General features: G+C 40.0%; 6 protein-coding genes across 8 annotated transcripts; 1 reads left to right on the top strand and 5 right to left on the bottom strand.

The window, feature by feature from the left end:
• Positions 1–4889: 4889 nt before the first annotated feature.
• Positions 4890–15402, bottom strand: drd4b (dopamine receptor D4b). Of its 2 annotated transcripts, none has more exons than XM_079866678.1 (4): positions 14908–15402; positions 13849–13961; positions 10668–11263; positions 4890–5453 (listed from the first exon to the last, which is right to left on the bottom strand). In XM_079866678.1, the coding sequence occupies exons 1-4, from the start codon at positions 15154–15156 to the stop codon at positions 5251–5253; spliced, it is 1161 nt and encodes a 386-aa protein (XP_079722804.1). In that variant the 5' UTR covers positions 15157–15402; the 3' UTR covers positions 4890–5250. The 2 variants fall into 2 exon arrangements, with proteins under 2 accessions (XP_079722804.1, XP_079722805.1); XM_079866679.1 differs by lacking the exon at positions 14908–15402 and adding an exon at positions 14039–14112 and having other exon boundaries at positions 4939–5453.
• A 40293-nt stretch (positions 15403–55695) lies between these two features.
• On the top strand, positions 55696–60439 carry LOC307155878 (uncharacterized protein). Of its 2 annotated transcripts, none has more exons than XM_079866870.1 (4): positions 55696–55986; positions 57155–57390; positions 57471–57655; positions 59562–60439. In XM_079866870.1, exons 1-4 carry the CDS (start codon positions 55734–55736, stop codon positions 60337–60339), a joined length of 1452 nt encoding a protein of 483 aa, XP_079722996.1. In that variant the 5' UTR covers positions 55696–55733; the 3' UTR covers positions 60340–60439. The 2 variants fall into 2 exon arrangements, with proteins under 2 accessions (XP_079722996.1, XP_079722997.1); XM_079866871.1 differs by having other exon boundaries at positions 57471–57568; positions 59562–60372.
• A 324-nt stretch (positions 60440–60763) lies between these two features.
• On the bottom strand, positions 60764–62021 carry LOC307155508 (G2/M phase-specific E3 ubiquitin-protein ligase-like). The gene is made up of 4 exons (XM_079866195.1): positions 61919–62021; positions 61624–61796; positions 61286–61500; positions 60764–61067 (listed from the first exon to the last, which is right to left on the bottom strand). Exons 1-4 carry the CDS (start codon positions 61997–61999, stop codon positions 60814–60816), a joined length of 723 nt encoding a protein of 240 aa, XP_079722321.1. The 5' UTR covers positions 62000–62021; the 3' UTR covers positions 60764–60813.
• A 52-nt stretch (positions 62022–62073) lies between these two features.
• LOC307156281 (uncharacterized protein) lies at positions 62074–69103 on the bottom strand (the record flags this gene model as incomplete). Its single annotated transcript, XM_079867575.1, has 12 exons — positions 68933–69103; positions 64950–65069; positions 64834–64854; positions 64607–64668; positions 64375–64530; positions 64189–64266; positions 63662–63709; positions 63444–63569; positions 63101–63271; positions 62614–62906; positions 62230–62524; positions 62074–62097 (listed from the first exon to the last, which is right to left on the bottom strand). Exons 1-12 carry the CDS (start codon positions 69015–69017, stop codon positions 62074–62076), a joined length of 1479 nt encoding a protein of 492 aa, XP_079723701.1. The 5' UTR covers positions 69018–69103.
• An 8242-nt stretch (positions 69104–77345) lies between these two features.
• LOC307156279 (globoside alpha-1,3-N-acetylgalactosaminyltransferase 1-like) lies at positions 77346–270611 on the bottom strand (the record flags this gene model as incomplete). The annotated part of the gene is made up of 7 exons (XM_079867573.1): positions 77346–78146; positions 92694–92831; positions 92945–92974; positions 116688–116735; positions 263754–263801; positions 269562–269841; positions 270509–270611. 7 exons carry the CDS (start codon positions 270609–270611, stop codon positions 77456–77458), a joined length of 1338 nt encoding a protein of 445 aa, XP_079723699.1. The 3' UTR covers positions 77346–77455.
• Positions 231070–234884, bottom strand: LOC307156280 (globoside alpha-1,3-N-acetylgalactosaminyltransferase 1-like; the record flags this gene model as incomplete). The annotated part of the gene is made up of 2 exons (XM_079867574.1): positions 231070–233051; positions 234865–234884. The coding sequence occupies 2 exons, from the start codon at positions 234882–234884 to the stop codon at positions 232361–232363; spliced, it is 711 nt and encodes a 236-aa protein (XP_079723700.1). The 3' UTR covers positions 231070–232360.
• Positions 270612–288358: the final 17747 nt, after the last annotated feature.

The following is a 288358-nucleotide window of genomic DNA, read 5'->3' as shown; positions in this document are numbered from 1 at the left end:
CTTTGGAACAGTCTTCCTATCATTATCCGGGAAGCAGACACACTCTGTCAGTTCAAAGCTAGACCAAAAACACATCTCTTTGACCTAGCATACACATAACACATTATAGACTTTTATAATTCAATGTTAGGCTGCATAGATTAGGTCAGCTGGAATTGGGAACACTTCCCATAAATCCTGATGTACTCGTTACATCATAAGAAGAATGGCGTCTATGCTAATATTAGGCTGCGTTCACACTGCAGGGCTTAATGCTCAATTCCGATTTTTTGAAAAAATTCGATTTTTTTGCAAGGCCGTTCACATTTCCAATTAAATGCGACCTTTTGTGATCTCCTGTGTGAACGTGAAATGACCCAGAAGTGACCCGCATGCGCAGAAGAGTACTCAACGGTCAACGACGTCACTTGTTGTTTGCGGAAGTAGCTAAACTTCAACTAACTGTGATTCACTCACACACACACACACACACAACACACGAGCGCGCGCAGCGACCGTTACACAAGAGCCAGACAGCAGCCGCTGACCTATCTAATATCAGCACAAATAAGTTAACATAACGTTAGTCTACTCTTATTCACATTGGATATATCATAATGGTGGCCGTGGGCTTTTATTTCTTTTTTTAATTAACGGGCTCGTCAAGGTCGACCCGTTCGGCAGATTTACCTCAGCTCGACGAATATGCAGTCCGTTTTCAAACCGACGACTACTTCAACGCAGAATTATGACGTTTGTCGTGTATCAATGACGTGCAGGTCGGATACATGCGACCTGGCCGTTCAGACTGAAGTCGCATTTCAAAAGATCGGATATGTATCGGATTTGGGACCACATACCCAAGTGGCCTGGGTCGCATTTGAAAAGATCGGATCTGTGTCGTTCAGACTGTCATGAAAAGATCAGATACAGGTCGCATAGGGGCAAAAAAATCGGAATTGGGTCGTTTCAGCCTGCAGTGTGAACGTAGCCTTAGTCTCTCTGTTTATCCCGAGGTTTACCGCAGTACGCCGGATTCAGGCCGTATCCAGATCTGATGAAGGACCTGCGCCTGAACATGACGACAACGCAGTCCTGAAGTGTCAACTAGTATCTCCCCTGTGAAGGCCTCCTTCCCTCCCTTTACCTCTCTACAGATCAAGCGTTGTCAGGATAATTCCGGTTTGCGTGGCTACGTGGAAGCGATAAAAATTCTGTATTATAAATTTTAAGGCCAGACAAGTAGTTTGTTGAGGGTTGGTTTGTAGGGAAGGACTACACGCCTGCGCACATATATTCAAACGCGCATACCTATAAACCCCTTTTGCGCCGACGTCACAGTTACGTCACGGCACTAGCTGGAGGCAAAACAAAGGGAAAACTGGAGGTGGCCAATACAAACCAGCACAGATTCGGCTACATAATAAGGAGCTTAACTTATTATTTTTATTATTAAATGTCATCTTGTTGTGTTGTTGGGTTCAAGAATCGATGAAAAATGAGTATGCTGTATCTGGAATTTTTATTTCTAGAAAATATTAATATCATTAAAATTGCACCGTAATGTCACTCTTTACATTGTCGTCTTCTTGGTGCTGGCTAGGCAGAACTGCGGATCGTACCACACAAGTCTTTACATGACCATTCAGCACATAGTTATAGGCATCTAAAGATTGACATGCCCTCAGTTTCTCTTTACCCTCGGTTTCTCTATCGGGTAGGTGTAGAAGTCAGACCACTCAACCGGAGATAGCGTTAACGTTAATCCTGTCAGATCGTCCATCCATTGAATGAGCGTGTACGGTTCAGACAATCTGGTTCCGTCCGTTAAAATTAACTTTTGCAAATAACAATCGCGGTCCTGGACCTTGCACATTAAGACAAAATCGGATTTTCTCCAGTCACTGTTAAAAAACAAGCAAACAAAACGTGCACACTAACATTAGTGAAGTGGCCAGAGGGATCGTTCTGCCTCCACCTAAGCTCCGCCCACAAAAAAACGTCACCATGTTTACCAACTGAAAAGGGGTCTATAGACTGAACTCGTAATGTGCATGTGCACGCCATCGGCGTTCTTACGGGTTCACATTTTTAAAGTTTGCGTAGAGAGAACTTAAGGGTTTTCTGTTAGAGCGCTGTCGTTTTAGCGGCCCCTAAGTTAATAACTAATGATCGTTGTGACGGAAGTGAATCAATCAAAAGTAACTTTAGCTGGACAGTAACTTTATTCTAGAGCTGCTGTACAGCCAAAACAATCTGTTACTTTAATTTCCTATTATCAATGTAAAGCTGCTTTGGAACAATCTACATTGTTAAAAGCGCTGTATAGATGAAGATGACTTGACTTGACTGGAGAGCTGAATCGCAGAGCTCGTGCAAACGTATCCACATCAGATGCTTTCTTAACTGCTGTTTTCTCATCACTGTCATTTTAGTTGTGTGTGTATTTTTGTTGTGGAAAGGAAAACGCGTGGCACATGTTTACATACGTATCTAAATGGCGCTCTCTGCGGAGTAGGTGCTGTTGGGATGTTTGCTAACAGTAAACCGCTGGTTACATATTTCAAATCTTTCCCCATTCATTTTAGTTAAGTGAAGAATGAAACTGAACTTCACAGTGAGTATATCGGGGCCGTAAGGGCCGACACACCAAGCTGACGGTCGTCTATTTAAGCAGATATATTTATCTGTACTCGTCATTCAAAAAGGGAGGACGATACTTAGATTTCCCGTTTTGAATATCATTCATGCTGATCACGTTTTTAATTCCACTCTGCTCATGTTATGAAAATATTTGCGCATTGGAATGCTTAGGTAAGTTCATGTAAAATTATAACAGCCTTCTGTCTGTGCCATCTTGACTTCTTTGCTCGCTTTCATCACTAGCCGCGTTTCCATTACCCTTCAAATTGCGCATTGAAAATACGTCCAATGGAAATGCGTCAATTTCGCAAAAACTCCCATATAGCGCAAAAATGTTTTTACGCTCGTATGTGGCGGTTTTTCAGGCAATTTGAAAAATTAATATTTCGCAAAACTGCAATGGAGACAGTTTTTCCGCATTCACAGGTCACCTGACGTACGTAACAGTCGATCATTCTTTAAAGAAGGCGCGTTGTGTTTGGACAGAAGACGAGACAGAGTTCTTTATTAAACTCATAAAAGACAAAGGAATTACAGGAATAATGGATTCTAAACAATAAATAAATGCCACAATCAAGATCTTGAAGCAGAAATGAGGGAGAAACTCCCAGAAACACCTCATATGTGCCACTTGCCATTAATGCTTGAATAACACGCCTACGGCTCCTTCCATTAATAATAATAGCTAGTGCGGTGGCTGCGATATACGTAAACCTACTAACATCTGTTGCCATGATATTTTTAATGACTTGTCGTGAGAAAAATGATGTTTTAGTCACATAACATAGGTTAATGGAAACGCCGTCATTTCGCAATAGTTTTTTATCGACAAAAATATCGCAAAAGTTTTGCGCAAATCTGTAATGGAAATGCAGCTACTTTTGCACATATTCCCGTGCACTGACTCGTTCGCTAAACTGAACAGCCAATCAGAGTTATCTCTCGCACCGACGACGATTCTACATGTTGAATCGGCCCAAAAAAATAAAATAAACCCCAACAGTCCGACTAGACTCGAGCCAACAGAGCGGAACACACCGAAAAAACTAGATCTGCCGACGCTCAAAAAACGTCAACAAAAAATGTTGAATCAGCATCGGGGTGTCAGTGAGAGAGAGAACTCTGATTGGCTGTTCAGTTTAGCGAACAGTGCATGAGGAAAAAATAGCGAAAGTGATGAAAGCGAGCAAAGAAGTCAAGACGACATAGACAGAAGGCTGTTCTAATTTCAAGTAATCTTAGCTGAGCTTTCAAATTTTCAAATGCATGAATATTTTCATTACATGAGTTATTGATATTCATAATGGTAAGCAAGAGCTGCTTTGTATATCTGCAGCCCTAGTATCGGTGTTCCTTTTTGAATAACAAATATAGACTATTGACACCTGCTGATATAGACAGTTATTTCCTTACATCAGGCGCCGAACGCATGTGCTAGTTGGCAGTCGGGCTATAGTCTTTGCGATGTGTTCAAAAGACAACACACTCAGCTTTCGTCGCCACTAGTTCTTCGACGTCGGATGGTGTGTCACGGCCTTAAAGAACCCTAGAACTTAGAAAGGTTTTACAATGGCATCACAGCAAATTAAATGAACGTTCTCATTTGGCATCATGCTTTCAGACCCTTGCTTTTTGGAAGCTTTTTGGAAGCTTTATTTTAAAAGTAAAGACCATAGACTGGTTTTGGTTAGGAAGGAGAGCTCCATGATGGATAGACACTCAGCTAATCTCAAGTTTTCTGTTTAATCTATACATGTACATTTTACTCAATAAAAGTAACATTTTTTTGGAAGATACAGGTCAACAGGGCTGGATAGTTGGAAAGGACAAGATCTTGGTGATTCTTAATTCTCTAAGAAATGCCAGCGTCAGGCATACTGGAGAAGCTGCACTTGATCATGCAGACATTCTATTTATAATTCAATAAGAGAGGGAAAAAAAGAGAGACACGTGAGAATTCTGCCTAGGTGTCTGATCCTTCTTTCACTGCGCACAGATGATGAGCTCGAAGATTACAAGGTTAGAAACCAATGGTCAAATCCTTAGGGCTTTTCTGGAACTTCATTAGACACTTTCTAATGATGTTTTTGAACCTTCACAGAGAAGCTTTAACCCGTTTCAAACCTCCGTCTAGTGGTTTTATCACACATTTCTGTTTATAGTAATTTTCAGCTCCAAGTTCAAATGAATGAAATCCAAACTCAAAGCTCTAAGGTATCTACAGAATATTTGAAAGGCTTTACCAAAAATCAAATGTACCAAAATATGCAGTGCCGAATGAGGGCTTGTATATTGTGGGTGTTTTTTTATTTATTTAAAATCCTTCTTATGGGCAAAAACACGTCACAGATCTAAAATATGCAATGCGTTATATATTTTATATCATTAATCTTAGCTTAATTCGGAATGAGGCATAATTTAACAGAGCATGGCACATTATAAAATGATGCACAAATGTTCCAGGCACTACTGAAAATAAGTCCACTATGTATAAAATATGGATGTGGTACATGGTAGGCACAAAGAAAGTACTGGCAGGATTAACACAAAACAACAAAATAAAACAGTTCCACTCAAGAACAAATGTCTTTAGCATAAATGATGGGGTTATGAAGCGCTTGGTGGATGTCAGCAGCAGCGGGGGAGAAATCCTCGGAAGAACTTCCTGAATTCGGTGTTGAAGACCGTGTAGATGATTGGGTTGAGAGCACTGTTGACGTAACCCAGCCACGTCACGGTGCTCATCAGCTCTGGAGAGATGTGGCAGGACTCACACCGGGCTCGAGTCGTGTGAACGACGAAGAACGGTGTCCAGCAGAAGAGGAAGACACCTGCAGGTGGAGATCACACATCACATTAGGGTTATTATCTTTAACTAAAGACTAAAACTACTAGAAACATTTCTGGTATTTGAAATAAAGCTGAAATAAAATGAAATATAAACCTGTTAACTGTCAGGTCGCTTTTTGAGCACTGATGTGAAAATGCACTACCCAAAGGTTGGTCTCTTTTGACAGAAAACACTCAGCAGATTATTGCTGAAGTGAAAAGAAGTTGAAATTTACTGTAAAGCAAATGCACTGTACTAAACATTTTTTTTTTTAAATACAATATATATTTTATAAAATAGTGAAGACTCTAATATTGCTATAGAATTAAAGCCACATGTCTAACCAAATTGTGTCCCCAATTTGAAGTTGATATCACAAAAACTGAAGTAAAATAGCCACTAGGTGACGCACACATTCTTTTGATGCATTGTCCTGTCACAAATGAATCAATTTCTGTCACATCCTCACTTCTATGACAAAACAGTCACCAAATATGGAACCTTGAGTATCTAAAGAAATTTCAGGATGTTTCCTATTATTTTTAAATGATCAGAGTACATCTATATTTTCCTATAAAAAAAAGTGTTTATGTGGCTCAATTTACCCCAGGTTAGAGGTAAGTTGATCCAAGTCAATGGGTAAGTTGCACCGTCTGGGTGTAAACTGACCATCTGACTGAATCTGAATCAAACACGTGAAATTGAAATAAAAAGAAATTAAACCTGAAAAAATGTATAAAATGAAAAAAGCACATCACGAAATTACAAAAAATTCAACTATAATTAACATGACAACAAAAAATACAAAGATAAAAGCTAATTCATAGTAATAAAACTAAAATAAAACTGCATCACATATTTATCATCAGTCGAATTAAGAAACAAGACATTTGGTGCATTTCTTAGCATTACATAAAGTGTATACAAATATATTTTACGTATATTGTAAAATGTTACTTGTAGTTACTATACACTAAAAAAAAAGTTAAATCCTAGACCATTTTTTCCTCAGTGTAGCAATAACTATAAATTGTGCATAATTACATGCAAATAACCCTAAACCACAGCCCATAACCCTATAGTAAGTACTTGTAGTTCATTATTCACTACTCATTATATACTCAGTTCATTATTCATTATATACTCAGTACTCAAATGTATAATTAATTACACTGTAATACAGACACCTTAAAATAAAGTGTTGCACAGTTTTGCTTTTAAACCCACTGGAATGCCTTTTGTCCATTACTGTAAATGGGTTGTTTGTTTGTTTTTACAAGCTTGAAGGAATTGAAAATAATTTTCTGTGTTAGACGACAACATGAACGTTGTGGTCAGAGTCCTGCTTCTTTTCTGATAAAGCAAGAAAAATGAGCAGCCAGGGCTCAAAATATTCAAGAATGACTTTAAGAGCTCTGGAAAGCTTAGGATAACCCAGAAACCTGCAAAATCACGCTCATTCATTCTGCATTATGCAATAAGAATCTCTTGCGAAAGCGACCAAACTAAGTAAAATGTTATGAAGAACGCGGGACAAACGCTGCACATATAAATCAACCTATGTATGTTATGGATATTAATGTGCTCCTCCAGTGGCCTCTGCTCTGCTGAATTATTCAAGTATATTAATGGTATTTCTATAAATACCCAGTAATGGAGTTAAAATAAGTTTCAGATCATCAGCATAACTGCATGTTTCTGTGATGCAAGAAATGTTTACATCTTTGGAAAAGTTATCACTTCCCCCCAACCTTTAAATCCTCATGAGGAGGTGAAAACGTACACATTCCTCTACTGTACACGGAAAATATGGAAAATGTCTTGTTACTTAAAGGAGTAATTTCTGACATGTTTATGTAACCAGTAACCGGGTCATATTCAGACATATTAACTCTTTCCCTGAATTTTTTTTTTTTTTTTTTTTTTTTGAAAAGTTGAGAAAATTGTGTTTTTTAATAAGATTACAGCATGTATTAGCAATGCTTTTATCGCTTGTTTCTCCATGTTTTTTGTACCGTGTACATTCCAACATTCCATAATATTCCAAATTCGACTTGGAACTGTTCATTAGGATTTGACCACATAAAGCACTTTTTTTTTTTACATTGTCTGAATATGATATATATTGTCTGATGACTAACAGAACACAACAAACATTTCAGGATGTCCTAGAAATATAGCGGGGTAAGCTGTGCCACTTTTTATTTAAACAGATAGTTCCCCCACAATTGAAAACTCCATCATTATGTACTCACGTTTATGTCATTCCAAACTTGTTTGACTTTCTTTCTTCTGTGGAACACAAAAGAAGAATATCTGTTTTTTTTTTTAAGTAAATAGGGTCCAATGTTGGCTAACATTCATCAAAATATGTTCTGCAGAATAGAAAAAGAAAGTCATGTGGGTTTGGAGTAAATCATGACAGAATTTTCATTTTTGAGTAAAGTATCAATTTAGGTTTTCTTCTAATCAAGTAAAAATGAGGTCAACTAAGTAAAACTAAGTAAAATTATATTTCAAGGATGTCTGCTATGAACAAAGAAAGCCTATGTAATATAATATAGGCCTAATAAAATAATATATAATAATATTTGGGATTATAGAAATATACTTATCCCTTGATAGGAATCAGAGTAGAGTGCAACAGTTCCAGAAGTAAAAACTCAATTTATTTTCTCCATTGGGAAATTGATTTTTAAAGTTAACTCATGAACCTTTAAAGACAGCCCTAAGTTGTTAATCAATGGTATTTTCTTCTGTTTATGCCGTCAGCCCGCATTATTTCAACTTATTCTTAAAATAATTGTGTTTGATAGTGGAATTTGTGGTGAAAAACAACATTAGCCAAGATGCTGTACAGAAAATTCCACCAATCAGAGAGTCGAAACAGGCAAAACACACCAAAAGAGCTGTTTAGCTCCGCCCACTCCCATGAAGCACTGCGAATGATGATCTTTTTGCGCTCTTAAAATACGTAAATATTTGTATACGAGTCAAAATCTGCTAAGGGGTAATAATGGAACAGCAGTTTTATTTTTTTACTATTATTTACAATAGGATGTGCATTTTTATGGGTTTCAAAATGAACGCATTTTTATGGGTTTTTCAAAAAAAAATTGCGACAGCTGAATGTAACATTTTTGACAAGCAAAACATGTCAGTCTCTGAATCTTCCAGAATCAACGGCACTAATGCGCTCTATATTCAGAATACGTGATATAGTGAACCAATTTTCAACAACAACAACAACAATAGATTTGTAAAATGCAACTCTAGTCTTTGCTGAATGTCTCTATGTTAACAAATGGTGTCCCAGAAATGAGGTCAAGGCACCAGGTGAACCATGACATCATAATTGGATAGAGGGATTTGCCTGGTTTTATCTGTGCGCCAGTCCAGGGAAATTCAAATTCTGTGGCAATTTCATGCAAAGCTTAGACATTTATAATTACATCCACAAACTAATTAGACTGCTTTAGTGATAAAAGCTCAAAAGTTGTATTTTAAAGTCTTCCGCAAACTTCCGGTGTCTCTCTTGAATCCAACATGGAAATGACTTAAACTGCAATTCATCGACTGGCCACTAGAGACCGGCTCCAGAAGAGAGTCAATCCCATAGACCCCCATGTTAATTTGCCCAACTTTAGGGCAGAAAAAAATAAAAAATATGTTTACAGCCTGGTGCAAAAAGTGGTTGTGGTCTATATAGGTAATTTTGCCCTTCATGACAACTGTGAGGGGGGTGGATTTTTGTTATAACTCATCCGTTTAAATCATATTAAGCTTTAAAATTCTGCATAATTAGGGACGGGGCCATTTGTGTGACGGGTGGATTGCCGCTGCTGTCACTATTAGCCGTTTGTCTGCTGCATAGACTGTAAAGAAATATGGACGTAGTGTCCGTGACGTCACCCGTAGTGTTTCTGAAGAGCATTTTTGAAGCCCAAAGTGGGCCGGCCGTCGCCATCTTGGCAGCGCGTCACTCCCGGATAACCGGAAATGGGCAAAGAGGCGGGATTAGCTGAGGTGACGTGATGCTAACAGACAGCAGACAAACGTCTAGTAGTGACATCAGCTGCAATCCACCTGTCACTCAATTGACCCTTCACAGGGAGCTTGATTGACAGGTGATCTGACCAATCATACTTCGCCATCCGCCATTTTGTCCGACAAAGCAGTTAGGATAGTTAGTAGATTAACATAGGAGGATTTGAACTTGAAAAACGGAGTGTACTGACGCCTTTCCGTGGTTAAAACAACATTCCTATTATTGTAAACAACAATAAATACCGTTTTGTTGCTCTTTAATGTGCCGTGACAGATCGCTGTAGAGTCTCAGTTAAAGCTGCTCGTGAACTGAGACTCTACAGCGATCTGTCACGGCACATTAAAGAGCAACAAAACGGTATTTAATGTTTAAATTTCTTTTAAAAAATGACCAAATTTGAAAGGTGAGACTTTGTTTAATATGTTTAATATCAAACGTAACCAAAAAGTAACCTGCTCTGTCCTGTCTGTCAGCATGTTGTCAGTCTCCTCTCTGCTCCGCGATGTATTTTTCACTGCGTGAGAACATGGTGTGGCGTGAGAACGGCGTAGCTTGTCGGACATAGCGACAGTAACTAAGGAGGGCGGGTCTTTGCGAACGGTCAATTGGCCACACCCTTAATTATGCAGAACTTTAAGACTTAATATAATTTAAATGGATGAGTTATAAAAAATTCACCCCCCTCACAGTTGTCATGAAGGGCAAAATTAGCTATATAGACAAAACCACTTTTTGTACCAGGCTGTAAACATGTTTATTTCTGCAGTAAAGTTGGGCATTTTAACATGGGGGTCTATGGAATTGACTCTCTTTTGGAGCCTGTGTGGCCAGTCAATGAATTGCAGTTTAAGTCACTTCCATGTTGGATTCAAGAGAGAGATAGGAAGGTTGCCGTTTGTCTGCTGTCTGTTAGCATCACGTCACCTCAGCTAATCTTTGCCCATTTTCGTTTATCCGGGAATGACGCGCTGCCAAGATGGCGACAACTGGCTCCGCCCACTTTGGGCTTCAATAACGCTCTTCAGAAACCTATGGGTGACGTCATTGTCGTCACATCCATATTTTTTTGCAGTCTATGCTCACATCCCATTAATTATACAGTAAGTACTTTCAACTTCAACAGGACAGACAAACAAACACTCACAGAAGTATTATTTCAACACTTACCCACAACAACAGGTAAAACCCTCATGGCTTTTCTCTCCCTTCCATTGATCTTAGCCCTTTTCTTTCGCTGAGTTGGCTGGCCGTGTTTAATGGCAGTGTAGGCCACGGTTTGAATGGGGCTGTTTTTATACTCCGGAGGGAAAGGGCAAACGGGCGGTTTGAAGTCATCAAGTTCCTCAAGACTGGACTGGGCCAGATCTCTCTCAATGACCCGGGGCAGAGACATTGTTAGAGATCCCAATTGTGGGAGAGCGGCAGCAACCGCTGCATGCTGTAAACTACGGCAAGCATGAATACTGTTCCTCAGTTTGGCTTTACGTGCTTCTTCCCACTTGCGCAAACCATGGAAGATCCCAAAATACAGAAGGAGCATGATGGGGCACGGGATGAAAAAGGAGCAGACGGACGAATATACCACGTAATTGTCGTCTTCCAGTTTGCATTCTCTGGGATCTCTTTGAGGAACATTGTTTATCCCGAAGATGACGGGAGAAGCCACAGCCAGCGCCAAGAGCCACGTCGCAGAGAGCAAGACCATTTGCCGATAGTCGACGTGCTTTCTGTTGTAGTTAAGCGGTATGGACACGGCTATAAACCTGTTAAAATGATGCATATTCAACTTTACCATCTGGACGTAAAGATATTTTTAAAGATGTAAAATAAATAAAGACTTCTAGGGGGCTGTTTACACGACACCGTTTTCAACTCAAATCGTAAAAGTTTTTATGCGTTTTGGCCGTTCGTTTACACGACAACGGCGTTTTGGGTTTTGAAAATGGGTTCAGTGGGGATTGTTTTGACAATGTACGTAGAAAACTGAAAGGAAAAACTTCTCCGTTTTAAGCATATCGTTATCGTGTAAACGTACCCGAAGAGCCATAATCACAGCAAAGCCAAACGCTGTAGTCAGTGGTTCTCAACTGGTTTTGCTTTAAGACCCACACTCTAAAAATAACGTGTTGGCTCAACAAAAATAACAATGCAACCGTTCGTTTGCATCAATCTTTTTGAGTCATGACAGCTTCGAATGAAATTATGTACTTCAAACAACAAACTACATTGAGCTAGAGGAACTTAATCAATTGTGACATAAACACAAATTTTTAAGTTGATTACTCAAAAAAATAAGTCACACTAACTACTTGAGTTGTAGCACTGGAGCCAATTTTATGTATTTCAGTTCAAATCCACAGCTATCATAGTAAAAATTTAAGATATTACTTGTCGACTGGCATTAGCTCAGTCATTGCTTATAGAGTCAATGTAGGTTTTAACTTCATGAAGTCACACTATTAAGGGTGTGTTCACACTTGCATGTTTGGTTGGATTAAAACAAACTCTAAACTTCTAAACAAACTCTGGTGTGGTTTGACTGAAATATGAATGCAACAGGGACCAAAGACATCTAAACGAACCAAAAACAGGATGTGATGTCACAAGATGCCACCCTAAAAAGGATGGAAGGATTCTTGCTGCTGTTTTGACTCTGTTACACATTTCATAAGCTCTTCACGAGTTCTCATCTAGTCAAAATACCATCATATGTACACACATACGCTTTTGGTCCAGCACACAGCATTGGTTTGAATGTTTGTTTTTGCAAAATATGTGCCATAAAAGCCATTTAGTTTTTTTTTTTCTTTTTTTTTTCTTTAGGTTCGGTGTTAAAAATGACAGTGTGAATGCTAAGCAAACCAGGACTAAATGTATCATTTTCTTTTTTAGGTTCGGACCAAAAGAACCAAAAAAAACGAACTATACCTATAACTATATGAACACACCCTTAATGTCAAACATAACAGCATTAAACACTAGCAGGTCTTTCCCTTCACTAAAAACTAATAAAATGACACTTAATTTCAACATTTATTCTCACTACCCAGTTCAGATCCCAGTCCTTTCCAAAGTTATCAAGACAATTTTATCAAGTTACTGCAACTTTAAACCGATTTACATACATTTCTGTTTAAATTGCACACAAAATTAAGTTAATGTTATGATCAACTTTATTATGTAAACCTAACAACACCAAACAATGTTTGCAACTTAAAAGGTTTAAAGGGTTAGTTCACCCAAAAATGAAAGTTCTGTCAGTAATTACTCTCCCTCATGTTGTTCCAACCCTGTAAGACTTTCGTTCATCTTCAGAACACAAATTAAGATATTTTTGATTAAATCTGAGAGCTGTCTCACTCCTTCATAGGTTTCTATGTTATTGAAACTTGCCGGCCCAGAAAGAAAGAAAATGTTTAAAATAGTCTAAGTGACTACAGTGGCTCAACCTTAAGTTTATCAAGCGACGAGAATACTTTTTGTGCGCAAAAAAACAACAACAAAAAAACCCACTTAATTCAACTATTGATTTTCTTCTGTGTTTCTCAGAGTGAGTTCACGTAGTGTAACAGCGCAGCGCTTCTGTGTCGTACGTCAGAACGGAGGCTCACTATTGGCCAACATCACACGCATCACACACATGACCAGTGTCGGCCAATAGTGAGCCTACGTTCTGACGTTGCGCTGCGCATAAACTACGTGAACAGCGCAGATTTAAATACCTCAGATTCAATAAAAAATATCTTAATTTGTGTTCCGAAGATGAACGAAAGTCTTACGGGGTTGGAACAACATGAAGGAGAGAAATTACTGACAGAATTTACATTTTTGGGTGAACTAGCCCTTTAATTACATAAATAAATTAGAATTTTTAACTTGCAACCATGGTTTAGCATCTGCCTAATTTGGCTAGCTTCTACTAAGTAGCCAATGAATTTGTGTTTGACATCAACAAGATGTTAAGCTTATTTGTTCTGTTATCCTATGTTAGATGCATTTTATTATTTAAATTTAGAATTGTTATATTTCTGCTATCAGATCAGACCTGTGGTCCGGTTTTGGGTCACGACTCACCAGTTGACAACCACTGGTTTAGAGAATAATGCTAATCTCAACTTTCTTTAATAAAGTCACTCACTGATTTGCTGAAACATGGTCTTACGCACTATAAGAATGAACCAGCATGACCTGCGTCAGCAACCCTGATTAGGTCAAAATAATATGCTAAAAACTGATTATGCAATTCACATTCTTTCTTGAGAAAATGCCTCAAGGCTCCCAAAGCAACTTTTCTCTTTCCTCTGGAAAAGCAATGCTATGCAATATCAATATGATGGGAAATTCAAACCTGTCAACACTGATCGCACAGAGGTTAAATATAGACGCTGTACAGAGCATTACATCCATGGTCATTAGTCCATCGCAAAGAGCCATATCCAATGACCAGACACCACCTTGAAACTGGAAAGACAGATGCCAAAAAGAGTATTAATGAGCATTTAGCATAAATTAAGGAAAACAACTGCAAACTTCCTTACATCTTCATTCCTGCAATTCATTTCAAACAGGAAAGCAATTGTATTGAGACAGATGACATTCGGACTGCCCTTGATTCTCTAAACGAGTCAAACTAATCTAATGAGCCTAACAACTAGACTGATTTAACGTGGGGGCAACTTGAGGATAACAAGATAAGTGGACTAAAAGAGAAAGAGAATCAAAGAGGAAGTTACCTAGAACCCTATGTAGTAACACTTTTCAAATATATGTATGTATATACTGTATGTGTGTGTGTGTGTGTAAATATATTTGGGTGTAATGCATTACTCAGTAATTACAGTAATTTAATTTATTTTCCATTAAAAAAGTAAGGGATTACTATTAATTTTTCTTTAATTTAATTAGAGTTACTTATTATGTAATTGCATTAAATCCTGCATAGACATAATGCATAAAATGTAAAGTCTAATATTAAAATGTATGTTTTTAATGTAACCCTCTCCTTTGTATATATAGGCTATATATTATATAAACACAGACTTTTATGTTAGATGTGATTATTCACGATTAATCGTTTTAACACTACACACAGTGTTGGGTAAGTTACTCAAAAAAGTAATAAGTTATTTAATAAATAATTAATATAATGAATTATAATACAATCACATCTTCAATTATTAGTCTTTCACACTGCACAATTTAAAACTGATAATCTATATTTCAGTGATCATACTGATACATCAACCTAATACAACAGACCTTACAAATATGGTGATAAATGGTTGTACTAAAATTGTAGACTAAAATAGTAGCCTATACCTAAGAAAACAGTTTTACCGCGGAACCATGTTTGGATCATGCTGACTTCAACAAAATGAACTTCTATAAACGCAAACGCATGACTTACCTCTGCATAGACAAACAGGGGTAAAACCAAAACTGCCAGCAGCAGATCTGCCACAGCCAAACTCACAATGAAATAGTTAGTCGTTGTCTTCAGGGCTTTTTCCTTGTAAACACTAAGGCAGACGAGCACATTTCCACAAATGATCACAATAATGAGCGAAACCCCGAACACGAGAGCCGGAACATTGTGCGTAAAGACCTCGGGTTGAAGAGAGCTGATGTTCGAGCTCGAGGTGTTGTTCACAGACATCGTTCCTGATCCGAGCGAGAACGGCTTCTTCTTCTGGGGAACTTTTCATAAATGTCTCATGTTGTCCTGTCCGCTTTGGTCCATCTCTGTTCATCTTGTGTTAGTCAGTAGACGAGCCATCTACTGTATATCAGCAGCTCTGAGTCTGAGTTTGTCGCTCAATCTGCTGTCTCTCCTTAAATAACACAGTCGGATAATCTGGGAAAGTCGCGCGCTGCTCTTCATGTGATGTAAACTGCTGTCAATGAAAGTTTTCGAGGTTGAAAAAAGACCAATAATACACGCAACCAATAGAGACTCCGTTGCAGGCGATCAGTCAGTGGCGCTGCTTACAGTGGGAAATATCTCTAAACAACACCCACTTTATTTGTAGGCATGTTGGCTTTGGCTATAGAGGTATGGAAGCTATTTCCTCCGCAGAATAAAACATTTTAAAAGATAATTGCGACTTTTTATCTCACAATTGCGAGTTTATACATTGCAATTCTGACATATTTTCTCAGAATTGTGAGATATAGCCTAAACTTAAAAAGTCCAATTCTAAGGAACAAAAAGACTGACTTTATAACACGCAATTCACTTTATAGGCCTAACTCACAATTACGATTTTATATCAGGAAATTCCGAGATAAAAAGTCAGAATTGTGAGATAAAAAGTCGTAAATAAAAATATAAGTCGTTATATAAAAATATAAAAGAAAGTGTAGGGAAAAGTTACTTTTGTGTTATATAATATTGTGTTACTCCCTAATATGAGACACTGGCAGTTAAGGGGTTTTAATGTCCCCCTGTGGTGAAAATCCAGCTTTTAATGTTGTTTATATGTCTATGTGGTGTTTTTAATATGCTTTAAGACAAACCATGTAGCCTACGTAAATTCATAAGTCGACACCATTGCTGAGTATTTTCTGCTTAAAACTGCAGAGAACCAAAGACAGTCTCACAAACACGCTTTGAAATCGCTGGTATATTGTAAATTGAAAATAAAGCTTTTTTGAAAAAAAAAAAAAAGAAAAAAAAAGTGAGTGAGTGAGTGAGTGGAGGCGGGGCTCATTTGCATATTCATAGAACCGCCTAAATGAGGCAAGGGTGTCGAGTTACATTCAAGCTATTTTTAAGGCATAAATCATTTTTTTCAAGGAAAAAAAAAAAAATGTGATTTTGGTGATCAGAGACGAGTTTTAAGGGATACAATTATTGACTACAGGGAGACTGATTACATTTAATATAAATTTAAACTATAATCCTTTTTTATTGAATTGCAAATAACATGCAATTAACACTACATTCATTTTGTACTCTTTTTAAAAGTAAAAAGTCTACTTCTTTTTCAGAAGGGTTGAATGGCATGAGGATGAGTTAATGATAACAACATCAATTGAACTTTGTGAAGTATTCCTTGATCTCTAGTTTAATAATTTCTCAATTCTGGTGCCCAAAGTAAGGTAAAGTATGAACAGATGGATTAGGAACTCTATTCAAGTGTGCATTTGCAAACCTATGGCTTGAAAAACATGTTAAAAACATGTTAATCCACAGTAATGCAAAAGGGTTTTAGGTTCATTATTCGCTGTTGTTCATTAACATTTAAGGTTCTCCTGAAGTTACTTATGCAGCATATGTTTCATCTGATCATATGCATTGCCTGCGGGAGAACATACAAGATATTAATTGGAGTTGACATCACTGTAATCACGTGAAAGATGAAGGTCTACAAGCAGGACGGTTTTAGCTGAAAATATAAGTCAGAAGCTTTTTCCCCCATCAGGGAAAGCATATCCTCCACTCTTCGTCTGAATACTGGGACTGTAAAGAATAAATCTTGTTCTTATATTTTCACCTCCATGCGCTCGACAGAGGGTGAAAGTGTAAAGTGAGAATAGCAATCTGACAGATTGTGGGGGAAGATAAAGAAAAGGACAATTATAGCACATAGTTCATTCAGAAGGGAAATAAAGTATCGTATAACTCGTGGATAATGAAGATGAAACTTTGTCTTCCTCGAGGTTCTAATAAAAGCAATTTCCACTTTGTAATATGTAGAAAGTTCAACAGATGATGAGATTGATCAGATGATCAGGTTTTCATTAACAGTTTTAATATATACATATATAAAACTGTTTCTATAAACTGAGTGTTCATAACTTTTGACTTTTGAGTCTCTGAAACAGCAAGTTATTATGTTCTTAAATTTATAATAACCTGTTATTGTTTTCTGTCCCTCTCATGATATTACTGGCTTAGAATTTATTAAATTATTGTTGTGTTAATTTTTCCAGTCTCAAGGACACACCTGGTTTCTCAAGATGGCAAACAAATACAAGGTCAAACAAATGTTACACTTGGATTTGATCCCAATAAGGGCTTAAAGATAATTATGTGCCTTTTGAGAATATCATAGTCAAAAACATGCTTGAACCCTGTAATTTGCTTTTAATTTTTTGATTTCTTAAAAATTACAGTTAAAAAGTGAATTGCACATATCAACATTTTTTTAGAGCTTATTTTCTATTTTAAGGCCCATTTAATTGTACACAGTACTGGATATATATATATATATAGATCGTATTATAGATGGATGCAGTGTAAGCATCTTCAAAATAGGTTAGTTATATACAGCCACGTCTGCTGACTCTAGAGATTTCTTTTTCTGGGTTTTACAACAGGACAGATTTTATTAATCTGGCCATACAGACTGGATCAGACAACCTATAGAGATATACAATACAATAGAAATAAGACAGAAATTGAGAAATAAAATATGAATACACAGTGTTACAGTATGTACACTTAAGTATAAGTAATGTAAAGTTGAATTAATAATTGAGTCATGCGTTTCATGTCATGTGATCTCTGCTTCCCCTTTTCATTGTTTGCATTGGTTCCCTTGCTTCATGTGTCATTTTCTAATTGGTTCTGATATTTTGTTTGCAGTCTTGTCGTTTCATTGGTCCATGTTCACCCTAATATTCAAAATAATTAATTGGTTTGAGTAGGACAAACTTAAATTAAAGAAATTAGTTCAAACTAATTACCTTTCATGAGTATTTAGAACTAGCGCTGGGAAAAACAAAGTTTTTTATATCACTGCGTCCGAAATCACACACTGTCTGGGTAGGTATACTTTTGAATTTGAATTTATTTTGCGACCGTTAAAAAAGTACGCTCTATAAAATGAAATTTTGAATATGAAATTTGAATGTACTACATCTGCCATGTTGTTACTATCATGTGACCAACCAGAGTCAGTTGCTTCGCTTCTTCAGAATCTCGCTGGAAGTAGTAGATCATCAAGGGACTTTTGTCTACTGTTTTTCAAATACGATAAATTCGGACAAACTATTATTCAAATACTATATAGTAGGGATATATTTGATTTTGGGCACAGCATTTGAATCAGTTTAAGTCCCCGTGTGGTGAAAATCCAGCTTTTAATGTAGTTTATATGTCTATGTGGTGTTTTTAATATGCTTTAAGACAAACCATATGCAAATTTGTGTGATCGTCAATGAGTGGATCTCTGAGCTGCTGTGAGTGAGTGGAGGCGGGGCTCATTTGCATATTCATAGAACTATGTATACTAAATGAGGCAAGGATGAAGAGTTACATTCAAGCTATTTTAAGGCATGACGATTTTTTTTTTTTTTTTTTTTTTTTTTACAGAATAAAAACGTTAAAATAATATTTTTGGTGATCAAAGGTGAGTTTTAAGGGATAAAATGATTGACTACAGGGGGACTTGCTTGATTCACTGTTTAAAAGCGCTGGAAACGTCACTCTGGTTTAGGGCTTGTTTTGTTTGTTTTATGGAGAGCTTGGTTAATCAGACCAATAAGAGACTTTTAGATGCAACTTTTTGTATTATACAAATGTGTCAATAAATGTCTACAGATTTATAAAACTAATCTGAGAGCAGGCAAAAAAAACATAGACACTGGTTCAAGGATTCACAGATCGCCCCCTAGTGGCGAACCATTAAAATTTGGAAACATTTCGAAACAGTTAAGACATAATGCTTCATTTACTGAAATCACGTGAGTTTGCACAGGCTATTTAAGACAGTACTGGCTACTTGACAAGAAATGCTAGACTAAGACACTCTTCTCTGCTTCTCAATACATAAACTATCAGCCTTTATATTGCCAATATAGAGTTTTTTTGAGCGATGAAAACGCTGTACTTATTCAAAGAAGCTCTTTATGCCAAACTGGAGCTTATCTTCATTCACCTTAGAGGTGGGCGGAGTTATGAGGTTTGACTAACAGTTTGAGGATCCAACTGAGTTATTAGGTTTAATCACAAGCTCTTTTTTATACTTTTAATGGATTAATTATTTGTAAAACTATCACAGACATATAGGGTGTCTACCACTAGTAAGGATTTATGGGGGGGGGGGGAAAGACGAAATATGGAGATACGACAGTGACGATATATACTTTCCCATAGTGTTGGTCGGCCCAGATTCGGCCCACATCTGGTACACATTCCACACGTACCAGATGTGGGCCGGATCTGGGCCGACACTATGTTGCTGTCTGGGTTATCGTGCTTTAAACGTCCTCATAGCAACTTGGTTTGGTTGCATGGATGGTTTTTATTTAGGTGTCTTTAGACTCCTTGAAGTATAGTCTTTGTCTTTGCCACATAAAGCCATGCTCACTTTGTATCCTTCCCTTTCATTTGAAATGAGGAAAGACGAAAAAGTATGCCAGCAGTTCAGCGAGGCAAGACATTCTCATAACGTGAATTTAAGGTCAAAACTGTGTTCTAAAAATGGCGGGTGACCTAAAACAAGACATGTCTCCTGACATACTTCATAAACAGCCTCTGAGGAACACCACTACAAACCCATAAACCACAACGTCTCCGTGTCGTTGCAGAACATCAGTGAAAGTTTAGCGTGCATACCTGTCAAACATGTCTGAAATATCTCAAACCCTTTCTGACCTCTCTCCTGTTTTGCAGGGTGACTTGTGGGTCAAACCCAAGGGAACATTAAGCAGGTTTAAGTAAGGCTTAGTTGGGAGTATTGCACTAATGTGGAGCTCACTGTCTAAACAGTGCATGACTATATTGATGTCATGTGAGTTGCTTTTACCTCCCTGCAGTTCTCCAAAGCTCTTTTTCAAGACAATCCTTAGAGCTTGTGATAAAGACTTGTATCTGTACAGGATCTGTATTTCGTATTGGGTAAATGACAACAAATTTGGGGGACCCCAGTCATCTCAATGGCAAAAAGAGTCCCAATTAACCTGAATTCACCCTATTATATGTTGTTGTGACATGGGGGAGATTTATGTCGTTAATCTCCTACTTCCTGAAATGTATATGTAAGATGGGTTTGGAGGTTGGACTTTCATTGCACAGAAAACTTCATTCTTACTTACGATCTCTTATGAAACTCTAGACTAGAAGCGGGAAACTTAAGCTAAGCTCTTTGTTTGCTCTCCATTTAATCTCGTTGCAGTTTACGAGGATACACTGACATATTAAAGAAATGCTTCAACCAAAAATTATTTTTGGATCTTTTGTTTTGTTTAAGGCAAGACACCCCAGGTGAGCAGGGTAAAAAGATTAACTATAGATATCACCGTACTTCCCCAGTTGATTGATTACATTAAGAATTGCAAAAAAATTTAAAAATAAATAAATAATCATTACAAGTTTTCTGAAAAGTTATGTTTAAATAAGCAAATGAGGCATTATCTAATTAAATATGCACTAATTTGCAAACATTTCTAGAACAACAATCTAAACATATCAGATTCAAAGGATTTTACAGAGGGGATTTCGGATCTCTTTTTTCAGCAGCCAGAAAAAAAAATTAATTCACCATTTTTATTTAGGAATAAAATGTTTTATTCTTGAATATAAATCAGGAAAATTACATATGACCAAACCCCTCTGTAAAAACCTTCAGAATATAGATAAGAATAAAAGTTTAGTGTATGTAAGTGTAGTACTCCCTTTATTAATAAATGAGAGTGAGAGAGACGAAAACTGTGTTACTTCAGTGGTCCTCTCTGTGTTGTTTTTTTATTTAATCATAGTTTTCCATGTCATGAAACAAATGTAATTCTCAATAAATAAGTAAACAAATATACACACAAAGAAAACAACAAATATAATAATAATAATAAATACAATATTCCAGACTCTCTTACAGTTGTTTCACACAGTAGATGGTTGATACACTAACAGATTTTCTATAATAGAACTAAACCAAACTCAGTAATAAAACAAACATCCAATTGAACTCAAATAGTAGACGCCAAAACATCTTAATAACAGTTCTTTTTCTGAAATCTTATCATTTTTACTAACCTTTATTAATAAATGAGAGTGAGAGAGACGAAAACTGTGTTACTTCAGTGGTCCTCTCTGTGTTGTTTGAGGATGCCACAGTCGTCATGGTGACTCTCAACTCCCAACTGCCACTCCGAATTCAGAAAATGCAGTGTCCAGTGCAAACTCATTATGATTAAAGTAGATTAAATAAACCATACATAAAGTGTACATAAATTGAAATAGATATAAATACAAAATAATATATATATAAACACTTAAACACTTTTGTGACCCAAATAAACAGGGTGGTCACACTCTCCCCAACAAACTAAGATGTCGTCCCGACATCAATACACACAAAGTCATAAACCAATCCACCAATTTAGTTTCACTTAACTCTCAAATAAAAGTAACAGGTCACATATATAGTTTTGCAATGCATATTTTCTCTAAGAAATGTATATACAATATTCCATAAACACATGACATATTCCTGTTTTACAGACAGTCCTTGTTGGCTGATTAACAGCTTCTCTGAGTTAAAAGTCCGATGAGCTAATGCCTCAGACTACAGTCCCAGAATCAAGGCACTAAAGAATGTTCATTGAGAATGAAAAAGTCCATACAGGAAACAGTCAAGTTCAAGTGCAAGAAGTACTTCTATCCAGGCCGATGCCTCAAAAAAAAATGCTCCAAAGTGTTCATTTCATTAATTTGTTAGGCCGTTAAACAGTTCATGTTCTCTTGACTTTAAACAGTCCATGTTCTCTTGGCTTTAAACAGTCCATGTTCTCTTGGCTTTTAACAGTCCATGTTCTCTCAGCGTAACAACAGTTTATCCTGTGTGAGTGCAACAGTCCCTTGTTTGGCAATTTAATTGCAATTAATCAAGGCAGTCAGTGAATTGTATGATGGCAATTTGTGTCATTCCAGTCCTGCAATGTCATCTGAGGCCTGTTTAAGTGAAAGTTCATTCAGTTTCTTTCTTTGACTGGATAACAAATAATTGGGGGCTGAGAGTAGTAAGTTGACATTAGTACCCAAGAATTCATATTTGGTGTCCATGTGTGCATGAGGTGTGAGTTAAAGTTCAAAGGTTTTGGGTTAAAGTTATTTCTTGCATTTTGCACACTGTAGCAGGTAGGAGTTCCAAAGTTTTCATATCTGAATCTCTCTGGTGGTCGTCGTTGTCGAGCTCCAGATGGTTCCTCTACAGGATTCATTTGCACAGTTAAGTGTTGATCAGGTAAATGTTGCTCTTCAGCGGGTACTTTTTGTTGAGGTAAGTATCGTTCAGTTAACTGTAGTTCTTCAGCAGGTGTTTTTTGTTCTTTAATGGGTGACTGTTGTTCAGATAAGTATTGTTCAGGTGACTGTTGTTGTTCAGTAGGTGTTTTTTGTTCTTTAGTAGGTGACTCGACATTTGCTAGTTCATCTTGTTCCGATTCAGCTTGATGTGGCAACACATTCGAGTTAAGCATTTTCTCTGACTGTTCTGATGAGTTTTCACATGTAGGTAACAGTTGTGGTGTGGTTTCCACTTCTATCTGGTTATGACTATTTTGTTGGGCCCTAAACTGGTAAGGCTTTACTTGGACATAGTACTCATCATCACTTTCACTGTCGTTCTCTAGCTCATGTTCCTCCCTTCTCTTGGAAGGTGAAGCTGCTTGTTTTTGTTGGTGTTTTTGCTTTGGTGTAGTGTTTTGAGTCTGTGTAGTAACCAGAGGTAAGTGATCACAGGGGAGAAGATGATTTCGATGCAACACTCTTGCTCTGCCTTTGCCCTGTTCTGGTTTCACTTCATAGATTGGAGTATCCTCAGCAGCCTGGCGGATAACAATATGGACTTCATCCTCCCAATAATTTCGAATTTTTCCTGGACCCCCCCTTGGAGTCATGTTTTTCACGAGAACTCTACTGCCAGGATATAAATTTGTACACCTTACTTTTTGGTCATAATGTCTTTTGTTTCTCTCAGTATTCTTTTTCACATGTTCTCTGGCAATCTCATAGGCCTCTTGCATGCCCTTTGTCCACCTCTCCACATATTCACCTTGACTTATGGAACTGTTATCTGGATTGAGGCCAAACAATGCGTCAACTGGAAGTCTTGGAGAGCGACCAAACAGGAGGTAGAAAGGTGAGAATCCAGTCACTTCGCTTTTAGTACAATTGTAGGCAAATACTAGCTTATTCAATGTCTCTTTCCAATTCAATTTCTGTTTCTCGGTGAGAGTTTTGAGCATTTGCAGGATAGTCCGGTTGAATCTTTCTACTTGTCCATTTCCCTGCGGATGATACGGGGTCGTCCTGGAGGCAGTGATGTCGCTGTATTTTTGGAGTTGGTCAAAGAGCTGATTTTCGAATTCCCTGCCTTGGTCATGGTGAATTCGTGAGGGAAACCCAAATCTCAGGGCAAAATCATTGAACAAACGGTCTGCTACAGTTTTTCCTGATTTTGAAGTTGTAGCATACACCTGCACGAATCGAGTGAAATGGTCGATAATAACAAGGATATACTCATAACCCCCTTTGCACTTATCCAAGTGAAGGAAGTCGATGGATACTAACTCAAATGGATGGGTTGTCTTAATGCTTTTGAGGGGTGCCCTTGTCTCTCTGCATGGTTTTTTTTGTTTTATGCATGAACAGGTTCTCAGCACATAGTGTTCAATATCCTTTTGCATATAGGGCCAGAAGAAACGATCTCTAATGAGGCTGGTTGTGCGGTCAAGGCCTTGGTGGCCCATCTCGTCATGCAGTTCTCTCAAGACAGTTCTTTTAAACTGGGCAGGTAACACTAGCTGCATTCGTTGTGCTGTTTTGCGGTACATTATGCCATGCTCGTCCAACACCAGCTTGTCCCACTCACGTATTAGACCTCTTACTGTAGGATTAGCTGACCGGCACTGTGTGGAAGAAGGTCTACTTTCTAACTGTAAGTAGTCTATAATTTCTTTGACGTTCTTGTCGTCCCTCTGTGCTTGTCGTATCTCATTTTTTGATAATGACTTGTAGGGCTCATCACCCATCTCCAGTGATGCTGGTGTACACTGACAGACTAGTGTCAGGGGTGGATCTGGGTCATTCTGGACCTCCACAGCTTGAATTGTGGCTCCCACACACTCTGACGAGAGTTCCTCCGGACATTCTCTCATTACTGTCTCTACATCTGTTGGCATTCTGGATAGTGAATCAGCATCCACATTCTCTTTACCTGGGCGATAGCGAATGGTGAAATGGAAGTCTGCAAGTTCAGCAACCCATCTGCATCCGGTGGCATTTAACTTTGCAGAGGACAGTACATACGTGAGGGGATTGTTATCACTGAACACAGTAAAGGTAGGTGCATAATAGAGGTAGTCTCGAAACTTTTCTGTGATAGCCCATTTGAGGGCTAGAAACTCCAACTTTCCGCTGTGCAGGTGGTAATTTCTCTCTGCAGTTGTCAAGGTCCTTGAACCATAAGCTATCACTCTTAGCTTGCCATTCTGATTCTGATATAAGACAGCACCAAGGCCTTGGTTGGACGCATCTGTGTGAAGCACAAATGGTTGTGAAAAGTCTGGGAACCCCAGCACTGGAGGCTGTACCAAGCAATCAATCAATTTTGACAATGTTTCTTGGTGATACTCCATCCACACAATTTGCTTACTAGATGGCACCACATGACTTTTTCGGCCTGTTCCTGTTCTGCCTTTACTCTTCTTTGGAACCTCTTCTCCTTCAGTAGTGACTTTTAAAAGGTCGTAAAGGGGTTTGGCAATCCTTGAAAAGTCCTTGATATACTGGCGATAATAGCTCAGTAGGCCTAAGATCTTCCGTAACTCTCCCACAGTGCTTGGCCTCTTATCCTTAAGTGCTGTAATGGCAACAGTGTCAGCAGGGTCCATTCGACTGCCTTCTGCAGAAACAATTCGACCTAGGTAACGCACCTCATTCTTGAACAGCTCACATTTCCGTGGTTTCAACTTTACCCCATGAACTTTTAACCGTTGTAACACCTTTCTTGTCGCTTCAAGATGTCTGTCAAAATTCTTTGTAAAAACCAGGATGTCATCCAGGTAAGGCACACAAATTTCATCCCTTAGTCCTTCCAAGCACTCCTCCATAAAATGCTGAAATGCCGCAGGTGCATTCATAAGGCCGAAGGGGATACGAACCCACTCATATAAACCCCAAGGTGTACTGAATGCTGTCAAATGTCTGCTCTCTGGGGACATAAAGCCTTGGTGGTAAGCTTTGCCCTGATCTAATACAGAAAACCATGCGTTACCTCCTAAACTGTCCATAATGTCCTGTACTCTAGGGATAGGCTGGCAATCAGGCAGTGTCTTTCTATTGAGATCTCTATAGTCGATACATAACCTAAGGCTGCCATCCTTCTTACGAACACATACGATTGGCGAAGAGTAGGGAGAATGGGTTTTCTCAATCCAGCCCTGGGCAATCAAGTCATGCAGGTAGTCCTTCATTTCCTGATACAGTGGCTTAGGAACTGAAGTGTACATGCGGACAACAGGCGTATTGTCAGTCAAAGAGATATCTAGTTGAAGACCCTTGATGCATCCAATGTCGTCATCTGACTTTGAAAACGAATGACACTCTTCTCGCAGCAACTGTTTAACTTTGTTTTGCTGGTGCGTAGGTAAGTGACTTACATCAACAGGTGGGTCCCACAATTCTTCACTGTTACTTATGTCCGCGCTGTTAGCTTTTCCACCATCACTGATAATTGCAGTTGTTGCACAATGTGATGCTGCAGCTGGTAGTACAGACTTTATTGACTGCATTGTCCCAAGCTCAGTTTTCCCTGCAAGCCTGATATCATGGTCTGTGATGTTCTGCACACTGATCTTAACCACTGGGTGACTTCCTTTTTCCAGAGTTAGTAGAGTTTCCATGGGTTCAAGACCTTCTGGACACTGTGGATTTACATGTGGTTCGAACAGGAGAACACTGTCTTGCTTCACATATGACACTTTAACTTGACACTGTATCTGCATAATTGTGTGTTTTGGTATATTTACAGAGTTTTTTGTCGTTTTCACCAAGTATTCACTCGGATTCTCAGCAGTTACAAGATTAATGAAGCTCTGTATTTTATTTTTCTTCATGCCAGGGAAGGCATACTTAACAATCTTCTGCAAATGTCCTTTACTCTGTTCACTGTTTTCATTAATTTCACTCTGCCTCATCACTTGTTCAATCACGTTGTAGCCAATGATTGGTTTGGATAACCTTTGATCTTTTAAAACAAGAACAGGAATGACTATCTCTTTTACACTGTCAACAGGAGAAGCCAATTTGAAGGTTATCTCTACCCATCCAACATAAGGCATATTGGTCCCGTTGGCTGCCACAAGCTGCAGGCTATCAGGGGCATCTGTTGCCTCAGAAATGTCTTTCAGTTTCACCTCAGGTATGTAATTGTTCCTCCATTGTTCGTCTACAATACATACTTGGGAACCTGTGTCCCATAAAGCCTCAGTTTTGTGCCCTTGTAAGTAGCAGGTTACCAGACATTGTTTGCCGACAAGAGAAGTTACAGGTGAGTATTTGTTTACTTGACATGAAGCTGTTAAGATGTTATCAAGTGGAGGAAACTGCTGTGAATTTTCCAAGTGTTGCCTTGAACGTTGGTGGGACATTTTGGCTGTCTGGGTCACTCCCTGTCCCTTGGAGGCAACCCGTTCCCGTTTAAAGGAGTTCTATTTTGGAATCTTGCACCTCTGGTTCTGCAGCCTGCTGAAAAGTGCTCACTGCTACCACAACAATAACAATGACTACATAGTTCCTCTGGTCCCCTTTGCTGGCAATGGAAGCACTGTCTTGTCCGTAGAGGACGTGACTGTCGAAACTGCTGAGAGTACTGTGGTGTCGGTATTGTTGATGTAAATTGCTGGGGCGCTGTGTTCAGCTGTGGGGGGTAAAACTGTGGTGGGGCATATAGTGATGGTTGAGCCGTATACTGTGTTGAGACTGGATGTTGCAAGGGCTGTTTTAATGATGTAGAACATGGTTGCAGACTGCGAAACTGTGTTATATGTTGTTGCTGCGGAACAGCATTCTGTTGGGGTTTAGGGTGACGGGGCTGCAATGGATACTGACGCTGTTCATGTGTGGTGTGACTTGTTTCCCATGTTTGATTTGGCAGCTCTTTTCTCCACTCTGCTACTGGCTGGTAATTTTGTGAGAGATCCTGAAACGGCTGGTGAATCGTCGTCATCGTCACTGGAGTCTCATTACTGACTGCAAAACACTGAGGGACAGGTGATGGCTGTTGAATTGTTTCTTTAATTTGCATTATTTCCTCGCTTAAGCTTTTCAATTGTGACATCAGGTCAAACTTTGTCTGTTTCGTTTGGTGTTTTGATTCATGAACAGGTTCATTTAACTGTGTGACATGAACAGCAGCACTACGTTCGGATTTCCTTTTGCTTTGTCTTTCAGACTCATGGGAACAAGCAACGTTTAATCTCTCCAACAACACTTCATCTGAAATTGTGGGGTCAGACAGAAATGGCTGGAGGTCACTCTGAATACGGTCATTTTGTAAGCCAGTCAGAACAGTATGAAGGAACATGTTTTGGACTAGAGCTGGGTCATATTTTAAGCCGGACTCATCTTCTTGTGAAGCGAACAGGATCTTCTGTCTTAGATCAAGAACACGAATGAGAAAGCTTTGTGGTGATTCTTTAGCACGCTGAGCCTCTGAAGTAAGCTGTTTGTATAGTTCTGTGGCATTTTTCTCTTGATAGTGAGAGCGGAGAATTCTTCTTAATGTTGGAAGCGTGAGGTCTGCTTTGCCCTCAAGATAACTACGCAACTGAAGCCCAGGTGTGATCGCTCGAATGACCGAATCCATAATATCTTGCTCGAGGTAGCCCTTATTCAACCCACTCTCTATTTGACGTGCAAGACTAGAGAATGATAATCTATCCTTCTGACCTGGCTCACCAATGAGACCTGAAATTTTTAAGTCTTTGTGCCATATGGCTGGTGCGATTTGTCTCTGTGATGCGTGTGGAGCATCCACCAGTGTATGATCAGTTGCTTCTTGTCGTGTTGCTGTACTCTGTGAAACAGCAGGGCTTAAGTATACGGCAGACTCAGTCATACTTTCAAGTTGTCGAAATTGTCTTTGAGCTACCTTTATCTCTTTTTCAGGTGGTCTTAACTCTGTCCTCTGCTCAGTCCCATTTACATTAGTCATCATCATATCACTTAATTGCTCATTGATGCTGAGAAGCTCAGCCATGCCTCCATCCTCCAGTTCTTCTAATTCTCTTCTTAATAGATGATTACTGAGGATATTTACTAAAGACAGGCGTGTTGAATTTCCAATGTCCCCCGAGGAAATTTTTAAGAATTGACAGAGTTCTATGAGCTTTCCTCGTGTTAGTGTGCATAGTCGTTCACCTATTTCTTCTTGAAGGCTCTGAAGTGTATCCATCTCTATCTGCAGTGTCTGACAGTATGTGGAAAGTGGATGTTTACCTCACTGACTTGACTTAGGCTGCCTTTGGTAATCACTGTACTCCAAGCACATGCGCTGCTCAATCAGTTTTGTAGTAACTATGACCACTTCACTCAGCTGCTTCACACTGCTGCTTTTCCAGTAGGTAAGTATGAATGTTACAGGATGGGGCTCTGCTGGTCAAGAAGATGAACCACCCTATAAACATCCCAGCGGTGCCTCCAAAATTGTAGTACTCCCTTTATTAATAAATGAGAGTGAGAGAGACGAAAACTGTGTTACTTCAGTGGTCCTCTCTGTGTTGTTTTTTTATTTAATCATAGTTTTCCATGTCATGAAACAAATGTAATTCTCAATAAATAAGTAAACAAATATACACACAAAGAAAACAACAAATATAATAATAATAATAAATACAATATTCCAGACTCTCTTACAGTTGTTTCACACAGTAGATGGTTGATACACTAACAGATTTTCTATAATAGAACTAAACCAAACTCAGTAATAAAACAAACATCCAATTGAACTCAAATAGTAGACGCCAAAACATCTTAATAACAGTTCTTTTTCTGAAATCTTATCATTTTTACTAACCTTTATTAATAAATGAGAGTGAGAGAGACGAAAACTGTGTTACTTCAGTGGTCCTCTCTGTGTTGTTTGAGGATGCCACAGTCGTCATGGTGACTCTCAACTCCCAACTGCCACTCCGAATTCAGAAAATGCAGTGTCCAGTGCAAACTCATTATGATTAAAGTAGATTAAATAAACCATACATAAAGTGTACATAAATTGAAATAGATATAAATACAAAATAATATATATATAAACACTTAAACACTTTTGTGACCCAAATAAACAGGGTGGTCACATAAGTGCTACTGAAGTGGAGATTTCTGACTCAGAGGAGGAAAAAAAAACTCATTTTGAGAAAAAACAGCTTTTAAAGATATACTGTAATTAAAATCTACATAAAAATAGACAGTATAAGGGGTCCCCGCCCCACATTTTTCAATTTTTATGATCCGTTACACTCGGATGTACGACATACCACAGAAGAAAAGACCTGCCGCTACTTCCATTTCAATGAAACTTAGCCATGTAGAAGATTATGAGACATTAATTAACTGGTGCTCTTCGCATGTCGGTCAAAATTTTTTTTTTTTTTTTCAATGAAATGAATGTACTAGATTTTAGTTTGATAATGTTTTTTATTTAATATTTTGTATTTTTAGGGGGATTTTATGGTACTAAATTATATTTACTTTTCGAGCATAGACCTGTAACTTAAACTGTCGTAAATCAGACTTTTTTTTTAGAGCACAGACTGAAGTTTGATCTCTTTTCAAAGACAACTCTTAGCAGATTATTGCTGAAGTGAAAAAAGTGAACAAAAAAAGTTACTGAATTTTTATTGTTATGAAAAATGCACAAAAAAATACAAATTTCAATTTTTTTAAATGAAATATATATTTTCAAAAACAAAAATAAAAAAGCCATTTTTGTGTTCCAAATTTGAGGCTGATATCTCAAAAAATGTGTTTTCAGTAAAATTTTGTTTGGCCGCAGTACCAAAAGTTTTCACTAGATGAAATTCGTCTTCAATTAATTTCCAATGTGCTCATTTTTGACGTGAGGAGCAAAACGGTGAATATGTTTTTTCAGGACCATTTTCTGTGAACATTAGGATGTACGTCACAACACAGAAGAAAAGACCTGCTGCTACTTCTGTTTCATTGCAACGTTAGTCATTCAGAAGATTATGTGACATTAGTTACAGTGAAAATCCTCTTGAGGCCGAAGGGTGTTAAGTTCACCTTATCTTGCCAGATCATGAGTCCCTCCTTCCAGGGAGTGAACCTGCAAGGTTTATGTTACCATCCCTGAGCTACAGTACAATTTTCTGCGTTATATATCTGTTATTGATTGTGTACTGAACTATTTCAGTCGCTGAAATGCTCGTAAACTCCTTTAAAGGTTTGCTTGCTTGTTTTTAAAGGTTGATGTTGCCAACCAATATTTTTTACAGCTTATCTTGACAGCACATTCCATGCACCAAATTGCTTTAAAATGGCAAGAATTTGTGACATCAATGCTAAAAAACCCTGTTCGGTCAAACTGTTCCCTAGTTGTCAAGCCAAGTTGGCATGGTTTGAGGGGAAAATAGGATTTACCTTATCCTTTTACAGAAGGACTTGCGAAATGGAGCAAGCTGTTTTTAGAAGATTAACACATTGTTGGTATTTGTATTTAAACACTTTGCATTCCCCTGGATCTCAACTGAACACTGTATTGGCAGATTCCTAAAAGTTCATAAATCTTGCAGATTTGCTGGTGGTGATTGGTTTATGCATGATTATGTTGGCGTATTGGAGTATGATCATAAAGATGCTCTCAGCTGCCAACCGACAATGTTGCATGTCCAAATGCTTTCATTGAGAAAGATTTGCCATCGGTATAATGATGTGAGGTAATTTCATTGTCTTAAAAAGATATTCTGCAGTATAATTTTGTAATCGTGACATGATTTTCATTATTATCATACGCAGGTTGGCAGGAAACAGCTGATCACTTTATGAGTTCATGTTTACGAAGTCTTATGTTGTCTTCATGTTTATGAAGTCTGTCTACAGTCTAATCTTCAATGTATTTACCATAAAACATTCATCTTGGATTGATCTATATTAGGTATAGATCAATCCAATCGTATCAAACTGCTAAAGTCATGTAATCTGAGTAAACAAGGCTTCATTATGTCACTTGTTTCGAAATGTTTGACATTTCAGTGGTTGGCCTCTAGGGGGCGATGATCTCTACTATTTTTGACTGTCAAAATGCCAGTGGACACAGCTACAGTGAGTTGTTCAAAATCTTTCTTTTTAGTAAACTCTGTGTACACAAACAATGTTCTCAATGCTCGAGTTCATGTGTAGAGCCCCTGGTGATACTTCCAGCAAAATTTCATGTTGTGTCGAGCCTTCTAAGTGTTTTTAAAATAGCGATTTTGATGCTATCATAGAAGTGCCCCATGCACTCCCATTCAAAAGGCAATTTGACCGAAAACGAAAATATGGTCAAACTTAAAAGTAGCGTTTCCATTCTAATTGTGCTTTTAAACGAAAGTTTGCCTTGGGTAGATTAACAAAAAGACCATAGGTTGCGTTTTGGCGACAGTTATCCTTTAATGCAAATATTTCTGCATTCTCATATCAATAAACATATAACAACAGATTAGAAACTCTTAACTCTTTAGAAAAATTCACAATACACAAAAAAATACAGAATTACTCACATACAGCTTCTCATCAGGTACTGTTTCCACAAATTAAACAATTAATTTCAATAGACACTTGGATTACAATGCACATTAATAATACTATGTACTGTATATTGCATACAATATTCACATATGTTACTCTGCCTAACAATTTAAACATATGTACCGTTTCCTATGTCTTCAACTCTCTTAAACTTCTTAAATTAGCACTGAAATTATAGCATGTGTCAGCAAAAATAATTATCTCTCTTTACACACCATTAGCATGAACAAATAAATAAAATCAGATTTGCAAATAAATAAAAAAAAATGAACAAATGTGTTTTATGTCACAAACACAACTCTGGCTGGCATTTATTTGTGAACCACTTTCTGTGCATTTGTAAATCGCTGCACGCATTTGTGAATTTCTTCTTGTGCATTTGTATATCCCCTCATGCATCTGTGGATTTTGAAACAGTGTTGCCAGATAGAGCTGACAGCTGTCCATGGACAGGGGGCGTGTCCGGGATCGATCCCCGCCCCCCTGGCTTAATTTAGGCTGGAAGGGGACAAATAGGCTCTCCGTGGATGGCCCCGCCCACTCCCCGACGCCGGCCAATGGGGCGCCGGGGGGCGGGCGGCCCGTCCGCGGGCGTAAGCGGTCAAGGGACGTTTAGGCCCTCCGTGGACGCCCAACCCCAACCTATTCGACACCCGTCGAATAGGTTGCGGGTGGGACGTGGGTGAGCCCCCTTGTGGCCGAGGCCCGAACTGCGATTTTGGGGAGGGAACTTCGGGGCCCGTAGTCGTAGCCCACCGGATTTCTTGGGTACAATGAATTAGGGGCTGTAGAAGACGGACTTCATTTCGGCTGGAGGGACAGTCTCGATCGCACCCTTCGCCAGTAGGGTGGCGACCTCCGCTCTCATGACAGGAGCATTGCCACCGACCAAAGTGAAGCGGACTCCTCTGAAGTGGGGAGGAGACCGCGCAAACTGAATCGTGTAGCCGAGCCTGATGGTTCTAGCGACCCAGCGGGACAGTCTGGGAAGCTTTAGCCAGGCTCCCAAGGTCATTAGCCGCGTCCTGCCAGAGGAGGCCAGGGAAGGACTAGCGTTCCACAGGGGCATGCTCTGGCAGGGGTCTGGCGACAAAGGGGGACGAGAGGGGCGTGGCTCGTGAGTGGCGCGCACTGTCATCCGAGAACTCTGTGTGCTCAGAGATGGGTGTGTCAGTTCTTTCTTTGACCATATTAGGGTGCTGCTCGTTGTGGGACGAGCAGCGGGGTCGGGATAACCAAGGATTCTCCCTCGGCCCTCCACCGGGGGAAGGAGTGGCCCTGCTACCATCTCCTGGAAAGAACTGATCGCCATCTCTGAGCAGCCCGTCTCAGGAGCGCCGCTTAGCCTGGCGTTTAGCGGGCTAAAGCGGGGCAGGAGAGGGCTGTGGCGCCTTCCTGCGGCTTCCTCCACAACACGGCCCGGGTGAAGGCTGCTGCTGAGGCCGTGCGGAAGGGGCGGGAGCCGCAGGAGGGCGCCCTCGGCAGCGAGCAGACTGAGGATTCTGTGCCGACGGCTGGGTAGAGGCAGCAGTGGGCCGTCGGGGCAGAATATGCTTGATAGCCTCAGTCGGCTTCTGGGCAGTCGAGAACTGCTGGGCAAAGTCCTCGACTGCTCCGCGAAGAGGCCAGCCTGGGATATGGGGGTGTCGAGAAAACGGGTTCGCTCGGTCTCCCGCATATCAGCCAGGTTAAGCCACAGGTATCTCTCCTGGACAACACATGTGGACATCACCTGACCCAGGGAGCGTGCGGTCACTTTCGTCGCTCGGAGAGCAAGGTCAGTGGCAGCTCATTGAAGAGCCCTGGGTCAGTCCTCCCCTTGTGCATGTCCTTGAGCATCTGGGCCTGGTAGACCTGTAGAGTGGCCTTGGCATGGAATGAGGTGGCTGCCTGCCCCGCGGCTCTATAGGTCTTCGCCACGAGAGTGGAGGAGAACCTACAGGCTTTGGTGGGGTGCTTTGGGTCGCCACGGGAAGAAGCACTCTGTGGACACAGTTGCATCGCAACAGAGCATTCAACCTGGGGAACCCCAGTGTACCCTTTAGCAGCGGCCTGATCGAGAAGAGGAAAGGCGGAGGAGGTCGCCGAGAGATCACGGGAAGACAGGGGAGTCTTCCAGGACCTTGTGACCTCCTCATGCGGGGCGCGGGACCTTGTGACCTCCTCGTTTAGCGGGGCGCGGGGCAGGAGAGGGCTGTGGCGCCTTCCTGCGGCTTCCTCCATGACGCGGCCCGGGTGAAGGCTGCTGCTGGGGCCGTGCGGGAGGGGCGGGAGCCGCAGGAGGGCACCCTCGGCGGCGAGCAGACTGAGGATTCTGTGCTGACGGCTGGCTTCCAGGACCTTGTGACCTCCTCATGCACATCCGGGAAGAAAAGTATTGGGGTTGGATGCTGAAGGGGGTCAGCGGCCGCAACCAAAAACCAATTGTCCAGCCGCGAGTGCACAGGGCCGGGTGGCGGGGACCACTCGAGCCCAATGGCTGCGGCTGCCCGGGAAAGCATGGCCGTCAGCTCGGGATCAGACTCGGGCAATGCTGGCACGCCCAAAGGCGGCAGCACAGTCGAATCGTCATCTCCCGAGGACTCCTGCCCACCTTGTGATGCAGCAATCGACTTTGTGTCGTCCTCTGGAGCTCCGAAAGAGATATGCGGCACGCCGAAAGACGATGCCGCGGGCGAGCTCTTTTGTGAGAGGAAAAAGTCTCCGCAGAGTGTTGAAGCGACCAGGGAGATGAACACACAAACACTGGCAGATCACTGCACAGATCAGCAGGGAATATGCACTCGCTGGAACTCGCTGTCACACAACACCTGGAGAGAAGCTCGTCTCGAAGTGTGAAGAGAAGATCTCAGATTTGTGGAGTGAAGTGAATACTTGGCTCCGAAGCGAAAACATATCTGCATGTTGCCGGCGTACTTCCTTATATACTCATGAGGTGGGGCGGAGTTACGCTATGCAAATTCCGCAGACCCATGGCATTTCTTTGCCATTGGCTCGTTTTATATACTCGAAGGTGATAAGCTTTCTAAGCGAAACCCCATTCGTCGTCACTGACGTAACTCGTAGTGACCACGAAAGGGAACACGTGATCTTCCTTGACCATGTTCTGGTTTCACTTAAAAAAACTGAGCCTTTTCCTCCTACTTGATGGACTACTGTGTGTACAACATCTTCCCAATGGTTTTGAAGCTTCCCAGTTCCACCTCTAGGAGTCAAGCTCCTCACTAAGACGCGATCTCCAGGACATAACATAGAACCCCTCACTTTTCCATCATAGTTTCTCTTGTTTCTTTCTGCCACCTTCTTTGCAGTCTGTCTGGTGATTTCCAATGCTTCCTGCATTTCTTGTCTCCATCTCTTCACATACTCATAATCAGTAGTTCCGGATTCAGGTATCAAACTGAACAATAGATCAATGGGTAATCTCAGGGACCTTCCGAACAGTAAGTAGAATGGTGAAAATCATGTAACTTCACATTGTGTGCTGTTGTATGCAAATTTGAGTTTGTTTAGTGACTCTTTCCAATTGTTTTTCTGCTGTTCAGTCAACGTCTTCAACATCTGAAGTAACGTTCGGTTGAAACGTTCAACCTGCCCATTTCCCTGGGGGTGATAGGGCGTGGTCCTTGATCCAGCAACTCCACAACTCTTCTTCAACTGAGCAACCAGCTGGTTTTCAAACTCCCCTCCTTGGTCATGATGAATTCTTTGCGGGAACCCAAACTTCAGAGCATAGTCATTAAACAACTTGTTAACAACAGTTTTAGCCGATTTTGAGGTAGCTGCATAGGCTTGTGCAAATCGTGTAAAGTGGTCAACTATGATTAGTGTAACTGTCAAAGGACATGTTTTTTGTTGATATGTGTATTTATGTTTTTGTTATAAATTAATGTCAATTTGAGTTCATTCAATTTGAAACAATTGCGTTATTCAGAACCCATATTTATAATGTATGCCCTTTGAGGTTTTTAAAGTTAGAGGTTCTTTAAGATTTACGTAGAAAACGTGATGTCACATGACCCAGTTTAGTTTGGAACGGGTCTGAGTGAATATGGATGCAGAGAAGCGATGTAATCTGAGAAGGAATTGCCTGATCTGCATGGTTTGAGAGGCGCACACGGTAATTTGCATTTATATTTCATATTTATAGTGTTGTTTAATGTGATATGCTATTCGTGATGTTCATTGTACTTGTTATATTTCTGTTGCAACATTCACGTGTATTTCAACGGACATTGGCTCGAGAGACTTGTTAAGGACTAAGAAATGCATATTTTGATTATATGTTTTTTATTTCTTGTAGTTTTCACGGTGTCTACGGTGTTTACTGAAGAGAGAGATACAAAATAAACTACAAAGACATCTGTATGAAGCGTGGCCTTTATTTCATCAGACCAATGCAGCTATAGTGAAAACGTGTCGCCATTACAGTCGACAGCTTAAAGAGTGGAACGGCATCGGCTGGATGAGAAGAGGAAATGAGATCGCGGGCGCATCGCGTATAGAAGAGACGTCGAATACGAAGAGAAAGCACGATCGTGGGACTATCGCGTGGAGAGAGAAGGCGTCAGAGACGAGGCTTGCCGCTATGCGCGCAGTTATCACCGTCAGGGAAGTACCGCGACCCGACCAGTAGAGGGCGACATTTAATCGCGTAGACTACAGCTTCGCGAGTATCCTTTCTGCAGGCTTCAGAGAACAGTGTTTTGTTTAATTCATCACTGTTACAAGCAGAAGAGTGCTGCTCTGCAATTAACTGCAGGTTAGACTGTGCTGTTTTTACATCTTTATGGACATCAAGAGAAGAAGATAAAAGTAAAGGAAAATTATTTGTATATATTGTTTGATTTTACAGCCTAATTGGTGTATGCCTTATAATTGATGTAGTGGTGAATAGTTACAAGGTTTTTGATCTGAGAGTAGTAGTTAAGTAACACTAAAGTACTTTGCTAAAAACCTTTGCAATGTCGGTTCGTGGAGAAAAATCACAATATGATGAATCAAGTGAACAAACTGAGTCCCTTCAGGCAGAGTTGACTAGCTTAACTGAACAGTTAAAATTTCAAACTGATGATGCTGAAAGGGAAAGATTAGAGTCACTCATAGCTGATATTCATGCTAAAATACTTCAAATAGCAAAACCTACTGCTTCCACTTCAAGAAGAGATGAACCCAGGAAATCTTCACGAGAGAGAAAATTAACTCCAAAAATGCAAGAGCTTAAGCAGCAAGAAGTTTCTCAGAAGGAGAGTAAATTCATCAAGTTGTATGAAAGCTGGAAAGAACAAGTAAGAACTACCCGTACTAAACTTAAGGATGAGTGCTCTGACCAAGACTTGGGTGACATGATGGACAGTGTTGAAGGGCTGGAAACTCAAGTGAAAAATGTATATGAACTTATACGATCTCAATCAGTACCTTCAACTGAGATTAGAAGAAAAATTGATTCCTGTACAGCAGTAACAACAGATTTGATGGGGCTGATGAAAGTACGCATGAGTGAAGTGGGGCAGGAGGAATTTGATGCTAGTGCAGAAGATGCAAGAATTCGTATGGTGCTTGACAAAGAGTATGCTAAGTCAATATTTTCAGCTACAAGCTCCAAGTCTACAATTCATAGTCACCGTTCAAGCTGCTCATCAGAACAGCAAAGCATCTCCGCAAAAAGAGCAGAGTTTGCCGCACAGTTGGCTGCAAAGCAGGCAGAGATAAAGATGGAGGAGGCTATTGCTGCTCAAAGACAAGAACTTAAAAGATTGGAAAATGAGCGTGATCTTCAAGTAATAGCTGCAAAGCTCAAAGCATACTCTGAAGCTGACTCCGGTGAATCTAATAACAAAAGTAGAATAGCACGCAGTGAGGTAGCTAATTGTCCTCCAGTATCTTTTAAGGAAATTAAAGAGGAACAAATAACCCATTCTGATAGGGAAGCCTCAGTAGTACAAGCCATACATGACACAATGGTTCTCAGCAGACTTCCAGCACCTGAGCCCTCAGTTTTCTCAGGGGACCCACTTAAGTTCTTAGAGTGGAGAACAAGTTTCAAGGCATTGATAGAACAGCGATGCACAAATTCAGCTGATAAGTTGTTCTATCTACAAAAATATGTCAGTGGTGAGGCACGATCTGTATTGGAAGGAAGCTTCTATAGAAAGGACGATAAAGCCTATGATCAAGCATGGGAAGCTTTGAATTCTCGGTACGGCCATTCATTTGTAATTCAGCGAGCTTTTAGAGAAAAACTGAATAACTGGCCAAAGATTGGTTCAAGAGAATCAGTTAAACTGAGAGAGTTAAGTGACTTTCTGACTGCCTGCAGCAGTGCCATGCCACATATCAAAGGGCTTCAGGTGTTAAATGACTGTGAAGAGAACCGAAAAATGCTACAAAAACTCCCTGATTGGGTGACGTCTCGTTGGAATCGCCATGTTACAATGCAGTTGAGACAAACAGAGGAATACCCTAATTTCAAGGAGTTTGCTGAATTTCTGGCACAAGAAGCAGAAATAGCCTGCAACCCTGTAACATCCTTTCACGCCTTGAAGCTTTCTGAAGAACGTCCATCTAGAGAAGTTAAGCGCTCAAAGGCTAATGCATTCATCACAAATGTGAAAGCATCAGACAAACCAAGTACAGTGCCGAAAACATACAGTGTTGAGAGAAGCAACTCAGTGGTTCCAAACAGACCCAATAAAGTAAGCGCAGCACCTTTATGTTCATACCTAGTCACATGCAGGTGTTGTGGGGAAAGTCACTCCATACACAAATGTCAAACGTTTGCCAGTAAGTCTGTGGAGGACAAGAGAAAGTTCATATTTGACAATAACCTGTGCTTTGGCTGTCTTAAGAAAGGGCACAATTCAAAGGATTGCAAGAGTAAAGCTACTTGTAGTATATGCAAGAAACATCATCCAACACCACTTCATGAAGACCGTCCGTCTTCTGCAGCACTTCCTCATGTTATGCAAACAGAAGAAAACACATCTTCCCTTTCCTGTTGTGTAGACAGTAGTAACGGTGGGAGCACATCAATGATAGTGCCTGTATGGATTTCTTCAATTGACAATCCTGAAAGAGAGACCTTAGTTTATGCCCTACAAGATACCCAGAGTAGCAACACCTTTGTAGACCAAGAAGTGTGTGAGAGGATGGGGGTAGTTTCAGAGCCTGTCAAGTTAAAGCTTACTACAATGATGGGAAAGGATTCTGTCATTCAAAGTGAAAGAGTTAGTGGACTCAGAGTTAGAGGGTTTTCCTCTCATGGCTTAATTAATTTGCCACCGTCCTATACCAGAGATTTTATCCCACTTGAATGTTCCCACATTCCTACCTCTGAAACCGCAAGAAGGTGGATACATCTGAATAAAATAGCACAGGAAATACCAGAGCTGTTGGATTGTAAGGTTGGACTTCTGATTGGTTACGACTGCTCAAGAGCTTTAGCACCTCGACAAGTCATCACAGGTGGTGATAATGAGCCGTATGCTATCAGGACTGACCTGGGTTGGAGTATTGTTGGTAGTTCACCACAGGTTGTAAAATCGAGAGAAGTCACTGGTCTGTGTCATCGTGTATCTGTTAAGGAACTTCCAATACTGACTCCTGTTGCTGTCATCAGAGCCCTTGAATCAGACTTTAAAGATACAAACCCAAAGGAAAAGAGTATATCGCAAGACGATATACAGTTCATGCAATTACTGAACGAAAAAATTCATCAGAATACAGAGGGACACCTGGAGATGCCACTTCCCTTCAAGACACGCCCACAATTACCAGAAAATAAGCGGCTGGCTCTTGTGCGGCTGAAACGTTTGAAAGGAAAATTTGAGAAAAAACCCAAATTCAAGAGTGATTATGTTAAGTTTATGGAAAGTGTCTTCAATGATGGTGATGCGGAGAGAGCTGAACATCAACCCAAGGCAGGAAACGTCTGGTATATTCCTCACCAAGGGGTGTACCACCCTAGAAAGCCAGAGAAAATTAGAGTTGTGTTCGACTGCTCTGCCAAGTATGATGGCACCGCTTTAAATGATCACTTGCTAACTGGACCTGATCTCACTAATGGGCTTACAGGGGTACTCTGCAGGTTTCGCAAACATCCAGTCACAGTTATTTGTGATGTAGAAAGGATGTTTCACAGATTCCATGTGAGCCAGGAAGACAGAGATTACTTGCGGTTCCTGTGGTGGGAAAATAGCGATACAAATTTAGAGCCAAAGGAGTATCGCATGAAAGTCCATCTTTTCGGGGCAGCATCCTCACCTGGCTGCGCAAATTATGGAATGAAGTACCTTGCATGTCAAAATGAAAGAGAGTATCCTGCAGCAGCCAGTTTCATCAAAAAGAATTTCTATGTTGATGATGGGCTCATTAGTGTAGAAAATGTGGACGCAGCTATCAAACTAATCCAGGAAGCTCGAAATGTGTGTGCAAAAGGGAAATTGCGTTTACACAAGTTCATGTCCAACAACAGAACAGTTTTGGAGTCAATTCCTGTCAGCGAAAGAGCCAGCGAAGTTCAGGATGTCGACCTTGGTTCTGGTGAACTCCCAGTTCAGACTGTGCTAGGAGTAAAGTGGAGAGTAAATAGTGATACCTTTTCCTTTAAAGTTGCCCTGGATGAAAAACCAGCAACACGGCGAGGAATCCTCTCCACTGTGGCTTCTGTGTTTGATCCACTAGGCTTCCTGGCTCCCTTCCTCCTATTAGGTAAAAAGGTACTGCAGGAGATGTGCCAAAAGGGCATTGGATGGGATGAACCTCTGCCTGAAGAGTTAATGCCACAATGGACAAGCTGGCTGAACGAGCTGAAGAACCTGCAAAATCTCCAGATTATGAGATGTTTTGCTCCTGAACATCTAGGGACTGTTCAGAGGATCGAACTCCATCACTTTTCAGATGCGAGTAGTCATGGCTATGGTCAGTGCTCATATATCCGAGTGTTGAGTGAAGACAAAGTGCACTGCTCCTTTGTTATTGGCAAGGCAAGGGTTGCACCCACAAAAGTCGTGACCATACCAAGGCTTGAGTTGACAGCTGCGGTGATCTCTTCAGCGGTCAGTAGCATGTTGAAGGAGGAGCTGGAGCTCAAAATTGATGAAGAATATTTCTGGACAGACTCAAATGTAGTCTTAGGCTACATTAACAATGAAGCACGTAGGTTTCACGTGTTTGTGGCGAATCGAGTTCAAAGAATTCGTGAAACAACTGACCCTGCAAAGTGGCATTATATAAACTCTGATCAAAATCCAGCGGATCATGCCTCCAGGGGCCTCAAGGTGTCAGATCTGATTCACTCAAATTGGCTAACGGGACCCAAGTTTCTTTGGGAAAAGGATATTATCACACCTAAGACAACTCCAGAGCTGCTTGTTGGTGATCCTGAAATCAGAACGACACAAGTACTACAAACAAAGATAGTAGAAGATGAGAATTTTTTGGAGAGGTTTAAGCGGTTTTCAAAATGGCACACAGCATTGAAAGTTGTTGCTCGTATCCAGCAATTGGCAAGATACAAAACCGTTCAACCCATAAATGTTGAAGACATGAGAAAGGCCAGTATCGTGCTTGTAAGATTGGCACAAAAGGATGCCTTTAAAGATGAGATGCAAAAACTGAGTCATGGCAAATTGCCACATTGTCATCCATTGTTCCAACTTGACCCAGTACTGCATGATGGTGTTCTGAGGGTGGGAGGGCGATTGATGAAAGCTTCCTTACCTCTTGACTCGAAACACCCAGCAATCCTCCCGAGAGATAGTGTAGTCACACATCTTATCTTGGATTACTGCCATGAAAAAACTCAGCACCAAGGCAGAGGACAGACCCTCAATGAATTGAGAGCGAACGGTTACTGGGTTGTTGGTGGCAGCAAAGTTGTGGCAAATCACATTAAGCAATGTGTTACGTGTAGGCGAAATCGCAGGCCAACAGAGATGCAAAAGATGGCGGATCTACCAGCTAGCCGTGTTGATCCCTCTCCACCATTTTCTTATTGTGGGATGGATTGTTTCGGACCATTTCTCATCAAGCAAGGTCGTAAAGAGCATAAGAGATATGGTCTCATAATCACCTGTTTCTCCTCAAGAGCAGTCCACATAGAGATGCTGGAAGATCTCACAACTGATGCTTTCATAAATGCCTTGCGATGTTTTATAGCTATCCGTGGAGCTGTAAGAGAGATCAGATCGGATCAAGGGACAAATTTTGTTGGGGCGAAAAATGAGCTGACAAAAGCTTTGAAAGAATTGGACAAGGACAGATTGACTGCTTACCTATCCCAGAAGCAATGTGACTTCATAATGAACGTACCTGATGCCAGTCACATGGGAGGGGTTTGGGAAAGGCAGATCAGAACAGTTAGGAGTGTTCTAAGCTGGGTTCTTTCGCAGAGCTCGGGAAGATTGGATGATGCTTCCTTGAGAACTTTCTTCTATGAAGCCATGTCGATCATTAATAGCCGCCCACTCACCACAGATACAATCAATGATCCCTAGGGGCTAGAGCCACTTACCCCAAACCATTTACTCACCATGAAAACCTCTGTTCCTCTGCCTCCACCAGGGAAATTTGTGCAAGAAGACCTGTACGGAAGAAAAAGGTGGCGCAGAGTACAATATCTGACAGAGCAATTTTGGAGTAGATGGAGGAAGGAATTTCTGACAAACATCACACTCAGACAATGGTGGCATACTCCAAGACGCAATGTGAAGATTGGGGATATCGTCATCGTCAAGGAGGAAGGGGTTCCGCGCAATGAATGGAAACTTGGAAGAGTGCTTGATGTTTGTGAAGATGAAGATGGCCTGGTACGAAAAACCACAATACAAATAGGAAATAGAAAGTTAGGGAAAGAGGGTCAGCGACTTACTAATCCATCCATTCTTGAACGTCCTATTCACAAATTAGTGGTACTTGTAGAAAACAATTAAATCTTATGCAATGGAACTAATCTCTTTACTCCTACACAAGTTGAGAGTTTGAAGTATTAAGAGTTTAAATATTAGACTTGATGCCAAGAGTCAGAGAACATTCTATTTGGTTCTGAAATTTGGTTTGTGAAATTACTAAATTTATTCAAACTTTTGCAAGTTTACAAGTTCATCATAAATGATAGTAATTTGGTGGGAGTGTAACTGTCAAAGGACATGTTTTTTGTTGATATGTGTATTTATGTTTTTGTTATAAATTAATGTCAATTTGAGTTCATTCAATTTGAAACAATTGCGTTATTCAGAACCCATATTTATAATGTATGCCCTTTGAGGTCTTTAAAGTTAGGGGTTCTTTAAGATTTACGTAGAAAACGTGATGTCACATGACCCAGTTTAGTTTGGAACGGGTCTGAGTGAATATGGATGCAGAGAAGCGATGTAATCTGAGAAGGAATTGCCTGATCTGCATGGTTTGAGAGGCGCACACGGTAATTTGCATTTATATTTCATATTTATAGTGTTGTTTAATGTGATATGCTATTCGTGATGTTCATTGTACTTGTTATATTTCTGTTGCAACATTCACGTGTATTTCAACGGACATTGGCTCGAGAGACTTGTTAAGGACTAAGAAATGCATATTTTGATTATATGTTTTTTATTTCTTGTAGTTTTCACGGTGTCTACGGTGTTTACTGAAGAGAGAGATACAAAATAAACTACAAAGACATCTGTATGAAGCGTGGCCTTTATTTCATCAGACCAATGCAGCTATAATTAGGATATACTCATACCCTCCTTTACATTTATCCAGGAGTAAGAAGTCAATGGAAACAAGCTCGAACGGGTGAGTAGTGACAATATTCTGGAGCGTGGTGTTCTGGCCTCCCTACATGGTTTCTGCTGTTTCAGGCAAACACAACTCTTGGTGACATAGTGATCAACATCATTGTGCATTTGTGGCCAATAGAACCTTTCTCTATCTAAAGATATTGTTCTATCAAGACCTTGATGACCCATGTTATCATGTAATTCTCTCAAAACACGCTGCTTATACCTTGCAGGTAAGACTAGCTGTGTCTGCGTGTTCGTCTTTCTACGGAGGATGCCATTGTCTCCCAGGAGAAGTTAATAATAATAATAATACATTTTATTTGTTGGTGCCTTTCAAGACACCCAAGGACAGCTTACAGAAAAAAAAGACATTAATACAAGCCCAACAATAATATCAATAGTAAAATCAAAATAATAAGTACAATCTTGACGCTAAAAACCATAAAGTCCAGGAAATTAAATTGGAATGATAAAATGTATGTAGGATAAGCTAATCTTAACAAGACGTGTTTTAAGTTGTGATTGTTTTAAGAGTCCAGTTGGCGAATGTGAAGTGGGAGAGAATTCCAGAGATGTGGGGCAGAGCAGCTGTAGGCTCTAGCCCCCATGGTGCTCAGTCTGAATGTTGGTACAGTTAAAATTTCAGCCGTGGAGGAACGAAGTGTTCGAGGAGGATTATAGGGAAGAAGCAGGTCTGAGAGGTATGAGGGGGCAAGGTCTTGGAGGGCTTTGAAGGTAAGCAGAAGAATTTTGTAGTTCATTCGGTAAGGAACAGGAAGTCAGTGGAGCTGAGTAAGAAGCGGTGTGATGTGGTCAGTTGATCTGGTGATAATCCGAGCTGACGAGTTCTGAATGGATTGGAGGCGATGGAGAAGTTTATTTGTGGAGCCAATGAGGAGGGCGTTGCAATAGTCAATGCGGAATGTGATCAAGGCATGAACAAGGACCTGTGTATTGTGTTGGGAGAGGGAGTGGCGGAGTCTAGAGATGTTGCGGAGGTGAAAGTAAGAAGTCCAAGTAATATTGCTGATGTGAGGGCCAAAGGAAAGTGTACTATCTAGAATGACACCGAGACTTTTGACTTGGGAGGAGGTGGAAATCGGAGAGCCATCAACTGACATGGTAAACGGGTGACTTTTGGAGAGTGTGGCCTTATTTCCATTGAGTTTGAGAAGATTGATTGACATCCATTTGTTGATAGCTTGCAGACAGGAGGTGAGAGCGGAGGGGGGAATAGAGGTATTAGGTTTTGTGGAGAGATAAAGTTGTGTATCGTTGGCGTAACAATGAAAATTGATTCCAAAGGAACGGAGAATGTTGCAGAGAGGTAGTATATAGATGATAAAAAGCAGTGGTCCCAGCACTGAGCCCTGAGGAACACCATGGGTGACTGTTGTAGATTTTGATGTGACATTTTTTCCCTAAATGAACTGTTTTCTATTATGTAGATATGACCTGAACCAGACTAGTGCATTGTTAGCGATCCCGATGGCGTTCCAAAAGGATTGTATGAGAGATGGTGTCAAAGGCTGCAGTGAGGTCGAGAAGAATTAGGATGGATAAAATTGTCAGCTGCAAGTAGGAGATAATTTGTGATTCTTACCAGGGCTGTTTCAGTGCTGTGATTGTGGCGAAAACCAGACTGAAAAAGTTTGTAGAGGCTATTGTTGTGCAGGTGGGCTTGAAGTTGAGTCACTATAGTCTGTTCCAAAAGTTTGGTGATGAATGGGAGGTTGGAGATGGGGCGATAGTTATTTGGGTCACTAGGATCCAAACCAGGTTTCTTTAGAATCGGGGTGACAGAAGCAGTTTTGAGAGATGGTAGGAACAGTGGAAGTAAGTAGAGAGGAGTTGATTATAGATGTTATGATCGATACGATAGAGGGCAGACTGATGGAGGCTGGAAAGTTGATAGAATGGAGAATGGTGGAACCAGTGTGGTAGTCCAGGGTGAGCAGCTGTATGCAGAGGCAGATGATTTCAACTGGTGGTGAATATTGGTAATTTCTGAACTAAACAAATCCCAAAATGTGTTACACTGAGCTGTGGAGGTGAGGTGATTTGCAGTGTCTACAGGTTTAAGTAGATTGTTGATAGTGGAAAATAAAGTCCTGGTGTTATTTTCATTGGTACTGATAATGTCAGAATAACAAGAGGATTTAGCAGCAGTCAGGGCACTTTTATATGAAAGAAGATAATCAGTATACATTTGTTGATGAATGGTTAGACCAGTTTTCTTTGATAGTCTCTCAAGTCGTCGACCCATCATTTTCATATGTCGGAGTTCAGAGGTGTACCATGGAGAAGACCTAGTAAATGAGTCTGTATGAGTTTTCAAGGGAGCTAAGGAATTTAGTGAATGGGATAAACAGTAATTTTAATGATCCACCAGGTTAACAGTACAAAGTGAAGAGGGTGTAAGACAAACAGAGGTATTAACTAATCTATTAAGATCATCTGGGTTAATGTTTTTAATATTGCGGAATGATATTGAGTGCTTCAAGTTTAAAATTGGGAGTGGCAGAATAATATTAAAGAAAACCATTTTATGGTCTGAGATGGGAAGCTCTGTGAAATTAAAATTGCATGGTGTCACTCTTAGGCAACAGACTAAATCTAAAACATGGCCTTTATTATGAGTTGGGAAATTAATGTACTGAGTGAGGCCAAAACTACCTAAAATGGAAATAAAATCTTTAGTTCAAGTGTCAGTTTGTTTATCACAATGGATATTAAAGTCGCGCATTAAAATGACATTGGGACACAAAGCACATAAATCATTTAAAATGGCAGTAAGTTCACTAATAAAAACTGCAGAGGGTCTTGGGAGACGGTAAGTAGACACAATAAGGGTTGGAGTATGACCGTTAAGTTGAACAGTTTAAGTTTAAGTTTCTCACGATAGATTAGAGCGAGACCCCCACCTCTTCCGGAGAGGCATGGTTTGCAGGTGTAAACAAACCCCAGAGGCGATTAAAAGGGCTTTATTGGAGAGAGATTGGATATTAAAGAGTGAAAATTTGAATCCTTTAGATGGAACAGCGGGGTCAGCTAGGAGAGGAGCTAGAACATTATGGTCAATCTCTCTCTAAGCTGTGGGGTTTGTGGGGACCAGTAGACCAAAAGGAGCTGATGGAATTAGAGTTATTGTATGAGAAGTTACTGCGGGATCCACGGTGGATGTATTTTGGTCGGCGAAGAATGTCATGATGGCTGATGAGGCAGGAAGAGGCCACGGAACGTAATCGAAGCCGGTGAAGTTCCGCTGCCGAGTAAGACAGCCGTGGAATGGCTGTTACGATGGTGACAAGCAGGATAATCCAGAGTAGCATTTTAAATGTCCACATATTGTTGCCTGTGGTGATGCTGCAGGATCTTCAAAAGCTCTGACAGCAGGCAGTAGACCGGTGGCGTTTACAGTTGACGTGGAAGCAGTCAGCAGCAGGGTAAGCCGAGAATATTCCCAAACATAGACAGCAAATACCACAGCGGTAGAGGTATAACAAGTTTAAGAATTAACTTAGCATATAGTCTAGCAATAATTCAAACAAACGTCTGGTGAGCAGCGGCAGCAAGACACGCTAGCGTTCACTCCCAGAAGAGTCCTACCCAGAAGAGTCCCGGAAGAGTCCCTGTAAGTTTGTCCCAACGGCGCAGTAAGCATTTACTTTGTGCACTCAAGGTCTTAAACAGATGTCCTGTTGGCTTTTTATTGGACAGCTTAAACTGTAGAACAGGTCCAACAATCTCCTCCACAGGTAATGGCTCGCATGCATGCTCAGATGCCATGGTGTCATCAAGAGAAATCATTGCAGTCCAGGAGATGCAGAAATGAAAGCTTTAGCATAAAGTTCTGCCGGGAAGACTTAATTGTTACGTCACTTTACCTTTCATCTATCCAATCACATTATCACACTCGTGGTATAAAAGATCGGTACTTACTCATGTTTGAGTTCGCAGATGCTGACGCTCCAATTCACCACCATCCTCCCCACCACCTCCAAGTCTAATTCTTCCCTCCATCCTCCCCATCACCACCACCAGGATGGTCCCTTCCATACTTCACGGGGGTCGGCTGCGCCTCTGCCTTCATCTTCAGGCAGGATATGCAGAGTCCGGACCCTCAGATTGCGAGCTACGGACGGGGCCTATGCCAAAGTACTTTATTGCTTGCTGGGTTGTTAATAAATGGATAATTGTCACAGTATTTATTCTCCCGAGTCTTTCTGGTAGAAGTGTGGTGCCTCAACAGATTGGATGGTTGCTTTGACACAGTCAGATGGCAATTCCTCTGTGCATTCCTTCATTACTGTCTCAATGTTCAATGGCATCCTGGATAGGGTGTCTGCATCCACATTTTCTTTGCCAGGCCGGTACATGATGTTAAAATGGAAATCTGCAAGTTCTGCCACCCATCTACATCTTGTCGCATTCAGCTTTGCACTGGTTAAAACATAAGTAAGTGGATTATTATCACTATACACAGTGAATGTGGGGGCATAGTACAGATAATCCTTGAATTTTTCGTTGGAGGTGATACTTCTTTTCCGCGACTGTCAGGGTTCGGGACCTGTAAGCGATTACTCTAAGCTTTCCCGCTTGCTTTTGGCATAGAACTGCCCCAAGACCCTGATTCGATGCATCAGTATGAAGTATGAACGGCTGTGAGAAGTCCGGGAACGCAAGTACTGGTGGCTCAACTAGACAATCAATCAGTCCCTCCACTATCTCTTTGTGCTTGTCCGTTCATACAATCGGCCTGTGAGAAGGCACTCCCCTTTTCTTTCCTTTAGCCTGTCGGTTACGTGTCTCCTTGCATTCTTCCTTCTCTGTCTCATTTTCTTTCAGCAGGTCGTACAGCGGATTCGCAATTCTGGAGAAATCTTTTATATACTGTCAATAGTAGCTCAATAGACCCATGACTGCTCTCAACTGTCCAATTGTGCTTGGTCTTTTATATTTCAGACTTCTCACGGAAGCTGTATCAGCCGGGTACATCTTACTCCCTTCCGCCGAGACAATCCTTCCAAGGTATCGCACCTCACGTTTGAACAGTTCACATTTGCCAGGTTTTAGTTTTATTCCATACTGTCTCAATCTTCGCAGGACTTTCCTTACATCATTCACGTGGTCTTCAAAGGTTTTACTGAAAACTAACGTGTCATCCAGATAAGGAATGCAGATGTTGTCTCTTAGTTCACCCAGACACTCCTCCATGCAGCGTTGATAATCTGAAAGAGCATTCATCAAGCCGAAAGGTATCCTAATCCACTCATATAAGCCCCACGGTGTCACAAAGGCTGTTAAAGGTCTGCTTTCCTTGGCCATGAAGCCCTGATGATATGCTTTCCCTTGATCAAGAAGCGAAAACCAGGAGTTCCCTCCCAAACTGTCCATTATGTCTTGTACACGGGGGATGCGCTGTCTATCAGGATGCGTTTTCCGGTTCAGTTCTCTGAAATCGATACACATGCGTAAGCTGCCATCTTTTTTTTTTGTATGCATACGACAGGTGAGGCATATGGTGAGTTTGATTTCTGCACCCATCCTTGCACAATGAGATCATGCAGGTAGTTTTTCATCTCTTGGTAGAGGGGTTTAGGCACTGACCGGTAAGTGCGTGCAACAGGATTAGTGTCTTTCAGTGAAATTGCAAGTTGTAGTTTCTCAATGCAACCTATGTCATTAGGAAAATGAAGCTGCTTTTTCTTTTAACATTTGCTTAACTATTTGTTTTTCAGACTCACTGAGATGGCTCAAGTTGACTGGCGGAATCCATGCGATGTCGGAGGTATGGCTGGTTTTATTTTTGATTTGATTGACTGTCACAGAATTTAAACCAAGTTCCTCAAAAGCTGCAGTTGGATACACGGCCTGCACAGGTTACCATCTTGACTGCTCATGTAGGTCATGATCAATAGGGTTCTGAGCACTGACAACTATGTGTGGAGATGTATGTCATCGCAAGGTTACAATCGTTTCACAGAACTCCAACCCCTCTGCCCACTGTGGGTTAACATCAGGCTCAAAAATGAGCAAAGTCTCTTGCTTTTGTCTGTATGTCTGCACTCTTCATTCCACTTGTACCGATGTATGTTTGGGCAAATGAACACTTTCCTTTGTTGTTTTTACTGTATATTCACATGGTCTTTCAGCATGGATTTGTTTTATGAAAGATTGAACTGTTCCTGTTGCTGCGCTAGGACAGGCTATTTTCTGGGATTCACTTGTGATTGGCTGCGTTATTCTCTTGGTGTTCACCATTTGCTCGATCACATTATATCCGACGATAGGATGACGAAGCTGACTACCCCTCATCACCAACACAGGTATGACAAGTTCATCTGTTTCCACATTCTTTTGATGCTAAACTAAAACTCACTTCCATCCACCCAATATAAGGTATTTCCTGTCCGTTTGCCGCCACTAGACGGAGTCCCTCAGGTGCGTCAATTACCCCGGCCACATTTCTCAAGCTGATGTTTGGTAAGTGCTCACTTTTCCACAGTTCTTCCACTATACAAACTTGAGATCCTGTATCCCACAATGCATCAACAAGGAGCTCTTTAAGGTAACATGGCACTAGACACTGTTTTCCTACAAAGGCGGCACGTGTAGACTTGTCAGCTTCACATTTCTTTCTGTGCACTGCAGAATTTGTGTGTACTCTTGCTGTCTGTTTACATTGTTTCATATGGACTTTCCAGTGATTAGCATGACATGCTTTAGAACAATACAATGTTTGTGTACAGGCAGCGCATTGTCGCAGTCTAAAGTCCGAACCTGTGATACCACACTGTACGCAGCTTTGTGGGGACATCGTTGAATATCTGGTCACTCCTCGTCCCGCAGTCGTGACCCTGTCCCGTTTAACGACTGCTCTCTGTACATCGTTGGGCCTCGTTCTCTACAACCAGGCACAAAATGATCGCTACTGCCACACCTATAGCAGTGAGTACAGTATTAGGGCTAGGGGAATTAACGCGTTAATCTTTGCGATTAATTTGAAATGTTTAACGCGTTAAAAAATAATAACGCAATTAACGCAGCACTTTTTTTGCCTCGTTTTAATGATTTCCTGTTGCGGCTGCTATTGAGAAGGCTGAAAATATGCCGTCCCGCCTCTGGCGATCAGGTTTCATTCTCGCGCAGCTTTCATGAGCGGGTCTTTTCCGCTCCGTGCGTGCGGCGCACTCTCCGTTCCGTGTGTGTGTCGGCGCGCTCTGTCGTTAACGGCCCAGCGGCGCGCTCTCCGTTCCGTGTGTGCGTATGTGTATGTGTGTGTGTGTGTGTGTGTGTGTGTGTCGGCGGCTCTGTCGTTAACGGCCCAAACGCTCCAATCATGTACAGAGTACTGGAAAAGTAAAGTCCACTCAAATAACGTGAAATTTCTCTGTAGACTTCTGTTTGCTGAGCTGGTATAGTCATGCTGGGCAGTGGGCAACAATGGTAAAAGCTCTGATCACATGCTCTGGTAGTGATTGCTTTGTAGGACTATATTTTATTTTTGATAATTAGTAGAAAAAATAAATAATAATAGGCCTTATTGTGGTGTAGGCCTATTGGGTGGTGTAATCTGTTAAATTGATTGTTGATTGATCACTGAAAAAGAATAATATATTGATATATTGATGTTTAATATTATTTTAATATAGGTCTATTTTCTGTTCCTTTTTTTTTTTCCTGTGTTGTTTAATTTAATTAGGTGATTGTAAGTTTAAATATTGATGATTACAAGCTTGGTGGAAATGCAATTAATTGCAATTAATTACAGCAAATTGTGCAATTAATTAGTTAATTTTTTTTAATCGATTCCCAGCCCTATACAGTATACATCCAATTAGGGCTGGGCAATATGGGCTAAAAAAAATCCGATTTACGATTTAAATCGATTTTTCCCCCCCCTACATAAAATAAATCTGCAGATGACAAAGAAATTGTTGAAAACAAGTTTTAACTTTATTTTGTTTTGCTTTTCCCTTCTGGGATTTTATTTGGATTTCCCCCTTGGAGTTAAAGTGCAATCAGAAACAACAAGCTAAAAAGACAACATGGCAGGCCCTGCCTTTGTAAACAGTGAAAATGTAACATAACATAACATAACGTAACATAACATTAAATGGGTGGATTGGGATTGTGGGGATGTAAACAAAAAATAATAAAAAAAAATAAGTGGATTGTGATTGTCAAAACATTTCATAACTAAACAGAAGTTTAGTGACAACACAATGTTTACATGGTACAATGACTGACTTGTATGCTACTGTTTTTATTATTGCTTGACACAAATTTCACAATTTCAATTCAATTCAATTCTTGTGATTTGACTCTGATCTTGATTCAATATCGATTCCTTTGGATAAATATTAGGTACAGTAGATACGTTAATGTGTTATGTTCATTGTTCTCCAAAAAAAAAAAGATATCTCACCTAATGCTGTAAACATACAGAGCTGGTATTATTAAAGGTTAAAAATAACAAAGATAAAAACTAACAGAAATTAACATTTTCACTAGTGAAAATGGAATTATTGATATCAAAAATAAAGGTTTTTACTAGTAATAATTGTATTTCTGATATGTGAAATTGGAATTTCAACTAGTAAGAAATCAATTATTGATATCAACAATTGATTTTGAATGGCAGCCTATGGTGACATTTCACTAATGAAAATACAATTACAGATATCAAGAATTATAGTTTTTACTAGCTGAAATTCAATTCATTTTAACTAGTGAAAATGTAATTGTGGATATCAAGAATTAGCATTGTTACAAGTGGAAATGTAATTTCTGATATCAATAACTATCATTTTAACTAGTGAAAATTTAATTGTTGATATCAAGGATTCATATCCCGGAAATTAATAAAAGTTAAAACGACTTGCCATAATCAATGGCAATATTCGATATAATTTCCACTAGTAGAAATTTTAATTCTTGATATCAACAATGACATCATCACTCACAGAAATACAAAATTCCTGATATCAAGAATTGAATTTCAGCTAGTAAAAACTATAATTCTTGATATCTGTATAATTGTATTTTTATGGCAAGCCGTTTTAACTTTTATTCATTTCCAGGATATGAATCCTTGATATCAACAATTCAGTTTTCACTAGTTAAAATTATAATTCTTGATATCAGGAATAATGTTTCTACTAGTAACAATGGCAATTTTTGATATCAGGAATTACATTTCCACTAGTAAAAATGTTCATTCTTGATATCAACAATTGAATTTTAACTAGTAAAAACTATAATTCTTGATATTAACAACAGAATTTTAACTAGTAAAAACTATAATTCTTGATATTAACAATTTATATCCTGGGAATGGCAATAGGCAAGCCGTTTTGACTTTTAATCATTCGCAGGATATGAATTCTTTATATCAACAACTACATTTTCACTAGTTAAAATGATAGTTATTGATATCAGGAATTAGATTTCTACTAGTAACAATGGTAAATTTTGATATCAGGAATTACATTTCCACTAGTAACAATGCTAATTCTTGATATCAACATTTACATTTTCACTAGTTAAAATGATAATTCTTGATATCAACAATTGAATTTCAACTAGTAAAAACTATAATTCTTGATATCTGTAATTGTATTTTCACTAGTGAAATGTCACCATAGGCTGCCATTCAAAATCAATTGTTGATATCAAGAATTGATTTCTTACTAGTTAAAATTCCAGTTTCACATATCAGAAATACAATTCTTACTAGTAAAAACCTTTATTTTTGATATCAAGAATTCAATTGTCACTAGTTGAAATGTCTATTCTTGATATCAACAATTGAATTGCTACTAGTAACAATGTTCATTTTTGATATCAATAATTCATTTTCACTAGTGACAATGTTAATTTCTGATATCATGAATGTGATTGTTACTAGTAAAGAAAGCCATTTTAGATATCTGAAATTATATTGATATCAGAAATACATTTTCAGATATCACAAATGAAAAATGTTACTAGTAGCAATTCAATTGTTGATATCAAGAATAGACATTTCAACTAGTGACAATTGAATTATTGATATCAGTAATTGCCATTTTTACTAGTAACAATGTAATTATTGATATCAAGAATTGATTTCTTACTAGTAGAAATATAATTTTTGATATCAACAATTGATTTTGAATGGCAGCCTATGGTGACATTTCACTAGTGAAAATATAATTACAGATATCAAGAATTAAATTGTTGATATCAAGAATTACATTTTTGATATCAAGAATTAAATTGTTGATATCAACAATTTAATTGTTGATATCAAGAATTAAATTGTTGATATCAACAATTGAATTGTTGATATCAACAATTTTGATATCAACAATTTAATTCTTGATATCAACAATTCATATCCTACATGTTTTAAATGTTAAAAGGGCGACAAAACTATTACAGATATCAAAAATTAATTTCTTACTAGTTGAAATTCCAGTTTCACATATCAGAAATACAATTCTTTATGGCAAGCCGTTTTAACTTTTATTCATTTCCGGGATATGAATTGTTGATATCAAGAATTACATTTTTGATATCAACAATTACATTTTTTGATATCAAAAATGTAATTCTTGATATCAACAATTTAATTTTTGATATCAACAATTGAATTCTTGATATCAACAATTTAATTCTTGATATCAAAAATGTAATTCTTGATATCAACAATTGAATTCTTGATATCTGTAATTATATTTTTACTAGTGAAATCTCACCATAGGCTGCCATTCAAAATCAATTGTTGATATCAAGAATTGATTTCTTACTAGTAGAAATATAATTTTTGATATCAATAATTACATTGTTACTAGTAAAAATGTGAATTACTGATATCAATAATTCAATTGTCACTAGTTGAAATATATATTATTGATATCAACAATTGAATTGCTACTAGTAAAAAATTTCATTTTTGATATCTGAAAATGTATTTCTGATATCAATATTATTTCAGATATCTAAAATGTCTTTCTTACTAGTAACAATCACATTCATGATATCAGAAATTAACATTGTCACTAGTGAAAATGGAATTATTGATATCAAAAATGAACATTGTTACTAGTAGCAATTCAGTTGTTGATATCAAGAATAGACATTTCAACTAGTGACAATTGAATTCTTGATATCAAAAATAAAGGTTTTTACTCGTAAGAATTGTATTTCTGATATGTGAAACTGGAATTTCAACTAGTAAGAAGTACATTTTTGATATCTGTAATAGTATTGTCGCCCTTTTAACATTTAAAACACATGTAGGATATGAATTGTTGATATCAACAATTGAATTCTTGATATCAACAATTGAATTCTTGATATCAGAAATTCTGATTGTTGATATCAAGAATTCAATTGTTGATATCAAAAATGACGTCATCACTCGCAGAAATACATTTTTTATATCACAAATTAAATTACAACTAGTAAGAAACATACTTCTTGATATGTGAAATTTAATTATTGATATCTGTAATTTAATTGTTACATGTTAAAATTAAAATTTCACTAGTAAAAATTGTTATTGCAGATATCAAGAATTCGTTTTTGGATATGTGCATAGTAATGAATTCCTTTTTGGATATGTGCATAGTAATGACGACTGCTTATAAATATTCAAAGAGCGTGACGTTTTTGCGTGATGTTTTACGTGCTCAAGAACTGCGATGAACTGTGAACAACCTGGCAATGGCAGAGGAGGTTTTGAGGCAAATTGGAAGGCAATGTTATGCCATTGAAAGGACGTACCACTATGGCTTTTGTGGTCAACGACATCTACGTGCCATAGAGGCATGTCTCAGAAATTTATCAAGAGTTGCCGGTCTGTTAAGAACAGAGACAGCGGACGAACTTAAAGACTCGCTCATCGACTTAAGAAGGATTTTGCTGGTGCAAAATGTAGAGCAAGACCGGTCCTACTCTGCCGGACGTGTACATTTAGGTGAGTAAAATTGTTGTTCTCTCTAAGTTATTAAAATGTTAGACCTGTTAATTTAAACTAGGCTATATTTGGGTCGCTACGGCGTCTTTCTTGAACACGTGGCAACTCTCCGTCTCTGGTTCTGAATTAGCTATTTACTGCAAAAATACCCCCGACTGGCCTCTTTGATGCAATTAAACCCACCGGCAACAATCGCAAATTTTCAAATTGATTTTAACTATGTCATAACTTTGGGGAATTTCAATGGTTCGTCGGCTTGGGCGACCTTTGTTAACTCATTAATGTGTTTTTCAGTTTTTTTTATTTATTTTTTTAACCTGACCTCAGAGCAATTTCACATAGTAGACAGGTTTTTTTTTTTTTACTAGGGTTGTAAAAGGGCAGAACATTTCTAGAAACTTTTCATGGACTGTGGAGTTCTGGGAAATATTCCTTGTTAGAAACTAAATGGGAATCAATTGGAAATTTGGGGTAATTTATACAAATGGTATCATACTCAAACATTTATATAAACATTTTGTTTGGTCATAAGCAGACATGCATGCAAAGTAACAGTTTACAATTAAAAAAATAAAATAAATAAGACATTTTTGACTGATTTATTTGTGAGTAGAACTTTGATTTATTTCTTACAGAAATAAAACAACAGAAAAGCATGAATGAAAAAAAAAAAAGAGTCCCATTTAAAATGTAAAATGAAACAGAAATAGCCCTGAAGTGAGTGAGGAATGTGCAGGGTAAAATTTTTGCTGAATTGGCATTAAATCTGGTTGTTTTAAACAAGATCATTTTCAACTGCATTCCCTGTAAGGCTTACATGCAATTTTGTAAATTAATGCGTTAATTGATTCCCATGCCCAACTTTGAAAATTCCTAGAATTTTGCAAACAAATTATTAAAGGAACACAGACACTTCATATTTAATTGTATTTAATAGTTAAAATTGTGCTTTTTACATTTAATAGATTACACTTAGATAGATAAGACTACTTAATAGATTGAAAACCTACTAGATTAATTAAAATGCACACGGCCGCACGGGCATTCATAACGGTGCGGAGCAGAGCAACCAGTGGAGAGACACTGTTAAGAATGCTTGTGTGTCCTCAGCAGTGTCTGTTAATTGTTGTTCAATTGTTCAATTGTTCTTTGTTTCTTTTTGTCTTAGGTGTACGTGGAAGACCTTCCATTAATGTTTCAAAGCAGCAAATTGAGTTTCTAATGAAACAGGGACACACCATTAAGCAGATGGCCAATATTCTGGGCTGCTCATCTTCATTTCTTTATAGGAAAACTAAACAGCTCGGAATTCCTATACGAAAACTGCAAAGACAAGTGACTGAGGAAGAGCTCATTCAGCATGTCAGAAGACTTCACAGTCTCTATCCCAACACAGGAAGTGAGGTGTGTTAGGAAAGTCAAATTCATTATTCTGCATCCATACTGTCAAATTAAATAAATGTGCTTTTATTATTACTTCTTAGATCATGAGGGGGCTGCTACGTGGAGAAGGGCTGTTTGTCCAGCGGTGCAGGGTCCGAGAAGCCCTTACCCTAATCGATCCCACCGCGACTGCACGCAGGTGGAGTAATGCCATTGCCAGAAGAGTCTACCATGTTCCTCATCCAAACAGCTTATGGCACATAGATGGAAATATGCGGTTGATTAGGTAATACACTATTCATCCCTCCCCACAATACAAAGACACGAGTTCAGTGGACTGGAAACACTAAATTGCCAATAGGAGTGAGTGCATGTGAGAGTGTCCTTGGCCCTGTTTACACCTGGTATTAAGATGTGTTTTCGTCGATCGGATCACAAGTGGACGATGCTAAATACAGGCTTAAACATGGTCTAAAACTTTCTGAGCTTTTGAAAACTTCCAGAGGTAGTTGAAAAAGCATTTGACCAGATGCTTTCATAGTGTAAACGCAAAAAATGTGGTAGAATGTGTTCGAACAACCACAAATCATTGTCTACTCTCCTCTTACTGACCTAATGCGTAACCTTAATGAGAAGAGCTCTAGCCAGATGGGATTTAAACTTTGTCGGCTGAAGACCCAAGTTTGGTTTTGAAGACGAAAAACATAGCAAATACAATGTTCTCTCACCATTCCTGATTTCTAATACACACTCCCTGTGTTCGGCTGGTCTTGTCATTCATATGTACATTGCATGAGCTTATTTCGTCCATTAGACTGAAAGATCTGAAAAAGCCCATACATTTATCCGACCCTCCTCTCAAAGAAATCAGGACAAAAGAGACGGATTTAAACACCAGGTGTAAATGGGAATTTGTCTCCCTAATCCACTTGTGATCCGATCGACCAAAACACATCCTAATACCAGGTGTAAACAGGGCCCTAGTAGTACTGGGGTTGCACAAGTTAGTGCACTTCCAGTGTTGGGTTACATCAGGAAGGGCTTCTGGGCATAAATCCTGTGTCGAAAAAGCCTTATTCAGACTGTCAGGCCAAACCCAATTTTTGTGCATATCTAATTGGAATCATATTTAGCAAGTGTGAACAGCAGGAAAAAAAATCACTTGTAATTAATTTTTTTTTTTTACAAATTCATTTTGAGGGAAAAACCTTGCATCACAATATTGTGGTTGTCAAAACAATTGGTAACTAAATAGAACTTCATTAAGTTTAGTGACAACATGTTATGTTTACATGACGGATAGACAACTGTTATTTTAAGTGCTTGACACAAATTTCATGATTTTCATGATAAACTTGTGATTTGATTCCGATCTTAAAGGGATACTTCACTTTAAAATGAAAATTCTGTCATCATATACTCACCCTCAAGTTGTTTCAAACCTGTATGAATTTCTTTCTTCTGCTGAACAGAAAGGAAGATATTTTGAAGAATGTCAGTAACACAGTCAACTGGTCCCATTGACTTCCATAGTAGGAAAAAAAATACTATGTAAGTCAATGGTTCCAGTTAACTGTTTGGTTACTGACATTCTTCAAAATATCTTCCTTTCTGTTCAGCAGAAGAAAGAAATTCATACAGGTTTGAAACAACTTGAGGGTGAGTATATGATGACAGAATTTTCATTTTAAAGTGAAGTATTCCTTAAAGATTGGAATCAAATTGCAAGTTTATCATGAAAATCATGAAATTTTGTTCAATATCGATTAATTTAGATAAATATCAGGTACAGTAGCTACATGCTAATTTTTCTCAAGGAAAAATAAATCTCTTAACTAATGCTGTATCAGCTGGTATCATTACTAAAGGTTAAAATGAACAACACAAATTAATATAATGCAGTTTTTATAAGTTATTTTTCATGATAAGAGTACAAATATACTACAAATATTGTGTTATCATTATTTACAAAATCCACAAAAATATCAAGAAATAATTTGTCAATATCGCACTCCGCTAATCTATAACACAAGCACTTAATCATCTATTGCTACGATCCAGGATCAGATCTGCCCCATCTTATTTTATGGTTTGGAGCTCTACTAGTGACATTTAAGATACTATGAATGCACTTATTTTTTTATTGCTTAATTAACCTTGTGTTGTTTCTATGCCTTTTTTTTTTATAAAAGGTGGGGTTTTGTTGTACATGGAGCCATTGATGGGAAATCTCGCCTTATAACCTACCTGAGCTGCAACACAAATAACCGTGCCTCCACTGTGCTGACCGAGTTTGTGAAGGCCACATGTCTTTATGGCCTTCCTTCGCGAGTGCGATCTGACCATGGAGGGGAAAATTCACAAATCGCCCTCTTCATGAATCTTGTTCAAGGGGTGGAACGGAGGAGTCACATAACAGGAGAATCTGTTCATAATCAACGCATAGAGCGACTTTGGAGAGATGTTTTCCTGCATGTGCTCCAGTACTTTTACAACTTGTTCTACACTCTTGAGGATTCTGAGATCCTTGATCCAGATGATGATGTCCAAAAGATGTCCCTGCAAATTGTCTTCCTGCCAGAGATACAAAAGAGACTGGGTCTATTTAGGGAAGGATGGAATCACCACAAAATCAGAACTGAGAACAATAAAACACCTGTCCAAATATGGACTGCAGGAATGCTTGCCAACATGGAGACAAACTGCAGAGCCATCAGCAATGTTTTTGGTGAAGATCCTTGCAGCACACAAACTCTACAAGAGCTTTTGGCGCAACATGGCGTAGAAAACTTCCCTGTGACTGATGATGGCGAAGATCATTTTCCTGCTGTAGTTGTGGAGCAACCCAGAATCAATCTGAGCCATCAGCAGCAGCAAAACATTATGCAGGCAATTGAGACCATCTCAGATACTACTGCTAAGTATCAGACATGCTGCAGAGAAATTGCAAACACATTACAAGATGGCTGAGATACAATTTATGATACTCTGTTTTTTCTTGAAACGCACCATCAGAATGATAATGTTTATGTATTCTTATGTATTAAAAAACTATTAAATGCCTTCAGGTAAATACCACACTGTCTGTTTCATGTTCTGACAAAATGTTTTTAGCAGGATTACTAGACTCCAATGTGAAAAAAGGATTCAGACAAATGCAATCAAAATTGATTCAGGTTTTATTGTTCCATTTATGCGAAAGTGAAACATGAATTAGCACATTTTGCTTCATTTACTCGATTTATCATCATCAGTTTTAATTCCACTGAATTGAAAAAGTACATTTCAAGTTGTACATCAGCAAGTTGTGCTAATTATATATCAAACATTAAAGGTAAGAACAGTACAACAATAACAGTAAATGCAATAACAGTAAAATGCATGTTTGAGTGTTAAGAGAATTATTTCAAGTATTTTTTTTATCACCCTTACATGAACAAGGTACTACATGGTGCCAAAGGTTGGCGACTGCAGAATACCTTCGGTCATGTAGGTTCTAAAAGATTCGTAGGTACTGTGAATTGGAAGTCTGAGAACAATAAGGCATGTGTTGGCCTCTGGAAATATTCTGGTGTTTTGACCAAATGCAAGTAAAAATTCAATTTTTGGCTGATGGGGGAATCCAAGAGGAGGCACAGATGAGGCTCCAGAAGCAAACTGCAGCACCATTTCTAGTGTCAACGGATTGCAGTCACCTTCTGTAACCACACAGATTCAGACAGACACACAAAGCAGAATAAGGTTTAAATTGAATATCATATTCAGTATGTTGGCTTTCTCAAGCCAACTAATTTTTTTTATTGGAAAGAAATTTAACTTCACAAAAATGTGTCACTCAAAATCACATTAAATGCAAATACATTTTTTACAACAAAGTGGTTGTAATGTTTAAATGATAAAGCACTAAAACCCCTACCTTCTACATCTATTAACCAGTCTCTCCAGAAACAGATGGTCTTATTTTCCAGTTGCCTTTTGTTGCTGCCAAGGGGTGAGAAGTCCACTTCGAAAAGAGTTGCCAGATCTTTTGCCTCCAGTGGTCTGATCGCATTGACAAACAGGTCCTCAAAGATTTCAGCATGATTTTTTAGCTCGTCCATCAGACCAAAAGTTTTGAAACCCTCTTCAAATCTGTCACAGGACATTTAGAGATTTTAATCAAGTCATAATGAGATTTTGGCCACAACCAAACTTTCCATTTACTACATTTTTCCTTTGTACAGCATTTATATGGTTCTCATGATGGATACTTACTGTCTGAGAGCCAAATTTATCCGCCCATTCACAAAGTATTCTGCTGCAGATTGGATCAGGGAATCTCTCTCTTCAAGTGATGAGATGTACCTAAGTGCTCCCATCATGTTCAGACTGTCCCCAGCATCTGATATAGCAGAATTTGCTTTTAGAACAGAGTCTGCTTCTTTAATCTGCAAGTAAATCATTAGAAAGTTATGCCATGAAATCACAAAGCATCCATTGCAAATGACAAAATAAAAAACCCCTGCATAGATGAGACTGTTTAATGTACAAGTCTAAAGTTTATAATCACCTTTGTGAGTTTTTCTCTGAAGCAGCTGTCTGCTATTTCCTCAAGGGAGACCGGAAGTGTACATGTACCACAGAGTTGCATAAAGAGACGATCAGAAAAAAAACGAGGGCCCACTCCACCATGAACTATGCACACAGCAATCATTTTTGCAATGGTCATGTACAAGCCATTCTCAAGTGCTGAAAAACATATATATATATATATATATATATACATATATTTAGTGATATATTTAGTATATACATATATTTCAATTTCATATGAAAAAAAGAAAAGCAAATTAGATAATCCTCACCATGGGTATAAAGAGCCAGTAGTCTGTTGTCTTCCGGCCCTTCAAATATTTTTGATATCTGGATTTCCCTCATCAACAAGCGTAGGTATTCCCTGGTTGGTCCACCATCATCTATAGCTCCTTCTCCAACCCCATCAGAGTCCACAAAAATCACATCCAGTCTTGCTTCTGGATTGAAGCGCCTTCGTTTGAAAGCGTGCAGGCTACCTTGTAATATGTTGTCTCGACTTACATTGATTTGATTGCTTGTGGGACAACATGAGAGATCAACTCTGCTATGAAGCTTCTTCAAAATTATCTGTAGATCAACTCTAAAACACAAAGGGGTAAAATAAGTTTGCTTTCATGTGTCTGAAAAAGTTTAGTTCTTTAAATTCCTTTAAAGTATAACATAACATACTGATCTGAAATAATTTCACAGTTGTCATTTGTTACAGAGGATGGTTGAGTGGGAAGAGAGCGTTCAGGTGACCACTGATGATATGTGTGTGAAGGTGAAGGAGCAGATGACCAGTGTGCAGGTGAAGGAGCAGGTGACCAGTGTGCAGGTGAAGGAGCAGGTGAAGGAGCAGGTGACCAGTGTGCAGGTGAAGGAGCAGGTGAAGGAGCAGGTGACCAGTTTGGGGGTGTTGGGGAATGACAATCATTCAGTGGCAAAGAAGTAATTGGTTCATGTGATGATGATGCAAGCGACTGGTTGGAAAAGGACGAGGTAAAATGAACTTCACCAGAATTCACTTGAATGCTTGCTTCGTTCTGTTTATCTTGACTTTCCTGTACATACAGACCAATATTTTAAATAAAAAATATATTTAAAAAAAAAGAAGAAAAAAAAACTATATACACCTAAAATAGTTTTAGAGACTATAAATAGAAGGGTTACTCACGTGTGCATCCATTGGTGAACCCCAAACAACATAAAGAGTTGAATGACCCTGGATGTTGTAATCATTAAGTGTTCCTGAAAGGTTATTTTCAAGAGGTGTAGATGAGATCGCATCTTGAACATAGAACACTTCACTGGACAGGTCATCCTGACCAACAAAGTCAAATAAGATCTGAAAAGAAGTACATGAAACATAGGTAGATTACACTATTAGATTACATTATTATACAATTATCCTTCTTCATCAAGGCTAATTACTATATTATTTCCCAAACACATTTTAAATCATGACTGTTTTCTATGCTTATTGTTTATCCTTTTATTAAAAATCAGCAGTCATTTACTTGAATTGTGTCTGACAAGATGAATTTTCGAATTTTTTCCACTCCATTAGGAAACTTGAATTTGATGGGCACAGCATCAATGGGTTCCTCGTAATTCGCAATCCTCTTCCGTCTGTCTTCAATTGCCTATTATGCAACCAAGGTTACATGAATGCAGTACTTTTTTTTTTACTTCAAACAAACAAATCATGAGTTATATTTTTTTAAATAACATTTACCTGTAGTCGACTCTTCTCCTGTGCCTCTAAACATTGGCGTCTCATTTCCTATTTATAATATAAAGAATTTGTGGATTCTATTTAAATAGAAATGTATATTACACCTATTACACCTATTACCATCTTATACCATCCAGACCTTAATGTCAATTCAGAAAATGTACTAAAGGTTAAATGGGTTCATGTAACAATACATCAAAATTTCCTTAATAAAAATGTCTTTCAAACCGGACTCAACTGGTCAAAAACACGATTTTCCCAAGATTAGTAAAGAGGACCTCAACATTCAAAAGTTTATATATATATATATATATATATATATATATATATATATACATACAGGTAATGCAGTTTATATATAGCTGATTAATGTTCTTAATCAAAGACATTTATTCATATTAGCTGAAGTATTACAAGACTAACAGTATGCTACTATCATGTTTTTTTTTATGTAAACTTGCAAATTTAGAAGGTAAAATGTTAGGTGGTTGCTGGGTTGCAGTGAAAAAAATAATACAGTTACTTACTTTTTCTCTATCTGCCATTAAAGATTGTTCAAATTCTTTGTCTTGTTCTTGCCGCAAAAATCGCCACTGCTGCAAGACCTATAAACACATCAAAAAATATCTGACTTAAATATTATGAGAAACAAATGATCAACACAGACTCTGGTACATATTGGTTTAAAACGTTATAGGTCTATTCTTAGTTACCACTGTGCTGTCTGCAGTGTCATCTGTGTTGCCACTAAAGTCAGTAAGGTCAATCACCACAGATGGAGTTGGCTCCTCAGAGTCAATCACCACACTTTCAGAGTTGGCTCCTGCTTCAGGTGCACTTTGTGACTGGCACAAAGGAGGTGGTGATTCCTGTGTGGGTAACTGTTGTCATTTACACCACAACACACTTTTACATAAAGCATTATCAAAGAAAATTATTACAAACCTGGTATAATTCTGCTAATGGCAGAATGTACAGCCTACTCCGGCCAAGAGCTTGCTTTAATTCTTTGACAGAAGTAACCAGAAGCTTCTGTAATTTCTTTCCTCTGTCAGCCTTGGCTAATTCATATCCAATCAAATTCAGGCTGACATCTGGGAAACTTTGACAGATACATTGTTTGAAATCTGCCAAACTCCAATTCATTTGGATTTGGGAGACTTTTTCTTTACCTGTGTCATCCACAGGGCTACCTAAAGATGTTTTGAAAGAAAAAGATATAAAATTACTGAATTGTTATAAATAATAATAATAATTAAAAAAATCTCATAATTCACTGTGCCATTACCAAATCCAGTTTGTGTAATTTTTCTTCGTTCTGTCACTGTAGGTAGCTTTGTAAAGGTTGGGCCAGGAAGCAAAAACAGGCAAACATTCCAACAAAGGTTTTCTCGTCTTCCGGCTGTACCTTTAAAACAGAACATTAAAGACTGAATAAATTAAATAAGAGAACCCTCTGATCAATGTGTACATTTTACCAGTTTGATATCTTATTCGAAAAGGAATAACGAGAAATTGAAAGACAGTTCATTTTTTTAATTATTATTATTTCTTTAGTTTAACACTGGTCAATGAGATTTCGTCTTGACTTCGAATGTCTACACATTTATAATCCGAGATCAGGTATAAAAAAAATCATATAGAATAGACACTGGCTCATGGTTTCAGAGATCGTTTATACTTAAAGGTTGTATCAGCGATTTCAGGCCCAAACATAAATGATCACATTCATCTAATCTTTCCAAACGATCCGCTAGCTGCCCGCCCCATAAGCAAGCCGTCAAAAAAACGTGTCTCTGTAGGCAGCCTAGGCTCTGAGATCTGCACACAAAAACAGTTGGTTTCACCAACCACTCAAAACCAAAATAAATAGTGTTCCAACCAATCACCGACAGGGGGAGGGTGTTGTGAGGTTTTCGTGTGCACGAGCACAAAACCTCACAACACCCACCCCCTGTCGGTGATTGGTTGGAACACTATTTATGTTTGGGCCTGAAATCACTGATACAACCTTTAAATCACGTGACTTTGGTAGTTTGATACAGGCTCTGAATCACTTGTTCGAAAAAAAATCTTCATAAAGGTATTAAAGCTTCACGAAGTGTGTTCGAAGCTTCGAAAGCCCTAATCATCTCCAATGAAGACTCATCAGGGCACTTGTACTTTTACTGTAGCCTGTAGAGGCTGCGTCCTACGTAGCAACAGCTTTCGAAATGAGACATGTGTTCCCGTACAACTTTGCAATTTTTATTTATTTTTTTATTTATTTATTTATTTAGAAAAGGGACAATGTACATTAATTAACATTCATAAATGTAAATGTACCCAAATTAGCCCGAAGGCTAGTTTTCATTGGTAGTCCCTTTGCCAGATGTTATTAGGCTCTAAACAAGAAAAAAGTAAAAAGGTTAAACATTACAACAATACACTACAACAATCATAAATCTAGAACTTGTAAACACCTCTATAAAATACAATTAAGAACATTATACAAAAAGACAATATACACACAATAGAAAAAATAGTTATGAGTTAATATGACTAATCAGGTTTATAATAAAATTAATAATAAGTTTAATAATAATAATAGAGCAGCATTAATGTTCACATTGTTGGTTATGAAGAAGCCATTTCTTAAGATTAAACTTAAAAGAGTTAAATGTTGAGCACTCTCTAATTGAGTGAGGTACAGTATTCCACTGATGTGAAGCTCTGTATGAGAAAACAGCTTGGCCAAACGATGTTTTCCTACGTGGAATTATACAATCCGCTCTAATTGCTCCTCTTGTAATTCTGTTTTCAATAGATTTAAATTTAATAAAATCAGCCAAAGGAGGAGGAGCCAAACCATGCATGATCTTATAAACTAAACAAACATTTTTAAAGTTGATTAGAATTTCCCAGTTAAACAAGTTATACTTATTTAAAATGTGATAATGATGAAAGCTGAATTGTTTTTTATCTAAAATTTTAAGTGCTTGTTTGTATATTGATTCTAATGGTTTTAGGACTGTAGAATGTGTATTTGACCAACTTGTCAAACAATATGTGACATGAGAAAGAATCATAGAGTGGAAATATATCTTTGCTGCCTCATTTGATAAACAATTTCTAATAAACCTAAAGTTAACCAAGTTAAATTTAATCTTTTTGCAAACTTTTTTTATGTGAGTTTTAAAACCAAGACAGGAGTCCAGATGTACCCCTAGATATTTACATTCTGAAACGACCTGTAATCTTTCTCCTGAAATAAAAATGCCCTGCTTTGTATCAGGCCTATGTCCTTTAGAAAAGAACATACAGACTGTTTTTGACACATTTAACCTAAAAAAACTCTGATTTAGCCAGGATGTAACTTTTACCATAACGTCTGTCAACTTTTTTGCAACCTCTTCTGCATTTTTACCATGTGTAAAAATGACTGTATCGTCAGCATACATTAGAATATTACATTGTCCACACTCCTAAGGTAAATCATTAATATACAAGCTAAAAAGAATTGGGCCCAGTATGGACCCTTGTGGAACACCAGTTGATAGGTCTATTAAATTCGATTTAAAATTATCAATTTTTACTAATTGAGAACGGGAAGAAAGGTAAGATTTGATTAAATTTACAAAATGTATAGAAAAATTAAAATCATACAGTTTATGCAAAAGGTTATTATGGTTTAGAGTATCAAATGCTTTCTGTAAATCAAGAAATACAGCCCCTACCACTCCACCTTTATCCATTAATGCTTTTACCTTTTCTGTAAAGTAACATATTGCAGTTTCTGTTGAGTGATTTGCCCTAAAACCAAATTGCATCGGATGCAATGCTTTGGAAACGCACCCCTGGTCAAGCCTATCACTGGGAATTCACAACTTGCCGATTTTTTTAAATCATTTTCAAACAATTGTGGGACTATTTTTTATTTGCACATCAATTACCAAATTCTTGACATAATAGGCTACATTTAATATTATAGTATTTAGGTCTATTTCAAGTGTCTCCAGCAACAACAAAAAAACAACAACATCAAATTGTAATGAGATTGAAAGGAAAAAAACCCTAGGCTATGCATCAAAATGAGTATGAATGGTAAAGGGATGCAAACATGTATGGTCAAAAAAGAGAGGTTATCGAAGCCCTCGCCCCGCGGCAAATATCCAGATACTTACATAATTGTGATGAATTTAATCCTTTGTAAGTTATCATTTTGCAGTGTAAGATTACAGTTAACACCTTTAAATATTACATAATTGTATTATGTATTTTTATTAAACTTGTGCGTATGAGTGAGTGTATGCAGCAGCAAAAAGTAATTCTTGAAAAAATCTGCACAGTAATTTTATAAAATCTAAATAAATATGTTAATAAAAACAAATTACTATTAGTACTCTTATAAAATTCAATCAGGCAATCATACATTTCACAATTTTATATTTATATGTTAAGAATTCAGAAGTGTATATATTAATATAGCCTACACTACACTACACAGAAATAATATACAATTAAATTATGCTTATTTTAAACGTATTGTGCTGGCAAGGTATAAAAAAATATAGGCTTTAAATAATCTTTCAGTGCGCAAAACAATGATAATATGAAACGCTTCAAAACAGAGCGCACAAAGCGCGTATGCACGTGCGCATCGCGGGTGCAGAATGATGTGCTCAAAGCAACATGGAGTCACGTGTGCAGCGCTGCGCTGCAAGTGCGCATTTAAAAGTTCACGGCACAAAGCGAAGACATGTCGAGCGCACAAATCCCTATGACAAATCCTAGAGTATATCTGTCCAACAGTTTATTGATAATTTGTTTCTTCACAGTTTTAAATTCCAGTTATTGTGCGTTTGATGCCGATTCATAGCCCTTGTGATGTGTGTGATCTAACGTTAACAGGCACACGGTAGCGAGTCGTTTAAAAACAGCAACAAACTACAACAAAATAAAGTCATTTTATGCAAATCCACAGTCTTTTATCTACAGATCAAGTATTATAATGTGAATATATCATATTGTAGAGAGTTTTACCGTGCATGTATGCTGCTGTAACACCTGACGAGGCGCGCGCGCTGTCTGAATAACGTTACTGAATGGAGAATGACAGACACAGAGGAGGGAAAACTAGTTTCCATAAACTTAAATTTAATGATGTAAATAGACTTCTCTTATGTCCCTCACTTCTGTTTGCATCCCTGATGGTAGTAACTGAAAAAAGAAAGCATTTCGAAACTCAGAAACATATGTTTCGCAAAAGATATAACGTAGGCCTAGACTTACCTGAATGTCGATTTCGAGACCGTCGAAAAAGCCTCCTTGTAGCAGCAAGCAAATTCTCGTTCGATGAACTCTGCATAAGTTCCATTCTTGCTCTATTTGCGACATTAAAAATTCTATCAAAGGCAGAAACTGCCGCATCTAGCGTTACCTGCTCCGATGAAGCAGCTTCTTCCTCCATCTTACAATGACTGCTTTGCAGGCGTGAAAACGTGGGAGCAAGGGGAAACCGCTGACGGTTATTGTTGATATCAAGAATTACATTTTTGATATCAAGAATTGAATTGTTGATATCAAGAATTACATTTTTGATATCAAGAATTACATTCTTGATATCAACAATTTAATTCTTGATATCAACAATTCAATTCTTGATATCAAAAATGTAATTCTTGATATCAACAATTCAATTCTTGATATCAACAATTCAATTCTTGATATCAACAATTCAATTCTGATATCAAAAATGTAATTCTTGATATCAACAATTCAATTCTTGATATCAACAATTGATTTTGAATGGCAGCCTATGGTGACATTTCACTAGTGAAAATACAATTACAGATATCAACAATTGAATTGTTGATATCAAGAATTCATATCCTGGAAATGAATAAAAGTTAAAACGGCTTGCCTTGTGGCATGACATCTCGTCACACCCCTACTCATTAATATTCATAAATTCATTACCATAGCTATTCTTACCTGTAAAAATGACATTTCTAGATATCTGTAATACTATTTTTACTAGTTAAAATAGTATTTAAGATATCTGTAATTCTATTTTTACTAGTTGCAAGGGCAATTTCAGATATCAACTTGTTTTTTTGATATCAATAATTACATTGTTACTAGTAAAAATGCAAATTCCTGATATCAAGAATTACTTGGTTACTAGTAAAAATGTCTAATCTTGATATCAACAATTAAATTGCTACTAGTAAAAATGTTAATTTTTGATATCTGAAAATGTATTTCTGATATCAATATAATTTCAGATATCTAGAATGGCTTTCTTACTAGTAACAATCACATTCATGATATCAGAAATTAATATTGTCACTAGTGAAAATGGAATTCTTGATATCAAAAATGAACATTGTTACTAGTAGCAATTCAATTGTTGATATCAAGAATAGACATTTCAACTAGTGACAATTGAATTCTTGATATCAAAAATAAATGTTTTTACTAGTAAGAATTGTATTTCTGATATGTGAAACTGGAATTTTAACTAGTAAGAAATCAATTCTTGATATCAACAATTGATTTTGAATGGCAGCCTATGGTGACATTTCACTAGTGAAAATACAATTACAGATATCAAGAATTATAGTTTTTACTAGTTGAAATTCAATTGTTGATATCAAGAATTATCATTTTAACTAGTGAAAATGTAAATGCTGATATCAAGAATTAGCATTGTTACTAGTGGAAATGTAATTCCTGATATCAAAAATTGCCATTGTTACTAGTAGAAATCTAATTCCTGATATCAATAACTATCATTTTAACTAGTGATAATGTAGTTGTTGATATCAAAAATTCGTATCCTGCGAAAGATTAAAAGTCAAAACGGCTTGCCTATTGCCATTCCCAGGATATAAATTGTTAATATCAAGAATTATAGTTTTTACTAGTTGAAATTCAATTGTTAATATCAAGAATTATAGTTTTTACTAGTTAAAATTCAATTGTTGATATCAAGAATGAACATTTTTACTAGTGGAAATGTAATTCCTGATATCAAAAATTGCCATTGTTACTAGTAGAAACATTATTCCTGATATCAAGAATTATAATTTTAACTAGTGAAAATTGAATTGTTGATATCAAGGATTCATATCCTGGAAATGAATAAAAGTTAAAACGGCTTGCCATAATTCTTACTAGTAAAAACCTTTATTTTTGATATCAAGAATTCAATTGTCACTAGTTAAAATGTCTATTCTTGATATCAACAATTGAATTGCTACTAGTGACAATGTTCATTTTTGATATCAATAATTCCATTTTCACTAGTGACAATGTTAATTTCTGATATCATGAATGTGATCGTTACTAGTAAAGAAAGCCATTTTAGATATCTGAAATAATATTGATATCAGAAATACATTTTCAGATATCAAAAATGAAAATTTTTACTAGTAGCAATTCAATTGTTGATATCAAGAATAGACATTTCAACTAGTGACAACTGAATTATTGATATCAGTAATTCACATTTTTACTAGTAACAATGTAATTATTGATATCAAAAATTATATTTCTACTAGTAAGAAATCAATTCTTGATATCAACAATTGATTTTGAATGGCAGCCTATGGTGACATTTCACTAGTGAAAATGTGAAAGTGAGTGAAAGTGAAGTGAAAGTGAAAGTGAAAGTGACGGCCAAGTATGGTAACCCATACTTGGAATTTGACCTCTGCATTTAACCCATCCAAGTTAATGCACACACATTAGGAGCAGAGTAGTGAGTAGTTAACACACACACACACACTGCAAACGTGGATACACACCCAGAGCAGCGGGCAGCCTTTGTGTGGCGCCCGGGGAGCGATTAGGAGTTAGGTGCCTTGCTCAAGGGCACCTCAGTCATTTCCCACCAGTTCTGGAATCGAACCAGCAACCTTTGGGTTACCAGTCCAACTCCCTAACCACTAGGCCATGACTGCCGGCCATGAAAATGTAATTGTTGATATCAAAAATGTAATTGTTGATATCATAAATGTAATTGTTGATATCAACAATTTAATTCTTGATATCAACAATTCATATCCTGGAAATGAATAAAAGTTAAAACGGCTTGCCATAGTATTTTTACTAGTTAAATGTCACCATAGGCTACCATTCTAATTCAGTTGTTGATATCAATAATTGATTTCTTACTAGTTGAAATTCCAATTTCACATATCAGAAATACAATTCTCACTAGTAAAAACCTTTATTTTTGATATCAATAATAACATGGTTACTAGTAAAAATGTGAATTCCTGATATCAATAATTAAATTGTCACTAATTGAAATGTCTATTCTTGATATCAACAATTGAATTGCTACTAGTAAAAATGTTCATTTTTGATATCTGAAAATGTATTTCTGATATCAATATAATTTCAGATATCTAAAATGGCTTTCTTACTATTAACAATCACATTCATGATATCAAAAATTAATATTTTCACTAGTGAAAAAATTTTCACTAAAAAAATTAGCAGCAATTTAATTGCTGATATCAAGAATAGACATTTGCACTAGTAACTATGTAATTATTCATATAAAAAAAAAAAAAAGTAAGAATTGTATTTATGATATGTGAAATTGGAATTTCAATGAGTAAGAAATCAGCTCTTGATATCAACAACTGAATTTGAATGGCAGCCTATGGTGACATTTCACTAGTGACAATACAATTGACAATACATTGCCATTGTTACTAGTGGAAATGTAATTCCCGATATCAAGAAATATCATTTCAACTAGTGAAAATTTAATTGTTGATATCAAGAATTCATATCCTGGAAATTAATAAAAGTCAAAACGGCTTGCCATACCTGCTGCTGCTGCAACTAGGCTCACATTTGTGATGTCTAAAACAGGACTAAAACAATATTACATGCAATATCCAACTTTGAACAGAAGGGGTCACTTTACTACAACTTGTATATAGAAGGAATGCAGATTGTTCATAGAACAGCACAAAGACAATTTCCAAAACAGTAAATGAAACCAAGTATATATAAACTATTTAACAAGACATGATGAAAATAAATTCAGCTTTTTGAGCTTAATTTATTTGGACATTCAATAACTTGACATAGATATGCAAAAGGTTATAACATATGCACACACACAAGTGTTTGTACTGAAAAATACAAAGTTGCTTATAAAAAATACAAACTCACAAAGAGAGATCATGCTTTATATGAAAATTAAGATCTGTCACCTGTTCTTCAGTAGGCCTATATTCTTCAGTATGACTGAAAGGAATAGTTCACCCTAAAGTCATTGTCATTATTCTGTCACCTATGTAGTTTCAAACCCGCCTTCACACACACCATTCCACACACACTGTAAAAAGTGAACATGTGCAGTTGTTGCTTTAAGGAGGTATTTCTACCTGATTTATAAATTCAGAATTTTGTTGTTGTAACCTAATTAAATCAGGTTTATGAAACATAACAACAAGGTAATGCTGTTTTAACATAATTGATGACCCAATATAAAATTTCCAATAAAGTTCAGGAAAGACACACTCTGAAGGACAAAGAAGAAGAGAAGGTTTATTTCAGTCAGGACCACTATCGTCAAATACGATTGACAGTTAGCATATAGTTAGGATTGGCAGTATGGTTCTGTTCTGGGCAAGAACTCCCTGCGCATCCATGAGGCCTCGCATGGATATGATCAGGGAGAGCAGCAATAACCCCCCTTAGGGTAAACAGAAGAGAACCAACATGAATGTATTGCAGATATCATTAATTCATTTTAATGTACAACATAAATCGAGAATTTAGTCTGATTCAGGGGGGAATCAGAATGCCAAATCCTGACTGACGAGAGGAGGAGCTGGGGAGGGAGGAGGGTAATGAGCTCCTGAGAAACGCGATAGCTGCTGATAATACTGAAGGAGCTTATAATACAGTGATAGGCGTCGTATTCCTATAGGTAGACGTGGATCAGCTGAGAGTCACTGATATGAACTTGACTAGACTAGAACTTGCCAAAACTGACGTTACGCTTGATATTTGGCAGCTCCTTGATGATTGGCGAATTTTGCTTCAATGAGAAATTGTGATTTGGGGTTATTAGCTATACACGTGTTTGTTTGTTTAGTTTGCCTCTTGTTCAGTTTAATTAAATAAAATTAACTAAAGTAAATTTGTGTTTGGAACCATGAGTGACAAAATAATATAATTCTTTTATATAAAACTATAAAACTATGGGTAACAAAACAATATAATTCCTTTCAGTCATATACTGTGCAACATTTTCACTTTCAGAATCATCAAATCAGAGGGCTACATAATATATATGTGTGTGTACTGTGTATAATTATTTTGTATATATAAATACACACAAATGCATGTATTTAATAAACATTTGCATGTATATATTGTATATATATATTTATACATCATTTATATTATATTTAAAGATAAGTATTTTATATATAAATAACAACATTTTCTTAAATATATACATGCATGCGTGTGTATTTATATATATATATATATATATATATATATATATATATATAAATAATTATACACAGTACACACACATATATTATGCAAACACAAACTTATTTATTTATTTATATTTATTATATTATTTATTTTGGATGCGATTAATCGCTATTAATCATTGCACAGCCCTTGCACAGGAATCACTGCAAGTGATCAAGGCCGATTGTATAAAGTTTTAAAAGTATTTTTATTTTCTTTAAAAAAGGTCATAACTTTAAAAGTCAGTTACATAAAAATGTAGATTAGTCTTTTATTTGAATCTAAAAAGTAAGACATTACCCATTGGCTAACTGCTAGTTGGTCAGATTATAAAGTCGGCATGAAATAAATATTCACCCTATCTATTTTCTAAATGCACGTCATAGATCTTATTGTGAACAATTCATCTGTTTAATTTTTCAAAAAAAAATCGTAATAATAATAATAAAAACTTCTCTCATGGTGACTTATGCAGGACTTCTCCAATCAGCCATTCATCTTAAACCATCCCCTGCAAGCTAGCATTCATCTGCCTCCACTTTTGGAAGTAGTGTGATAGCTCAAAATCAATCAACAACTGATGCATAAAACCAAGTCCCTGTTTCTTTTTTGATAATCCATTACGCTTGCATGTAAGTCACAATATAGAGAAAAAATAGAGAAAAAGAAATACAAATACATTTAATGTACAGATAAAGATATGTGGCTACTTCCATTTCATCACGACTTTAAGACACAGTCTTAACATAGTGGCTGTGTTTGCAACTTGCCCTCAGATGGAACCCCTTTTCATTCTGTCAACTACAGAAAAGGATATGGAAAAAGTGTGGAAATGCTGTCCGAAAGATAGTCTGTCAGTATTACATCTAGTGTCATTAATTGCAGTATCTACTAAAGTCTGTTGTCAAACAAAATATCACTTTGAGATTACTTAGCTACACATTAGAGGTGCTTGTTGAGCAACACATTAAGTTGTTTCTTTTAGATCAATATAGCCTATATTTACATGTTCATGATGATTTATTGAAGACATTTGTCTGGTGAGATTTGTACTCAGAGGATTTGAGTTATGGTTAAAGGGATGGTTCATCCAAAAAAAAAAAAAAAAAAAAAAAAAAAAAAAATTTAAAACAAGTTTTATAACAAATAGGCTATCCTCTTTTGTGTTCCACAGATGGAAGTTATACAGGTTTGAAATGACATGACTGAATGATACAGTATAATATTATTTAGATATTTTTTGTTTATTTCACCATTAAAAGTGGGGTCAGATTTCATTTTTCTTTTTTAGTTGTTGTTACAGTTCTTATAGTCAGTATGTTCTTGTTTTGGCGAGTGCTCGAAGTGGGCCAGAACGCACCGGTACGCAGCACCGGCACATTTTAAGCTGTAAAAATACGATAAAATATAATAAATAATAAATATACTAAATATAAATATAGTCCTATGTAAAAATGTAGGGTTTATTTTAATTAGCAAAAATTACTATAGATTTCTTTTGTTTTTATTGGTAAAGTAAGTGTTAAACTTTTTTCTCTTGCATCCTATTCTTTCGTTATCCAGAATGGCATCAGCTGAAAGGTTTGCTTGAGCGGCGCTCACTACTTTACACGCGTGACTTTGCATTTCCTTCAGACCGAGGCTTATTATTTGCATTCGTTTTCCATCCACTGTAAAGTTTTTGCTGCGTTCACCCCTCATCACACTATAGTTTTCCTCAGCAAAACAGAACGTGAAGACACTTTCCTCTGACGGTCACTGCTTCACGGGGACTTTGGTTTGGAACAACATAAGACGTGAACTTTATACTCTTTAATGGATCACACTGACATTCTTTCCACATACATCAGAGACAGAACACATATAACCAAACTGACGTATGATGAAACCCAAACCCATAGGGATAAAAAAGAAAATAAGTGTGAAAAAATCTCTTGCATAGTACAAATATTTGTAATTTGGGAATAAGAATTACATCACTCCCAATGTTAGATAAGGTTTTAACTTTTTTTTTTTTTCATATACCATACAAATCTTTTACCAGTTTTTTTTTTTTTTTTTTTTAGATGCAAAGTGCCTTTCTTTGCCTTCCCCTTCACCTATGCAAATGCTGATTGTGTTTTAACCAGAATTTGAGATTAGTAACCCAGGAAACAGCGAATCACTAATGTTATGTAAAAGTTATGTAAATGTTAGTAAAAAACGTTCCTAAAATAATGGTTTTGAAAAGTCTTATAATGTTTTCATACTTAAAATACACTCTCGTAATATTGAGAGAAAACGTTCTTAGTACAACATCACCAGATAACAAAAATATGTTCTTAGAATGTTTTTCTAACATTCCCATTTTAAAAAAAAAATTATAAAAAAAATTAAACGTTGAAAACGTTTTGAACGTATTAAGAACATTTTGTTCTTGGTTTATGTGAATGTTAAAGGGACATTCCATTCTATCACTTTGAAAATTGTTATGAAAACATTATTTCTGAATATTTTTTAAACATTCAAAACATCCACGTTCTGGAAAGTAGAGGTCTGTGTTTATGGATAGACTGTCATGATATCAGCATCTGCACTTGTCATAAATTCCGTTTACATAATGTGATGCAGGAGCGATATTTAATGCACTTAGAAACTTCAAATATGTATTTATTCAAATATTTTATGCACTTAGAAACTGTAAACCCTCTGGACAAATGTGTCAACACAGTTTTTTGGTACTTAAAAATACTGTTACTTTGAAATCCAGACCTGTGGCTGTAAGAAATTAATTGCTTACATTTTATCATTTTAACATTTTTATCACTTGAATTCATATAAACATAAGTAGAAACAGGGCAGCCCAGTGACTCAGTGAGTAGCACTCCAGGTACTCCAAAAACGTTCTTAATACGTAAAAAAAAAAAAAAAAAAAAAACACGTTCAGAAAACAGTTTGCACGTTCAGAAAACTTACAGAAATAACGATTTCATTACATTTTCAAAATGACTGAATTGAATGTTCTTTTAACGTTCACATTAACCAAGAAAAAACGTTCTTAATACATAAAAAAACTGGACGTTTTCAACGTTTAAAAAACATTCAGAAATAACATTTTCATAACCTAATTGGAATGTTAGCAAAATATTCTAAGAACATATTTTTGTTAGCTGGGAAGCTGCTCTTTGCACTTTAGTGAAGCAAAAAAATAAGTCAGATAATATATATTTCATCCATCAGGCAGCATACATGTTGTGCAGCTGATGGAAACATATTTGGCAGGTTTTGTTTTTTGCACGTTTCAGTTAACAGCTGCTAAGGGTTTGGACGAATTTCATTATAGTTTTTGATAACTTGGGAGAAGCGAATGACTTTGATCTCCTCTGGTTTAGATTTTCTGTCATCCCACAGATACTCGGGTGAAAGCAATTTACTGGGTTTGTTATAAAGGAAGTACTTGTTCAAATGAGACTCCTCCTGCCATGCTGCCTCAATGGATTTAGATGCATCAATGTCCAGCTGCTCCCGGCAGGTTTTAACAAGCTGATATACGTCTTTCACCGAGCCACCAATCACAGCCCCGCCATAATAATAATCACCCTCACCAGAAGGAATGAAAGCTTGAGACTCTGGTCGGCGTTCATATGTGAATTGTTCACGAGCTGCAACATAAAACCAAGGATGTATGACACCTACCAGACGACTCAAAGTCTCCACCCCCCAGCGACCATAAAACTTTGAATCCATATCAAGGCTGAAAATATAGTCGGCGTCATTGAAAAGTCGACTCTCAATCAGTTTCTCCAGTCTTGCCATCCTGCTCAAACTGATATCCTGCCATCTGTTAGAACTAGGGACTGTCAACACCGTCAAAGTATGTTCTTCACCCAGTTTCACTGCAGGAACCTGTTCTGGTTGATCAGTGAACACATAATAATGCACACGAAATCCAACAAAGTAATACTGCTCTGCAGACTCCAGGAAATCTTTAAGAAACTGTGTATACCTGAAAAACAGAGGGAGAGTGACAAAATTGTAAAGTAATAAATTGACAAAATATTAGAATATCTTATCCCCTTTTGGCAGTTTATTAAGAAAGACCATACAATGAACTCATATACTGTACATTCACCCTGAGTTACCTCAGCTTTTAGATCTGAAAGTTAAGGTTATCCATCTATTTTTTATCCATAAACTTAACCGGAAATGCTGCATAAACTGCTTTCTGGAATACCCCACAACATGGTTCAATTAAAGCTAAACGTTTATTTAATAACAATAATAACAAAAGAATACAGACATAAGACAAAACATCCATGCAAGAAAAAGACCTGAAACTGAACACTGGAAACAAGAGGGCTAAATACACAAGGAATAATCAGGTTAACAAAACAGCTGATAACAATCAAGGAACAATGGGTGAAGAATAGGTAACAGAACATATGCAAACTAAACTTATAACTAACAAAACAAAAACAAGAAACAGGATCCATCAGTTTATTTTTTTAAAGCCCTTCCCTCGCTAACTTCCCTCCATTTTGTAGACTCGGATGTACATCATTGCCAATGTTGCACAAGTGATGACGGCAATGAATTCAATTGTGCTGATTTTTTTTATTTTTATGAATTGTTTTATGCACAGGTTTTATATTATATTGTTTTATATTTTTTGTTTTAAATGTCTAGGTATGCTTAGGCTGCTGAGGTAAAATAAATTACACAAATGAAAATTATAATTGAATTAATTATGACTGGTGTGAGGATGGGCTGTTGCTTGGATCGATTGCTCATGTCTGCCTCGTTGCTGTTGCTGCCATAGACAGTAAAAAAAAAATGGACACAGCGACCCCATTGGATTCAACGGAGAAAAGTGAAGTCAATTAGAAGCATTCACTTCCTGATGGCTGAGCGTACCGCACAGACTCAAACTGAGCTTGACAACGTAGATGTGACGTGAGCAACCCGTCTGTCTTCTAGTAGCTGTGCCAAGAGAAATCTGAATCATTCCCTTCCGAAACTTGCAGAGACGGAGAGTGTGAGTAGGAGCTGTCCATGAGCTTGGAGCAGGAGCAACTTTTGCTAAGTATTCTGATTAATTATTTTGTCATTTTGCCTCCACGTCCCCCCGATTGCCCATGAGCTTCTCTTCCTGTCCATACGGTAACCTTTCTACTGTGCGACAGAGAGTCGCATGGTTATAACGCAATCGTTAGCCTATTTTTACAAAAAATGCTTCTACGGGGCCATAGGGTCTAAAATGCTGGAAAAGAGAGAGTTAAAAGTTTCTGTCGCAATATCGAGTTCTTCTAAGCTATCTGGGGCGCTGAGATGATGAAACTGATCAGGAAGTTTATTAATAAAGCAATCTTTAGTGGCAGAAGTGATAGGTCTAACATATTTGTAACACAGAGTCGGCTTTGCAGCTTTGGCTAAATGAAGTTTACACGAGACTAGATAATGATCTGAGATGTCATCGTTCTGCTACAGAATTTCAACGGCATTAACATTGATTCCGTGAGATAACATTAGATCTAAAGTATGATTATGACAATGAGTAGGTCCTGACACATGTTGTCTAACTCCAATAGAGTTAAGAATGTCTTTAAATGCCAATCCCAATGCATCTTTTTCGTTATCTACATGTATATTAAAATCACCAACAATTAGGACTTTATCTGTAACCAGTACTAACTCTGATAGAAAGTCAGCACATTCTTTGATAAGGTCTGTATGGTGCCCAGGATATAGTAGCCAGCACAAATCTGATTTATCATTTACACTATATATTGCTATATTAACCCTCTGGGGTCTGGGGTGTTTTTGGGGTCCTTGAGATGTTCTGACATGCCCTGACATTTGTGCTTTTTCAGTTGCTTATAAACATATTAATGGCAAAGGTGTAAATTCACTCTATATAGCACAAACAGGGCTACCATAATATGTGAGCCACATGTATGTACATGTTTTCATTTTTGAGAGAATAATGTTTATGCATGGTTATCGAAAAAACTAAAAATGAAAGTTTCTGAAATAAGGCCACAAAACACATACTAAATATGTGGCAATAAGACTTTTGACTAATGTCGTCGCCTAGAGTTTTTTCTTCAAAATGATGTGAACATCTTCCTGCCTAATCATTCACATAAAACGATACATTGATTTAAGTTTTGTGAAACACTTTTAGTTTGGAAAGCCAATATGCGGATGGGGCGTAAACGCTCCAACAGCATCATGCATATTTAGTAGTTCACACCTGATAAAACAATGTCCCTGCATACTTAATGAGCCATTCATTCAGGTGTGTCACCTATAGCTAACTTAAATATACAAGCTTCATAAAAATCATTCTAGAAGAAAATTTCAGATGGCATTTAGAGGCTTTTGCATCTGAACTCTTCATATATACACACACACACACACACACACATATATATATATATATTAGAGGTGGGCATAGATTCATTTTTTTAATCTAGATTAATCTAGATTAATTTTGAAATTAATCTAGATTAATCTAGATTAAAATGGCTCATTTGAATTCTGCCGAAGACATTCAGAATATGTGTGCTACCCAAATAATGACTATAAAAGTAAGTCTTTGAGAACGGGTTTCTCAAGCCAGATGGCGCATTAGACCAGGGGCTCATCTCCTGTTTCCACAATGCATCACAAACTGCTTGAGAAAGCTGTTCCACTCATAGACTTTAAAAGGTTACTACTGTACTGTTACCGTCCGTAGGCAACATTAGGTAGGCCCATGTTATTATCAACTACTATAGGCTATCAATTAGGGATGGGCGATATGGCCTAAAATCCATATTGTGATATACATTGCAGCCTCTTGCGATAACGATATATATTATAATAAAACCATTTCAGAACAGGTTACACAGACCCTGCTAAACAACTGCTAAATGTTTTTTTTTTTTTTTTGAAAGGGTGTATGTAGTTTTGAGAACATATATTGTGCAAAACTGTAAGTATACAACATAATTTTGCAGATAAATAAAATTTAAGTACACTATAGCTGCAGAGACTTAAGTAGGTCTAATGTTTAATATGGCTTGGAGCTTATGAAACCCCACATTTAAAATTAGAATATTGTCTAACTGATGTCTTTTCAGTTAAAAAGAAACACAACAACGATTCTTAAAATCGGGCGCTTTTAATAAAAAGAGATTATGTGCTACACCACTCACTAAGCTATATTGGGAATAATACGCGCGCGCTGGTATTCAGTGATATGTTTCGTTTTGAATTTGAGGTGGTAGAACGGATTAGTCGTGTGTTAACTTACCGAACTGTTACCCCACACAGTCTACGTCGGACGGCTTAAATCCGAACCAAGTCCAAATAATGGATATTGCATGGATCTTTTACACCAGCTTTCACTTTCAGCCGTGTTTACTTAAGATGACGACGAATATGATGCGTTGCAGCCGGGTGTTCCACGCGGCCGCGGGTAGATTGCGTCATCATAGCTTGTGTAGCTTGAGCCAGCTCCCAACCCAACTTGGAGAATAGATTAACGGCGATATTTTTTTTATCGCGCGATAAGAGTCTCGCGTTAACGCAGCGCGTTAATGCCGATAACGGCCCACCACTAATATATATATATATATATATATATATATATATATATATATATATATATATATATATATACACACACACACATATATATATATGCATACACATACATACTTTATAATCTATTCAAAACTAGTCAACGTCTCTCAAAACTAAAGTATACATTTTATCATACGTATTTTCAAAGTAATTTCAAAGTAAAGGATTCATTAGTTAGTTGATGACTTTATTTTTGACAAAACACATACAGTATATATTCCTCATCTCAGTATAGCAATGCTAAAAGCTGTTCATTCAATACAGCAGTATTTGAAAATCGATAATATTTTGTAAAATTACATTTATATTTGCATTTGTCAAAACCTAGACACTAGACGCGCGTCTCACACAGGCAGTGTGCAAACTCTAAACTGTTAACATGGGAGCCGAAATAAAAACGGACACGCCACGCAGCTGAGACGCTTACGCCACGCATCCAGTGTGTCACCGGCCTTATCCAGCGGATGTGGCCGTTTAACAGGTTTATATGGATCGCCTCACATTTGCGTTTGTATAGCGCGGTCTCCGTAGGCGGAGTCACATTAAAACTTAATTAGCTGAGATGAGAACGACTGACATCTCTCTCTTTACATACATATTATATAAACTGTGAATATTTGTTTTTTATAAAAATTACTTCATTTAAAAGAAGAGAATTCAAGCTTCATGCCTGTGTGTCTGTATGCCTGTTTGACTGAGTATTCGCTGAGTTACTTTTCATTTTCGGAAGCGTTTCAGAATTGACTTCACTGACGGAGAGTAGGCAGAACTCGCATCATGTTTATTTTTCTTTATTTGGCGAAAAGCACAACACTTTGTTTTTATTATGAGCATACACAAAAAAAATACACACTAAACAGGATCGATTGATGTATAACACAAGCATATAAGATAAAAATTATTATTTTTTTTATTATTTTTTTTTGCACTCATAAGGAAAAAAACGAGCCTATCGCGCCGGCGCGATAGCCGACCCCAGGAGGTTAAGTGGGAAAGTCTATGCCAGGGTACTGGAGAGGAGAATACGGCCGATAGTAGAACCTTGGATTCAGGAGGAACAGTGCGGTTTTCGTCCAGGCCGTGGAACACTGGACCAGCTCTATACCCTCTACAGGGTGCTGGAGGGTTCATGGGAGTTTGCCCAACCAGTCCACATGTGCTTTGTGGATTTGGAGAAGGCATTCGACTGTGTCCCTTGCGGTGGCCTGTGGAGGGTGCTCCGGGAGTATGGGGTCCGGGGTCCTTTACTAAGGGCTGTCCGGTTCCTGTACGACCGAAGCAGGAGCTTGGTTCGCATTGCCGGCAGTAAGTCAGACTTGTTCCCGGTGCATGTTGGACTCCAACAGGGCTGCCCTTTGTCGCCGGTTCTGTTCATAATTTTTATGGACAGAATTTCTAGGCGCAGCCAGGGGCCGGAGGGTGTCAGGTTTGGTGACAGCACGATTTCGTCTCTGCTCTTTGCAGATGATGTTGTCGAGTTGGCCTCATCAAACCAGGACCTTCAGCATGCACTGGGACGGTTTGCAGCCGAGTGTGAAGCGGCTGGGATGAGAATCAGCACCTCCAAATCCGAGGCCATGGTCCTCAGTCGGAAAAGGGTGGCTTGCCCACTTCAGGTTGGTGGAGAGTTCCTGCCTCAAGTGGAGGAGTTTAAGTATCTTGGAGTTTTGTTCACGAGTGAGGGAAGGATGGAACGGGAGATTGACAGACGGATCGGTGCAGCTTCTTCAGTAATGCTGTCGATGTACCGGTCTGTCGTGGTGAAGAAAGAGCTGAGCCGCAAGGCGAAGCTCTCGATTTACCGGTCAATCTACGTTCCTACTCTCACCTATGGTCATGAGCTTTGGGTCATGACCGAAAGGACAAGATCCTGGATACAGGCGGCCGAAATGAGCTTTCTCCGCAGGGTGGCTGGGCGATCCCTTAGAGATAGGGTGAGAAGCTCGGTCACTCGGGAGGAGCTCAGAGTAGAGCCGCTGCTCCTCCACATCGAGAGGGGTCAGCTGAGGTAGCTCGGGCATCTGTTCCGGATGCCTCCTGGACGCCTTCCCGGGAAGGTGTTCCGGGCACATCCCACTGGGAGGAGACCCCGGGGAAGACCTAGGACACGCTGGAGAGACTATGTCTCCCGGCTGGCCTGGGAACGCCTCGGTGTCCCCCCGGAAGAGCTGGAGAAAGTGTCTAGGGAGAGGGAAGTCTGGGCATCTCTGCTTAGACTGCTGCCCCCGCGACCCGGCCCCGGATTAGCGGAAGAAGATGGTATGGTATGGTATGGTATTGCTATATTAAGCACCAACACTTCAAAAGAATTATATTTGAAACTAGACTTCTTGGTAATTCTAAAAATATTACTATAAATTACAGCATCACCTCCCCCTTTGCCTTTCAGACGAGGTTTGTGTTTATAACAGTAATCTTGTGGGGTGGACTCATTTAAAGTAATGTAACTGTTTGGTTTTAGCCACGTTTCTGTCAAACACATCACATCTAGATTATAGTCTGTAATCATATCATTAACAATAAGTGCTTTTTAAGTAAGGTATCTAATATTCAGCAACCCAAGCTTTATCATTTGCTCATTTGTATTATATCTGTTTTTTATTTGTTGAACATCAATTACATTTTTACCCTTAGATGGGTTTGGAAGTTTTTTGTATGTCCTAATTCGGGGAACAGACACAGTCTCTATATGATGATATCTAGGTGAAAAAAGCTCTATGTGATGGGATTTATCTGACCTTGGTGACGTGAAACAGCTAGCAGACGGTCGGTTTAGCCAGTCTGTCTGCTTCCTGACCTGAGCCCCAATTCATGCTTGAGCTCTAAGACAATGTGCCATATTACTAGAGAGAAGAGCAGCACCATCCCAGGAGGGATGAATACCATCTCTTTTCAACAGGTCAGGTCTGCCCCAAAAACTTTTCCAATTGTCTATGAATTCTATATTATTTTGTGGACACCACTTAGACAACCAACCATTGAAGGGGGCCAGAGCAAATTACAGTGCATGACATCGTACTAGCAAGTTCACACACCTCTTTAACATTAATTTTAGTGATCTCTGACTGGCGGAGTCAAACATCATTAGTGCTGACATAAATAATAATCTTAGAGAATTTACGATTAGCATTAGCCAGCACTTTTAAATTTGTTTTGATGTCAGGCGCTCTGGCTCCCGGCAAACATGTGACTATGGTGGCTGGTGTCTCTACTTTCACGTTCCGTGTAATAGTACCCCCAATAACTAGGGCACATTCAACAGGATTGTCAGTGGGTGTTTCACTGAGTGGGGAGAATCTGTTTGAAGTTGTAATCAGAACGGAAGAGCGGTGTTTTGTCCCGCGACTACAGCGCCTCACCGTCACCCAATTGCCCTGCTGCACGGGCTCTAAAGCGCTTGCACTCTTACAATTAACCTCGATTAAAGCTTGGATGCGTGTCTCTAGTTCTGAAATCTTCCCCGTCAGCTTGACTATCTCCCTGCATTTATCACATGTAAATCCTATGCTGACAGAGAAGGATATGCTAAACATGTTGCATGAGGTGCAAGTAACAATAAGAGGAGAAGATGACATGACTTACCATGTTTGTTGACTGATCCTACTCACCTAAGTTGTTTGATGGACTCGTAAAAGGCGCGAGCAAGAAAAATAAATAAATAAATAAATAAAGAGCGCACAGATGGCACGCTAACAGGTTAGTGAATTACTAGTGTGTTGTGCTAGAAATAACAATTTAGATTGAAGCTAGCAATGTCAGGTTAATGTGTGATGTTGAGTAAGTTATATTTAGCAGTATAAACAACAAGGAATGATAGTAAATAATGATTCACATACGAAGCTTACAGATGCAAACACACGCAACAGCAGCAGAAGCAACGAGGCAGACAGGAGCAATCGATCAGGGAGCACCCAAAGCAAAATGTGAACTTTGATACCCAACTTCGATAAAAAGTGAACCGTTGTCGGGATAATTCCGGTTCACGTGGCTACGCGGAAGCGATAAAAATTCTGTATTATACATTTTAAGGCCAGACAAGTAGTTTGTTGTGGGTTGGCTTGTAGGGAAGGACCACATGCCTGCACACATATATTCAAATGCGCATACCTATAGACTGAACTCGTAATACACATGTGCACGCCATCAGCGTTCTCACAGGATCTCGTTTTTAAAGTTTGCGTAGAGAGAACTTAAGAGTTTTCTATTAAAACGGTGTCGTGTTAGCGGTCCCTAAGTTAATAACTAAATGATCGTTGCGACTGAAGTGAATCAATCAAAACTAAATTTAGCTGGACAATAACTTTATTTTAGAGCTGCTATAAAGCCAAAACAATCTCTGTTGCTTTAATTTCCTATTATCACTGTAAAGCTGCTTTGGAACAATCTACATTGTTAAAAGCGCTATATAAATGAAGATGACTTGACTTGACGGTGTAAAAAAAAGAGTCCTCTTAAGGTAGGTACAAGTATGCGGTTAAATCTCAAAATAATTTTTATATCATATACTAGAATTGTTTGGGGTGTGGGTAACTTAAATGGGATGTCTTATGCTATTTCATGCATTCTGACTTATTTACACTGTTGAAGATTTGGATTGTCATGCAACATGGCCAAAGTTTATGAGTTGAATGTATGACGGAGTATTTCTGTGCCAGTTTTTTTTTCGAGTATGGCCCTGTATGATGTCATAAAGGGCTTGTATAGGCACTTCTCCCAGAAGAGCAAGCGCACACATACATCAACCAGAGCGAGAGCAAGAGCAATGCCCATCAACGTGCGAGTTCAGTTGAATTTGAGGAGCTAGGAAGAGCATCATAGTCTAGTATTTGTCATTGAATCATAGCCATTACTGTCTTAATTAGCCCCTTTGTTGCACTTTTCCACATTTGAAAAAATGGGATTTCGGCCTAATAATAGAAAAAAATTAGGGCTGTCAATCGATTAAAAAATTTAATCATGATTAATCGCATGATTGTCATGGGTTAACTCGCGATTAAATCGCATTTAATCGCACATTTTTTATTTGTTCTAAATGTACCTTAAATTAATACTTTTCAAGTTTGTAATACTCTAATCAACATGGGCATGGATATTTATTATTGTTTATTATTGAAACCATAGTCAACATAGAGCATGAAGACGAGACATGTTTCAAAGGTCATAGATGTTTTTCAAAGAACTTGTTCATGTCTATTAGACACATGTAGAAAGAACAAAGAAATACCAGGTTCCCATTACTTCTCTTTCTTTGCACTGAGCAATTTACTAACACAAACATGTTTAGATTTTAGGGCAGCTCTTCTGCTAAATGTACATTTATTATTTATTATTACATTAGTTTGTCTCTCTCTGTGCCCATTTTGATGAAGCTAAATTCTCAATAAAACTGTTTTCATTGGTATATTTTACTGTTTCTGTTGTCAAACAACGGAATGAATATGAAATAGTGACTGAAACGCGACCCATTAAGACATAAGCTCTCCCTTCCAAGATGTTAATCTGCACAAAAATCCTGATAATCGAGCCTTCGTCTGATGTCAAATCAAATACACATAAGATAAAGACAATATCTGTGCTGTGATTTCGGCTATACTTGCATGTAAAATTAGAGAAGCAACATGATATCTGTGTTTAACTGAATTAAAGCGCTGCTCCTCGCTGCAGCGCGAGACGCAGAGAGAGAGAGAGAGAGAGAGAGAGAGAGAGAGAGAGAGGTGCGCGAGAGGTGCGCGCGCGTGCTGGGAGAGCAGTACCGGCGGTACCGGTATAAGGTTTGGGCGATTTTTTGAAGGGAAAAAAACGCTAAAGGGGTCTGCAATGTCGCTAAGTTGGCAACACTGTGTATCTCCATTTCTCCAACTAGGGGTTGGGCCACGGGTCAAACAGAAAATACGCGCAGCGTTAATCGCGCGTTAAAAAAATTAGTGCCGTTAATATGATTTTGCATTAACGCGTTATTAACGCGCTAACTTTGACAGCACTATGACGACAAGACGACCATCCGCATCGTGCAGGTATATGCGCCGACCACAGCAGCCGAGGACGAGGAGATGTCGAAGCAGCCATCGTACCCCTAGCAACATACCACATCCTGATGGGCGACTTCAACGCCAAGGTGGGGCGGGGGCTCGACAAAGAAGTTTGCCGGCCCCTTCAGCAGCAGCGACTGCTACAACCGGGGCGAGCGGCTGGCAGCCATGGTCGAGTCCAGTCGCCTCTACATCGGCAACAGCTTCTTCCAGAAGCGCCTCGGCCTTTGCTGGACGTGGCTGTCGCCAAACGGCACTACGAAAAACGAACTCGAGGGCCCTCTGTGGCCACCTCCGCCTCCTCCAAGACGTCTCTGTCATCGGCAAAGCGTTCTGCACAGGTAGCAACCACCGACTGCAGCGTGCCAAACTGACCATCGACAGCTCGACTGGGACAACAAGGGTATCAGCGTTAATGGCCAGTGGCTCAGCCATCTGCACTTCACAGACGACATCGTCCTAATCGGCGAGTCAGTGCAGCTGCGTCTCAACCAGCTCAACCAGACCGGCGCAGCAGTCGGCCTGAAGATGAACCAAGACAAAGTGGATGCACAACCCCCAGGCCGCCAACAACAACATCCTTATCGGCCAGAAGGAGATCGAGCAGGTCGACAGCTATGTCTACCATGGCCAGGAGCTGACTGCTGGGCACAAGAACAACCCCGAGCTGGCATGAAGGGCCGACAAAGGGCCGCCTGGGCCAGCTATGCGTCCATAGCAGAAGTGGTCACCAACACGGACAGGCAGAAGCTGGAAGTGACTGAACGCGCCTTTGAGCGTCAGATGGTCGGCGTCAAGAGGATGGACCACATCAGCAACAAGCTATTGAGGAAGACGAGCAAGGTCAAGGACGGCGTCAACCAGGCCGGACAGGCCAAGAAGCGCTGGGCCGGACATGTGGCCAGGAGTTCGGACGGGTGATGGACGCGGCCGTGACTGAATGGCTGCCACTCGACATCAAAAGACAGCTCGGCCGCCCCGCAACCCGATGGCGAGACTCGCACAGACAAAACATCGGCAGAGACTGGATAGCTCTGGCCAGGGACCGAAAAGCCTGGTGAAGTTGTTGTGGTCAGCGTCGAAAGACCGAAATACAGGCCGATTGAAGATTGAATTGAGAAAATGTGGTACTTAACATAAGCATCAGCATTGCTGAAGGGGCATTCTGGTTCAGTGGCGTGCACAGGGGGGGGGGGGCGGGGGGGCTCAAGCCCCTGCCCCTTTTGTCTCAAAATGTATTGTGCCCCTCTCTGATAAATGTAAATAATAATTATTATTAAAATAAATATTATAATAAATAACAATACACTTATACACCATTGCCACGAACAATAATAATACAAACAAATATTAAATATTATTTTTTTGGCGGAAGCATTTGGCGGAGGTGAAGTGGCAGTAGGCGGAGTTCTTTTTTTCAGCGCTATGTACGCAGCAGTTCGCCGCGAGTCTTCAAACTGCACGGGCAGCAGGTAATATTAAGCTAATACGGAAAAGTTACATTTATCCTACCATGCTACTGTAAAAGTTGCGGCAGCATGTGAGTTACTTATGCTTAACAATCATAAAAGTATAACTCAATTTCAGCCGCATTCTGAGTCTGACAATGTCATTCGTTTTTGTCCAGGCCATAGCAAGTGTAATTAGCTTGGGGAAATGCATCTAGTGAAAGGAAATTTCATGTCCAAGGAAAAGTCCATGTCCAGCTCTAAATTGTAAGGAATTTATATCTTTGATTTCATAGTACACTTTACAATAAGGTTCATTTGTTTATTATTCATATTAACTAACATTAACTAATCATGCAAAACAACTAAAAACATTACAGATCATGTACAAAGTAAAAAATCATCAATTGCCAGAAAGTATCCAAGGGTTGTTCACAGAAAGACAATGCCAACATGACTTAAGGGGAACTTGTACAGTTCAAAAAGAACATAGGACCAATGCAAAATACCATTGCATTTCAGTTAACCCCCTGAGGTCGGCTATCGCGCCGGCGCGATAGGCTCGTTTTTTTCCGTATGAGTGCAAAAAAATAATAAAAAAAAAATATTAATTTTTATCTTATATGCTTGTGTTATACATCAATCGATCCTGTTTAGTGTGTATTTTTTTGTGTATGCTCATAATAGAAACAAAGTGTTGTGCTTTTCGCCAAATAAAGAAAAATAAACATGATGCGAGTTCTGCCTACTCTCCGTCAGTGAAGTCAATTCTGAAACGCGTCCGAAAATGAACTGTAACTCAGCGAATACTCAGTCAAACAGGCATACAGTCACACAGGTATGAAGCTTGAATTCTCTACTTTTAAATGAAGTATTTTTTATAAAAAACAAATATCACAGTTTATGTAATATGTATGCAAAGAGAGAGATGTCAGTCGTTCTCATCTCAGCTAATTAAGTTTTAATGTGCTCCGCCCACGGAGACAGCGCTATTCAAACGCAAATGTGAGGCGATCCAAACAAACCTGTGAAACGTCCACATCAGCTGGATAACACACACCGCGAGTTCACTTTCAGACTTATGTACTTTACGATGCTGTGAGGAATAATACTATCTTGATAATAATCCTGCAAAAATTTACCTCAGAAGTTCTGGAAGTATCATTTCGAGGAGCAAACGGATCCCGCTGAGGAATTAGGTTAGTTCTGTTTGCTTTGTTCTAATCGGAATGAATGAACGCACAGATGCGTGCTGTTGTGGAGCTACTACAGCTGGCAAAAATACTGTTTAAATATTGATCGCGTTTCTGTGTATGAATGAACGCACAGATGCGCGCTGTTGTGGAGCTACTACAGCTGGCAAAAATACTGTTTAAATATGAATCGCGTTTCTATGAATGAATGAACGCACAGATGCGCGCTGTTGTGGAGCTACTACAGCTGGCAAAAATACTGTTTAAATATGAATCGCGTTTCTATGAATGAATGAACGCACAGATGCGTGCTGTTGTGGAGCTACTACAGCTGGCAAAAATACTGTTTTAATATGAATCGCGAATACAAAGAAAGATTACACTGGAAATATTGTTACAATTTTAAATGTTGTCGTAATTGTATAACCTTAATATATATATATATATATATATATATATATATATATATATATATATATAAAGGATAGATGTAAACAAAATCTTAAAAGGTCATTATAAGCCTTCTCTTTAAATAATTTTATTATGCTTTATTAGTGACACATTTGGGAAGAGAATATATTCCAAATCTGAAAATACAGTATGAGAACAATTAACTGCACAATTACTAGAAATGTTTACCTTGGATATTGTACAATTTGCAAGCAAAATTTGTGGAAAAAAACAACAAACCAGTTATATATTGTCCTTGCATTCTTGTGGCTCAGTCACACACCTGAATGAAAGGCTCATTACGTATGCAGCCTCATTATGCGGGCCCCATTGACTCCGCAGGTGTGAATCACGCCCACCCGCATATGGCCTTTCCAAACAAAAAGTGTTTTACAAGATTTAAATCAATGTATTGTGTTATGTGAATGATTAGGCAGGATGATTTTCACATAATTTTGAAGAAAAAATTCTAGGCAACGTCATCCATTAGTCAAAAGTCTTATTTACATATATTTAGAATGTGTTTTATGGCCTTATTTCAGAAACTTTAGTTTTTTGTTTTTGAAAAAAACATGCATAAACATTATTCTATCAAAAATACATCATGTACATGCAAGTTGTTCACATATTATGGTAGCCCTGTTTGTGCTAAATAGAGTGAATTTACACCTTTGCCATTAATATGTTTATAAGCAACTGAAAAAAGCACAAATGTCAGGGCATGTCAGAACATCTCAAGGACCCCAAAAACCCCTCAGACCCCAGAGGGTTAAAGGTGTAAATCTATGGAATAGCTGTCATGAGGAATTAAAAATATGTGGGGCACTTAATAAGTTAAAGAAACTATTTAAAAAATAATGCACTGAAACTATATGAAACCATTTAAAGAATGATAAATGAACAAGCTGCTTTTGTTGTATTTGGATTGTGCAATGGTATTGCATAGGAAATACTAATGTTTTTGTATTCTGTTTATATTTGTTTGTCAACATAATGATGTAAGACAATAATTATTTTTAGTTTTAAAAAGGTAGGCATTATAAGCAAGAGCTTCAGCCTACACCTGTTTCAGACTGTGCTGTTGTTTGTTAGCTCAACTGTGTCTGAAACTAAACTAAACTAAACATTTGTTAGGCTACTGTAGGCCTATTTGTTAATCTTAGTTATTAATAATACAACTTTTAATTGTTTGTTCATGTTATGTCACAGTCAGTGCATTAACTAATGTTAACAAATACAACTTTTGATTTTAATAATGTTTTAGTAAATGCTGAAATTAATATTAACTAAGATTAATAAATTGTGTAGAAGTGTAGTTCATTATTAGTTCATGTTAATAAATGCAACTAATGAAACCTTATTGTAAAGTGTTACTGATTTCATGATAGCTAACACTTTATTGAATACATAGACCTACAATTTATAACATCAACATAACTAAACATGAATTCCTCATAATTACCGACTTGATTCTCTGTTTTGTTTGGTAAAGTAAATAATAATTAGTTATATTATCATCATTTCCGAGAGAGGCTCTCTGACCTACTGCTGCTCTCCATCGAGTGAGATATTCCAAATAATTGTGAGGAAGTCATTAAAATAGATAAAACACAACAGACAGACGGATACTGCTTTAAATACAGGTGATTTATTTTAAAAATAATTTTTTTTTTTTTTTAAATGCCCTTTTTGGTCCTTCCGCCCCTGCCCCGGAGGAGGTCTGTGCACGCCACTGTTCTGGTTTATTTAATATTGTTTAAATTTAAGTCAATGAAGATCAGAGATAGGAGAGATATATACTTACTTTCCAAGAGCGAAGACTGTAGTTGTTACGGTTATGTTTTGTTGTTTGTAGATTGAATCAATCAATGTTGGATCAAAAGTTCCTTCCCGTACAACTGGGGCCAACCATGGTGTCACGGGAAAAATTTGCCCATCTGGACTGTTTTTTAAATGAGGAAATTCACATTTATGTGATATTCATATATGCATCAAATCCAAATCCAAATACATAGTAGTATAAAAGAAAAAATATATGTATAAAAATGTTCTTACCCCAGTACACTGGGCTGTTTGTAAGAAAGCCTGTAAAAAAAATAAAAAAATAACAAATTCAGTTGGGAACAGTTGTGATGTATTGTAATTATCTACAAACAAAACTTGTCATTCAACATTTTGTAACGTCTGTTGTAGATGATGTGTCTTACAGTGGGCTGAACTTGGATCTTAACATCGTAAATCTTAGTTGACTTTATTATTGTTACAACTCTGCAGGGCATTACACCAAAACCAGTTACCTATCAAATAAAATATCTAACAATAACTTTAAATGCTCTTTACAGTCTTGCCCTTTAATACCTCAGCACCTTCCCACACACTTTAGTCTTTTGTAGCCACTCTTTCTGAATAGAATACTATACAATACCATTACATTTATAACATTAGCACAAAATTAAAATAAAAGTCAATTGCAAACCAGAATTTTGGTAAAGTATAAACAGAATTTAGGAAAAATTAAAAGAGATTCCCTTTCTTTTCCTTTGTCAATTTACAAAGTGTTAAGACAATCTAGATCAATGACTTCCTCAAATCATAACAGTTTGTTGCAGTTTGAAAACGTTTTTTAGCGGAAGCCGCCATATAAACATAACTTCTGCAAAACAAAAGCTCAGTTACTGCCATTACATAAAATACAGAAATGTGTGATTTGAGTGGATTGCTTTCCCTGGGCTCTGAATAAAATCCTGTTTCCAACACACAAGTGTAACCCACCAGCTTATATGAATACATATAATATAAACTCTGAAATTCATAATATTGCAACAAAAAAAAACAGAGATAATAAATATGATGTTTCATAATGCATGTATGAATAAGTTCAAATGTATTACATTTAAGCAAGAGTTCATAGAAACACAAACATCTAAATGCCGTTGTCATGACGCTTCCCCTTTAAGAAATCCGTATGTGATCTCATGAGAATACGTGTATAAGTAGAAAGTGTAGTTCCATGAATCTATCCTCCTCTCCCACGTACAATCTTTCTACATTCTATGTTTGTATTTGATTGTTATTTTATTGAAGTCTACAAGGGGTGGGATGGGGTGGGTTCTAGATTTGTATAGTTGCTTTTTGCTTTGTTTTTCTGTTTTTCTTGACTTTAAAAAAGAAAACTCAATAAACAGTTGTTAACAAAAAAAAAAAGAAAGTGTAGTTCTCTTTCGAGAACGGTTCACTAGTATTGCGTAGCTATCAGTGTTGGGAAAGTTCACTTTCTACATGAACTAGTTCAAAGTTCAGTTCACAAATTTTAAAATGAACTAGTTCAGTTCATAGTTCATACTTCAAAATTTTGAACTAAGTTCACAGTTCCAAAAATGAACTAGTTCATAGTTCTTTTTTTCCATGTGGCTGCGAGATATTATTTTTCAAAATGATTGCCACAGCCCATATAGAACCACAGACAATTATTTTATCAGTTTTAACACTGAAGCTATGCGTCAGATTTTTCCCATCCTCACCGATCTTGCCATAAAACTAGTTTAAATGATCATACGACGCCTCCTTGCTGCTTTTTGTTTTGATTTGTAACGTAAGTGATGAGTCGTTCATGAACGATCCATTCATTGCGTCTGTCACGTGACAAATGAACGAAAGACTCGGAAGGTAAAGTAATTATTTATGTTCCCTGTAAACGATTTTTGACGGCATTATAAGGATTTATTAATTCAGAATATGATCAAGATTGCGTAGGTGGATGTGTTCTGGGAATTTGCCAGTTAATAGTATAACATTTAAAGCCCCTTAAATGAACGAAATGACTCGAAAAAAGATTTGTTCATTTTAATGAACGAGATCGAACAAGAGAGTCAGTAGACACTGGTGGCTGGTGTTGCCAGATTGGGTGTTTTTTCCGCTACATATTAAGGCCGGTTTACGGTGTGTTTTAGCCGGGTTTTCGACTGGAAGGCTCTATAGAAATCTGGCACTCTATTGAACAAAGTTAAACTGAGAGAGCGTGCCGTTCACAGACACCAGAATGAACGAGTTCACAGTAACGTTCATCAGGCAGTAATACAGTACGTTCAGTTCACGTTCACCCAAAATATGAACGCGTTCAGGCACAACACTGGTAGCTATACGCTATAGGAAAACGTCTCGGGTTACGTATGTAACCCTCGTTCCCTGAGTAGGGAACGAGACGCTGCATCGATACTCGATACTTTGGGGAATGCCTTCGGCATGAAGCGTCTGAAGTCAACTATGCAACTATTCCAATCTTGATTGGTGCAACGTCACCCGTGACGTCACATGTGACGGTGATCCGGAAGCTACAAAAGGGTCACAGGAACCAGAAAATGTTAGCTTCTAATTGGTCAAAGCAAGTTGTTCTCAGGGGCGCGAAAAGTGTGGCCGAGGGATGCAGCGTCTCGTTCCCTACTCAGGGAACGAGGGTTACATACGTAACCCGAGACGTTCCCTTTCGTAAAGGGAACTCCCGCTGCATCGATACTCGATACTTTGGAGAACGAATACCCACGCCGCCACACTGAGAGAAAAAACGCCCTGGTATAAAGCATCTGGTACACTCACGGACGATAGAATGAGTAGAGGGCAGATCCAAACTAGCTTGTCATAAGATTTGGTGCAAGAAGGGGAGGTCTGGAGCCGGAGGCTCAACTGACCTCATGGATGGGAGCCCCAGACAGTAGAAAATATTAGATGAGAGGTGAAAGCAAAAGCGCACCTTGTACTTCAGATATGAGTGGTTTTAGATAACCAACTGTACTCTTAATAAAGGGAATAGCTCCTAACCCTTGATGCATAACTAGATGGACTGACTTCTCTCAGCCTGAGGCCTAATGTAGGAACCTCAAAGGCTACGACCTTGACCATCCGACACATGCGATGGAGGATGGAATACCCGAAGAATCTTACCATTGCCTACAGGTACCTCAGTACCGGGCAAAAATAACGTTGAGTGGCTCCCACGCTAGCAAGTAAGAGGGGGCAGCACCACCACTCTTCCAGTGAGTAAGACGAGCAGGAAGCAGACTCAATAGATTCTCCTATATATACTTATATATCTCAAATATATATTCGTATACCTCACCCACAGGACATGATGGGTGCCAGGGATAACCCATCAGCCTGATGCCAATAGGCTGGATGAAAAGGATTCATCCTCCAATCTACAGGAACATGGAGTTTCAGTGGGAACGTCCTTTCGAGCACACCCTTAGAGGCTTGCGGAGGGCACTGAGGCCGCCACAGAGGCCCTAAGCATGAACAGGAGATCCCGTTAGAGAGCGGGATGGAACACCAGTACTGAAGCCAGTGGGCAGTAATAAACTGGGTTCAATGCCCTCCCTAACTTAATTGTTTAGTTCCTAGTAGAGTGGGGTTCTAGTATGGATGTCCTGACCACCTCGGTGGAAAGGGCAACCTAATTATGGGTGGGACCCCCTCAGGGGCCAGACCCATAGTCTCCATAACTCTGGTCGGGGATGAAATAATGTACCATCAGCCTGAGACAGAAGACCTCTCCTAATAGGAATTTTCCATGGAGGACTCTCCAAGAGACTAATAAGGTCCGAAAACCAAATTCGGGCAGGCCAGTACGGAGCTACAAGGAGTAGTCTCACTCAGTACCTCCTGACCCTTTCTAGAACCCCAGGGAGCAGAGCGATCGGGGGAGAAGCGTACAGATGTGACCTCAGCCACATCTGTACCATGACATCCAAGCCCAAAGGAGCTGGATGTGAGAGAGAGTACCAGAGCGGGCAATGAGAGTTCTCATGAGAAGCGAACAGGTCAACCTCCGCCTGGCCAAACTCTCTCCATATAAGCTCAACCACTTCAGGGTGGAGCCGCCATTCCCCGGGCCTCAGCCCCTGCCTCGACAGGATGTCTGCTCCCATATTTTCAACCCCAGGAATATAAATAGATCTGACAGAGAGAAATTTGTCCTGGGACCAAAGAAGAATTTGATGCGCCAGTCTACAAAGAGGGCGAGATCTCAAACCTCCTTGGCGGTTGATATAAGAGACCACCGACATATTGTCTGTCCTAACAAGAACATGATGGCCTCTGAGGTCTACAAGGAAGTGCCTCAGGGCAAAAAATACGGCCAACATCTCCAAGCGATAAATATGCAATGTGAGATGATGGTCTTTCCAAGTACCTCGGGTGTAACGGCCCTCCATAACCGCACCCCAGCCCGTGAGGGACACATCCGTGGTCAGAGTCTTCCTCTCACATGGTGCTCCCAAAACCGGGCACTGAGACAGGAACCATGGTTTCTTCCATACGACAAGAGAACGAAGGCAACTGCGCGTAACTCTGATCGTACGAAAAGGGTTTTCCTAGAGGAGAAAATCCCTTGTTCCTGAGCCACCACTACAAGGCCCTCATATGGAGCAGACCAAAGGGTACTACCGTGGAAGCTGCAGCCATAAGACCCAAAGCTCTTTGAAAGTGTTTGACAGTGATAGCCTGGCCTAACCTAATACTTTTCATTGTGTTTAAGATAGTATTTATACGAGCAGGAGACAATTGTGCCCGCATCGTGACTGAGTCCCACTCTACTCCCAGGAACGTAATCCACTGAAGAGGAGTTAAGGAACTTTTCTTCACATTGAATCTCAACCCCACGCACCTCAATGACGCAAAACAACATCTCGATGTTGAATTGCTAGTTCTTTTTGACTGAGCCAAAATGAGCCAGTCATCTATAAGATACGGACCCCCTGAAGTCTCAATGGAGCAAGGGCCGTGTCCATACATTTAGTGAAGGTGCGAGGGGAAAAGGCTAGGCCGACTGGAAGAGTCCAGAACTGATGCGCTTTTCCCCCCAAAAGCGGATCTCGGAAACTTCCTGTGATGGGGTTAGAAGGGAAAGAGGAGTTAAGGAGCTTGTGGATCTATCAAGACAGACCAGTCCTCGGAGCTGGTCTGACTGACAGTCGGTAACTTGAATCTGAACCCCCTCGGAGGTTGATCCAGTACCCTGAGATCCAAAATAAGGCCTAACCCCCCCCCCCCCCCCCTCATAGGAACTATGAAGTGCCAGCTGTAGAACCCGGGCTCCCGTAACCAAGGAAGAGCCCACTTTGAGGTTTCCTGTGTTAAGAGGGACTAGACTTCCTGTTCCAAAAACCGACCCTGCTCGGGACTGGCCGACATGTGAACCACCCTTAGTAGATAATATTTGTATATTAGCTCCACTGTAAGCAGGACCCCCTAAGCTATATTTTGAAGACCCCTCGGGATGTCTAAATATGCCATTATGGGGACCAGTCCCTCGAGACTGGCCTCGGCTATAAATTTCCAAATGGCTTCGGTGACCTGAAGCAGCTGACTGGCAGGAACTAACCGAAATATGCTCTCTACAGACCTCCTGAGAGGCGGCGAACTCGACAGTGCCGCAACGTCTTCGGGCAGATACTGCGATTTGTGTTCGCTGGAAGCTGATGTGTCCCGAAGCGCCATCGGCGGCGGGAAGCGAACATCAATTTCCTAAGGGCTGCATAAGGGGGCGAGACTCCTGTACTCGCTCTCCTGGGGGAACGCCCATAAGGGTCTGCGTGTTACGACAAGACGTCTTAGTTGAAGCCGTCTTAGCCCGGGAGACAGTCCTCAGACCTGTCTTCGGTATGGAGAGCTTCGTGCGAGAATGTTTCTTCTGGCCCCAAGCCTTATACGGGGGGGCACGAGAGGAAACCTTCTCAAAAAATGAGGAGCTGGCGGCTGTCCCATGAGGCTGCCCCCTGGCAGCAACCCCATGAGACATGGACTGACAACTGGGGATAGCTGATTGTCGCTCTGCCTCCTGAAGCCTCTCGACAACGGTTCTTGCCGCGTCGTCAAAGAGGCCAGAAGGTGAAAGGGGAGCATCGAGAAGGAAAGCCCTGTCTTTCTCCCCGATCCACAAGCGATTAAGCCATAAATGTCTCTCTGAGACGACTAGTGCTGCCATAGAACGGCCAATAGCACGGGCCGTCTCTTTAATAATACGGAGAGATAAGTCAGCTACTCTACGAAATTCAGTAATATCCATTGAGTGAGACCTCCCAGTTATCATCCACCTGCTTGAGGAGGTCAGCCAGGTATGCCTGTAATAACCCCATCATGTGTGGGCATGCACCGGCTCGACCCACCGCCATATATGCTTTCCCTAACAAATTCGATGTACGAGATTTGGAGGGAAGTGTCTGAGCTATCAGGGGTGATGCAATGTCGGGGAGAAAATATTTCGCAAAATATTCCTCAACCCGAGCCATCACCTCATAACCATTTTCATTAGATTCCCTAATGGATGAGTAAATATATACATGCGGGGAAAATAATGGATTTTTCCACGATCTCGATACCTCAGTATGGAGATCAGTGAAAAAGATTGTGACTGGGTCTGCAGGAAGCGCTCATTCATTTTATTTTTCTTAGTCGCTTCCTGCTTATTATATGGCCATTTAACATTTAATTTAACCACTGCCCTGATTACAACCTCCAGCAACTCCTCACTAACGGGAATATGGGGTGGCGAATCCCCATATCCACGTGATTCAGTGTTAATAGATAATATCTAACTCCTCGGAGCCAGATAAATCAAACGCTGTGTCTTTAACACGGTCGGAAGAAGCCGCAGCGCGGGCTTCCGAACCGTGCGCGAGACCAGTGGAGCTGGTTAATAAACACTGAGAAAGGGTCGCAACCGTCTCAGTATCATATGCCAGCCCCACGTGCGAATCCCATGCATACAAGCGGCGCGCTGCCTCAACAGACGCGGGACCTGATGCACTGGAAACGCGAGCCTGATCTAATTGATCGAACAAGCTCTAACGGGAGCGGAGCTTTTTCATTGAAAACAGTTTGCACAGACAGCGCCCTCGAGCACCGCCTGTGCATGCTCCACTCCCAGACAAACTACACAAAGCGAGTGTGTGTCACCCTCGCTTAAATAACGTGGGCAAGGGGACGCACACTGCCTGAATAGCTTCTCTTTATTCGCCATAAATAATACTCTTTTAACGGGACAAACAACACCAAATAGAACAGACAAGATGACATAGAGCGCTTGCTGAAGACCAGAAGCTAACATTTTCTGGTTCCTGTGACCCTTTTGTAGCTTCCGGATCACCGTCACATGTGACGTCACGGGTGACGTTGCACCAATCAAGATTGGAATAGTTGCATAGTTGACTTCAGACGCTTCATGCCGAAGGCATTCCCCAAAGTATCGAGTATCGATGCAGCGGGAGTTCCCTTTACGAAAGGGAACTTATTTTCCCGAGAATATTGAAGCCTTTATTTTAAAACGCAATGCAGCTGCACAGCAAGCACAGTGCAAGCTGTCTAAGCACGCTGATTGGCTGGGCTGCGGCAACTGCACGAACCTATGGCGAAGCAGCGAGGACGAGCAAACCTATCAGGACGCTTCCCGCCTCGCGCATGCGTGGCACCTGATAAGCAGCCCATTTCGCCATTGGAATCAGATTTAATTTCCTTCAGCGAACGACGCATCTCTTCGCTGACTTATCTGGACAAGAAGCCTCTCTCGCCGTTGAACAGCCCGGCAGCGGAACGCAGCGACCTGCAGCAGCAGCTCAGCGACCGGCGGCCTCCTGCTCAGCTTCCTGAAGCTTCTCCGTGTCCTCACCCGGCTGTCGAAGAGCTGGGTCTCGACTGGTCTACACCGGAAGAGTCTGCTAGAAGCCGCCTCAAAGAGTGGTTCCTGTTGGGGCGCCAACAGGCCCCTTGCCAATGGGCAGCTCCATTTTTCCCCTCGGTCCACCAGGAGCTCACAAAATTTTGCGGCGTGCCCTACTCGGTCCGCCTGCGTACTTCAACCTCAGCGACGCTCTCAACAATTGACAGCGCAGAGGAAAGGGGGTATGAGAAACTGCCCCCCCTGGAGGAAGCGGTGGCTGCACATCTTTGCCCTCCCACCGCCGTTGGATGGAGGTCTAATGTGGCACATCCTTCTAAGGCGTGCATAACGACTTCAGCTCTCGCTGGCCGAGCCTACGCTTCCACTGGTCAAGCTGCTTCAGCCCTGCACACTATGTCGGTCCTTCAAGTTTTCCAGGCTAAACTCCTCCGCTCCTTGGACGAGTCTGCACTGGAAAACTAGATCCTCAAGGATCTGTGCAGCGCCACCGACCTGACATTGGATGGAGCATGGCCAGCCTGGTGGCGTTAGAGTGCCACCTGTGGCTTAACCTCACAGAGATTAAGGACGCAGACAGAACTGCTTTCCTGGACTCCCCGGTTTCCACCTCTGGTCTCTTCGGCCCATTGGTAAAGGGTTTTGCTGAGCGCTTCACTGAAGCACAGAAGTCTTCGTAGGCCATGCGACACTTCCTTCCCAAGCGCTCCAGCTCGGCTTCAGGTCTCTCAGCCCCGCCCAGCAACTGAAACCAGCCAGCACTTTAAACCAGCCAACCACTTCCCCTTTCCAAAGCACAAAGGTCCCCGGCCTAAACTTATGCGGGACCCGGAGCCTCGGAAGCCATCTTAATCCAGCAGAAAGAAAGAGAAGGGGGCCCGGACCACCCCTGAAAATAGCTTGCATGCTTCTTCAGTTCAGGCGGATGGAGATGTTCTGATTGCAAACAACGGGCCAGTTTCAATTTACGCACCCGCCTCTTTACGCATTCCCTCCGGTCTCGATGCTCCCTCAGGTCATCGAACGGATCAGGGAGAACAAGTGTGCAGTCCTCTTAATAGCCCCTCTCTGGCGGACCCAGACATGGTTCCCCGAGTTGATGCAGCTGCTAGAGACAGCTCCCTGGCCTATTCGGCTGAGGAAGGACCTCCTCACGCAGGCGAACAGGACAGTCTGGCACCCCCGTCCCGACTTGTGTGCCCTCCATGTATGGCCCCTCAACGGGTATCCAGGGACTTCCCGGAGAGAGTCTTTAACACTATTGCTGAGGCTAGAGCTCCATTCACAAGATGTCTCTACGCCCTTAAGTGGTCAGTGTTCACCGGCTGGTGCTCAGCTCGGAACCTTGACCCATATTCATGTGAAGTACCACTGGTACTTTCTTTTCTCCAAGAGCTGCTGGATGCGGACGGACCCCCTCCACACTCAAAGTGTATACATTCGCCAAAGCAGCCTTCCATGCTCCTGTGGCCGGCCAATCTTTAGGGAAAAGCGACCTGATTGTACCCTGCGTTGCCTGTATCAGTGACGCTTGGTCTTGCACTTGCCACTTGGTTTAGCAGGGCGCAGTTCTCCACCGCGTCGTCGAACAGCCCAACCTGGAAAATTGGGGAGTCCAGGAAACGAACCTTGTCCGCATCTGCCATATCAACCAGCCAACGATGGTGCTCCTTGACCACCAGGGTGGACATCGCTAGGCCGATCATGCAAGCCGCAACGCTCATGCTCCGGAGAGCCAAGTCGGTTGCAGTGCGGAGCTCACTCATGAGCGCATGGTCTAGGCCATCGGTTCCCAACAGGGGGGTCGCGGCCCACAAGGGGGCCTCAGCGAGCTCCGTGGGGGGTCGCGTCATATTATGAATAGTTTTGAGCAATGAGCATTAAATAAAAGTCCTTAACTTTTTTCTGTTCAAAATTTACAAAATTTATATAATGAGCGAGTTCATCATGAATCCATTTTCCAATTCGTGTTTTTGTCTTATCCTGAACCACTATTGTACACCTATAATAAGTGTTTACATTGGGACTATTTCACACTGGTTCGGATCCCTGCCGCTGCGGAGTAGCCCAGTAGCCCAGTACTAGAGAAGTAGTTCCGGCTACAATGTTCTTCCGAAAGACGCATTATTTTGTTAATAAACGCAAGTATATTATCGCTCGCTATAGCGCCAAAAGCGTAAAAAAATAAAGCCTCACATTGATAAAGCCTCACAAATAACATGCAAGTAGCCTATTGAGGTCCCAGACAGCAGTCATTTAGTAATAGCCTATATATAGGCCTTTTTTTTTTTTTTTTTACCTACACACCAGTGTGAATATTTTTGTTATTGCATTTCAAATAGGGCCACTTTATAGGCTACTCCTAGTTTTTAAATTACAAAGGGCCTACTGATGTTTTTGTTATTGTATTTTCAATATTATAGGCTATTATTTGTGCATAAACATATCAAACATACCGTTTGCTTGAAAACAACATATGTCTATTCTGTCATATTCTATTCAAGAGCGATAATATCATTAAATGTGAAGGGGGGCCCTAAAATTTTTTCTTGGGAAAAAGGGGGTCTCAGACAAAAAAAGGTTGGGAACCACTGGTCTAGGCTACCCTTGTGCATGTCCATGAGTGCCTTGGCCTGATAGACCTGTAGTAACGCCATGCCATGCAAAGAGGAAGCGGCTTGCCCACAGGCTTTGTAAGCAGAGAAAGGTGCCGTCCACGACCTGGCAAGCTCTCCATGCACTTCGGGAAGAAAAGGCACTTGGGCGGTGGGCTGAGAACCAGCGCGGCCCGCCCCGAGAAACCCTCTCCAGAGCTCAGCTCACCCTCCGATGCTGCAATCGGCTTTCTGTCTTCTGGAGGGGAACCGAATGAAACGGCTGGTGCGGAGCTCCACTGGCTGCGGTGTGATAGAGGGGTAAGGGGCCCACAGGGATTGGTTACTGGGTGGGGAAGCCATCACTATGATCCTCTGATCACCCATCCCTTATGGCACCCAAGGGTGGGGCGTGGTAATGGGGAATCCACCTTCGCGGACGAAGGCGAGTCTCGATCTCAATACCACGATAGTCATGTTCCCGTAATGAGAAATATCCACAAAAGCTGCTTCAGCATGCTGTAATCCCAAACACGTGATGCAACTAATGTGACCGTCAGAGGGGGACAGGGAACAATCGCATCCAGAAATGCACGGGTAGAATGATATCTTGAAAAAGACACAAACGCACCCATGTTGCTCTTTCAGGAAATGGAAAACTCACCAGTGCCGGAGCACACAGGGGAATGATCGCGGCAACACTGACAGCCTGTAACAGTGAAGCACTCACTCTCTTCGCCCTCAACCGGCCATCAGACAAACACAAACACAGAAATGTGATGCTGTTAAAACAGCAGTTGAGAGCACAGAAAGTTTGTGACCACCGCTGCGCTCTTGCTGTAGAACCACCAGCACCGGTAGAGACTTCCTGAAGAAGCACCGACACACTCGCTCGTTGTAATATAACAACACTCTTCAGAGACATCGACATGAAGACCGATTGGCTCCAAAGCGAAAGACAACTGGTGCGTGCATCCACTTCCGTATTTATACCCGCGAATCCCAAACGCCAATGTGCACTGGCTCGTTTTAACAGTACTCGAAGATGACAGGCTCCCTAAGCGTGATACCAATCAGTCGACTACGTCGAACATGAGTGACTAAAAGGGAACAGAGAAAATCATTCACTGCTCTTAACTAAATAACTTTTGTAGCTTTAATAAGGATTAATTTATATTTACTTTATAAATTATGCTGTGCAGAGTGTTTGATCGCTTTATTCAATTTCTGTATATTCCCTACCTGTTGGTGGTACGGGGGGTCATATTTAAGACATCAGTAGCTGTATTAGTATCAGTGATACTGGCTTTCATTCATAAAAAGATGTCATTAAACAAGTATTTAAAATATACTGTCTTTATTTAGTCATTTTATGTTGTTTCTACATTAATCTGGAGATTAAATGTGAAATTATTAAATTATGAAATATAAGTCCAAACAAACGCTGACACGTGACAATAATACTATAAGACAATTATAGTTTTCGAGATGCTAGGCCACACTTGAAGATTTCGAGACACTGTGTCCACAGAGGAAAAGTTTCCCATGGCTGAATGACTACGTTAGAATTTCAATTTGATCCAATTTTTGTAGTGAAGACATATTTGTAATATCTCTAGTTAGTCCCGGTTTCCAGAAAACGTTCAAACAATAAGCTGCAATTGGACACAATCCTACCTGCAATCTATTGAATGTGGCTTTAGACAGTTTGTTTGGTAGACATTTTATTTAAAGTTCCTGTCATGATAAAAACTATTTTAGTCTAAAAAAGTATTTGAGTCTGTAGCACCAAGTTTCATCCCAAAATTCCACTGTCCGCGAAGCCACTATTTTGTTCAATGTAATAAATGCTACGTGGGATCTTCATTTCTCAGCTCTGGAAGGCTCTAGAGACATGAGTGCAAGATTGGAGGCTCTAGAGCAGGGCTATTCAATTGGCGGTCCGCCAATCATCTCCATCCGCCCGACGGCACCAACCTCCCTCCTCCTCTTTTCCTGGCGGTGTGGCTAATTTAGTTTGATCCTCGCTCCGATTGACCTGAGAAACTTTTTACGTGCGAATATTTTAGCAGTTATTTATGTCGAATGAACCAGCGATACCAATCATTCGTGAATGAATCATTCTTTTGGTTCGATTCTTTCTAAACGCACTCGGATTCATTCGGACCGCTCCGTCACTGAATCATCTGAAGCGGTTTCTCGGTCAGTAGGCTACAGTAACAACAAATAGGGCCGTTTTCATTTGTTTCACTAGTTGTTTCAACACAGCCCAGCATGGAGTTGGGTTTACTCCCGGTCACTATTATTAAACAGCGTTGCGACAACCAGTGGGAAGCGTTTCAGTTCGACAGAAACCTATCTGTTACAAACCACAAATCACTCGTTGATTTAACTAGTATTAAATCGGATGAAACAGCCTCAACATTCCCAACAAGACTGATGAGGAAAGCAGGAGAAACATTGTGGCATGAACGAAATGAGAAGACTTTAAATCCCGTAACCACCTTTACAAACATTTACCATGAATGTACTGTAGTAATTTACCATGGGTTGGCCAGAAATGTGCAATATTTATATTGAATACTATGTAGTAATAAATAAATATAGTATATATATATAAAAATAAATATAGTGTAAGAAATTGTTGTCTGCCTCGACCCAGATTCCACTCCTAAATATATTTTAGAATGAGCTCATCCCCAAAATGGCTTAATTATCATAGAGATTAAGGCAGTCAAGTTATATTGTTTCTTGACCATTTGGGTTGATCACATCCTGAGCAAATGGTAGTCAATTGTAGAATGGGACTGGGCGTGGGACACAGAGAACCTTCTCAGACAATGGGGTGTCACAACTTCATTAACATACAGATCACAGCTCTTGAACAAGAGCAACTTCATTTACATTAAGAGTGGTAAAACTGTAACAGGATAAAAGGTTTGAGATTTGGATGTTCGGGGTTCATTCTGACGCCGGTGAACCCAAGGTGCTTTGTGTACCTTGCCACTGCTATACTGTAATAAACTTCATTTTTGAGATCTTCGACGTCCACATCATTTTTTCTTACAATAGTATGTATATATATATATATATATATATATATATATATATATATATATATATATATATTAGTATAATAGTAGATATAGTAGTTTATATTGCATTAGATTTATTAGGTGGGTAGAGGAATATATAATTAATGTTTGTTATGAAATTATGTCAGTTTCTTTGTAAAGGTGCATATAGTTTTTAACTTGTGTTTAGGCATTTTTATGCACTGGGAGTGAGTAGCCTGTGTTTATCAAGTCTCACTGTCAGAATATTTTCATTTAAGCATATCAATTATAAATAAAATAATTATTATTTAATTAGGGGCTGTTATTGTTTGTATAATTAATTTGTTCCAAGGAAAATAGTTGTACACAGCTGTAAATTATCAAGTTTTTATTAATTATGGATTTATATATCTGCATACTGTTGGGTACCACATTTCCAAGTAAATACCACACTTTTTTAGGGTTACTTTAACTTATTTATTGAAACTGTTATGTTTCAATAAATAAGCTAAACCCCCAAACCAACCCACCGGCCCATCTAAACTTTTCGATTTGATAATCCGGTCCTCGAATGAAGCTAATTGAATAGCCCTGCTCTAGAGCATTCCAGAGCTGAGATATGGAAAACCCATGTAGCATTTATTCCATTGTACAAAATAGTGGCTTCGTGGACAGTGGAATTTTGGGATGAAACTGCGAGGGTGATCGCAAAAGGCCCGAATGACCATTAAATAAGAGGCATCAGTCTGTCATCCCAATTCACTCTACGATCCCTCCGAGTCATTATGCGTCCAGTGGCAGCTTATTTGTATGGTCGTTTGTCCACGAACCTCCTATATGTACTTCTTATATTATTTAACAACATTTTATTGTAATCTACTATTTCTTTTAGATTCTTGACACAAGGATTGCACAGCTCTGGTGGAACTGCTTTACAGGTGCACACATTCTCTGGTGGCGATCCTTCACTAACAAGAAACATGTGGATGACAGTCACATTTCTTGTCTGAAGGTAAATGAAAATCTATAAAATAAATCTCAGGGGCAGGGGACACATTTGCAGCACCAATTATTTACTTAAAAATATTTTAAAGGACCTTGATGAGAATGACATGGTCCTTATTCCAAGAATTGTTGGTGGACAGAGCCCTGGAAAGGGAAACCATTTAATTTTGTGGGTATGTGTGAAAAAAAAAAAAAGAATACATTTTTGCTCAACAGTGGTTAAAGCGGTATCTGTTTGTTTTGTAAAGGTCTTGGATGGTTTGATGAATCATATTCGAGTGTACTGGCAACTACAAGTCAATTTCTGAGATGGACCTGGCTATACTATAATATTTTGTGCATTGTAAATGACAAAATTGTTATCTTTATTTACTAATGTACATTTTTTAATTTCTTTTTTCTTTTGTACAAAAGCAATGCATTCTGAAATACTTGGGACTTGGGAAAAAGGACTGTTGAGTACCCAGAACAGTGGAAGCTGGCTGACTCTAACAACTGTGGGGTTTTGGTTTGTAGCTACAGTAAGTTAAAATAATGCTTTTTATTTTTATATGTTTTAATATTTACATAATTTAAGCAAAAAGAAGGACAAAAAGCTTTAACATATCAAACTTTTAATGTGTGAAATGATTCCTGAGGTACGCATTTTACAAACATTTATTTTACAATTTTTTGTATTTTACAAATACAAATATTTTAACAAGATCCCAAAGGTTGATTACATTAAAGATCCCAACAATCTCAACAGAGCTGGGTAGGTCTGCATTTAGTTATTTTGCCCCCTATATATGGAACAAATTGCAGATCAAACTTAAGATTGTTTGTGATTGTTTTTGTTGATTTGGATGTCTTCATTTTGTATGTATTTTTCATTGTGTGACATTGTATATGTTTATATGTTTCACAGGGCTCAGCTGAAAAAGAGATCTCGGTCTCAGTCTGGTTCCCTGTTAAAATAAAGTAAAAACTACATATAAAGATTTTATACAGTAAGACAATTGTGATTGTGATTTTTTTATTCATTGTCACCAAAATGGGGCAATTTAAAGCCTTTATAAAGTCTCCTAATGGCTGACACAACACATGCAGCTAAGGGTCCAATACTAGCTTTGCTATTGCCTGATCCGTTTCGAGGGAACTCGCGATGCGTCAACGACGCTTTGGGAACGCCTCCGCGTGATTACGTCTGAAGCACGTATGTCTACTAGTTTAATAGGAAGAATGAGCGTCACGGGCGGGTGACTTCATGACCAGGAAAGGATAAAAGCACATCAGGTGCAACCGGCGCTAGCTTTTGTGCCTCAGCAAAGCGCTCTATGTCAAAACTGTCTGTATATTTATTGTTTGTCTGCCACGTATCTAAAAGTCATGGCAAAACAACTGAAGAGTTCAGATGCAAAAGCCTCTAAGTGCCATCTGAAATTTTCTTCTTGAATGATCATTTTTATCAAGCTCGTATATTTAAGTTCAGTAGTTTCACTTAAATGACAATTAATAGGTAATTTTCATTGCTATTTAAGTGACATTACTGAACTTAAATATACAAGCTTGATAAAACTTATCATTCAAGAAGAAAATTTCAGATGGCACTTAGAGGGTTTTGCATCTGAACTCTTCAACTATTCAAGGCGATCTTTGTGTAGTTTGTTTGGGAGTGGAGCATGCTATGTCAGCCTTCGAGGGGGCTGACTGTCAGCATTGTGAGCTTCTCCCGCTCCGCATCCTCCACTCCCGCCTGTCCTTGTTTGATGAAAGTGGTCAGGCTCGCGAACCTCGGGGTGCAGGACCCGCTGCTCCTGAGGCAGCACGGAGAATGCAGACCTGGGGTTCGCAAATGGATCTCTCGGCGGGGTTGGAGACGGGCTCTGCCTTATCTCCTCCCTTACCCGGGGGATCCAGTGCTCTCTTGCTGGTGTCGGAAGCCCGCCCTGCGGCTTCTTCCGCCCTGGAAGAGAGCCTCATGCTTCAGTGCTCTAGCTCTGAGGAGGTAGATGTACTGAGCGTGGCTGGTAGTGACACAAACATAAGGGAAGAAGATTCGCCATCTTCTTCTCCTGCATATGATGAGCTAGTGGAGGTGATAACTCGTGCTGTTGACAAATTAAAGATTGACTGGCCAGCAGAGAGAAAAGGCGCTCATCCTAAAAGCAAGCTTGACGAGCGCTTTTTACAGTCTAATTACAGTCTGCATAGTGAGCTATGTAGATTGTGGAATAAGCCATATTCTTCACGTCTCTTCAGTCCCCAAGTGCACACATATTCTGATATAAGGGGACTGAAGGAATATGGTTATGGGTCGATGCCCCCGGCGGAACAGATGCTCGCGAGCTATCTGTCTCCCGGGTCAGCATCGTCCTTGAAAGCGCCAGTGTTGCCCACTAAACCGCTAAAAACTACATCTAGTTTGGTGGGCAAAGCTTATACAGCAGCGGGTCAAGCTGGAGCCTGCCTGCACACCATGGCAGTGCTCCAAGCCTATCAGGCAGACCTGTTGGGGGATATTGACAAGAGTGAGGGAGTCAGTCCCGATGATATTCGAGAGCTTCGTCGGACTACAGATCTTTCTCTCAGAGCTACAAAGGAGATGGCAGCCCTTGTAGCTACTGAGAGGCATTTATGGCTAAATCTAGCAGAAATAAAGGAAAAAGATCTAGCTTTTTTGTTAGATGCCCCTATTTCACCATCTGGTCTTTTTGGCGACTCAGTGAATACGGTCGTTGAACGTTTTCAAGAAACTAAGTCAGAGGCATTTAAAAAGTTTCTCCCTCGATGAGTCAAAGCCCCTGATGATGCTGGGCGTGAGCATCCTCAACAGAGCACTTCATATCATGCACAGCAAAAAGAGAGTGTCGCATCTCGGGCTCCCCCTAATAAACCATGGGGAACGAGCCGTCACTCTCAGCCGAAGTCTTCTAAGCCAAAGCCGGATCTGAGGACCGTTCTTATGGCGAAGAAGGCTTCGGCTCAAAAGAGGTCCTGATGTCACCATCGTCAGACCATTGAGGACAGCCCCAGCCGGGGTGGAGCGGTGTTCACCTCTTTTCACGGTGCCCGTTCCATTTCGGGGTCCTCAGGGGACCGTTCTGCCAACCCCGCCACCCTTGGTGCCTCAGAGCGCAGCGGTCTTCAGCGAGCTCTTGGCTCAACGTCAACTCGACGTTGCGTCAGACTCGCACCCTCTGAGGGGGGTTCAAAAACAGTCAATTCGGTTGTTTCCTGCCAGGATGTTTCAGGACACAGAAGGGGCTGTTACATTAACACCAGAGGCCAGTCTCGAGAGACTGGTACCCTTAGTAGATTTTCTAACAGAGTGGAAGAATCTGATTAATATATGAAGAGTTCAGATGCAAAAGCCTCTAAGTGCCATCTGAAATTTTCTTCTAGAATGATCATTTTTATCAAGCTCGTATATTTAAGTTCAGTAATTTCATTTAAATAGCAATGAAAATAACCTATTAATAGTCATTTAAGTGAAATTACTGAACTTAAATATACAAGCTTGATAAAAATGATCATTCTAGAAGAAAATTTCAGATGGCACTTAGAGGCATTTGCATCTGAACTCTTCATATCTCCTTGGGTCCTGCAGATAATAGAGAAAGGTTACCTCACAAAGGTTTGGTTCTCCTCCACCTCGTTACAACGGGGTGCTACCCACGTTAGTTCATCCCGAGCAGGCTCTGGTAATGGAGCAAGAAGTAGAGTCTCTATTAGCGAAGGGAGCTATAGAGCAGGTGTACTTGCCTGACAGAGAATCAGGGTTTTACAGCCGTTACTTTATTTTTCCAAAAAAGGATGGGGGGTTGCGTCCCATTTTAGATCTTCGTGTGTTGAATCATGCAGTCATGAAACTCAAGTTCAAGATGCTTACACTCAAACAGATCATGACTCAAATCAGATCCGAGGACTGGTTTGTCATGATAGATTTAAAAGACGCTTACTTCCATATCTCCATCCTCCCTCAACACAGGAAGTTCCTGAGGTTTTCTTTTGGGGGCAAAGAATACCAATATCGGGTGCTTCCATTCGGTCTAGCTCTATCATCCCGCACGTTCACGAAGTGCGTAGATGCAGCTCTGGCCCCGCTCAGGCTGCAGGGCATACGCATTCTGAACTACATCGATGACTGGCTGATTCTAGCGGAATCAGAGCAGTTAGCGGTTCAGCATCGAGATGTCGTCCTCGCTCACATGAAGAATTTGGGGTTGAGACTCAATGCCAATAAGAGTGTGCTTTCTCCACTACAGAGAACCACTTTCCTTGGTGTGGTATGGGATTCAGTCACGATGCAAGCCAATCTATTGCCCGTTCGTGTAGCTGCTATCCTCACAGCCATGAAAGAGTTGAAGCTAGGCCAGTCACGCACTGTGAAACAGTTTGAGAAACTGTTGAGCCTCATGGCAGCAGCGTCCAATGTGATACCCTTTGGGCTACTGTACATGAGACCCTTGCAGTGGTGGCTCAGAACCAGAGGGTTCTCTTCGAGGGGAAACCCACTTCGTACGATCAAGATCACATGGCACTGTCTCCGCGCCTTGGTTATATGGAAGAAACACTGGTTCCTATCCCAAGGTTCGGTGTTGGGAGCTCTTTGCCATCGAGTTGCTATCTCGATAGACGCTTCCCTCACCGGCTGGGGAGCGATAATGGAAGGCCGCACAGCTCAGGGTCTGTGGAGGAGTCATCATCTTTCTTGGCACATTAACTTCCTGGAGATGATGGCAGTCTTCAATGCGTTGAAGCATTTCCTCCCAGATCTGAGGGGCCATCATGTGCTTGTCCGTACAGACAACACATCGGTGGTCTCTTACATAAATCGTCAAGGGGGTCTGTGTTCGTGTCCACTCTGCAAACTGGCGCATCAGATCCTCCTGTGGTCCCTAGGGAAGATACTCTCCCTGAGGGCAGTGTATATCCCAGGGTGCCAAAATATAGGAGCAGACACCCTGTCGAGGCAGGGGCTGAGACCAGGGCATTGGAGACTTCACCCCGAGGTGGTGGAGCAGATATGGGAATTTTACGGTCAAGCGGAAGTGGATCTGTTCGCGTCTCAGTATACGATGCACTGTCCACTTTGGTTCTCCCTCACGATGGTACAGAAGTGGCTGAGGCTACGTCTGTTCGCTTTTCCCCCGTTGCTCTGCTCCCAGGAGTTCTGGAGAGAGTCCGCCGGGATGGAGTAAGTCTACTGCTAGTAGCACCATGTTGGCCGAGTCGAATTTGGTTTGCGGACCTAATTTTTCTCCTCGACGGCCGTCCTTTGGTGATCCCGATCAAGAGAGACCTTCTGTCTCAGGCAGGGGGCACAATATTTCACCCCCGACCAGAGATTTGGAAACTATGGGTTTGGCCTCTGAGGGGGCCCAACTTATAGAGAGTGGTCTCTCAACTGAGGTTGTTGAGACCATTCTTAACTCCAGAGCTCCAGCTACGAGGAAATGATATGCACTAAAGTGGAAAGTGTTCACTTCTTGGTGTCACCAGCGTCAGTGGGATCCAGTTAACTGCTCAGTTAGTAAAGTACTTGAGTTTCTCCAAGATCACTTTGCATCAGGTTTATGTCCTTCTACCTTAAAGGTTTACGTGGCGGCCATTGCAGCCTTCCACGCCCCGGTCGTTGGTATATCATTCGTGGCACCTTGAGGCTGAGGCCTGCGACTCGCCTGCAACTAGGGTACCGGCTTGGGACCTGGAAATAGTTCTGGAAGGCCATTCAGGGGCTCCCTTCGAGCCCCTAGAGTCAGTTTCAGAAAAATTTCTGACATTCAACACTATATTTCTTCAAGCGATTTCATCCCTCAAAAGAGTCGGAGACCTTCAGGCCCTTTCGGTTTCTCCCACCTGCCTTGAATTTGCACCCGGGATGGTCAAGGCATTCTTATACCCTAAACAGGGATACGTCCCTAAGGTGCCAACCAATATTCCAAAGCCTATTGTGCTGCAGGCTTTCTGTCCTCCTCCTTTTACATCTTCGGACCAGGAAAAACTGAATCTCTTGTGTCCAGTGCGAGCATTGGACACTTATGTCCAGAGGGCTGCCCCGTGGAGAAAATCTGATCAGTTATTTGTCTGCTTTGGATCACCTAAGAAAGGTCTTCCAGCCTCTAAGCAAACAATCAGTAAGTGGATAGTTGAGGCTATCTCTCTTGCCTATGAGTCCTCTGGCCAGCCGTGCCCTTTGGTGGTCAGAGCTCATTCTACTAGGGGTATGGCGGCCTCTAAAGCCTTATTATCTGGGGTTTCCCTTCAGGAGGTTTGTGAAGCGGCGGGTTGGTCCTCGCTCACATTCATGAGGTTTTATAGCCTGGACCTGGTTGCTGCCCCAGGTTCTCAGGTGCTTAATACTTAGGTTGCCGACAGTTTTAATTACAGGCAATTGTAAGTCTGGCGTGTTGGGTATTCTCGTTCCCAAAGCGTTGTTGATGCATTGCGAGTTCCCTTGAAAGGGAATGTCTCAGGTTACAACTGTAACCCTAGTTCCCTGAGAAGGGAAGGAGACGATGCGTCACCCTGCCATAATTCCTGCATCCCTGTGATTGATTTTGCTTCGGCTCTAGAAGCTAGCGCCAGTTGCACCGGATGTGCTTTTATCCTTTCCTGGTCATGACGTCACCCGCCCGTGACACTCATTCTTCCTATTGGACTTGTTGACATACGTGCTTCAGACGTAATCACACGGAGGCGTTCCCAAAGCGTCGTTGGCGAATTGTCTCGTTCCCTTCTCAAGGAACTAGGGTTACAGTCGTAACCTGAGACGTTTCTCACCAAGACACCTGCCCGGTTCTCTTCATACCACAACTCAATTAGTCTCCTGTGACCGTTGTTCTGTCTAATCCTGGCCTGTCCCTGCTCTCTGGGTTGTATAGCAGGCTCATAATTATATGGCTGAGGTCCGTCATACGAGTAAACATTTGCAATTTCCTCAGCGTCCGAACTGTCATTGAGATCCATTGCTTTCATTGTTTAAATTGGCCGCACTCCCTCCTGTTACGTCACTTCTGATTTTGCCGATTTTCAGATTTTTAGAATCTAGTTCCTACATTATTTTTCTATACATTGAGTCACTGGGTACTCTAACCTGCAAAATGCCCTTTCATATTATTTTTAATATGGCAATATAAATACTGCCGCTTTCTTAAGGTCTTATTATCACTTTATTAAAATTAAGAAAAAGAGACGGACAAATGTTTACTTTCACGAGCCGTCACATATTTTGAATTTGCAGCAGGAATCCCTTAAGTGAGAACGAGAAGTTTAAAGCTTACAGGCTTCCGTACGTCCACTGCCCACAGTGTCTTCTGGTATTTTTAATGGTTCGATTCTCTCAAGTCTGCGGCTGCATCCGAAAACTGATAAATGCTAAGGTCGGAAGTCATCAAGGCACGTCCGAATGCAATGCTAGTTTCACTTCCTGTCCTATATTCTTCTAGAAGCACATTTGTGAGGTTGGGCACTGATGTTAGACGAGAAAGCCTGGCTCGCAGTCTCCGCTCTAATTCATCCCAATTGTGTTCTATCGGATTGAGGTCAGGCCAGTCAAGTTCCTTCACACCAAACTCACTCATCCATGTCTTTATGGACCTTGCTTTGTGCACTGGTGCGTAGTCATGTTGGATCAGGAACATCCCCAAACTGTTCCCACTACGTTGAGAGCATGACATTTTCCAAAATGTCTTGGTATGCTGAAGCATTAAGAGTTCCTTTCACTGGAACTAAAGGGCCAAGCCCAACCCCTGAAAAACAACCCCACACCATAATCACTAACCACCAAACTTTACACTTGGCACAATGCAGTCAGGCAAGTACCGTTCTCCTGGCAACCACCAAACCTAGACTCGTCCATCGGATTGCCAGACAGAGAAGCGTGATTCATCACTCCAGAGAACACGTCTCCAATGCTCTAGAGTCCAGTGGTGGCGTGCTTTACACCACTGCATCCGACGCTTTGCATTGCACTTGGTGATGCAGCTGCTCTGCCATGGAAACCCATTCCGTGAAGCTCTCTACGCACTGTTCTTGAGCTAATCTGAAGGCCACATGAAGTTTGGAGGTCTGTACCTATTGACTCTGCAGAAAGTTGGTGACTTCTGTGTGCCTCGGCATGCACTGACCACGCTCTGTGATTCTACTTGGCCTACCACTTCATGGCTTAGTTGCTGTTGTTCCCAATTGCTTCCACTTTGTCATAATACCACTAACAGTTGAACGTGGAATATTTAGTAGTGAGGAAATTTCACGAATGGACTTATTGCAAAGGTGGCAATCTATCACGGTACCACGCTTGAATTCACTGACTGCATGCCTAGGTGCTTGATTTTATACACCTGAGGCCATAGAAGTGATTGGAACACCTGAATTCAATGATTTGGAGGGGTGTCCCAATACTTTTGGCAATATAGTATATCTTTATGCTATGAAAGATTCGTAAATAGTTAACGTTTTGTAGCTGTAAAAACGTAATAATGCTACGTATGTTGCAGATACGTCCATATTATAAATTTCAGCATCTATCCAAACATACAAAAAAGTAAGTTTTATGTCTTTGAAAATTTCGTATTATTACCTACGTTTTAACAATGAAACCAGGCTGGAAGTGCATTTCCATAACGCGCATCATTTGTAAAGTAACTGTCAAAGAGGAGAAGAGGCAGACAGATTGAGTGTAACTTGTAAAAGTGTATTTAATATCTTTAAAGAGGAAGAAATAATACTTATCTGGTCTCTGCATCCTAAACTGAACAATTTTGGGTCAATGGCATTTGTTTGGTCAGGTTTTATGTTAGAGTTAAAACTGTATGACCTTGGACAAAGATTCTTCCATGCTGTGTGTGTGTGTGTGTGTGTGTGTGTGTGTGTGTGTGTGTGTGTGTGGAGAAGACGTGCATGACAAGAGAACTAAGATAAACTTAGACTTAAGACTTTTTTGGATCTTTTTTAAGAACTAGATTGGATCTGACATTTTTTTCTCTTTTTTTACATTACTCACAATCAAAACTATATTACAAAGGAACTTAGCTTTACAACAAAGGAACAGAACTTTACTACAAAGGAATTGAACATTAATACACACAAACTGAACTTTATTGCACACCAACTGAACTTTATTACATGAACTGAAAAGTATTATACACCTTGAAGTGAATTCAAACTGAGTTGCGGTATCAAATTCTTCATATTGATTAATGTTTTATTGGTCTTTGTTTTGATGTGATTGTGTTTGCTTTGCCTTTTTTTCTTTTCTTTTTTTTTTTCTTTTTTTTCTTTTTTTCAGTGGTCTAACTACTATTTTTATGTTTGGTGTGTTACACTAAAGTGTTTCTTTATTCAACATCTGGTCTGCTGCGTAAGTTTTATATCTTTCTACCCCACTTCAGCTAGAACTGGTCCAGTAGCGTAAGTGTTGTGTTGGAGGATGCTGGTGCTACACAAGTCACAATAAATTAGAGCAAAACTGTTGAAGGAAGTTTTGTACTTACCCATGTGGTGATTGCAACTGATAATTTTCCTGGTGCTCTTTTTCTTGCCTAAGAAATAGGAGATACAGCAGTGAATGTTTGTGTTCTGTAATATAACTTTTGTTGTGTTTTTATTAGCATGTGGATGCATGTGCAGGCTTACTGCACAGTATACATCATTAGCAATAGCAATAATGCATACATTTGCCAGGTAGAAGAACATGTGTGATGGAGCTACTAACACATTACAACTAACATGTAACCTACCTTAATAACTGTGGGGAGTGGTAAACCTCTAATGGTCCAAATAATCAGTGTTGGGCAGTAGCGTCTCTACAAGTGACGCTACTAGTTTAACTACATTTCTCAGTGAGGCACGCATATATATATATATATATATATATATATATATATATATATATATATATATATATATATATATATATATATACACACACATACATATACACACACATACATATACACACATATATATGCTCGCGATGTTTTCAGCCTATATGGACATGAATGCATGAACTTCATCTACACAGCCGCTTTGAGAGTCACTTCAGGAGCATTTTAGCTGGATTTGAGAAAAACTATTGTCATATCATAAAAACACAGAGAGACTCAAAGGTCTACACGGCAACCTGTAAAAATAAAAGTTTGGTTTAACCTTTGAAGAAAGCTTTGCTTAAATCATTACATTTTAAATCATTGGTTTTTACAATTAAATTAAGCCATTTCATGAAAGGCTGGTTTAAAGTACTTCTTCCTGCCTCTATGTATTAATGCTCATGGGTAGCCTAAATGGGTTCATTCAGACCTTAATATTAAGTATTTTACTGTTATATGTCAACAAGATTCAACAAGGCATTTTCACATTTCACCCAATGTTTAGATCTGTTGTGGTATTTATGCAAATTAGATATGCATACATACATCACATACATAATTAGATTATGCACCATTTGTACATGTTAAAAAACAATTTAAAAAAACTTGTAATACATTTTTTGTTTGTCTTGATGTAAGTAATCAACTCAGTAATTTTCATGGTGATATCTAAAGGTTAAAAATGTTACCCTATTCACGTAAGAAAAAGAATGAATAGGCGTATGAATAGGCTATATTTGGGTCTTTTAAATATAAAAGACCCCCCCCCCCCCCTTATTTATTTATTTATTTTCTTCTCACTGTTAATGTCTGTAACCTTTCATTTGCAATAATAAAAAGACCTGAGCAGACATTTGTCCATTGCCTGGGTATAATATAAAATTTGTATCTTTCTCTGTTTGAATTTACTTGTGTAGAGACAACTGTCACACACAGTTAATTAATTATTCATAAATTGTTTGGATAGTGACAGTATGAACAACAAAAGCGACACTGTGTTGAGTGCAGTGCTTATGGTGGAGTGTAATAAAGTAAACTGCAACAGAATAGTCTGGGGTGGTAAAAAATAGTTTCTGGGGGTTATTGTGCAGTGAACTGTTACTAGTTTTAGTGCAGTGTTGTGCTTATGGGACTGGAGATATAGAGGAGCAACCTGCAACACTGCAGGCTGGGGTGGGTGAAGGAAGGATTACAATAGATTTTTATTGAGAAACAGAATTATTTCAAGTGTGTTGGGGTTTAGATGATTCCTCTTCTCTGACAAAATATCTCCCCAGCAAACACATTTACGTTGTGGCAACGTCTGTAGCACATTGCATTTCTTCTATGGCAACGTCGCTGTCTATGTGCTCACAACATTGTAACAACATAGAATAGACGCAACAGGACTGTAGCAACGTTATTGCGCGACATTCAGCAACTGAGAGATGACGTTCTGACAATTTTTTGTTTTTATGCTAGATAGGCCTATAGATATCCCCCACATAAACATTTTATGTTTAGAGGTTAATTTTTAATTAGTCAGATGTTAGATAATTATATAGTTTTATTAAATATTGTTTATCCTTATTATTATTTAATGGGGCTATCAGTAAATTAGCCTAATTATAATCAACACCTGCAAATGTACACTTTGAAGAGTAAAAGTTACAGAAGGTTACGTTAATTCAACTTTATTAAAACTAACTGCATATATGGTAATCAAATTGCACTTCCAAAAGTCATACATTTGTGAAAAAAGAAAAAAACTAAATAAATGAATATACACATTTCTTTTAAGTATAATAAATAAAACATAAAAAGCAAAGATCAGAACATTTAATGAACAAAACCGGTTCTGTACATGGCAGACAGTAGTCGAAAGCCGGACGATAAAATTCGGTAACGTAGCGTTAAACGGAATCAGTCCAGGAAACATCCACAAATCAAAAGGGGGAAAAAAAAATAATGATACTAAATAGCAGACAAATTAAATGAAAAACTAAACAGTGCAAGCGAGGCTACATTAGTCACATTAGAAAATAAAGTTGTAGATTGTGTTTGAATAATTACGTATCTTATTTAGCTGAGGTAAATAAAACGCAATACTCACGTATCCTTGCTCGATGAAGAGCGAGACAACACAATGAGCCCAACGGGCGGTTGAAATTTAAAAGTCTGATTTTCGCGCTTCAGGGCAGTGACGAGGGCTGAGTCCCAATTCGCCTACTTATACTACGCCCTAAAAGTATGTACTTTTTTTGTGAGGAAAAAGTACATACTTTTGAGTGTGTAGCAAAAGAGTTTTTTTTTTTTTTTTTCTGTTTTGGCCTTATTTTTCAATTTTTGAATTGAATTTTTTTTTTTTTTTTATCAACAAAAAGTCTTTTACAAACATTTGTATATACAATGAAATACAATATAGATACACTCTAGGGGGCTATTGCTAATTTACATGAAGATATTAAAGCATTTACAAATTTTCAATGTTTTAATTGCTTTTTGCTTCATAGAAAATCGGAGTGAATCAATATAAAGCTCAATTTCTTTCCTGAATGAAATAAAACAAGGTTTTTTTACAGGAGAATTTACATTTGTGAACATAAAATTTTTCCATTAAAAGAATAAAATTAATTATATAAACCTGACTATGCTTGATTCTACTGTTCTCCCAAAGACCAAATAAAATATGTTTCCAAAACAACATAAATTGGTCATCAATGTTTCTTGTGATAAAATCACAGACATTTTGCCAAAATGGTCTTACAAATGGGCAGTGCCAAAATAAATGAACCACAGTTTCAGGGCAACTGTCACAAAAGGTGCAATTAACATCAATATCACTTTTAAATTTTATAAAGTAATGTTTTACAGGGTATATTCTATGTATCAATTTGAATGATACCTCCTTAACTTTGTTTGTAATTAAATATTGATTAGGTATAAGCCAAACCTTTTTCCACACAATATCTTCTGTAAAACGATTCCAATATGAGTAAATATAAGGCAAAGACACAGAATTTCTTTGAAATAACTCTTATAGATCTGTTCTTTGCGTTAAGGGAAAAACATATATTACCTACATAAGTACTTACTATAGTAGGTGGGGACAATTGTTGAGTATTAATTCTTTTTTGATGTCTAAACAGCATACAGATTTCAGGAGAAATTGCACCAAAAACTTTTGCATATTCCCCTGGTGTTACAGGAATCTTATAATGCGCCAAAAACTCATTGTAAGTGAAAAGAAAACCCTTTGAATTAAATAACTGATCCACCAATATGATTCCATTATCAAACCAATGTTTCAAAAACAATGATTTGCGCTTATATAATATATCCCTATTGTTCCATATATAATACTTATGTGGTGAAAAATTATGCTTGAAAATCAGTGACCATGATAAAAAGGCCTGGCGATGAAATTCCGAAAGTTTCACTGGTACTTTATCAATATTATAATTACAACTAAGAAGAAAATGTATATTACCAAGGTTAGAAAGAATATGGGAGGGTATAAAGTTCCAGATCGAGTAAGGATTTCTGACAATCTGACGAAGCCAATTAACTTTAAATGTATTATTTAACATTTCAAAATCCAAAACATTTAGGCCACCATTTTCATATGAATTAATTATAATTGTTTTCTTTATGTAATGTATTTTGTTTTTCCATATAAAGTCAAACAGTATTTTATCTATTTCTTTGCATTTTTTTATTAAGATGCAAAGCCATTGCTGCATACGTCAGTCTAGAAATTCCCTCTGCCTTTGTAAGTAAAATTCTGCCCCTTAAAGAAAGGTCTCTCATAAGCCAGTGATTTAATTTCCTTTTAGTTTTTTCAACAATAGGATTAAAATTTAACAAACACCTTCTGTGCTGATCTTTAGTAATGCTTATTCCCAAATACTGAACCTCAGTTTTTAAGGGAATACCATTATAAGATGCTTCAGAACATTCCTTGATGGCCATAAGCTCACATTTAGCCAAATTTAAGTATACACCAGATGCCCTTGAAAATTCGCAGATTAATTCAGTAGCCACTGAGATCTGGTCTTCGTTTTGAATGAAGAGCGTAGTGTCATCTGCTAATTGGGTTATTTTGATCTCTCTATCAAAGATAGTGATGCCTTTCATTGGACTTGATTTAATATGAGAAGAGAGAAGCTGACTCACTAATAGAAAGAGGTATGGAGAGACAGGGCACCGTTGCCTAATTCCTCTAGTAATATCGAATCTAGGGGAAGTACCATTTAATAATTTAATAGAACAGTTGCCTTTTTTATAAAGGGTTTTAATTGTTGCAGAAAAAAAAATACCAAAATCAAATTTCTTAAGCGTGTCAAAGATGAACTGATGCTCAACCGAGTCGAATGCTTTATAAAAATCTAAAAATAATATAAACCCATTATCATTAATCAATTCTGAATAGTCCAGGACATCCAACACTAATCTTATATTATTCGTTATATGTCGATTTTTCATGAATCCTGATTGTGATTCATCAATTACGGAATCCAAAACTTTTTTCAATCTTCTAGCTAAAATTAGGGCCAGCAATTTATAATCATTGTTTAATAAACAGATAGGGCGCCAATTATCAATATATAGCTTGTCTTTTTTTGGTTTGGGGAGCAATGTAATTAAACCTTGTGTTAGAGTTGGTGGAAGATACTGTCTCTCAATGCTTTCAGCAAATACTTCTACAAGAAAAGGAGCCAATTCTTTGGAAAATAATTTATATAATTCAGATGTCAAACCATCAGTACCTGGTGATTTGGAATTTTTCAGATGACTAATTGCTTCAGACAATTCAGATATTGTAATCGTTTTATCACAAGAGTCCTTTTCAGGTTTACCAATGGGTTTAATTTGCAACGAATTCAAGAAGGCATCAGCAGTCACCTGAGAGTAACTAGAGGTATACAAATTCTTATAGAATTCACTACAGTACTGAGAAATTACTGTATGATCATCCGTTGTAACCCCATTAATGTTTAACTTATTAATGGTGTTATTAACAAAATTCTGCCTTTCTAAATTGAAAAAATAATGTGAGTTTTGTTCCCCTTCCTCAAGCCACTTTCTTTTAGAACGAATAAAGGCACCCTCTACTTTTTTCTTATACATGTCATCTAATTTACTTGTTAAGTCGACCAATTCTAATTTTTCGCCCTCTAGAAGAGAATCTGGATGTTTCTGAGACAAATTTGTCATTCTTGTTATTATTTTAGCTTCTTCAGATCTTTTACTTTTGGCCATCAATGAACCATATTTTCTCATATATTTGCCAATTTCAAATTTTAGAAGTTCCCAATTTGTACTGAAGGCATTTTCCATTTTGGCTTTAGACCAATGACTAGAAATCAAATCTTTAACTTTCTTTTGGACCTCCTTATGCAGCAGAAGGGAATTATTGAGTTTCCAATATGAAGAATTTACATTATGTGTTTTATGAAACAGCTTCACATTTATATAAATAGCTCTGTGATCTGTTAAGGGAGTAGGTAAAATATCTACATCGATCCCATCTTTGTCAAGACTTTCAGAAACTAACCAATAGTCTATTCTGGACTGATTTGAACCTGATTTGTTACTCCATGTAAATACTATATTATTAGGGCATTTAGATCTCCAAACATCTATTAGATTAAATGTATCCATAAAGTTTTTGAGATTAGTATTTGTAGATTTTGGACGTCCTGATGGCCATTTATCAACAGTATAATCCTGCACAATATTAAAATCCCCTCCCATTATAATATAAGCATTTGGATATTTGTCTAACCAGCTTTTAAATGTATTCTCTATGATCCCTAAAAGATTGTCATTTTCTGACTTCCTATTGTACCCATAGATATTAGCTGTAATAATACACACATCATTACAATTAAGTAGCAAACAAACAAAGTGACCTTCGGAATCACATAATGATTGCACAACTTCACCATTAAATCTATTCTTAAGTGTTATTACCCCTGCTGAATGTTCAGAACCATGGGAAAACCATATTGAAGACCCCCATTGACCATTCCAAAATTTAACATCATCATTTACCGAATGAGCTTCTTGTATATAACAGAAATCAGCTCTGTATTGTCTAGCAAATAGAAATAATGCTTTTCTTTTAATATTATTACGCAACCCCCCCTAGCGTTAAAAGATATAAGAGATAAATCCAACAGGTTTAACAGAACAAGTTGAACATACAAAATATAATAAAGGAAATCTTTAGAAGAATATAAAGAAATGAAAATCAAGATCAGCACCCATTAAAACAATTAAACTAGGATACTTGACCCTTAGCCTTCCATTAGGAAATTTCTTCACTTTCGAATTGAAAGCATAACAGATCTAATCAATAACACAGCAGGAATGTATTTTTGCTTGCCACTTTTCCTGAAACTCAGAACAACAAACCTTGCGTCTCAGATGGATTGTAGGCTAATATAACGTTTGTCTATTGCTTATGTTATTTCCACGCCATCAACAAAACCTCGACCTCCAACGAAGTATGCCGATTTGCCCTCCTCTCTTGCCTTTTTAATCATTGGCCACAGTTTATGCCTTGATTCCCTATCCTCCTTCGTTAAGTCTTCAGTGAAGTGCAAACCATGATTCCGAAGGAATGGGTTGTTTTTTGCAGCTTTCCACACTGCTTCCCTGTATCTCCTCACAATGAAGCGAATGATGACGGCTCGTGGCCTCGGCTCATTCGGACGCTTGGAACCCACGCGGTGGGCGATATCTATCGCCGCTGGCAGCTGATCTCTATCTTGTGGTAACACTTCTTGACAGATGCGAATCACTTCCTCGCGAATATTTTCCTTCGCTGCTTCTGGGATGCCGTGTAATTTTATGTTCCATCTTCTGCCGTAACGCTCCAGATCGGTCACACGATTCATGCAGGTCAGTGTAGATTGTTCACTCTTCTCCACACGTCTTTCAATACAACACATCTTTTCTTTTAAATCCTTGATTTCTGTGTGTGTAGCTTTGACCATCTCTTCTAGAGCATCGCTTCTGGTGTTAATGAGATTAGCCAGTTTAGCAACGATCTCGTCAGACTTCAAGTTGTCCGTAAAGGTTTGGGAGAACGTAGGTTTTTTGGCTAATGGACGTTTACTGGGTGTTATGGGAAGTGGAGGAAATTCTTCTTTGTTGTTCAGATTGTGAATTATTCCATCTTCGTAAACGTGATCGGTGATAACCTCCATGCCATCAGTGTTTGCTGCATTGCTAACAGCATTTGGACGTTTCTGTGCAGATTTGGGCATTTTACATTAACGATATAAAGCAAAAAAGAAAGAAAAAAACTGTCAAAACCATGTACGCTTTGTTCAACTTGAAAGATCTTTTCAAATTCGAGTCTATCTAAAGTTGGTGCTGAGAGCTCGAAAATTCAGTCCGTTCACACCGCCATCTTGGTCGGCCTCCGTGTAGCAAAAGAGTATGCACGTTCTGGGACATACTTCGATGACGTCATGCAACGTGAACGAGAACGTGGTTGCCTAGTTATGCACACCGCGACTGTTAACAAAACATTTTACATTTCATTCATTCTTATATGTCCAATATAATTTTATTTACTATTCCCATCTTTTTTTTCCACAATACATTTACAATGTGTTTTACCAAATTGAGGAGTGAAGCAGGGATTCGTCGTATATCAACCAAACGCAGGTCGTTTGTGAGGCGGCTGGTTCTGACGTTCATGTGCAATGTGTGTAACGAAAGCTACTTATTTTCTGAGTTAAAATATTTATTGTATAACTATTGTTTAACGTATTTTATACTTATGTATAATACTCAAAAATACCCCGATGAAAATGAATCATGCTTTTACTATAGTAAAAGTGTAGTAACCATGTTTCTTTGGTTGGACTGATAAAGTTAACATTTGTACAGCCACAGTATTACTACAAATAAGTCAGTGTGGTTAAACTATGGTTAGTGTAGTAAAAGGTGTTTATTTTCATAAGGGTTTATAGTAAGGTATAAATCTAAGACAGAAACATCAAAAGAAATACATAAAAAAAGACACTTGCAAGACACTGTACTAGAGCCTTTTTATTTACCCTACAAGATAAACATGGTACTTTTTTGGCACAACATAAACCCATTAATATTACGAGACAATAAAATATAACTTTAATTAGGGTTAAACATTTGAATTCTTACACTTAAAAACTGAGGGCGCATCTCCGCTGCTGCATCCGGTGTGTAAAAAATACAGTCGTATTTTTAAATTTCGCGGTCTTTCTCCTCACGCAGCTCGGACTCATCTCTTCAGTCGGACTCGATTGTTCACCACACCGGCTGCCATGTTTACATCACCACCATCACCACAAAGCTCCTCCCTCCCGCACGCAATGGGTTGTGGGCAATATTAGCCGTTAGAGTGTGCATTGATCTGCAAATCGAATTCTAACCGGAAATAGTAGACCATCCGGGTATCTTTGGAATACTCATTTCAACATACTGTTAATGACTTTGTTATATTGTCTGTTTTGAAAATATGTAAATAATATAGTCCTTAAATGATTTATTTTTTTGTTTATTTTTGTATGGTATTTGATTTTCTGAGATTGGGTTTTGTTTGTGTTATGGTAACAGAGGTCTTTTATTTTGACGTTCACTCGCGTGAGCGGATATAATGCGCATATGGTCCAAACATTTCAGTATGGAACGAGACCCAGACGTACATGTTTGTGGTATCAAAGGTTTACGGTTTGCAAGGAGTTTAAAAGGATTTAGCTTCTGGTTTAAATGGAGAACAAGGTACGGTTGTAGACTTCCTGTTATCTTTATCTTTATGTTTTGTTTTGATTTATTTTCTTTGTATCAAGATTAATTGTTGGTTGTTGCTTTGTATAATGTTTATGTATATTTAAGTCTTTAATCTTTACTTATTTGGTTTTGATGTATGTTTATTTCAAGGTTTATTCATTTTGGTATTTTGTTTTCTTTTTTACAAGCTTTTACGTTGATTCTCAACGAGTCATGGTGTCCAACGGTGATTGAATCTGTGATGACGGACATTCAAATAAAGTGTGTGGGAATCATCAGTAAACGAGTTCAACCTTTCTTAAACCAGGCAGCTACAGTAAAAGCTTGCCATCACCAAACCGCTGTATTGCTTCAAGGAACGCCATGGTTGATGGAGGAACTTTAATGTCGGCGCGCTCGTCGTGGACTAGGTGATTGACTGTTCTCTATATGGATCAAGTTTCAAGTGAAGTTCCAGCGGACGGCTCTACAAATCTACGGGCAGCAGTTGGAGCGATTTAATGAACTGATTAAGGGAAGTGAGCTGTTCCAAATTGTTTGGTGGATCGCAGTGAGTACCAAAGACAAAGATGTGAAATGAACTCTGAAGAGAAATCTTTTCTCATTTATCGTGTCTGATTTAAAGGTTGAATGGACATTGCCGCGTGTAGATTGTCTATTAATGGACTAAAGGACTAATTGTGTATCAAACGAGTTTCATTTTTAAGGGTTATGTTTCAGCCCATGTGGTTAAAGTGAATTTGCTGAACATATTTTAACAAATTAATTTGAATGTTAAATGTGAATAATGTTATGTAATTTGGTGAGCTGAAAATGTCAAAATCAGATGCAGGTGCAAAGGAGGCAGATAGGCAAACTGATAGCCATCATGTAGAAACTCAAAGTGAGAATACACGCCATTCAAAGCGCACGCATGTGCCTACTGAAAAAATGTTAGTGTATCAGCAAGAAGAGCTATCAAAGAAGGAGAAAAAGATTGTATCTTTATATAATCAATGGAAAATAGAAGCTCGTAGCGCACGTGAGCATCTTAAATCAGACGCACTAGGGAATCAATTAGCTATTTTGATTGATACTTTGGAGGCGGCCAAAAACAAAGTTCTGAGTGCTTATGAAGACTTTAGAGAGCGTGTATCACCTGCTATTGAAATGAGGAGAAAAATGGATGCTTGTGAAGCAGTTACAGCTGACATCATTAAAATCATTTATGAAAGAATAACAGGTTTAGATGGAGATTTTGATGGTGAAAGGGAGAGAAATATTAGACCATCAATATGCCCATTCAATCTTTGGTTCAACGGTTTCACGAGTTAGTCAGAAAACTAGTAATTACTCTAGTCATCGCTCTGTTGTATCAAGCTTAGAAGCCAAACTTGTAGACGCTGCAGCAGAAGTGGCAGCTAAGCAAGCTGCATATAATGTTTTGCTAGAAGAATCAAAGCAAAAAGAAAAGATAAAGCAGTTAGAAGAACAACATAAAAGGGCTCTTGACATCGAGTTGAAGGAACTAGAGCATATTCAAGCGCAAAGGGATCTGAAAGCAGCTCAAGCTAAACTAGAAGTCTATAATCAAGAGGTTGAGAAAGAGAAGACTAACTTGTCCAAAGATTGTAGCAGTATAAACGGATCCGAATCAGATTTCTCTCAAACAAATGTGAAAAAGCAAGAAACGTTTCAAAGGGTGTGTCATGAAACTAAAAGGGAGAGAGTCAAAGCATCAACAACTGATATACCTCTTCTTGTTCAAGCATTTCAAGATGGCCTGACCATGAGTAAGTTGCCGGTGCCAGAGCCTCCTGTTTTTGTTGGTGACCCCATTCATTTCATTGAGTTTAAGCAATCCTTTACTGCACTTATTGACAAGAAAACTGTCTCTCCTGCTGATAAGATGTTTTACCTCAAGAAATATGTGAGTGGTCCTGCTAGGAAAGCTTTGGAAGGAACATTCTTCAGAACAGATGATGAAGCCTATAAAGATGCGTGGAGCAGACTGAACGATCGTTATGGCCAACCATTTGTGATACAAAAAGCGTTCAGGGAAAAGCTGGCAAGCTGGCCTAAAATTCATCAAAAGGATGCCATTGGTCTTCAAACCTTCTCTGACTTTTTAAATGCATGCCAAGATGTCATGCCACATGTCAAAGGCCTTCAAATTTTAAATGACTACCAAGAAAATCAGAAACTTGTACTGAAATGACCAGATTGGGCAATTGGCAGATGGAATCGTCAAGTCACACAATCTCTTTCTGAAAATCACGAGTATCCCACTTTTAAAGAATTTGTTGCTTTTGTGTCTACTGAAGCAGAGATTGCTTGCAACCCAGTTACCTCATTTCATGCTCTTCACGTTGCAGAACCTGTCACTGAAAAGGCAAATCTGAAAACAACAAGAAACAGAGTTAGAGTTTTCACTACTCACGCAAACATCGAGAGTCAAAAAGCTGTCAAACCAGTGAATAAAATGTTGTGTATGCTTTGCCAGAAAGATAACCATCAACTTGACAATTGTTTCAGCTTTCTCAGTAAACCATTGGAGGAGCGACTTAAATTTATCCAAGAGAAGAGGCTTTGCTATGGATGCTTGAAGTCTGGTCACAGTGCAAAGGAGTGTCGTTATCATTTCACTTGTAATACCTGTAAAAGGAAGCATCCAACTAGTTTACACAATGACAACTTTGTGAAAGTGGCAAAGACTTTATCTTCTGCAGTTCAGACTCAAAGTGACCCTGATGGTACAATGAATGCAGTGACTTTGAGTGTAAATGTGGAAGAGCGAAATACTTATACTTCAATGATTGTACCTGTCAGGGTATCTGTAAAACAAAATCCAAGTTGTGAGAAACTGATATAGGCACTTCTGGATTCTCAGAGTGATACTACGTTTATTGACAGAGAAGTGAGCGATAATCTACAGGCAACAACGTTTCCAGTAAAATTGAAGCTTACCACCATGCTTGGAAAAGATGCCATCCTGCAGAGTGAGAGAGTATCAGGACTCCAAGTGAGAGCATACAAATCTGGTAATTATATTGATTTACCACCTGCTTACACCAAAGACTGCATACCAGTTAATCGTGGCCACATTCCAACTTGTGAAGTCTCTAAAAATTGGAATCATCTTACAGTCATTGCAGACAGGATACCTCCATTGCAGAACTGTGATGTTGCTCTCTTAATAGGTTACAATTGTTCAAGGTCAATGATCCCCAGAGAAGTAATAGTGGGAGGTGATGATGAACCCTACGCCATTCAGACAGACTTAGGATGGAGTATAGTAGGTTGTTCTTCACCACACCTTGATCTACCTGAAATCAGTAGATTGTGTCACCGCATTGCGGTTAAGGAGCTCCCTTCTATCACGCCAGGTGATGTCATTTGTGTCCTTGAGAGTGATTTTAAAGACACTGAAGAAGAGAGTGCAAAGGTTTCCCAGGATGACGTCCTTTTTCTTGAGAAATTAAAGGAAGGTATACAGATGAATGTTCATGGCCATTATCAAATGCCACTTCCTTTTAAAGTGAGGCCTAACTTACCAAACAATAAACAAGGTGTCATTATCAGACTCAACCATCTCAAAAGAAAGATGACTAAAGATGAGATGTATAAAAAACGTTATAATGAATTCATGAATGAAATCTTGCAGAGAGGAGATGCGGAGGAAGTACGTGACAGCGGCAAGGAGGGAGAAACCTGGTACATACCGCACCATGGTGTCTTCCATCCAAAAAAGGCAGATAAATTGCTGGTAGTGTTTGATTGCTCTGCCAGGTATAGGGGGTATTCTTTAAATGATTTCCTGCTTCAAGGTCCCGACCTGATAAACGGTCTAAATGGCATCTTGATTCGATTTCGTCAACATCCCGTTGCACTTATGTGTGATGTAGAGAAAATGTACGACCAGTTTCATGTCGATGAATCTGATAGAGACTTCCTGCGCTTCCTATGGTGGAAAGATGGCGATCTCAACCAGCCCGCAAGTGAGTTTCACATGAAGGTTCATCTCTTTGGTGCCACCTCATCCTCAGGGTGTACGAATTATGGCTTGAAACATCTTGCAACTGAAAACAGCGAGTTGTATCCACTAGGTTCACAGTTTGTGAGGAGAAATTTCTATGTGGATGATGGAGTGATCAGTGTGGAGAATGCTGAAGAAGCTGTTAAAGTTGCAGATGAGGCACGGCAGCTTTGTGCTATAGGTGGCCTACGGCTCCACAAATTTGTGTCAAACAGTAAAGTAGTGCTGGATAGCATTCCCATCTCAGAAAGAATCTCTGATGTGAAGAATGTTGATCTTTCATTTGACGAGTTACCCCTGGAAAGAACTCTTGGCATACAATGGGAAAGAGAATCGGACTGTTTCAAGTTTAAAGTTCAGTTAAAAGATCAACCTGTTACTCGACGTGGCATCTTGTCTACTGTTGCTTCCGTTTATGATCCTCTGGGACTTATTGCACCCGTGCTGTTGAGTGGAAAAGGAATACTGCAGGATGTATGCAAGCGTGGCAGTGGATGGGATGACCCTTTATCAAATGAACTGAATCTAAGGTGGGAGCGATGGAGACAAGATTTAAACCATCTGCAGGAAATAGATGTACCACGAACATATGCACCCTCTAGTTTCGGAAGAGCTATTCAAATTGAATTGCACCACTTTTCTGATGCTTGTGTCCATGGATATGGTCAATGTTCATATTTGAGACTTAAAAATGAGGATGGAGATATTCACTGTGCACTGGTTGTTGGGAAATCAAGAGTTGCACCTCTTAAAGTTACAACAATCCCCAGATTAGAGTTAACAGCTGCCGTCGTTTCTGTTAAAGTGAGCAGTATGCTTAAGAGAGAACTGGACTATGCTGTTGTCAAGGAGACATTTTGGACAGACTCCAAAGTAGTGTTGGGATATACAGTATAAGTAATGAGGCACGCAGATTTCACACTTTTGTTGCCAATCGAGTGCAAAGAATACATCTCAGTACGACTCCCCAGCAGTGGAAATATGTTCCAACAGAGGAAAACCCTGCTGATCATGCATCCAGAGGTTTAACAGCGAAGGAGTTACTCACCTCAAACTGGTTCACTGGTCCTAAGTTCTTGTGGGATGAACAAATGTCTATACCAGAAGAACATGTTCCTGAACTTCTGCTTGGAGATCCAGAGGTAAAAATGTGTTGTACTTTGAATACTGATTGCACAAGGAATCTGAGCTTGATAGACCTTCTTTCAAAGTTTTCTTCTTGGTCAAAAGCAATCGGAGCTATAGCTCATCTTCTAAGGAGAGCCAACAAAGAGAAATCTAATCATCTCAGTACTATGCTTGAGCGTCAAAAGGCAGAACTTCACATAATCAAATGTCTGCAAGATACTTCCTACAAGGATGATCTGAAAGTGATTAAGAGTGGAAGAAATATCTCATCTCAGAGTGCATTGTACTCTCTTGACCCTTTCATGGATAAAGACGGTTTACTCAGGGTGGGAGGTAGACTTTGCCGCTCAACCTTTCCAGATTCTGTGAAACATCCTATAATAATTCCAAGAAATCATCAGATCACAGAAATGATTGTTGCTCACTTTCACAACAAAGTTGCGCACCAAGGCAAAGGATTTACTGTAAATGAGATAAGATCTAATGGCTTTTGGATACCGGGAATCAACAAGATTGTGACATCCTGTATTAGGAGTTGTATAATTTGCAGAAAGCACAGGCGACCTGTTGAAGAGCAGAGAATGGCTGATTTCCCCATGGAGAGAGTGGTTCCATCGCCTCCGTTTACATATACTGGCATGGATTGCTTTGGCCCATTACTTATCAAGCAGGGCAGAAGTGTTCATAAACGGTATGGTCTTCTCTTTACTTGTTTCAGTTCCCGTGCTGTACACATTGAGATGCTTACTGATATGACCAGATTCTTTCATCAATGCTCTGCGTTGTTTTATTGCCATGAGAGGCACTGTGCAACAGATAAGGTCCAATCAAGGAAGCAACTTTGTGGGAGCATAAAATGAGTTGAAGGATGCACTTAAGGAAATGGATGTGGAAAGAGTGAAAATCTTCCTATCAGAGAAGCAGTGCGACTTCATCATGAATGCACCACATGCAAGTCACGCTGGCGGCGTGTGGGAACGTCAAATTAGAACAGTCAGATCTGTGCTAAATGCTAATCTTGCACTTCATCCGGGAAGGTTAAATGACTCCTCCTTACGAGCCTTTTTGTATGAAGCAGTGGCTATTGTGAATAATAGGCCGCTTACTGTTGATTGCCTGACTGATCCTCAAAGTCTAGCACCAATCACTCCAAATCATCTGCTTACGTTAAAATCGACTACTGCTTTGCCTCCACCAGGAAATTTCGTCAGGGAGGATGTATTTGCACGTAAGAGATGGAGACATGTGCGGTATTTAGCGGAACAATTTTGGAGTCGCTGGCGCAAAGAGTATCTTGCGAATATAGATGCCCGACAAAAGTGGAACGTGTCTAAGAGAAATCTTCAAGTTGATGATCTTGTTATCGTCAAAGAAGAGGAAATGCCTAGAAACGAGTGGAGGCTTGGCAGAATAAAGGAAACTATTTCTAGCGATGATGGACTTGTAAGAAGAGCCAAGATATTTCTAGGCGACCCGAAGCTTAATGCAAAGGGCAAGCGTGTTAGCAAACCGTCCGTAATTGAAAGACCAGTGCAAAAACTAATTTTATTAATGGAGGGACATTAGTGTTTTTCATTCGAAATTTTCTCATTGAGAGATTGAGAGGTCAATGGGTATCATTTTAATGTCTTAACTCATGGTTTAGAATTTTTAATGTTGGTTTGAGGTTAAATTGTAAAAAAGAAAGGAAAAAAAGGATAAGAACAAAAAATGTAAAAAAAAAAAAAAAAAAGGATAAAGGGAAATTACTCATGCTTGTACATTTTGGTGTGAGATTTGCACTCATAATTTGGTGGGAGTGTTAATGACTTTGTTATATTGTCTGTTTTGAAAATATGTAAATAATATAGTCCTTAAATGATTTATTTTTTGTTTATTTTTGTATGGTATTTGATTTTCTGAGATTGGGTTTTGTTTGTGTTATGGTAACAGAGGTCTTTTATTTTGACGTTCACACGCATGAGCGGATATAATGCGCATATGGTCCAAACATTTCAGTATGGAACGAGACCCAGACGTACATGTTTGTGGTATCAAAGGTTTACGGTTTGCAATTAGTTTAAAAGGATTTAGCTTCTGGTTTAAATGGAGAACAAGGTACGGTTGTAGACTTCCTGTTATCTTTATGTTTTGTTTTGATTTATTTTCTTTGTATCAAGATTAATTGTTGGTTGTTGCTTTGTATAATGTTTATGAATATTTAAGTCTTTAATCTTTACTTATTTGGTTTTCATGTATGTTTATTTCAAGGTTTATTCATTTTGGTATTTTGTTTTCTTTTGTACAAGCTTTTACGTTGATTCTCAACGAGTCATGGTGTCCAACGGTGATCGAATCTGTGATGACGGACATTCAAATAAAGTGTGTGGGAATCATCAGTAAACGAGTTCAACCTTTCTTAAACCAGGCAGCTACACATACTACGATTTGGGACGTACTAATTCTAGTTTCGCATACTATTTAGGACGGATAGTATGCGAATTGGGACTCAGCCGAGTACATATGTAGTCCAGTAGTTGTCAAGACACCGTTGGCACAATGGCCCTGAACGGTGGTTTAATGTAAACGTGACAACGATGTAACAACCTTCACCACACAACGTATTTATAGCAACCTTTTGGCCATGTTGATAAAACGTTGTTAGAAGGTTGGGTACGTTGTGCCAACGTTCTGTGTTTGCTGGGTCCAGCCTTGGAAAATATCCTTTCACAAGGAACAGAGGATGCAGGGGAACATAAAAATGCCAGTGCCAGCTGGTATAAATGAGGATACTGATGCTTCTGTTGAGCCCAGACAGAGGAGGATTTCCTCTTTCTTGCTGGTCTATTACCAGGAAAAAGGAAGAGGTCACAAAAAGCAAACAAATCCAAAAGGACAATCCAAATAAAAAAGCAGTCCAGTCCAGATCCAAAAATCCAAAGCAATTCAAATAATCTTATCTAATTAATATAACAAGACTATAATATAGCTACTGTAATTAATAATAACAATATACTATAACTATTCTAACCTGATAATGTAATAATTTACAGCCCTAAAACATATATGACGCAATAACAACAATGATAGTTATCTAACTCTCTGACTCTACTACTTCTACTACTCCTGACAACACCCACAAGGTGGCGCGAGTTTCGAACCCCTTTTATCCGGAAGTGACACTCAGACCGAACCGATGACATATCCACACAAACCGAGGCCTCGTTTGTCATTAGTCACGTGATTTTCACGTTAACAACACAAGCCTCGAATCGCGGCTTCATCTGGCACGCCCATTTTTTCTCGACACAAGCTTCAACGCCTCGGTTCAAATGTCACATCACTAATCTTAAACTTGAACACGAGATTTGCCGCATTGATCATAAGTTGCCTGATTTGGAAGTGACCTCAGTTTGCATTGCTGCTCACATCGCAGCATTATTGACACAGGACTCGACGTGATTAATTCTCCATTCATCTCTGAAAGTCTTCACAAAGCTAAGCTAAGTCCTTTTTAATACTCATTGCTAAAAGCTAGCAGGGTATTGGCAACATGCTTGTTGCTAATGCTATACGTGTGGCTTGGGCTTATTTAACTAGTCGTTTTCATTAAAATGATCTTGCTAGGCTCATGCGATCATATTGGCTATGCGTATTACTATGTGTTGTCATTGGCAACTGATCGCGTTGCACACGCTGTGCTTTTAGTACGATGCAGCACAGATTCAAGCAGCTTACTTGATAGGAATTAACAATTCACGATGCAAAAGTAATTCTGCTGTGGCACAGCTTTAAAAAAGACATAGTAAACAGTCACTATTTAGTTGAGTCACTTCAGCGTTATCTAGGGTGACCAGACGTCCCGAAATCTAAGCTGTTGTCCCGAATCCCGAATCCGGCCCTAATTGTCCCGAAAATTATACTAAAGCAATTTCTTGAATAGATATTGTCTGATATAACATTAAAAACTGTCCGTGGAGGTTGAGTCGTCCTGCAGCCAGCCCCTGCTGGGGGCCCCTGGAACATGGCTGTGTACCTGCTTATACCTGGTGTCATTGTCACATGCTGTGCTAAGCTTATCAGGCATCAGCAATATGCTGTCATTTCAGCAACATTGCTATCAGTACTGTATGGTGGTTGTTAGTGCAATGTTATCGAATATATGCTTGTTACTTTGGCTTCTAGTATTTTGCGCATACCTTGTTTTATGCTTATCTGGTTGCATTGGAACAATGCCTGTTCTTTATTCTGTCTGATTATTGCAACATGCTGTGTTAAAGTTACCACATGCTTGTGGCTAAAGCTATCTAGATATCGGTAACATACTTGTGCAAATACACAGTACATTCACCACAGAGGTCTGGTATTCAACGCTAACAACATCGTATGGTCCTTGATGGTCCTGTGAAGGAGTGTGGAATCATGGGAGTCGTCATCTTCACCTCCACAGCCGATGGAATCCGTAGGACGGGAGCAGAAATCATGTTAATGACTGAGGAAACACACTGTATTTCATTGCTTAGCTGTGCACTGCATCTCCGACCGGACTACACTAGTTTTAACACTAATCTTATGGTTATACAAACATGCTAGTTGTATCAGTTTTCTTGCCGCTAGTCGGGGCTATTGCTATAGGGTGTATGCTTCCCCTGCCAAACTACACTAGTTTTAGCAATAGTTCCGCGATTATACAACATGCTTGTTGTATCAGTTTTTGCTGCTGATAGGAGTGTAAGCTTCCCCCAAGAGATCCCATACAATTGTTAAATTGGCTACAGCAACACGCTTGTTGCCATGTGTTCTTGCTTGCACCAGCTTGGGGTGATGCTTCCCCCATAAGATTGTATCTATAGTGCTCAACATATGCCTCTAACATCAGGTTGTAACCATTCTATCAGCCTCGGTCGTGGTGGGGGTAGTGTGTAAAAAGTAAATGACAAAAAGAATTATTTTTTTTTCTCTTTTCTACATAAGTAAACTACAACCAAGTATAACAAGGTTATGACGTCATTGACAGGTGACAGTTTACGCAGTACACGTCTACAAATAACTTGTCTAGTGATTGGAATTTATTTAAATCAACATATTTGTGACTAAATATATCCAAGCATCAGCATCACGCTTGTTACATTAAACCATCCAGCTGTATTAATGACATGTGTTGCTAATTCTATGTGAACCAGAAGTTTCCACCAGGATTACTTCAGTATTGTGTACTTCAGTACTTATTTCCAATGAAAAAGATAATTGAAAATGAAATCTCCATCTCTCATCTCTAGCTCACAGGCGTCACTCAAATAAACTGGAACTGGACTGCGGATATACAACAAACAAGCAGCTGATTCATTTTGATATCGATTTTCACTTCTTCATTTCTGGTGGTATGTCATTCACTGCAATATGCATGTTTACTGCTAAACATTTCGGGTATTGACAACATGCTTGTTGCTATGCAGGGAGTTCTCGCCCAGAACGGAACCATACCGCCAATCCAAACTAAATGCTAATTGTCAATCGTATTTGACGGTAGTGGTCCTGACAGAAGTCAAGCGTAGCGTTAGTTCTGGCAGGTCACGTTAGTCAAGCTCACATCAGCTGACTCTCAGCTGACCCACATCTACCTATAGGAATACGACGCCTATCACTGTATACGCTCCTTCAGTATTATCAGCAGCTATCGCGTTTCTCAGGAGCTAATTACCCTCCTCCATCCCCAGCTCCTCCTGTTGTCAGTCAGGATTTGGCATTCTGATTCCCCTTGAATCAGAATAAATTCTCGAATTATGTTGTACTTTAAAATCTTTAATTAAATATATTTGCAAACATTCATGTTGGTTCTGTTCTGTTTACTCCAAGGGGAGTTATTGCTGCTCTCCCTGCTCTTATCCATGCTAGGCTGTGTAGGATTACAAATGTATTAAGTGTTTAATTTAGGTTTCCACTGCAATAGTATATAAACTGAGAAAGTTTAGTAGACTGATTTCAGATGATTATTGAGTTTCCAGCAAGAGATTCCTACCAGACCTGTTTTTCCTGTTCTCTAAATGAGTCAATTGCTGAGACTCTCATCCTCACTCATTAAGCTCAATGTACAGCTGTGCTTTTGTCTCTATGATAATGTTAATGTATGGGCGATCTAGTCAGGCTGATTGGATCACTGTTATGCTGATGAGATCAGAGCTGCGGAAATTCTGGTAACGAGCTGACGCCTATATTGTATTTGCATACTTTGTAAAGGGAAGGTCTCCACCCCCAAAAGTCCCTCCTCCTAAAATGCCTATAAGATACCATGTAAAGTTACTTTAGATCAGACTGTTGGAAGAACTGCAGCAACGCAACGCGAAGTTCTCAATAACGAATAACTTCTGTTTGAACGCGATCCCAACGTCTCCTGGTCTTGCTTCGATGAAGGAAAAAGTTCCCTACAGCTGCATGGATGCACAGGGAGTTCTTGCCCAGAACGGAACCATACCGCCAATCCAAACTGTATGCTAATTGTCAATCGTATTTGATGGTAATGGTTCTGACAGATGTATGGTTCTAAATGTGCTTTTGTATGTGTAAGTGTGTGATTTGAGCGTGTTTCAGTGAGTGCATTAAGAGTGGCAGTACTTACTTAAAGCAGGATCTGTGCTCTTTATATCTGAAACATATATATATGGTTATAATGCTGAAATACTGCATGGTCACAATACATTTCCCTAATTCAGAAAAAAGGGATTACGGTGAGTGAGCTTGTGCAAAACAAAACACAATTCCGAAAACAAAACAACAAATTCATAAGCGAAATGACTTGCAATCAAGACTTCAGAAAGTAATGTAGGCCTACAGCAGATCTGCGACAGGAGAGAGTCGATTTGCGTGTGCATAGAGCTGTCTATTTAACCAGCTAATTTAATGTGATTATTATGGAGAAAAAAAACAATTTTTTTATATTAAAATCTTCCTACCATCTGGTTTGGTCAGAGAAATTTTTAAAAGAACACGATCAGGTAAAAGTGGGAGAGTGGCGTGTAGAGTAAGAACAGCAGATTCTGCTGGCTATTCTCTGAGAAAACAAAGGAAAATAATATTTGAACTCTCTTGCTATATTATTCGAATGTCCCCATTCTAGACACGATCACACTTGAGTTGACCACCTCCCAATTTACACATCATTCCCTTCACCCATCCCTACCTGAATTCCCCCAAAAATCTATATGGTTTAATATGAACAATTATCATACAGTATTATACATGTTTGGTATCATTTGAAAGGTAATAAAGTATTTAAGAGTGTAGAGATACTTTCGCACACAGAGGAGGGTGTGTCTTCCAGGCAAATCACATCCTATTCTCAAAGGTTTAAACTCAATGCAAATTCTGCCCCCAGTAAGTCTGGGATGGTGATCAATGCAAATTTCCATTGTTAGCATATGTTTCCATGTGAAATAACTTTCTGTCTATATAATGAAATGCAACGAGAGACTTTGGGCGATTCTGTAACCCAGATCAGATCATGTATTTTATAATGTCAATGTATTGCATCTTCTCTCTTTATTCCAGAGAATTTGATGTTTTTTATCTATTATCTATTATCTTAACTGATTATAAAATTGCCATTATACATTTACCTGACATAATAAATTGTAAACATTTTATTTTATTCTAATCGACTCTGACATTATTTTCAGTAAAGATTTAAAAAGAATAGCCAAACATTCGCTCACATTTAATGATGCACAGATATCATTAAAACATTTTCATTTATGGAGTCTTCTGTTGATCAATTCTCTAAGATCATTATTTACGTCGGCACAAATGATGTTCAACTCCGCCAGTCGGAGATCACCAAAATTAATATTAAAGAGGTGTGTGAACTCGCAAGTACGATGTCAAGCAATGTAATTTGCTCTGGCCCTCTTCCTGTTCGCAGGAGTGATGAGATAGTTAGTAGATTGTGTTCTCTTAACGGTTGGCTGTCTAAGTGGTGTCCGCTTAATAATATAGAATTTATAGACAATTGGAAAAGTTTTTGGGGCAAACCTGACCTGTTGAAAAGAGATGGTATTCATCCCTCCTGGGATGGTGCTGCTCTTCTCTCAAGTAATATGGCACATAGCCTTAGAGCTCAAACATGACAATCTGGGGCTCAGGTCAGGAAGCAGACAGAATGGCTAAACCGACCGTCTGCTAGCGGCCTCGCGTCACCCAGGTCAGATAAATCCCATCACATAGAGCCTCTTTCACCTAGCTATCATCATATAGAGACTGTGTCTGTTCCCCGAATTTGGAAATCCAAAAAACGTTTAACCCATCTAAGGTTAAAAATTTTATTGATGTTCAACAAATAAAAAACAGCTATAATACAGATGAGCAAATGCTAAAGCTTGAGTTGCTGAATATTCGATCGCTTACTTCAAAAGCACTCATTGTTAATGATATGATTTCAGATAATAACCTAGATGTGCTGTGTTTGACAGAAACCTGGCTAAAACCAAACGATTACATTACTTTAAATGAGTCCACCCCGCAAGATTACTGTTATAAACATGAGCCTCGTCTGAAAGGAGTTGCTGTAATTTTATAAATTAAATAAGTTTTGCATTTAAAGACATTGTAAACTCTATTGGAGTTAGACAACACGTGTCAGGACCTACTCATTGTTGTAATCATACTCTAGATCTAGATTATCACATGGAATAGATGTTGATGCCGTTGAAATTCTGCAGCAGAGCGATGACATCTCAGATCATTATCTAGTCTCGTGTAAACTTAATTTAGCCAAGGCTGCAAAGCCGACTCCGTGTTTCAAATATGTTAGACTTATCACTTCTGCCACTAAAGATTGCTTTATTAATAATCTTCCTAATCAGTTTCATCATCTCAGCATCCCGGATAGCTTAGAAGAACTTGATATTGCAACAGCAACTTTTAACTCTCTCTTTTCCAGCACTTTAGACACAGTTGCTTCGTTGCGCTTAAAGAAGATTAAAGAAAATAGTCCAACGCCGTGGTACAACGAGCACACTCGGGCCCTTAAGAGAGCAGCCAGAAAAATGGAGCGCAACTGGAAGAAATCAAAACTAGAGGCATTTCGCATTTCATGGAAAGAGAGCTCGATTGCTTACAGAGAGGCCTTAAAAGCTGCTAGATCTGCTTATTTTTCAAACCTATTAGAAGAAAATACACATAATCCTAGGTATTTATTTGAAACGGTGGCTAAACTAATGAAAAAGAAAGCTTCAAGCACCGAAGTTTCCAAGCAGCACAGCAGTAATGACTTTATGAACTTCTTCACTTATAAGATTGATAATATCAGGGAGAAAATTATAACTATGCAACCGTCTACTACAGTATCGCATCAGGCAGTGCATTGTAGTCTCCCTGAGGAAAAATTTGATTCATTCGTTTCTATAGGAGAGGAAGAATTTACTAAACTCGTTAAATCATCTAAATCTGCAACATGTATGTTAGACCCTATACCGACTAAGCTACTGAAAGAAATACTTCCAGAGGTCATAGATCCTCTTCTTAATATCATTAATTCATCTTTGTCTCTAGGATACGTACCAAAAACCTTTAAGCTGGCTATGATTAAAACGCTTGTTAAAAAACCGCAACTTGATCCTACAGAATTAGTCAATTACAGGCCGATCTCGAATCTACCTTATCTGTCAAAGATATTAGAAAAAGCAGTATCTTCACAACTGTGTTCCTTTCTTGAAAGAAATGATATCTGCGAGGATTTCCAGTCCGGATTTAGACCGTACCATAGTACCGAGACAGCTCTCATTAGAGTCACAAATGATTTGCTCTTATCATCCGATCGTGGTCGTGTCTCTCTATTAGTGTTACTCGATCTTAGTGCTGCATTTGACACTATCGACCACAACATTCTTTTAAATAGACTCGAAAATTATGTTGGCATTAGTGGAATTGCACTAGCATGGTTTAAATCATACTTATCTGACCGTTATCAGTTTGTAGCAGTAAATGAAGAGATGTCTCATCGATCACAAGTTCAGTATGGCGTACCACAAGGCTCAGTACTAGGACCATTGCTGTTCACTCTGTACATACTACCATTAGGAGATATCATTAGGAAGCATGGCATTAGCTTTCACTGTTATGCCGACGATACTCAGCTGTATATTTCGAAACTTACCAATTCACAAAATTAACGGAATGCATAGCTGATATAAAATATTGGATGATTCGTAATTTCCTACTTCTAAATTCTGAAAAAACAGAGATTCTAATTATTGGACAAAAAACTTCCTCACGTAATAACCTAGAATACTGTCTAACACTTGATGGCTGCTCTGTTAAGTCTTCGTCGTCGGTTAGGAACCTGGGTGTGCTCTTTGATACCAATCTTTCATTTGAAAGTCACGTGTCTAGTATCTCTAAAACTGCATTTTTCCATCTTAAAAATATATCTAAATTATGCCATATGCTCTCAGTGACAAATGCGGAACAATTAGTTCATGCGTTCATGACCCCAAGGCTAGATTATTCTAATGCTCTACTGGGTGGTTGTCCTGCACGCTTAATAAACAAACTACAGCTAGTCCAAAACACAGCAGCTCGAGTTCTTACCAGAACCAGGAAGTATGACCATATTAGCCCGGTTCTGTCAAAACTGCACTGGCTCCCTATTAAACATCGCATCAATTTTAAAATATTGCTGATCACTTACAAAGCACTAAATGGTTTAGCTCTGCAGTACTTGAGCGAGCTCTTAACGCATTATAGTCCTTCACATCTATTGCGATCTCAAAATTCCGGCCAGTTGATAATACCTAGAATATCAAAATCGACTGCTGGCAGTAGATCCTTCTCCTATTTAGCACCAAAACTTTGGAACAGTCTTCCTAACATTGTCCGGGAAGCAGATACACTCTGTCAGTTCAAAGCTAGACTAAAGACACATCTCTTTGACCTAGCATTCACATAATACATTATAGACTTCTATAATTTAGTGTTAGGCTGCATAGATTAGGTCAGCTGGAACCGGGAACACTTCCCATAAATCCTGATGTACTCGTTACATCATAAGAAGAATGGCATCTACGCTAATTTTAGTGTCTTTTGTTTATCCCGAGGTTTTCCCGCAGCCTGCCGGATCCAGGCCATATCCAGATCTGATGAAGGACCTGCGCCTGGACCCGATGACAAAGCAGTGCTGAAGTGCCAACTAGTCTCTCCCTATGGAGGATCCCTTTACCACTCTACAGATAAAGCGTCGTCGGGAAACTCAATTTGCGTATCTACCCCAAATAAAATTCTGTATCAAAAATTATAAGGAAACACCAGTACTTTGTTTAGGCTTGGTTTGTAGGGAATTCCAAACCTGCGCACATATATTCAAACGCACATAACTATAGAACCAATTCTTAATGCGCATGTGACCGCCATCAGCGTTTATCACAGGTTCGCGTTTAAAGTCTGTGTAGAGAGAATGGTGTCGTCTTAGCGGCCCCTAATTTAATAACGAATGATTGTTGCGACGGAAGCGAATCAATCAAAACTAACTTTAGCTGGAAAATAACTTTATTAAAGAACCGCTATAAAGCCAAAACAATCTCTGTTACCTTAAATTATACGTTTATCTCTGTAAAGCTGCTTTGAAACAATCTACATTGTTAAAAGCGCTATATAAATGAAGATGACTTGACTTGAGTCAGATGAAATAACGAGTAAATACATATGAAAAAATATATTTCATTTAATCAAATTACTTTGCCACGAGGAAAGACAGTAGACCTTCTGTCAGAACAGAGACCTTCACCCGCTGATCGGATGCCTCCTTTGGGCCGATTGAGCCGGGCTTACACCCACCACTAAACTTTGACTATATGCATGTTGCAATATTAACTTCTTGTGTATTGATCTGTATACAATTAATATCACATGTGAAAAAAAACACATGCTTGTTTGCTTAACTATAGCCTATGAATATAATATAAGACAGATGTCTCATCCAATCAGTGGTCAGTATTCCATTCGCCACATATACCTACCTTTTCCGTTTTGTCTGAATTGTCATTGTGTTTTCTGACTTGCTAATTTGTTTTCAAGATTTGTCGTTGTGTTTTCTGATTTGTTATTTTGTTTTCAGATTTGTCGTTGCGTTTTCTGATTTGTTATTTTGTTTTCAAAACTTCGTTCAAACACGCCTCCACAAATCTACATCAGTATGACGGGGCATAGTTTCATAACTGGCCAAATGTATACCCAAAGAAAGAAGGCGTAACTTTTACTCTTTCTGTATTATTAGGCTTGTTTGAGATTAGCAAAATCTGCGCAGAACCGATCACCGGTGATTACCGGGAGATGCATGCCGGAGTGCAGTACGCCTTGCTCTGATGTCATGCTGAGGTATGTAAAAAAAAAATCTCACGACGGCGGACGTGTCGGGTTCTGCAGTTTCTCTCCACCGAGTGTGCTGATCAAAAGCACAATGGGAAACGACTTGCTGATGACATAGCTCATTGGTTTAAACAACCGTGATGTATTGTTCTCTTTTAAAATGTTTGATTTTAAAACTCTGATTTCATGTTTTATGTGTATAAATTATGAGCGAATATTCCCAAACTTTCTGAAAGTGTGATCTCTAAATGGGTAATGTGATGGCATTTTATAAAAAAATATATTAACATATGTCTGTATTAAAATAAAAATGATTGATAAACACGTATTTGGAATGGAATTAAATAACAAATACTTGGGTGTCTTGTTCATTATATTTATTTTCATATAAAAGCAACAGAACGTCGTGGTTACGTATGTAACCCTCGTTCCCTGAGTAGGGAAAGGAGATGTTACGACAGTGATTGTCTATCTAAGAAGTTTATTTAAGCCTATCACCTTCAAGTTTCACAAAACAAGCTAATGGAATGGGAGATGCCATGGGTCTGCGGAATTTGCATGCCTCAACTCCGCCCCACCTCGTGGGTATAAAGGAGGAGCACTGACAATCTCACATTATGTTTCCTCGCCGAGACTGATCTCCAGGCCGTTTCAGTGGTACAGCGGTTGTGGCAGAGTGACGTAACGTCTCCGTTCCCTACTCAGGGAGGGTTACATAGGGTCAAGGGTCGAGGGTTACATACGTAACCGAGACGTTCCCTTTCGTATGGTCACTACGAGTTACGTCAGTGACTGACGAAATTGGGGGTCCCAGTATAATCACACCTCATCCAGTGCCCTGCGCAAGACTGAGCTCCCTGTTGTGAGACTAGCACGGACAAAGGGCTAGGTTTAATGCAAGAATACCAAGGTACACTGGGTAACATATACCAGGAGGTTAATGTGTAACAAAATCCAGTCCGCAGGGTGGAATGTTTCAACCTCGAGAGAGCGGGCAAGACACAAGCTCGGTGGAGACTTACCGTGGAAATACACGTGGAAGTCACCCAACAGGGGAACCATGCACATGGAATACCTAGCCAATCACGAGGGCTGACCAACCGGGCATGCACTCTCGTGACGGCATCATCAGTATAGGAGGAACTCAGGGTCTTAGGAAGAAGAACTTCAGTCCATGGACTGGAATGGCGTAGCAAGCGATGACACCGAGCGGGTTCTATTACCGGCCACTGGGAGTGAGTACCTGGGAGGACACTGGCTCCACTCAGAGAATATAGAATCTCGCGAATGTGTTGGGTGTCGCCCAGCTCTGCAGATGTCTGTCAGCAAGGCACCATGCGCTAGAGCCCTGGAGGAAGCCTGGTGGAGTGTGCCTTCACACCAATGGGGCATGGTCGGCCCTGTGTCTGGCAAGCCAAGACACTATCCAGTGAGACAACCTTTGCTTGGAAAGAGCCTTTCCCTTCAGCTTCCCACCATAACAGACAAAGAGCTGGTCTGAGGTCCTGAAACACTGTGTTCCGTCTACGTAAGCACAGAGGGCGCGTACTGGACACAGCAGTTCCAAGGCTGGGTCTGCCTCCTCCGTGAGCAACGCTTGCAGGTTCACCACCTGATCTCTGAAAGGAGTGGTGGGAACCTTGGGCACGTATCCAGGCTGGGTCTCAGGTTCACGTGAGAGTTAGCCAACCTGAATTCCAAACCTGGTCTCGAGAGTGAGTAGGATCAGCCAGTCGTTGAGATAGTTCAGGATGCGAACCCCGTGTTGCCGACTTGGCACAAGGGCTGCCTCTATGACTTACGTGACGACGCGAGGGGACAGGGCTAACCCAAATGGGAGAACCGCGTACTAATATGCATGCCCCTTGAAAGCAAACCGTAGAGACAGTCTGTGTCAAGGAAGAATGGAGACTTAAAAATAGGTGTCCTTCAGGTCGATCTCTGCAAACCAATCCAATGGACAAACGCATTCGAAAATGCGTTTCGCTGTCAACATCTTGAACAGAAGCCTGTGAAGGAATTGGTTCAAGACGCGCAGGTCCAGGACTGGTCGTAACCCACCGCTTTTCTTGGGTTCAATGAAGTATGGGCTATAGAAGCCGGACTTCATCTTGGCTGGAGGGAAGGCCTCGATCACACCCTTCACCAGTAAGTTGGCGACCTCCGCCACCATGACAGGGGCATAGCCACCTAACATAGTATAGCGGACTTCCCTGGAAGCGGGGAGGAGACCGTGCGAACTGAATCGCACAGCTGAACCTGGTCGTTCGCACAAGCCAGCGGAGCAGGCTGGGAAGCCAAGCTCTCAAGAAATGAACCAGCAGGGTCAAGGAACTACAGGCGTACACACGATGGGGCAGTGAAGCTGAATGACCGGCCCAGACATGGGGATGCATATCGTCCCGGAGTGGGGGCGTGGTCAAGTTCCGGATGGCTGGCCGTAGGTGCAGAAGGGCCTCAGTCTGCTTCTGGGTGGACAAAAACTATTGGGCGCAGTCCTCAACCACACCGCCGAAGAACCCAGCCTGGGACGTTGGGGAGCTGTGAAAATAAGTTCTCAGTCTCCTGCACATCAAACTGGTTGAGCCCTAATGGCGTTCCTGGACCACACATGTGGACATCACCTGGCCCAGGGATCACGCAGTGACCTACGTTGCCCGTAGAGCGAGGTTGGACAGTGCGCAGCGGAACGACCGGACCGGACATGGGAGGCACAGCGTCCCGGTGGCGTCTTAATGCACGCGTCTCGCCAAGGAACCAATCGTCCAGCCTACAGTGCTCGGGGGAGGGCGGCGCCACTCCAACCGATGCTTTAAGCTGCGTCCTGTAAAGCATGGCCATCAGCTCTGGATCTGACTCAGCTAACGCTGGCACTCCAGAGGGAGGCAACGCAGTCGGATGCTAATTTCCATAGGAATCAAGCCTGCCTTGTGATGCTGTGAGTGACATGACATCATCCGCCGGAGCCCCGAATGAAAACACTGGGTCCCCGAGAGAAACCCCCCACCGAGAGTATCCCCTTTATACCCACACGGAGTTGTGCCATGCAAATTCCACAGACCCATGGAATTTCCCATGCCATTGGCTCGTTTTATAGAACTCGAAGGTGGTAGGCTTCTAAGCGAAACCCCCAATTTCGTCAGTCACTGACGTAACTCGTAGTGACCATATGAAGGGAACTTCAATGACATCCAGTTTAAATGCTTATTGGTCTTAGTCACATTTTAGATATTTTGTCTTTCATAGTTTTAGTCTAGTTTTAGTTAACGAAAAGTCACTGCATTTTTTGTCAACATTACTTTTAGTCAAACTTCAGTTACCGACATTAATTTTGGTAACTATTTTATATTTATTAAAAAATATAATAGGCCAAATCAATTAAGCTTATGAGAAATTAGAATCAAGATAACAGGCTGTATTGACATTGCACTCTTTAGCAGTAGCACTTGTGCAATTCTACATATCTCTTTTCCTTAGTTCAGTGGTTCTCCAATTTTTTAGAGTGCCTATTAAAACAAGTATCCCATTCATTTCTAGAAGTAGGCTAATAACTGCTTATGTTTTAGAGGTATTTTCTCAAGATTGTTTTGATGGGTGTAGTTATCACACACAGTTGAAAAACACTGACCTGGTTGAAGTGGAGGTGCAGCCAAAATAAATCAATCTGTGAGGAAACACAATAACAGATCATGAATGATAAAGTGAAGCAGATCATATATTTTCTCAATTGAATTATCAGATTTAATACACCGATACACATGAACCTGTCACAGTTGTTTGATGAGGTTTTACAGTGTTCTAACTGTTGCTGGTCTACTGCTTTTCCTGCAGTTCCTGGATGTCAATGTTGAATTTACTGTCGAATTTGAACCACTTGAATTTGTGGAAGCGAATTTGCAGAGCGAAAAATAAAATGGACCAAAAATTGCCTGTTGAATATTATAGGTTGTATTTTTAAACAGTTGAATATTTTGGAAGTGAATTTGCAGAGCGAAAAATAAAATGGACCAAAAATTGCCTGTTGAATATTATAGGTTGTATTTTTAAACAGTTTGAATATTTTGGAAGTGAAATATGAAAGGTTAATATGGATTATTGAATTTTTAATAATGAAAATGTGTTTGAAATGTTTTGAATTGAAATATTCACAGCTTAAATATTCAACCATGTTGAATTTCAGCCCATAAAAATGCAAGCCCTTAAAATACAATGCATTAAAATGCAAGCATGGTTAATGCAATGCCTATTTTTTTTCCCAACAGGCTTTTTTGTTTCAAAAACATTTGGCATTATTTTACTTCCATAGGCCCTGATCCTATTGCAACAGGTGCTGAAGGAGCTTCTATTAATCAATCCCAGCAATCTTGAAATTATTTGGAAGTGAAAGAGAGAATGTGAAGTAAGCTAATTATTGTAAAAGTCACTTATTACATTACTACTATCTTGTCAGTTATATCACTATTTTTTATATTTTATCACTTTGCATTTGTCCATTAGTTGATTAGAGTTGCATTGAAATAAGTAATGATGACACCACAGTAGCTTCTGAAAATGAACTCAGATGAACATTCTAAATGTGGCACCGTACTCTCAGGGGCACAGAAATAAAAATCCCATATTTGAGACCAAACCGCTCAAAAGGTTAATAAAATAAAAACCGGCATAAAATCGGCATATATCAGACTGACCGGCTGCCGATCAATCGGTGCATTTCTATAAAACAGTATTATCTAGTAGAATGCACTCTGCAGTGTCTGCCCACACATCGAGAATCGATTCGACCAAACCCTGCCGGAGAGCCGCTTCACGGGAATCGAGAATGAATCTCGAATAATACCCGAAATCAGTCTCGAGAGGCTGGTTCCCTTAGTAGAATATTTCAAAGCATGGCAAGACCTGCCAAATATTTCTCCGTGGGTCCTGCGCACAATAAAGAAGGGTTACAGGCTGCAGTTCGATTCCACCCAACGAAATTCAACGGGTTGGTGTGGAATGCAGCCGACCCAGTGCAGGGTCGGGTATTGGAACAGGAAGTAATCTCCCTGCTGGTAAAGGAGGCCATAGAGCGTGTTCCTCCGCCGGAGAGGAAGTCCGAGTTCTACAGCCGCTACTTCATAGTTCCCAAGAAGGATGGAGGGTTGCGCCAATTTTAGATCTAAGGCATTTGAATCGGTCTCTGAGGAGATTCAGGTTCAAGATGCTCATTATTCCCATCATCGTGAGTCAGATCAAATCTGAGGATTGGTTTGTCACAATAGACGCATACTTCCACATATCCATCCTTCCATCTCACAGGAAGTTCCTGAGGTTCACTTTCGGGGGCGAAGCATTCCAATATTGGGTTCTTCCATTTGGCCTAGCTCTCTCCCCTCACACGTTTACCAAATGCATGGATGCAGCTCTAGCTCCGCTGAAGCTTCAGGGTATCAGGGTGCTAAATTATATAACTTGACTGCCAAGCCATTAGCTAATGTAATAACACGTTTTTGTTCGATTTAAGATGGTGTAATGAAGTATTTTTTGTTTTATTTTTATGTTAATATTATTTGTAAGGGTGCTTGGTATTCATATTTGTAATTTAGTTGTTAAATAGAAAGTAGGCTACACTGGTATTTGCTGTGCACATGCTTTATTGCTGTGCATTTATTAGCTTGTGAAGGTTTTATTTTGTTTTGTTTTTTGGCAGTTGAACATGTTCTATCACTTTTGTAATAATGAGAGCAGTACAATCCTGAGTTTTGTGCAGCATGTGAAATTGCATAGAAATGTGCCTAAATCAGGATTTAGATGTGGTGTACCTGATTGCCCACATATTTTGTCTCTCTCAGTAAATTTCTACTGAAGGAATGTCTGGAGCCGATAGAGGAGAACTTCACAAGTTGATGGAGGTCACATATTACCATCAGCGCCACCTCCGCCACTGTCTGAACTAAAGAACTCATGGCCTTACCTGTTTTGTCTGAAGGGGATCTTTTTACATTTTCAATTGCTTACTGACATCTAGGGGTCAGCCGCAACAGGAAAAGGAAGAGAGTCACACTACCAGAGAGATGACGTGTAATATGAATTTTATTGACCATGAAGGGTTAGCGTCAGGGGCAGACAAGGCCAAAATAACAAACAAAACAATCTTCTTTTTATAATCTAAATGACCTTAAACAAAATAAAAATAAAATAAAATACAGTTTAACTTACCTAACTCCCTTACCCATAACCAAAGTGAAAAAGCAATACAAAAAAAATGGCGTCTAACCCCCTACATCCCTTAATATGGTCACATTATATACAAGAATAATGACACACTTATTTAAAGAAGTATCAGGTTGACAAGTTAGAATCGTAATCCAAGGAGTAGTTAAACAGGCAATAGTCAGATATAGGAGAAAACCAGAAGTAGTTACATTCAACAAACACTCAAAGTTTCACTAAACACTATCTCTAAACACTATCTCTTTGGGCACAACACTTCAATCACATTTTCACTAAACAGTATCTCTCTGGCATGACACTCTTAATTAAATAATGGTGAAACGAACAAAGCTGAAGAGAAGCACAATTAAAAAAGGTACGACCGCAAAGTACAAAGGCATAAAGCACAAAGTCAGCGAGGCTCAAAGGCAACCATGGTGTGTCAGGGGCGGTCCTTATATCCAGGTCAGGTGCATAGCTGGTCCAATCACAGTCTTCCACAGATTAACAGAGGCAACGCCCATCTGAAACACACGCTTGTGTACACACAGAGAGAAGGCAAGCAGGACACACCCACACACAAGGACAATTGATACAAACACACAAAATATCTCAGGATCTTAACAGTGCAGCATGTGAAATTGCATAGAAATGTGCCTAAATCAGGATTTAGATGTGGTGTACCTGATTGCCCACATATTTTGTCTCTCTCAGTAAATTTCTACTGAAGGAATGTCTGGAGCCGATAGAGGAGAACTTCACAAGTTGATGGAGGTCACATATTACCATCAGCGCCACCTCCGCCACTGTCTGAACTAAAGAACTCATGGCCTTACCTGTTTTGTCTGAAGGGGATCTTTTTACATTTTCAATTGCTTACTGACATCTCGCTGCTACAAAAAAATCATGGAGAGCATTGAAGGGAAAGGAAAGAGGATTCTAAGATTTTTTCAAGAAAAGCCAACAAACAATGAGGTGTGTGCTGTTCTGTTGAAGTATCAAGAGGGAAATTCTCTGGTCCTGTGCATCTTGCAACTCTTAATGGCCCATTTTAAAGAGTGAACAGAATCCCTTATAATTGAAGCTGATGTAAGTATAACATGTCGATTTTTAATGTCTTAAAGATTTAATTGAAATGCTAAATTAATTTTTGTTTTTCTTAGGCAGCAGCAACTTCAGCCGACATGGAAAGAGAGGGATTACCGGATTCACCCGCACTGATCATCCAAGGTTTTTTGCTTTACTTTGTGTCTGTGTCTCCATCATATAAACTTTTCTTTGCTCTCTAGCTTTTAAATGGATAACTGTTTGTCCTGTACTGTTTTTTTTCTTCTCACTTTAATGGCCATTTTAAAAATACAATTTTGCCTCCTCTGTTCCTGTATTCTATTTCACAATTCTATTCTCATTCCTATATTCCTTCCATAGTTAGCTCTCTCTGTGCCCTGTTTTTTTTTTTTTATCTCTGAACCATTCTCTCTCATTAGTAACAAAAATCCTTATTAGTAACATTAATCTTCATTATAAATCCATAGTGTCTTTATCTAAAAATAAAAAATGACATCATGATTTACTCACCCACAAGCCATCCTAGGTGTATATGACTTTTCTCTTTCAGACAAATACAATCAGTTATTTTAAAGAATGTCCTGGCTCTTCCAAGCTTTATAATGGCAGTGAATGGAGGATGAGATTTTAAAGCTCTAAAAAGTGCATCATCCATCATAAAAGTAATCCAGGAAAAAAGTAACTCCAGGGGGTAAATAAAGGCCCTCTGAAGCGAAGCAATGTGTTTGTGTAAGTAAAATATACATTGTTAAACTAAAGTCGACTTATGCCAAAAGAAAGTAACTCCTGACATGATGTATAGTGTAAGCTTTAACGCTTCTCGTGGTTCAAACAAATAGGGCTGTGTAACAAACTCAAGGTCTTCTCTTATATCGAAATCCTCAGAAATTTGTCTTTAAAAATTATTGTTTTAGACTTCTAATTCGAGTCTTTTTTTTTTTGCTCTATCCTCTGCGCTTATGTGTTCTTCGTTGCGTCAGGTCAGAGTTCACTCTTTCGCCATAAATATGCTGAAAGCTAGATATTTTAATTTATATGGTTTTAAATATGGATATTTTTCTTAAACAAATGCATCGCTTCACTTCAGAAGGCCTGTGGAGTCATGTGGAGTACTTTTATGATCGATGGATGCACTTTTTGGGCTTCAAAATCTTGGCCGTCATTCACTACCATTATAAAGCTTGGAAGAGCTAGGACATTTTTTTAATATAACTCCGATTGCAATTGTCTGAAAGAAGAAAGTAATTTACTCCTATGATAGCGTGAGTAAATCATGGTAATTTTCACTTCATTTCATTCTTTTCAGACTATCCCTTTATCATGAGCTACCCATGAACCATACTTTTACAACACTTATTAATCTATGCCCTGCCGTATTTTTTTTATTTTTTATAGGTGAATCCATGACCCCAAGCAAGTGGATGTTGTCAGTCGAAAGGGAAGTTGTCCTGGGCCCATTTTCAGAGGCATTTGTTGAGGGCCTGGCAACGTTGTTTGCGACCTCTTACAACTTAAATCTTGCTTATCAGGATGACGCTGCATGCACGCTGGAATTTATTCAGAGGTATTTCAGAGCATAAAATCTTACTCAATATTTATTGTGGACTTTCAAATTTTCTTGACTTTTTTTTTTTTTAGGTTTTCAATTTAGGATAGTTTATCAGGATTAGATATTTTATGGAAAAGTTTTCAAATGAACAAAAAAAAAAAAAATTGCTAACCACACACTGAATAGAGAATTATTTTATTCACTGCATGAATAACTAAATCTAAAATTACTAAAATTAAATCTGTATAATAATGATATAATCTGTACATTTTGTTTATTGCAAACATGGAAGGCTAAATATTTTTATATTAAAATTTTGGATAAAATTAAATATGACTCTAACTCTTCATTAATTGAAATTAAATGTAATTTATGAGTTGTATGACAAATTTTGTATTTTATTGTTTAAGTGTATACTGTTTTTTTGATAATTGGATGTTGTGTGTTTTTTTTCACAGAGGACTTGTGGGCATTAACCTGGAAACTGGATCAAAAGTTGCTGCTGGAAACAAGAAAATGCATGAAATGAACCCACATGTATGCACACTGTTATGGAAACTAATGGACTTTGAATGGCTTGCCATTTAAACAAAAGTATTCCAATGGAATTGATACAAGAGACTCTGACCTGATTTCCAAGTTCATGATTGATGTTCAATACATTCTTGCCTTTTTTTATGGATTTGGCAAATTAAAGGTAGGCACAGTTCAAACCATTTATTTTGTTTATGACTGAAGTTCAGTCACACTTTAGGGATGTGTGCCCTGTATAGTTAATACTTAAAGGATTAGTTCACCTCAAAATGAAAATTTCCTGATAATTTACTCATCCCAATGCCATCCAAGATGTTCATGTCTTTCTTTCTTCAGTGGAAAATAAATAAAGTTTTTTGAGGAAACCATTTCAGGATTTGTATCCACACAATGGATTTCAATCGCAACCAACATGTTGAAGTCCAAATCAATGCAGTTTCAAAGGGCTTTGAAGTGCTTCAAATGGCTCTGCACGATCCCAGCTGAGGAATGGGGTCTTATCTTGTGAAACTGTCTGTCATTTTCTAAATAAAATATAAATGTATATACTTTTTAACCACAATTGTTCGTCTTGTGCTGGTCTGCTACGCGCCAGGCATTACGTCATCACGTTGGAAAGGTCACGGGTCACGTCATCGGTTTAAGTTATTTGTCTGTGCATTCCTGTGCAAAAGTATATATAATTATTTTTTTTATTTTTTTATTTTTTTTATTTTTTATGACCGACAGTTTCGCTAGATAAGACCCCATTCCTCAGCTGGGATCGTGCAGAGCCATTTGAAGCACTTCAAAGCCCTTTGAAACTGCATTGATTTGGACTTCAACATGTTGGTTGCGATTGAAATCCATTGTGTGGATACAAATCCTGAAATGTTTTCCTCAAAAAACTTTATTTATTTTCCACTGAAGAAAGAAAGGCATGAACATCTTGGATGGCATTGGGATGAGTAAATTATCAGGAAATTTACAGCATATATAAGGCAGTGTGCTGTGTTTTTTTACGGTACAATTGTAGCTAATGATTTACAGGACTCTTGTAAATTTTACAGTCTTTACTTCACTTACAATCACTTACTTAGGCATTACGATTTCCTCCAGACTGTCAGAGTTGGTAACACTCAACTTCACACCACTGCTAAAAAAAATAGAAGACGACTTGCTTCGATGGCTCAACCTTCCAATCTCCATAATTGGCAGAATAGCAGCAATAAAGATGACAATTTTACCAAAAATGAATTATCTATTCTCAATGATTCCAACCCATCCCACACTCACCTGGTTTAAACCACTAGACTCCATTATCACTCACTTCTATTGGAAAAATAAAACGCCAAGGATAAAACTCACCACACTACAAAAAAACAAGGAGGACTAGAAGCACCAAATTTTCATTATTACTCAATGGCTAACCAACTGCAATACATATACAAATGGATCCACCCCACCCAGTCCGATATTATATGGCTAGATATAGAACAATCACTATGCAAAGAATTAAATATAGCTGACATACCATTCCTCACCAAATCAATCAAACAACACACATGTTTTAATGCTGTAACCATAGCTTCCACTCTGACAGCCTGGTGGAAATTTCACCAAATCACAAATTCTATACTAGCTCCATCTAACCTCACCCCACTGTGGAACAACCGTGACTTCATAAGCAATAAAAAAATACTGAATTTTCGCACATGGGCTGAAAGGGGTATTACCCACATTAACCATATTTTCAAATCTAACACATTAACAACATTTCCGCAATTGGCCGAGGAGTTTGGCATCGGGAGCAATGAATTTTTAAAATACCTACAACTCAAATCTTCTGTTCTGGCAAAGATAAACATCAGAGCCACAAATTTAGAACTTCCACTGGCAATATCAGACTTGGTTAACATTTCCTCTCCAAAGAAACTTCTCTCTAAAATATACAAAATCATTTCAAATCAACTTCAGACCATATACTTACCAACAATAAAATGGGAAAACGATCTCTCAATAGCTCCTGATGCCAACTTCTGGACCCAAATTTGTAAAAACATCTATCTCATGTCCAAAAATGCTAATCTTCAATTAATACAATACAAAACACTTCATAGAACACATTACACGGGCAATAGATTAGCTAAAATGGGTCTCACATCAGAAGTTTGCACACATTGCAATCACAATTCTACAGATACATCCATGCAACCTGGCACTGCACTCCAATCAAACACTTTTGGGAAGAGGTCACACAGTCACTATCCACTATAGTTGGCTGCCGCATCCCACTATCCCACACTCTTTGCTTGCTGGGGGGACCTCACAATAATTACTGATAAAACTATAAACTCTAAAATGCTAAAACTTACCATCCTGGAGAAATCAATCAATTTTTTTTTTTTTTTTTTATAATAACCTTTATAATTCAGAAATGGGGTACTCACAGGAAAAACTGGAGGATTATCTTAGCACAATTAATCTACCTGAAGTCTCAGCATCAGACCAATTGATCTTAAACTCACCATTTACAGAAGCGGAAGTACTGTCTACATTCCATGCCGTTAAATAAAAGCCCAGGGCCAGACGGTTTTTCAGTAGACTTTTATAAAGAGTTTTGGCAAGATATTCTGTCTATTTTTATGCCAATGGTGAATAATTTTTGTAAGGAAAAAATACTTCCTCAATCAATGAATTTGGCTCATATAAGTGTTTTACTTAAAAGTGGCAGAGATCCTCTACAATGCTCTTCTTATAGGCCTATAAGTTTGTTAGATCATGATTATAAGATCATTACAAAACTCCTAGCTAGAAGGCTGGAGTTAATCTTACCTAAATTAATAAAACCAGACCAGTCAGGTTTTATAAAAGGGAGATATGCAGCAGATAATATAAGGAGAACCCTGAATGTAATAAATGAGATTAACAACTACCAGAAGCCTTCTCTGCTCTTATCTTTAGATGCAGAGAAGGCTTAGGGTAGAATGGGATTTTCTATTTTCTGTCCTGAAGAAATTTAAAGTGGGAAATAACTTTATTGACTGGATAAGGAATATTTACAACAGCCCGAAAGCGGCGGTTATAACTAATGGTTACTGTTCTAAATCATTTGCTTTAGCTAGAGGAACAAGGCAGGGGTGCCCTCTGTCACCTTTACTTTTTGCCATGGTGATTGAACCATTGGCTTCACTTATTAGAGATAACATAAAAATTCAAGGTTTTAAGACTGTGTCTGTTGAACATAAAATATCCTTATATGCCGATGACATTCTTTTGTATATCACTGATCCTGATAACTCTGTCCCCCACCTCCTGAACACAGTTAAAGAATTCGGTAGCTATTCAGGATATAAGATAAATTTTTATAAGTCCAATGCACTTTTTTCATACACAACACCAACCGAAGAACTTCTTTCTGCTAGTGGGTTTAACCTAACACCAAAAGGCTTCAAATACCTGGGTATATTTATTACTCCAGATTTGGATAATTTAGTTAAAGAAAATTATATTCCCCTGGTAGATAAGGTGAAATTGGATTTATCGAAATGGATCTCCTTACCGTTATCACTATTGGGTAGGATAAACCTTATCAAAATGAATATCCTCCCAAGATTTCTTTTTTTTTTTTTTCAAATGCTTCCATGTTTCTTACCAGTAGACTTTTTTAACTCAATTAATAGCCATCTTTCAAGATTCATCTGGAGCAATAAAAAGCCTCGGATTAGTATGCTGACTTTGATGAAGCCTGAACCTCTGGGAGGTTTAGGTGTACCTAACCTTCAATACTATTTTTGGGCAGCCCAAATTAGGAATTTGATTTCTTGGTCTAAAGAAAGACATGAATCCATGTGGGTCCAGATGGAATCAAATCCATTTGAACCACTGCCCCTTGTCTCTCTGTTATTTATAAAACATTATGAAAAGATAAAAAATATGAATAACCATTTCACTGTATAACACTCTTCAAACTTGGAAAGATTGTAGAAAGAAAATTGGTATTGTCTCTTGTACTTCTATATATTCTCCAATCTTTTTAAATCCAGATCTTAACACTATAATTACTTCAGGCAATATATGTCAATGGTTAAATTCTGGTATATTATATTTTAAAGATCTTTTGAGTGAAAAAATGCAAGTAAAATCATTTATTGACTTAAGAGCAGAATATGATATCTCTAATAAACAATTTTTTAAATATCTACAAATCCGAAGTGTCACTAACTCTCTGATTAAGGGGGAAAAAATACGGCTTTTTTTGTCAGAACTGGAGGATTTTTTTTTTTCCGTAGACACAATAAAAGGAATGATTTCTAAATGTTATCATATTTTGACAAAATAATCTCAATCTTCTTTCCGACCTTTAAAAACAATATGGGAAAGAGATCTAAGTAGAACTTTTGAAGATGATGTATGGGTAAATATTTGTAATAGAATTAATTTCCCATTTACAAGTATTAAGATTAAGGAGACTAATTTTAAGTTTATCCACAAAACCTACTTAACACCTTTAAAAATGCATAAAATATCAAATGATATTCCAGCTGTTTGTCAGAGATGTAAAAATATGGATGGGACATTTTTACACATGTTTTGGGACTGCAGTCTTTTAAAAGGCTATTGGAGATCAATTCATTATTTTACTCAGTCAGTTTTGGATAAGCATTTTGACTTGAGTAACAGTCTATATTTGTTAAATGATATTGATAATTTAGAGTTAGATCAGAAAAAATGCAGGTTATTTATTTTGATATCTTATTTTGCAAAAAAAATGCATACTTTTATTCTGGAAGAATGTTTCCCCTCCATCTCTTAAGACTTTTTTTGACCAATTGTCTTCATTTCTGCCTTTAGAAAAACTGACTTTGGAGAAATATAACCGTGGACATCTTTTTAATGAATTTTGGTGCCCTTTACTTTTAGGTATTGGAAAATGATATGACCTTGTAGATCAAGTTCTGTACTCACGCTGTTTAATTATTTATTTATTTATTTATTTACTTTTATTATATATATATATATATTTTTTTTTTTTCTCTCAATTTTCTTTCTTTTCAATTTTTATGTTGTTGTTATATCCCTATGAGGGTGGTGGGTGGGAAAATGTTTAAAAGAAAGTTGTATACAGAAAATGTGTTAACCTTAAAATCGGGGATTTTTACCTCGGTATGTTATATAAATGATTTTCTTTTGAAAAAAAAAATAAAATAAAAAATAAATAAATAAATAAATAAATAAAATGCTCCTCATAGCTCTAACCATCGCCAAGAAAACTATCCTCATGAACTGGAAAACTCGTAACAACATACACATTAACCACTGGAAAAATCTTATTACAGACTTCATTACAATGGAATAGCCTACACATCTCCCCCTTATAATTAGGCTACGCATCTGAAACCGACCTCTGCCATCCAACAATTTCTGACCTCTTACAACTATGAATCCCTTCTCTCCTCTCAACTCCGACTCAATAGTCCCTACAGGATTTCGCGATGTTGCGATCGCAACTATTAACGCAACTTTAACAAATCCCTGTGAATTCAGTGTGACTTGCAATTTTGACCAATCACCGCAACTTTTCTGCAACTTTGACCAATCATCGCGGTCTCCAGCAAAGCGTCGTCCACTTTCCTCACGCAGCGGCTCACTTTCCTCACGCAGTGGGCGACTCACTTTCCTCACGCAGCGACCACTCTCCTCACACAGCGAGAGACTCACTTTCCTCACACAGCGAGCGACTCACTCTCCTCAGCTGGCGACTCACTCATGTAAGCTACATTGACCTAATATTATAATAAAATCTCTACCCTTATAAAATCCTGTGGTGGTGCAATAACTAACTACTTCAGTAAAGTGTTCAATTTTTGTGTTGTAAAAGTAATTTATTCTGAACCAACAATAATCTTAAATTGATTCTCATTGCATTTTTTTAAAACATTTATAAAGGTAATTTCCCCCTAGGTAACTGTCATCTTTCATGTCAAATTCTATACATTTTAAGTCACTACATGGCTTTTACCAATCAAATTGACTAGTATCAACAAAAAATTTTTTTTTTCCCACTGCAGAGAAAACAGAATCTGCATCAGAGGTGGCATTTATGTGAATATGCAAAACAAGAATAAAACACATTGTTTGGCTACTTTAAAATAAACACCCGTAAACTTTTGTGAATTTTATAAATTATCTTTTAAATAGAATATTCTAAAAAAGTGACATTTCCATTTTTGCTGATTAACATTGGTATCAAAATTGCTAAAACACATTTCAAAGTTACATACAACATTATGTTTTGCAGCTAGGCGAGCATTATAACGTGTGTTACAAAGTGAGCACATTTGTCTCTGAAGTAAAGGCTGGACTACAATAGAGCAGATGGTGAACAGTGTTTTCTGTGGGACATGGTAAGTCCCTTTGGGGTGGACTTTGGGCTTTTTCACTTTGTAAACCTATAACATGCACAAAAAAAGATAACACAATAAAGGAAAGGGGAAAAAAAAGTATAATATGAGCACTTTAAAGGGATACTTCAGGATTAAGAATTAAGCTTTGTAGCAGTAGAAAACCTGTAGTATTTTCGAATGACCTTGCTTTCCTCCCTCATATCCCCCGAGACGAGAGATTTATGTATTTTTTGTCTGTAAAAAATCCTTAGATGACGCAAAAATCGTCATTTTGCGTCATCGGAGGATTTTTTTGGCCAGAGGCTAAAAATTACAGCCAGTAGAAGGTGCTAGATCCGCATGTCTTCAACCTGCCCATAGAGGGTGGGATCTCACTCACAGAATGTACAAATAGTGTCAGTCGTCTTTTTTTGGAAGCTATAGCAGGCTCTTGTTCTGTGGAGAAAGCTGAGTAGGGGTTACCATCCTCTTTTTCCCAGACATATCCGGCCACCGAGATCGTCCAAAATGTCCGGGATTTGGCTTTTGTTTTCTGCAGTCGCCATTCATTGTTTACATGCACACCTTTTGTTTTAATCTAACTGAATTCATTCCGATTGGTGAATCTGAATGTAGTGTTTACATGAACGCTAAACAAGTGATGGGTCAATGTGCGTTTTAACATTGCTAAGAAAATTCCCGCTCATCGTTCTCCCACGGCCCTCAGTCTCGTCCTGCTCGCCACAGTAAACATAATGTATGGCGACTGTAGAATGCAAAAGTCGAATCCTGGACATTTTTGGCGATCTCGAAATCCCGTGCAGACTCGTCACAGAGACTCACTAGTAGATAGCCTTGTTGTTTAACTGCGCTCTCTTACTGGTAGTAGGGCGTGGCTTGGGAGTGGCCTCGTAGGGCAGCGAAGCAAGTGCGTTCTTGGAGTTGTTGTCTTTCATCCACATTAGCCACAAATACATTTTCTGGCTTTTCTCAGTCTAGTAGAAGGCTCCAAATTCAAAAATAATTTCACATTTCTACTACATAAATGACCCATTTTTAAATACACATTCATCTTTACAGAGGTGAAGTATCCCTTTAAGTAAAAATCTATCTACCTTTGCCGTTTTAATCTAAAAACAAATGCCGAAGAACATCGCAACTTTTTAGAAAAGTGGCCGCAACATCAGGCATTTTAGGCCGCAACAATCACAAAAAAGGCCCGCGAAATCCTGGAGGGACTGAATAATGTGTTTTAATGCACCACAACGTAGAATAGAAAAAAAAATTATATATATATACTGTATATATATATATATATATATATATATATATATATATATATATATATATATATATATATACATTGAAAAACCTCATAAACACTCAGGCAAGGCAAGACAGGCGAGAAGTGGTTTCCATAGGACAGCATCTCTGTCCCAAGTTGAGACACTCTCACATTGTACCCCTTCTTTTAATGCACCTTAGACACTACACATAACATAAAAAAAAAAAAAAAAAAAAAAGTATAGGAGAAAATAGGGACTGAAGAGATGTGGGGGGAGGGTTATCTTATATTATCTTATTATATTATCTTCTATTATTATCTTTCTATCTAAAAATTAATGTATCTATAGAGAGTGCTGACAATGGTAATTGTTACATAGGAGAAAAGATAGAAATAAAAATAAAAATTGACTAATACAATGTTACCTACCAAAGGTGACTACCAAAGACTGGTATGGTCTCCCAAGGCAAACAGGTCCTAGGTGACGGGTCAGACTAAGAGCGGTTCAAAAACCCTTATGATGGATATAAATTCAAGGACCGTGACGTCGCCCGGCATGGCGCAGCCGGGGCCCCACCCTGGAGCCAGGCCCGGGGTTGGGGCTCGTATGCGAGCGCCTGGTGGTCGGGCCTCCCCCATGGGGTCCGGCCGGGCTCAGCCCGAAGGAGCGACGTGGGGCCACCTTCCCGTGGACCCACCACCTGCAGGAGGGACCGTAAGGGGCCGGTGCTAAGTGGATCGGGCGGCAGTCGAAGGCGGGGGCCTAGACAACCCGATCCCTGGACGCGGAATCTAGCTCTAGGGACATGGAATGTCACCTCTCTGGCGGGGAAGGAGCCTGGGATTGTGCGTGAGGTTCAGAGATTCCGACTAGAGATAGTTGGGATCACCTCTACGCATGGCTTGGGCTCTGGAACCACACTCCTCGAGAGAGGATGGACTCTTCACCACTCTGGAGTTGCCCATGGTGAGAGGCGGCGGGCTGGTGTGGGTTTGCTTATAGCCCCCCAGCTCAGCCGCCATGTGTTGGAGTTCACCCCGGTGAACGAGAGGGTCGCTTCCCTGCGCCTTCGGGTCGGGGGTAGGTCTCTCACTGTCGTTTGTGCCTATGGGCCAAACGGCAGTGCAGAGTACCCGGCCTTCTTGGAGTCTCTGGGAGGGGTGCTGGAAAGTGCTCCGACTGGGGACTCCGACGTTCTACTGGGGGACTTCAACGCCCACGTGGGCAGCGACAGTGACACCTGGAGGGGCGTGATTGGGAGGAACGGCCCCCCTGATCTGAACCTGAGTGGTGTTCTGTTATTGGACTTCTGTGCTAGTTACAGCTTGTCCATAATGAACACCATGTTCAAGCATAAGGGTGTCCATCAGTGCACATGGCACCAGGACACCCTAGGCCGGAGGTCGATGATCGACTTTGTGGTCGTTTCATCCGACCTCCGGCCGTATGTCTTGGACACTCGGGTGAAGAGAGGGGCGGAGCTGTCAACTGATCACCACCTGGTGGTGAGTTGGATCCGATGGCGGGAGAGGAAGCTGGACAGACTCGGCAGAACTAAACATACTGTGAGGGTCTGTTGGGAACATTTGGCCGAATCCCCTGTCAGAGAGATCTTCAACTCCCACCTCCGACAGAGCTTCGACCAGATCCCGAGGGAGTCTGGAGATATTGAGTCCGAGTGGACCATGTTCTCCACCTCCATTGTCAACGCGGCCACTCGGAGCTGTGGCCGTAAGGTCTACGGTGCCTGTCGAGGCGGCAATCCCCGAACCCGGTGGTGGACACCGGAAGTAAGGGATGCCGTCAAGCTGAAGAAGGAGTGCTATCGGGCCTGGTTGGCTTGTGGGACTCCGGAGGCAGCTGATGGGTACCGACGGGCCAAGCGGACTGCAGCCCGGGTGATTGTGGAGGCAAAAACTCGGGCCTGGGAGGAGTTCGGTGAGGCCATGGAGAAGGACTATCGGTCGGCCTCGAAGAGATTCTGGCAAACCGTCCGGCGCCTCAGGAGGGGGAAGCAGTGCCCTACCAACGCTGTTTACAGTGGAGGTGGGCAGCTGTTGACCTCGACTGGGGATATCACCGGACGGTGGAAGGAATACTTCGAGGATCTCCTCAATCCCGCCGTCACGTCTTCCATTGAGGAAGCAGAGGCTGAGGGCTCGGAGGCGGACTCGTCCATCACCCGAGCTGAAGTCACCGAGGTAGTCAAGAAACTCCTCGGTGGCAAGGCTCCGGGGGTGGATGAGATCCGCCCTGAGTACCTCAAGTCTCTGGATGTTGTGGGGCTGTCTTGGTTGACACGCCTCTGCAGCATCGCGTGGCGGTCGGGGACAGTGCCTTTGGACTGGCAGACCGGGGTGGTGGTCCCTCTTTTTAAGAAGGGGGACCGGAGGGTGTGCTCCAACTATAGGGGGATCACACTTCTCAGCCTCCCCGGGAAAGTCTATGCCAGGGTACTGGAGAGGAGAATCCGGCCGATAGTAGAACCTCGGATTCAGGAGGAACAGTGTGGTTTTCGTCCCGGTCGTGGAACACTGGACCAGCTCTATACCCTCTACAGGGTGCTGGAGGGTGCATGGGAGTTTGCCCAACCAATCCACATGTGTTTTGTGGATTTGGAGAAGGCATTCGACTGTGTCCCTCGCGGCATCTTGTGGAGGGTGCTCTGGGAGTATGGGGTTCGGGGCCCTTTGCTAGGGGCTATCCGGTCCCTGTACGACCGGAGCAGGAGCTTGGTTCACATTGCCGGCAGTAAGTCAGACTTGTTCCCGGTGCATGTTGGTCTCCGGCAGGGCTGCCCTTTGTCGCCGGTTCTGTTCATAATTTTTATGGACAGAATTTCTAGGCGCAGCCAGGGGCCGGAGGGGGTCGGGTTTGGGGACCACACGATTTCATCTCTGCTTTTTGAGGATGATGTTGTCGTGCTGGCCTCATCAAACCAGGACCTCCAGCATGCACTGGGACGGTTTGCAGCCGAGTGTGAAGCGGCTGGGATGAGAATCAGCACCTCCAAATCCGAGGCCATGGTCCTCAGTCGGAAAAAGGTGGTTTGCCCGCTTCAGGTTGGTGGAGAGTTCCTGCCTCAAGTGGAGGAGTTCAAGTATCTTAGGGTCTTGTTCACGAGTGAGGGAAGGATGGAACGGGAGATTGACAGACGGATCGGTGCAGCTTCTGCAGTAATGCGGTCGCTGTACCGGTCTGTCGTGGTGAAGAAGGAGCTGAGCCGCAAGGCGAAGCTCTCGATTTACTGGTCAATCTACGTTCCTACCCTCACCTATGGTCATGAGCTGTGGGTCATGACCGAAAGGACAAGATCCCGGATACAAGCGGCCGAAATGAGCTTTCTCTGCAGGGTGGCTGGGCGATCCCTTGGAGATAGGGTGAGAAGCTCGGTCACTCGGGAGGAGCTCAGAGTAGAGCCGCTGCTCCTCCACATCGAGAGGGGTCAGCTGAGGTGGCTTGGGCATCTTTTCCGGATGCCTCCTGGACGCCTTCCCGGGAAGGTGTTCCGGGCATGTCCCACCGGGAGGAGACCCCGGGGAAGACCTAGGACACGCTGGAGGGACTATGTCTCCCGGCTGGCCTGGGAACGCCTCGGTGTCCCCCCGGAAGAGCTGGAGGAAGTGTCTAGGGAGAGGGAAGTCTGGGCATCCCTGCTTAGACTGCTGCCCCCGCAACCCGGTCCCGGATAAGCGGAAGAAGATGGATGGATGGATGGAATACAATGTTGGCAGTATGATGGTAGTGAGGAGTGGTGGAGGTGATGGTAATGAAGATGGTAATAAATAATAAATGGTTACTTTGCTAATGCATACACACACACACACACACACACACACACACACTCACACACCTATACATTTACACACTTTTATTTCACTTCTCGAATTATGGAATTACTAGATTATACTGCACTATTTTGGTCTGTATGTCTGTCTGTTAAAAAAAAAAAAAAAAAAAAACAACCTTTCACACCTCTGCCGGTATGAGACTTAATCTTCATTATTCTTTTATCCTTATTCTTTTGTTTGAATTCAGCCATAATAGCCTTTCTTCTGGCATAATGCTTGGCCATTGACGCCTATGTAAATCCCACTAAACGTGAATAATCCACCTATTAACTTAAGTCTTGTTAGAAAACAAACAACAAAAAACTATTCTTGGAACTTTTAAATGCGAATTCTTAAAAAAAAAAATATATATATATATATTATGGAATAGAAAGCTCCTGCAGCAGGTGCATTAGCACAAGTAGCCTCAAGCTACATGACACAATTTAATTTATCAATATTACACTTTTACGTAAAACTCACTTTAAAACACCATTGAGTATTTGTATCATATTCCGGTCGCGGTTTAAAATGGTTTCAAGTCAAAAAAGATTTTGAAATATGTTATATTTAGCATTTTATATGAAGCTATGGGCTAGTGCTTACCTTTACCTCTATTCTTTATTCATATAAAAATACCCCAAATCGCATCAATTGCATTTATTAGCTTCTTGTTTCGGTGAATAAATGTCACTTTCGCTTTGTTATCATGGATGTCCAGAATAAGGAAGTGTTACACATAACGCGTCATGCAGAAGAGGTCACGTTGAACCACGTGAGATGATTGACAGCTGTACAGCGAATGATATAGCTTTGAGGTCAAAAGTCACACAAAGAGAAGATACACATCTAGCTCCGTTCGCTGTTTGAGCTCTTCAGATCGCATAATTCAGTGGAAAATGAATAGAAATTGTTATTCTGTATGACGAAATATTTTACTAGCATGTGATAATTATCCATTATTTCTCCAAATATGCGCACCATTGAACTAACAGCCCTGTCGTATGCTGTTTATTATATGTATATGAACACAAATAAACCGGAGAAGACGAGAATGAATGTTGTGTGGGTGATGATTTCTATTCAAAATAGCGATCGTTACAGATGAATTATTTTGCACTCCTGGCATAAATTAAGAAATTAATGTCACTGCAAACCAGTTAAATCATAAACAGTGGTCAAATATCAAAGCTGGAGTCTTAAACCTTTATTATGATGCTGAGTTTGTCCAGATCAAGTAAGAGTGTGATGTTTTGACGAGTAATGAATTTTGAACAACAATAAACCAGTGATCCCTGACGGGCAAGGGGTTAATTTAAGATCCAAACACTAAAGGTAACAGTAAGCCAGCTATAAAATGACAAAGTAGTAACTACGTACCCAGCTATTGAGAGGCCAGCCAACACGAGAAGAAAGGTATTAACATTTTGAAGGAGTTTCATTATTCCTGTAGGCTATTAGGCTTTGTGTCCTTATTAATTCGAAGAACTGAGTGTCCCACAGATGAAGGAAGCAAGAGAGTGATAGTTAAAGAGGCGTGGTGCTGGGTTACAAGGTTATGACAGGTTGTTGGTTTTTTTTTTTTTTTTTTTTTTTTTTATACACACCTAAACAGAGTTGTTTGATAACAATCCTGTTGGTCTGGTTGATTTGTATTTGTAATGGAGTTGTAACATTTGTAACATGCTTAAGACACTGAGAAAAATAGACTATTAAGTTGATTAAAAAAAAATTGTTTTATTATTTTAATGATAAATATGTAACGACTGAGACAAATCAGACACAATTATTTGGTATATGTACCAAAATAATCTTCAAACTTCACTCTGGGATCTGTGGTACCATCCCCCCAAACAGGGCAAAACGGTCCTAGTTGCCATGACCACGATCAGATAAGTTGGTTTTATTGGTGTTAAAGAGACAATGGGAAGACATAAAGAATCTTTAATACAGACTTTTCTGCATTAATCATTGACGAACTGATCTATAAATTAACATGCATCCCAAAAACTGTGTGAATGATTTACTGTCTTGTGTACTATTATGTATATACTATGGTATGTATTTTATTATACAACCAACCAACGGTCAATGTAACCTCACCTGTATTGTTATGAACTGCTCCGAGACTCGAAGGTGAAGAGCCAAATGCAGCTTTATTACAGAGAAGTCGTACAGGCAGGGTCAACAACAGCGAACAGATCAATGGAGGAAACACAGAGAACATCCGAATAACAGGCAAAGGTCAGGGCAGGCAGCAATTATCAGAGTCCAATAAACAATCCAAGTCAGGCCAGGCAGAGAAACAATCAGGAAACGGTGAAACAGTCCAAGGTCAGCAATACAAGAATCAAAAACGACTTAATTCAACTATTGATTTTCTTCTGTGTTTGTCGGAGTGAGTTCACGTAGTGTAACAGCGCAGCGCTTCTGGGTTGTACCGGCAGAACGTAGGCTCACTATTGGCCAACATCACACGCATCACACACATGACCAGTGTCGGCCAATAGTGAGCCTACGTTCTGACGTTGCGCTGCGCAGTTAAACTACGTGAACAGCGCAGATTTAAATACCTCAGATTCAATAAAAAATATCTTAATTTGTGTTCCGAAGATGAACGAAAGTCTTACGGGGTTGGAACAACATGAGGGAGAGTAATTACTGACAGAATTTAAATTTTTGGGTGAACAAACCCTTTAATTACATAAATAAATTAGAATTTTTAACTTGCAACCATGGTTTAGCATCTGCCTAATTTGGCTAGCTTCTACTAAGTAGCCAATGAATTTGTGTTTGACATCAACAAGATGTTAAGCTTATTTGTTCTGTTATCCTATGTTAGATGCATTTTATTATTTAAATTTAGAATTGTTATTTTTCTGCTATCAGATCAGACCTGTGGTCCGGTTTTGGGTCACGACTCACCAGTTGACAACCACTGGTTTAGAGAATAATGCTAATCTCAACTTTCTTTAATAAAGTCACTCACTGATTTGCTGAAACATGGTCTTACGCACTATAAGAATGAACTTAAGAATGAACCAGCATGACCTGCTTCAGCAACCCTGATTAGGTCAAAATAATATGCTAAAAACTGATTATGCAATTCACATTCTTTCTTGAGAAAATGCCTCAAGGCTCCCAAAGCAACTTTTCTCTTTCCTCTGGAAAAGCAATGCTATGCAATATCAATATGATGGGAAATTCAAACCTGTCAACACTGATCGCACAGAGGTTAAATATAGACGCTGTACAGAGCATTACATCCATGGTCATTAGTCCATCGCAAAGAGCCATATCCAATGACCAGACACCACCTTGAAACTGGAAAGACAGATGCCAAAAAGAGTATTAATGAGCATTTAGCATAAATTAAGGAAAACAACTGCAAACTTCCTTACATCTTCATCCTGCAATTCATTTCAAACAGGAAAGCAATTGTATTGAGACAGATGACATTCGGACTGCCCTTGATTCTCTAAACGAGTCAAACTAATCTAATGAGCCTAACAACTAGACTGATTTAACGTGGGGGCAACTTGATGATAACAAGATAAGTGGACTAAAAGAGAAAGAGAATCAAAGAGGAAGTTACCTAGAACCCTATGTAGTAACACTTTTCAAATATATGTATGTATATACTGTATGTGTGTGTGTGTGTGTGTGTGTAAATATATTTGGGTCAATGACGTATAAGGATTTTCAACAGGCCAATTTTAAAATACGAAAATTAACAATATATATTGCAATTGTTCAATCATTAAGAATGTTGAGTACATATAAATTCAAATAAAAAATTTAAATTAAGTGATTTTAGTGTTTTTTCATCTAGATGAATTGTCCATAGGCTTAAAAAATGTCATGTGGGGCGACCGTGATTTATCTTAAAATTAATTAATTTCCTTAACATAAATGTATTTTTTTTACATGTTCTCAGTAATTAAAGTGTTTAAAAACAGAGTATTTGAATTTCTTTTGAGTTTTTGTATATAATGATCTCATATTTTTGTTCTGCAATTTCAGTCGCCTTCTAAAATGCAGTTAACAGACTTATTTTTCCTGTAAATCGCATAAAACTGATAGAAATGTTTTAAAAATATAATTTACTAAAGCATACTGTATCAGTGATTCATATTTCAGCCACAGAAATAAGATATTTTATTTTAAATTTAATACAGTGATAGCTTTTATTGGTCGCACCACATGATAAGTGGTCGCTCCAAATGACACGAAAACCTTATATAGTTAAAAATCTATTTAAAGAGATCAATGAACAATACATTTTATACAAAATTTATTTAAACCAGATTTTATACAAATTTCACAGAATTTTCCTGAACATAAACATTTAATAAACTCACTTTTATAAATAAAAATCACTTCACAAACACAAGTGCACCATTTAATTTAACTTGACTTAGAATTTCTTTCTAACAAATAATGATGTTATAGATATAAATTATTTCATAAAAGTATTGTATACAGGTAACATTTGGGGTCAATATTTTTTTAAAGTAATTAATACTTTATTAATCAAGGACACATTCAGTGTCACATTCAGGCGCAGGCTATAATGTTCCGAAAGATTCTATTTCAAATAAATGCTGTTCTTTTGAACTTTATATTCATCAAATAATCCTGACATATAAAATGTATCACAGTTTCCAAAAAAAATATGAACATTGATAATAATCAGAAATGTTTCTTGAGCAGCAAATCATTAGTGACCCTGGATCACAAAACCAGTCACAAGTCGCACAGGGTATTTGTGGTAATAGCCAACAATACATTGTATGGGTCAAAATTATCGATTTTTCTTTTATTCCAAAAACTCATTAGGATATTAAATAAAGATCATGTTTTATATTTTGTAAATGTCCTACCATAAATTTATAAACATTTATTTTTGTGAGTGAATATAGCAATATTGCAAACATAAATGGACAACTTTAAAGGCGATTTTCTCAATGTTTCGATTTTGTAGCACCCTCAGATTCCAGATTTTCAGTTGTATCGGCCAAATATTGTTCTATCTTAAGAAATCATACATCAGTGGAAATCTTATTTATTCAGCTTTCATATGATGTATAAATCTCAATTTCAAAAAATTTACCCATGTGACATTGACCCATTAAGTGGTTTTGTGGTCTAGGGTTACATATTAGAATTATTTCTGAAGGATCATGTGACACTGAAAACTGGAGTAACGATGCTGAAAATTCAGCTTTGATCATAGGAATAAATTACAGTTTACTATATATTCACATAGAAAACAGATATTTTAAACTCTAATAATATTTCACTCTTCTCCTATCAAGGTACTCTGCTCTTGCTGCAGGGTTAGAATTTTTTTGTTTGGCAGTGGCATCTGGTAAAATAGATTAAAATAGTTTTAAATAAATAAATAGGCAATAATAAATACACTACTAATAAATGCATTATTACTAAACTGAAATTTACATGCTCTAATTTTTTTTTGTTGCATTTTTCTCATATTGTACAAAGAGTAAACACAAACTGTCTGAAATCTATAAAAAAGATCTCAAATTGCATAAAAATCTATTCCAAATGATACTAAAGTAAAGTACTTTTTTATATAAACCGTCAATTGAATATAAAAGCATAAAACTGCCAATCTAGGACATATATCTATCATGGAAAACAGTCTGCAGTGGTCGCACCACATGATATTTGGTCGCACCAGAGGTGGGACAAAGTCATTGTTATGCAAGTCACAAGTAAGTCTCAAGTCTTTGCCCTCGAGTCCCGAGTCAAGTCGAGTCAAAGATGAGGCAAGTCCCGAGTCGAGTCAAAAGTCAAAGCCAACAAGTCTCAAGTCGAGTCCAAAGTCCTACCATTTTAGTTTCGAGTCATTTCAAGTCTTCTTACCACAGAAATAAAATTTATACAAATCATGTATGTCTGTAAGATTTGTATTTATTTAAACCTCTTTTTATACAATGACATTAATCAAATACAGTAAAAAAATGAAAATTAAATTTTCACAAAAAATGCTTGTATTTCAACAGCATATTGCACTAGAACAATGCACAGCATGCAGCTTCAGTCCTGTATTGTATTGACCTCATATTGCAAAACATGACTTTCATATAGACATGAGTTGTTTTAGCCTAAACCTTTTTAAACATGTCATTAAAACTCCACCGACCCGGTACCGGGATCGAAAATCTTTGTTATGATGTTCGTACGTTCTTTTAATAAACTTCCTTATATGGTATTAGACAATTCATGGTATCATTTTAAAGCTTAGAATCTAAGCTTTACAAAGAATACCATCACTTTCGTTTTCATGATACATGTCGAATGAAATATTAGCTTAAATATGCATTGGTCCCAGGCAAAAAATTCCGCTTTATGATTGCGAAGAAATATTTCTACAAATATTTATTTTTTATATATTTCACAAAACAGTCAAGTCATATATCACAAGAAAGCTCTCATTCTAAGGAATTTGACGATGTAGATTATTACATTGTGAGACAATCATAGACCGAAATATCTTCAAAAGAATCGCGCAGTGAAATAAAATCAAACAGAGATGACAGATAAAAGTATCACATTCCTGCTCCGATGGCGGCTTCAGTCAGCCGCAAACAGCCACATAATCTATATCACCTTTTAGCTTAGGATGTAATCTTTCAAATGAGACCATTTTCACGTTTCTGTGAGCTTTCCTTGGTAAGAAAAACCTTTCCGAATGAACTGAGAGAAGACGCGCTCTGAGCGCTCTGACACTAGATCTCCATGCCATTTGTATAGGCGCGAGCCTTACTCACAAAGCAACTGCTAAGGCAAGCATTTAGTATATATATCTAACCGGAACTAATCTCGCGTCGCATATCTGTGACGGACTTATTACAAAAGACGCGAGTTCAACAGAGTCGGATCGGATGCGCTTCCTTGATCACTTCCGGGTAAGCGCGAGCTCTCTTTTGAGTAAGATAGCCGCGAGTTTGCGTGTGTTATTATAGTTTATGAACTGTTTTGATTTTTAAAATTGCATCTAGAAAGATAAAAGCATCAATGGCATTGATAAAAGCGATCTTTGGAAGTGCAACTGGTTTCTAAATGGACGATTTGGAGTTGGAGAATGCGCATTCTCTCCAGACGCACTGAGCTTTTGGGTACGTATGGTACATGGTTTTTCAGCATTTACAATGTTTATATAAATATTTTAATTAAAATATTGTTAGTTTGAAATGTGAAAGCACAGCAACCAATCTGATAAACTATTATTTGAAAATAAATGTCAAACGTTTTGGATATGGAAAATATTATTGCGCAATAGTTTACAACTTTGCATAAGTGGAATAAAATGGTAATTTCAGTAAATCTACATTTTGATATTGTGAAATGGATATTATTACAGTGCAGAAACTATGTATAAATAGTGTTTTTCTTTGTTTCATGTTCTGTTGAAGATTGGCACTGTGGGCACAGTTGGCACAGTTGGCATCAGATCTCCAGGAGGCTGGCCGGTGATGTTGAGGTGATGCACAACACAGGTGACAAATCTGATGCCAATATAATGAATTGTATAAATCTGGAGGATGAGGATCCTGTTCTAGATTGTAATAGACCACAGATTTTAGGCAAATAATTTGTAAAATGATAAGTCTTGTATCTTCTGAAAGAATAAAATGATAAAAATCATAAAGCGCCTATTTTTTTCTTTCTGTTTATTATATCACAGACACCATATACTATAATATTTATCACATTCAGCAGTGTTTTATATAATTTCAAAGTGTTTTCTGTAAAATGACACTGGAATATTGCATATATTCCACTGTATATGGGTATGAGCAGAGTTTAGATTTGGGTAGGTGGATATTACATAAAAAAAAGGTAATATTCCTCCCTTCAGATTAATATGCACATCTTTTTCATTTTTTAGTGTAGAGAAAAAAATCTTTTTTCCAGTGTTTGCTGGCATCTAGAGGAAACAGCCATAAGTGTCTGCATGTTGCTAGACCCCACAGGGCCTGAGTTACACACTTTCAAAAATGAATTTAAAATTAAAAAATCAAAAAGCGCCTATATTTTTTTGGTTTTATTACAGCTCAGACAACATATACTTAAATGTTTATCACTTTTAGCACTGTTTTATGAATCTGCAAAGGGTTTCCTGTAAAATGACACCAAAATTGTCTATTTTGGAAAAAATATGTGGAAATGGGAGGCTTTTCAATTTCGGTAGGAAAATCCAGGCGGAAATCCCCAAAAATGGTCGAGGAGTGTAAGAGGTTAATTTAATAAAATCCTCACTCCTCAAAATTATCACTTCTGAAAAACTGGACCAACCTGATAATATAATTGGAATGCCTCCATGACTGGTGTGTATGAGAGAGAGAGAGAGAGAGAGAGAGAGAGAGAGAGAGAGAGAGAGAGAGAGAGAGAGAGAGAGAGAGAGAGAGAGAGAGAGAGAGAGAGAGAGAGAGAGAGAGAGAGAGAGAGAGAGAGAGAGAGAGGCGTCTATTGGGGACTCGGCTATTATTTGAAGTTTTACGGTAGGCTACATCCGATAAGGTGCTTAGCATTCGTTCAAAACTTACCTTTCTTTGTGCAACTTCATGCAACTTCAAATTGCAACACGTTTTTTGTCGACTACCTCGTAATTTTTAGCCTATAGCCAAACGAAACTACCTTCGGTATCATTTTGCCAACTGGTGCGTTGTTGCTTGTTGCGCTTCATTGGTTGTCTTGCAATGTGCCTGCTTACACCGTTTCACACATACTCCGTGTGCAGTGCGTATGCGATGCGTGTTGCAGTGCGTATGCGGTGCGTGTTGCAGTGCGTATGCGGTGCGTGTTGCAGTGCGTATGCGGTGCGTGTTGCAGTGCGTATGCGGTGCGTGTTGAAGTGCGTATGCGGTGCGTGTTGCAGTGCGTATGCGGTGCGTGTTGAAGTGCGTATGCGGTGCGTGTTGAAGTGCGTATGCGGTGCAAGACCAGCACGCGCAATAGTGCTTTCACATATGCTGTGTTTGCAGTGCGTGATCCGCGGCTGTACCACAAATACATACTCACCTGTAGCGGAGATAGCGTGGGTGCATGGGTGCGGCTGCCCCAGGGCCCCGTGCCAATTAGGGGCCCCTCAAACGCCGCCGATCTTGCGTCACTGGGCAGGAACGGGCCCTCGACAAGTGACACATTACACGGGGCCTTGGCAAAGTAAAATATTGCCGACACATTAACTGTAATTATGAGCCCGAGCCCGATTTAGACCCAACCATTTTAATACGTGGGCTGCAGTGATGCGCGGGTCAATGTATAAACAAACCGCACCCGACCAACGTTTTCAACTAACCCGCCCGCAACTCGGACCGCAAAAAACGAAAAAGAAAATATTGTACCCGACCCGCTTCCTGACCCGCATTTTTTTTAAAGTCGTTATAATGCTAATCGTAGCGTCTTAATATAACTTAATATTCTAATTTTGTCAAGAATTATAAAAAATCGTCAATATAAGCTCATAATTTGTACTAAAATAGTCTAAATGTTTAGTTTTAAAAACAGTTTTAAAAAGCTGGCTATGTCTATTTTGATGTTTCTGCGCAAGTTCAGCAGACAGTGAGGTTCGGGTTTGTTCCGATCAGAGCTCGTGAGCGGAGAGCGCATTTCTGAATAGCCTATTCCGCTCCGCTCACGGTCGCTCGCCCAACCCAGATGGCCTGCTGGTTCGAAAATATGTGGAATAAGGGCTGCCTCCGACTAATTTTTTTTCTAGTCGACTAGTTGTTCATTTAAGCCATTCGTGGACAAATCGCCCCTTTATATTAAATTAATTACTTAAATAGGCTAGCCTACAGGAATACGCGTAATGACCGCACGCATAAAGCTTGCCACAAAGAACCGGTTAAAGTAATGATTATGAATGTGTCTAAATTAGCAAGGAGACATTTAATTGTTTAGTAATAAACTGGTGTTTTCTGTGTCGCTGCAAATATGAAGTTGACAATGCGGAGATTGCGGACTCGCCATGAACGCCAGAGAGAAATGCACATTTCATATGGATTAGCCTACATAATCAGAGAGTATAGCCTATTTATTTTGGTTTGAATATTTTCGTTTAAAAGTAGAAATTTCAAACTTTCTGTAATATATAGCCTATATTTATCAAATCTGTGAGGCACAAGCTGAGTTTCGGCGCCCTCCAGTTCACATGCAGTGATCGCGTACCGGCGCCTTATTTTGTCTGCTATATATTTGCTTCTTATTTAATAAATACGGACAATTGATTGATAAAACATTGATCAAAATTAAGATACAATTTATACAAAACGAAAATCTTTTAAAAAGAGTTTTCTATAAAACAAAACTTAATGAAGTCGTCAAAATCATGTTTTACCAAAAACAGCGCCGTTGCTAGGAGGGCGTCAGCGCCTCTGCCTCTCAGCGCCTCTGCCTCACGAGTGGATGATAGCCCTGAAGACGCCTAGCAATGATATATCTTTACTGGTAGTATACCTTTAGTTAAGTTATCGCAGCGCGCTAAGAGACAATGTTATCGGAAAATGCAGCCCAGGTATTTGCATAATGGAGATTCCAAAGCTCTCTTCTTTGGTCAGAACCATGGAGAGCGATCGAGGATTTACTTTTACAATGCAAAACAATATTTAAAGAGCATCAAGCTATTAAAATCTATATTATGTATACGCACAGATAATATAACAGTAGGTTATATTAGTCAATATTTTTTTATTAGGTTAAGCAGTGATTGGATAACGTTTTTTTATTTTTATTTTATTTAACGTTTTTAATTTAAGGCCCACCCACAATTGGTCTGGCTTATCCAAAACTGGAATCCTGGCGCCGTGCCTGGTTGGTCGTGCCAGTTTTGTGGTTATCAAATGTGTAAATAGCATCGCAAGAAGTAGCCTACACATGACAAAGCCAGCACTTTGGTCATCATCTTTCATTATTTCGGCAAATGTCTCCCACACTTTGCTCTTTCTATTTGTGTATTTGCGGAGCTTCCACTCCCCAGTCTTCACCTATTTTCTCTTGCCGCCTCCATCTCTGCCTGCAGACTGAGCTCGTGCGTCATCTTCGCGCCAGTTATTCAGCCAATAAAGTGTAAATTAAATTTAAAACGTATTCATAGAAAATTGTGTCTAGAACTATATAAATGACAAAGGTTTAATTGGCATCTTTATTTCAAACGACCCGACCGACCGCGACCCGAATATCATTAAAAATATGTTTGGATGACTCGTAACCGCGGGTAACCGCGGGTGACCGCAGGCACCCGCTCATTTCGGATCAACCCGCGCATCACTGGTGGGCTGTTATAACCAGGGACTGCGCCAGATAATTTTTTAACATGTTCTGAGGGGGTGCTAGATATATTATATATATTTTTAATAAATTAGCAAAAATTGGCCACTTAATATTAAATATTAAATTATTTTAATGATCACAATTAAAGTATTAATTTTATTAAATGGAACAAGCCCAACATTCGGCATTCAATCAAATATTATTACAGAATTATTATAATTAATAATGTTATTTCAACACAATATCTCGTTATTTCGACCATAATATGTGTGTCGAGTGTGCGTGCAACAAGCAAGATGTGCATTTGTAAATCCGGTGACACGCGTGCATTGATTTTTATTATTAAAGTCTTTTCTGTCCGTGTCTGCTGCAAAGATGAAGTTGACGATCGCCATCTCCGTAGTGAACGCGCCTAGAGAGAAATGCACATCTTGGATTACATAATCAGAGAGTAGCTTATTTCTTTCATTTTGAATTGTTTCGTTTAAAGACATTTAAAGCTATCTTTATATTTCTCATGTCTGAGTTTCCGTTAATTAATGATGAGATGCGCTCCTGTTCACGTGCAGTGACAGCACGGGTGCCTCCATGTCATGATTTATATTGTCTGTGTTATATTTGCTTCTTTAAATACAGGCAATTTGTTGATGAAAAATTTATTAAAATTAAGATACAATTTATACAAAACGAAATTCACCTTAAATAAAGGCTTTCTACAAAACTTAATGAAGAAAATTAAGTTTAATCTTGTCTGACCCATTAACAAAATCATGTCTGACCGACTCCATGTCTCCCGATGCCTCCTATCATGGTGTGCACTTTTCATAATCAACATAGATGGAAAAAATAACATTATAATATTTGAACAAAAATGAAACTAAATGCTCTTATTTAATGGCTACAACCAATATAGGCCTACACTCTCTATTTGTACAAATTGCTGCATATTCAAGCTAATTCTCGAATTAATTTTCAAATTATTGAAAACAATAAACATAGCCTACCACTTAAAATATATACAGTTGTAGCCTACAGCAGGCTAAACCGGGACTGAGATACCGTCAACATGAAGTATCGAGTGTTGTTGTCATGGCAACGGCGCCCAACAAGACTCGCAGGAAAGTTGTGAATAGTTACGAAAATGGAGAGAAAATATAAATCGGGCGCATTAAAAAGAAAAGAACGAGATAGTAGGAAAAGTGTGGTAGCATCATGTGCTCCTCTCACATCATACTTCTTTTCATCATCATCATCATCCACAACTCAACACTGTCAAAATGATAATAATACCGTTAACGTTACTCGGTCATCGATAGTTAACGTTACTGCTAGTGCTAGCCCTACTAGTCTGACACCGGCTAACGATGATGAGGCTAACAGCGGTCAAGCCCAGAAAAGCTCACCGGAGGTGGAGGGGGACGATTGTCACCGGCAATCTGAAGTGGAGGATACCTCGTCGGTCACGGATGTCTCTGGCCCCAGCAGCAGCGTCAGCATGGATCCTTCAGAGGCGCACCGCCTAGCCAATGTCCTGTCTGAAGAAGAGGAATATCCCACTGACCCGTACCTTTTTCGTCACCGGCCTCTCACCACTGAATTGATCCGTGCGGTGATTGGACATGGTCCTTGCCAGCCCGGTTTGAGGGACGGCTACAAAGAGTTCCCACATGACCAGGATAAGCGACGCTTCAGTCCGGCTTGGTATATGCGCCAGATGGGAGGCTCAGGTAACCCAGTGGAGCGTCAGTGGTTGGTGTACTCACCCAGGGCAAACCGACTGTTCTGTTTTTGTTGCTGGCTTTTTGGTAAAAAGTCCAATGACAGTGCTGGGAAAGCCTGGGCTGACCCATGTATGGGGTTTTCTTCATTTAAAAAAGGGACAGAGCGGGTTGAGACGCATGAAAGGTCCGGCGCTCACCGGGAGGCAGAGAAGGCTTATCTAATGACAAAGTTTCGTTTGAGTCAGGACAGCACTGTCATTGCGGAGCTTCTGAAAGCCGAGAGAGAGCAGGTAGAGAAGAACAGAAGGATCCTACACAGGCTGGTGGACACCACGCTCTTTTTAGCCAGACAGGGGCTGGCTTTTCGTGGCCACAGAGAACATGCTGGGCTGGGAGCCCCTGACTCTAATGAGGGGAATTTCTTAGAGCTCCTGAAGTTGCTGGCTCACTACGACTCCATCCTCGAGCAGCACATAAATAACCCGGTCAGCAGAGTGACATACCTCAGTCACCAGTCCCAAAACGAGCTCATTGCAGCTCTTTCCAAAGAGACACTGAGCACAATAATCGATGAGATAAAGTCAGCGAAGTTTTTCTCAGTTATCGTAGATTCCACCATAGACATAACGAGAATGGATCAGTTTTCTCTTTCACTCAGATATGTCACCAAAACAGGCAGCAGCATTGAGCGCTTTATTAAATTTGAGGAGTTACCTGATGGCAGTGCGGCGTCATTTTATGATCTTCTGCATAATTCGCTGATAAAGGACCTTGGTCTTAATGTAAATGATCTGAGGGGACAAGCATATGACGGTGCCAGAACCATGTCAGGGCAGTTAACGGGGCTGCAAGCCAGAGTCAAGCAAAATTTCTCAGACAAGGCATTTTATGTCCACTGCTGCGCACACAACCTCAATCTGATTCTTATGGATGCTGCGTGTTGTTTGTGTAGCGCAAAAGTTTTTTTCGGCACACTTGAGACCTTGTACTGCTTTTTAACTTCAAGCCTTCCGAGATTTAAAATACTGGAGAAGGAGCAGGAAAACATGCAACTGGAAAGAACCATTCTTACGCTGAAAAGCCTTTCTGACACAAGGTGGGCCTCCAGGAAGCAGGCCACAGAAGCGGTGATACAAAGCCTCCCAGCTATTCTCAAAGCTCTGAACCGTATCCAACACCACCACAACAGCACACCCAAGACGGCCTCTGAAGCTGACGGCCTGCTGTCAAAACTCAGCACATTTGAATTCATTTTCATGTTGGTGTTTTGGAACGATTTGTTGAAGAGAACATACATCCTGTCGAATTACCTCCAAAAAGAATCACTGGATGTCAACACTGCTGTGGATCTTATTGACAGTACTGTGGCTCAGATCAGGGAGTTACGCACTGAGGAGGCCTTTGACAGTATGGAGAACACAGCAAGAAATATGGCCAGAGAAAGCGACGCAGCCACAGAGTTTGCGGAGCAGAGGGTTCGCAAAAGAAAAAGGCATTTTGACGAGGACGCAGAGGATGACCAGATCGAGGACAGCAGACGCCGCTTCAAAGCGGATATTTATTTTTACATTCTCGATGTTTTTGTAGGGCAGTTTGAAAGTCGATTTTCAGACTTCAAAAAAATGGCCAAACTGTTCGCAGTACTCTGCCCAAAGCGGTTTGAGCATCCTGATGCTGAGGAGAAAATGCTTGAGCTGGCCCGGTTCTACTCAGAAGACATGCCCAAGCCAGAAGACGCAGTGGAGGAGTTTCGCTCTTTTCGCGCATTGTATTCTGAGCTAAAGATGGATCTCACCACCGACGCCGTCCTGCCATTCCTCATAGCCAACGACATGGATAGAGCCTACCCACACCTGACTATTCTCCACAGGATTTATAAAACACTTCCTATCAGCAGCGCCAGTGCTGAACGAAGTTTCAGCCGTTTGCGGCTCATTAAGACATACTTGCGTTCGTGCATGGATGAGGCCAGACTGTCAAATCTCACCTTGCTGTGTGTGGAGCGGGACATTCATATTGACAAGGACAAAGTGGTTGGCAGATTTGCCACCATGAAGGAGAGGAGGATGAAGATTTAATAATAAGGGACCGATATATATATAGTTTTGTTAGATTTATTTGTTTTGGAGGATTGTTAAAAACAAAATGGTAAGAAAAAAATCGTCTTTAAAAATTTATATTTTAGTTATGAATAAGTCACTGTTGTTATAATGTTATAAATCAGTTGTTTTTCTCAAAGTTTTCATGCCGCTGTCCGTGGTGCTGTGGTGCTAAAAACTTTTTTTACTTGACTGGCAAACTGTTTTCTTTGTTCGTCAATACAAATTTGTCAAAAAAGTGGCTTTTCTTTGTGTTTTATTCAACATATAAGCTTACTTGGCTCAACAAGTGACACATTATTACGTCTGCATTCATTAGATATTTTACTTTTTTTAACGGTTTTAATGTTAAAATGACTTGGTAGCAGAGGGCCCCATGATGAAGCTCCGCCCCCACTGTACTGAGAGTCTAGCTCCGCCCCTGATACTCACTATTTGTATTTCAAATCCAAAAGTTATCAGCAACTTTTATTTAAAAAAAGTGTTTTTGTCAGCATTGCGATTCTCTTTGTACACACGTATACACTCTTTAACAGACGTATGCACGTTTAAACACAATTTAAACAACGTAGGCCTATTATTCAATGCATTACTTCTACTTAGGCTATATTAAGTTCCTAAAGCAAGTGGTCAAATATTTAACCATGTAGGCTACTTATATAAAAAACACCCGACTCTCATGCCTTTTCTTTTATATTTAAATTAATACAATGAATCTCGCATGTCACAAGGAGCATGCTTTTCCACCTCCACGAATGAGACGAGTATCGATCATTATGTCGCCTTGTTGAGGTAAATTGTAGTTTTCCTTGCTTTACCCTGGTCTTAAAGTGAAAATAGTATTTAATTAAATACATTTATGGTGAGATTACTACATTTTATTTAATTAATCGCATTTATGGTGAAATTACTACATTTTTAGGTCAATCTGTGTTCATTTTGACCACGTGACGAAACATGCGCTGTCACTTTAATTCAGCGCGTGCAGCACAGCAGAAATAGACTCGGTGCGGAAACGATCTCTGCACTGCTGTATACGCACCGCACCTGGAACGGATCGACGGACTGCAACCGCGTGCAGTGTGAAAGCTCTAACCTGTTAACATGGGCACGGAAAAAAATACGCACCGCTGGCGCAAACGCCCTGCAAATGGAGTAGTATGTGTGAAACGGGCGTTAGATGCTGTCGAGTCAAAACAACGTGGGACTACAGTGATTGGATGTCGTACAAGCAGCGCGCGTGCTCTCTGCATGCATACAGGTGGTGCACATTTTTTTCACAGATGCAGATAAACTGAGAGCGGCGCGGCCGTGTGGACATTTTTTCCCCCAGTTTTCATGGGAAGTAGCAAGTCTTCTCGAGTCAAAAGGCGCAAGTCCAAGTGAAGTCACGAGTCATTGATGTTAAAGTCCAAGTCGAGTTGCAAGTCTTTGTACATTTTGTCGAGTCGAGTCTGAAGTCATCAAATTCATGACTCGAGTCTGACTCGAGTCCAAGTCACATGACTCGAGTCCACACCTCTGGGTCGCACCACATGATATTTTCAAATTCAGTCATAATTTACAGGCACAGAATTGACCACCTAAACAAAACAAGCTAGCTTGCCAAAAAAGGTCACTATGAAATTTATAATAAAAATATATATTTGTAGAAATAACTTTAATATTATTTTTTTTTTGAGGTCATACCACATGACATCCAAATGTGGCAACTACATACCAACCATTACAAAGGTTTATTTTTTTTCCAATTTGAGAGAATTACAAACCTGCTTGCTGCTTCCATGGGTCCTTGGTATATTGGTTTATGATGTAACTTCCTGTGTTTGAATAGTTTTCAACATATAAGTCCCAAAATGGTAGTTCCTTGATGGTCGCACCACATGATATTTCATAAAATGGACATCATCGGACAAAGTTTGTTTGTATATTATGATGGAAATATAAATACAAATGCTTTGAATTTTTTTAAAGGATTACAAAACATTTTGGAAATCATGCCAAATAGTGCAGAAAATAAATTTGAATAAATTCAGAGTAATTTCAAAGACGTTTTCAAAACAGAAGTTATGGCCGGACGGTCGCACCACATGATGTTTTGACACTTTAAATAACAAAAAAAATAACAAATAAGTAAAGGTTTTTTAAAAGTTAAAGTGAGTATATACATGGGAGAGGTACTATAAATATACAGTATCTTTTTATGCATTTAAACCCATTTTTGCCTGAAAAAATGCAATCGGACAGAAAATTTAGGCGTCACGTCATTGACCCATTTGGGTGTAATGCATTACTCAGTAATTACTAGGGGTTGAACCGACTAGTCGATTAGTCGACTAGTCGACCTTAATGCAATGCTGTGACGCTTTAAGCTTAACGTCGACTAGTCGCGTTGATCATGTGACACTATGATAATTTGTCACCATCAAGTGTGTGGAAAAGATTAAGCTTGTAAAAATGTCACTTGGAAAGTAAGTCTGTCCTAAAGTACAACAAAAGTACAAGTGCAATGCACACTCATCTGAAAAGGCATCCGCTAACGTTAAGTGAGGAATGCAAATCATCTCGACAGCAGTCAATTTACCCTTCGCAGTGAGTTTGATTGACAGGCGATCTGACCAATCATAATCCGCCGAATCCGCCATTCCTGTCCGACAAAGCAGTCAGGAGAGTTAGTAGATTAACGTTGGAGGATTTGAACTTGAATAACGGCGTGTACTGACGTCTTTCCGCAGTTAAAACAACACTCCTTCTTATGTTCATTCATGTTTATTTGATGCTATAGATTAACTAGAAGGAAGAGATGATCGGTTCACGAGCAGCTTTAACTGAGACTATACAGCGATCTGTCACGACACATTAAAGAGCCACAAAAAGGTATTGTTTAAATTTCTTTATAAAATGACCAAATATGAAAGTTGAGACTTTGTTTCATATTAAAAGTAGCCTGCTCTGTCCTGTCTGTCAGCACGTTGTCAGTGTCCTCTCTGCTCCGCGATGTATATTTAACTGTCGGACATGCAACGTAACTAAAGGGGGAGGGTCTTTGCGAACGGTCAGTTAGAAACTTCACTAAACATGCAAACCATGATCGAAAAGTAAAAACTGTGAATGAGCAGGACTGTGACAGTGAGTAGGCTTACAGCCTATCTTGCATAAATGGCATTGTTATGCCAACATAATGCACTAAAAAATCTTTGCACTAAAACGGGAGTTATTGTTGCATTGTTACCGTTAAGTTGCAACATATTATGAACTGTCTGTCAGCATCTGTATCATTTTCTGCTAATAAATTGCAAATTGGGGCATGCTGCAAAGCAGTCCATATCTCTTGTGTTTTTATGAATGACGTGAGCGACTAGTCAACGTCGACTCGACTTTGATGTCATAACAGTCGACTTAAAAAAATCTGAAGTCGTTCAACCCCTAGTAATTACAGTCATTTAATTGATTTTCCATTAAAAAGTAAGGGATTACTATTAATTTTTCTTTAATTGAATTAGAGTTACTTATGATGCAATTGCATTAAATCCTGCATAGACATAATGCATAAAATGTAAAGTCTAATATTAAAATGTATGTTTTTAATGTAACCCTCTCCTTTGTATATAGGCTATACATTATATAAACACAGACTTTTATGTTAGATGTGATTATTCACGATTAATCGTTTTAACACTAATATACATATATAGATTTAGGGGAGAGCGGGGCACAAAGTAACGCTTTTTGACTTTCTCAGTTTGTGTAAATCTACTTATGGTTCAGAGTATTTATTTTTTCCCACATTAATTTCCCACATGTCTAGTACAATTATGTGCTTTTGTTTTATTAATACAGTATATACTTTTTTCTTGATATACCACGAAAGAATGGAAGTGAACATGCCCCATAGGTGGGGTACATTGTAACATGTGTGGGGCACTGGCGGAGCTAGGGGGTGGCCAGGGGTGGTCTAAGCTTGGTCTAAGCTCCCTTGGTCTAAGCTTGGCCACCCCTTTGGCCACCCCTCTCACAACTGCTGTTTCTGTCTCTTTTTTTATTGACAAAAATTGTGTTTTTTAAAACGCTGAACCGTCTCTTTAAGACCACAAAAAACGTGAGACTTTTCAGATGCACACTCCAACTTCACCTCAGAATGAGCTTCAGCAGAACATCAGACAGTGATATGCACATAGTAAATATAGAGTCAGTCTTTCTCAACTGGTTGGTTGCAAGAACGTTTTGAGTAAGTCGAATAGTGTGCAGTCAACAACAAACGTAGTTCTCTTTTTTTCTCATGCTACTTTTATTTTAGAAGGTGTGTGTGAAAGCTTGTGACACTTATGTCAGATGCTGATAAAAGGGCGTTGTCCTTATTCAGTTGGCTATCTTCGGTAAAATGAGATGTTATCAGGCCAAATGTCAGTAAAACTAACTTTTCTGTCATACGGCTGACAGCCGTTGTAGCCTACTGTGCTTGCACATTACGTGCAAATGCGGCGTGCTGTAGCCGTAGTTGTCGTTAATTAACTCATGTAAGAATCAAAAAGGCGATTAAAGCTGTCAAAACTGCATGCATGTATTTGTTATACTATGCGTCACATGTGTCTGGATTAAAATATTCTGTATGTGAGATCACAATATAAGGCACAAACTGATGTAATATTTTAATGTCCAAATAAATGTGAGCACTGTGCATTGTAGAAGATATGCATTCATTTTGCGTTAATTTGTAAAGGACAAACAAAACTGGATAATTTTTAAATCCATAAAATAACTAATTTTACATTCTGGTTACATTACATTATGAAAAACATAACATTTTACATTATGTGCTGTTGAATTCCGCCTTGTTCACATTCATGGGGATTCAAAAGAGAACTTTTGTTTTCCGTTTTAATTTAGGTATGATAGAACTGTTGCAATTATTTATTTTGACAACTAATATAGAAAGTTAAACTTTTTTTGACAAACTCGGAATTGGTTGAAGAGTTCATTGATTATAAAAAACGCATTGAAGGTTGAATAATCTTTGGACTACAGTATTTATCTGCATGCTATCTCATCCATGAAGATGCAACAATGTAGAACAAGCAAGTTGAACTTTAGCTATAGTGTGTGCCCTTTTATTACTATTTAATTCATTTTAATATGAGGTGGTGGGTAATAATAAAAAATAAAAAAAATTACTCAGTATTCCATGATTCCTAATTCACTATTAACTCAATTACAATTAAGTACAAATTAACTTTATTCAGTTGTGTAGGCACTAAAACAGTCCAATACATTATAGTCAAATTATTTTTAATGAAAAAATAATTAAGATTTCTGTGCCACCCCAAACTGGTTGCTGGCCCTTGCCTGGCCACCCCTATGAAAAAATCCTGGCTCCGCCACTGGTGTGGGGCACATTGTAACATAACATAATGACAGCTTAAAATGTTATCTGATCTAATAAAAAAATATACAAAACAAACTAAAATATTTTTTAAATAAAATACAATTCAAAAACTTTTTCATATAAAATAATGGCAGTTTTTAATAATTAAATATAAACTCATTTTTGAGTTTTGACTACGAACACATGAACACAAAGCTATACAACATAGTTCAAAACAAATAAATAATTAGTAATATCTGAACATTGACTCTCAGTCTTTATTCACCTTTTTCTCACGTTTTCTCAATACAATTAATAAAAGTATAGAATATAATAGCATATTTCTAATAGGGGCACATTGTAACGCAGTGTTACAACATGCCCCCACCTGCACAACTGGGATTTAAACCCGGCTAGTGTCTTCTGCTAGTTAGCGAAGCATTTAAGAACAATCTCAACTGTTAAATAACATCTTGGAGATTAAAATAATATCAGATTTGTCTTATTTTAAATAAACAAACAAAAAAAAAAAAATAGAGATGAAAAATTAACTTAAATAAGAAATGTACTTTTGCTATGGTTTAATACGGATATCTTCCAAAAAAAAAAAAAAAAAATTTTTTTTTTTTTCTATATAGTGTTGATATGGCAACTAGTAAATACACAAAGTTTCGTCATCCAAGCATGTGCGGAAGTATTTAAAACAAGCGTGTTACAAAGCCCCGCGTTAGGTTGTGCCCCGCGCTCCCCTACACACAGTGTTGGGTAAGTTACTCAAAAAAGTAATAAGTTAATTAATAAATAATTAATATAATGAATTATAATACAATCACATTTTCAATTATTAGTCTTTCACACTGCACAATTTAAAACTGATAATCTATATTTCAGTGATCATACTGATACATCAACCTGATACAACAGACCTTACAAATATGGTGATAAATGGTTGTACTAAAATTGTAGACTAAAATAGTAGCCTATACCTAAGAAAACAGTTTTACCGCGGAACCATGTTTGGATCATGTTGACTTCAACAAAATTAACTTCTATAAACGCAAACGCATGACTTACCTCTGCATAGACAAACAGGGGTAAAACCAAAACTGCCAGCAGCAGATCTGCCACAGCCAAACTCACAATGAAATAGTTAGTCGTTGTCTTCAGGGCTTTTTCCTTGTAAACACTAAGGCAGACGAGCACATTTCCACAAATGATCACAATAATGAGCGAAACCCCGAACACGAGAGCCGGAACATTGTGCGTAAAGACCTCGGGTTGAAGAGAGCTGATGTTCGAGCTCGAGGTGTTGTTCACAGACATCGTTCCTGATCCGAGCGAGAACGGCTTCTTCTTCTGGGGAACTTTTCATAAATGTCTCATGTTGTCCTGTCCGCTTTGGTCCATCTCTGTTCATCTTGTGTTAGTCAGAAGACGAGCCATCTACTGTATATCAGCAGCTCTGAGTCTGAGTTTGTCGCTCAATCTGCTGTCTCTCCTTAAAGCTAGGGTAGGTAATCCTGTTCAGAAAAAAAAACATTCCAAATTTGTTTAAACTGTCTTTATATACCAATACATAATTAAAATGTAAGTACTCTGAAAAAGAAAGTATAAAAATCGAGTGTCTGTAGACCTCTCACGACTGTTGTAAACACAGCTAATTATTTCCATTCACTCCACCCCCTCCCTTCTGAGCTCCTTCCAAAGCCACGCCCCCAAAACACATGAACGCGCGACGCCAAACGCTCAGGCTCAGCTGGAAGACGCATTTATTTACCTGAGACGAGTGGAGAGGAAGGAGCGCAGTGCATGCAGTGACATCATGTCAGAATCACATGTAATAAAATACCTAACTTTATCACTATGAATATAAACAAATAAGATGGCTTTTAGTACTCACTATCAAGCTAGCATATCGATACTGGTAAAGTTTAAAATATATTTTGTTTGATTCGGTAACGAGCTATATTTAGGCTATAGGTAACGAGCTATAAGGCAAAGCTAGGTTGCATTGATACACGTTTTTCCATTACCATCAGTTAAACTGTGATGAAGGTGAATTTCGTGTAAGAGTCATAACATATACGGTGTTTTGCATGTAAGAGTTTCCATGATGAAAACATTGTTGACTCTGATGAGGACTAACGTTACACTCCGGTGACAAGTACCGCATCGTCGGTTCGAGGACAGGTCCACTCCGGGGTCGGGGACGAAGCAGAGGAGGTCGTTCAAGAGTGCGGGCAGGGTCCGAGGAAGTAGTTTAGCAAAGTAGCAAAGCTGGCATTGGTACTTTTTGCTGCATTTTCTCAGCCATTGTGCCGCAAACTCCTGCTTACTCGGTGTAGTGAGCTGAATATTTCCGGGAACGGTGACATGTGATGATGAGTGCACGCAGGGCTGTGCACGCAGTGGTGCTCGGGCACGAGACATGAAGGCATCTGATTGGTTCTTTACATTCGCACCGAATGGCAGTGATTGGTCAGAGTTTTTACTGTCCTACAGCTGCTACAGAGGTCAGATTTTTTCCATTCCTTTTTCTGAACACATAATGTATTGACACCTATCAGAATGGAAGGACCATTTCACCCAGTATAAAAAAAAATGTTTCTGAACAGGATTACCTACCCTACCTTTAAATAACACAGTCGGATAATCTGGGAAAGTCGCGCGCTGCTCTTCATGTGATGTACACTGCTGTCAATGAAAGTTTTCGAGGTTGAAAAAAGCAGTATAATACACGCAACCAATAGAGACTCAGTTGCAGGCGATCAGTCAGTGGCGCTGCTTACAGTGGGAAATATCTCTAAACACTCACTTTATTTGTAGGCATGTTGGCTATAGAGGTATGGAAGCTTGTTTCCTCCGCAGAATAAAACATTTTAAAAGATAATTGCGACTTTTTATCTCACAATTGCGAGTTTATACATTGCAATTCTGACATATTTTCTCAGAATTGTGAGATATAAACTTAAAAAGTAAAATTCTAAGGAACAAAAATACTGACTTTATAATATATACTTTATAGGCCTAACTCACAATTACGACTTTATATCAGGAAATTCCGAGATAAAAAGTTAGAATTGTGAGATAAAAAGTCGTAAATAAAAATATAAGTCGTTATATAAAAATATAAAAGAAAGTGTAGGGAAAAGTTACTTTTAAAGCAATGTGTTATATAATATTGTGTTACTCCCTAATATGAGACACTGGCAGTTAAGGAGTTTTAATGTCCCCCTGTGGTGAAAATCCAGCTTTTAATGTTGTTTATATGTCTATGTGGTGTTTTTAATATGCTTTAAGACAAACCATGTACGTAAATTCATAAGTCGACACCATTGCTGAGTATTTTCTGCTTAAAACTGCAGTGAACCAAAGACAGTCTCACAAACACGCTTTGAAATCGCTGGTATATTGTAAATTGAAAATAAAGCTTTTTTGAAAAAAAAAGAAGAAAAAAAAAAGTGAGTGAGTGAGTGAGTGAGTGGAGGCGGGGCTCATTTGCATATTCATAGAACCGCCTAAATGAGGCAAGGGTGTCGAGTTAAAAAATTAAATATGTGATTTTGGTGATCAGAGATGAGTTTTAAGGGATACAATTATTGACTACAGGGAGACTGATTACATTTAATATAAATTTAAACTATAATCCTTTTTTATTGAATTGCAAATAACATGCAATTAACACTACATACATTTTGTACTCTTTTTAAAAGTAAAAAGTCTACTTCTTTTTCAGAAGGGTTGAATGGCATGAGGATGAGTTAATGATAACAACATCAATTGAACTTTGTGAAGTATTCCTTGATCTCTAGTTTAATAATTTCTAAATTCTGGTGCCCAAAGTAAGGTAAAGTATGAACAGATGGATTAGGAACTCTATTCAAGTGTGCATTTGCAAACCTATGGCTTGAAAAAACATGTTAAAAACATGTTAATCCACAGTAATGCAAAAGGGTTTTAGGTTCATTATTCGCTGTTGTTCATTAACATTTAAGGTTCTCCTGAAGTTACTTCAGTATGCAGCATATGTTTCCTCTGATCATATGCATTGCCTGCGGGAGAACATACAAGATATTAATTGGAGTTGACATCACTGTAATCACGTGAAAGATGAAGGTCTACAAGCAGGACGGTTTTGGCTGAAAATATAAGTCAGAAGCTTTTTCCCCCATCAGGGAAAGCATATACTCCACTCTTCGTCTGAATACTGGGACTGTAAAGAATAAATCTTGTTCTTATATTTTCACCTCCATGCGCTCGACAGAGGGTGAAAGTGTAAAGTGAGAATAGCAATCTGACAGATTGTGGGGGAAGATAAAGAAGAGGACAATTATAGCACATAGTTCATTCAGAAGGGAAATAAAGTATCGTATAACTCGTGGATAATGAAGATGAAACTTTGTCTTCCTCGAGGTTCTAATAAAAGCAATTTCCACTTTGTAATATGTAGAAAGTTCAACAGATGATGAGATTGATCAGATGATCAGGTTTTCATTAACAGTTTTAATATATACGTATATAAAACTGTTTCTATAAACTGAGTGTTCATAACTTTTGACTTTTGAGTCTCTGAAACAGCAAGTTATTATGTTCTTAAATATATAATGCCTTGTTATTGTTTTCTGTCCCTCTCATGATATTACTGGCTTAGAATTTATTAAATTATTGTTGTGTTAATTTTTCCAGTCTCAAGGACACACCTGGTTTCTCAAGATGGCAAACAAATACAAGGTCAAACAAATGTTACACTTGGATTTGATCCCAATAAGGGCTTAAAGATAATTATGTGCCTTTTGAGAATATCATAGTCAAAAACATGCTTGAACCCTGTAATTTGCTTTTAATTTTTTGGTTTCTTAAAAATTACAGTTAAAAAGTGAATTGCACATATCAAAATTTTTTAGAGCTTATTTTCTATTTTAAGGCCCATTTAATTGTACACAGTACTGGATATATATATATATTTATAGATCGTATTATAGATGGATGCAGTGTAAGCATCTTCAAAATAGGTTAGTTATATACAGCCACGTCTGCTGACTCTAGAGATTTCTTTTTCTGGGTTTTACAACAGGACAGATTTTATTAATCTGGCCATACAGACTGGATCAGACAACCTATAGAGATATACAATACAATAGAAATAAGACAGAAATTGAGAAATAAAATATGAATACACAGTGTTACAGTATGTACACTTAAGTATAAGTAATGTAAAGTTGAATTAATAATTGAGTCATGCGTTTCATGTCATGTGATCTCTGCTTCCCCTTTTCATTGTTTGCATTGGTTCCCTTGCTTCATGTGTCATTTTCTAATTGGTTCTGATATTTTGTTAGCAGTCTTGTCGTTTCATTGGTCCATGTTCACCCTAATATTCAAAATAATTAATTGGTTTGAGTAGGACAAACTTAAATTAAAGAAATTAGTTCAAACTAATTACCTTTCATGAGTATTTAGAACTAGCGCTGGGAAAAACTATTTTTTTTATATCGCTGCGTCCGAAATCACACACTGTCTGGGTAGGTATACAAAAGTAACGGTAAAAGTATTCATTTTGAATATGAAATTTGAATGTACTACATCTGCCATGTTGTTACTATCATGTGACCAACCAGAGTCAGTTGCTTCGCTTCTTCAGAATCTCGCTGGAAGTAGTAGATCATCAAGGGACTTTTGTCTACTGTTTTTCAAATACGATAAATTCGGACAAACTATTATTCAAATACTATATAGTAGGGATATATTTGATTTTGGGCACAGCGTTTGAATCAGTTTAAGTCCCCGTGTGGTGAAAATCCAGCTTTTAATGTAGTTTATATGTCTATGTGGTGTTTTTAATATGCTTTAGTGAGTGAGTGGAGGCGGGGCTCATTTGCATATTCATAGAACCATGTATACTAAATGAGGCAAGGATGAAGAGTTACATTCAAGCTATTTTAAGGCATGACGATTTTTTTTTTTTTTTTACAGAATAAAAACGTTAAAATAATATTTTTGGTGATCAAAGGTGAGTTTTAAGGGATAAAATGATTGACTACAGGGGGACTTGCTTGATTCACTGTTTAAAAGCGCTGGAAACGTCACTCTGGTTTAGGGCTTGTTTTGTTTGTTTTATGGAGAGCTTGGTTAATCAGACCAATAAGAGACTTTTAGATGCAACTTTTTGTATTATACAAATGTGTCAATAAATGTCAATAAATGTCTACAGATTTATAAAACTAATCTGAGAGCAGGCAAAAAAAACATAGACACTGGTTCAAGGATTCACAGATCGCCCCCTAGTGGCGAACCATTAAAATTTGGAAACATTTCGAAACAGTTAAGACATAATGCTTCATTTACTGAAATCACGTGAGTTTGCACAGGCTATTTAAGACAGTACTGGCTACTTGACAAGAAATGCTAGACTAAGACACTCTTCTCTGCTTCTCAATACATAAACTATCAGCCTTTATATTGCCAATATAGAGTTTTTTTGAGCGATGAAAACGCTGTACTTATTCAAAGAAGCTCTTTATGCCAAACTGGAGCTTATCTTCATTCACCTTAGAGGTGGGCGGAGTTATGAGGTTTGACTAACAGTTTGAGGATCCAACTGAGTTATTAGGTTTAATCACAAGCTCTTTTTTATACTTTTAATGGATTAATTATTTGTAAAACTATCACAGACATATAGGGTGTCTACCACTAGTAAGGATTTATGGGGGGGGGGAAAGACGAAATATGGAGATACGACAGTGACGATATATACTTTCCCATAGTGTTGGTCGGCCCAGATTCGGCCCACATCTGGTACACATTCCACACGTACCAGATGTGGGCCGGATCTGGGCCGACACTATGTTGCTGTCTGGGTTATCGTGCTTTAAACGTCCTCATAGCAACTTGGTTTGGTTGCATGGATGGTTTTTATTTAGGTGTCTTTAGACTCCTTGAAGTATAGTCTTTGTCTTTGCCACATAAAGCCATGCTCACTTTGTATCCTTCCTTTTCATTTGAAATGAGGAAAGACGAAAAAGTATGCCAGCAGTTCAGCGAGGCAAGACATTCTCATAACGTGAATTTAAGGTCAAAACTGTGTTCTAAAAATGGCGGGTGACCTAAAACAAGACATGTCTCCTGACATACTTCATAAACAGCCTCTGAGGAACACCACTACAAACCCATAAACCACAACGTCTCCGTGTCGTTGCAGAACATCAGTGAAAGTTTAGCGTGCATACCTGTCAAACATGTCTGAAATATCTCAAACCCTTTCTGACCTCTCTCCTGTTTTGCAGGGTGACTTGTGGGTCAAACCCCAGGGAACATTAAGCAGGTTTAAGTAAGGCTTAGTTGGGAGTATTGCACTAATGTGGAGCTCACTGTCTAAACAGTGCATGACTATATTGATGTCATGTGAGTTGCTTTTACCTCCCTGCAGTTCTCCAAAGCTCTTTTTCAAGACAATCCTTAGAGCTTGTGATAAAGACTTGTATCTGTACAGGATTTGTATTTCGTATTGGGTAAATGACAACAAATTTGGGGGACCCCAGTCATCTCAATGGCAAAAAGAGTCCCAATTCACCCTATTGTATGTTGTTGTGACATGGGGGAGATTTATGTCGTTAATCTCCTACTTCCTGAAATGTATATGTAAGATGGGTTTGGAGGTTGGACTTTCATTGCACAGAAAACTTCATTCTTACTTACGATCTCTTATGAAACTCTAGACTAGAAGCGGGAAACTTAAGCTAAGCTCTTTGTTTGCTCTCCATTTAATCACGTTGCAGTTTACGAGGATACACTGACATATTAAAGAAATGCTTCAACCAAAAATTATTTTTGGATCTTTTGTTTTGTTTAAGGCAAGACACCCCAGGTGAGCAGGGTAAAAAGATTAACTAATAGATATCACCGTACTTCCCCAGTTGATTGATTACATTAAGAATTGCAAAAAAAAAAAAAAAAAAAAAAAAAAAATCATTACAAGTTTTCTGAAAAGTTATGTTTAAATAAGCAAATGAGGCATTATCTAATTAAATATGCACTAATTTGCAAACATTTCTAGAACAACAATCTAAACATATCAGATTCAAAGGATTTTACAGAGGGGATTTCGGATCTCTTTTCAGCAGCCAGAAAAAAAAATTAATTCACCATTTTTATTTCGGAATAAAATGTTTTATTCTTGAATATAAATCAGGAAAATTACATATGACCAAACCCCTCTGTAAAAACCTTCAGAATATAGATAAGAATAAAAGTTTAGTGTATGTAAGTGCTACTGAAGTGTAGATTTCTGACTCAGAGGAGGAAAAAAAAACTCATTTTGAGAAAAAACAGCTTTTAAAGATATACTGTAATTAAAATCTACATAAAAATAGACAGTATAAGGGGTCCCCGCCCCACATTTTTCAATTTTTATGATCCGTTACACTCGGATGTACGACATACCACAGAAGAAAAGACCTGCCGCTACTTCCATTTCAATGAAACTTAGCCATGAAGAAGATTATGAGACATTAATTAACTGGTGCTCTTCGCATGTCGGTCAAAATTTTTTTTTTTTTTTTTCAATGAAATGAATGTACTAGATTTTAGTTTGATAATGTTTTTTATTTAATATTTTGTATTTTTAGGGGGATTTTATGGTACTAAATTATATTTACTTTTCGAGCATAGACCTGTAACTTAAACTGTCGTAAATCAGACTTTTTTTTTAGAGCACAGACTGAAGTTTGATCTCTTTTCAAAGACAACTCTTAGCAGATTATTGCTGAAGTGAAAAAAGTGAACAAAAAAAGTTACTGAATTTTTATTGTTATGAAAAATGCACAAAAAAATACAAATTTCAATTTTTTTAAATGAAATATATATTTTCAAAAACAAAAATAAAAAAGCCATTTTTGTGTTCCAAATTTGAGGCTGATATCTCAAAAAATGTGTTTTCAGTAAAATTTTGTTTGGCCGCAGTACCAAAAGTTTTCACTAGATGAAATTCGTCTTCAATTAATTTCCAATGTGCTCATTTTTGACGTGAGGAGCAAAACGGTGAATATGTTTTTTCAGGACCATTTTCTGTGAACATTAGGATGTACGTCACAACACAGAAGAAAAGACCTGCTGCTACTTCTGTTTCATTGCAACGTTAGTCATTCAGAAGATTATGTGACATTAGTTACAGTGAAAATCCTCTTGAGGCCGAAGGGTGTTAAGTTCACCTTATCTTGCCAGATCATGAGTCCCTCCTTCCAGGGAGTGAACCTGCAAGGTTTATGTTACCATTACTGAGCTACAGTACAATTTTCTGCGTTATATATCTGTTATTGATTGTGTACTGAACTATTTCAGTCGCTGAAATGCTCGTAAACTCCTTTAAAGGTTTGCTTGCTTGTTTTTAAAGGTTGATGTTGCCAACCAATATTTTTTACAGCTTATCTTGACAGCACATTCCATGCACCAAATTGCTTTAAAATGGCAAGAATTTGTGACATCAATGCTAAAAAACCCTGTTCGGTCAAACTGTTCCCTAGTTGTCAAGCCAAGTTGGCATGGTTTGAGGGGAAAATAGGATTTACCTTATCCTTTTACAGAAGGACTTGCGAAATGGAGCAAGCTGTTTTTAGAAGATTAACACATTGTTGGTATTTGTATTTAAACACTTTGCATTCCCCTGGATCTCAACTGAACACTGTATTGGCAGATTCCTAAAAGTTCATAAATCTTGCAGATTTGCTGGTGGTGATTGGTTTATGCATGATTATGTTGGCGTATTGGAGTATGATCATAAAGATGCTCTCAGCTGCCAACCGACAATGTTGCATGTCCAAATGCTTTCATTGAGAAAGATTTGCCATCGGTATAATGATGTGAGGTAATTTCATTGTCTTAAAAAGATATTCTGCAGTATAATTTTGTAATCGTGACATGATTTTCATTATTATCATACGCAGGTTGGCAGGAAACAGCTGATCACTTTATGAGTTCATGTTTACGAAGTCTTATGTTGTCTTCATGTTTATGAAGTCTGTCTACAGTCTAATCTTCAATGTATTTACCATAAAACATTCATCTTGGATTGATCTATATTAGGTATAGATCAATCCAATCGTATCAAACTGCTAAAGTCATGTAATCTGAGTAAACAAGGCTTCATTATGTCACTTGTTTCGAAATGTTTGACATTTCAGTGGTTGGCCTCTAGGGGGCGATGATCTCTACTATTTTTGACTGTCAAAATGCCAGCGGACACAGCTACAGTGAGTTGTTCAAAATCTTTCTTTTTAGTAAACTCTGTGTACACAAACAATGTTCTCAATGCTCGAGTTCATGTGTAGAGCCCCTGGTGATACTTCCAGCAAAATTTCATGTTGTGTCGAGCCTTCTAAGTGTTTTTAAAATAGCGATTTTGATGCTATCATAGAAGTGCCCCATGCACTCCCATTCAAAAGGCAATTTGACCGAAAACGAAAATATGGTCAAACTTAAAAGTAGCGTTTCCATTCTAATTATGCTTTTAAACGAAAGTTTGGCTTGGGTAGATTAACAAAAAGACCATAGGTTGCGTTTTGGCGACAGTTATCCTTTAATGCAAATATTTCTGCATTCTCATATCAATAAACATATAACAACAGATTAGAAACTCTTAACTCTTTAGAAAAATTCACAATACACAAAAAAATACAGAATTACTCACATACAGCTTCTCATCAGGTACTGTTTCCACAAATTAAACAATTAATTTCAATAGACACTTGGATTACAATGCACATTAATAATACTATGTACTGTATATTGCATACAATATTCACATATGTTACTCTGCCTAACAATTTAAACATATGTACCGTTTCCTATGTCTTCAACTCTCTTAAACTTCTTAAATTAGCACTGGAATTATAGCATGTGTCAGCAAAAATAATTATCTCTCTTTACACACCATTAGCATGAACAAATAAATAAAATCAGATTTGCAAATAAATAAAAAAAAATGAACAAATGTGTTTTATGTCACAAACACAGCTCTGGCTGGCATTTATTTGTGAACCACTTTCTGTGCATTTGTAAATCGCTGCACGCATTTGTGAATTTCTTCTTGTGCATTTGTATATCCCCTCATGCATCTGTGGATTTTGAAACAGTGTTGCCAGATAGAGCTGACAGCTGTCCATGGACAGGGGGCGTGTCCGGGATCGATCCCCGCCCCCCTGGCTTAATTTAGGCTGGAAGGGGACAAATAGGCTCTCCGTGGATGGCCCCGCCCACTCCCCGACGCCGGCCAATGGGGCGCCGGGGGGCGGGCGGCCCGTCCGCGGGCGTAAGCGGTCAAGGGACGTTTAGGCCCTCCGTGGACGCCCAACCCCAACCTATTCGACACCCGTCGAAGAGGTTGCGGGTGGGACGTGGGTGAGCCCCCTTGTGGCCGAGGCCCGAACTGCGATTTTGGGGAGGGAACTTCGGGGCCCGTAGTCGTAGCCCACCGGATTTCTTGGGTACAATGAATTAGGGGCTGTAGAAGACGGACTTCATTTCGGCTGGAGGGACAGTCTCGATCGCACCCTTCGCCAGTAGGGTGGCGACCTCCGCTCTCATGACAGGAGCATTGCCACCGACCAAAGTGAAGCGGACTCCTCTGAAGTGGGGAGGAGACCGTGCAAACTGAATCGTGTAGCCGAGCCTGATGGTTCTAGCGACCCAGCGGGACAGTCTGGGAAGCTTTAGCCAGGCTCCCAAGGTCATTAGCCGCGTCCTGCCAGAGGAGGCCAGGGAAGGACTAGCGTTCCACAGGGGCATGCTCTGGCAGGGGTCTGGCGACAAAGGGGGACGAGAGGGGCGTGGCTCGTGAGTGGCGCGCACTGTCATCCGAGAACTCTGTGTGCTCAGAGATGGGTGTGTCAGTTCTTTCTTTGACCATATTAGGGTGCTGCTCGTTGTGGGACGAGCAGCGGGGTCGGGATAACCAAGGATTCTCCCTCGGCCCTCCACCGGGGGAAGGAGTGGCCCTGCTACCATCTCCTGGAAAGAACTGATCGCCATCTCTGAGCAGCCCGTCTCAGGAGCGCCGCTTAGCCTGGCGTTTAGCGGGCTAAAGCGGGGCAGGAGAGGGCTGTGGCGCCTTCCTGCGGCTTCCTCCACAACACGGCCCGGGTGAAGGCTGCTGCTGAGGCCGTGCGGAAGGGGCGGGAGCCGCAGGAGGGCGCCCTCGGCAGCGAGCAGACTGAGGATTCTGTGCCGACGGCTGGGTAGAGGCAGCAGTGGGCCGTCGGGGCAGAATATGCTTGATAGCCTCAGTCGGCTTCTGGGCAGTCGAGAACTGCTGGGCAAAGTCCTCGACTGCTCCGCGAAGAGGCCAGCCTGGGATATGGGGGTGTCGAGAAAACGGGTTCGCTCGGTCTCCCGCATATCAGCCAGGTTAAGCCACAGGTATCTCTCCTGGACAACACATGTGGACATCACCTGACCCAGGGAGCGTGCGGTCACTTTCGTCGCTCGGAGAGCAAGGTCAGTGGCAGCTCATTGAAGAGCCCTGGGTCAGTCCTCCCCTTGTGCATGTCCTTGAGCATCTGGGCCTGGTAGACCTGTAGAGTGGCCTTGGCATGGAATGAGGTGGCTGCCTGCCCCGCGGCTCTATAGGTCTTCGCCACGAGAGTGGAGGAGAACCTACAGGCTTTGGTGGGGTGCTTTGGGTCGCCACGGGAAGAAGCACTCTGTGGACACAGTTGCATCGCAACAGAGCATTCAACCTGGGGAACCCCAGTGTACCCTTTAGCAGCGGCCTGATCGAGAAGAGGAAAGGCGGAGGAGGTCGCCGAGAGATCACGGGAAGACAGGGGAGTCTTCCAGGACCTTGTGACCTCCTCATGCGGGGCGCGGGACCTTGTGACCTCCTCGTTTAGCGGGGCGCGGGGCAGGAGAGGGCTGTGGCGCCTTCCTGCGGCTTCCTCCATGACGCGGCCCGGGTGAAGGCTGCTGCTGGGGCCGTGCAGGAGGGGCGGGAGCCGCAGGAGGGCACCCTCGGCGGCGAGCAGACTGAGGATTCTGTGCTGACGGCTGGCTTCCAGGACCTTGTGACCTCCTCATGCACATCCGGGAAGAAAAGTATTGGGGTTGGATGCTGAAGGGGGTCAGCGGCCGCAACCAAAAACCAATTGTCCAGCCGCGAGTGCACAGGGCCGGGTGGCGGGGACCACTCGAGCCCAATGGCTGCGGCTGCCCGGGAAAGCATGGCCGTCAGCTCGGGATCAGACTCGGGCAATGCTGGCACGCCCAAAGGCGGCAGCACAGTCGAATCGTCATCTCCCGAGGACTCCTGCCCACCTTGTGATGCAGCAATCGACTTTGTGTCGTCCTCTGGAGCTCCGAAAGAGATATGCGGCACGCCGAAAGACGATGCCGCGGGCGAGCTCTTTTGTGAGAGGAAAAAGTCTCCGCAGAGTGTTGAAGCGACCAGGGAGATGAACACACAAACACTGGCAGATCACTGCACAGATCAGCAGGGAATATGCACTCGCTGGAACTCGCTGTCACACAACACCTGGAGAGAAGCTCGTCTCGAAGTGTGAAGAGAAGATCTCAGATTTGTGGAGTGAAGTGAATACTTGGCTCCGAAGCGAAAACATATCTGCATGTTGCCGGCGTACTTCCTTATATACTCATGAGGTGGGGCGGAGTTACGCTATGCAAATTCCGCAGACCCATGGCATTTCTTTGCCATTGGCTCGTTTTATATACTCGAAGGTGATAAGCTTTCTAAGCGAAACCCCATTCGTCGTCACTGACGTAACTCGTAGTGACCACGAAAGGGAACACGTGATCTTCCTTGACCATGTTCTGGTTTCACTTAAAAAAACTGAGCCTTTTCCTCCTACTTGATGGACTACTGTGTGTACAACATCTTCCCAATGGTTTTGAAGCTTCCCAGTTCCACCTCTAGGAGTCAAGCTCCTCACTAAGACGCGATCTCCAGGACATAACATAGAACCCCTCACTTTTCCATCATAGTTTCTCTTGTTTCTTTCTGCCACCTTCTTTGCAGTCTGTCTGGTGATTTCCAATGCTTCCTGCATTTCTTGTCTCCATCTCTTCACATACTCATAATCAGTAGTTCCGGATTCAGGTATCAAACTGAACAATAGATCAATGGGTAATCTCAGGGACCTTCCGAACAGTAAGTAGAATGGTGAAAATCATGTAACTTCACATTGTGTGCTGTTGTATGCAAATTTGAGTTTGTTTAGTGACTCTTTCCAATTGTTTTTCTGCTGTTCAGTCAACGTCTTCAACATCTGAAGTAACGTTCGGTTGAAACGTTCAACCTGCCCATTTCCCTGGGGGTGATAGGGCGTGGTCCTTGATCCAGCAACTCCACAACTCTTCTTCAACTGAGCAACCAGCTGGTTTTCAAACTCCCCTCCTTGGTCATGATGAATTCTTTGCGGGAACCCAAACTTCAGAGCATAGTCATTAAACAACTTGTTAACAACAGTTTTAGCCGATTTTGAGGTAGCTGCATAGGCTTGTGCAAATCGTGTAAAGTGGTCAACTATGATTAGGATATACTCATACCCTCCTTTACATTTATCCAGGAGTAAGAAGTCAATGGAAACAAGCTCGAACGGGTGAGTAGTGACAATATTCTGGAGCGTGGTGTTCTGGCCTCCCTACATGGTTTCTGCTGTTTCAGGCAAACACAACTCTTGGTGACATAGTGATCAACATCATTGTGCATTTGTGGCCAATAGAACCTTTCTCTATCTAAAGATATTGTTCTATCAAGACCTTGATGACCCATGTTATCATGTAATTCTCTCAAAACACGCTGCTTATACCTTGCAGGTAAGACTAGCTGTGTCTGCGTGTTCGTCTTTCTACGGAGGATGCCATTGTCTCCCAGGAGAAGTTAATAATAATAATAATACATTTTATTTGTTGGTGCCTTTCAAGACACCCAAGGACAGCTTACAGAAAAAAAAGACATTAATACAAGCCCAACAATAATATCAATAGTAAAATCAAAATAATAAGTACAATCTTGACGCTAAAAACCATAAAGTCCAGGAAATTAAATTGGAATGATAAAATGTATGTAGGATAAGCTAATCTTAACAAGACGTGTTTTAAGTTGTGATTGTTTTAAGAGTCCAGTTGGCGAATGTGAAGTGGGAGAGAATTCCAGAGATGTGGGGCAGAGCGGCTGTAGGCTCTAGCCCCCATGGTGCTCAGTCTGAATGTTGGTACAGTTAAAATTTCAGCCGTGGAGGAACGAAGTGTTCGAGGAGGATTATAGGGAAGAAGCAGGTCTGAGAGGTATGAGGGGGCAAGGTCTTGGAGGGCTTTGAAGGTAAGCAGAAGAATTTTGTAGTTCATTCGGTAAGGAACAGGAAGTCAGTGGAGCTGAGTAAGAAGCGGTGTGATGTGGTCAGTTGATCTGGTGATAATCCGAGCTGACGAGTTCTGAATGGATTGGAGGCGATGGAGAAGTTTATTTGTGGAGCCAATGAGGAGGGCGTTGCAATAGTCAATGCGGAATGTGATCAAGGCATGAACAAGGACCTGTGTATTGTGTTGGGAGAGGGAGTGGCGGAGTCTAGAGATGTTGCGGAGGTGAAAGTAAGAAGTCCAAGTAATATTGCTGATGTGAGGGCCAAAGGAAAGTGTACTATCTAGAATGACACCGAGACTTTTGACTTGGGAGGAGGTGGAAATCGGAGAGCCATCAACTGACATGGTAAACGGGTGACTTTTGGAGAGTGTGGCCTTATTTCCATTGAGTTTGAGAAGATTGATTGACATCCATTTGTTGATAGCTTGCAGACAGGAGGTGAGAGCGGAGGGGGGAATAGAGGTATTAGGTTTTGTGGAGAGATAAAGTTGTGTATCGTTGGCGTAACAATGAAAATTGATTCCAAAGGAACGGAGAATGTTGCAGAGAGGTAGTATATAGATGATAAAAAGCAGTGGTCCCAGCACTGAGCCCTGAGGAACACCATGGGTGACTGTTGTAGATTTTGATGTGACATTTTTTCCCTAAATGAACTGTTTTCTATTATGTAGATATGACCTGAACCAGACTAGTGCATTGTTAGCGATCCCGATGGCGTTCCAAAAGGATTGTATGAGAGATGGTGTCAAAGGCTGCAGTGAGGTCGAGAAGAATTAGGATGGATAAAATTGTCAGCTGCAAGTAGGAGATAATTTGTGATTCTTACCAGGGCTGTTTCAGTGCTGTGATTGTGGCGAAAACCAGACTGAAAAAGTTTGTAGAGGCTATTGTTGTGCAGGTGGGCTTGAAGTTGAGTCACTATAGTCTGTTCCAAAAGTTTGGTGATGAATGGGAGGTTGGAGATGGGGCGATAGTTCTTTGGGTCACTAGGATCCAAACCAGGTTTCTTTAGAATCGGGGTGACAGAAGCAGTTTTGAGAGATGGTAGGAACAGTGGAAGTAAGTAGAGAGGAGTTGATTATAGATGTTATGATCGATACGATAGAGGGCAGACTGATGGAGGCTGGAAAGTTGATAGAATGGAGAATGGTGGAACCAGTGTGGTAGTCCAGGGTGAGCAGCTGTATGCAGAGGCAGATGATTTCAACTGGTGGTGAATATTGGTAATTTCTGAACTAAACAAATCCCAAAATGTGTTACACTGAGCTGTGGAGGTGAGGTGATTTGCAGTGTCTACAGGTTTAAGTAGATTGTTGATAGTGGAAAATAAAGTCCTGGTGTTATTTTCATTGGTACTGATAATGTCAGAATAACAAGAGGATTTAGCAGCAGTCAGGGCATTTTTATATGAAAGAAGATAATCAGTATACATTTGTTGATGAATGGTTAGACCAGTTTTCTTTGATAGTCTCTCAAGTCGTCGACCCATCATTTTCATATGTCGGAGTTCAGAGGTGTACCATGGAGAAGACCTAGTAAATGAGTCTGTATGAGTTTTCAAGGGAGCTAAGGAATTTAGTGAATGGGATAAACAGTAATTTTAATGATCCACCAGGTTAACAGTACAAAGTGAAGAGGGTGTAAGACAAACAGAGGTATTAACTAATCTATTAAGATCATCTGGGTTAATGTTTTTAATATTGCGGAATGATATTGAGTGCTTCAAGTTTAAAATTGTGAGTGGCAGAATAATATTAAAGAAAACCATTTTATGGTCTGAGATGGGAAGCTCTGTGAAATTAAAATTGCATGGTGTCACTCTTAGGCAACAGACTAAATCTAAAACATGGCCTTTATTATGAGTTGGGAAATTAATGTACTGAGTGAGGCCAAAACTACCTAAAATGGAAATAAAATCTTTAGTTCAAGTGTCAGTTTGTTTATCACAATGGATATTAAAGTCGCGCATTAAAATGACATTGGGACACAAAGCACATAAATCATTTAAAATGGCAGTAAGTTCACTAATAAAAACTGCAGAGGGTCTTGGGAGACGGTAAGTAGACACAATAAGGGTTGGAGTATGACCGTTAAGTTGAACAGTTTAAGTTTAAGTTTCTCACGATAGATTAGAGCGAGACCCCCACCTCTTCCGGAGAGGCATGGTTTGCAGGTGTAAACAAACCCCAGAGACTATTAAAGAGTGAAAATTTGAATCCTTTAGATGGAACAGCGGGGTCAGCTAGGAGAGGAGCTAGAACATTATGGTCAATCTCTCTCTAAGCTGTGGGGTTTGTGGGGACCAGTAGACCAAAAGGAGCTGATGGAATTAGAGTTATTGTATGAGAAGTTACTGCGGGATCCACGGTGGATTTATTTTGGTCGGCGAAGAATGTCATGATGGCTGATGAGGCAGGAAGAGGCCACGGAACGTAATCGAAGCCGGTGAAGTTCCGCTGCCGAGTAAGACAGCCGTGGAATGGCTGTTACGATGGTGACAAGCAGGATAATCCAGAGTAGCATTTTAAATGTCTACATATTGTTGCCTGTGGTGATGCTGCAGGATCTTCAAAAGCTCTGACAGCAGGCAGTAGACCGGTGGCGTTTACAGTTGACGTGGAAGCAGTCAGCAGCAGGGTAAGCCGAGAATATTCCCAAACATAGACAGCAAATATACCACAGCGGTAGAGGTATAACAAGTTTAAGAATTAACTTAGCATATAGTCTAGCAATAATTCAAACAAACGTCTGGTGAGCAGCGGCAGCAAGACACGCTAGCGTTCACTCCCGGAAGAGTCCTACCCAGAAGAGTCCAGGAAGAGTCCCTGTAAGTTTGTCCCAACGGCGCAGTAAGCATTTACTTTGTGCACTCAAGGTCTTAAACAGATGTCCTGTTGGCTTTTTATTGGACAGCTTAAACTGTAGAACAGGTCCAACAATCTCCTCCACAGGTAATGGCTCGCATGCATGCTCAGATGCCATGGTGTCATCGAGAAATCATTGCAGTCCAGGAGATGCAGAAGTGTGGTGCCTCAACAGATTGGATGGTTGCTTTGACACAGTCAGATGGCAATTCCTCTGTGCATTCCTTCATTACTGTCTCAATGTTCAATGGCATCCTGGATAGGGTGTCTGCATCCACATTTTCTTTGCCAGGCCGGTACATGATGTTAAAATGGAAATCTGCAAGTTCTGCCACCCATCTACATCTTGTCGCATTCAGCTTTGCACTGGTTAAAACATAAGTAAGTGGATTATTATCACTATACACAGTGAATGTGGGGGCATAGTACAGATAATCCTTGAATTTTTCGTTGGAGGTGATACTTCTTTTCCGCGACTGTCAGGGTTCGGGACCTGTAAGCGATTACTCTAAGCTTTCCCGCTTGCTTTTGGCATAGAACTGCCCCAAGACCCTGATTCGATGCGTCAGTATGAAGTATGAACGGCTGTGAGAAGTCCGGGAACGCAAGTACTGGTGGCTCAACTAGACAATCAATCAGTCCCTCCACTATCTCTTTGTGCTTGTCCGTTCATACAATCGGCCTGTGAGAAGGCACTCCCCTTTTCTTTCCTTTAGCCTGTCGGTTACGTGTCTCCTTGCATTCTTCCTTCTCTGTCTCATTTTCTTTCAGCAGGTCGTACAGCGGATTCGCAATTCTGGAGAAATCTTTTATATACTGTCAATAGTAGCTCAATAGACCCATGACTGCTCTCAACTGTCCAATTGTGCTTGGTCTTTTATATTTCAGACTTCTCACGGAAGCTGTATCAGCCGGGTACATCTTACTCCCTCCGCCGAGACAATCCTTCCAAGGTATCGCACCTCACGTTTGAACAGTTCACATTTGCCAGGTTTTAGTTTTATTCCATACTGTCTCAATCTTCGCAGGACTTTCCTTACATTATTCACGTGGTCTTCAAAGGTTTTACTGAAAACTAACGTGTCATCCAGATAAGGAACGCAGATGTTGTCTCTTAGTTCACCCAGACACTCCTCCATGCAGCGTTGATAATCTGAAAGAGCATTCATCAAGCCGAAAGGTATCCTTTTTTTTTTTTTTTTTATATATATATTTTATTGATTTTACACAAACAACAAACCAACAAGCCCAGCTATTACCAACATACAAAACAGGGGGAAATTATTCACATACACAAATTGCACATCACATATTACATCACATAACCTACATTATTGTTTACAACGAAACACATCCAAAAAAAAAAAAAAAAAAATAATAATAATAAAAAAAAAAAAGGGGGAAATTTCAAAAGAATTTATGACTTATTGGTGAAGACAAAATGTGGTCTCCCTTCCTGTAGCAAACCAGCAAGATCACCAGGAAGGTGATCAAGAAAAGGTTGCCAAACATTATAAAACAAGTTGGTATTGCCCCTTAATATGGCACTGAGGCGTTCCAGAGGAAAAACCTTAAATATTTCTCTGTACCACTGTGTGACCGAGGGAGGTTTTTCCTCAATCCACTGGAACAGAACACAACGCCTTGCTAGAAGTAAGAGTTTACCCATTAATAACAGTTGTCCTGCAGATAAAGAGAGCTGCTCTAAATGTATATTCAGAAGGAACAAGGCTGGTTCTGATTTAACTGTTTTGTGAAAAATTAAACTTAACTCCTGAGAAATATTCCTCCAATACCTGAGTATTAAGGGGCATTGCCAAATACAATGATAGTAGGTCCCTACTTCCTTCTTACACTTCCTACAGAGGGGAGAGACTTGGGGGTTAATCTTGTTTAGAAAATGAGGGGTGCGCTGCAGTCTATGCAATATCCTGTACTGACTCTCTCTAAGTCTATTACACATAAACAGTTTCTTAACAGATTCAAATGCATCTAACCAGGTATCAGTATCAAGATCAACCTCCAAATCCTTTTCCCATGACTCCCTGCTTTTGTTAACATTGGCACAGTTAAGAGAGTACAGTTTTTCATAAAAGAGTGAAATAAATTTACTGTTATTAGAAGCAATTGAATTAAAAGTAAGGAGGAGGCCATCAATTGGACTCTCTATTGATTGGTCTGTTGAAAGTACAAGATTGGACTGTACAAAATGTCTAACCTGAAGAAAACAAAAAAAGTGGCTGTGTGGTATTTGGTATTTATTCTGAAGTTGTGAAAATGACATAAAATTACTGTTTTCAAATAAATTACCCACAAATCTTAGCCCCTTTGAGTACCAAAAATTGAAAATACTTTTCCCCACACCAGGAGGAAAAGCTTTATTTTGGGTTATAGGTTGTAATGCTAATGAAGAGCCTCTCTGACCAACATGTTTAGTGATATCACGCCAAGTCTTTAGAGTGTTAAGCATGATGGGATTATTTTTAACCTCTGCCATGATTTCACCTTTGTCAATTGAAATAAGACTGATGGGGGAGAAAGGGGCACAGCACCAGTCATCTACCAGGGTGCCCTCCTGGTGGAGAAAATGATTGAGCCAGCCTGATATTATGCGTGCATGACAGGCCCAGTTGTAATACAAAAAATTGGGAAGGGCTTGGCCCCCTCTGTTAACGGGTAATTGTAAAGTCTTCATCTTTAATCTAGGTCTCTTTCCGTGCCATATGAAATTTGAGAGAGCTCTTTCTATACCTAAAAATGCCCTTCTAGTGATCCTAAGCGGTAACATTTGCATTGGATATAAGATTCTGGGAAGCACGTTCATCTTTATCAGGCTGATCCTGCCCATCCATGACGTAGGGAGATCGAACCATCTTTTGAGATCACATTTAACTGCTGTCAAAATTGGCTTAAAATTCAATTTATACAATTCTTCAACCTTAGCTGATACTCTGACGCCCAGGTAAACAAAGCCAGCACTCGACCATCTAAATGGGAAATTGACAAGGGTTGCATGTTCTCCAAAGTCACCCAGTGGCAGGGCCTCTGACTTGTCATAGTTAATTTTGTACCCTGAAATTTGACCAAATTGACATATAATTGCTACCAAAACGGGTATAGAATTCTCTGGTTCGGTGATAAACAGTAATATGTCATCAGCATAAAGCGATATTTTATATTCAAAGTCTCCTAAAGTTACACCGGACAGTCCATTGTGATTCCTAATAGTCTCAGAAAGTGGTTCGAGAGCAAGTGCAAATAAAAGCGGTGAGAGGGGACAACCCTGACGTGTACCTCTACTCAAAGGGAAAATATCAGACACCGAACCATTTACCATGACCCGGGCAGCAGGAGACCTGTATAGAAGCTTAACCCACTTAATAAAATCCGAGCCCAACCCAAATTTATCAAGAACATCGAAAAGGTACTCCCACTCCACGCGGTCAAACGCTTTTTCGGCGTCTAAAGAGACCGCCAGGACCCTCTTCTTTGTACTATGTGAAAATTGTATTATGTTTAGGAGCCTTCGAACATTAGAGACAGAATATCTATTTTTGATAAATCCAGTCTGGTCTGGTCTAACTAGGACAGGAAGCATCTCCTCTAGCCTTCTAGCCAGGAGTTTTGATAATATTTTGCAATCAACACCAAGCAAACTTATTGGTCTATAAGACCTGCAGCAATCAGAAGGCTTATCTTTTTTTAAAATCAGAGAGATGTGGGACAGATTTAAAGTTGGTGGAAGCGTGCCTCTTTCAAACGATTCAGTAAACATGTTAGTCAGGGGTCCAACCACCAGCTTGATCATCTTTTTATAAAATTCAGGCCCGAATCCATCCGGACCCGGGGCTTTCCCACTCTGTAGTGATTTAATGGTCTCTGTAACTTCTTGTGCTGTAATTGGTCTACATAAGTCATTTCTACAATCTTCAGTTAAGGTGGGAAGATGTATTCCATCAAAAAATCTTTTTCTCTGCTCTGAAGTGTTTTGGCATTCGGAGGAATATAGTTCTTGATAAAAATCCTTCAAAATTTTGCACATGGTTTTGGTTTCGAAATGCTCTGTACCTTTACTATCCCTAAGTGATGGTATTACGTGAGGCCCTGTCTGGCCCCTGGCTAGTCGAGCCAGGAGCCTCCCAGGTTTATTGCCAGATTCAAATAATCGATGCTTAGCAAAAAAGATGGCCGATTCTGCTTTTTGAGACAAAAGTTGGTCTAGGGCAGAGCGGGCTGCTTCTAATTTTTTAAGTATAGATAATGAGGCGGTGGTCTTGAGGTCCCTATCCAGAGCTATAATTTGTTGCTCGAGTTCTATTTGTTTTGCTAGTGTACTTTTTCTCTTTGCAGCTGTATAGGAAATTATGGATCCCCTCAGGAAGGCCTTGCATGTTTCCCACAGAGTAGACGCAGAGATCTCAGGTGAATCATTTGTTGAAATGAAAAGGTCCCATTGTGATTCCAAATATGTTAAAAATGCAGGGTCACTTAGAAGAGAAGGATTTAAACGCCAGTGTCTAGATAGGGGGTTATGGTAAGGCGGCATGAGTTCTATAGAGACCGATGAATGGTCTGAGAGGACACATGGATTAATAGAACAGGCTGTAGTCTTGTCTAGGGTTAACCTCGAGACAAAAAAATAATCAATTCTCGAAAAAGAATGATGAGGGCGAGAGAAAAATGTGAAGTCTTTATCTTGTGGGTTAATTACTCTCCATGCATCAAATAAAACCAGATCTGAACAGAGCCCCTTTGTAGCTTGGGCCATTTTGGTGGGGGGTAGAGTTTTAGGTGGGCTGTGGTCCATTTCTGGGGCCAAAACGCAGTTAAAATCCCCTCCAAGTATGACATATGGGGGGCAAATTGAGGAGATGTCAGCCAATAATTTAGAATAAAATGAGCTGTCAAATGTATTGGGGGCATAGACGCTTCCTATGAGAATGCGTTCTCCATACAGACACCCAGTAACAGCAACATACCTTCCTTCAGTATCTTGTATGACTTTATCAAGTGTAAATGTAAGATTTTTATGGATAAGTATGGCTACTCCCCTACTCTTTGAGTTAAATGAAGAATAATAAATTTGGCCGACCCAGTCCCGCTTTAATTTCAAGTGTTCCAGATCAGTGAGGTGGGTCTCTTGTAATAGTGCCACTTGTACCTTATCTTTTTTGAGCATGGAGAGAATTTTTCGCCGTTTCACCACATGATTGATACCTTTGACATTCAGAGTAATAATTTTTGTGTTACTCATGATGTGAAATACTTATCAGGTATCAAGTGAGAGTGATCCATTTAGGGTAGATAAGACAGAATATATATAAAAAAATAAAGAAATAAAAAACCACAAAAAAACACAAAAAAAAAAAAAAAAAAAAAAAAAAAAAAAAGACATAGCATTTCACACTTATTGGGCAGATAAACTGTGCTGGGATAAACATGCCAAATAAACAACAAAAAGCTACCCAATGGGTAGTGTTGTAAGAGCACATGCTGCTGAAAGGAGTAATCGCTTCCGGAAAACAAAACAGTTTCCATATCTCACTCCCACCCCCACAACATAAAGTTAACAAGCACATTATTATTCTGATCAGCCAGATCAGCAAAAAGCTCCTGTAGCTACAATATTATCAGTAAACAGCAAATCTCTCATATTTTAATAAAGGAAGAAACATAATTGAGCCAACTCGACTCTGAACCCATTTAAATTCTCATGCAAACTGTTTTAGTTTGCTGTAATAATAGTTTTAGAATATATAGTCTTCTGTACATATATAATAAAACTTACTCAGTCCTTAGTGAACCGGCAGATGAGAATCACGGACCGGAGTCATCTTCTGACTCTATTCCAGCGTATTGAGAAAGTTTTCTGCACTTCTCCGTGTTTCAAATTTGTGCTCCGTACCATTGAGGTTCACGGTGAGTGTAGCCGGGAATCGCATGCTGAAACGGATACCTTTTTCAATAAGGGCTTGACATACCCCATTGAAGGCGCGACGTCTCTCTCGAACCGCAGTAGACAGGTCCTGGTGAATAAGGATCTTCTTGCCTTCGTACTCCAGGTTCGGCTTCGCCCTCAGCGCTGCCATTATCCTGGGTTTGTCTCTGGAGTTGTGAAGCTTAATAATCACCGGACGAGGACGCGCTCCCCGTGGTCCCAAGCTGCGGTGTGCCCGGTCGATCTTGATACGGCTTTTAGTACCGGGGCTACCCTCTAAGCCGAGTACGGTCGGGAGCCAAGATTCAAAAAACTGTATAGGACGTTTCCCCTCCGTGCCCTCTTCCAGATTGAGGATACGGATATTGTCCCGCCTGCTCCGGTTCTCCATATCATCCATGCTATCTGCCATTATCTTAATTTTCTTCTCTGTTTCGGCGACTCTTAGCTCCAGCCCGGCCACTGTGTCTTCCACATCCGAAACTCGCTGCTCTGCCGCGGTGATGCGTTTGGACTGGCTCTCTAAAGTTGAGGAGATTTTTTCTAGAGTCTCTGAGAATTTAGAGAGCTTTTCGTCCATGGCGTTAGTAAAACTTTGGGTTACCTCGCGGATCAGAGTCGCGGTGTCCACACTAGGCAGAGGCCCATCGTCTTGTGTTGGAGAGTCGCTAGCTATGCTAGCGTTAGCAGCTGAAGTATTTGTCAACTTCCGTGACTGAATTTTCGTCTGTTTCGACATGGTTAATCACCAGCAAAGTACACTTGTTTGTTGCCACATATGTAGTTGCTATTTTAGGCTAAGAGGGGTGTAGTAAGTTGCAGGAAATATAGTTAATATTGTGTGGGAGCGGGAGCTCAGCGATAACACGTCCTCAGCCAGGCATAGTCACGCGCCCCACCGCCGAAAGGTATCCTAATCCACTCATATAAGCCCCACGGTGTCACAAAGGCTGTTAAAGGTCTGCTTTCCTTGGCCATGAAGCCCTGATGATATGCTTTCCCTTGATCAAGAAGCGAAAACCAGGAGTTCCCTCCCAAACTGTCCATTATGTCTTGTACACGGGGGATGCGCTGTCTATCAGGATGCGTTTTCCGGTTCAGTTCTCTGAAATCGATACACATGCGTAAGCTGCCATCTTTTTTTTTGTATGCATACGACAGGTGAGGCATATGGTGAGTTTGATTTCTGCACCCATCCTTGCACAATGAGATCACGCAGGTAGTTTTTCATCTCTTGGTAGAGGGGTTTAGGCACTGACCGGTAAGTGCGTGCAACAGGATTAGTGTCTTTCAGTGAAATTGCAAGTTGTAGTTTCTCAATGCAACCTATGTCATTAGGAAAATGAAGCTGCTTTTTCTTTTAACATTTGCTTAACTATTTGTTTTTCAGACTCACTGAGATGGCTCAAGTTGACTGGCGGAATCCATGCGATGTCGGAGGTATGGCTGGTTTTATTTTTGATTTGATTGACTGTCACAGAATTTAAACCAAGTTCCTCAAAAGCTGCAGTTGGATACACGGCCTGCACAGGTTACCATCTTGACTGCTCATGTAGGTCATGATCCATAGGGTTCTGAGCACTGACAACTATGTGTGGAGATGTATGTCATCGCAAGGTTACAATCGTTTCACAGAACTCCAACCCCTCTGCCCACTGTGGGTTAACATCAGGCTCAAAAATTAGCAAAGTCTCTTGCTTTTGTCTGTATGTCTGCACTCTTCATTCCACTTGTACCGATGTATGTTTGGGCAAATGAACACTTTCCTTTGTTGTTTTTACTGTATATTCACATGGTCTTTCAGCATGGATTTGTTTTATGAAAGATTGAACTGTTCCTGTTGCTGCACTAGGACAGGCTGTTCTCTGGGATTCACTTGTGATTGGCTGCGTTATTCTCTTGGTGTTCACCATTTGCTCGATCACATTATATCCGACGATAGGATGACGAAGCTGACTACCCCTCATCACCAACACAGGTATGACAAGTTCATCTGTTTCCACTTTCTTTTGATGCTAAACCAAAACTCACTTCCATCCACCCAATATAAGGTATTTCCTGTCCGTTTGCCGCCACTAGACGGAGTCCCTCAGGTGCGTCAATTACCCCGGCCACATTTCTCAATCTGATGTTTGGTAAGTGCTCACTTTTCCACAGTTCTTCCACTATACAAACTTGAGATCCTGTATCCCACAATGCATCAACAAGGAGCTCTTTAAGGTAACATGGCACTAGACACTGTTTTCCTACAAAGGCGGCACGTGTAGACTTGTCAGCTTCACATTTCTTTCTGTGCACTGCAGAATTTGTGTGTACTCTTGCTGTCTGTTTACATTGTTTCATATGGACTTTCCAGTGATTAGCATGACATGCTTTAGAACAATACAATGTTTGTGTACAGGCAGCGCATTGTCGCAGTCTAAAGTCCGAACCTGTGATACCACACTGTACGCAGCTTTGTGGGGACATCGTTGAATATCTGGTCACTCCTCGTCCCGCAGTCGTGACCCTGTCCCGTTTAACGACTGCTCTCTGTACATCGTTGGGCCTCGTTCTCTACAACCAGGCACAAAATGATCACTACTGCCACACCTATAGCAGTGAGTACAGTATTAGGGCTGGGGGAATTAACGCGTTAATCTTTGCGATTAATTTGAAATGTTTAACGCGTTAAAAAATAATAACGCAATTAACGCAGCACTTTTTTTGCCTCGTTTTAATGATTTCCTGTTGCGGCTGCTATTGAGAAGGCTGAAAATATGCCGTCCCGCCTCTCCGTGTTCGGCGATCAGGTTTCATTCTCGCGCAGCTTTCATGAGCGGGTCTTTTCCGCTCCGTGCGTGCAGCGCGCTCTCCGTTCCGTGTGTGTGTGTGTGTGTCGGCGCGCTCTGTCGTTAACGGCCCAGCGGCGCGCTCTCCGTTCCGTGTGTGCGTATGTGTATGTGTGTGTGTGTGTGTGTGTGTGTGTCGGCGGCTCTGTCGTTAACGGCCCAAACGCTCCAATCATGTACAGAGTACTGGAAAAGTAAAGTCCACTCAAATAACGTGAAATTTCTCTGTAGACTTCTGTTTGCTGAGCTGGTATAGTCATGCTGGGCAGTGGGCAACAATGGTAAAAGCTCTGATCACATGCTCTGGTAGTGATTGCTTTGTAGGACTAAATTTTATTTTGATAATTAGTAGAAAAAATAAATAATAATAGGCCTTATTGTGGTGTAGGCCTATTGGGTGGTGTAATCTGTTAAATTGATTGTTGATTGATCACTGAAAAAGAATAATATATTGATATATTGATGTTTAATATTATTTTAATATAGGTCTATTTTCTGTTCCTTTTTTTTTCCTGTGTTGTTTAATTTAATTAGGTGATTGTAAGTTTAAATATTGATGATTACAAGCTTGGTGGAAATGCAATTAATTGCAATTAATTACAGCAAATTGTGCAATTAATTAGTTAATTTTTTTTAATCGATTCCCAGCCCTATACAGTATACATCCAATTAGGGCTGGGCAATATGGGCTAAAAAAAATCCGATTTACGATTTAAATCGATTTTTTTCCCCCTACATAAAATAAATCTGCAGATGACAAAGAAATAGTTGAAAACAAGTTTTAACTTTATTTTGTTTTGCTTTTCCCTTCTGGGATTTTATTTGGATTTCCCCCTTGGAGTTAAAGTGCAATCAGAAACAACAAGCTAAAAAGACAACATGGCAGGCCCTGCCTTTGTAAACAGTGAAAATGTAACATAACATAACATAACGTAACATAACATTAAATGGGTGGATTGGGATTGTGGGGATGTAAACAAAAAATAATAAAAAAAAAAAAAGTGGATTGTGATTGTCAAAACATTTCATAACTAAACAGAAGTTTAGTGACAACACAATGTTTACATGGTACAATGACTTGTATGCTACTGTTTTTATTATTGCTTGACACAAATTTCACAATTTCAATTCAATTCAATTCTTGTGATTTGACTCTGATCTTGATTCAATATCGATTCCTTTGGATAAATATTAGGTACAGTAGATACGTTAATGTGTTATGTTCATTGTTCTCCAAAAAAAATATATCTCACCTAATGCTGTAAACATACAGACCTGGTATTATTATTAAAGGTTAAAAATAACAAAGATAAAAACTAACAGAAATTAACATTTTCACTAGTGAAAATGGAATTATTGATATCAAAAATAAAGGTTTTTACTAGTAATAATTGTATTTCTGATATGTGAAATTGGAATTTCAACTAGTAAGAAATCAATTATTGATATCAACAATTGATTTTGAATGGCAGCCTATGGTGACATTTCACTAGTGAAAATACAATTACAGATATCAAGAATTATAGTTTTTACTAGCTGAAATTCAATTCATTTTAACTAGTGAAAATGTAATTGTGGATATCAAGAATTAGCATTGTTACAAGTGGAAATGTAATTTCTGATATCAATAACTATCATTTTAACTAGTGAAAATTTAATTGTTGATACCAAGGATTCATATCCCGGAAATTAATAAAAGTTAAAACGACTTGCCATAATCAATGGCAATATTCGATATAATTTCCACTTGTATAATTCTTGATATCAACAATGACATCATCACTCACAGAAATACAAAATTCCTGATATCAAGAATTGAATTTCAGCTAGTAAAAACTATAATTCTTGATATCTGTATAATTGTATTTTTACTAGTTAAATGTCACCATAGGCTGCCATTCTAATTCAGTTGTTGATATCAATAATTTATTTCTTACTAGTTGAAATTCCAATTTCACATATGTAGCCACATTGGCTATGAATCATGGCTCATTGAATCAGAACATAAACGCACATTCCTTCTTGCTGTCCCACTCTGAACCCCCGAAGGTAAATCAGTTGCTTTGGCTCCAGCTAGTCGGCCAATTGACTTTTACGACACTAATTTCACCTCAGAGACATTCCGAACCCCCCCTTTCCCCTCTCTGGACCACAGAGAGATAACGAAACTTGAAACTTTCTACACACACACAAACACACACAAACATCCCTTTGTGTTTAAATTAGGATAGAATATACTTTAATTTATGTACAATTACATTAGGCATGTGTGATTTAGTTTGGCTTTATAATAGAGGTGTGGTTTTGAAATGTATTCTTTAATCAATAGTGTTTTAGTAAGAGAATGTTCAACAATATTCTCTGGCAATTGCCTTCCCCCCACTTTGCTGTTTTATTGCCTAAAGGAATGTCCAGCAACAAAGATTTTAGGAGTGGAGCAGTGTTAATCTTTAACCCTACTTAAATCCTACATTTTCTATATGTATAACCATTGAAGAAATATGTAAACCTGAATGTAATTTCTCTTTTCCACGATTGTTCTTCTCTGTGATGGGTTGTTGTATTCTTGTAAACCTTAAAGGAATAATGTTTCAGATGTGCACCGTTGCAATCATAGATATGCCATGTGGATCTTTTAAAAAGTCTAATTTTCATTCCCACTTGTAAATGCACATCACATTTTAGGTTAGTCTTATTCCCAGTTTGTTAATCGAACTTTTAATACTTATCTTACAGAGTAAGAAGGTACTTCTAGGCCGTAGCTTTTAAACATACCAAATTTGGTCTTGAATTAAACCTCCATATACCCGTAGGAAAGATATGGATACCAAATTATGATAAAATGCATTTTACTGCAGTTATAATTGTTTAACGTAGAAATGGCATGATCCTAAGACTGCCATAAAACATGCAAATCAAACTCATAGTGAGACAAAGAACTTTTCTCCCGCCTGGAATTTCGCATTCCAATTGGCTCAAGCCCCAGGGAGGAGTGAAATTCCTGTGCCCTAGAAAAGCGGTTACACTCCGCGTTCCGTTCAGTTCTGTTCTGTATTTCCTTTCGTCTTGTTTTTGTTCCTGCACTTTCACGAACCCGCCTCATCAGCGAGAAGACCTTATGGCTCCCTTTGGGAGCGTTTTCAATTTTCTTTAAGTCTTTTATTTATTTTCGTCTTCGAACTCCATGAAGCAAACGCAGCAGACAACTTCAACTCAGAGAGAAAGACTCTTTCGAAAACCCCGCTACCGCGCTCACCAGAAGACACAAGAGCGCGAGCCCGGCTTTCTTAAAGAAACACACGCACGATGGTCTTAGGACACACGCATGAACTCTGCGTTCTTCAGCAACAAAGAGAACCATTTTGCAAGATAAGTTTATTGAACTTTTAATGTGATTTGATTCCTTGCTGTCTCTCAAAAGGTTACCTGTGTTTTTGCGATGAGAGAGAGCATCTCGGTGATCTCTCTCATCCTGAACTTTAGTTTCACTTTCTCCCTTTCATCCTCTCCCTCTCTCATCTGTTATCCGTTTGGTCTTGTAATGTTTTCATCCGTATGTTTCTGTTGTAAATATGTATTTACTCTGTGTATACTCGTAGTTTCGATGTAGTATTAGTCTAATTATTAAATTCCATATGTCCTTGACTGACTCTGTTTTAATTGCCCATGTTACTTAGTCCCTGAAATGTTCGATCTTAGCTATATGCTTTACCTTGGTAGGCTACGATTTAAGTAACCTAATTTTAGTCTACAGACACCGAGAGTGTCTTTTCAAGGCCTGGAAAAGATACTCTTTCTCGTGTTTGTAAGAAGGATAATTTTCCTTGAGAGTTAATTTAATCTTACGTACAATCTGTTCGCTGGACAAACAGATTGTTTGATAACTAAATTAATTCCATTAAAGTTATCCCATAACTTCGAGCTGAAATAAGAACAATTGATGTATTAATGACGAACCATAACCCGTTATGGTAATCGTTCATATATCAATCTAGTTCAGCTGCGATAAATTAATGTAACTGTAACATACAAAATATTAATCATATTCATGATTAATTATTAAAATTCCCTATAGATCATTTGAGCTAATATTAATACTAATGTACGACCCATTGTTCTTACAGGTTTTGGTGGAGAACGCGACGCATTTCAAACTTTGTTTATGGGCAATATTCAGTTTCAGTCTGTTTATATGGTTATTGATAATTTTTGCGCATTATGAAATTATGAATTTGTGAGTTAAGTCGCTAACGCGAACTCACTCCTAACTGTCCAAGGCAAAAAGCCGAAGTCAGTAGGCCTAACGTACATTTTAACAAGTTGCTAAAATATGCCTAGACGATTTTAGCACTGTTAAATGCTACGTACACTGCAGTATTTAATATTACAAATGTCCTGTTAAGAGATGAAGAAATATCTCTGCAGTTGATACATTTCTAATATTTGTTTTAAATCGCTGTGAACGAAGAATTCTCACGTGCGTACTACCGGTATTAATAAATATGTTTTCTAAGCGAGACTCCTTATTAAACATAGGCTTTGCATGCATGCTATATCGTTATTGAATTCGTGGTTAGTCCAGTGATATTCAACAAAACGGTAAACTCCTGGTTAACATTGACCTAGCTAATCAATCGAAAACCTAAATACACAAATCATAAAGTGCTATTTTGATAAATGTGTAATATGGGAGTCTAGCAACAGACGGAAAATTCCTGTTGCCCACATTTGAGTATTTGCGGCAAAGAAACCCCGCCATACTCTCCTGTGCAGTATTAATAGCACCAAAAGGTCCGCCGAGACCTCTGTCCTATTTGTGAGTGTTGCAGAAATCAGCGCGTGACGCGAGCTGAAAAGCTCTTAGCGTTTGAATCACATTGAAGTTGTGTAATTCCATTTACTAAACGCCAGAGGGCGTAAGTGTTTAGCAGCCTCAAATTACCCCTTTTGCCCCCTGATTTCCGCCTGCATGAGCGCAACAACGCCATCGCGTGGCCAGTTATCAGATAACGCTCTCTTCACGGCTGAATTCATTTCCCTGTGAATTAATGTTTAAACTCTAAATAACTATTCGCATTTATAGCTTTGCTCGTGCGTTTATTATTTTGTGTTAGACAATTTTCCTGCTTTTGGACTGATACATTTACTCTGAGTTTGGTTCAAACAAGATTTGGATTAAAACTCAGATTAAATCTCAGCCATTCCCTTAGAGGAAACAACGGCACCTAGTGGCCGCCACCCGCGAGGTCGGTTCACTCAGCTCGCGTTTCTCTCTTTTCAAATCCTGTCATGAATTGTTTTATTTCTACTTTTCTCTTTTGATTATTTTTATAGTTATTAATGATACTTCACTGTTATCGTTAATTTATTATAGGATATGATTATGAGCTCCCTTTTTAGACTTTCTTTACATGCTCATTTAAATTTTATTTAAACTAGTTTTGAATTTCAAATTTAAATTGAGTTTCTATTTCAGCCACTGATATTCACTTGGAGGAAACAGCACCATCGTGTGGCCTTGTGGATACTAAGTCGGCATCACTATTTTCCTCCCTTCACTCTTTTATATCGTCTTTCTCTCCTGATTATTTTTATAAATAGGACTGATACTTTAGTGTATCTGGATTATTATAGGATATCATTCCGATTTTTTTTTTTTGTTTGTTTGTTTTTTTTTTTTCAGTTTTGAATTTTTAATTTGAATTAAGTTTTCGATTTGCCAGGTTGAGCACAGAGAGGGAGCACGCCCCCTTGTGGTGAAAACCCACTACTGCGGCCTGCCTCTTCTCCTGGGTTCATCCTGCCATTTCATTTTGAATTTGATTTTCAATTTTTATTTATTTTTTATTTTTCCTCCCTCTTTCGGGTTAGGGCATTTTGATAATTAACATTATCATAACTTCCTATTGTTTTATCATTATTTAGTAAAACCTTTGACTCTCCTTTCTACATACATAACTACTCAATTGGTTTTAAACAAGCAAGCCTTAATTCACTTTAAGTTTCCCTTGTTCATCCTTCTGTGTATTTATTGTAGTACTCCCTTTGTGATCTGACAGCCATCTCTGCTTGGTCTCCGGCAAGCGAGCTCACCTGTCCGACGCTACCTGACACTGGCCGTGTGTCTCGGACTCTTCCGAATCTCGTACCTCCGGTTGTGGCACGCCACCCCGACATCAGCAATTTGGCCCGCCAAAAGGTTAAGTCAACGTCAGCGACACACAAGGCAATTTTGAGACAATCACTCGAACTGGGGTCTGCTGAAAGGACCACTCCGAAAGGAGAGTTCCGAGGAAAACTCAATCTTTCCGTGCCGTCTGATGATTGACACCTTGGCGTTGCCACTTTGTGTTTAAAGTCGCAAGTGGTTTGAGTGGGCACACCGTGGTACCGAGAGACGAGGTTGCCCGGGAGCACTGCGGTCAAGTGTTGGAGAACTGTCGGAGAGGTTGACCGAGCCACTGGTTTCCACCTGAGTGGCCTCAATTCACATCAGGTAAACTAAATGTGATAAAACCCATTCTCTTAGTATAAGCCCCAGAATATTAGATATTCCCCCGGATATATTTTAAGTGTTTTGACCCACCTTTCCTCTCCAAGCCACACCCTCTTCCTAGGCTTCCTGCCCCGATAGCCCCACTCACCTGTTGGCCCTATCCTAAACCCTAACAGTGGTAATAGCTTAGGTCTCTTTATCCTCTTGAACACGTACTGTGTTACTATTCTGTGTATTTAATTTCAGACCTAGTCATCACTAGTGTTTTGTTTTACCTCAGTCTTTTCTATCCTTTGTTCGGTTGTGATTTGTTTCTTTCATTTTCACCCAGAGACAAGTAACCTGTGAGAGCCACCAAAGAAAACTGAATAAGTAGAGCGACAACCAGAGCCGGCGTCACAACACGTGACCCGCCAGGCTACTGCCTGCCAAAATCTCTAGTTCGGGTCCTTCGACCCAAGTCAATTGGCTCCGCTAACTGTCTAACTGTGCATCAGTTAGCCCAAAATTCTCATAAACGGCATAGCCCGTATGAGTATAGCTCTTTAACCTTAGAACAAACTTGCATTGGTCTCTTTGTGTGTGTGCTGTGCTTCTCTCGCCTACAGTGAAGCCAATATGTCCCGTGCATCCAGTCCCGCGGTCCGTCGGGAGCACTTAGCGACAGGGCTGGAAGCAACAACGAGCACCTTCCTGCCCAAGGAAGCCAGTGACCTGCAGCATCTGAACCAAACGCAGCTGGACACTGAGCTGGACCAGCTGATTGCACAGGATCCTAGCCAGAGTTACACCCACAAAGAACTCGCCAGGATCACCGGGACCCTAGCTCACCTCCTCGTCGCCCAGGCACAGCTCAGCGAACGGAGCAACATCGACCTGGAGCAGCAAGCCGCAACGCTAAAGCTTCAAGCGGATGAGGCCTGGAAGGACCAGGCCCGGACCCAGAGTCGTCTAGATCAGCTCCTCCTCGAGACCCAGAACCAGCGCGAGAAAGAGGACGCCACAGATCCAGAACTACAGAAAGAAGTAGAAAGACTTCGAAATGCCCTGCAAGATCTGCGCCTCGACACCGACCAAAGAGAACAGTTGGAGAGAGAAACCAGAAAAGAACTCGACGAAAAACTCCAACAAAGTGACGCTCTCCTAGAGAGAGCCGAGACTGAACTAAAAGAAGCAGAAGCAAAAGCCAGGGCCTGCGAAAAACATTTGCAAACGGCCCGAGCTAAAATCAGCGAGCTTACTCTGCAGAGAGACGAGCTCCAAGATGAACTTGACACTGTTCATGCAGAACTGAAACCTTCTTACAGACTGCAGAGTGGCTGGAACGGAGAAACGCACATCACAGAGTTTCCCCTGACCAGCTGGTCCGCACCTTTCAGCCAAGAACCCAGAGCTGAAAAGGGAGATGTAAGCCCACCGCTCAAGACATCACCAGCCAGCTTCCAAGACCATCTGTCAACAGCGAAAGGGGGAGGACCCTTTCAGAAAACCCATGCCACTAACCACGGCACGACCCCCCGAGAACTTGACAAGCTAGCTCGAAACATTCCTATGTTTGATCCAGATTCTGCAGGACATTATGACATTCATGCTTATTTAAGAGACATTGACTTTCACGTGCAAACTGTCACCAACATGACGGCTTGGGACAAATTGTATTTGTTAAGAATAACGGCTAGTAGTGATGTTCGTAGTTTTCTAGACCGTCAGCCACAGGCTGTTAAAATGGACTTCCAACAATTACGGCAAGCTTTGATCAGTGAATTCTCTGATCCAGACTCCGATCAAGGTTTCATCGCTGCTGTAGACCTCAAACAAGGTCGGCGTGAACACCCCCAGATCTACTACAACCGACTCCGACAAGCCTTCTTCGGAGCACAGAATGAGCCAGGGATGGAACAGGATGTTACATTTAGAACTCTTTTCCTGCGGAATCTCCATCCAACCTTATCCCATCATATTGGGGTTTTGGCCGATGCACGGACCATGTCTACCCAACAGCTGCGTGACTTAGCCCATAAAGCTTACACCAAGCAAAAGACTATTTCTGAAAAGACTGTGAAAAACCCCACAATCTATTCTGTCTCTGAACACTGTTCAAAACTGACTTTAGAGGATGTCCCACAACACCACAGTCACAGACATTTTTACAGAGAGTCACGACCGTTCCAAACCAGCAGAGGGCAACACAATCGCAGTGGTGCTCGTCCAAAGCACCAGAGCGAGCGCTCTAAAAGATTCCGGGAAACCGGCCGGCGACCCAAGAAGAGCCGATCTCCACCGCCCAGGACAACAAGCCCCGACAGAGAGTGGAACCACTCTCGACACGACACTGGTAAGCTCAAGCCTGAGCTCACATCAGATAACCACAGTGCATCCACGTCTGAGACAGCAGAGATCCTAAAGGTGCTGAAAGAGCTTCTTCACCAGAAACGTTGCAAGAAAGACAAGAAGGACGAGCCAGACATCTTATGCCTAAGCATAAGAACTGAAACCAAACCGTCTGTCCGCCATCTGACTGAGCCAAGCACCTCGAACACTGCTCATCATCCACAGACCACAGAGCTAACTGTCACATCACAACGTGACAGCATCACACAAGCTTCACAGCTGACAGCTGCACACCATGAACGAAACAGCACACCTCCTCACACCAGGTACCAAAATACCAAGGTACCAGAAAACGCTGTTCTGTCTAACTGCCTCCACAGCAAGCTACACGAGACCGGTCCTAACCACCCAACGACCGTCACACCTGCCATGCCAACATTCCTGGGCAACCTAATCAAAAAGGGGGTGGCCCAAAAACTCTACCTGAACATCACGTTGGAAGAGGAAGTGAGCATGGAAGCCCTGATAGACACAGGATCGGACATTACGGTGATCTCAAATCAACTGTTCCAAAGACTCCAATTTAAAGCTAAGAGACAAGACCGAACTCTTACACCTCAAACTTGTGAACTGAACGTACAGTCATACAGTCAACATGACATCCGGCTCGAACAGGTAGCCCACATTCACCTGACGATTGGTCCTTTGAGTCTAGTCCATCCCGTGTTCATCTCAAAAATGGACACTTTTCCGTTCCTCATCGGCAGAGACCTTCTAGATCGTTTTGAACCGTTACTGGACTTGAAACAGCTCAAAGTCTGGGCTCAAGTACGAGAACTTTGCCCCCTCCAGTCACAGCCAGACGGTCAGGTCACAAAGGTCACAGAGTTCATGGGAACTCCCACAGCCAGCCAGCAAGACACAGACTCAGCACCAACTGAAGGTTCGAATCCGCTACCCTGCACCTTACAGCCCACCAAAGACTTTGACACTTGCTGCCTCAATGTCATGACTGACCTGCAGCGACATGACCTCATTCAAGCCAGTGCCAAGCCTGGTGCATTAAACAACAAGCTGTGGTCACTTTCAACCCACCCACCCACCCTAGAGGTTGAAAAGCTTACACACAGCATAAGAACTTTACATGCTCAACTGCCTACCTCAGAGCCGCTTACGCTGGCTCCGCTGTTTGCAAAGACAACCATAACTGACATGCGGGCTTCTGACATCCACATAAAGACTTTAAATGCCCACCTCTCAAAACCCTACAACCACCCTCGCATGCCGTCTGACCTCACTGACAACCAGTGCCTCAGACCACTGCATAACACAACGCACATGCTGCGCGTACAGAACAACATTATGAGTTGTGCACCGATTGACATCACAATGCCAAGGCTTGTACTGCCACGACGCACAAAGGGGGATAAACTGCTAATGTTCATCTATAACGCATCATGTGCTGCACAACGCAACACCAGAGACACTGACGAGACACTGAAGCAAGCGACAAGCCGACAGCAAGATATGGCAAAACATGGGCCAAGGCGAACTAAACCCAGTCGCCGCCCACAAAGTAAAAAGACTGCCCTGTCCAATCAAAGACAACCCTTGCTGGCTTCTTCCTCCCCTTTCTCTCTCTCTCTCCCTGTTGTCTGTGCCAGGTTGCTGCTGTGGTTCGCCATGCTGTACTGTCTGCCAACCAGAGGACAGCTGCCACCGAGAGAACGACCGAGACCCCAGATCACTGACGGCAGGACCTACACCCAGCAAGTGCATGTTCGACTCATTCAGCCCCGCCCGGTCTACAGAGCACACTACCCCAGCTCCGTAGCCCAATACATCTGGACAAGTGTCCGACGGACAGAGGACTCCCTCTCTCAAGCCGAGGCCAAGGTCGAACACATGCTCAACCAACTGGAGAAAGTGACTGTCGCACAATCGGGACTCCTAAGCACCAACCACCACTCCAGCCAGTTCCTGGGAGCATTGCTCAGAACCGGAGCTGCTGCCAGAACTCTGTTTAACATTGGTGTGGCCAGTGTAAATGCAGCGAACCAGACCGCAAACTCCATGAAGCCGCAGTTTACTGTCTTACAGAGTGACTTTGTCCAGACTCAGCTGGTTACAGTGCCAACGACAGACATGCTGTGGGAGGTTAGCTCCTCCAATGACAGCATAGCCACAGGTGTAATCCCACCATACCTGATACTAAGCCTGATGCTAACTGTGCTGGTTTCCGCCATCAACACGCCAGCTGACTTTCTACAAAAACACCTGGCCTACTCTCTGGGTAGCACCATCTCACTCTGCGTCGATCCCGAGCAGAGAGAAGTGGGCCTTCTCCTAAATCCGCCTATCATCGAGTCAAGCCAAGTCTACAGACTTACAGACATTTGCAAGGTCAGGTTTTGGGAAAACAACACCCACCTCAAGATAAGCCCTCCAGACGTGGTGGCCTACCACGATGGCGACACACAACGGTACTCAGCTCCAAACCTACACCTGTGTACTATGACCAAAGACATTTGTTATCTCTGCCTTAGCAAACCCTTACTCAGAGACAACGCTGAAGAAATCTGCGGGTTGCACCCCCTGGTCAGCAAAGTCACCCACACACAAGCAGAGATAGCAGGTGAAAGGTGGCGTGCTAACGCACCTGTGCACACCGCCACTGTCACTCACGACCAGCATGACACAACCAGCCGTGTCAACATGCTCAACCAGAAAATGGGATTTCAAGTACTGAAAGGTGTCATCCTACACCTTGATGGCCTGACATGGTACCAGCTTCCCAGCAAAGAGTACCAGACAGCACTGAAACTACCATCCTCCAAAAACTTCAACGTCACCTTGAATCCAGGACTGGAACTCCGTAGTGAGAAAAGGGGGTCCCAACTCATGGACATTGCTCCTGCCAACAAAGCCCTCCGAGCACCGGCTCGACGGCCCGTTCTGAACACTTCATCTGCGATCCAAGGCTGGAACGCCGCCGACATTGGGCTGTGCACCTTTGCAGGTAATCAGCCACACCCTAACACTAGGTTGGTTTCCATCCTGTACAGAAGACTCAACGAGATGCGATACAGCCAAGCGCACGAAAGCTGTGTCCAAAGGTTTCAGACGGAATCCCCGGTGTCAAGTCAGAGACCACGCCGAACCTCATCGAGCTGAATCCTCAGCTCCAAGCACCACCTGCCTTCCTACCGTCATGATCCACCTGCTACATGACTGTCATGATTCACCTGCCATGTGACCATTGTGATGATTGTCGTCCGACGATGTCCACACGGACTTCACCGGACGAAAAGGGGGAATGTAGCCACATTGGCTATGAATCATGGCTCATTGAATCAGAACATAAACGCACATTCCTTCTTGCTGTCCCACTCTGAACCCCCGAAGGTAAATCAGTTGCTTTGGCTCCAGCTAGTCGGCCAATTGACTTTTACGACACTAATTTCACCTCAGAGACATTCCGAACCCCCCCTTTCCCCTCTCTGGACCACAGAGAGATAACGAAACTTGAAACTTTCTACACACACACAAACACACACAAACATCCCTTTGTGTTTAAATTAGGATAGAATATACTTTAATTTATGTACAATTACATTAGGCATGTGTGATTTAGTTTGGCTTTATAATAGAGGTGTGGTTTTGAAATGTATTCTTTAATCAATAGTGTTTTAGTAAGAGAATGTTCAACAATATTCTCTGGCAATTGCCTTCCCCCCACTTTGCTGTTTTATTGCCTAAAGGAATGTCCAGCAACAAAGATTTTAGGAGTGGAGCAGTGTTAATCTTTAACCCTACTTAAATCCTACATTTTCTATATGTATAACCATTGAAGAAATATGTAAACCTGAATGTAATTTCTCTTTTCCACGATTGTTCTTCTCTGTGATGGGTTGTTGTATTCTTGTAAACCTTAAAGGAATAATGTTTCAGATGTGCACCGTTGCAATCATAGATATGCCATGTGGATCTTTTAAAAAGTCTAATTTTCATTCCCACTTGTAAATGCACATCACATTTTAGGTTAGTCTTATTCCCAGTTTGTTAATCGAACTTTTAATACTTATCTTACAGAGTAAGAAGGTACTTCTAGGCCGTAGCTTTTAAACATACCAAATTTGGTCTTGAATTAAACCTCCATATACCCGTAGGAAAGATATGGATACCAAATTATGATAAAATGCATTTTACTGCAGTTATAATTGTTTAACGTAGAAATGGCATGATCCTAAGACTGCCATAAAACATGCAAATCAAACTCATAGTGAGACAAAGAACTTTTCTCCCGCCTGGAATTTCGCATTCCAATTGGCTCAAGCCCCAGGGAGGAGTGAAATTCCTGTGCCCTAGAAAAGCGGTTACACTCCGCGTTCCGTTCAGTTCTGTTCTGTATTTCCTTTCGTCTTGTTTTTGTTCCTGCACTTTCACGAACCCGCCTCATCAGCGAGAAGACCTTATGGCTCCCTTTGGGAGCGTTTTCAATTTTCTTTAAGTCTTTTATTTATTTTCGTCTTCGAACTCCATGAAGCAAACGCAGCAGACAACTTCAACTCAGAGAGAAAGACTCTTTCGAAAACCCCGCTACCGCGCTCACCAGAAGACACAAGAGCGCGAGCCCGGCTTTCTTAAAGAAACACACGCACGATGGTCTTAGGACACACGCATGAACTCTGCGTTCTTCAGCAACAAAGAGAACCATTTTGCAAGATAAGTTTATTGAACTTTTAATGTGATTTGATTCCTTGCTGTCTCTCAAAAGGTTACCTGTGTTTTTGCGATGAGAGAGAGCATCTCGGTGATCTCTCTCATCCTGAACTTTAGTTTCACTTTCTCCCTTTCATCCTCTCCCTCTCTCATCTGTTATCCGTTTGGTCTTGTAATGTTTTCATCCGTATGTTTCTGTTGTAAATATGTATTTACTCTGTGTATACTCGTAGTTTCGATGTAGTATTAGTCTAATTATTAAATTCCATATGTCCTTGACTGACTCTGTTTTAATTGCCCATGTTACTTAGTCCCTGAAATGTTCGATCTTAGCTATATGCTTTACCTTGGTAGGCTACGATTTAAGTAACCTAATTTTAGTCTACAGACACCGAGAGTGTCTTTTCAAGGCCTGGAAAAGATACTCTTTCTCGTGTTTGTAAGAAGGATAATTTTCCTTGAGAGTTAATTTAATCTTACGTACAATCTGTTCGCTGGACAAACAGATTGTTTGATAACTAAATTAATTCCATTAAAGTTATCCCATAACTTCGAGCTGAAATAAGAACAATTGATGTATTAATGACGAACCATAACCCGTTATGGTAATCGTTCATATATCAATCTAGTTCAGCTGCGATAAATTAATGTAACTGTAACATACAAAATATTAATCATATTCATGATTAATTATTAAAATTCCCTATAGATCATTTGAGCTAATATTAATACTAATGTACGACCCATTGTTCTTACACATATCAGAAATACAAATCTCACTAGTAAAAACCTTTATTTTTGAAATCAATAATAACATGGTTACTAGTAAAAATGTGAATTCCTGATATCAATAATTAAATTGTCACTAACTGAAATGTCTATTCTTGATATCAACAATTCAATTGCTACTAGTAAAAATGTTCATTTTTGATATCTGAAAATGTATTTCTGATATCAATATAATTTCAGATATCTAAAATTGCTTTCTTACTAGTAACAATCACATTCATGATATCAAAAATTAAAATTTTCACTAGTGAAAAAAAAGAAGAAAAGATTAGCAGCAATTTAATTGCTGATATCAAGAATAGACATTTGCACTAGTAAAAGTAAATGTAATTATTCATATAAAAAAATAAAAAGTAAGAATTGTATTTATGATATGTGAAATTGGAATTTCAATGAGTAAGAAATCAGCTCTTGATATCAACAACTGAATTTGAATGGCAGCCTATGGTGACATTTCACTAGTGACAATACAATTGACAATACATTGCCATTGTTACTAGTGGAAATGTAATTCCCGATATCAAGAAATATCATTTCAACTAGTGAAAATTTAATTGTTGATATCAAGAATTCATATCCTGGAAATTAATAAAAGTCAAAACGGCTTGCCATACCTGCTGCTGCTGCAACTAGGCTCACATTTGTGATGTCATCATATAAGGACTAAAACAATATTACATGCAATATCCAACTTTGAACAGAAGGGGTCACTTTACTACAACTTGTATATAGAAGGAATGCAGATTGTTCATAGAACAGCACAAAGACAATTTCCAAAACAGTAAATGAAACCAAGTATATATAAACTATTTAACAAGACATGATGAAAATAAATTCAGCTTTTTGAGCTTAATTTATTTTGACATTCAATAACTTGACATAGATATGCAAAAGGTTATAACACATGCACACACACAAGTGTTTGTACTGAAAAATACAAAGTTGCTTATAAAAAATACAAACTCACAAAGAGAGATCATGCTTTATATGAAAATTAAGATCTGTCACCTGTTCTTCAGTAGGCCTATATTCTTCAGTATGACTGAAAGGAATAGTTCACCCTAAAGTCATTGTCATTATTCTGTCACCTATGTAGTTTCAAACCCGCCTTCACACACACCATTCCACACACACTGTAAAAAGTGAACATGTGCAGTTGTTGCTTTAAGGAGGTATTTCTACCTGATTTATAAATTCAGAATTTTGTTGTTGTAACCTAATTAAATCAGGTTTTTGAAACATAACAACAAGGGAATGCTGTTTTAACATAATTGATGACCCAATATAAAATTTCCAATAAAGTTCAGGAAAGGCACACTCTGAAGGACAAAGAAGAAGAGAAGGTTTATTTCAGTCAGGACCACTCTCGTCAAATACGATTGACAGTTAGCATATAGTTAGGATTGGCAGTATGGTTCTGTTCTGGGCAAGAACTCCCTGCGCATCCATGAGGCCTCGCATGGATATGATCAGGGAGAGCAGCAATAACCTCCCTTAGGTGTGTGTTTGGAACTATAAGTGACAAAATAATATAATTATTTTATATAAAACTATAAAACTATGGGTAACAAAACAATATAATTCCTTTCAGTCATATACTGTGCAACATTTTCACTTTCAGAATCATCAAATCAGAGGGCTACATAATATATGTGTGTGTACTGTGTATAATTATTTTGTATATATAAATACACACAAATGCATTTTGCATTTAAGAAACATTTGCATGTATATATTGTATATATATATTTATACATCATTTATATTATATTTAAATATAAGTATTTTATATAGTATAAATAACAACATTTTCTTAAATATATACATGCATGCGTGTATATATATATATATATATATATATATATATATATATATATATATATATATACACTCACCTAAAGGATTATTAGGAACACCATACTAATACTGTGTTTGACCCCCTTTCGCCTTCAGAACTTCCTTAATTCTACGTGGCATTGATTCAACAAGGTGCTGAAAGCATTCTTTAGAAATGTTGGCCCATATTGATAGGATAGCATCTTGCAGTTGATGGAGATTTGTGGGATGCACATCCAGGGCACGAAGCTCCCGTTCCACCACATCCCAAAGATGCTCTATTGGGTTGAGATCTGGTGACTGTGGGGGCCATTTTAGTACAGTGAACTCATTGTCATGTTCAAGAAACCAATTTGAAATGATTCGAGCTTTGTGACATGGTGCATTATCCTGCTGGAAGTAGCCATCAGAGGATGGGTACATGGTGGTCATAAAGGGATGGACATGATCAGAAACAATGCTCAGGTAGGCCGTGGCATTTAAACGTTGCCCAATTGGCACTAAGGGGCCTAAAGTGTGCCAAGAAAACATCCCCCACACCATTACACCACCACCACCAGCCTGCACAGTGGTAACAAGGCATGATGGATCCATGTTCTCATTCTGTTTACGCCAAATTCTGACTCTACCATCTGAATGTCTCGGACTCATCAGACCAGGCAACATTTTTCCAGTCTTCAACTGTCGAATTTTGGTGAGCTCGTGCAAATTGTAGCCTCTTTTTCCTATTTGTAGTGGAGATGAGTGGTACCCGGTGGGGTCTTCTGCTGTTGTAGCCCATCCGCCTCAAGGTTGTGCGTGTTGTGGCTTCACAAATGCTTTGCTGCATACCTCGGTTGTAACGAGTGGTTATTTCAGTCAAAGTTGCTCTTCTATCAGCTTGAATCAGTCGGCCCATTCTCCTCTGACCTCTAGCATCAACAAGGCATTTTCGCCCACAGGACTGCCGCATACTGGATGTTTTTCCCTTTTCACACCATTCTTTGTAAACCCTAGAAATGGTTGTGCGTGAAAATCCCAGTAACTGAGCAGATTGTGAAATACTCAGACCTGCCCGTCTGGCACCAAGAACCATGCCACGCTCAAAATTGCTTAAATCACCTTTCTTTCCCATTCTGACATTCATTTTGGAGTTGCACAGGAATCACTGCAAGCAATCAAGGCCGATTGTAAAAAGTTTTTAAAGTATTTTTATTTTCTTTAAAAAAGATCATAACTTTAAAAGTCAGTTACATAAAAATGTAGATTAGTCTTTTATTTGAATCTAAAAAGTAAGACATTACCCATTGGCTAACTGCTAGTTGGTCAGATTATAAAGTTGGCATGAAATAAATATTCACCCTATCTATTTTCTAAATGCACGTCATAGATCTTATTGTGAACAATTCATCTGTTTAATTAAAAAAAAAAAAAAAAAACTAAATAATAACTCTGGTAATAATAATAATAAAAACTTCTCTCATGGTGACTTATGCAGGACTTCTCCAATCAGCCATTCATCTTAAACCATCCCCTGCAAGCTAGCATTCATCTGCCTCCACTTTTGGGAGTAGTGTGATAGCTCAAAATCAATCAACAACTGATGCATAAAACCAAGTCCCTGTTTCTTTTTCGATAATCCATTACGCTTGCATGTACGTCACAATATAGAGAAAAAATAGAGAAAAAGAAATACAAATACATTTAATGTACAGATAAAGATATGTGGCTACTTCCATTTCATCACAACTTTAAGACACAGTCTTAACATAGTGGCTGTGTTAGCAACTTGCCCTCAGATGGAACCCCTTTTCATTCTGTCAACTACAGAAAAGAATATGGAAAAAGTGTGGAAATGCTGTCCGAAAGATAGTCTGTCAGTATTACATCTAGTGTCATTAATTGCAGTATCTACTAAAGTCTGTTGTTAAAATATCACTTTGAGATTACTTAGCTACACATTAGAGGTGCTTGTTGAGCAACACATTAAGTTGTTTCTTTTAGAACAATATAGCCTATATTTACATGTTCATGATGATTTGAATCATTGAAGACATTTGTCTGGTGAGATTTGTACTCTGAGGATTTGAGTTATGGTTAAAGGGATGGTTCATCCAAAAAACAAACAACAAAAAAAAAAAAAAAAAAAAATTTAAAACAGGTTTTATAACAAATAGGCTATCCTCTTTTGTGTTCCACAGATGGAAGTTATACAGGTTTGAAATGACATGACTGAATGATACAGTATAATATTATTTAGATATTTTTGTTTATTTCACCATTAAAAGTGGGGTCAGATTTCATTTTTCTTTTTTAGTTGTTGTTACAGTTGTTATAGTCAGTATGTTCTTGTTTTGGCGAGTGCTCGAAGTGGGCCAGAACGCACCGGTACGCAGCACCGGCACATTTTAAGCTGTAAAAATACAATAAAATATAATAAATAATAAATATAATAAATATAAATATAGTCCTATGTAAAAATGTAGGGCTTATTTTAATTAGCAAAAATTACTATAGATTTCTTTTGTTTTTATTGGTAAAGTGTTAAACTTTTTTCTCTTGCATCCTATTCTTTCGTTATCCAGAATGGCATCAGCTGAAAGGTTTGCTTGAGCGGCTGTCACGGTTCATGAATCGGCTGTCTCATTACTGATGTGTGTGTGTGTGTGTGTGTTGTGTGTGTGGGTGTGGTTACTCATTGTGGTGATTATTGTTGCCAGCTGTATTCAATCCCCATTCCCTTTATATGTGCAGTAATTCCCATCTCATGTTGTCAGATCGTTGTGGCTTCCCCGGTGTCGTGTCCTATTCCCGTGTGTGGCTCTCATCTCCTCGTGTGGATTCCTGTCTTCGTGGATTTGCTTCGTTGTGTGTTCACGCGTCTGGATTGTTTATTGTTCCTGGTTCCTGAGCACGCCGTTCACCGCACACCATCACCGGGTTGCCCATTGAAGTCCCTGCGTCATTCCTTCATCTGAGTGTTGTTCCCGACCTGTGTATTCTGACCTTTAAATAAACATTCTTTTACTTGCGATTGTATCCGTCTCTGTACTGTTACAGCGGCGCTCACTACTTTACACGCGTGACTTTGCATTTCCTTCAGACCGAGGCTTATTATTTGCATTCCTAAGTTTTCCGCACTGTAAAGTTTTTGCTGCGTTCACCCCTCATCACACTATAGTTTTCCTCAGCAAACAGAACGTGAAGACACTTTCCTCTCACGGTCACTGCTTCACGGGGACTTTGGTTTGGAACAACATAAGAGTGAAGAAAATAATGACAGAATTTACATTTTTGAGTGAACTTTATACTCTTTAATGGATCACAGTGACATTCTTTCCACATACATCAGAGACAGAACACATATAACCAAACTGACGTATGATGAAACCCAAACCCATAGGGATAAAAAAAGAGAAAAAATCTCTTGCAAAGTACAAATATTTGTAATTTGGGAATAAGAATTACATCACTCCCAATGTTAGATAAGGTTTTAATTTTTTTTTTTCATATAGCCTACCATGCAAATCTTTCACCAGTTTTTTTTTTTTTTTTTTTTTAGATCCAAAGTGCCTTTCTTTGCCTTCCCCTTCACCTATGCACATGCTGATTGTGTTTTAACGAGCATTTGAGATTAGTAACCCAGGAAACAGCGAATCACTAATGTTATGTAAAAGTTATGTAAATGTTAGTAAAAAATGTTCCTAAAATAATGGTTTTGAAAAGTCTTATAATGTTTTCATACTTAAAATACATTCCATTCTATCACTAAAATTGTTATGAAAACATTATTTCTAAATATTTTTTAAACATTCAAAACATCCACGTTCTGGAAAGTAGAGGTCTGTGTTTATGGATAGACTGTCATGATATCAGCATCTGCACTTGTCATAAATTCCGTTTACATAATGTGATGCATGAGCGATATTTAATGCACTTAGAAACTTCAAATATGTATTTATTCAAATATTTTATGCACTTAGAAACTGTAAACCCTCTGGACAAATGTGTAAACACAGTTTTTGGTACTTAAAAATACTGTTACTTTGAAATCCAGACCTGTGGCTGTAAGAAATTAATTGCTTACATTTGATCATTTTAACATTTTTATCACTTGAATTCATATAAACACAAGTAGAAACAGGGCAGCACAGTGACTCAGTGGGTAGCACTCCAGGTACTCCAAAAACGTTCTTAATACGTAAAAAAAAAAAAAAAAAAAAAAAACACATTCAGAAAACAGTTTGCACGTTCAGAAAACTTACAGAAATAACGTTTTCATTACATTTTAAAAAATGACTGAATTGAATGTTCTTTTAACGTTCACATTAACCAAGAAAAAACGTTCTTAATACATAAAAAAAAACTGGACGTTTTCAACGTTTAAAAAACATTCAGAAATAACGTTTTCATAACCTAATTGGAATGTTAGCAAAACATTCTAAGAACATATTTTTTGTTAGCTGGGAAGCTGCTCTTTGCACTTTAGTGAAGCAAAAAAATAAGTCAGATAATATATATTTCATCCATCAGGCAGCATACATGTTGTGCAGCTGATGGAAAAATATTTGGCTGGTTTTCAGTTAACAGCTGCTAAGGGTTTGGGCGAATTTCATTATAGTTTTTGATAACTTGGGAGAAGCGAATGACTTTGATCTCCTCTGGTTTAGATTTTCTGTCATCCCACAGATACTCGGGTGAAAGCAGTTTAGTGGGTTTGTTATAAAGGAAGTACTTGTTCAAATGAGACTCCTCCTGCCATGCTGCCTCAATGGATTTAGATGCATCAATGTCCAGCTGCTCCCGGCAGGTTTTAACAAGCTGATATACGTCTTTCACCGAGCCACCAATCACAGCCCCGCCATAATAATAATCACCCTCACCAGAAGGAATGAAAGCTTGAGACTCTGGTCGGCGTTCATATGTGAATTGTTCACGAGGCGTACGATAATACCAATTTTGTATGACACCAACCAGACGACTCAAAGTCTCCACCCCCCAGCGACCATAAAACTTAGAATCCACATCAAGGCTGAAAATATAGTCGGCATCATTGAAAAGTCGACTTTCAATCAGTCTCTCTAGTCTTGCCATCCTGCTCAAACTGATATCCTGCCATCTGTTAGAACTAGGGACTGTCAACACCGTCAAAGTATGTTCTTCACCCAGTTTCACTGCAGGAACCTGTTCTGGTTGATCAGTGAACACATAATAATGCACACGAAATCCAACAAAGTAATACTGCTCTGCAGACTCCAGGAAATCTTTAAGAAACTGTGTATACCTGAAAAACAGAGGGAGAGTGACAAAATTGTAAAGTAATAAACTGGCAAAATATTATAATTTCTTATCCCCTTTTGGCAGTTTATTAAGAAAGACCATACAATGAACTCAAATATATTGTACATTCACCCTGAGTTACCTCAGCTTTTAGAAAGTTAACTGAAAGTTAAGGTTATCCATCTATTTTTTATCCATAAACTTAACCGGAAATGCTGCATAAACTGCTTTCTGGAATACCCCACAACACGGTTCAATTGAAGCTAAACGTTTATTTAATAACAGTAATAACAAAAGAATACAGACATAAGACAAAACATCCATGCAAGAAAAAGACCTGACACTGAACACTGGAAACAAGAGGGCTAAATACACAAGGAATAATCAGGTTAACAAATCTTGGGATGTTGCGCGCATGCGCAGTCAACACAAAATGAACGAATCACTCTCTGAGACAACTCGGTAGTCCCGATTCATATTAAAGATTCGTTCAAAATTCTCCTCTTATTGTCACTTGCACTTCATGCAACATGTTTAGCATAGCCTTCTCTGTCAACAAAGGATTTACATGTGATAAATGCAGGGAGATAGTCAAGCTGACGGGGAAGATTTCAGAACTAGAGACACGCATCCAAACTTTAATCGAGGATAGTAAGAGTGCAAGGGCTTTAGATACTGCTTTGGATGCGACTAGCTTAGTGAACTCTGTACATTGTTCGGTTCTGGCTGAAGTAGAGCCCGTGCAGCAGGGCAATTGGGTGATGGTGAGGCGCTGTATTCACGGGACAAAACACAGCTCTTCCGTTCTGATTACAACATTAAACAGGTTCTCCCCTCTCAGTGAAACACCCACAATAGAATTCATAGACAATTGGAAAGGTTTTTGGGGCAGACCTGACTTGTTGAAAAGAGATGGTATTCATCCCTCCTGGGATGGTGCTGCTCTTCTCTCTAGTAATATGGCACATTGTCTTAGAGCTCAAGCATGAATTGGGGCTCAGGTCAGGAAGCAGACAGACTGGCTAAACCGACCGTCTGCTAGATGTCTCAAGTCACCAAGGTCAGATAAATCCCCTCACATAGAGCCTCTTTCACCTATATATCATCATATAGAGACTGTGTCTGTTCCCAGAATTACAAAAAAAATGACAGAGCGATGACAGCTCGCTCAAGTACTGCGGAGCTAAACCATTTAGTGCTCTGTAAGTAATCAGCAATATTTAAAAATTTATGGTCAAACTTCCTGGTTCTGGTAAGAACTCGAGCTGCTGCGTTTTGGACCAGCTGTAATTTGTTTATTAAGCATGCAGGGCAACCACCCATAATAGCATTACAATAATCTAGCCTTGATGTCATGAACGCATGGACTAATTGTTCACATTTGTCAATGAGAGCATATGATGTAATTTAGATATATTTTTAAGATGAAAAAATGAGGTTTTGCAGATACTAGACACTTGACTTTCAAATGAAAGATTGGTATCAAAGAGCACACCCAGGTTCCTAACCGACGACGAAGACTTGCCAGAGCAGCCATCAAGTGTTAGACAGTATTCTAGATTATTAAGTGAGGAAGTTTTTTGTCCAGTAATTAGACTCTCTGTTTTTTCAGAGTTAAGTAGTAGAAAATTACTAGTCATCCAATTTTTTATATCACCTATGCATTCCGTTAATTGTGTGAATGGGAAAGTTTCGTTAGGGCGTGAAGAAATATAGAGCTGAGTATCATCAGTATAACAGTGAAAACTAAATCCATGCTTCCTAATGATATCTCCTAATGGTAGCATGTACAGAGTGAAAAGCAGCAGTCATAGTACTGAGCTTTGTGGTACGCCATACTGAACTTGTGATCGATGAGACATCTCTTCATTTACTGCTACAAACTGATAACGGTCAGATAAGTATGATTTAAACCAGGGGTGTCAAACTCAGTTCCTGGAGGGCCACAAACCTGCAGAGTTTAGCTCCAACCCTAATTAAACACACCTGATCCAGCTAATCAAGGTCTTCAGGATTACTAGAAACTTCCAGGCAGGTGTTTTTTGAGCTGGTTGGAGCTAAACTCTGCAGGACAGTGGCCCTCCAGGAACTGAGTTTGACACCCCTGATTTAAACCATGCTAATGCAATTTCACTAATGCCAACATCATTTTCAAGTCTATTTAAAAGAATGTTGTGGTCAATAGTATCAAATGCAGCACTAAGATCAAGTAACACTAATAGAGAGATACAACCACGATCGGATGATTTATTTATTTCAGGTTTATTTAACAGGGACAATGCACACTAATAACACATAATTAAATGTACAGTGTGCCAAAATTAGCCAGAAGGCTATTTGACATCTGCTGTCCCTGGACAGATCTTAATATGTCACACCTAAAAAAAAAAAATTTAAAAAAGGATTGAAATAGCAATTGCAAAATAGATGATAATAGCAAATCATTTGTAACTCTAATGAGAGCAGTCTCAGTACTATGGTACAGTCTAAATCCTGACTTAAAATCCTCGCAGATATCATTTCTTTCTAAAAAGGAACATAGTTGTGAGGATACCACCTTTTCTAGTATCTTTGACAGAAAAGGTAGATTCGAGATCGGCCTGTAATTGACTCATTTTGTACGATCAAGTTGCGGTTTAATCATAGTCAGCTTAAAAGTTTTTGGTATGTATCCTAATGACAAAGGTGAATTAATGATATTAAGAAGAGAGGATCTATGACCTCTGGAAGCATCTCTTTCAGCAGCATAGTCGGTATAGGGTCTAACATACATGTTGTCGATTTAGATGATTTAACGAGTTTAATGAATTCTTCCTCTTCTATAGCAATGAATGAATCAAATTTTACCTTAGGGAGACTACAATGCACTGCCTGATGCGATACTGTAGTAGACGGTTGTATAGTAATAATTTTCTCCCTGATGTTATTAATCTTATAAGTGAAGAAGTTCATAAAGTCATTACTGCTGTGTTGCTTGGAAACTTCTGGGCTTGAAGCTTTATTTTTCATTAGTTTAGCCACTATTTCAAATAAATACCTAGGTTTTTATTTTATTTTCTTCTAATAGGGTTGAAAAATAAGCAGATCTAGCAGCTTTTAAGGCCTCTCTGTATGCAATCGAGCTCTCTCTTTCCATGAAATGCGAAATACCTCTAGTTTTGTTTTCTTCCAGTTGCGCTCCATTTTTCTGGCTGCTCTCTTAAGGGCCCGAGTGTGCTCGTTGTACCACGGCGTTTGACTATTTTCTTTAATCTTCTTTAAGCGCAATGGAGCAACTGTGTCTAAAATGCTGGAAAAGAGAGAGTTAAAAGTTTCTGTCGCAATATCGAGTTCTTCTAAGCTATCTGGGGCGCTGAGATGATGAAACTGATCAGGAAGTTTATTAATAAAGCAATCTTTAGTGGCAGAAGTGATAGGTCTAACATATTTGTAACACAGAGTCGGCTTTGCAGCTTTGGCTAAATGAAGTTTACACGAGACTAGATAATGATCTGAGATGTCATCGTTCTGCTACAGAATTTCAACGGCATTAACATTGATTCTGTGAGATAACATTAGATCTAAAGTATGATTACGACAATGAGTAGGTCCTGACACATGTTGTCTAACTCCAATAGAGTTAAGAATGTCTTTAAATGCCAATCCCAATGCATCTTTTTCGTTATCTACATGTATATTAAAATCACCAACAATTAGGGCTTTATCTGCAACCAGTACTAACTCTGATAGAAAGTCAGCAAATTCTTTGATAAGGTCTGTATGGTGCCCTGGATATAGTAGCCAGCACAAATCTGATTTATCATTTACACTATATATTGCTATATTAAGTGGGAAAGTCTATGCCAGGGTACTGGAGAGGAGAATACGGCCGATAGTAGAACCTTGGATTCAGGAGGAACAGTGGGGTTTTCGCCCAGGCCGTGGAACACTGGACCAGCTCTATACCCTCTTCAGGGTGCTGGAGGGTTCATGGGAGTTTGCCCAACCAGTCCACATGTGTTTTGTGGATTTGGAGAAGGCATTCGACTGTGTCCCTCGCGGCGGCCTGTGGAGGGTGCTCCGGGAGTATGGGGTCCGGGGTCCTTTACTAAGGGCTGTCCGGTCCCTGTACGACCGAAGCAGGAGCTTGGTTCGCATTGCCGGCAGTAAGTCAGACTTGTTCCCGGTGCATGTTGGACTCCGACAGGGCTGCCCTTTGTCGCCGGTTCTGTTCATAATTTTTATGGACAGAATTTCTAGGCGCAGCCAGGGGCCGGAGGGTGTCAGGTTTGGTGACAACACGATTTCGTCTCTGCTCTTTGCAGATGATGTTGTCGAGTTGGCCTCATCAAACCAGGACCTTCAGCATGCACTGGGACGATTTGCAGCAGAGTGTGAAGCGGCTGGGATGAGAATCAGCACCTCCAAATCCGAGACCATGGTCCTCAGTCGGAAAAGGGTGGCTTGCCCACTTCAGGTTGGTGGACAGTTTCTTCCTCAAGTGGAGGAGTTTAAGTATCTTGGGGTTTTGTTCACGAGTGAGGGAAGGATGGAACGGGAGATTGACAGACGGATCGGTGCAGCTTCTGCAGTAATGCGGTCGATGTACCGGTCTGTCGTGGTGAAGAAAGATTTACCGGTCAATCTATGTTCCTACTCTCACCTATGGTCATGAGCTTTGGGTCATGACCGAAAGGACAAGATCCTGGATACAGGCGGCCGAAATGAGCTTTCTCCGCAGGGTGGCTGGGCGATCCCTCAGAGATAGGGTGAGAAGCTCGGTCACTCGGGAGGAGCTCAGAGTAGAGCCGCTGCTCCTCCACATCGAGAGGGGTCAGCTGAGGTAGCTCGGGCATCTGTTCTGGATGCCTCCTGGACACCTTCCCGGGAAGGTGTTCCGGGCACGTCCCACTGGGAGGAGACCCCGAGGAAGACCTAGGACACGCTGGAGAGACTATGTCTCCCGGCTGGCCTGGGAACGCCTCGGTGTCCCCCCGGAAGAGCTGGAGGAAGTGTCTAGGGAGAGGGAAGTCTGGGCATCTCTGCTTAGACTGCTGCCCCCGCGACCCGGCCCCGGATAAGCGGAAGAAGATGGTATGGTATGGTATGGTATGGCATTGCTATATTAAGCACCAACACTTCAAAAGAATTATATTTGAAACTAGACTTCTTAGTAATTCTAAAAATATTACTATAAATTACAGCATCACCTCCCCCTTTGCCTTTCAGACGAGGTTCGTGTTTATAACAGTAATCTTGTGGGGTGGACTCATTTAAAGTAATGTAACTGTTTGGTTTTAGCCAGGTTTCTGTCAAACACAGCACATCTAGATTATAGTCTGTAATCATATCATTAACAATAAGTGCTTTTTAAGTAAGGTATCTAATATTCAGCAACCCAAGCTTTATCATTTGCTCATTTGTATTATATCTGTTTTTTATTTGTTGAACATCAATTACATTTTTACCCTTAGATGGGTTTGGAAGTTTTTTGTATGTCCTAATTCGGGGAACAGACACAGTCTCTATATGATGATATCTAGGTGAAAAAGGCTCTATGTGATGGGATTTATCTGACCTTGGTGACATGAGACAGCTAGCAGACGGCCGGTTTAGCCAGTCTGTCTGCTTCCTGACCTGAGCCCCAATTCATGCTTGAGCTCTAAGACAATGTGCCATATTACTAGAGAGAAGAGCAGCTCCATCCCAGGAGGGATGAATACCATCTCTTTTTGGTCTGCCCCAAAAACTTTTCCAATTGTCTATGAATTCTATATTATTTTGTGGACACCACTTAGACAACCAACCATTGAAGGGGGCCAGAGCAAATTACAGTGCCTGACATCGTACTAGCGAGTTCACACACCTCTTTAACATTAATTTTAGTGATTTTCGACTGGCGGAGTCAAACATCATTAGTGCCGACATGAATAATAATCTTCGAGAATTTACGATTAGCATTAGCTAGCACTTTTAAATTTGCTTTGATGTCAGGCGCTCTGGCTCCCGGCAAACATGTGACTATGGTGGCTGGTGTCTCTATTTTCACGTTCCGTGTAATAGTACCCCCAATAACTACGGCACATTCAACAGGATTGTCAGTGGGTGTTTCACTGAGTGGGGAGAATCTGTTTGAAGTTGTAATCAGAACGGAAGAGCGGTGTTTTGTCCCGCGACTACAGCGCCTCTCCATCACCCAATTGCCCTGCTGCACGGGCTCTAAAGCGCTTGCACTCTTACAATTAACCTCGATTAAAGCTTGGATGCGTGTCTCTAGTTCTGAAATCTTCCCCGTCAGCTTGACTATCTTCCTGCATTTATCACATGTAAATCCTATGCTGACAGAGAAGGATATGCTAAACATGTTGCATGAGGTGCAAGTAACAATAAGAGGAGAAGATGACATGACTTACCATGTTTGTTGACTGATCCTACTCACCTAAGTTGTTTGATGGACTCGTAAAAGGCACGAAAAGAAAAATAAATAAATAAATAAAGAGCGCACAGATGGCACGCTAACAGGTTAGCGAATTACTAGTGTGTTGTGCTAGAAATAACAATTTAGATTGAAGCTAGCAATGTCAGGTTAATGTGTGATGTTGAGTAAATTATATTTAGCAGTATAAACAACAAGGAATGATAGTAAATAATGATTCACATACGAAGCTTACAGATGCAAACCAACGCAACAGCAGCAGAAGCAACGAAGCAGACAGGAGCAATCGATCAGGGAGCACCCAAAGCAAAATGTGAACTTTGATACCCAACTTTGATAAAAAGTGAACCGTTGTCGGGATAATTCCGGTTCACGTGGCTACGCGGAAGTGATAAAAATTCTGTATTATACATTTTAAGGCCAGACAAGTAGTTTGTTGAGGGTTGGCTTGTAGGGAAGGACCACATGCCTGCACACATATATTCAAATGCGCATACCTATAGACTGAACTCGTAATACACATGTGCATGCCATCAGCGTTCTCACAGGATCTCGTTTTTAAAGTTTGCGTAGAGAGAACTTAAGAGTTTTCTATTAAAACGGTGTCGTGTTAGCGGCCCCTAAGTTAATAACTAAATGATCGTTGCGACTGAAGTGAATCAATCAAAACTAAATTTAGCTGGACAATAACTTTATTTTAGAGCTGCTATAAAGCCAAAACAATCTCTGTTGCTTTAATTTCCTATTATCACTGTAAAGCTGCTTTCTAACAATCTACATTGTTAAAAGCGCTATATAAATGAAGATGACTTGACTTGACAGTGTAAAAAAAGAGTCCTCTTAAGGTAGGTACAAGTATGCGGTTAAATCTCAAAATAATTTTATATCATATACTAGAATTGTTTGGGGTGGGGGTAACTTAAATGGGATGTCTAATGCTATTTCATGCATTCTGACTTATTTACACTGTTGAAGAGTTGGATTGTCATGCAACATGGCCAAAGTTTATGAGTTGAATGTATGACGGAGTATTTCTGTGCCAGTTTTTTTTTCCGAGTATGGCCCTGTATGATGTCATAAAGGGCTTGTATTGGCACTTCTCCCAGAAGAGCAAGCGCACACATACATCAACCAGAGCGAGAGCAAGAGCAATGCCCATCAACGTGCGAGTTCAGTTGAATTTGAGGAGCTAGGAAGAGCATCATAGTCTAGTATTTGTCATTGAATCATAGCCATTACCGTCTTAATTAGCCCTTAATTATCGCATGATTGTCATGGGTTAACTCGCGATTAAATCGCATTTAATCACACATTTTTTATTTGTTCTAAATGTACCTTAAATTAATACTTTTCAAGTTTGTAATACTCTAATCAACATGGGCATGGATATTTATTATTGTTTATTATTGAAACCATAGTCAACATAGAGTATGAAGACGAGACATGTTTCAAAGGTCATAGATGTTTTTCAAAGAACTTGTTCATGTCTATTAGACACATGTAGAAAGAACAAAGAAGTACCAGGTTCCCATTACTTCTCTTTCTTTGCACTGAGCAATTTACTAACACAAACATGTTTAGATTTTAGGGCAGCTCTTCTGAAAATGCTAAATGTACATTTATTATTTATTATTACATTAGTTTGTCTCTCTCTGTGCCCATTTTGATGAAGCTAAATTCTCAATAAAACTGTTTTCATTGGTATATTTTACTGTTTCTGTTGTCAAACAACGGAATGAATATGAAATGGTGACTGAAACGCGACCCATTAAGACATAAGGGGCCCTATTTTAACGATCTGAAACGCAAGTGTCAAAGCGCAAAGCGCAAGTAACTTTGTGGGCGGTTCACAGCCAAGGAGAGCAACGCTCTCGTCAGGGACGTTGGGGATGGAGAAACACACCCAAATTAACTTCGGTTAAAAAGGCGTATGATAATTTGGGTAAATGTGTAAGCTAGATGTATGCTTTTATAATAAATTGTCTATCTATCTATCTATCTATCTATCTATCTATCTATCTATCTATCTATCTATCTATCTATCTATCTATCGTAATATGATTTGCAAAAATGAAAACTGCTGCTTCTGTGTAGATGAGAGAATCAAAGTGTATGCGCGTTGTGCACACGCTACATTGATTATGACAAGCATGCGCCCTTAAAATAGCATATGAATAACATGCGCAACGCGCCACTGACTTTAAACTATTTTTTCCTGGTTAGTGGCGCAATTGTTTTCTAAACCAAATAGCATGAAGGAACGTTTGCGCCGGAACACGCCTCCTTTTTTGCGCTGAACCGCCCAGGGAGCGCAAGTTCATTCCCTAGTTTAGCGACGTGCTTCTGTGGAGGGAAAAGCGCGCTTTGCGCGGGTGCAAAATAGGAATGATACATGCGTCGGTGTACAAAGTCAATTGCGCTGGGTGCAAGATAGGGCCCCAGCTCTCCCTTCCAAGATGTTAATCTGCACAAAAATCCTGATAATCGAGCCTTCGTCTGATGAAATCAAATACACATAAGATAAAGACAATATCTGTGCTGTGATTTCGGCTATACTTGCATGTAAAATTAGAGAAGCAGTCGGCCTGAAGATGAACCAAGACAAAGTGGATGCACAACCCCCAGGCCGCCAACAACAACATCCTTATCGGCCAGAAGGAGATCGAGCAGGTCAACAGCTATGTCTACCATGGCCAGGAGCTGACTGCTGGGCACAAGAACAACCGCGAGCTGGCATGAAGGGCCGACGAAGGGCCGACAAAGGGCCGCCTGGGCCAGCTATGCGTCCATAGCCAAGGTGGTCACCAACACGGACAGGCAGAAGCTGGAAGTGACTGAACGCGCCCTTGAGCGTCAGATGGTCGGCGTCAGAGGATGGACCACATCAGCAACGAGCTATTGAGGAAGACGAGCAAGGTCAAGGACGGCGTCAACCAGGCCGAACAGGCCAAGAAGCACTGGGCCAGACATGTGGCCAGGAGTTCGGACGGGTCAGGCAAATTACAGTGCCTGACATCGTACTAGCGAGTTCACACACCTCTTTAACATTAATTTTAGTGATTTTCGACTGGCGGAGTCAAACATCATTAGTGCCGACATGAATAATAATCTTCGAGAATTTACGATTAGCATTAGCTAGCACTTTTAAATTTGCTTTGATGTCAGGCGCTCTGGCTCCCGGCAAACATGTGACTATGGTGGCTGGTGTCTCTATTTTCACGTTCCGTGTAATAGTACCCCCAATAACTACGGCACATTCAACAGGATTGTCAGTGGGTGTTTCACTGAGTGGGGAGAATCTGTTTGAAGTTGTAATCAGAACGGAAGAGCGGTGTTTTGTCCCGCGACTACAGCGCCTCTCCATCACCCAATTGCCCTGCTGCACGGGCTCTAAAGCGCTTGCACTCTTACAATTAACCTCGATTAAAGCTTGGATGCGTGTCTCTAGTTCTGAAATCTTCCCCGTCAGCTTGACTATCTTCCTGCATTTATCACATGTAAATCCTATGCTGACAGAGAAGGATATGCTAAACATGTTGCATGAGGTGCAAGTAACAATAAGAGGAGAAGATGACATGACTTACCATGTTTGTTGACTGATCCTACTCACCTAAGTTGTTTGATGGACTCGTAAAAGGCACGAAAAGAAAAATAAATAAATAAATAAAGAGCGCACAGATGGCACGCTAACAGGTTAGCGAATTACTAGTGTGTTGTGCTAGAAATAACAATTTAGATTGAAGCTAGCAATGTCAGGTTAATGTGTGATGTTGAGTAAATTATATTTAGCAGTATAAACAACAAGGAATGATAGTAAATAATGATTCACATACGAAGCTTACAGATGCAAACCAACGCAACAGCAGCAGAAGCAACGAAGCAGACAGGAGCAATCGATCAGGGAGCACCCAAAGCAAAATGTGAACTTTGATACCCAACTTTGATAAAAAGTGAACCGTTGTCGGGATAATTCCGGTTCACGTGGCTACGCGGAAGTGATAAAAATTCTGTATTATACATTTTAAGGCCAGACAAGTAGTTTGTTGAGGGTTGGCTTGTAGGGAAGGACCACATGCCTGCACACATATATTCAAATGCGCATACCTATAGACTGAACTCGTAATACACATGTGCATGCCATCAGCGTTCTCACAGGATCTCGTTTTTAAAGTTTGCGTAGAGAGAACTTAAGAGTTTTCTATTAAAACGGTGTCGTGTTAGCGGCCCCTAAGTTAATAACTAAATGATCGTTGCGACTGAAGTGAATCAATCAAAACTAAATTTAGCTGGACAATAACTTTATTTTAGAGCTGCTATAAAGCCAAAACAATCTCTGTTGCTTTAATTTCCTATTATCACTGTAAAGCTGCTTTCTAACAATCTACATTGTTAAAAGCGCTATATAAATGAAGATGACTTGACTTGACAGTGTAAAAAAAGAGTCCTCTTAAGGTAGGTACAAGTATGCGGTTAAATCTCAAAATAATTTTATATCATATACTAGAATTGTTTGGGGTGGGGGTAACTTAAATGGGATGTCTAATGCTATTTCATGCATTCTGACTTATTTACACTGTTGAAGAGTTGGATTGTCATGCAACATGGCCAAAGTTTATGAGTTGAATGTATGACGGAGTATTTCTGTGCCAGTTTTTTTTTCCGAGTATGGCCCTGTATGATGTCATAAAGGGCTTGTATTGGCACTTCTCCCAGAAGAGCAAGCGCACACATACATCAACCAGAGCGAGAGCAAGAGCAATGCCCATCAACGTGCGAGTTCAGTTGAATTTGAGGAGCTAGGAAGAGCATCATAGTCTAGTATTTGTCATTGAATCATAGCCATTACCGTCTTAATTAGCCCTTAATTATCGCATGATTGTCATGGGTTAACTCGCGATTAAATCGCATTTAATCACACATTTTTTATTTGTTCTAAATGTACCTTAAATTAATACTTTTCAAGTTTGTAATACTCTAATCAACATGGGCATGGATATTTATTATTGTTTATTATTGAAACCATAGTCAACATAGAGTATGAAGACGAGACATGTTTCAAAGGTCATAGATGTTTTTCAAAGAACTTGTTCATGTCTATTAGACACATGTAGAAAGAACAAAGAAGTACCAGGTTCCCATTACTTCTCTTTCTTTGCACTGAGCAATTTACTAACACAAACATGTTTAGATTTTAGGGCAGCTCTTCTGAAAATGCTAAATGTACATTTATTATTTATTATTACATTAGTTTGTCTCTCTCTGTGCCCATTTTGATGAAGCTAAATTCTCAATAAAACTGTTTTCATTGGTATATTTTACTGTTTCTGTTGTCAAACAACGGAATGAATATGAAATGGTGACTGAAACGCGACCCATTAAGACATAAGGGGCCCTATTTTAACGATCTGAAACGCAAGTGTCAAAGCGCAAAGCGCAAGTAACTTTGTGGGCGGTTCACAGCCAAGGAGAGCAACGCTCTCGTCAGGGACGTTGGGGATGGAGAAACACACCCAAATTAACTTCGGTTAAAAAGGCGTATGATAATTTGGGTAAATGTGTAAGCTAGATGTATGCTTTTATAATAAATTGTCTATCTATCTATCTATCTATCTATCTATCTATCTATCTATCTATCTATCGTAATATGATTTGCAAAAATGAAAACTGCTGCTTCTGTGTAGATGAGAGAATCAAAGTGTATGCGCGTTGTGCACACGCTACATTGATTATGACAAGCATGCGCCCTTAAAATAGCATATGAATAACATGCGCAACGCGCCACTGACTTTAAACTATTTTTTCCTGGTTAGTGGCGCAATTGTTTTCTAAACCAAATAGCATGAAGGAACGTTTGCGCCGGAACACGCCTCCTTTTTTGCGCTGAACCGCCCAGGGAGCGCAAGTTCATTCCCTAGTTTAGCGACGTGCTTCTGTGGAGGGAAAAGCGCGCTTTGCGCGGGTGCAAAATAGGAATGATACATGCGTCGGTGTACAAAGTCAATTGCGCTGGGTGCAAGATAGGGCCCCAGCTCTCCCTTCCAAGATGTTAATCTGCACAAAAATCCTGATAATCGAGCCTTCGTCTGATGAAATCAAATACACATAAGATAAAGACAATATCTGTGCTGTGATTTCGGCTATACTTGCATGTAAAATTAGAGAAGCAGTCGGCCTGAAGATGAACCAAGACAAAGTGGATGCACAACCCCCAGGCCGCCAACAACAACATCCTTATCGGCCAGAAGGAGATCGAGCAGGTCAACAGCTATGTCTACCATGGCCAGGAGCTGACTGCTGGGCACAAGAACAACCGCGAGCTGGCATGAAGGGCCGACGAAGGGCCGACAAAGGGCCGCCTGGGCCAGCTATGCGTCCATAGCCAAGGTGGTCACCAACACGGACAGGCAGAAGCTGGAAGTGACTGAACGCGCCCTTGAGCGTCAGATGGTCGGCGTCAGAGGATGGACCACATCAGCAACGAGCTATTGAGGAAGACGAGCAAGGTCAAGGACGGCGTCAACCAGGCCGAACAGGCCAAGAAGCACTGGGCCAGACATGTGGCCAGGAGTTCGGACGGGTCAGGCAAATTACAGTGCCTGACATCGTACTAGCGAGTTCACACACCTCTTTAACATTAATTTTAGTGATTTTCGACTGGCGGAGTCAAACATCATTAGTGCCGACATGAATAATAATCTTCGAGAATTTACGATTAGCATTAGCTAGCACTTTTAAATTTGCTTTGATGTCAGGCGCTCTGGCTCCCGGCAAACATGTGACTATGGTGGCTGGTGTCTCTATTTTCACGTTCCGTGTAATAGTACCCCCAATAACTACGGCACATTCAACAGGATTGTCAGTGGGTGTTTCACTGAGTGGGGAGAATCTGTTTGAAGTTGTAATCAGAACGGAAGAGCGGTGTTTTGTCCCGCGACTACAGCGCCTCTCCATCACCCAATTGCCCTGCTGCACGGGCTCTAAAGCGCTTGCACTCTTACAATTAACCTCGATTAAAGCTTGGATGCGTGTCTCTAGTTCTGAAATCTTCCCCGTCAGCTTGACTATCTTCCTGCATTTATCACATGTAAATCCTATGCTGACAGAGAAGGATATGCTAAACATGTTGCATGAGGTGCAAGTAACAATAAGAGGAGAAGATGACATGACTTACCATGTTTGTTGACTGATCCTACTCACCTAAGTTGTTTGATGGACTCGTAAAAGGCACGAAAAGAAAAATAAATAAATAAATAAAGAGCGCACAGATGGCACGCTAACAGGTTAGCGAATTACTAGTGTGTTGTGCTAGAAATAACAATTTAGATTGAAGCTAGCAATGTCAGGTTAATGTGTGATGTTGAGTAAATTATATTTAGCAGTATAAACAACAAGGAATGATAGTAAATAATGATTCACATACGAAGCTTACAGATGCAAACCAACGCAACAGCAGCAGAAGCAACGAAGCAGACAGGAGCAATCGATCAGGGAGCACCCAAAGCAAAATGTGAACTTTGATACCCAACTTTGATAAAAAGTGAACCGTTGTCGGGATAATTCCGGTTCACGTGGCTACGCGGAAGTGATAAAAATTCTGTATTATACATTTTAAGGCCAGACAAGTAGTTTGTTGAGGGTTGGCTTGTAGGGAAGGACCACATGCCTGCACACATATATTCAAATGCGCATACCTATAGACTGAACTCGTAATACACATGTGCATGCCATCAGCGTTCTCACAGGATCTCGTTTTTAAAGTTTGCGTAGAGAGAACTTAAGAGTTTTCTATTAAAACGGTGTCGTGTTAGCGGCCCCTAAGTTAATAACTAAATGATCGTTGCGACTGAAGTGAATCAATCAAAACTAAATTTAGCTGGACAATAACTTTATTTTAGAGCTGCTATAAAGCCAAAACAATCTCTGTTGCTTTAATTTCCTATTATCACTGTAAAGCTGCTTTCTAACAATCTACATTGTTAAAAGCGCTATATAAATGAAGATGACTTGACTTGACAGTGTAAAAAAAGAGTCCTCTTAAGGTAGGTACAAGTATGCGGTTAAATCTCAAAATAATTTTATATCATATACTAGAATTGTTTGGGGTGGGGGTAACTTAAATGGGATGTCTAATGCTATTTCATGCATTCTGACTTATTTACACTGTTGAAGAGTTGGATTGTCATGCAACATGGCCAAAGTTTATGAGTTGAATGTATGACGGAGTATTTCTGTGCCAGTTTTTTTTTCCGAGTATGGCCCTGTATGATGTCATAAAGGGCTTGTATTGGCACTTCTCCCAGAAGAGCAAGCGCACACATACATCAACCAGAGCGAGAGCAAGAGCAATGCCCATCAACGTGCGAGTTCAGTTGAATTTGAGGAGCTAGGAAGAGCATCATAGTCTAGTATTTGTCATTGAATCATAGCCATTACCGTCTTAATTAGCCCTTAATTATCGCATGATTGTCATGGGTTAACTCGCGATTAAATCGCATTTAATCACACATTTTTTATTTGTTCTAAATGTACCTTAAATTAATACTTTTCAAGTTTGTAATACTCTAATCAACATGGGCATGGATATTTATTATTGTTTATTATTGAAACCATAGTCAACATAGAGTATGAAGACGAGACATGTTTCAAAGGTCATAGATGTTTTTCAAAGAACTTGTTCATGTCTATTAGACACATGTAGAAAGAACAAAGAAGTACCAGGTTCCCATTACTTCTCTTTCTTTGCACTGAGCAATTTACTAACACAAACATGTTTAGATTTTAGGGCAGCTCTTCTGAAAATGCTAAATGTACATTTATTATTTATTATTACATTAGTTTGTCTCTCTCTGTGCCCATTTTGATGAAGCTAAATTCTCAATAAAACTGTTTTCATTGGTATATTTTACTGTTTCTGTTGTCAAACAACGGAATGAATATGAAATGGTGACTGAAACGCGACCCATTAAGACATAAGGGGCCCTATTTTAACGATCTGAAACGCAAGTGTCAAAGCGCAAAGCGCAAGTAACTTTGTGGGCGGTTCACAGCCAAGGAGAGCAACGCTCTCGTCAGGGACGTTGGGGATGGAGAAACACACCCAAATTAACTTCGGTTAAAAAGGCGTATGATAATTTGGGTAAATGTGTAAGCTAGATGTATGCTTTTATAATAAATTGTCTATCTATCTATCTATCTATCTATCTATCTATCTATCTATCTATCTATCTATCGTAATATGATTTGCAAAAATGAAAACTGCTGCTTCTGTGTAGATGAGAGAATCAAAGTGTATGCGCGTTGTGCACACGCTACATTGATTATGACAAGCATGCGCCCTTAAAATAGCATATGAATAACATGCGCAACGCGCCACTGACTTTAAACTATTTTTTCCTGGTTAGTGGCGCAATTGTTTTCTAAACCAAATAGCATGAAGGAACGTTTGCGCCGGAACACGCCTCCTTTTTTGCGCTGAACCGCCCAGGGAGCGCAAGTTCATTCCCTAGTTTAGCGACGTGCTTCTGTGGAGGGAAAAGCGCGCTTTGCGCGGGTGCAAAATAGGAATGATACATGCGTCGGTGTACAAAGTCAATTGCGCTGGGTGCAAGATAGGGCCCCAGCTCTCCCTTCCAAGATGTTAATCTGCACAAAAATCCTGATAATCGAGCCTTCGTCTGATGAAATCAAATACACATAAGATAAAGACAATATCTGTGCTGTGATTTCGGCTATACTTGCATGTAAAATTAGAGAAGCAGTCGGCCTGAAGATGAACCAAGACAAAGTGGATGCACAACCCCCAGGCCGCCAACAACAACATCCTTATCGGCCAGAAGGAGATCGAGCAGGTCAACAGCTATGTCTACCATGGCCAGGAGCTGACTGCTGGGCACAAGAACAACCGCGAGCTGGCATGAAGGGCCGACGAAGGGCCGACAAAGGGCCGCCTGGGCCAGCTATGCGTCCATAGCCAAGGTGGTCACCAACACGGACAGGCAGAAGCTGGAAGTGACTGAACGCGCCCTTGAGCGTCAGATGGTCGGCGTCAGAGGATGGACCACATCAGCAACGAGCTATTGAGGAAGACGAGCAAGGTCAAGGACGGCGTCAACCAGGCCGAACAGGCCAAGAAGCACTGGGCCAGACATGTGGCCAGGAGTTCGGACGGGTGATGGACGCGGCCGTGACTGAATGGCTGCCACTCGACATCAAAAGACAGCTCGGCCGCCCCGCAACCCGATGGCGAGACTCGCACAGACAAAACATCGGCAGAGACTGGATAGCTCTGGCCAGGGACCGAAAAGCCTGGTGAAGTTGTTGTGGCCAGCGTCGAAAGACCGAAATACAGGCCGATTGAAGATTGAATTGAAAAAATGTGGTACTTAACCCTCTGAGGTCGGCAATCACGCCGGCGTGATCTGCTCGCTTTTTTCCTTATCAGTTGAATTGAGACCCGAAATACTCTTTTGACTTTGATTTTACAAACAAGTTTCATACATCAATCGATTCTGTTAAATGTGTATTATTTTTGTGTATACTCACAATAAAAACAAAGTGTTGTGCTTTTTGCCAAATAAAGAAAAATAAACACAAAGCGAGTTCTGCTTTCTCTCTGCCAGTGAAGTCCATTCTGAAACGCGTCCGAAAATGAACAATAACTCAGCGAATACTCAGTCAAACAGGCATACAGACACACAGGCATGAAGCTTGAATTCTCTTCTTTTAAATGAAGTAATTCATATAAAAAACAAATATTCTCATCTTGTGAAATCTGTATTAAAAGAGAGAGATTCCAGTCGAGCTCATTACAGCTCATTCAAATGTAATGTGACAAGCCCACGGAGAGTGCGTGCTATTCAAACGCAAATGATTGAGGCAATCCACGCAAACCTGTGAACGCCCCCATATCAGCTCGAGAAAACACAAGTTTATTCAGATCATTACTTGTTTACATCGTCTCGCAGCGCTGTGAGGAATAATAATAATGGAAAATGTACCTCAGAAGTGCGGGTATATCGAGGAACGAGCTGAGGAATACTGTAGTAAGTTTTTTTCCTTCTCACGTGAATCGGGTTTCTGTTTATGAATGAATGAACGGCAGAGATGCGCGCTGTTTACCACAGCTCGCAAAAAGACAGTTTAAATTTAAATTGCGTGTGTGAATGAATGATGATGTTTTAGCAAACTGTATTGCTATACTGAGATGAGTAAAAATCGACTGAAATATGTTGAAATAAAATGTAGGCTATTTGTATAAGCAACGTATTAAACTGCAAATTAACATTTATATGCCCTAATATTTCATAAAAACAACGTTACAGTCAGGCGAAATATGAAAGACAACATTTTGTTGACTAGATTTGGGTACAGTTTTTACTGTAGAATATACTGCCACATCAAATAAGCTTTTGTTTAGCAATTTCTATATATATAAAATACTATTTTTGTCAAAAATAAAGTCATCAACTAAGATGTTAGCTGTTCCAATGTTGGCTATATTCAAACTAATGAATACATAGATAAAAAGTAGGCCTATAATCTTTTTTTTTTTTTTACAAAGAAAGAGTACACTTGAAATATTGTTGAAATTGTAATTATTGTTGTAATTGTAACCTTTTTAATAAAATAGCAAAACATATTTACAAGATAGATGTAAGCAAAATCTTAAATGGTCAATATAAGTCTTCTTCTAAATATATATTTTGTCCTTGCATTGTGGCTCAGTCAGTGTCACACCTGAATGAATGGCTAATTATACAGAGTGGGTGGGACATTGTATTCTCAGGTGTAAACCACTCCTCGTTCACGCCCCCCTCGCATATTGGCTTTCCAAGCAAAACCTGTTTTACATCAATTTAAATCAATGTATTGTTTTATGTGAACGATAAAGCAAGACTATTTTCACATAATTTTGAAGCCAGAACCGAAGCGACAACATCCATTAGTCAAAAGTCTTATTGACACATATTTATTATGAGTTTTGTGGTCTTATTTCAGCAACTTTCATTTTTATTTTTTTCAATAACCACGCATAAACATTATTCTCTTAAAAATTAAAAAATATACATGCATGGTGATCACATATTTTGGTAGCCCTGTTTGTGCTATATAGAGTGAATTTACACCTTTGCCATTAACATGTTTATAAATAACTGAAAAAAGTACAAATGTCAGAGCATGTCAGAACACCTCAAGGGCCCAGAAAACCGCTCAGACTCCAGAGGATTAACATAAGCATCAGCATTGCTGAAAGGGCATTCTGGTTTATTTAATATTGTTTAAATTTAAGTCAATGAAGATCAGAGATAGGAGAGATATATACTTACTTTCCAAGAGCGAAGATTGTAGTTGCTACGGTGATGTTTTGTTGTTTGTAGATTGAATCAATCAATGTTGGATCAAAAGTTCCTTCCCGTACAACTGGGGCCAACCATGGTGTCACGGGAAAAAATTGCCCATCTGGACTGTTTTTTAAATGAGGAAATTCACATTTATGTGATATTCACATATGCATCAAATCCAAATCCAAATACATAGTAGTATAAAAGAAAAAATATATGTATAAAAATGTTCTTACCCCAGTACACTGGGCTGGTTGTAAGAAAGCCTGTAAAAAATAAATAAAAAAAAATTCAGTTGGGAACAGTTGTGATGTCTTGTAATTATCTACAAACAAAACTTGTCATTCAACATTTTGTAACGTCTGTTGTAGATGATGTGTCTTACAGTGGGCTGAAATTGGATCTTAACATCGTAAATCTTAGTTGACTTTATTATTGTTAAAACTCTGCAGGGCATTACACCAAAACCAGTTACCTATCAAATAAAAGATCTAACAGTAACTTTAAATGCTCTTTACAGTCTTGCCCTTTAATACCTCAGCACCTTCCCACACACTTTAGTCCTTTGTAGCCACTCTTTCTGAATAGAATACTATACAATACCATTACATTTATAACATCAGCACAAAATTAAAATAAAAGTCAATTGCAAACCAGAATTTTGGTAAAGTAAAAACAGAATTTAGGAAAAATTAAAAGAGATTCCCTTTCTTTTCCTTTGTCAATTTACAAAGTGTTAAAACAATCTAGATCAATGACTTCCTCAAATCCTAACAGTTTGTTGCAGTTTGAAAACGGTTTTTAGCGGAAGCCGCCATATAAACATAACTTCTGCAAAACAAAAGCTCAGTTACTGCCATTACATAAAATACAGAAATGTGTGATTTGAGTGGATTGCTTTCCCTGGGCTCTGAATAAAATCCTGTTTCCAACACACAAGTGTAACCCACCAGCTTATATGAATACATATAATATAAACTCTGAAATTCATAATATTGCAACAAAAAAAAAAAAACAGAGATAATAAATATGATGTTTCATAATGCATGTATGAACAAGTTCAAATGTATTACATTTAAGCAAGAGTTCATAGAAACACAAACATCTAAATGCCGTTGTCATGACGCTTCCCCTTTAAGAAATCCGTATGTGATCTCATGAGAATACGTGTATAAGTAGAAAGTGTAGTTCCATGAATCTATCCTCCTCTCCCACGTGTAATCTTTGTTCTCAAGGATCTCTAGGCACGTACTTGCACTTCTTTTGGGACTGTCCCTCTCTCTCACCTTTTTGGACCCAGCTCACACAGGACTGTTGGACACTGATATTTCTTTGACCCCACATAATTTTTTCTTGAACGATTTTAAGGGACCTTACCTTATCTATTCAATAAAGATATTTATTGTTAACCGCTCTCACAGTGGCAAAAAAAAAATGTTAGTTAACCGCTGGAATCCTCCTCACACAATGGACAGACGAACATGGACAGTGTCTTTATTGGACATTATATCGATGGAACTCTCAACTTCTCGTATACATGGATCCAATGTTAAGACTGTGAATTTATGGCATGCTGCTTTTGATATTGTGTCAACTTTTTTAACATCTATGTAATTTATCTATTTTTATCTTCTTCTTTTTTTTTTATTCATTATTAATTTTTATTATTCTTATTGCTTTTTTTTGGGGGGGGGGGGGGGGGGGGTCTACATTCTATGTTTGTATTTGATTTTTATTTTATTGAAGTCTACCAGGGGTGGGATAGGGTGGGTTCTAGATTTGTATAGTTGCTTTTTGCTTTGTTTTTCTTTGTAGTTCCCTTTCGAGAACGGTTCACTAGTATTGCGTAGCTATCAGTGTTGGGAAAGTTCACTTTCTACATCAACTAGTTCAAAGTTCAGTTCACAAATTTTAAAATGAACTAGTTCAGTTCATAGTTCATACTTCAAAATTTTGAACTAAGTTCACAGTTCCAAAAATGAACTAGTTCATAGTTCTTTTTTTCCATGTGGCTGCGAGATATTATTTTTCAAAATGATTGCCACAGCCCATATAGAACCACAGACAATTATTTTATCAGTTTTAACACTGAAGCTATGCGTCAGATTTTTCCCATCCTCACCGACCTTGCCATAAAACTCGTTTAAATGATCATACGACGCCTCCTTGCTGCTTTTTGTTTTGATTTGTAACGTAAGTGATGAGTCGTTCATGAACGATCCATTCATTGCGTCTGTCACGTGACAAATGAACGAAAGACTCGGAAGGTAAAGTAATTATTTATGTTCCCTGTAAACGATTTTTGACGGCATTATAATGATTTATTAATCCAGAATATGATCAAGATTGCGTAGGTGGATGTGTTCTGGGAATTTGCCAGTTAATAGTATAACATTTAAAGCCCCTTAAATGAACGAAATGACTCGAAAAAAGATTTGTTCATTTTAATGAACGAGATCGAACAAGAGAGTCAGTAGACACTGGTGGCTGGTGTTGCCAGATTGGGTGTTTTTTCCGCTACATATTAAGGCCGGTTTACGGTGTGTTTTAGCCGGGTTTTCGACTGGAAGGCTCTATAGAAATCTGGCACTCTATTGAACGAAGTTAAACTGAGAGAGCGTGCCGTTCACAGACACCAGAATGAATGAGTTCACAGTAACGTTCATTAGGCAGTAATACAGTACGTTCAGTTCACGTTCACCCAAAATATGAACGAGTTCATGAACTATCGTTCAATGAACGCGTTCAGGCACAACACTGGTAGCTATACGCTATAGGAAAACTTATTTTCTCGAGACTATTGAAGCCTTTATTTTAAAACGCAATGCAGCTGCACAGCAAGCACAGTGCAGGCTGTCTAAGCACGCTGATTGGCTGGGCTGCGGCAACTGCACGAACCTATGGCGAAGCAGCGAGGACAAGCAAACCTATCAGGACGCTTCCCGCCTCGCGCATGCGTGGCAGCTGATAAGCGGCCCATTTCGCCATTGGAATCAGATTTAATTTCCTTCAGCAAACGACGCATCTCTTCGCTGACTTCTCTGGACAAGAAGCCTCTCTCGCCGTTGAACAGCCCGGCAGCGGAACGCAGCGACCTGCAGCAGCAGCTCAGCGACCGGCGGCCTCCTGCTCAGCTTCCTGAAGCTTCTCCGTGTCCTCACCCGGCCGTCGAAGAGCTGGGTCTCGACTGGTCTACACCGGAAGAGCCTGTTAGAAGCCGCCTCGATGAGTGGTTCCTGTTGGGGCGCCAACAGGCCCCTTGTCAACGGGCAGCTCCATTTTTCCCCGCGGTCCACCAGGAGCTCACAAAGTTTTGGCGTGTGCCAGGTGCCGTCCACGACCTGGCAAGCTCTCCATGCACTTCGGGAAAGAAAAGTCACTTGGGCGGTGGGCTGAGAACCAGCGCGGCCCGCCCCGAGAAACCCTCTCCAGAGCTCAGCTCACCCTCCGATGCTGCAAGCGGCATCCTGTCCTCTGGAAGGGAACCGAATGAAACGGCTGGTGCGGAGCTCCACCGGCTGCGGTATGATAGAGGAGTAAGGGGCTCACAGGGATTGGTTACTGGGTGGGGAAGCCATCACTATGATCCTCTGATCACCCATCCCTTATGGCACCCTAGGGTGGGGCGTGGTAATGGGGAATCCACCTTCGCAGACGAAGGCGAGTCTCGATCTCAATACCACGATAGTCATGTTCCCGTAATGAGAACTATCCACAAAAGCTGCTTCAGCATGCTGTAATCCCAAACACGTGATGCAACTAATGTGACCGTCAGAGGGGGACAGGGAACGATCGCATCCAGAAATGCACGGGTAGAATGATATCTTGAAAAAGACACAAACGCACCCGTGTTGCTCTTTCAGGAAATGGAAAACTCACCAGTGCCGGAACACACAGGGGAATGATCGCGGCAACACTGACAGCCTGTAACAGTGAAGCACTCACTCTCTTCGCCCTCAACCGGCCATCAGACAAACACAAACACAGAAATGTGATGCTGTTAAAACAGCAGTTGAGAGCACAGAAAGTTTGTGACCACCGCTGCACTCGTGCTGTAGAACCACCAGCACCGGTAGAGACTTCCTGAAGAAGCACCGACACACTCGCTCATTGTAATATAACAACACTCTTCAGAGACATCGACATGAAGACCGATCGGCTCCAAAGCGAAAGACAACTGGTGCGTGCATCCACTTCCGTATTTATACCCGCGGGCGAAGTGTGAGATGCAAATCCCAAACGCCAATGTGCATTGGCTCGTTTTAACAGTACTCGAAGATGACAGGCTCCCTAAGCGTGATACCAATCAGTCGACACGTTGATTACGTCGAACGTGAGTGACTGAAAGGGAACAGAGAAAATCATTCACTGCTCTTAACTAAATAACTTTTGTAGCTTTAATAAGGATTAATTTATATTTACTTTATAAATTATGCTGTGCAGAGTGTTTGATCGCTTTATTCAATTTCTGTATATTTCCTACCTGTTGGTGGTACGGGGGGTCATATTTAAGACATCAGTAGCTGTATTAGTATCAGTGATACTGGCTTTCATTCATAAAAAGATGTCATTAAACAAGTATTTAAAATATACTGTCTTTATTTAGTAATTTTATGTTGTTTCTACATTAATCTGGAGATTAAATGTGAAATTATTAAAGGGGTCATATAATGGTACATGCACTTTTACAAGTTGATTGTACTGAAATGTGTGTTGGCAGTGCCTGTACACAACCATCATAAAATGATAAAAATCCATCCAGTGTTTTTTTAAAAATCTTCTTATATATTCTTATTATATGTTTCCTCCTGTCTCAAATCAAGCTGTTCGATATTGTGACGTCACAATATCGACGCCCCTCCCACGATGGTTGATTGACAGCAGCATTTCAACACAGACCCGCCCTCGCGCCCAGACCCCCGACGCGCGTTCATTGTTGATAGCTGGAGTGCTGAGTAGAATGGCGTCTAACGATTGTGGTGTTCTTGGGTGTAATAACGAACACAGCAGTCATATTGATGATGTTTCTAAATCCGTACAGCTGAAGACGCAGTGGCTGAGTTTGTTTTCGAAGGGAATATTCCCCACGATCAACGTCAATGCTGTCATGTTTGCGCAAATCATTTCACCAGACTGCTTTACAAACGAGGGTCAGTATAAAGCTGGATTTGCTAAGAAGCTGCTCCTGAAAAAAGGATCAGTACCACAACTATTCGTGTTCCTGCTGAACCTCCAGAAGAACAAGTGAGTGTAACGTTTTATTGACCTTTATATTAATCTTTAATCTTTGCAAATAGCCTGCACGCTTCATGATGATTGTGGCTATTTTTACACTCAGGGTACATTATGGCATGTTTTCTATGTATGACGTTTTCAATATAATTCATAATCCCACGTTTATAATGAACAAAGCGTTATTGTGTTACAAACGGTGTACGCACAGAACAGAGGGGCGGGGTGAGCAAAGCTCATTATCATTTAAAGACGTATGCACTGAAACGGTGTGCTGAAATCAGAGCTGTTTTTGACCAGGTAAAATGAGTGTTTTCTTACAATACTAATGAGAATTTTTAATTAAAGTATATTACAAACTTTTAATTTAGACCCTAAAGAATCATATTAGCTTGTATAAAAAGGACATTATATGACCCCTTTAAATGATGAAATATAAGTCCAAACAAACGCTGACACGTGACAATAATACTATAAGACAATTACAAAGCATTATTTTTTTCTAGGAAATTTATATGAGAATTTTGAGTGAGGAAACCGACAGAAAGTGGCCACTCATTCAGTTTTCGAGATGCTAGGCCACACTTGAAGATTTCGAGACACTGTGTCCACAGAGGAAAAGTTTCCCATGGCTGAATGACGACGTTAGAATTTCAATTTGATCCAATTTTTGTAGTGAAGACATATTTGTAATACCTCTAGTTAGTCCCGGTTTCCAGAAAACGTTCAAACAATAAGCTGCAATTGGACACAATCCTACCTGCAATCTATTGAATGTGGCTTTAGACAGTTTGTTTGGTAGACATTTTATTTAAAGTTCCTGTCATGATAAAAACTATTTTAGTCTAAAAAAGTATTTGAGTCTGTAGCACCAAGTTTCATCCCAAAATTCCACTGTCCGCGAAGCCACTATTTTGTTCAATGTAATAAATGCTACGTGGGATCTTTATTTCTCAGCTCTGGAAGGCTCTAGAGACATGAGTGCAAGATTGGAGGCTCTAGAGCAGGGCTATTCAATTGGCGGTCCACCAATCATCTCCATCCGCCCGACGGCACCAACCTCCCTCCTCCTCTTTTCCTGGCGGTGTGGCTAATTTAGTTTGATACTCGCTCCGATTGACCTGAGAAACGTTTTACGTGCGAATATTTTAGCAGTTATTTATGTCGAATGAACCAGCGATACCAATCATTCGTGAATTAATCATTATTTTGGTTCGATTCTTTCTAAATGCACTCGGATTCATTCGGACCGCTCCGTCACTGAATCATCTGAAGCGGTTTCTCGGTCAGTAGGCTACAGTAACAACAAATAGCGCTGTTTTCAGTTGTTTCACTAGTTGTTTCAACACAGCCCAGCATGGAGTTGGGTTTACTCCCGGTCACTATTATTAAACAGCGTTGCGACAACCAGTGGGAAGCGTTTCAGTTCGACAGAAACCTATCTGTTACAAACCACAAATCACTCGATGATTTAACTAGTATTAAATCGGATGAAACAGCCTCAACATTCCCAACAAGACTGATGAGGAAAACAGGAGAAACATTGTGGCATGAACGAAATTAGAAGACTTTAAATCCCGTAACCACCTTTACAAACATTTACCATGAATGTACTGTAGTAATTTACCATGGGTTGGCCAGAAATGTGCAATATTTATATTGAATACTATGTAGTAATAAATAAATATAGAATAAATAAGTAAAAAAAAAAATATTTTTTACTACTATGTAGTAAAAAATAAATAAATAAACGTCAACTCGACGTTGCGTCAGACTCGCACCCTCTGAGGGGGGTTCAAAAACAGTCAATTCGGTTGTTTCCTGCCAGGATGTTTCAGGACACCGAAGGGGCTGTTACATTAACACCAGAGGCCAGTGTCGAGAGACTGGTACCCTTAGTAGATTTTCTAACAGAGTGGAAGAATCTGATGAATATATGAAGAGTTCAGATGCAAAAGCCTCTAAGTGCCATCTGAAATTTTCTTCTAGAATGATCATTTTTATCAAGCTCGTATATTTAAGTTCAGTAATTTCACTTAAATAGCAATGAAAATAACCTATTAATAGTCATTTAAGTGAAATTACTGAACTTAAATATACGAGCTTGATAAAAATGATCATTCTAGAAGAAAATTTCAGATGGCACTTAGAGGCATTTGCATCTGAACTCTTCATATCTCCTTGGGTCCTGTAGATAATAGAGAAAGGTTACCTCAGAAAGGTTTGGTTCTCCTCCACCTCGTTACAACGGGGTGCTACCCACGTTAGTTCATCCCGAGCAGGCTCTGGTAATGGAGCAAGAAGTAGAATCTCTATTAGCGAAGGGAGCTATAGAGCAGGTGTACTTGCCTGACAGAGAATCAGGGTTTTACAGCCATTACTTTATTTTTCCAAAAAAGAATGGGGGGTTGCGTCCCATTTTAGATCTTCGTGTGTTGAATCGTGCAGTCATGAAACTCAAGTTCAAGATGCTTACACTCAAACAGATCATGACTCAAATCAGATCCGAGGACTGGTTTGTCATAATAGATTTAAAAGACGCTTACTTCCATATCTCCATCCTCTCTCAACACAGGAAGTTCCTGAGGTTTTCTTTTGGGGGCAAAGAATACCAATATCGGGTGCTTCCATTCGGTCTAGCTCTATCACCCCGCACGTTCACGAAGTGCGTAGATGCAGCTCTGGCCCCGCTCAGGCTGCAGGGCATACGCATTCTGAACTACATCGACGACTGGCTGATTCTAGCGGAATCAGAGCAGTTAGCGGTTCAGCATCGAGATGTCGTCCTCGCTCACATGAAGAATTTGGGGTTGAGACTCAATGCCAAGAAGAGTGTGCTTTCTCCACTACAGAGAACCACTTTCCTTGGTGTGGTATGGGATTCAGTCACGATGCAAGCCAATCTATTGCCCGTTCGTGTAGCTGCTATCCTCACAGCCATGAAAGAGTTGAAGCTAGGCCAGTCACGCACTGTGAAAAACTGTTGAGCCTCTGGAGATCCCGATCAAGAGAGACCTTCTGTCTCAGGCAGGGGGCACAATATTTCACCCCCGACCAGAGATTTGGAAACTATGGGTTTGGCCTCTGAGGGGGCCCAACTTATAGAGAGTGGTCTCTCAACTGAGGTTGTTGAGACAATTCTTAACTCCAGAGCTCCAGCTACGAGGAAATTATATGCACTAAAGTGGAAAGTGTTCACTTCTTGGTGTCACCAGCGTCAGTGGGATCCAGTTAACTGCTCAGTTAGTACAGTACTTGAGTTTCTCCAAGATCACTTTGCATCAGGTTTATGTCCTTCTACCTTAAAGGTTTACGTGGCGGCCATTGCAGTCTTCCACGCCCCGATCGTTGGTATATCATTCGTGGCACCTTGAGGCACAACTCGCCTGCAACTAGGGTACCGGCTTGGGACCTGGCAATAGTTCTGGAAGGCCATTCAGGGGCTCCCTTCGAGCCCCTAGAGTCAGTTTCAGAAAAATTTCTGACATTCAAGACTATATTTCTTCTAGCGATTTCATCCCTCAAAAGAGTCGGAGACCTTCAGGCCCTTTCGGTTTCTCCCACCTGCCTTGAATTTGCACCCGGGATGGTCAAGGCATTCTTATACCCTAAACAGGGATACGTCCCTAAGGTGCCAACCAATATTCCAAAGCCTATTGTGCTGCAGGCTTTCTGTCCTCCTCCTTTTACATCTTCGGACCAGGAAAAACTGAATCTCTTGTGTCCAGTGCGAGCATTGGACACTTATGTCCAGAGGGCTGCCCCGTGGAGAAAATCTGATCAGTTATTTGTCTGCTTTGGATCACCTCAGAAAGGTTTTTCAGCCTCTAAGCAAACAATCAGTAAGTGGATAGTTGAGGCTATCTCTCTTGCCTATGAGTCCTCTGGCCAGCCGTGCCCTTTGGTGGTCAGAGCTCATTCTACTAGGGGTATGGCGGCCTCTAAAGCCTTATTATCTGGGGTTTCCCTTCAGGAGGTTTGTGATGCGGCAGGTTGGTCCTCGCTCACATTCATGAGGTTTTATAGCCTGGACCTGGTTGCTGCCCCAGGTTCTCAGGTGCTTAATACTTAGGTTGCCGACAGTTTTAATTACAGGCAATTGTAAGTCTGACGTGTTGGGTATTCTCGTTCCCAAAGCGTTGTTGATGCATTGCGAGTTCCCTTGAAAGGGAATGTCTCAGGTTACAACTGTAACCCTAGTTCCCTGAGAAGGGAACGAGACGATGCGTCACCCTGCCATACTTCCTGCATCCCTGTGATTGATTTTGCTTCGGCTCTAGAAGCTAGCGCCAGTTGCACCGGATGTGCTTTTATCCTTTCCTGGTCATGACGTCACCCGCCCGTGACACTCATTCTTCCTATTGGACTTGTTGACATACGTGCTTCTGACGTAATCACACGGAGGCGTTCCCAAAGCGGCGTTGACGAATCGTCTCGTTCCCTTCTCAAGGAACTAGGGTTACAGTCGTAACCTGAGACGTTTCTCACCAAGACACCTGCCCTGTTCTCTTCATACCACAACTCAATTAGTCTCCTGTGACCGTTGTTCTGTCTAATCCTGGCCTGTCCCTGCTCTCTGGGTTGTATAGCAGGCTCATAATTATATGGCTGAGGTCCGTCATACGAGTAAACATTTGCAATTTCCTCAGCATCCGAACTGTCATTGAGATCCATTGCTTTCATTGTTTAAATTGGCCGCACTCCCTCCTGTTACGTCATTTCTGATTTTGGCGATTTTCAGAATTTTAGAATCTAGTTCCTACATTATTTTTCTATACATTGAGTCACTGGGTACTCTAACCTGCAAAATGCCCTTTCATATTATTTTTAATATGGCAATATAAATACTGCCGCTTTCTTAAGGTCTTATTATCACTTTATTAAAATTAAGAAAAAGAGACAGACAAATGTTTACTTTCACGAGCCGTTACATATTTTGAATTTGCAGCAGGAATCCCTTAAGTGAGAACGAGAAGTTTAAAGCTTACAGGCTTCCGTATGTCCACTGCCCACAGTGTCTTCTGGTATTTTTAATGGTTCGATTCTCTCAAGTCTGCGGCTGCATCCGAAAACTGATAAATGCTAAGGTCGGAAGTCATCAAGGCACGTCCGAATGCAATGCTAGTTTCACTTCCTGTCCTATATTCTTCTAGAAGCACATTTGTGAGGTTGGGCACTGATGTTAGACGAGAAGGCCTGGCTCGCATTCTCCGCTCTAATTCATCCCAAATGTGTTCTATCGGGTTGAGGTCAGGCCAGTCAAGTTCCTTCACACGAAACCAGTGCACAAAGCAAGGACCATAAAGACAAGAATGAGTCATGTCTTTATGGACCTTGCTTTGTGCACTGGTGCATAGTCATGTTGGAACAGGAACATCCCCAAACTGTTCCCACTATGTTGACAGCATGAAATTGTCCAAAATGTCTTGGTATGCTAAAGCATTAAGAGTTCCTTTCACTGGAACTAAAGGGCAAAGCCCAACCCCTGAAAAACAACCCCACACCATAATCACTGACGACCAAACTTTACACTAGGCTCAATGCAGTCAGGAAAGTACTGTTCTGGCAACCGCCAAACCCAGACTCGTCCATCGGATTGCGAGACAGAGAAGTGTGATTCGTCACTCCAGAGAACACATCTCCACTGCTCTAGAGTCCAGTGGCGGCATGCTTTACACCACTGCATCCAACGCTTTGCATTGCACTTGGTGATGCAGCTGCTCGGCCATGGAAACCCATTGCGTGAAGCTCTCTATGCACTGTTCTTGAGCTAATCTGAAGGCCACATGAAGTTTGGAGGTCTGTACCTATTGACTCTGCAGAAAGTTGGTGACGTCTGTGTGCCTCAGCATGCGCTGACCACACTCTGTGATTTTACATGGCTTAGTTGCTGTTGTTCCCAATTGCTTCCACTTTGTCATAATACCACTAACAGTTGAACGTGGAATATTCAGTAGTGAGGAAATTTCACAAATGGACTTATTGCAAAGGTGGCATCTATCACGGTACCACGCTTGAATTCACCGACTCATTCTTTCACAAATGTTTGTAGAAGCAGTCTGCATGCCTAGGTGCTTGATTTTATACACCTGAGGCCATAGAAGTGATTGGAACACCTGAATTCAATGATTTGGAGGGGTGTCCCAATACTTTTGGCAATATAGTGTATCTTTATGCTATGAAAGATTCGTAAATAGTTAACGTTTTGTAACTGAAAAAACGTAATAATGCTACGTATGTTGCAGATACGTCCATATTATAAATTTCAGCATCTATCCAAACGTACAAAAAAGTAAGTTTTATGTCTTTGAAAATTACGGATTATTACCTACGTTTTAACAATGAAACCAGGCTGGTAGTGCACGTGCATAACGTGCATAATTTGTAAAGTAATGGTCGAAGAGGAGAAGAGGCAGACAGATTGAGTGTAACTTGTAAAAGTGTATTTAAAATCTTTAAAGAGGAAGAATAAATACTTATCTGGTCTGCATCCTAAACTGAACAATTTTGGGTGAATGACATTTGTTTGGTCAGGTTTTATGTTAGAGTTAAAACTGTATGACGTTGGACAAAGATTCTTCCATGATATGTGTGTGTGTGTGTGTGTGTGTTTGTGTGCGTGTGTGCGTGTGGAGAAGACGTGCATGACAAGAGAACTAAGATGAACTTAGACTTAAGACTTTTTCCCGGTTTTCCCGGGTTTTTTTTTTGTACTTACCCATGTGGTGATTGCAACAGATCATTTTCCTGGTGCTCTTTTTTTTGTCTAAGAAATAGGAGATAAAGCAGTGAATTTTTGTGTTCTGTAATATAACTTTTGTTGTGTTTTTATTAGCATGTGGATGCATGTGCAGTCTTACTGCACAGTATACATCATTAGCAACTGCAATAATGCATGCATTTGCCAGGTAGAAGAACATGTGTGATGGAGCTACTAACACATTACAACTAACATGTAACTTACCTTAATAACTGTGGGGAGTGGTAAACCTCTAATGGTCCAAATAACCAGTGTTGGGCAGTAGCGTCTCTACAAGTGACGCTACTAGTTTAACTACATTTCTCAGTGAGGTACGCATATACAGTATATACACATACATGTACACACATATATATGCTCGCGATGTTTTCAGCCTACTGTATATGGACATGAATGCATGAACTTCATCTACACAGCTGCTTTGAGAGTCACTTCAGGAGCATTTTAGCTTGATTTGAGAAAAACTATTGTCATATCATAAAAACACAGAGAGACTCAAATGTCTACACGGCAACCCGTAAAAATAAAAGTTTAGTTTAACCTTTGGAGAAAGCTTTGCTTAAATCATTACATTTTAATTAAACCATTTAAATAGAATCAAGAAAACTAAAAAAAAAATGTTTTTTAATAAATTATTGTTAAATTGTTTAAGTTTCATGATTTCAATTAATTAGACATGCTTTTTGATTTCTAAATTTTAATCTAACCATTAAAATGGGAGTTCAAAAAAATAAAATAAAAAATAAAACTGATTTCATAGCCCCTACAACTAGCTTTTTGGTGCATTACCACCACCTTCTGCTCCGGACGGTGACATCACGTACCAATCTCAATCCTTGGGCTGACACATGAGAAATTTACTTAATGGAAAGATGCACACACTCTCGACACCTGGTTTTGTTATAGTTTATAGTTTGTTTGTTATATGGTTTTATATAGTTATGTTTTTTTTTTTTTTTTAAATGTTGTTGCCAGTTGTTTGGAACAGTTGTTGAGTAAAAAATTGGACTGAGAAATTATGCCTGCCTATCTGTTTGACTGACAGTTTTATTTATCACTGAGATAGCGTTGACTTGGAATGAATTTGGTTCAATATAAAAACGAAATTTTAAAAAATAGCTTAGATGTAGTAAACTACTTTTGCCATAATGCTGTAGCTTAGCTCACTACATTTTCCGAGTATCTTGCCCAACACTGCAAATAACATGATCAAACAATAATTAAGATATACACTTGTGCGTGTACATGTGTATTTGTATGTTTAGAGAGTAGAGAGTTTAAACTGATTAAACTGATACTTAGCTATATTTGTTTATATTAATTGTTTTTAGCATAAAAAAAGAAAATATTTCAAATAAACTATTCTTGGGTTTACGTCTGAGGAATATAAATGGAATAGTGTTAAATACAACTTTAGACATAAGTATATGATTCTAAATGTTTAAATTCCAAGTCAAGCATGATTTCCGTCTTTTTTAAATAACATTCATTATGTCAGCATGACATAGAAGGAAAGCAAGTTTCATATTCTAAGATCTTGGACCAGGAAAGAATGCAGGTTATCAATGTCCATTACTATTTAATTTGAACCTTTTTTTTTTATTTTGTATAATTCTAAAACATTTGTTTCTACTGTTTGTGAACAATTTTTAAAGATCAGGTGTCTTAATATGCATACCACTTGGTCCACATAAAATGTAAATCTATGATTTTTTCACCTTTCCTCTCATCCTCTTTGCTAAGCCTGCTGTTACTCGTCGTTTTCGGTAGGGCATTCAGCATTTCAGCTCCTAAGCTTTGGAACAAACTCCCACAACACCTCCGGGCTGTGTCCTCCCTCCAGACCTTTAAACTGATCTCAAAACTCATTTATTTACACTATGCTCTGTTAACTAATTGTATACTTAGGTTTTATTTTATTTGTAACATGATCACTGTGTCTGCCTGTTTCATGTTGTTATATCCTGATTGTATATTTGTAACTGTCACTATTATGTAAAGTGTCCTTGGGTTCTTAAAAGGCGCTATATAAATAAAAAGTATTATTATTATTATTACTCGATGATCTCAAGTTTGGTATGGAGTACTACAAGGCTTAGTTCTAAAACTGTTGCTTATACATGCAATTTTTTGAAGATATCAGTAGGAAACATGGAGTTAGTTTTCACTGTTATGCTGATGTAAAATTTGTAAGACCGCATTTTCCATCTTAAAAATATCTCTATACTCTCAGTGTCAAATGCAGAAAAGTTAATTCATGCATTCATGACCCCCAAGGCTAGATTACTGTAATGCCTTACTGGTCATTAGTAATCAAGCAAAAGTGTCCAATAACAGGAAAGAAGCAGAGATAAAATACGTAGTATAAAATGAAGTTTTTTTAATCACTTGGCCATGCTGACAGTAAGTTTGAACTTGCACTAGGCCTATAGTGTAGGCCATGTGCATAAATGTATGGTTCTAAATGCACTTTTGTATGTGTAAGTGTGTGATTTGAGCGTGTTTCAGTGAGTGCATTAAGAGTGGCAGTACTTACTTAAGGCAGGATCTGTGCTGTTTATATCTGAAACATATATATCATTATAATGCTGAAATACTGCATGGTCACAATACATTCCCCTAATTCAGAAAAAAGGGATGACGGTGGGTGAGCTTGCGCAAAACAAAACACAATTCCGAAAACAAAACAACAAATTCATAAACGAAATGACTTGCAATCAAGACTTCAGAAAGTAACATAGGCCTACAGCAGATCTGCGACAGGAGAGAGTCGATTTGCGTGTGCATAGAGCTGTCTATTTAACCAGCTAATTTAATGCGATTATTATGGAGAAAAAAAACAACTTTTTATATCAAAATCTTCCTACCATCTGGTTTGGTCAGAGAAAATTTTAAAAGAACACGATCAGGTAAAGTGGGAGAGTGGCGTGTAGAGTTAGAACAGCAGATTCTGCTGGCTATTCTCTGAGAAAACAAAGGAAAATAACATTTGAACTCTCTTGCTATATTACTCGAATGTCCACATTCGAGACACGATCACACTTGAGTTTACCACCTCCCAATTTACACATCATTCCCTTCACCCATCCCTACCTGAATTCACCCAAAAATCTATATGGTTTAATATGAACAATTATCATACAGTATTATACATGTTTGGTATCATTTGAAAGGTAATAATGCATTTAAGAGTTTAGAGATAATTCGCACACAGAGGAGGGTATGTCTTCCAGGCAAATGACATCCTATTCTCAAAGGTTTAAACTCAATGCAAATTCTGCCCCCAGTAGCCTAAGTCTGGGATGGTGATCAATGCAAATTTCCATTGTTAGCATATGTTTCCATGTGAAAGAACTTTCTGTCTATATAATGAAATGCAACGAGAGACTCGTTTCTGACAAAAATTCGTTGGGCGATTCTGTAACCCAGATCAGATCATGTATTTTATAATGTCAAGGTATTGCATCTTCTCTCTTTATTCCAGAGCATTTGATGTTTTAACATTGAACTGATTATGAAATTGGCATGATACATTTACCTGACATAATAAATTGTAAACATTTTATTTTATTCTAATCGACTATGACATTATTTTCAGTAAAGATTTTAAAAGAATAGTCAAACATTCGCTCACATTTAATGATGCACAGATACCATTAAAACCTTTTCATTTATGGAGTCAGATGAAATAACGAGTTAATACATATGAAAAAATATCTTTAATTTAATCAAATTACTTTGCCACGAGGAAAGACAGTAACGCGCAGAGACCTTCACCCGCTGATCGGATGCCTCCTTTGGGTCGATTGGGCCGGGCTTACACCCACCACTAAACTTTGACTATAGGCATGTTGCATATTAATTGTTCTAGGAACCTCAAAGCATATTTGAATTTTTGTGTAATTTGTGCTACTCCATAATGATGTTTGTAGCTTTAGTAGGGCCCAAACATAAATTTAAGCCTAGGGGCCCCAGCCCCCTAAGTCCTGCCCTGAGTACAACCATTTTGCTTTGGCTTAGTTTGGAACTATATTTTCGTTGCGAAATTTTGGACAAATTGTAATTCACAATATTAACTTCTTGTGTATTTATCTGTATAAAACTAATATCACATGTTGAAAAAACAGCACTCTTGCTTGTGTGCTTAACTATAGCCTATGAATATTATATAAGACAAAAGCTCATGCAATTTTATATCTGGAATTTTAGGGACATTACTGCATTCTAATAGTGTTTTTGTTTGTTTTTTGCATAGTGAGTGACATTCTCGATTATGTCAGTTCGCAGCCTCGCACATCATAAAAAAAAAAAACAACAATAATTATCGTAGACGATTCAGCTCTAATATTTACACATGTACACGCGAATCGACTTCCTCCTGCTGTACATTCTGCACATCTTGATTGACAGATGTCTCGTCCAATCAGCGGTCAGTATTCCATTCGCCATATATACCTACCTTTTCCGTTTTGTCTGACTTGTCTTTGTGTTTTCTGACTTGCTAATTTGTTTTCAGATTTGTCGTTGTGTTTTCTGATTTGTTATTTAGTTTTCAGATTTGTCATTGCGTTTTCTGATTTGTTATTTTGTTTTCAAAACTTCGTTCAAACACGCCTCCACAAATCTACATCAGTATGTGGGGCATAGTTTCATAACTGGACATAACTTTTTTTTGTAAAAAAAAAATCACACGACGGCGGATGTGTCGGGTTCTGCAGTTTCTCTCCACCAAGTGCGCTGATCAAAAGCACAATGGGAAACGACTTGCTGACGACATAGCTTAATGCTCATTGGTTTAAACAACCGTGATGTATTGTTCTCTTTTAAAATGTTTGATTTTAAAACTCTGATTTCATGTTTTATGTGTATAAATTTTGAGCGAATATTCCCAAACTTTCTGACAGTGTGATCTCTATATGGGTAATGTGATGTATGTCATTTTATAAAAAAAATATTAACATATGTCTGTATTAAAGTAAAAATGATTGATAAACACGTATTTGGAATGGAATTAAATAACAAGTACTTGGGTGTCTTGCTCATTATATTTATTTTCATATAAAAGCAACAGAACGTCTCTCGGTTATGTATATAACCCTCGTTCCCTGAGTAGGGAAAGGAGATGTTACGTCAGTGACTGACGAAATTGGGGGTTTCGCTTAGAAGTCTATCTAAGCCTATCACCTTCGAGTTCTACAAAACGAGCTAATGGCATGGGAGATGCCATGGGTCTGTGGAATTTGCATGGCGCAACTCCGCCCCACCACGTGGGTATAAAGGAGGAGCGCTGGCAATCTCGCATTATGTTTCCTTCCTGAGGTGCCGAGACTGAACTCCAGGCTGTTTCAGCGGTACAGCGGTTGTGGACGTAATGTCTCTGTTCCCTACTCAGGGTACAAGGGTTACATACGTAACCGAGACGTTCCCTTTCGTACGGTCACTATGAGTTACGTCAGTGACTGACGAAATTGGGGGTCCCAGTATAATCACACCTCATCCAGTGCCCTGCGCAAGACTGACCTCCCTGTCGTGGGACTAGCACGGACGAAGGGCTAGGCTTAACGCAAGAATACCAAGGTACACTGGGTAACATATCCCAGGAGGAATATGTAACAAAATCCAGCCCGCAGGGTGGAATGTTTCAACCTCGAGAGAGAGGGCAAGACACAAGTTCGGTGGAGACTTTCCGTGGAAATACACGTGGGAGTCACCCAACAGGGGAACCATGCACATGGAACACCTAGCCAATCACGAGGGCTGACCAACCGGGCATGCACTCTGGTGACGGCATTATCAGTGTAGGAGGAACTCAGGGTCTTAGGAAGAAGAACAGCAAGCGATGACACCGTGCGGGTCCTATTACCGGCCAATGGGGGCGAGTACCTGGGAGGACACTGGCTCCACTCAGAGAATATAGAATCTTGCGAATGTGTTGGGTGTCGCCCAGCTCTGCAGATGTCTGTCAGTGAGGCACCATGCGCTAGAGCCCAAGAGGAAGCCTGGTGGAGTGTGCCTTCACACCAAGGGGGCATGGTCTGCCCTGCGTCTGGAAAGCCAATACAATGGCATCCACTATCCAGTGAGACAACCTTTGCTTGGAGAGAGCCTTTCCCTTCAGCTTCCCACCATAACAGACAAAGAGCTGGTCTGAGGTCCTGAAACACTGCATTCTGTCTATGTAAGCACAGAGGGCGCGTACTGGACAGAGCAGTGCCAAGGCTGGGTCTGCCTCCTCCGAGAGCAGCGCTTGCAGGTTCAACACCTGATCTCTGAAAGGAGTGGTGGGAACCTTGGGCACGTATTCAGGCTGGGGTCTTAGGATCAAGTGAGAGTTAGCCGGCCAGAATTCCAAACCTGGTCTCAAGAGTGAGCTAGGATCAGCCAGTCGTGGAGATAGTTCAGGATGCAAACCCTGTGTTGCCAACTTGGCACAAGGGCTGCCTCGACGACTTACGTGAAGAAGCGAGGGGACAGGGCTAACCCAAATGGGAGAACCGCGTACTGATATGCCTGCCCCTCGAAAGCAAACCGTAGAAACAGTCTGTGTCGAGGAAGAATGGAGACTTGAAAGTTGGTGTCCTTCAGGTCGATCTCTGCAAACCAATCCAACAGACAAATGCATTTGAAAATGCGTTTCGCTGTCAACATCTTGAACAGAAGCCTGTGAAGGGATCGGTTCAAGATGCGCAGGTCCAGGACTGGTCGTAACCCACCGCTTTTCTTGGGTTCAATGAAGTAGAGGCTGTAGAAGCCGGACTTCATCTTGGCTGGAGGGAAGGCCTCGATCACACCCTTCACCAGTAAGGTGGTGACCATCCGCACGCATGACAGGGGCAAAGCCACCTACCATGGTATAGCGGACTTCCCTGGAAGCGGGGAGGAGACCGTGCGAACTGAATCGCACAGCCGAACCTGGTCGTTCGCGCAAGCCAGCGGAACAGGCTGGGAAGCCAAGCTCTCAAGAAATGAACCAGCAGTGTCAAGGAACTACAGGCGTTCCCACGATGGGGCAGCGAAGCGGAACAACGAGCCCAGACATGGGGATGCATAGTGTCCCGGAGTAGGGGCGTGGTCAAGTTCCGGACGGCTGGCCGTAGGTGCAGAAGGGCCTCAGTCTGCTTCTGGACGGACGAAAACTGTTGGGCTTTGTAGGGAGGCAACGCAGTTGGATGCTCATTTCCAGAGGAATCAAGCCTGCCTTGTGATGCTGTGAGTGACATGACATCATCCGCCAGAGCCCCGAATGAAAACACTGGGTCCCCGAGAGGAACCAGGCTCACACGGAAGCTCCACGGCTTGCCCTAGCCACCAGCCAAAGTATTCCCTCTCGAGGAAGAGATAGATTGGGGTGTGGCAGAGGGGACTCTACCCACACGGAGATCATTGAGTCTCGATCTAAACATCACGATGGTCATGTTCCCGCAATAAAAACATGACTCATCCACGAGCGCTGCTGGGCGTGATTAAGCCCAACACGTCAAACAGCTCTTGTGACCGTTAGGCCCCTTTTCTATCTAGACACACTTTTCTTAATCACCATGACCTGTATGAGTCTTTTCAATCTGGCTTCCGTTCATGTCACAGTACAGAGACTGCTCTTCTACGCATAGTTAATGACCTCCTCCTGTCTGCTGACGCTGGTTCACTTAACATTCTCATCCTCCTTGACCTTAGTGCTGCTTTCGATACCATCAACCACAATGTTCTAATTGCCCGTCTGTCTGCTATTGGTGTTTCTGGCACAGCACTCACTTGGTTTCAGTCTTACCTCACCAACAGAAAGCAATTTGTAACACTGGGTCCACATCAGTCTTCCAAGTCCCCTGTCACTCGTGGTGTTCCCCAGGGTTCTGTACTTGGGCCCATACTCTTTCTCATATACATCCTCCCTATTGGGCAGATCATACGCAGCCACGGTCTTAACTTCCACTGTTATGCAGATGACATCCAACTCTATCTTACCACTCCCTCTCCCTCTGACCCACCACCATGCTCCCTCACTGACTGCCTTTCTGACTTAAAATTATGGATGCAAAACAATTTTCTCAAACTCAACACAGATAAAACCGAAATTCTCCTGATTGGCCCTAAAAGCATCCTCTCCAAATCTCCCAGCTTCACTCTCAACATTGATGGTTCACCTGTTCACTCTACCCCTGTTGTTAAAAACCTTGGCATTCTGCTTGACTCCTCCCTTAGCTTTGATCCTCATATCAAATCACTCACTAAGACTGCCTTCTTTCACCTCCGCAACATTGCTCGCCTCCAACCCTTCCTCTCTGTTAGTGATGCTCAGATTTTGGTTAACTCCTTTATTATGTCCCGTCTAGACTACTGCAACTCACTTTTCCTTGGTCTCCCTGCTAAATCACTTCAAAGGCTACAATATATTCAAAACTCAGCAGCCAGGCTCCTCACCCATACCAGACGATCAGCACATATCACCCCTATTCTCCACCAACTCCACTGGCTACCGGTTCCGTCCCGGATCAAATACAAAGTGTTATTACTCACCTTCAAAGCACTCCACAACCTTGCTCCCCCCTACATCCGTGACCTCCTGATCCCTTACACTCCTTCCCGCTCACTCAGATCCTCTGACCAAAATCTCTTGGCTATCCCCCGCTCCAGACTCTCCACCCTGGGTGGCAGGTCCTTCAGTGCCTTGGCCCCCAAACTCTGGAACCGCCTCCCACAACCTCTTCGTGACTGTCCTTCTCTTCCCTTCTTTAAAGCACATCTCAAGACCTTTTTGTTTAACGATCACTTCTCCACACCTAACTCATAGCTTCATACAGATAACTTGTCTTGTTGTATTGTTTTGGTTGTTGTTGTTGTGTTTCCTTGCCTTCTTACTATGTAAAGCGACCTTGGGTTTGAGAAAGGCGCTATATAAATAAATAAACTTATTAGGCAGATGGATCACTTGCCCACATCCAGAAAACACACAGGCGAGCTGTCTTGAAAAAGACGTGCCACGTGCAGCTCTTTTAGAGAGAGGATAAAGCTCAGCAGAGTGCTGAAGCACCCAGGGACAAGCACACACACTGTCGGCAGATCACTGCACAGATCAGCAGCAGGCACAGTGATCTTGCTGGAAAGCGCCGTTGCACCAACACACTGGAGAGCCGCTCGTCTCGTAGAATGAAGATAACTCAGAATGGCTTGTGGGAGTGAAGAAAACTCTTGGCTTCAAAGCAAAAACATAATGCGAGATTGCCAGCGCTCCTCCTTTATACCCACGCGGTGGGGCGGAGTTGCGTCATGCAAATTCCGCAGACCCATGGCATTATCACCTTTTACCTAAGGTGATAGGCTTCTAAGCAAAACTCCCAATTTTGTCAGTCACTGACGTAACTCGTAGTGACCGTACAAAAGGGAACTTAAATGACATCCAGTTTAAATGCTTATTGGTCTTAGTCACATTTTAGTCATTTTGTCTTTCATAGTTTTAGTCTAGTTTTAATTAACGAAAAGTCATTGCATTTTTTGTCAACTTTTAGTCATTACTTTTAGTCAAACTGCAGTTACCGACATTAATTTTGGTAGCTATTTTATATATTTAATAAAATATATTTGTATGTCTTTATTAAAAATGTCATTATAATGTTTATCTCTAGGCCAATTCAATTAAGCTTATGAAAAATTAGAATCAAGGTAACAGGCTGTATTGACATTGCGCTCTTTAGCAGTAGCACTTGTGCAATTCTACATATCCCTTTTCCTTAGTTCAGTGGTTCTCCAATTTTTTAGAGTGCCTATTAAAACAAGTATCCCATTCATTTCTAGAAGTAAGCTAATAACTGCTTATGTTTTAGAGGTATTTGCTCAAGATTGTTTTGATGGGTGTAGTTATCACACACAGTTGAAAAACACTCACCTGGTTGAAGTGGAGGTGCAGCTAAAATAAATCAATCTGTGAGGAAACACAATAACAGATCATGAATGATAAAGTGAAGCAGATCATATATTTTCTCAACTGAATTATCAGATTTAATACGCCTGAACCTGTCACAGTAGTTTGATGAGGTTTTGCAATCTATACTGTAGCAAACACACATTATTTTAGAGAAAAGTTTATAAGGGTTAAATCTGTTCCTAAATGCCCAGCAGAAAGACTGTGGAGTTCATTTTCAGGAGCTGCTGTGGTGTCATCATTACTTATTTCAATGTAACTCTAATCAAACAATGGACAAATGCAGAGTGATAAAATATGAAAAATAGTGATGTAACTGACAAGGTAGCAGTAATGTAATAAGTGACTTTTACAATAGTAAGGTAAGGTAAGGTAACTTTATTTATATAGCACATTTCAGCAGAGTGCAATTCAAGGTGCTTTACAAAAAAAAAAAAAAAAAAAAATTGAAACAAAAAAAAAAACCTTGGAATGCAGTTTACAAAATAAGATAGGTCTTCAGTCTTGATTTAAAAGAACTGAGAGTTGTTGCGGACTTACAGTTATCTGGGAGTTTGTTCCAGATATGTGGAGCATAAAAACTGAATGCTGCTTCCCCGTTTTTGGTTCTGATTCTGGGGACAGCAAGCAGACCTATCCCAGATGATCTGAGAGGTCTGGGTGGTTCATAGCTTACAAGCAGATCCGAAATGTATCTAGGTCCTAAGCCGTTTAGTGATTTGTAAACCAGCAGAAGTACTTTAAAATCAATTCTTTGTGGCACAGGAAGCCAGTGTAAAGACCTCAAAACCGGAGTGATGTGATCCATCCTCCTGGTCCCTGTGAGGACCCGAGCAGCAGCATTTTGAATCAGCTGCAACTGTCTGATAGATTTTTTCGGGAGGCCTGAAAAGACGCTGTTATAGTAGTAAAGTCTACTGAAAATAAAGGCATGGACAAGTTTTTCCAAATCCTGTTGACACATAAGTCCTTTAACCCTTGATATATTTTTAAGGTGGTAGTAAGCAGACTTTGTTACAGCCTTAACGTGATTGTTAAAATTCAGGTCTGGGTCCATAATTACACCAAGATTTCTGGCTTTGTCAGTTGTTTTTAGCATTGTTGTTGTTTGGAGATAAGTTCTGACTTTAAACGTTCGTCTTTTGCTCCAAAAACAACCACCTCAGTTTTTTCCTCATTTAATTTAAGAAAATTCTGGCACATCCAATAATTAATTTGTTCAATGCACCTAGGCAGTTCTTGTATTGGCCTGTAGTCTCCAGGTGACAAAGTTATGTAGACTTGCGTGTCGTCCGCATAGCTGTGATAGCTGATGTTGTTGTTTTCCATAACTTTAGCTAGCGGAAGCATGTAGATATTGAACAGTAGAGGTCCCAGGATGGAACCAGAACCGTATCAAAAGCAGAGCTGAGATCTAGCAATACTAGGACTGTAGTTTTGCCACGATCTGTGTTTAGGTGGATGTCGTTAAAGACCTTAACAAGAGCTGTCTCAGTGCTGTAATGTGGTCGAAAACCCGACTGGAAGGTATCAAAAATATTGTTTAGGGACAAAAAAAGGTTTAGTTGTTGAAAAAACGCTTTTTCAATTATTTTACCTAAAAATGGAAGGTTTGATATCGGTCTATAGTTGTCCATTAGTGACGTATCTAGATTGTTCTTTTTTAAGAGTGGCTTGATTACTGCAGTTTTTAGGGCCTGTGGGAAGATACCTGCTTGAAGAGACATGTTTACAATCTGTAAGAGATCTGAGGCCAAACAAAAAACAACAGTTTGAAACAGTTTTAAAAAGGTCGGTTGGCAGGATATCAAGGCTACAGGAGGAGGTTTTCAGATGTTGTATAATGTCCTCCAGTTTATTTTGGTAAGCCTGCTTCACATTCTCTCTTTCACTTCCAAATAATTTAAAGATTGCTGTGATTGATTAATAGAAGCTCTTTCAGCACCTGTTGCAACAGGATCAGGGCCAATGGAAGTAAAATAATGGCAAATGTTTTTGAAACAAAAAAGCCAGTTGAATTGCACTACTTGGAAAAAAAATAGGCATTGCATTTACCATGCTTGCATTTTAATGCATTGTATTTTTAGGGCTTGCATTTTTATGGGCTGAAATTCAACATGGTTGAATATTTAAGCTTTGGATATTTCAATTCAAAACATTTCAAACACATTTTCATTATTAAAAATTCAATAATCCATATTCACCTTTCATATTTCACCTCCAAAATATTCAAACTGTTTAAAAATACAACCAATAATATTCAACAGGCAATTTTCGATCCATTTTATTTCGCTTTGCAAACTAGTTTCCACAAATTCAGTGGTTCAAATTCGACAGTAAATTCAGCATTGACATCCAGGAACTGCAGGAAAAGCAGAAGATTGCCGAGCATACTCTCCATCTGCTGTAAGTCGACCTCACCAGCAAGTGGTGCAAAAGCGCATGTTGTTGACGATAACCAGCAACAGTTACTCCTCGTCGTTCTGGTCGGGGTGGAGGACTGGCAACTGTCTTCAAAAACTGTTTCTGTTGTAGGCTATTGGAAACAGACTTATATTTGACTTTTGAAGTACAACTCCTCTCATTAGACCAGTCAAACTCACTGGTAATTGCTATAGTGTACAGGCCTCCGAAAACAAACACAGATTTTTTAAATGAGTTTTCAGATTTTCTAGGGGGTATTACTACTAAATACAATAGACTTTTAATTGTTGGTGATTTTAATGTTCATGTATGCTCTGACTCTTCAGCACTAGCCAGAGACTTTTTGAGTCTTATTGAAGCATGCGATTTTGTTCAATGGGTAAATCAGCCAACCCATCTACATGGCCACACATTAGATCTAGTTTTATCCCATGGTTTTGCTATCTCAGATGTCCAAATTGGTGACTTAAGTTTTTCAGATCACAGGCCAGTTGTTTTTAATGTTGATCTTCCATGCCACACCATGCCATCTGTTAGACTGAGTAAATGGTCACGTGTGGGCTTATCCTGTCCATCATCTGTCGAAGCATTTTCCACAGCCTTTTCTGATGCAGAGCAGGTGTTCCCTACTGAACATCTAGAAAATGCATTAGATATCAATGAGCTATTGAGCTTATTTAATTCGCTGTGTACCAACGCTCTTGACATTGCTGCACCTTGGAGACTTAAATGTCAGAAAAATAGAACTGAAGCTTGGTTAAATAGTAACACTCGTCACTTAAGACAACTCTGCCGAAGAGCGGAGCGGAGATGGAAAAAGGATAAGCTCCAGGTGTCCTATGAGATATTACGAGAAGCTTTATGGTCATACCAAAGAGCTGTTAAAACAGCAAAGTCTAATTATTTCTCTGAGTTGATAGCGAGAAACTCAAACAATCCTAGGATGTTATTCAAGGTTTTAAATTCGGTTCCCTTTCGAAAGGGAACTCTACACTACGTCAGAATGACGCTATGGGGAACGCCTCAGGCGTGACAGGTGTCTGAAATCAAATATCAACTCACGTCAATCATGTTGACCGGCGACAGCCCGTGCATCATCAGCTTGAATGATGAGCGCGCGACCTGGATGTATAAAGGGGAGCCTTGCACACATGACAACATCTTTTCGTCTTCAGGGACTGTTTGTCTGTTTTGAGAATATCGCTGAAGCGCGTGGGAGGCTCTCGAGAGAGCCTCTTGTGCAAACTGTGAGCGTTTTTTATTTAAAAATGCTCCGCTCTCGACGGACCCTTTTCTCGAGGGAGGAGGGTTCAGCATCTGAGCTGTGGTGCGTGCGATCTGTGAAACAATACTGTTTGGGTACGAGGCGTTCACTGTCAGTTCCTGAGGGTGCTGGCAGTGTTCATTAAGAAATATCTCGGCGCGCGTGAGAAAGAAAAAATCCGTGCGCTGTCGGATGTTTCAACCTCGCACCTGTTGACTTTCTTCTCGAGGGATGAAAGCCAAATATTTTTTAACGGCTCGTTTCTCGCGCTTGCCGAGGCAGTGTGTAGATTACGAGAACGTATAAATGTTAAAACAGTATTGTCTGGTGATTATGGCTGCATTTAACTCTATGAATTAAAATGGTGGAAATATTATCTGACTTCAGAAGTTAGATATTTAGTAATTTAGCCTATCATCCAGATCGCGTTATCCAGTGTTTTTGGCTGCATTTTAATTGAGGAATTAAAATGATGAGCAGTGAACAAAAAGAGCAGGTGTAATTCTGGTCTTTTTGTAAAATGTGAAATTAACATATTTCTGTTTCTTTTCAGACCACGTCTCCTGTTTTAGAGTCTGGGGCAAAATGTTATGGGTAAGAAAGTAAATCTAAAGATTTTTTCGATGGTCAGGTAGTAGGTCTTAACAGGCCTCCTTGACCAGACAGTCCCCATTTTGCAACCGGACAGTGCTTGGGCCTCCCTGAGGTGAGCTCCCAGGAATTGAAGCTGTCAAGGAGTAATGTGGTTATCAGGTTATAGGCCTCACTAGGCCTTCCTGAATATGAGCTTCCACATACTATGGTTGAATGAGCTCCCACATATTATGGTTATCAGGTCATAGGCCTCACTAGGCCTTCCTGAATATGAGCTCCCACATACTGTGGTTATCAAGTTATAGGCCTCTCCAGGCCTTCTTGAATATAGCTCCCATATAATGTGGTTATCAGGTCATAGGCCTCACTAGGCCTTCCTGAAAATGAGCTCCCACATACTGTGGTTGAATATGAGCTCCCACATTCTGTGGTTATCAAGTTATAGGCCTCACCAGGCCTTCTTGAATATGAGCTCCCACATTCTGTGGTTATCAAGTTATAGGCTTCACCAAGCCTTCTTGAATATGAGCTCCCACATACTGTGGTTATCAGGTCAGAGGCCTCACCAGGCCTTCCTGAATATGAGCTCCCACATTCTGTGGTTATCAGGTCAGAGGCCTCACCAGGCCTTCCTGTATATGAGCTCCCACATACTGTGGTTAGCAGGTCAGAGGCCTCACTAGGCCTTCCTGAGTATGAGCTCCCACTTACTGTGGTTGAATAAGAGCTCCCACATACTGTGGTTATCAAGTTACAGGCCTCACCAGGCCTTCTTGAAAATGAGCTCCCACATACTGTGGTTATCAGGTCATAGGCCTCACTAGGCCTTCCTGAGTATGAGCTCCCACATACTGTGGTTGAATATGAGCTCCCACATACTGTAGTTGCCAGGTTATAGGCCTCACCAGGCCTTCCTGGTTATGAGCTTCCACATGTCAGGTTACAGGCCTCACCGGCCTTCCTGAATGTGAGCTCCCACATACTGTGGTAATCAGGTTACAGGCCTCATCCAGCCTTCCTGGTTACGAGCTCCCACATACTGGGATATCAGGTTACAGGCCTTACTAGGCCTTCCTGAATATGAGCTCCCATACACGGTGGTCGCCACGTTACAGGCCTCGCCAGGCCTTCCTGGTTATGAGCTCCCACATACTGTGGCGCCAGGTTACAGGCCTCACCGGCCTTCCTGGTGATGGGCTTCTACATGTCAGGTTGCAGGCCTCACCCAGCCTTCCTGAATGTGAGCTCCCACATACTGTGGTCATCAGGTTACAGGCCTCATCCGGCCTTCCTGGTTATGAGCTCCCACATACTGTGGTCGCCAGGTTACAGGCCTTACTGGGCCTTCCTGAATATGAGCTCCCACACACTGTGGTTGAATATGAGTTCCCACATTCTGTGGTTATCAAGTTATAGGCCTCACTAGGCCTTCTTGAATATGAGCTCCCACATTCTGTGGTTGTCAGGTCACAGGCCTCACTAGGCCTTCCTGAGTATGAGCTCCCACATACTGTGGTTGAATATGAGCTCCCACATACTGTAGTCGCCAGGTTATAGGCCTCACCAGGCCTTCCTGGTTACGAGCCTCCACATGTTAGGTTACAGGCCTCACTGGCCTTCCTGAATGTGAGCTCCCACATACTGTGGTGAATATGAGCTCCCATGTTATATGGTTATCAGGTCAGAGGCCTCACTAGGCCTTCCTGAGTATGAGCTCCCACATGCTGTGGTTGTATATGAGCTCCCACATACTATAGTCGCCAGGTTATAGGCCTTACCAGGCCTTCTTGGTTAAGAGCCTCCACATGTCAGGTTACAGGCCTCACCGGCCTTCCTGAATGTGAGCTCCTACATACTGTGGTTATCAGGTCAGAGGCCTCACCAGGCCTTCCTGAGTATGAGCTCCCACATACTGTGGTTGTATATGAGCTCCCACATACTGTAGTCGCACAGGTTATAGGCCTTACCAGGCCTTCTTGGTTAGGAGCCTTCACATGTCAGGTTACAGGCCTCGCCGGCCTTCCTGAATGTGATCTCCTACATACTGTGAGCTTCCACTTACTGTGGTTATCAAGTTATAGGCCTCACCAGGCCTTCTTGAATTTGAGCTCCCACGTGCTGTGGTCGTTAGGTCACAGGCCTCACGGGCCTTCCTGAGTTTTAACCTTCCACAATTAGTGGTCACCAGGCTTTAGGCCTCTGCGACCTTCCTGGTTATGAGTTCTTTCATGTCAGGTGGCAGGCCTCACCAGGCCTTACTGAATGAGAACTCCCACGTATTGTGTCTATCAGGTTGCAGGCTTCTTCTGGCTTTCCTGATTATAGGTTCCCACGTACGGTGGTTCCCTGGTTGCAGGCCTCACCAGGCCTTCCTGGGTTTGAGCTTTTACATGTCAGGTTACAGGCCTCATCCGGCCTTCCCGAATGTGGGCTCACACATACTGTGTTTTTAGAGTGATGAAGTACGTGCAAACCTTTACTTCATTCCTTTTTGGTACATACGTTCCGTACCTTTTTTAAACCATGCTTATGGTAAGTCACACGACTTATGTCTTGTGTACTTTCTAAATCCATTTTCTATGGTAAGGGTCATGCGCGTATCGCTTCTGTCCCTTCCTATGTGGCTCAGACCCTGGTCTTTCACTTCGGGTCCCATTCTAGATACGTCCTGTCGTCACTTTATTACGACAGACTTTTTGCTCTAGCTTACTTCCACATTCTGATGAGCTCCCACACACTGTGGTCACCGTGTTACAGGCCTCACCGGCCTTCCAGAGTATGAGCTCCCACATGCTGTGGTCGCCAGGTTAGAGGCCTCATCAGGCCTTCTTGGGTTCAGAATGGCTAAGTACATGCACTTTCTTTCATGTACTTTCTATTTTCATTTTTTATGGTAAGGGTTGTGCGCTGTACGCTTTATTCCCTTTCTGAAAGTGAGCTCCCACAGGTTGTGATCCCCAGGTTATAGGCCTCACCGGCCTTCCTGTTAGGAGTTCCCACATGCTGTGGTCGCCAGGTTAGAGGCCTCATCGGCCTTCCTGATTTGAGCTCCCACATGCTGTGGTCGCCAGGTTAGAGGCCTCACCGGCCTTCCTGATTTGAGCTCCCACATGCTGTGGTCGCCAGGTTAGAGGCCTCACCGGCCTTCCTGATTTGAGCTCCCACATGCTGTGGTCGCCAGGTTAGAGGCCTCACCGGCCTTCCTGATAGGAGTTCCCACATGCTGTGGTCGCCAGGTCAGAGGCCTCACCGGCCTTCCTGAAGGTAAGCTCCCACATATTGTGGTTGAATACAAGCTTCCCCATGTTGTGGTCGCCAGGTTAGAGGTCCTACCAGGCCTTCCTGGAGGTAAGCTCCCTTTAGGTCCTCACAGGCCTCCTCAGTGTTTTGAAACACAAACACTGGGTAGATCCATGGATCGAGTAGAGAAACTCCCCTCGCTGGCAAGGGTTGTAAAGCACTATGCTGAGTCATACTCTCCAGGATGTCCCGTCTCTGAGATCCGGGCTGAGTGGTTCACTGCCTGCTTCGCAGTCCCTTGGGTTGGATGCCTTCCTAAGGCAAGTGTCCAGAGGCTCTGTCTTCGGACAGACAGGAAGTGGCCAGACTGTAGTGTCTTATGTAGTGATACCAGGTCAGGCCTGCCTGGTGGCATTTCAGGTGGCACGCTCCCCTGAATAGTGACTGGCTGGGAGTCCCTTGGGTCCCCTAGCCACACTCCCTAGAAGGGACCCCTTCTATTGGAAGCTGATGTCCTAAGCCTTTGAGCTGGCCCAGATATACCCCCCATTAACTATGTTCTGGCGGTTTCTTGGTTCATTAGCTTGGGCTATGACCGGTAGGGAGTGCTGTCACTGACAGCCCGATGTGACCTAAGGGTGAGTGGTTCCAGTGTTTCTGAATTACTGGTTCGGACAGTTGTCACTGCCTTTGGGCATGCACTCCCCTCAGCATGGTGGCGTTGGTATATCGTTCCCCATAGCGTCATTCTGACGTAGTGTAGAGTTCCCTTTCGAAAGGGAAACGTCTCAGGTTACGACTGTAACCTATGTTCCCTGAGAACAGGGAACGAGACACTACGTCTTCCTGCCATGCCTCGGGGCCTGCCTGCAACAGTCCCTTCAGACGATAGGATGTTGTCATGTGTGCAAGGCTCCCCTTTATACATCCAGGTCGCGCGCTCATCATTCAAGCTGATGATGCACGGGCTGTCGCCGGTCAACATGATTGACGTGAGTTGATATTTGATTTCAGACACCTGTCACGCCTGAGGCGTTCCCCATAGCGTCATTCTGACGTAGTGTCTCGTTCCCTGTTCTCAGGGAACATAGGTTACAGTCGTAACCTGAGACGTTTTTAATCCTGTGGCTAATAATTATCTGACTGAATCTGTTTCTACATGTGAAAATTTCTTAAGTTTTTTTGTGGAGAAATTAGTTAAAATTAGACAGTCTATAGTACCTTCCACCATTGACTTTTCGGATACTCCCACGGCTACCAGGTTTTTAAATTCCTTTGAGCCAATTACTTTAACCAGTCTAACAGATATAGTCGCTATGCTCAAGCCTACTATCTCATCTCTTGATATTGTGCCTACATGGTTTTTCAAATTAATATTTCATAACATTGGGTCTTGGACTTTGTCCATTATAAACAAGTGCCTTCACTCAGGTTTTGTTCCTGCCCTCTGTAAACATGCCGTGGTGAAACCTGTATTGAAAAAGCCAAACACGGACATTACAGATCTATCAAATTTCAGACCCATTTCAAATTTATCATTTATTTCTAAGATTCTTGAGAAAACTGTGTTACTACAGTTACAGAGCTTTCTTGATGAGAATAGTATTCTTGAAAAATTCCAGTCTGGTTTTAGGATCAATCACAGTACTGAATCGGCTTTGTTAAGAGTTTTGAATGATATTTTTTTATCTCTTGATTCTGGGGATTCTGTCATTCTAATTCTTTTAGATCTGAGTGCAGCATTTGATACTGTTGACCATAGTATTTTATTATCACGTCTTGAAAAGTTTGTGGGCATCCTAGGAAATGCTCTCAATTGGTTCAAGTCTTATCTTACAAATAGAACCTTTTCAGTTAGCATTGGAGGTTCTGTTTCGTCTGTAACTCCTCTGGCCTGTGGCGTTCCACAAGGTTCCATTTTGGCTCCCACTTTGTTCTCATTATATATGTTACCGCTGGGATCAATTCTTAGGAAATATGGAGTGTCTTTTCATTTATATGCAGACAATACTCAAATCTATCTGCCTTTTAAACGTACTGACTCAAAGGGCCTGGAAACCCTTTTTGCATGTTTAAATGAAATACAATCCTGGATGTCCGTAAATTTTTTACATCTGAATGCAAGCAAAACTGAGGCTATTGTGTTTGGGCCCTCCATAGGAAATGGAAAAACCACCTTTAATGCTGCAAACCAATTTTGTGATATTAAACCTACCGTTAGGAGTCTGGGAGTTACGCTGGATTCCTCTCTTAAGCTTGACAAACATATAAACACAGTAGTTAAATCATGTTTTTATCACTTGAAGCTGCTATCCAGAGTAAAGTCTTTCTTATCACCATTAGAGCTTGAAAGAACTATACATGCATTTGTTCTGTCCCGCCTGGATTATTGTAATTCCTTATATGCAGGATTACCCAAGTTTTCTATTACAAGGCTTCAAATGGTCCAAAACGCTGCTGCCAGATTCCTAACTGGGGTCCGCAGACATGAACATATCACTCCAATTTTATTGTCGCTTAACTGGCTGCCGGTGCGCTATAGGGTTGAATCGTTACATGGTCTTGCACCTTCTTATTTATCCGAACTTCTGACTGTGAATGTGCCTGGTAGATGTCTACGGTCCTCTAGTCATTTTAATTTGTCCCTGCCACATTCTTGATTAAAGTCGAGAGGGGATCGTGCTTTCGCTGTTATCGGTCTGAGGCTGTGGAATAGCATCCCCTCCTCGTTGAGATCGTTGACTTCCTTATATGAGTTTAAACTTAAACTAAAGTTATATCTCTTCGAACTGGCATTTCCTTAATTGTAATGTTTTATGTGGGTATGATTATATTGTGTAATTGTGATGTTTCTCATTTTCATGCTTTCCTTGTTATGTAAAGCACAGTGGTCAACATCAGTTGTGTTTACTTGTGCTATATAAATAAAGTAAAGAAGAAGAAAGAAGAAAGAACAGTTAGAACAAGCCATTCATTCATAAAATGAAAATAATTATCTGGGTCAGTAAAACTCATTTTCAGCAAATTAAGTGTATTTGTGATTATTATGACGGCTGTTTTATGTTAAATTCAGTGTCTTCACGGTTACTTTTCCTGTGTAGCCTACATGCATCTTTCTCTACCGTGAACGAGATTATAATGTTACAACCCCGATGCGGATGTACAGATCCAATGTTACATTTGAGGTTGACATATATTTCTCTTAGTTGTTTAGTTGCCTAAACTTTATATTGCAGCGATGTTTTGCATGCAGTAGGCTACTAGGGTTTCCCTCAATACTTCAGGATTCCCCTGCTGGACATATAAAACGCTTAACTTAGCTTAATGGACTAATACAGTGATATAAAAGACCAAACTCGCAGGCAAGCAGATGGACTCAGAATAATGCGCAAAGCTTAATGCTGAGCGTTTCCCAGTGATAGACTGGCATAAAGTTGGCTTGACATTGGACATTCGCACATTTAGGGACCGTCTCTAAAGTGTATACGACTTTGGTATACACGTTTCTAACTTCGATAGCATTTGAATAGAACGACTTACAGTCAGCTGTAAAGTGTTCATGTAGTGTAAGGCATAATGCGCACCCTTTGGATTTTTGATATTTATTTAAATAAATGTAAGTGTGCTATTGAAGCTATGCCAATGTTGTATGCAACTTTAGAGACGGTCCCTAAATGTGCGAATGTCCAATGTCAAGTCAATTTTACATTTAGTCATTTAGCAGACGCTTTTATCCAAAGCAATTTACAGTTAAACTAACAAGAATATGCAAGTGCTATGACTCTTCCCAGTTTAAGCTAATGCAATACATGTAGGCATACTCTCTCTCTCTCTCTCTCTCTATATATATATATATAGAGAGAGAGAGAGAGAATAGAATAGAATAGAATAGAATAGAATAGAAAGTGTATATTAATTGATCAAGTATTGATTTTATGCCAGTATATCACGAAACGCTCAGCATGAAACTTTGTGCGTTAAGTTCAGGTCCATCTGCTTGCCTGTAGCCTATATAGTAGCCTACAGCCTACTTCCCAAATAAGTTGCGAGTTTGGTCTTTTATATCACTGTATTAGTCCATTAAGCTACGTTAAGCGTTTTGTCCCAATGGAAGGGGAATCTTGAGTATTGAGGGAAACCGATCATAGAGAAAGCGTCTCCGGTTACTTTAGTAACCTCGGTTCCTTCTCCATTTTCACTGAAATCTTATAGGCTAACGCCAGCTGGAGACAGCTGGCCAATTGACGCGAAACATGCAAATGCTGACCGGACCACGGGCAGTATAAATAGCATGGGCGCGACAATAACGTCAGAATCAAGACTGAACGCTAGCACAGCTGATCAAACGGCGAGCACGGCAGCTGACGTAATGTCTCGTTCCCGCCTCTCAGGGAACCAGAGTAACCAGAGACGTTCCCTTTCAAGGCGGTCACTTCGACATTACGTCATACTGACGTATATGGGAACTGTATAGAATCCCTCTGTGAGCGCAGTGAAGATAAGCCCTGAACGGGGTCAGCTACACTCCCACAAGAGACAACAGTTCTAGGCCAGCAGCGCCGCTAGGAGCACTCAAAACTGATAGGCAAAACTAGACCAAGAAACGTCTGCTCCGACCTTACCAAAGTTGCATATCCAATGCAATGAAGCGAAGGCTGCACTGGACAGGGCAGCACAACACCATAAGCACTCGAGCACAAGAGTTAACACAGTGTCGACGGCATTAGCGGTGACAGCTGCATAACCTTATAGCCATACACAGAGTACAGTACATACAGTACACCAACAGTACATTGGAAACTACTGCGTAATGCGGAAACAGCTATGTAACATTATAGTCATAACACAGAGTTAGCAGCGATGGTAACTCTGCATAATGCAGACTACTGCACAGCTGGAGGTAACAGTTTCATGAGTACAAGAATAAACTCACCGAACCCACGACGCTATAGGTGGTGCATCAAACTTGAAACCCTGGCGAACGTGTTCTGAGAAGACAGCAAGCATGCCTAAATCCTGTAGGCATTAAGCCAACATTGAAAAGCATCGAATTCAGTGAGAAAGTCTCTGTATAAAACAGCACGTCCCTAGTACCATCCACCAAGCACACAAACAGCTGGTCAGACTGCTGCCTAGTGATCCACGTACATCCTTACAGGGCCAACAGCACTCTGAGCATCGGCATCATGCGAGGCTGACGGCTCAGCAGATAAGGCGGGCAGGGATCAACCTGTGCTCTGAACGGTGTAAGCGACTTCGGAACGTAGCTTGGTATCGGACGGAGAGTGACGCTGCAGTCACCAGGGGCCTCATGTATCAATCTTGCGTACGCACAAAAACTTTGCGTACGCCAGCTTTCACGCTCACGGTCGGATGTACTAACAATGAAATTAATGCGAGAATGTGCGTTTCTCCACACCAATTTCATGTCTGGCGTACGTACATTTCTCTTGTTTTTGTCCGTTGGCGACTCTTACAGGCAATGAAGTGAAGTTGCAAACATTACACAACGAATTGTTCTACAAGTCTATCACACCACCAACCATGGGAAGCATTGCTATTAATTTTCAATTTATAAACTAATTGACATATATATAGTCACACGAGCCTTATGGGAATATTCTATCAATTATGCAATTAAGTAAGAACATATAAAAGCATATGCAAATTGATACAACCCTTTGTCTATAAATAAAATAAAATATAAAATAAAATAATATTAAATATAATATAATATAATATAATATAATATAATATAATATAATATAATATAATATAATATTATATAATATAATATAATATTAATAAAAATATTAATTAATATATATATAATATATACTGTATAATGTAATGTATAATAATATATTTAATATTTAATAATATAATATATATAAAATAATAATAATAATAATAATAATAATAATAATAATAATAATAATACTGCATTGACGGCATCAGCCAAACTCTCCCGCTCATATTTTTTCCTTTTGTTATTAATGTCCTCTTTTATTATTAGAGGACAAAGTTCCAAATAAAATAATTTTTTCTCGTTTCTACCTTCGATAGTAGCACCTCCAATTCACTTTCTGTAAAGTTTTGTTTCTTGCCGCTTGCTTTAGACATTTTCTTACTGCTTTCTTTTGCCAAAGTGGACTCATTACCATATTTAAATTGACTTAATTAAGGGAGGAGACTGGGTGGGGCGTTGTGCTCGTGCATGTGCGCTCAATTTTGGGATGTACAAAGAGAATATGCGTGGGATCCTTCGTACGCAGAGATTCATACATCTGTTTTTTTGTGTGCGTACGCACATTTACAGCTTTGTCCGTACGCAATGTTTTAGTATGAATTCAACGCAAGTCTTTGTACATGAGGCCCCAGGTCCGAGACAATGCAACATCAATCACATAGAATGAGCGTAGGTCTCCAAAGTGCTTCGCTGGGGCGAGAGCTGGGAGAGCTTTCTCAGCACTTGTTAGTGTGAAGTGTCTTGCTCAACTATGGACCCAGCAGCGGACACACAAGAAGGTTCCACAGCTTAGGGCTGGGGTGCCAATCGTGCCGATTGCCTGTAGAAGCAGGACCTTCCTGAGGGGGATTGTCATGGGGGAGCCCCATAACTCTCTCAGATCCGTGAACCGGAGAAACTGACACTCCCTTGTAGAACATAGCCGATGTTCTATAGCCGATGTACAGAAGTGCAAATCAACACATAACCGAATGTACATAAATACAGTGCCAGTGGCCGTAGCGAGAACAACTGTGAATATACGCAGTTAGATAATAGCCCCATAATAGCATAGCACCTCAGTAAGTACACAAACACAGTCGTAGCCGTAGCTACAACTGTGAGTATACGAGTTAGCACAGAATAGCCAGTTGCACTGAAGAAAACGGGGCAACATAACAGCGTAGCACATGCACGTAACAGCATAGGTCGCTGTAGCGCCAACGCAGTTAGCTCAGTATAGGCACTGAAAGATATGGGGCAACACCGCAGCATGAGCACATCCATGTGTAAATAAATGCAGCGCAGGTCGCCGTATTGACAGAGACTGTGAATATGCACAGTTCGACTGGGATAGCTAGTTGCACTGAAAGATACAGGGCAACATGACAGCATAA

The sequence above is a fragment of the Squalius cephalus genome, assembly GCF_949319135.1.
Source record: "Squalius cephalus genome assembly, chromosome: 3".
Classification (NCBI taxonomy): Eukaryota; Metazoa; Chordata; class Actinopteri; order Cypriniformes; family Leuciscidae; genus Squalius; species Squalius cephalus.
Note: the sequence above shows the minus strand (reverse complement) of the source record. Positions and strands in the feature narration are given on the sequence as shown.

Coding starts and splice junctions, on each gene's coding strand:
- drd4b (XM_079866678.1), bottom strand. CDS start 15,156: ATGTCTGTGAACAACACCTCGAGCTCGAACATCAGCTCTCTTCAACCC. Junction 13,962..14,907: donor CCCTGTTTGTCTATGCAGAG/GTAAGTCATGCG, acceptor CTGTCTTTCCAG/TTTCAAGGTGGTGTCTGGTC. Junction 11,264..13,848: donor TGTGCGATCAGTGTTGACAG/GTTTGAATTTCC, acceptor TCATTTTAACAG/GTTTATAGCCGTGTCCATAC.
- LOC307155878 (XM_079866870.1), top strand. CDS start 55,734: ATGGCAGAGGAGGTTTTGAGGCAAATTGGAAGGCAATGTTATGCCATT. Junction 55,987..57,154: donor TGCCGGACGTGTACATTTAG/GTGAGTAAAATT, acceptor TTTTTGTCTTAG/GTGTACGTGGAAGACCTTCC. Junction 57,656..59,561: donor GGAAATATGCGGTTGATTAG/GTAATACACTAT, acceptor TTTTTATAAAAG/GTGGGGTTTTGTTGTACATG.
- LOC307155508 (XM_079866195.1), bottom strand. CDS start 61,999: ATGCAACTCTGTGGTACATGTACACTTCCGGTCTCCCTTGAGGAAATA. Junction 61,797..61,918: donor TCAGAGAAAAACTCACAAAG/GTGATTATAAAC, acceptor ATTTACTTGCAG/ATTAAAGAAGCAGACTCTGT. Junction 61,068..61,285: donor CTGGTTAATAGATGTAGAAG/GTAGGGGTTTTA, acceptor GTGTGGTTACAG/AAGGTGACTGCAATCCGTTG.